We start from the raw sequence: 281335 nt of genomic DNA, 5'->3' as shown, positions 1-281335 counted from the left end.
CAGTCTGGACGTCCTGAGTCAGACAAGACGGTTGACATCCATCCTCCAGACGTCGAGTGTCACTAGAGAATACAAGTCGGGGCACTGGAGAGAAGCCTGGCCTGATCAGCCTGGAGGTCGAAGTCAAGGTCACAAGAGTGGGTGAAGCCAGTGCCTAGCCAAGGACCAACCTTGGGCCAACGTCCAGCACGTGGGGAAGCCCTCCGTGCAGGGGTGAAGCCCTGAGTTTGGATCCAGCCTCGCCCCAGCTCTGAGGGTGGGTGCCTCAGTTTGCCACGTGGGGACGATAGTAACTTCTGGGTGCGGTGGCCGAGCTGTGGGCCCTGAGGACCTGTGACCTGAGCGCAGGGCCTGTTCTGACAAGAGCCACCCAGCTGACAGCCGTGCACTGTCCCAGCATCCTTTCACGAGTCCCTGGGTAGAGTCAGGGGGTGCCAGACCGGGGGGGCAGCTGGGCCAGAGGGTGGAGTGGGGCGCACAGACGGGGACACCAGAACCAGGCCGTGAGGCGCAGCCTGAGGCCCCCTCCCCGCGCAGCCCCAGCCTGCGGAGCGGGTGCGGGTCCGAGGCACGTCCGTTCGTGGCCCCACGCCCCTAACGGGCCATCTGTGCTCCAGGCCTCGGTCAGCGGCAGCGAGGTCTGAGACCCACCTGCCCAGTCCTGCCCCCCTTCGTCTCGTGCAGGCATCACAACACCCCTCAAGCCCCTCGTGCCCTAACCCCCGCTCGCTGTGTTCTGCCTGGGGGCCCCACCTGACACAGGCACCTGCAAGAGACCTCGCCCTCGCCCCTTAGAAATGCTGCCTGACCAGGGCGCTCCCCGGGGGCTGCACCCAACTCTGCAGGCAAAGGCGGGCATCACATGCGTCCACGTCCTGACCTGGAGGCCCGCGGGTCGCCAAGTCAGTAAAGTGGTCCAGGCTCCTCGTAAAGGTGGGAGGCTCTGTGCATGGGGTGGGCGGGCAGGAGACGCGCGGAAGCGTGACCTCTCAAAGGAAGCTCTCCCTCCCTCCCCCAGCACCCCCACCCAGCCACACAAACACTTTAATTTTTTTCTTGGCAACAAATCAGTTTCCAAATTGCTCTCTAGAGTTCAAAAAAATAAATGAATAAAAACAAGTGAATACTATTTCTAAAGCTCACCTGTTCAGTTCTGGTATTTCTTTTTTTTTTTTTAATTTTTTTTTTTTCTTTCAACGTTTATTTATTTTTGGGACAGAGAGAGACAGAGCATGAACGGGGGAGGGGCAGAGAGAGAGGGAGACACAGAATCGGAAACAGGCTCCAGGCTCCGAGCCATCAGCCCAGAGCCCGACGCGGGGCTCGAACTCATGGACCGCGAGATCGTGACCTGGCTGAAGTCGGACGCCTAACCGACTGCGCCACCCAAGCGCCCCAGTTCTGGTATTTCTAATGCACGTAGGCGAGCCCAAACCCAGCTCACAGACCTACTGTGCCGTCTAATTCCTGACAAGTAGGAGAAGGAGGTACCCAGGACTGTTGTTGGTGGGCTCAATGAAATACTTCCAGAAGAAACACCCCAGCGTGTCAGTATGAAGGGGGGAGGGTATGACATGCCTCAGGCATAGACAGAGATCATGACATGATTTGATGGGGAATAAAATATTCTAAACACCCCAGTACTCAGAGTAACAGAGGAAGAGTTGTTTCTGGAAGAAGAGAGGCACGGTAAGTGCCCCTGGCCACGGAGAAAGAACGGGCCTGCACACCCTCCAGGGCGTTAAAAGCGAGCTCAATGTCACTTCCTGGAAACGCTTAGCCAAGATGTCGTGACACATAAAATAAACGCATCCTTTAGCACGGGGACGGGCCGTGGACGTGCCCTGTGTAGTCACAAAATGAATCCGTGTGTGTTCCTCCTTTTCCTCAGGGCTAGCTAGGGCGTGGGGGTGGGGGCCGGGTTCTCAGGTGCCCTCCACCCTGTTAGATGCAGCGACTTCTATCTTGCAAGCCCCCTCTGCGTCTGGACCTGGGGACGGGTGTGGGGGCGTGGGGACGCGAGTGGTCGTCCCGGACAGGACCCGGGAATGCACTGTCGCAGGCGTGGCTCAGTGGGGGGGACAGGGTTCTCGCCTGGCTGAGCGGACCTTGCTGAAGCGGGGCCTCAGTTCCCGGCATGGTCCATGGGGAGTACCGGTGCCCCCTCCCCGCCCCGCCCTGCCCACCGCCCCGTGAGGTCTCTGGGAGGACCGGGTGAAGGCACACAGGGAAAGCCGCGCTCGCAGTTTCTCTGAAATCCCTCCCCTGGTGTCTCCTCCGCCAGGCCTCCTCCCGGCGGGCTTTCCCTGCCCCACCGCCCCCTTTATGGGCCGCTGCCCCCCCAGGCTCTCCGGCAGCACCCTTCAATGTCCTCTTGGCTCCTGTCACCGTGTGACTTAGCCGGCTTGTTTCTGCCCTGGAACCCCGCCGGGCCGGGCAGGGGTGCGTCGTGAGAACAGCGCCCCACCTGGCCCCGCTGCGCCCCAGCCCCTGTATCCTGTGTGCACAAAAGGCCGCAGATGTGCTTTCACAGGTGGGGGTCTCTGAGGCCGGGCACATCCCCGGAGACCGCTGGAGGGGCCCGCAGGGATGGACACTGTCTGAGCCCCACTTGCCGTATCAGTCGGCGGGGACGGCCCAGGTGACAGAGTCCACCCTCTCACGGTCCAGAGGCTGGATGTCCAAGGTCACGGGGTCGGCAGGCTCCTTCTGAGGCCTCTTTCCCTGACCTGTAGACGCCGCCTCTCCCCTTGTCCTTCCGTGGTCGTCCCCTGTGTATCTGTCATCTCTTCTTGTAAGGACACCAGTGAGTGGCCTCTTTGATGACCCCGTCTCCAAACACAGTCACATTCAACACACGTTGGATACGAGACTTGACGTATGCATTTGGGGGTGTCGGCCCCTCCCACAGCCCATGCGCACGCTCTCTCTCCTTTTCACTCTGTGCCACAAACATGTGGTTCTTAGCAACGCTGGAGGGCATTCTAAATTCACCTGCGCCTCACAAATCCCAGGATGCCGGGGCAGGGGAGCCGTAAGGGGCACGCCATCCGTGAAAGCGGAAGTGGGCTCACGTGGAGAAGCGGGGTGCTGGCTGGCCTGGTCGGTGAGCGGCCCTGCTCTGCGACACCCACCTCCGCTGGGGCTCGGCGGGGGGCTGCCACCTTTGAGGAACGGGACCTAAAGGGAGCTTAGAGTCTGGCAGGAGAAAGAAACAAGATCAAAAGTAACAACTATCTGCTCCCACTGTCCTGGGATCATTGTCAGCAGAGAGTCAGCACCTGCTGACCCAGTGAATCAGAAGAATGATGTGGCGATCGCAGGGTCAGAATAACGATACGGCGGGGGCGCCTGGGTGGCTCAGTCGGTTGAGCATCCGACTTCAGCTCAGGTCATGATCTCGGGGTTCATGAGTTCGAGCCCCGCTTCGGGCTCTGTGCAGACGGCTCGGAGCCTGGAGCCTGCTTCGGATTCTGCGTCTCCCTCTCTCTCTGCCCCTCCCCTGCTTGTGCTCTGTCTCTCTCTCTCTCTCTCAAAAATAAATGAACGTTAAAAAAAAATTAAAAAAGAATAATGATACAGTGACAGCAGGGTCAGAATAATGATACGGGGGTCACAGGGTTGATGATGGTGGTGACAACAGCCCGCACCTGCCGTATGTCCTCCACATGCCCTGCTGTTCTAACAACACTATGAGGCAGGGACTGTCATCCCACCTCTAGGGGAGGAAACCGAAGTACAGAGAGGCTAAGTAGTTGGCCTGAGGTCACACAGCCTGGGAGGTTCAAGGCCCGGTGGCTGCTGGTCAGGCTCATTCCTAGCACATCAATGGGATCCCTACTTGGGATACAGTCCGGACCCGTTTCTGACCCCCTCTCCTGGGGACACACATGCTTCTGGCTCCTTCTGCAGCCCCTCCCACAGCGGCCAGATCCCTGCCAACTCCCAACCTCACAGCTTATGAACTCGGCGTGTTTGGCCTCTGGGGCAACATGGGGACCCAAATTCCTGGTGCAAAGTTGTCTTGCACGTGAAATGAGAGGCTAATGGGAAGCACCCACCACTGTCGCTGCCAAGAGCCCTGGGCTCACAGCGCCTGCCCCCGCCGGCCCCTCCCCCCGCAAGTCCCTCGGGGCTCCCAAAAAGGGACAGAAGCTCCCTCCTGGGGACCCAGCAGCCCCAGGCTCCTACCACTGCCAGCAGGTGCGGACCACTCCAACACCAGATAATCTACAACCAAAGTCCCACTAATTAGATGGCAGGTGGATGGCTGAGAGCGGGGCCCCTCTTATAGACAACCCACAATTGAACCGATGACCTGTGTCATGGCAGCATTGTGGTCTCAAGGACACTTTTGCCCTGACGAAGATTGGGTTTGAGTCTGTAATACCTGCCTGTGGACCAGGAACGTGGAGCCTACCCAGGGTAGGACCCTTATCTCCACGGAGACCCCCCCATCCCCCACTCTGACCCCTGCCTGGACTCCCAGGAGGGATCTTCTCACTGGCTGCCTTCTGCCCGTCTCCTCCCATTCACCCAGCACCTGCCTGTGCTTTTGTGCTCGGCTTTGACTGTCATTATTCGAGAAAACATGGGCTGAATAGACACTCTTCCAAAGAAGACGCCCAGATGGCCAACCGACACATGAAAAGATGCTCCACATCACTCATCATCAGGGAAATGCAAATCGAAACCACAATGAGACACCACCTCCCACCTGTCAGAATTGCTAACACTAAAAACAAAAACAAACAAACAAACAAACAAACAAAACAACCAAGAAGTAACAAGTGTTGGCGAGGATGCGGAGAAAGGGGAACCCTCATGCACTGCTGGTGGGAATGCAAACTGGTGCAGCCACTCTGGAGAACAGCATGGAGGTTCCTCAAAAATTAAAAATAGGGTCGCCTGGGGGCACCTGGGTGGTTCAGTCAGTTGAGCGTCTGACTTCAGCCCAGGTCATGGTCTCACGGTTCGTGGGTTTGGGCCCCACACTGGGCTTGCTGTCAGCACAGAACCCGCTTCAGACCCTCTGTCCCCTCACTCTGTCCCTACCCTACCGGCGTGCTCTCTCTCTCTCAAAAATAAATAAACATTGAAAAAAATAGGGGAGCCTGCATGTTTCAGTTGGTTAAGCATCCGACTCTTGATTTCGGCCTAGGTCATGATCTCAGGGTTGTGGGATCAAGCCCCATGTTGGGCTCTGTGCTGAGAGTGCAGAGCCTGCTTGGGATTTTCCCTCTCCTTCTCTCTATGCCCCTCCCCTGCTCATTCATTCTCTCTCTCTCTCAAAATAAATAAACAGTTTTTAAAAATAGAACTACCCTACTATCCAACAACTCCACTACTGGGTTTTTACCCAAAGAAAATGAAAACACTGTTGGGACGAGCAACTGGGCTCTACTCCTGAAGCGAAGACTACATTGTATGTTAACTAACGTGAAAATAAAGAAATACTAAGAAAAGAAAAACAAAATGAAAACACTAATTTGAAAAGACATGTCCACCCCTGTGTTTATAGCAGGATCCTCTACCAGAGCCAAATTATGGAAAGAGCTGAAATGTCCGTGGAGTGATATATGCACACAATGGAATACTACTCAGCCATCGGAAAGAACGAAATCTCATGTATGGAATGAGAATTCACTACGCTGAGCAAAGTCGGAGAAAGACAAATACCATGTGATTTCATTTACATGTGGAATCTGAAAAACAAAAGAAGAGGCAAAAGCAGTAACAGACTCACGAACCCAGAGCGCAAACTGGTGGTTCCCAGAAGGGAGGGGGTCGGGGGGCGGGTGAAATGGTGGCGGGAAGGAAGAGGCAGCGACTTCCAGTTCTAGAATGAACGAGCCACGGGGAAGAAAAGCACAGCGTGGGGCACAGAGTCGATAATACTGTGATAACGTGGGGCAGCAGCGACACTTATCAAGAGGAGCGACGCTCCGCGTGTAGAATTGCCCATCAACGTGTCGCGCATCTGAAACCAGCAGACCGCTGTTCGTCGATTACACTTCAATAACCTAAGCAACAACAACAAGAAGCAGGGCTGCGTTGCGATGCCTGTGAACCGCCTGCTCCCAAACAGGCTGGGGAGCCCCCCCAAGTCACAGGCCCCCCCCTCCCAGTCCTGGCCCCGCCTTCCGGTCCCAGGCCTCCCCTCCCGGTCCCCGCCAGTCCTCGGGCCCCCCTCAAAGTCCCAGCCCCCCCCCCCAGTCCCGGCCCTGCCTCCCGGTCCCGGCCCTGCCTTCCAGTCCCAGGCCCCCTCTCCTGGTCTCCGCCCCCCGCCAGTCCTTGGGCCCCCTCAAAGTCACAGGCCCCCCTCCCAGTCCCAAGTTTCCCCCTCCAAGTCCCAGGCCCCCCCTCCCAGTCCCCGTCCCCCGCCAGTCCCCGGGCCCCACCTCCAAGTCACAGGCCTCCCCTCTCAGTCCCAGGTTCCCCCCTCCAAGTCCCAGGCCCCCTGCTGCTGGGCCCATTCGCCAGGACACTGGAGCGGCGTCCCCACCTCCAGCACTGGCTAAAGCACCCGCATCCACGTGCCTGCCCTCTGCCTGCGACGCACCAGGGCCCCTGTTGTCTTGTCCCATCAGACATCTTCGCTGTGCAAAGCAACACCGGGAGGGCCACCCTGGGCAACATTTCCCCAGTGGTGGCCTTCAGGCCCCGGGCGCACCCAGCCCCTGACAGCTGGCTCCCCGGCCCCGCCCAGCCCGTGGCACAAAGAGCCCCAGGAACGTTGCTCTCCTCCACCCAGAGGGGCTGGGCTGCTCTTGCAATTTGTTTTGGCCAACGAGGTGACGGCAAAGGTCGTACAAGACGAGACGCTAACTTAAATGCCACTTGAAAATGGCTAGAATGATCCATTTTATGTTATGTGTATTTGACCATGATTAAAAATAAACCAATCCGTTGTTTAAAAAAGAAGTCGCTTTAAAAGGACCTGCTTGTGGTCCACCACGTGAACGACAGGTCTGTGGCTGCTGAGGGGCATAGAGTCCCATTGGGGCACCTGGATGGCTCAGTTGGTTGAGCGTCCGACTTCGGCTCAGGTCATGATCTCACCGTCCGTGAGTTTGAGCCCCACGTCGGGCTCTGTGCTGACAGCTCAGAGCCTGGAGCCTGCTTCGGATTCTGTGTCTCCCTCTCTCTCTGCCCCTCCCCCGCTCATGCTCTGTCTCTCTCTGTGTCAAAATAAATAAACATTAAAAAAAATACATAAATAAAATAGAGCCCATCATCCCTGTCAGCCACCGTGAGGAAAGTGAGGCCGCTGACCGCCAGCTGGGTGCAGAGGCTGGTGACCCTGCCAGAGCCAGAGAAGAACCGCCCAGCCGAGCCCGGCCTCACTGCCAGCCGCAGAACCACGGGCCAAATACGTGGTTATTCTCTGCCACTCGGTTTTGTCTGCCACACACTGAGTACCCGCTCTCCACCAGCTCACACTGGGAGGCGTCTTGACACATTCTCCTTCCAACCTCAGGGTGGGAGACGCACGAACACGTGTTTCCAGGAAGGAAGAAGCACGCTTTGTCATTTGTGCTGTATGTATTGTGTGTGTGTGCTGTGTGTGCTGTGTGTGTGTGCTGTGTGCGCTGTGTGTGCTTTGTGTGTGCTGTGTGTGTGCTGTGTGTGTGTGCTGTGTGTGCTGTGTGTGTGTGTGCTGTGTGTGTGTGTTTTGTGTGTGCTGTGTATGTGTGCTGTGTGCGCTGTGTGTGTGCTTTGTGTGTGCTGTGTGTGTGTGCTGTATGCACTGTGTGTGCTTTGTGTGTGCTGTGTGTGTGCTTTGTGTGTGCTGTGTGTGTGTGTGCTGTGTGTGCTGTGTGTGTGTGCTGTGTGTGCTGTGTGTGCTGTGTGCTGTGTGTGTGTGCTTTCTGTGTGCTGTGTGTGTGTGCTGTGTGTGCTGTGTGTGTGTGCACTGTGCTGTGTGTGCTGTGTGTGTGTGCCATGTGTGTGTGTGTGTGTGTGCTGTGTGTGTGTGCTGTGTGTGTGTGTGCTGTGTGTGTGTGCTGTGTGTGCTGTGTGTGTGTGCACTGTGCTGTGTGTGCTGCGTGTGTGTGCACTGTGCTGTGTGTGCTGTGTGTGTGTGCCGTGTGTGTGTGTGTGTGTGTGTGCTGTGAGCTTTGTGTGTGCTGTGTGTGTGTGTGCTGTGTGTGTGCTGTGTGTGCGCTGTGTGTGTGCACTGTGTGTGCGCTTTGTGTGTGTGTGCTGTGTGTGTGCTGCGGTAAGAACAGAGCTCACGCCTGGCGGTCTTGTGTGTCTGCACAGGGCACAGTGGCAAGTGGGGACTGGGAAAACGAGGGCAACTCAACGTGACACCTGCCCCACGGTGGCCTAGCACCACCCGGAGCGCCTGCCCCACCGACCAGTGTGAGAAGTGTCACGACGGAGGCGGAGTGCCACCACACAGCCGGGTCGCACCCAGGGAGCAAGGCCCCGACTTGCTGCAGAGGCCAGAGTGTCAGGAGAGGCCAGCGGACGCGGGGCCAGTGTGTACACACACACACACACACACACACACACACACACACACACAGCTCCTGCAGAAGGTGCAAGAAACACTCCTGGGGCCAAAGCCACGGCCCCGTCCGGCCCTGACCTAAGTGGGGCCCCGCAGCCTCACCGAAATCCCAACTGCAGCCGTAGCTGCTCTCCAGAGGGGCAGGTGACACCGGTTCCCGGCCAGGCCCTGCCTGCCGTCTCCCTTGTCCCCCGAGCCTGCGAGGTGGAGAGGCCACCCCACGTCACAGGCGAGAAGGGTAGACAAGCACGTCCTGTCCTCACAACCAAGGACCAGACCAGGGCCTCGTCTGAAGGTGACGCCATCTGACGTAGAAGGGCCGTAAAAACGCACGGAATGCTTTCCCTCCGTGTCAGGCCATCTGGGCTGAGAGTTGGGGACCAAAGCCCGTAGGCTCCATGGAAGATCGATATTTATCCCTCAGTCGAGGGGTGCGTTACAGAGCGCTCACTGGCCCCCTCCAAGGACACGGCCCCGTGGTCTGTAACTAACTCCCCGAGCCGCGGGACGTCTCCGTGGCCCCCACAGATGCCCCTCGCCCGCGCACCACTAATCCTGCCGGCCCCCGACACCGCCCCCAGGCAACCTCAAATCCACCTCCCGTCTCTACAGACGTGTCTCTGCCACTCAGAGCACTCACACAGGCGGTGGCCGCACCGTGTGAGGCCACGTGCGTCCCAGACCCCGGACCCTCTGCGTGGGGCAGCCATCTCCCTCCCTCCCTCTCGTGTCACCAGCCGCCGGGGAAGCACCTGCGGACAAGGGGCCGTGGGAAGGAAGGGAACCCTCCCGATGCCCCCGCCCCCTGCTGTCCACGTGGCCACCCAGCATCGCAGGCTTTGTGAGCCCACCGGGCCCACGGCCCCTGCGGCCACAGCAAGTGTTCTCCGGGCGACCGAGGTTTGGGGAATGTTGGGTCTGCGTCTAGACCACGGGGAGCACTTCAGGAGCATGGGATGGGGAAGGCTGTATCTCCTGAGGACGTGGTGGTGGCTGATGTGGCTCCAAGGTCCCCTTCCCTCCGCCTTTTCGGTCAAATGCGACAGCTGCTCAGAGCCCTGTCCCCTGCACGTGGTCAGACCTCGGGTTAAAATCTCCCCTGTCACTGGGGAGGCATCCCGAGTAGTTTCATCTCCGTGGACTTTACCGAAAGGTAGGTAAGTTCTCACTGACTGATCGTGCCCTCTGGACACACCACAGGTGCCACGCTGTCTGTGGCGGCCACAGAGAAAGTGGGCAGGAGGGTCCAGTGCTCCAACTCCAAATCCATCAGGGTTAAATGCAGGCCCTCTGTTCCACTTCAGATGACAAGTCACATGGCACCTCCATGCACTGCACCTGGCACCTCCCACCTGCCCCTATGTCCTGCCCGGCGGCCATCACTACCCCTGTGTCCCCGCCCAGCGGCCGTCACCACCTCTGTGTCCCCGTCCAGCAGCCATCACCACCCCTGTGTCCCCGCCCAGCGGCCATCACCACCCGTGTCCCCGCCCGGCGGCCATCACCACCCGTGTCCCCACCCAGTGGCCATCACTACCCCTGTGTCCCCACCCAGCGGCCATCACCACCTCTGTGTCCCCGCCCAGCGGCCATCACCACCCGTGTCCCCACCTGGCAGCCATCACCACCCCTGTGTCCCCGCCCGGCGGCCATCACCACCCCTGTGTCCCCGCCCGGCGGCCATCACCACCCCTGTGTCCCCGCCCGGCGGCCATCACCACCCCTGTGTCCCCGCCCGGCGGCCATCACCACCCCTGTGTCCCCGCCCGGCGGCCATCACCACCCCTGTGTCCCCGCCCGGCGGCCATCACCACCTCTGTGTCCCCGCCCGGCGGCCATCACCACCCGTGTCCTCACCCAGCAGCCATCACCACCTCTGTGTCCCTGCCCAGCGGCCATCACCACCCGTGTCCCCACCTGGCAGCCATCACCACCCCTGTGTCCCCGCCCGGTGGCCATCACCACCCGTGTCCCCACCTGGACGCTGTCACTCCAACCTGGCTTCCATAACGACTGCTGGGCCTCCCTGCAAGGTGCACTCCGTCCCTAGGCGCCCACCCTGGGTGCGGCCACCATGGGAGGCGAGGGCTGAAGCAGTGACCCCGCGGCCTGCTCTGGCACCAGCTCCACCTGCCTTGCGGGGCTGTTTCTGGACTCGGGGCTCGTCTGCCACCAGCTCCTGTTCCAGACTTTCACGAAGCACACAGTGAGGGTGTTGTCCCTGTGGGAGCGCGCATCTCGTTTTATTGTGGAATTTGATATGAAAGTGGAATTTGTTTCTCAGAACTTAGAACCCAGACAATTTGCAAACTGCCTTTAGAAAAATGAAATTACAGCAAAATCACATTTGCTCTTGAAAACACCACCTTTTGTTTTAATGTTTATTTTTGAGAGAGACAGAGCGTGAGCAGGGGAAGGGCAGAGAGCGAGGTAGACACAGAATCGGAAGCAGGCTCCAGGCTCCGAGCGGTCAGCACAGAGCCTGACATGGGGCTCGAACTCACGGACCGCGAGATCGTGACCTGAGCCGAAGTGGGATGCTCGACCGACGGAGCCCCCCAGGCGCCCCAAACGTCATTATCCGTGAAGTGATTAATGCCACTTGTACAACCAGAGAGGGAATCTGGTGCAGAAGGAACTAGTGTGCCCTTTCTCATGGTGGCACTACGTCCGGGTTCGATGACAAAATGTTCGGATAAAGTGAAAAGGCCTTTGCTCTCCCCGACATGTGTCTGTGGACGTGAGAAGCGGGGAGGACTGGCTTCTGAAGATGAGTGCTGCTCCTGTCTTGCGGTTGGCGGTCCCTGATGTCTGCTGGACGTCAGTGCCGCCCGGCTGTCCTGGGACCGGGTCAGGGTCACGGCCCTCAGGTCCCACCAAAGCCCGTGGGGGCGCTGAGGTGCATGCTCCACCCGAGGGTCTGTTTCAGAAGGGGAGAGGCCCGTGTTCGCAGGCTCCTGGGAGCCTCGGGGGGAGGGAGCCCCTTAGCGAGGGCAGAGGCACCCCATCTCCGACTCTGCCTCCCTTCCCCACGCCTGCGGGCCACTTGGCCCCGGGCTCCCTCCCAGGGCCCCCGAGGGACTGGAGCCCTGGCCCTGCACTGGGGGGCTCTGAGAGGCCTGGCCCACCTGCAGGCACGCCCCAAGTTCACCTCAAGGCCAAGGAAATCGCCCTGACAGGACAAACGTGACCCAGCTGGGCCTCGGCTTTGTGCCGGCGGGGCCAACCAGCCCAAGGAGACCCAGGGCTCAGGTCAGCGGCTTGGATGGGGCGCCCGGGAACCCAGAGGGAGAGACAGGTGTGGACAAAGGTGAAGCCGTGGAGACAGGGAACTCCGATGGGTCCCTTCCATCAGAGCCGGGAGGTGGGGGCACCCGGCTTCAAGGAGCTTCGTGAAGAGGCTCACAGAGGAGTCTGTGGGGTCCGACCCATCGGAGGCTCAGGAAGGTCACTGAGCAGGAACTGCATTGCCAAAGCCAGGAGGAGGGCCTGTTGGAACTGTGTTTACACCCACACTACCGTCCACACCTCCGGCTTCCTATTTCCTTAGCTGCTTCCAGGGCACTCTGTGTACATCCCAGTGGCCTTGGGGGAGGAGGCTTTACGGATACGCTCATCCGGTGCCTCTCCATTCCCAGGAATGTTTGCGGGATGGGGACAGGTCAGGATATGCCAGAAAAGTCATTTCCTCGAGACAAATTACCTGGGGTCGCTACACACACACAAAGGGGCAGTTTAGAACAACATGGATTTATTCTCTCACATTCCGGAGGCTGGAAGTCCAAGGATCAAGGCATCGCGGGGGCGGGGCCCCTTCTGAAGGCTCCGGGAGGATCCGTCCTGCCTCGTCCAGCTCTGGTGGCCCCAGGGCCCCCTGGCTTGTGTCACATCACCCTGCTCTGCCTCCATCATCTCGTGGCTTCTCCCTGTTTCTGGGTCATCACTCGGCCTCCACCCGAGCCATTGGATTAGGGCCCACCCCGCCCCAGGGTGAAATCTTCTTAACTAATCACACCTGCAGTGACCCAGGTTCTAGCTAAGGTCACAGTCACAGGTACAGAGCTCAGGACTCCGACGCATCTCTTTGGGGGACACCACCCAACCCACAACACCCGACAAATCTAGACTCGGCAGGACTCAGGCCTCATCCTGGCCTGGGCGTCATGAGCCAGGTGCAGTCTCTGTGGGTGGCGACAAACAGGAAGTCCCGGGGTTTGGGGCCTGTCTAGGTCTCAGGGCCAAGCAGCTGGTGCAGTTCTCAGCCTGGGGGAGGGGCCGAACGGGACCCAGTCCATCAGACGGACGCACGAACGCCTCACCCCTGAACACACGCCCATGACAAGCTGCACAGGCCCTCGGACTCAGGATGATCTGTGTTCTTGTGCTTCCCATCCTTCCTCAGTGTGGGGTGCTGGCACCATGCCACCGGGCTGAGCGGTGCCCCTGTCCCTCCTGGTCCCACCCCCTGGCCTGCAGCTGCCACTCTCGAGGCCCTCCTCAGCCCCAGGTCTCTGCCTTGCTGAATGTCAAGTCTCAGGGAACCTCAGTCTGCTCGCGGCTCCCGAGCCTGGACACCCCGATCATCATCAGACGCAGGTTAGTGAGCAGAGACAGCCAGCGGGTGCTCGCCCTGTGGCCCACAATTCGGAGCCCGGGAGGGGCACGCTGGCCGCTGGATGGGTCAGGCGGTCAGAGAGGCCCTTCAAGGTCAACCCCGAATTTCTCAGTAAGTGTCAGCTTGCTCCTGCTATGATCGAACACTTCTTCCAGATTCAAGGAAAGCCACTGGATTTAGCCAGCATCCTGGTCCCCAGAGAGCACGATCCCACAGGAACACACACAGAGGGCAACAGGCAAAATAGAAACCTTGGCTAGATTACATCACCCCCCCCACCAGGAACCCCTGCACATGCGTTAGCAGAGGAGGGGGCAGCAGGGGGCAGGCAGGAGGGGTCAGTGACTCTGGATTAAGTCTGTTGGCATGACTTCAAGTATGATATTTGACATCTGGAAAGATCTCCAAGGCACGGGGTTGAATACGAGGACAAACGCCTACGTGATGTTGTCATACGGTGCCATTTACGGGAACCCAACCTGCAGAGCTCTGCACGCGCTCTGCGGGCACATCCGAGGAGACCTGGAAAGACGCAGCCCCTCCCCCCCCCCCAAGCGCGGAGGGAGCGGGCCTGGGAGGGGGCGGAAAAGGCGGGGCTTGAACCCTCCAACCTCCAGATCCTGAGCTGAAGTCAGACGCTCAAGCAACAGAACCACCACCCAGGTGCCCCTCGTTTTCAACTGTTACAAGAATACATTTCTGTACCACTTGGGCAACTAAAAATTTTTATTTTTTGGTTTTGTTTTAAAGCCACAGCATTTCCCAGAGCACGATAAACCAACAAGCACAGAACCAAGAAGAAAAGGTGCAAGGCAAGCATGCAGAGCGCATTTCGGTTAGAGAAGCACGAGGAACGGGAGTCGACATGATCCGGCACGAATCTGTGCTTTCTGGAAGCTAAGGTAGAGACACCGACGGTGTGTCGGGCGGCACGGGTCCTGGTTCGAACCACGTGGTTCCATCTAAAGAGGAGACAACGCTTTTCTTCTGGAACCAAACCGGCGAGAATCCGTGGTCGGCCTTGGCCCTGGGGAAAGACGGAGCCAGCTGCAGGTCTCGGCCCCGCCCGGAAGCCGAGGACACCCCGCGGTGACCCTGGCCGGCTGCTCCCTCGGGCGCCCGGTGCCAGGACGCTGGAGGCTCAGGAGAAGCTCTACAGGGCATGGGGCCACTGAGGCATGGACTCGGCCAGCAGCGACACGCATCCGAGCCTGTGTCACATGACGGGTCCGTGTAGACGCACACCTCCCGCAGAAACTCTAACAGATATATTCCCAGGTCATTACCAACACACTCTCGTTTTATGCTTGAGGAAACCACGGCTCGGCGAGTTGATGTAACTCGCCTAAAATCTCACTCGCGTGAGTGGACAGACCAGGATCGCTTGAGCCCAGCACTCGGGAGGTTTCCCCGGCGATCTGTCTCCCACGAGTACACCTGCACACGCCGTGTCTCTCCTCCCTGCCTGGGGCGCTGCTCCAGGCCACACGGCAGCTGTCTACACCGGAGCCACCTCGATTCTCCAGCACTGCTCAGGGACTCGGGTCCACACCGGCCACCAGCATCCTGTGGGTGGAGGGAGCCTCTCGCACCCAAGCGGGAGGACAAAGACTGGGGGGCTTGCTCCAGGGGGCCCCAGCTGCAACCACAGGAAGAATCCCGAAGGAGCAGACCCACACCAACAGGGAGAGGGTGCGGCCGCTGGGGCAGGTGCAAGGGCGGTTTCTGCCCCATGGGGAGGCACCCCGTGCCCGGTCACCCTCGCCGGTCCAGGTGTGACAGCAGAGCAGGCCTGTCCCCTCCCTACCTCCCCGCCCAGAGTGGGGGACGCAGCAAATAAATGCTGTGCTCCATGGGGGGTGGGGAGGCAGACTATTCTAACCCCGGGGCCAGAATACCGTCCACCCCAGGGAGAATGCTCATTGAGCACAATGCATACAACATTTGCCACTTGAATCATCCCAAAGCATGCGGTTCACGGCAGGGCCAGCCTGTCCCCTTCCCTGCTGCTGCCCGCGTTGGGGTCCTGACGCACCCCGGCCGGGGGCTGCACGCTGCGGAGGCCGTGCTGGTCCCAGCGACAGAAGCTCCCGGTCACTCCTGCAGCGTTACTCACATTTGCCCACTGGACTCCACACAAGCCCTGACTTTTGCACCCATGAAGGATAAAGCACTAATTTCCAACACGGAAATATTTTGTTATTGATGAGAATAACACCAGATGGTAAAAAACTAAAATCCTGCCAGAGACGAGCAAAGCCGACACGAGTTACTCCTACTGGGGGAGATGAATGGTGTCCCTGATCTGCGGTAGGGATGCAGTTTTGGAAGAGCTGAGCCCCGGCTTTGCCCAGAGGCCACCGCAGCGTTTCTCCCAAAGGAGGGGGCGGGGGGCAGGGGGGCGAGCGTCCACTAGCCAGGATTCCACTCCGTCCCAGGGCTCTGTGCAAGGGGACGGCCTTCAGGTCCTGGAGACGCACAAGCCTAGCCCTCCCCTCTCGGAGCGTCCCCGCGCGGGCCCACGTTTGTGAAAGCTTCCCGGTCTCTCTGACGTGTGTGTGTATGTGCGCTCCGTCTGTGTCCACGGAACATAAACACGACAGGAGAACCCAACGGTCCTCGATCTCGTGGCGATCTCCCACCTTCTCGCCTGTCTCGCAAGCATCCATGAAGCGCCCAATGTATACAGGGTGCGGGAGGCACAATTCTGAGATGGACCCAAGAGTCCCGCCCTGGGGTGCACACCCCCTCCCCCCAAGGGTCCCGAAACCCTTCGTGTCGGTGCTGCGGGTGTCATCAAGGCCCTGAACCACTGACCTCTGGCTGGGGAGATGACCGCAGCGGCCTGGCCCAAGCACAGCGCCCTTTTCACGTGAGTCTGGAGCCAGAGCAGAGGAAGCAGAGACCTGGAGAGGAGGGGACAACTCTGTGGCTGGCTTTGAAGGGGGGAGGCCTGTGGAGGGCATGCTGAGCTGTACCATCTGGAATATTCTGCGGTCGGGGCAGGGAACTGAACTGTGCTGACCACCAGGACAGCCGGAGGGAGTCCCGACCTGGGACGAGAACGCCACCAGCTGACACCCGGATTTCAGGGGCTCGGCTGCCCCAGCCCCCGCGGCACGGGATTCGGTCCCCATGCCTCTGTGTTAATCCAAATGGATTCAAATCAGCAAAGCCCTCGCAGGGACCTCGAGGAAGGCACGTTCTCTCTAGGCTGGAGCCGAGTCTGAAGAAGCCAGTTCTGTGAGGTTCCAGGTAAATTCCATCCGCCGGACACTGAGACCCTTGGGAGCAGGGAAGCTCGGACTCAGGCCTCCTCCGGGGACAGCCGGCACCCAGAGACTGACCGGGTCACCTTTGCTGGACTGAGGGGGCAGGGGCTAGCCCCAAGGCCTCCCTGCATGCGGCAGGCAGAGCTGAATAAACCCACATACGTGCTGATTCATTTTCTGGTTTTCCTCTGTTTTTGTGGCAAAACACAGGTAACACGAACGGTCGCAACCACCTCCAAGTGCATACAGCTCGGTGGCATTAGCTCGTCCACGCTGTTGTGCAGACGTCCCCAGACTGTCCCATCTCCCCACACTGAGACCCCGTCCCCACGAAACGCTGGCCCTGCTCCTCTCCCCGGGACCCCAGTGAGTGGGCCACCCAGGGCTTGTCTTTGTGCGACTGGCTCGCGTCGCCGAGCACCACGGCCTCAAGGCCAGACTTCCCTTCTGCGATACTCCGTTGTCCAAACAGGCCACACCTCCTTTCTCACTTCCTCTGTCGACGGGCCCTCCGGCTGGCACCCCTCAGAGGCCAGAAGGACCCCCACCCAAATTCGGTTCTGATGCGGAGGCTGGTGAGGTCACACTTGCACCGAGAGGGGACGGGAAGGTCGTTCCTCACATGGTGGGGCTTTCAGGGGCGAGCGGAGGGCTCCTGGAGGGCTGTGTGCAGCTGGAGGGTGGGAAGGGGCTGAGGCTGAGGGCTCCGCGATTGGCGGCTGGGGTGGGGAGAGGGTCTCCACTCCGGGGTGGGGGCTTGTGGTGTGGTTCAAAGCTCTGCGTGGAAGCCGGCAGTGGGCAGACCACACGTGGACTCCCTGATGCAGCCAGAAGCCGGCAGGTCTTAGGGCCCCCACGGGGCCGGGGGGGGGGTGGCAGGTCGTGGCGGAGGGCACAGGATCCTGCCACAGAGTCTGGCGGAGGGGCTCTCTTCCTTCTTTCAGGCCTAACAACTCACTTCCTGCTGTCTGTTCTGTTCTTCTCTTATTAAATTTTTAAAAAATGTTTATTTTTGACAGAGAGCTCACTCACAAGCAGGGGAGGGGCAGAGAGAGGGGGACAGAGGATCCAAAGAGAGCTCAGAGCTGTCAGCACAGAGCCCGATGTGAGGCTTGAACTCACGAACCATAAGATCACGAACCTGAGCCGAAGTCGGACAGGTAACCAACCGAGCCACCCAGGTGCCCCTGTTCTTTTTTTTTTTTTTTTTTTTATTAAAAAAAATTCTTTTAATGTTTATTTATTTTTGAGAGAGAGACAGAGACAGAGCGTGAGTGGGAGAGGGGCAGAGAGAGAGGGAGACACAGAATCTGAAGCAGGCTCCAGGCTCTGAGCTGGCATTCCCAGCAGGCGTGCTGAGCTGCGCCATCTGGGAAGTACTCCGGCCGGGCCAGCACTGGGAGGCAGGCCCCGCCATGCAGCAGGCCTTAGAGTTGGGAGCACCTTTGAGCTGCTGTCCAGGCCGCCCCCCAAAGCCAGGGCGGGTGGGAGAAGCCCCCGGGCCCCGGTGCTGTGGCCGTGCGGGGCTGTGAGAGTGCTCTAAACCGGAGGGTTTGGGGCTCAAAACCTCTATCTGCTTCTTTTTCGCCTGGGGTGGCTTCCTGACGCTGTAGACCCTAAATCTAGTCCATCAGTCAGACACCATAAGGAGGACAGGTCAGAGCTGCCACCAACACCCCCATCCCAGCCCTGAGCCCACAACACCTGCCAGCCCTCAGCCACAGTGGCCGGGCGGCGGGCCAGCTGAGGCAGCCTGTCCTGTTTATCTCGTCTATCTGCCACCTGAGTCCATGGGGCAGGGCAGACGCCGTCACTCTCTCCTACGTCCCTCTTTGGAGTAGGAGAGCAGAGGGTCCAGCCGGAAGCAAGAGTTGGTTCCCAGGGAGCAGGAGGTGGCTCCGTGTGGCCGTGGGAGCTGAGCCTGCTGGGGACCAGCCGTGCGTGCCACGGGGACCGCCCGGAGGTTAGAGACCCGTGCTCCGGGGGCAGGCGGGCCAGGGGCACCCACACCATGGCCGCCCTCTCTGGGCCTCAGTTTCCTCCTCTGTAGAATGGGACAGAACGGCACCTGCCTCCGAAGGTTGTTGTCAGGAGCAAACAAGTTGACACGGGGGAAGGGCTCAGCCAGGGGCCCACACGGATGCTAGGCACGGTTGCTCCTTCACTCTGGCCCGACAGCGCTTTCTCAGACGGGCCACGTGATTAAAGACCCAGGCACAGCCCCCAGCACCGCCAGGCCCCGGCGCCCGGTCTCTGTCCCAGCTGCTCCCCGTGACACACCGGGCCCCTGGCTCGTCATTGTACCTCTCCCAGGGTGGGGAGGAGTGTGGACCCCGGGGTGCCAAGGTCCAGTCCGACTCCGACGAGTTAGGAGTCTGGGGTCCAGGTGTTGGCGGTCAACAGGGCACGAAACACCTGGATGCCCCTTCCTCCTGCCCCCTCTTCCACTCCAGACACTCAGAGCGTTGCCGGCTGACCTCGCGCACTCTGAACAGGGCGGGGGGGTGTCCCTCCTTTTTCATCCTTGAAGCCTGTGCTGGTGGGTTGTACCATCTGTCCCCAGACCCTCCCCTCCCAGCCTTGCCAGGGCCTCCCTGTGGGCCTGGGCTCCACCACGAGGCCTGCGGACAGAACGGGGGAAGAGCCAACAAGCGAGCGGGCTCTGAGCTGAGGCAGCCAAGTCCCCCCCCCCCCCCCCCGCCGCCCCACACACACCCGGAAAGTGAGGAGATGCCCCAGGGAGCCACGGCTCCTCAGCAGGGGTCTAGAATGAACTAGAGCTGAAAGCCGAACCTGCTAACGCAGCCAACATCAGCCAGACATTTTTTGCACAAGTACACAGCAAAGAGTGACCACACCTGCTCTCCCCGCTGAGGGAAGCAGTGCACGTGGAACCGTGGAGCGGCCTCCCCACTAAAGAAGGTTCCACGTGAGGAATGCAGCATTCCCGGGTAAGACGTCAGCACGAGCCCTCCACGCCAGCTTTTCCAACAGGACCCTATCGGCTGCAGGAACAAGAAGGGGGTGGGTAGGCACGTGGGCAGGAGAAGGCGACAGCCACGGCCAGGACGAACTTTTCCAGGGCCAGACGTGGCTGTCTAAAGACCTTCGCATGAACCGATCCACTCAACAAATGCTGGCTGAGCGTCTGAGCCGGCAGCGGGGTTTCGCAGTGAATGAAGAGAGCGCAGAGCCTGAGCCCCTGCCGGTGGAGCTGACCCTCTTCCGGGGGAAGGAGAGCTGACAAATAGATACGCAGATAAAACACACAGGACATCAGCCTGCGGTAAGCTTTCCAAAGGAGCGTGAGCTGGGGAGGTGGGGAGCGCCCCTGGTGAATTTGGGGGGCAGCAAGGAGGCTAGCGTGGCTCGTCAGGGCAAGCTCGCAGGTGTCAGGAAGAGCTTCTGGCATTTACCCCGAGCGGGCCAGGAGCTACTGAAGGTTCTGAGCAGCTGAGGGCTACGGGTTAAATATCTGAAGAAGCGTGTCCCAAGACGAGGCTCCCCTAAGTCGGTCCCCGTCATGAGTATTCTTTTCCCATTTTAAAGGTTGTCGGCCAGTGGACCGAAGGAAGCCAGTCACAAAAGGCCACACACGTTGCATGACTCATTTATGTCAAGTGTCTAGAACAGGGACAGCCATGGAAACATAAAATAGATCTGGGGTTTCCTGGGGTGGGGGTTGGGGGGGGATAAGAAGGTCAATAGCCAAAGGGTGCAAGCTTTCTCTTTCTTCCCTTGAAAAGTGTCCCCCTTTATTTCCCCTTGTTCACTATGCTAATTTTGTCCTTTATCATTCTCCAAATATGAGGGTATTTTTAGTAATATCAAAAAATACAGGATCTTTATACATTTAAGCCTTTTCAAACATTAGTCTGATGCTGAAAACGTCTCTTTGTTGTATCCATGGAAGAGGTTTGTTTTGGGGGTGATGAAAATATTCTAAAACTGAGTGTGGGGGGGGGGGCACCTGGGTGGCTCAGTTGGTTAAGCGTCCAACTCTTGGTTTTGGCTCAGGTAGCGATCTCACAGTTTCATGAGTTTGAGCCCCACATTGGGCTCTGCCCTGACAGCATGGAGACTGGGATTCTCTCTCTCCCTTGCTCTCTGCTCCTCCCCCATTCATGCCGTCTCTCTCTCTCTAAATAAATCAATAACTTAAAAATTTTTTTAAAAATTGAGTGTGGGGATGTTTACACGTATTTGTAAATATATGAGAACCCACTGAATTGCACACATTAAACTGATGATATTATGGTACATGAATTATATGCCAACAAAGGCATCTTTTTAAAAGTCGGGGCATATTTTTTTTTTTAATTTTTTTTTTCAACGTTTATTTATTTTTGGGACAGAGAGAGACAGAGCATGAACGGGCGAGGGGCAGAGAGAGAGGGAGACACAGAATCGGAAACAGGCTCCAGGCTCTGAGCCATCAGCCCAGAGCCCGACGCGGGGCTCGAACTCACGGACCGTGAGATCGTGACCTGGTTGAAGTCGGACGCTTAACAGACTGCGCCACCCAGGCGCCCCAGTCGGGGCATATTTTAATGATCAAAGCTGCAGAGTTAAAAATCCATGCTCCTCAGACATACTGTGACATCCACCTCTCCCTCAAATGTGGTCCTGGCCCTGAGTCCGAGTCCCAGCCTGGCCCCCTCCCAGTGGACCCAGGACAAGACTGACCAAAAGGCACTGCTCTCAACCCTTGCAGACCCCATAGGAGCAGGCAAGGGGTCTGCAGACCCCCTCCTGAGGCTCAAGGCACAGAAGAAATGATTCTGAATGACAGAATAGATTTCATGGCTGCTTTAAACTGTATCTTCCTCTTTATTGTATCCTTTTTAATTAGGCAGTCTTGGAAAATCAGGTGTCAGGAACCTGGGGGTGCTTCTGAGCTGTTCCCCAAATTACTGTGTAACTCAGAAAAGTTTAACTAGTTTAGTTAATTCCATGTGATGCTCTGAGCTCCTTGAAGGGAAGCTGGGAAGGTGCTACTTAAATCCAAAGTCTAAATTTTGTCCTTATCTGAAAGAAGCAGCTGTGAACAGTACCTGCTTCAGACAGCTGCTGTTAGATTTAATTGTTTCTCAGCTTGTGAGTTTTCCTGTAGTGCGATTTGGTGGCAGCGCTTGTGATGTAAGTAAACATGTAACAGGATGTCAGGGGAGGTAAGAAGACGAGGTCTCATGTATTGACTGCTTCCTCAGGGCTGAACACATCCAAAATGCCTCCTCGGTCCCCTGGCCTGGTCTGGCCCCAGTGCAGCCCAGTCCTGCCGCAGGTGTCCCTACACTCTCCTCTCCTTGGCGGCCTTAACCACCAGAGCTCAGGGCTTCAGCACCACGGCCAGCTCCAGGCTCTACCAGTTGGACGGGAAGGGTCCCGCCCGGCTCAGCCCAAATTTTCTTGCTCCATTCCCACATTTTTTTCCAACTCACACAATTAGAGCCTGGCCCAACCACATTCCTGTAGGCTCCTGCACGACCACCTTTCACCAGCTGACTAGATGACATGGCCAGGAGGTGCCAGGTGGCCTCTAGACACACACAGTTCATCCATGGACCATTTTCTTTCCTGGAGCTGAGGGTTCACCAGAGCTGGACTCCTGACAGGGAGAGCCAGCCATGCAGCAAAATTAGAGAGCGAGAATACCTCAGACAGAATTTAACACTGTATTTGACGTTTAAAAAGAAAAGGCTTCAGGGATAGCCACTTTCAGAACAAGACTTCCAAAACTCCGTTCCTCCATAAAAGCAATGAAATCATTGGCAAACATTTATTATAATTAACCTTTTCAGAACTCTGGAAGTTCACAGAACTCTAGAATTGCTTGCAACAACCTGAGAAACTCAAGACATTCAAGAAAGACAGCTAAATCTCAGAAAGAACAATGAGCTTTGAGGGCCTCTTGGCTGCCCCACTCCCATCCACCTCCTCCTCTCTGCAGTGGTCTTGAAAACTAACAGCTTCACAATGCCAGTAACCATAAACACCAGCAGCCTAACACCCACTGGAAGGGTCAGAATGGTTTTGGGACTTGCCCAAAGCCCCATCTCCTGATAACTGTCATTATTTGGCCTGTCTGGTAGCTCCCTGGAAACCCCAGAAACAAAGACAAGCAGGGCTTATCGTTATTTGACCTGACTCAAACCTTACTTCTTGGTGAACATCTTTTTTCTTGGGACGATTGTTAAGAACAATCAGTGGCAACTGTTTAACATCACAGCTGCCTAAAGCAGCGTTACCAAAATTGAGGTGAACAACTTGAACAAAAACTTAAAAGGAAAAGCTGAGGAATGAGATGTCCACAGGAGACCTTGAAAGGCCCTCACACTCTCCTGGGAATCTGGAAATTAGAAATCATTCATAGAAAGAAATTTGGGAAACTCACAAATATGTCAAAACTAAACAGCTCACTCCTAAATCACCAATGAGTCAAAGAAGAAATCACAAGATAAATTAGAAGATACTTTAAGATAAATGGAAATGAAAATACAACACACCAAAATGAATAAGATGCAGTGAAGCAATGCTTGGAAGGAAATTTGTAACTGTAAATACCTAATGTTAAAAAAGAAAGATCTCAAATCAGTAACCTAAACTTCCACCATAAGAAATAAGGGGAAAAAAAGAGCAAAACTAAACCCAAAGCAAGCAAAAGGAAGGAGATAACATTAGAGCATAAATAAGTAAAATACAGAATAGTAAAATAACATAGAAAATTAGTGAAACCAAAAGTTAGCCCCTGAAACGATCAACAAAATAAACTTTTAGTTAGACTGATCAAGAAAAAAAAAAAAACAGAAGACTCAGATTACTATAATTAGAAATGAAAGAGGAGACATTCCTACTGGCCTTCTAGAAATGAAAGCATTATAAGGAAACTATAAACAATTGCATGCTAAAGAGTTAAGTAACCTATATGAAATGAACAAATTCTTAAAAAGACAAACTACTAAATCTGATTCAAGAAGAAAGAAAATCTTGGGGCGCCTGGGTGGCTCAGTCAGTTAAGCCTCCAACTTGGGCTCAGGTCATGATCTCACGGTTCACGAGTTTGAGCCCCATGTAGGGCTCTGTGCTGACAGCTCGGAGCCTGGAGCCTGCTTCAGATTCTGTGCCTCCCTCTCTCTCTGCCTCTTCCTTGCCTGTGCTCTATGTCTCTTTCTCTCTCAAAAATAAATAAACATTAAAAACAAATTTAAAAAGAAGAAGAAGAAGAAGAAGAAAGGAGATCTTAATAGATCTATAACAAGTAAAGAAATTAAATTGGTAACTTTTTATAAAACTGCCCTCAGGGATGCCTGGGTGGCTTAGTCGGTTAAACATCAGACTTCAGCTCAGGTCATGATCTCACAGTTTGTAAGTTCGAGCCCCTCATTGGGCTGTCTGCTGTCAGTGCAGAGCCCGCTTTGGATCCTCTGTCCCCTTCTCTCTCTGCTCCTATCCCCACTCTCACACATGCTCTCTCTCTCTCTCTCAAAAATAAATAAACATTTAAAAAATTAAGTTAAAAACTACCCACACACATACACAAAAACAGGCAGGGGCACCTGGTGGCTCAGTCAGTTGAGCATCTGACTGTTGATTTCAGCTCATCACAATCTCACAGTTCCTGAGTTCTGGCCCCACTCTGTCAGCACAGAGCCTGTGTGGGATTCTCTCTCTCTACTCCCCCCTCCCCATCCTGTTCACACTCTTCTCTATCTTAGGATAAATAAATATATTTAAAAAAAAAAACTAGGCTAAGATTACTACACTAAGTTTTTTATAAATGTTTATTTATTTTTTAGACAGAGTGTGTGTGTGAGTGGGGAAGGGGCAGAGAGGGGGCAGACGATCTGAAGCGGGCTCTGCGCTGATAGCAGAGAGCCCGGCACGGGGCTCAAACTCACAACTGTGAGATCATGACCTGACCCGAAGTTGGACGCTCAACCGACTGAGCCCCCCGTGTGCCCCTACACTAGCACATTCTATCAGACATTTAAAGAATAAGGCTCCTCTACCCAGCACCAGGCCTGGTGGTCGAGAATGGAAGGTAACCGCTGCTGGACAAGGGAGCCTTATTTTTTATTACGGCAGCTTGCTGTGTTTGTAACCCTGTGATTGAGATGAACACAAAGTACAGTAACTGATGATGAAATATTGATGTCCACACCCTTGGACATCCCCAAGTGGGCAGAGTTTGGCTAACTGCTTCTGTTTGAAATGACGCTGTGTTTTGGCTGTGGCCCAAAGCTTTGAAGTGCTACTTGGTGCCTCCTTTCTTCCATGGAGTTCTTACCATTCAAACACGACAGATTGGGTAGAATACTAGTTAGGTTGAGTCTGGCTTGCCTCCACTCCGTCATCTTTGTATGAATCCAATGAGGTTTGTTGGGTTTTGGTTTCTTAGCGATTTTCAGCTGATGTTCAAGAGCAGTGGATACCTAGACCTGTGCCCTTAATGACAGGAAATCCTACCTGAGAAGGTGCGTTTCTTTACCAGAGCTGTGTCACACCATCCTTCGGGCCCTCTGCTGGAAACGGAGCATCAAGTCCTTTGAGTTGTATCCTCTAGTGTTATAGTTGTGGAACGGTACCGTATCATACCTCTGTGAATGTAAAATATCTTGTTCCTGCTTTATGATACCCAGTAGTGACTATGCTTTCTCAGAGCTATTTTTAATGACGTTATTCTAGAATGTTTTCTTTCCAGATGATGATTGAGAAGCTAATGAAAAAATGGTACTGGGTACCACAGCAGTAACATAACTTTGCTGTTTTCTGGGGCTTGTTTTTTTTTTTTTTATCTTTTTTAAATCTTTTTTATTAATGGAGTGCACTGGATGTGTCTATCAATTTGTGCAGATGACCACAGAACCTGGAAATGCTGTTGTTGCTGCTGATGCATAACATACTCCTACTGGTCTTTTATGAGTGTGTGTGTGTGTGTGTGTGTGTGTGTGTGTGTGTGTACCATGATGGGCTGACATTGTACAGAAATTAACAGTCATATTGGTCTAGAAATATGAAACACAAATGTGTTTTTCATTTGTACAGGGGTAATGTGCTATATTAAATGTGTAAGGAAGGTCTTATCTACATGGGTTTGATTACAGAAACTAATCAAGTGTTCTCTAAATGATGAAAAAAAAACATTTAAGGAATAATCAATCCTTTACAAACTTTTTCAAGGGATAAAAGTAAATACTTCCCAACTCATTCTATGAAGTCAGTTTTACCCTGATGCCAAGCCAGGCAAAGACATCACAATCAAAGCAAACCACAGACTAATATCCCCTATGAATATATATACAAAAGTCCTCAACAAAATACTAGCACACCAAATCCAGTAGTATATAAAAAATTATAGGGGTTCCTGGGTGGCTCAGTCAGTTAAGCATCCAACTCTTGATTTCGACTCGGGTCATGAGTCTCACGGTTCATGGGTCAAAGCCCCATGTTGGGCTCTGCACTGACAGTGTGGAGCCTGCTTGGGATTCATTCTCTCTCTCTCTCTCTCTCTCTCTCTCTCTCTCTCTCTCTCTCTTTCCCCGACCCCCCGCTTGCTCTCTCATTCTCAAAATAAATAGTAATAAATAAACTTAAAAAAAAGAATTATATACCATGACCAAGTGGAGTTTATTCCAGGAATGCATGTTCAGTTCAAAATATGAACATCAATCAGTGTAAGACACTGTATAAGTAGAAAATATGCTCTTCTCAATAAATGGAGGAAAAATATTTGACTAAATTCAACACTCATTCATGACAAAAACTCTAAAACACCAGGAATAAAACCTCCTCAGCATGACAATGGACATCTGTGAAAACTCACAGCCAAAATCACATGTAATGATGAAAGACTGACTGCTTTCACCCTAAGATGAGGAATTAGGACAAGGATGCCCATGCTCACCAATTCCATTCAATACTACACCAGAGATTCTACCAGAGCAGTTAGGTAAGAAGAGAAATAAAAGGCATTGATTGGCAGATGACATGATCTTGCATATTGAAAATCCTAAGGAATCCACAAAAAAAACTACTATAGCTAAAAAGCAAAACAAAACCCTATTATCGCTAATAAACAAGTTCAGCAGAGTTGCAAGATACAAGATCAATATACAAAAATCGATTGTACACTAGCAATGAAGAATCAAAAACCAAAATTAAGGGTACAATTCCATTTGTAATAGGATAGAAAAGAATAAAATAGGAATAAATTTGACAAAAGACGTGCAAGACGCATGCACTGAAGACTATGAAATATCATTGAAAGAAATCAAAGGAGACTTAAATAAATGGAAAGATATCCACGTTTATGGACCAAAAAACTTAGCATCATTAAGATGACAGTACTCCCCAAATTGATTACATATTCAACTCAATCTCTATCAAAATCCCAATTGTCTTTTTTTTGCATAAATTAACAAGCTGATACTAAAATTAAATGGAAATACAAAGGACCCAGAATAGCCAAACAATATTGAAAAAGAAAAACAAAGTTGGGCCTCATATTTCTCAATTTCAAAACTTATACTAGGCTACAATAAACAAAATAGTATATTTGGGCATAAGGATAGACAGATAAACCAACAGAATAGAATTGAAAGTACAGAAATAAACACATTTACAGTCAGTTGATTTTCAAAAAGGGTCCCAAGTCCATCCAATTAGAATAGTCTTTTCAATAAATGGTGCTGAGACAACTTAATATCCACATGCAAAAGGATAAAGTTAGATCCCTACCCCACACCATATACAAAACTTTACTCAATAGGGACCAAAGACCTAACTGTAAGAGCTAAAAGTATAAAACTGTAAGAAGGATCTCTCTGCCCTCCCCTGCTTGCACTCTGTCTCTCTCTCTCTCTGTGTCAAAAATAAATAAACATTAAAAAAATTTTAAACTATAAGAAGGAAACATAGGTGCAAATCTTTATAACTTGAAGTATGTAATTTTTTTTAGATAGGACATCAAAAGCACAAGCAAATACAAAAATTAATTGGACTTTATTAAAAACTTGTCCTTCAAAGGACACCATCCAAAAAAGTAAAAAAAAAAAAAAAAAAAACAAAAACCCACAGAATGAGGAAAAAATATTTTCAGGTCATAGATCTCATAAAGGACTTGTATCCAGAATGCACAAGTCAATAATAAAATAACAACCCCATAAAAAATGGGCAAAGACTAGAAATATACATTTCTCCAAAGAAGACACACAAATGGCCAAGAATCCCATGAAAATATGTTCAACGTCATTAGTCAAAGGGAAATGCAAATCAAAACCGCAACGAGGTTATCATTTCACATCCACTAGGATGGCTGTAATAAAAAAGACAGATACTAACAAGTGCTGGCGAGGATGGAGAAAAATTGGAAGTCTCCTTCATTGCTGCTGGGAATGTAACACGGTACAACCACTTTGGAAAACAGGTTGACAATTTCACAGAAGATCAAGCTTAGAGTTCCCATGTGACCCAATTCCACTCGTGGGTAGATACCCAAATGACGTGGAAACAAATTCACAAAATACCGTGCATGAATGTTCTTAGCAGCATTATTCGTAACAGACATAACAACCAAAACAAACAATGCCCACCAGCTGACGAACAGATCAACAAAATCTTGCATATCGTACAGCGGACCGTCGCTCCCCACGAAAGGAATGAAGTCCCGACACAGCCGTCACGTGCGGCACGGTGACAGAAGGGGAAACACGGCACGGAAAGGGCGCGTTGCTGAACGAGGTCAGCGGATTTGTAAACAGAAGGCCCTGCACAGGGAGAGATCTTTCTACAGAACGCAACCTACCTTCCTGAGAGCTGACCCTGGAGGCGAGGTTACCCGCATGCATTCCCACTGGTGAGGTAGGCATGCCCCCAGGTGTCCACCAGAGCATGGAGGGCCCTGCGAGGCACCTCATCACTGCACTGCCACATGCAGGGGTTCTCAGGAGAGTTGTTCCCTGAGCAAGGACCCTCCCACACGTGGATCGGTCCCTGGACCTCTTGGCGGCTGCTTTTGGGGTTACCGCTGTTTGTTCGTCTGTGGCATGGAGGCAGAGGTCTGTGTGGAGGAGGCAGGCACACTACGTTCTGGAGCAGGGGAGACACTCAGCCAGGCCAGTGTTGGGGGGCTGGGGGAGGTGGGCGCCATGGAGACACCAAAGGAGGCTCCCTCCAGGCCTGCTCTCCCAGAGTGGTGGCATGGCCTGGAGTGGCCTCAGGGGGCCCAGCGACACTAGGGACTATCTGTGGCCCTGCTCTGCCCCGGGGCACTCACAGTGGCCCGCCTCCACGGGACATTTCCAGAAATGTCTTCCTCCCAGAAGGGGCTAGCACGACACGCCAATGTGTGGGGGCAGAGGGCGAGGAGAAGAGAGGAACCTGGTGTTTCAGCACAAATACCGAAGGCAAAATCTAGCGCAGTTCCAAAAGTCCAAAAGATCACACCACGTTGGAAACCCTTGGCTCAGCTTCAGGCGCCCCAGGAGCCATGTCCTATGACACAGTTGTAAAAAAAAAAAAAAAAAAAAAAAAACTCAAAGACGAAAAGCACATGACCCCTGAGAGCCCAGAAGATTCTGTGCCTGGAAGGACTGGCGAGAGGGAGGAGGGTGGCAGAGTGGCAGCACAGAGCACAGTGTGGGACCCCAGCGGGGGAATGTCACCAACATACACCCAGCCCGGCGCAAGGGGACATGGGGATCCACTGAGCTAGAGAGGGGCTAGTGTCTGGGCAGGAGAGAGGGGGCTGGGCGCCCTCTCGTCAGAGAAAAGGCCGGTTCTAGGCCAGGGGCAGGCAGAGACCAGGTGGGCCTGGGGCCCCTGGTCAGGCCAGAGCGAGGAAGCTGGCAGGGGGCGTGGGGCTGGCGTGGGGGGGGAGAGAGAGGGAGGCAAGCGTCACCTGTCACCGGGAGGTGACATGTGGATTCCTCACCCCGCAGACTGGCATTTAAAGGGAACAGTCATCCTTTCTCTCGTGCTTTTCCAGGTGATGGGGAACGGCTAAGAAATGTGGGAAAGCGGTCAGCTCGGGACCTCCGATGATGCGGGTGATTCGGACAGGGCACGGTGGCGGTTATTTGTCCTGAGAAACAGGAGGGACACCCAGGATATCAGCAACAGCCCTGCGGTGACACGCACGGATCCGTGATCTCACACCGCACGTTACAGTCACGGGCACAGCAGTGCGGCTGCAGTTTCCTGCTCAGACCACATCCTACAAAGAGGTGCCAGATGTTTGTCCGAAGTCAGCCACGCTGTGACTTCTAATGTCTGGCCCCCGTGCTTTACATGGAACTTTCCACTTGCAGGCAGCGCTGGAGACGGAGGATGGCGGCGGCGGGGGGGGGGGGGGGGTCCTCTGAGGAATCAACCCCCCAAACCCAAACCATGGGCCTTCCGCATGAGCCTGCGACCCCAAACTGTCTTCCACGGGGGCCGCGGGCCCTGACCCCACACCCCCACATGACCCACGAGCACAGCAGGGACGCCTGAGGCGGGCCTGGGTCTTGCATTATTGTAATTAACGCACAATTACTGTGAATCTCCTTGAAGAAACGCACAGATCCGACACGGCCAGTGTTAGCCACCGCCACCAGCATGCCAGAAGTTTTCAAGACACTCGTTTTTCCGACTCCGTATCCGTGGGAGGCGGATTCTGTGCCACCGCGTGTGACAACAGGTGGATCACAAAGGCAGGCCGAGGATCCGGCTGTCCGCAATTAGGCCAGAAGTTAAAGACATCTGCAAAAATCATAAGCCAAGAACCTGCTTCTTGTTCAATTTTCGGTCTTCGGGAACATAGTTTGTTGGGGTCCTTGTTGTTATTGTTTGTTTTCCATGAGAATGTGTTACGTGTGCTAACGTGAAATGAGTTTGTCGGAAGAGGCCGGAGAGCTCGCTGGCTCTCTGTCCTCGAGGTGAGTGCGCGGCGAGAAGCTGGCAGCCGGGAAGAAGCCCTCACGGCCCCCGGCCGAGCTCGGACTCCCAGACTCCAGAGCAGAGAGAAATAAACAGCAGTACTGATCTGCCAGCCGGCCTGCGGTGCTTGGCGACAGCAGCCCGAGCCCAGACAAGCGGCTACACAGATTCTTGTAAACGTCTCTTTGCGGTGGGGAGCCTGGGGGCTCGGTCAGGTGAGCATCCGACTCTAGACTTCCGCTCAGGTCAGGATTCCAAGGTCGTGGGATCAAGCCCTGCGTTGGGCTCCGTGCTCAGCACGGAGCCTGCCTGGGACTCTCTCTCTCCCCCTCTCTGCCCCTCTCCCCTGCTCGTGCATGTTGTCTCTAGAAGATCAAAAACAACAACAAACAAAACTACCAGATCTGTCTCCAAAGGGTTGTGCCATTTCACACACCCCTCAGCAGTGCTAGGACTTCTGGTGGCCTCATGTCAGTGCTGAACACACCATCTTCTTTTTTTGTTTGTTTGTTTTACTGTTTATTTATTTTTGAGAGAGAGCACAAGTTGGGGAGGGGCAGAGAGAGAGGGAGACACAGAATCCGGAGCAGCTCCAGGCTCCGAGCTGTCAGCACAGAGCCCGAACCCACAAGCCTCGAGATCATGGCCTGAGCCGAAGTCAGACGCTTAACCGACTGAGCCACCCAAGCGCCCCCCCCCACCCCGCCCCGACACACCATCTCCTTAATCTTAGCCATTCTGATGAGTGTCACAGTGGGAGCTCACCGTGGTTCCTACTTTCAGTTCTCTGGTGTCTAACAACGTGGAACACTTCATGTGCTTATCGGCCATTTGCAGGTCTTCTTTTGTGAGGTGTCTGCCCAAATCATTTGCCTGTTTCTTAAATGAGCTGTTTGTCTTATCGTTGAGCTACAGGAGTTCTTTACATACACTAGACTCTAGTCCTTTGACAGATATGTGTTTTACATATTTTCTCCCAGTCTGTGGCTGTCCTATTTCTTAATGATGTCTTTTGATGAACAGAGCCTTCTAATTTTGATGAAATTCAATACTGTGTGCTTTCTAAGTCGTCTTTGCCAACCCTCAAGTCAGAAAGACATTCCCTATGTATACTTCTAAAAGGTTTCTCGCGTCAGCTTTCACATTCAGGTCTGGGACCCAACTCAGTTTAATTCGTGAGTATAGTGTGAGGTAGGGATCAAGGTTCATTACTTTCCATGTGAATATCTAGTTTCCAAACTATTTATTGAAAAGACTTTCTTTCCCCTATTAGATAGCTTTAGTGCCTTTGTTGAAGCGAATGATAGCATGAATAGGGGACTATTTCTGGACTCTCTATTCTGGCCAACTATCGATGCATTTGACTTTCTTTGCCAATATTATACTGTGTATACTGTAGTTTAAAATTTTTTTTAACGGTTCATTTTTGAGAGACAGAGAGAGACAGAGCATGAGTGGGGAAGGGGCAGAGAGAGAGGGGGACACAGAATCCGAAGCAGGCTCCAGGCTCTGAGCTGTCAGCACAGAGCCCGATGCGGGGCTCAAACTCACGAACTGCGAGATCGTGACCTGAGCCGGAGTCGGACGCTCAACGGACTGAGCCGCCCAGGCGCCCCTATACTGTAGTTGTATAGTGATACTTGAAATCTGCCAATGTGATTTCCAACTGTTCTTTGTCAAGCAGCTTTGGACATTCTAGGTCCTTTGAATTCCCATACAAATTTTACAACCAGTTTGTCAATCTCTCCAACAAAAGTTTGCTGGGATTATGGCTGGGATTTTTCCTTAAATCACTAGATTGACTTGGGAAGAGTTGATTTTTTTGGTAATCCTGAGGCTTCCAAAACACTGAATATGGTATACCCCTCCAATTATTCGGGTCTTCTTTAATTTACCTCGCCATGTCATTTTTTTTTTTAACGTGTGTGGCTTATTCATTACTAAAATAATAAAACGTTATTGCAAAAAGCTGGAAAATGGAGAAAAGTAGATATAGTAAGCAGAAAAGAAAAAAGAACTCCACAGCGTCCCCCACCACTCAGGGAGCATCACTGCTAACACCTCAGTGCACTTTCTTCCGGCCCCTTTTTCATGCATAGTTCTTGTGTTTTACGGAGCTATGCTGACGGTGTGTATAAAATTGTGTACCTTCACGTTTATGACTTGAGCGTGTTGTACCAAACACGTGGTGCCTGGCCCATGTGCCCTCAGTCCTCTCCAAAGGTGATTCCAACACCTGTTTCTTGCATCTCGGCCCAAGGGGGGCTCCGGCCGTGGGGCCTGTGTGGGTGACACATGGAGCTTCCAGAAGCACTGGGGAGTTCGTGTCACAGGAGCGACCGTCAACCACAGAGCTCGGCTGCCTGGCTCCTTTGCGGGAGAGTTTCCCTGGGCTCTCTGGGTTCCCTCTCTGGGTTTCACAGCCTCTCTGGGTTCCCACCTGGCTCCCTGCTCACTCTCCTCCCTCTCTCCCTCCCCATCTCGTGCCCCAAGGGGATCCATCACCTCTGTGCCTTGAGTTGGGTTTGGCGGGAACCCACACTGAGACACATTCCCCCATCCCGTTACCATAATTCTTTGGAAACACCAGTTTGATTCCCTGCACGATATTCCATCCAATATATTCACTATTGTTTTCTCAACCCCTCTCTCTTTCTGGTGAGCTTTTTACTCTCACAGAAGTGCCATGAAGACCAGAGTTCTGCATGATGCGTTTTTCGTATCTGGAGTAAATTTCCGCAGGATCATTTCCCAGAACAGGAGTTTCTTTAAGGCTCTGAATTCACGCTGCCAAAATGCTCTTCTGAAAGAATTAAACCAATTTAGAGTCTTTCCAGTAGGATACATCTTATCATATGCTAAGTGGCCCATATTTTCCAAGAGGAATTAGCATGTACTTTTCGTTTCTGTAGTGGGAAAATAAAATCTGCGTGATTTTTTTTTTTTTTTCCAGTTCAGGAAAAAAACTCTTCCCATTTGGGAAGAAAACAGGCACATGACTGATTTTCATGGGGTCCTTCCACGTGTCTCGTGTGGCAAGTAGCTGTGCTTTTCTATCAAGGCGGCTGGTGTGGACACCCACTCGGGGGAGCTGCAGTGCCCACAAAGACAAGTTTCTGGGCCATGAGCTGGGTCTGTCCTATATTTGGAGCGACTCAAGAACACTTCACTGAGGGCCAGGATTTGAGAACAAATTGCTTTTTCGTTTTCAAGTGTTTTTTTCATTTGGCTGAGAAAACGTAATAAGGTGAACAAGCGTGTGTAAGTCAGAAATGTGGTTTAATGAATAACAGGTTATGAGAAACGAGCCTTTTATCTTGGTATCCAAAGAATCCCATCAGCTGGAGTCTCTCGGCATTGACCTCACCCTGGAAGAGCTCGGCCCGAGGGTGTCACTTCACCTTTTGGTGGTTCCCACAGTATAGAGCAGCGACCCCCACACAGTACTCCCCGGAACCTGGGAATCTGTCACTTTACAGGGCAAAGGGCACTCTGGAGACGGGATTAGGCTGAAGGTGGGGAGATGTCCTGGGCAGGCTGTGTGGACTGGGTGCGACCGCAAGGTCCTTGCAAGAGGGAGGAGGAGGAGGACGTGTGGTGTGGTGGCAGGGGCCGAGGGCAGAGGGACGGAGGTGTGCCGGTGACCTGCTGGCGCAGGGAAGGGGCGAGGAAGTGACTTCCTGTGGAGCCACCAGGAGACCTGCTTTGTCAAAGCCTTCAAGTCAGGACTCCCGGCGGCCAGAACCGTGAGGACAAATGTGCGGTCGGTCATTACAGGAGCCACAGGAAACTAACGGTTACTTTCCGCTCTCGTCTGCACATCAAGGACTCTCATAAAAGTTTCTCAACAGGAAAATCTCTTACACAAACACCACTTTCTTCAAGCGTCCACCATATTAATAGATTTTTCAATCAGTCAACCAGCTTCTCCAACCCTGCAGAGCGTGCACACAGACCGCTGGCCCAGGACGGTCCGAGCCGTCGTGCGGACTTGGTATAGCCGCGGGAAGCCGCTCCCTGGACAAGCCTGGGGACGAAGCTGAAGCTGGGGGTGGGGGTGGGGGGTGGTGCTGGATGTTTAAAACCAGCCATAAAGTCGTTATTTTTTAAATGCTTACTTCTTTTGAGAAAGAGTGTGAGAGCAGGGGAGGGGCAGAGAGAGAGGGAGAGAGAGAGAGAGAGAGAAGCCCACTGACAGTGCCGAGCCCGACACAGGGCTCGCTCTCACCTACTGGAAGCTCCCGGCTTGAGCCGAAATCCAGAGGCGGCCACTCAACCGACGGAGCCAGCCAGGTGCCCCAGCCACAAATTTAAGAGAAAGGTTCGCTCCACTGCACGTTGGATCGGACAAGAACCAGACGTCTTTACAAAGTTGCCCACGAGCTCACCTGCAGGTTTCCTTGCGCAGCAGGCCCGCTGGGTGCTGGCGGGGGCCGCGTAGATGACACTTCCTCCCGAGTGTCCATCCAGACGGGCACCCCTGCCCGCTTCCCTCGGGAGGAGGAGAAAGGATGGGACACACGGTGCCCGCGGCCCCCTCGAAGGAGCTCAACGCGGCCTCGTGCCCGCGAGGTCGTGTTTGCCAGAAACTTCCACTCGCTGTTCCAAGTATAATTCCTTTGAGATTTCCAGTGAGCCGACATCAAGCGCCCACTGCGTACAAAGTGTGGTGATCCCTATTCCTTCCAGCTCAGGGCCATTCGGGGGAGACTGGAACTCGGACACACTGCCAATCCGGTGATTTCATTCCCGGTCTTTTCTTGTCAAAACTATGCTTTAGGGGCGCCTGGGTGGCTCAGCCGGTGGAGCGCCGGACTCTTGGTCTCTGCTCAGGTCACGTCGCACCCTGTGCCTGGCTACACGCTGGTGTGGAGCCTGCTCGAGATACTCGGACTCCCTCTCCCTCTGCCCCTCCCCTGCTCTTGTTCTCTCTCAAAGTAAATACACTTTTTAAAAAAAAAATTAAAAAAATAAAACAAAAAATAAGCTTTAAATTGCGACGCAGTCCTGTCCCGCGTGCCCCGCCTCTCTATCCACACTGACACCCGTGAATCTGCCTCGTGTCTTTTCACTGCTGTGCAACAGTCAACACCACTACGTGACCGCTCCTGACTTCGGCCCCCGTTACACTCAGAGCTGCCCGCCCCCCCCCCCCCGCCCCGTGTGTGCACCTGTCCCCGCCCCGAAGTGGGACAGGCCCGCCTGTGGAGCCAGCTGAGCCTGGGCCAGGCGCCCCCTTGCCTCCCCGTCTGCTGACCGCTCTCATGATGCCACTCACTCGCTCGTAAACCATGGAGGCCTCTCCTCGATGGTTCTCTGTGTTTCCAGAGTTCTTCCTTTTGTACCAGTTCTAGCAAAAAACTGGTTTGGGTTTTTTAGGAATGGGTCTTTTGTCCACGTTTTTTAATATATGGGTATGAAGTCATTCGTGAAGGTCTCCTGTGAGGTTTGCCCTCTAAGTAGATCCCTTTCTTGGTTCATATCATTTGTTCAAAACTTGGGGGCTTTTTCCCTTGGTCATTCTTGCCGGAGGATTGTCATTTTTGTTCTTGACTGGTTTTTAAAGAGTGAGGTGTTTTGGGCACCTGGGTGGCTCGGTCAGTCGGTTAGGCAGCTGGCTTCAGCTCAGGTCACGATCTCACAGTTCGTGGGTTCGAGCCCCACATCAGGCTCTGTGCTGACAGCTCGGAGCCTGGAGCCTGCTTCAGGTTCTCTCTGTCCTCTCTGTCTCTCTGTCTCTCTCTGTCCCTTCTCCGCTTGTGCCCTGTCTCTCTCAAAAATAAATAATAAACATTAAAGAGTCAGGTGTTGGTGGCATTCGTCTGTCTTACTATATTTTCTTTTTTTTTTTTTTTTTTAATTTTTTTTTCAACGTTTTTATTTATTTATGGGACAGACAGAGGCAGAGCATGAACGGGGGAGGGGCAGAGAGAGAGGGAGACACAGAATCGGAAACAGGCTCCAGGCTCCGAGCCATCAGCCCAGAGCCTGACGCAGGGCTCGAACTCACGGACCGTGAGATCGTGACCTGGCTGAAGTCGGACGCTTAACCGACTGCACCACCCAGGCGCCCCTGTCTTACTATGTATTTTCTGACTTTCTGGTGCCTGGTCAGCCCCACTGGCCTCCATGCTGCCCCTTACTCATCAGAAGATGAACAGAGCCACGGGGAGATTCAGTCAGAAAACAATTTTAATGGATATAAATTGCCCGGATGGTTTAAATGCTACAGTGAAAATGGCCTTTTGTGTTGTTGTTGTTTTTCAAGAATGATTTATGTTTATTTGGGGGGGGGGGCAGAAAGAGAGGGAAACCGAGGATCTGAAGTAGGCTCTGAGCTGCCAGCACAGAGCCCGATGCGGGGCTCAAACTCACGAACTGTGAGATCATGACCTGAGCCAAAGCTGGATGCTTAACTGACTGAGCCCCCCAGGCGCCCTTGAGTTTTCACTTTTTTCACGTGAAATGTGTTTTATGACCCGAAAGGGGCGGATGGCCTTCCCACTCGGCACCTGCCACAGCACCCACGAACAACAGCTCACTGACAGGGCCGTGATGGGGACAAAGGCTGGTGTCTTCATCTAGAGAAAGAAAGGGGCAGTGCTGCCTGGAAGGGCTGGCCACCCCTGGAACCACAGGACCAGGACAGCACTGTGCCAGGTGACAAGACAGGCTAGGAGGGACCATCTTGCCCAGGGACAGAGCACCTTCCAAGGTGGCCCATCGTGGGGGGGACCTCCCGGAGCCCCTCAGCCAGTGTCCAGCAGGCTCAGAAGTCTTAGGAGGCCCAAGGGGCAGATCAGAGTGTGCATTTCCTTTCTGTAAGCAGAACCCCTTCTGGTGGGCGTGATCAGGACCGTTCGGGGGGCTTGGCTGCGGGGAGCAGGCAGAGGAACATGCAGTTAAGCGTGCATTTCGGGTGTAGGGAGAGGATGTGCTCAGCCCCTGAGGGCAGGGGAGGCCCCCTCGAATCGCAAAAACACCCACAGGGGGTGGGTCACCCAAGGCCAGTCCCGACCCAGGCCGCACACCCCGGGGCCGACGACAAGGGCATTAGGTTTTGAAATCGGGTCACGACATTCTACAGAGGCAAGGCTGTCTGCTTCCTCCAGAATCCAGGAAGCCCGGCCCTGGGGCCGGCCACGCAAGGGCACTGTGGCCTAGTGAGGGTGACCAGGTGCGGGTGGGGGGTGCAGGGGAAGGGCAAGGCGTCCTGCAGGCAGGGCACTTCCTTTACCTGGACCGGCTCCCTCCTTAATCCCCACTCCTCACAGCCCCAGGCATCCTGATGGTCAAGTGCATCGGGGAGGGCCAGGTGCACCCACAGCCCTGGGAGCCCCTCCAACAGGGCTACCCGCTCCTCTGGCCTCTGTCCAGGGCAGCGCCAAGCCGGGGGTGAGGCTGGGAAGGGGCACAAGGCAGATGGCCGGGGAGGGCCCACTGTGAGCCGCGGGCGGGCAGGCTGGTGGCTCTGCTGTCTGGTTCCATGGTCCACAAGTGAGGGACCTGAACGAGATAGCAGGGAGGATGCGGCACCCGCCTAAGGGCAACACAACCCGGGGGACAGAAAAGTTACCACCGGACAGCATGACCACAGAGCCCGCTGTTGGGACGGCCGGCGCCGTTTGACCGAAGAGCTGGGAGCCACAGGCCCAGAAGGAAAGGGTGCGCCCCCCCCCATACGCCGACGCTCTGCTATCCCTGCCCCCGACTCCTTTCCACTTAGTGAACAAGGCTGTGCAGACCACACACCCGACCCGACCGCACCTCACGAACAGTCAGGTCTCGTCCATCTCATCTGTTCTCACGGGACCAGGGCCCCAGAGGGACCACTGGGAGGCAGAGCTCACGGAGGCCACCCCTCCCCACTCGGGCCCAGCACCCCCTCCACCCTCCCCGCCCTCCCCGCCCTCTGGGGAGGGTTAACCAGGTCCACAGGTCTGTGCCCTCTGGGGTCCCCGCTGAATCCCCCCATCATTGCTCGGTGACCGTCTTGGGCCACCGTATTCCATGTGCCACCCTTCCTTCCCTCTGGGCCGTCAGGCACCCCCGGAGGCAGGGCCTCAGTGCCCTCACTGCCAGCCCTGGGTCTTCCCGAGCACAGACCTTCACACGTGGGCAGTTTCCTGAGCGCGTCCTCCCACCGTAAGGCCCTCTGCCCTGAAGGGCCTGGGACACCAGTGTTTGGATGCGTGGTCTCGTGCCATAAATTCTGTGATACAGCGGGCCGTGGGTCGCAGCAGCCGCGGACGCTGAGGACAGACGCTAAGGACAGAGCACTCACCGTGGGTGGGGACACTCCCCTGAGCCTGAGCCTGCAGCCCCTGCACCAGGAGGCTGACCGGGGCCCCTGGGCGGGGTCTGTGACCTCTGACTGCCACCTCCAGATGACAAAGTTCTGCCCTGACCCCTGGGCCACGTGCTCTGGAGGCCTCTGGGACCCCCTCCTTGGCCTCTGGAGCGGAGGGACAGGCAGGGGGGCTGCTGGTGCAGAGCCGGTCTCTGTGTGGCCACCGGAGGGCAGGGAGAGAGCGGACAAAGGTCCAGAGACAGCAAAGCCAAGAGTCTCGGAAAGGGCACATGAGGTCACGACCCCCCAGACCGGGCAGGGAGGCCCCTCCAGTTAGAGGCTGAGCCCCACCCCAGAGGGCAAGGCCTCTGCAGGGCCGAGGTGGGGGTGACTGGATCTCACCCTGGCCTTCCAGGCCCCATTCCAGCTCTCCAGGACCTGGATCTCTTGCCCGGCGACCCCCCAGCCCGCCTCTGGGGTCCACATCCTACGAGGGAGGGCCACCCCCGGCCCAAGGGGCTGCTTGCTGAAGGGTGAGGAGGGCAGGAGGAGGGGCAGCAGGGAACAGGGTCAGTGCTCCCCACATCACCACCTTCCAGAACCACCTCAGAGGACCAGTTTCCAAGGTCTGACCTGGCTGGGTCTCGGCAAAAATGTGTCAGGTGGGAGGAGAGAGCAGGTCTCGTTAACAGACCCTTAGCTAGTTTACGGCTCTCAGATACTGAGTGCACTCGCCCCGCCACCGAGCCGGGAGGAGCTGGGCCCCGAGGGACGTTCCGGGGCCCCAGGGGCCAGAGCAGTGGAGCCGCAGTCCCAGCAGAGGGAACAGCGGGGAGGGCGCCCTGGAGACACCCACAGGTGCAAGGAGGGCCACCCTGCTGTGTGTGCTCAAGGAGTCACCTTCACAATAACCCCTTCAAAACAATCACCAGAGATAAGCTATATTATTGCAGGTGTCATTCTCTCTGCCTCGAGGCTGAGAAAATTGGAGCCCTCTGAACGGAAGAGCTGGGAGACCCCCTACTCTCTAAGCCAGGTGACCACTCGGACCCTCAGTGTCCTCATCTTTGGGGCAGGGACGACGACAGCCACCGTGGTCTCCCTGTGAAGGTGCCAGCGACAAAGCGCGCACGCCTGGAAACAGTGCCCGAACGTGACACGTCGCTGTTATTATCTCCAAACTCCAATCACCTAAGAATCTCGATCACCCAGAAGGCACATCGGCCGTCAGGGACAGGGCTGCACCCAGCCCACTTTGAACTCAGGACCAACAAACGGGGAGACGGACCGCCGTTAAGAAGGTGACGGCGGCTTACGCAGGTGTTCGAACACCGCTTGCCACCCAGCTGGCTAGAAACAGGCCCAGCGGTGTGGGCGCCACGGAGGGAGACACCGGCTGAGACGTGAGTCATCTGCAGCTCTTGAAGGCCAACACTTCTAGAAACAGATATTTTGGGCTCCTTTGCAAAGCGCACCACGGATGGAGAGGAAAAACCCTCAGGGCCTGAGGCTCAGGAAGGGTGGGGAGGGAGCCGTAGGGATGGTGGGGATCCTGGGGGGGGGGTGCTGCAGGGAGAAGGGGTGCAGTCCTGAGCCAGTGCCTTCCACTCAGCCACTTGGGGCCAGTTTTGTCCCGAGTCTCAGGACAGGATTGGGAATGGGTCCCTTATGGCGAAGGATGGCATTTTTGAGGGCTCTGCAGGGCTCAGGCGGGGATGCACCCCTTGCAGGACTCTCTGAAGGCCTCCCAGCCGATGCCAGCATGTCACCCAAGGTGAAGCAGGGGGCCAAGGTCACCTGGGGATAGACACAGAGTCAGGAGTCCCCAGGGGGCAGTGGACCCACTGGGGCCCCTTGTGGGTGGCAGATCCGGCTGGTGTCAACGGGGAACACCCGCCCCCCCAACAGCTGTGGGAGGGAGGGGACCAGCCTGTCCCCGGTGACCTGAGTGACCTCGGACGGTTGGGCACATCTCTCTGGGCTACTTCCTCGCCTGCACAAAAGACGTCAGAAACAGGAACTTGGGAGGATTCTGAGAGACCGACAGCAACACGCTGTCTGAGACCAAGGTCCTGGGTCAGGGGCGGTCACACCTGATGCTTCGGGTTGGAGGCTGAGGCCCTGGACCTCCCTCTGGGGTCCTAACAGCTTGAACCCATACAGTTAGGACAGCAAGGGTCTGCTTTCCAGAAAACAAGAGCTCATTCCCCCAAAACAACCAAAGAACAGAAGAGTCAGGGATGGGGTGGGGGGAGTCCACTGACCATGTGAGCCTGCTTGGGATTCTGTCTTCCTGTCTCTCTGCCCCTCCCCCCCCTCGTACTCACAGACGCTCTCTCGAAAAATAAATAGGGGTGCCTGGGTGGCTCAGTCGGTTAAACGTCCGACTTAGGCCCAGGTCATGATCTCGTGGTTTGTGAAATCGAGCCCTGTGTCGGGCTCTGTGCTGACAGCTTGGAGCCTGGAGTCTGTTTCAGGTTCTGTGTCTCCCCCTCTCTCTGACCCTCCCCCATTCATGCTCTGGATCTGTCTCAAAAATAAATAAACGTTAAAAAATGAATGAATGAATGAATGAATGAATGAATGAGACCCCAGTTGGAGGGAGCATGTATGGATTTGAAGCCGGTGGGGTTCATTCACCTGCCCAGAGAGGCAGGGCTCAGACCCCCTCCAGCAAACACCCACGCTGTGCTCCTCTGTGGACCAGTGGCCGGGAGCAGGGGGGCGGGGAGGGGGCGATGGATCAGCCCAGCCCCTACACTCACAGAGCTTGTATTCTCATCGGGACACAGACAAAACCCAGAGTTACAAACTGTGGTTAGTGCCATGGACATATAAAGAGGGGCTGAGATAAGCAGACCGAGCAGGGGAGCCTCCTTCAGCAGGTGCCCGAGGAAGACCACTAACCACCTGTTCAACACCCTCTCTCCCTCCCCTCCCTTTTAACACAACCCCAGTATTGGCTGTGCAGCCCTAAAAATGTTTGTCAGCTCCCCCTTGCAGCAGGGGTTTGCCAATGAAATAAAAATGATGGGCTGGGACTTCTAGGAAAGTTCCTTCAAGAGGGCTGCCTCCACTGAGAAATGAGTTCTTTTCCTCTCTTCCCCCCTTCATCCTCCTTGTTCCTGACTGGAATATGGTTGTGATTGCTGGAGCTCGAGTAGCCATTTTGTGACATGATGTGACCCTGAGTTTGGGAGGCCCAAGTTTAAACAGCAGGTAAGTTCTAGAGCCACGCATTGGACTTGTTTGGTTTTTTGAGAGAGAGCACGAGCAGGAGAGAGTGGGAAAGGGAGAGAAAGAATCCCAAGCCGACTCCACACTCAGAGCAGAGCCCGACATGGGGCTCTATCCCACAACCCTGGAATTATGACCTGAATTAAAATCAAGAGTGGACACTCAACTGAGCCACCCAGGTGCCCCTGGACTTTTGATTCTAAAACCTATATTCTTCACCCTTTGTAACCCTTCCCTCCTCAAGATACACACACAGAGCTGAAACAAAACAGGGAGCCTTGTGGGGTTAAGTAGGTCTTCTTGCGGGATGGAAGGCCTCCATGAGTGCAGAGAAGGTTCCTGCCACATGAGCTCAGCCCCACACTCAGGGAGGAGACAGGCCAGATGACAGCAATTCTCGTTCTACTGATGGTCCTAAAATCAAGTTCTCATTTCTTCTCTGTGACTGCAACCAGATAAAATTACACAGTGCTAGCAACTTATAAATAGAAGAAAATAAATGGGGAGAAATGAACACATTAAGCCATGAGCCACCAGGAGAAATCAGAGGAGGGGATTTGCTTTGTTGGTATTTCTTTCATTCTGCCAACACCATGGCTAAAACTCTCTGTGCTCTGCACCTGCTGTGCGTGGTCCCGGTGACCCCCTGTGCCCTGCACCTGCTGTGCGTGGACCCCGGTGACCCCCCCCAAGCCCTGCACCTGCTGTGCGTGGACCCCGGTGACCCCCCGTGCCCTGCACCTGCCGTGTGTGGTCCCCGGTGACCCCCCGTGCCCTGCACCTGCTGCATGTGGACCCCCATGAGCCTCTGGCTCCACCCCTTTCTCACCTCAGCTAAATCCAAAATGAAAATGCAGAGCATCTTACTCTGGAACTTGATCTGCACTTGGGACAGTCTGCTCCGATGCTGAGTCCATAAAGTGACACACAAACCAGGAGACGCGTGGTTGCTCTGATGGTATTGGCTGGACACCAAGGGGCTGCAGGTGAGGACCCAGGTGGGGGCCCAGAGAGCAGCCCCCGCCACAAGCCGGGTAGCGGGACACCAGGTCCACGGCCAAGGTCAGGAAGGGGACGCGCTCCCCTCCAGCACGGCTCCCCCGTCCTGCTATCGTCTCAGAGCCACGTGCCCCCCCCCCTTTGCAAACATGCTCAAAGTCCAGTTGAAGCCAACACAAAACACTGGCAAACCAAAGGGAGGAAAGGGTTGAACGCAAAAGATTTCATGGGTCGTCTCTGCAGCTGCCAGGATTTTGGGGTGTGCGAAAGAGGCACGGCTATGATTTCTTCAAGGTGTCCCCATTTTCCAGCGGGGGAGGAGTGGAGAGACGAGGGGAACAGAGGATCTGACAGCAGGCTCTGCTCTGACAGCAGAGGGCCCAGTGCGGGGCTCGAACCCACAAACCACAAGATCACGACCCGAGCCGAAGCCGGATGCTCAACCCGCTGACCCACCGGGCGCCCCAAGATTTTCCTTCAGGGTTGACTTCTACTCACCTGAATTCTCTGCAGACTTGTCCAGCTGGCTTAGGTCACACACACACACAACCTGTGGTCACACTGGCTCACACACACACGCTCAGACACGTGTACACACACACTCACACCAGGGGCTGGGCTCACACTCCGGGCCCTTTACGCTCCTTGGCTTATGCCGCTCCAAGATGAGCTCGAGGCAGGAGAGTCAGACCGTCTGTTGTCGGCCGCTGCTCCCCTGCTTCGTCTGCGCTGCTCTCTGGCTGCCCTGGTGACGCATTCCTTGGGGGTTTGTTTCACTTTATTTTTACTTCTTCGGCGATAAAACCCATGAGCCTGCACTGACGCCGGGACAGGTATCTGAGGGCAAGCTCTAGGCCGCTCCCTGGGGCTGGGGTGACCGCAGGCCTCCCCTGCCTGCCTGTCCAGGCCGCTCCCCATGCCTGCAGGGCTCGGGTCCCGCTGGAGGGCCCCCTCTTCTGCCTCTCCCACCCCCCCAAAGCCCACGGGCACTGCCATATCCAGGGCGGGCTGGCCTGGGGAACCCGGGGGAACCCTGCAGGCAGGGCACAGCTGGGCGGGAGGGCCTTTCTCACCTGAACGAAAAATTTAAGGTGTTGCCAAAAACTCAGCGGTTTAGATGAACAATAACTTTATTTCAATATTTTAGTGAATCGAATAGATGTCAAAAAAACCGATAAACGAAAATAACAAAATTTTAAATAAAGGCACTGGCCTGGCTGTCTCTTCTCACTCGCCCCACCCTGGTCCTTGTCCTGGGCACCATCACCATCAATATGGGGAAACCGCATTTAGAACGGAGTCTGGGGGCCACGGGGGTGCTCGCACATCCCACCGCTATCTTTACCGGCGCACCTGACAACAAAGGCAGCTACTGTTTTAGCTACTGTATCACCCCAGCAGAAAGAGGAAAGGTTTGGGGGGCGCCTGGGCGGCTCAGTCGGTTGAGCGTGTGGCTTCGGCTCAGGTCACGATCTCGCGGTCCGTGAGTTCGAGCCCCGCGTCGGGCCCCGTGCTGACAGCTCGGAGCCTGGAGCCTGCTTCTTGTTCTGTGTCTCCCTCTCTCTCTGCCCCTCCCCTGCTCATGCTCTGCCTCTCTCTCTCTCTCTCTCAAAAATAGACATTTAAAAAAATTTTTTTTTTAAAAAGAGGGAAGGTTTTCTCTCCCCCTAGCAGCAGCCCAGCCAGTGAGAGGCAGTCACAGCCCAGCCAACGAGGAGGGACACTCACAGCCCAGCCAGTGAGAGACAGTCGTAGCCAAGTCAGTGAGAGACTGTCCCAACACAGCCAGTGAGAGGCCACTCTGCTTCCGGCCCCCAGTTTTCTCCAGGGGACTTTGCGTTGACAACAGCCCTCACAGCCCCACTTTCCTCTGCAGAAGAGCCTCCTTGGCCTTGTTCTCCAACTGGACTAGGGTTCTGCCGTGACCTAATCGTTCTGGGTTGTGATCCCCTACTATTCCCAAAGAAACCCATCGCCGTAAGACTGGACAGTTTTATTTTCAAGGTGAACAGCAGCTTGATCCCCGGAGCAAGGGTGGAGGATGGGCCAGGGCCCCCCCACCTCTGCAGCGGGTGAGGCCCTCCTGTCACCTGTGCGGCAGGGCCTTTCCCTGGATACCTACGGCCATTCGCTGCGGGCATCCCCCGACACGTGCACGCGTGCACACACACACACGGGTGCACCCAGCAGCAGCTTCCTGGGAGCTCCCCGCTTGCCGTCACAGCGCACGGCAGCACGGGGAGAGGCCCTCACTCAGCCACAGCAGATTTCTGAATCCAGGTCAAAGCCACGGGGGCAGGAACTGGCAGAAGCCAGAGTCCCAGATGGGGTGGAATCGACGAGATGCCCCCAACGCCAGGCCTCTGCTCTGGACAGCACTGGTCCCACGGGGGGCTCCACCTCTGTGTGTGTGTGTGTGTGTGTGTGTGTGTGTGTGTGTGTGAGAGAGAGAGAGAGAGAGAGAGAGAGAGAGAGAGAGAGAGAGAGAGTGTCTCCTCCCCCACCTGGACTGTCACCTCCACGGGCGCAGCCCTCCTGCACTGTCCACACCCTGACACTGCCCACGGCTGCAGTGTGCGAACGACATTCGGGGTGTCTCCAGGAAGCTCCCACGCTGTAGGGTGGCTGTGCCCTGGCACAGGGCTGGACGAGGGCCACATGCCAGCCACGCGGCTCCTTGGGCAGTGGGGAGGGCCCGGCAGCTGGGGTCAGAACTAGGCCCCCTGAAATGGTCCAAGGCCAGGGAGGGTTTAGAGAGCACAGGGGGCCCATGGAGCCACCTACGCTGGTTTGGCCACTGCAGCCGGGAGGCTGGACGACCCCGGGACAGAAGGGCTCTGCTGCTTCCTGTCCCTTTCGGCAATCGATCCTCTGCCGGGATTGACCGTGCCAGTTGATTGCCATTCCAGGCACCGTCGCTGCCCCCTTGCTGCTTCCAGCTCAGTCTGCCGCACTATTTATAGCGGACTATTTAAGAGCCACAAATCACTATTGGAATACTGCCTTTAAATTTCAGGAGACTAAAGGATACAACGGGCTGAAACGTTTGCTAATGGACTTCATGTCTCTGGCGGGTTTGCAATGAAACTGCCTCTTCTCTCTAAAGCGATGAGTGTGCTTTCAAGGCCTCTCCCAAAAATGTACTTTCCTTCAAATAAACCGCTCCGCTGCATTTCCCGAAGGGCGGGCGCGACCCTCCTCCCTGCCAACCGGTGGCCAGGGGAGGCGGGCCGTCCCTCTCACACGGCTCTAGAAGGCTTTCCCGACCTTCCCCTCGGCTCCGACCTCGCTGACTCCGTGCCCACCCGCCGACATCCCCCCCAAGCCTGGAGACCGGCCTCCATTCGGCACCAGCAGGCCGGAACAACCCACAAACATCACGCTGCCCACAGCTGCTCTGCGCCCACACGCTTCTCGCCACTTTGCTCGTATTAATGTATCGAATCCTCAAACAACCTGAGGCGGGTGCCGCTGCCGATCCCTGTGCGGCAGGAGGGGAGACCCCCCCAGGCCAGCCCCCCCACCCCCACCCCGCATGAACACGCGGCAAAGCTCCTCAGGGGCCTGGCCGCTCCAGCAGCTCCCCTACTTGGGCCTGAGCTCTGCCTCACCCTTAAGACACTTGTAGGACGGACGCGCCGGGGTCAGTGGAGTCACCACAGACATAAGAACGTCAAACTCGAGTGGTCTCTCCTGGCAGGGATGAGGGAGCTCCTGAGAGGAGCTTCTGAGGACTCCTGACAGGGGAGGGCCAGGAGGCAGCAAGGTGGGAGGAAGCCAGAGTCTGAGTCGGACTGTGGGGGTCCCGACCCCCGGGGGGGCCTTTGGAGAGGTTCACAGGACGGCCCTCGGGGACGCCATCTTGCATGGGCCCAGAGGAGGAGGAGACTCGGGATTTGCCCACCCGCAGGAGGCGGAGGTCGGGCTCGTGCTGGCCAGGAAGGCACGAAAGGAAAAGCCTGAGCTTAGAGGTTGCCCCTGGGGAGCGAGGTGTCCTCCGGGAGGGTGGCCAGCTCATCCTGGAGACGGGAGGGGGAGAGGGACCATGGGGGCACAGGTGGGCAGCCCGCTTCCAAAAGGCCAGTGAGGCAGGGGTGGGGGAGGAAGGCCAGACCAGACACTCACGCACCCCCCCACCCAGGCCCGAGGCCCCAGGGAGCAGGGTGGGCCCCCAGGGGGGCCCCAGGCTGCTCTGCCCCACCCCCCTCCCGTCTTTTGTTCTTGCTACTGGTTTTGGCAAACGGGGCGCCCTCCCCTCTGCCCGAGGCCTGCATTTCCACACAGAAGCCAAGATCCTGTGAGACAGGTCTGGCTTTGAGGAACTCAGCTCTGCTCGTCCTCCCACTGGCGGCCCCCAGCCCTTCCCTGCCCTGCCCCATGACCTGCTATGGGTCAACAACATTAGGAACGGGTGACACGAGGCCAAGGGGCACTGGGTGCCTCCCCATCAGGGTTCTAGGGCTGCCTGCTGGGCAAGTTTCCGTAATCCACAGCCGAGTCATCGTTAAGTGTCCACGGGGCCTGATGGCTGACAAGGCCGCCTGGGGCTGGCTGTGCCTCTCTGGCCCAGGACGGAAGGGCCGGGCGTCGGTGCTGGGGAGCCTCCCTCCCGCCCTCCTCCCTCAGAGGCTGGAGAAAGTGGTCTTTGGAGCCGAGCCTGTGCCCGCAGGCCCGGGGCGGTTCGGCAACCCAGGACGCCGCCTCCGGGCTCTCGTGCAAGGAGGTGCCCTTGGCACGTGCCCCATTTTTACACGGACCTCTGCTTCTCGAACCCAAACCTTTCCAGTGCAGTGGGACGTTCAGACCCTGAGAGCAACGGGAACCTATTGAGGACACCACGCGGGGCTCGCGGTGGCTCCCCACTACCAGCTCTGGGGAGAGCCACTGGACCACAGGAGTGGACAGAAGCGACTCAGCCATGCACGCCATCCGCCTCCTGCCCCCCCCCCCCCATCTCACAGCACGCGTGTCCTCGTGCAGGAGCGCCTCCCCTTTGTGCCTATTTTTTGTAAGCAGGGACGAGAACGCCCTGGAGACTCCAAGGCCCAAAGGCTCTAGAGACGCTCCAGGGACGGCGGCCCCCACGACGGCAGGGATGAGGGAGCCGCTGCCAGATCACGCAGCCCAGGGTGACTCTAGGGAAGAGGAGCAGCGTGGGGAGACCGCGGGAGAGGGACTTCTGGCACCAGGGCCCACAAAGGATGGCACCCATTCCAAGTGACCAGCAGCGACAGGGTGAACCCGGGCCGGCCGGGGCTCAGGAGCCACTCAAGCCGCGTGTCGGGGACACGGCCTTGAGATGCTTTCGGCCTTCGTGATAAAGTCCCTGAGTAATGCAGGAGGCACGGTGGCAGGGGCAGGGCACTGGCACACCCTCCAGGCAGGAGTCTCCTGGCCATGGGGTCTCCGCGGTGAGTCCGTACAGCGCCTCCCACAGGTCTGGCCGGGAATGGAACAGCCCCCCGCCCCCGACGAAAGACCCCCCACACAGACAGGAGAGAGTGAACTTAGTGCGCGGCACGTCAGAGCGCCAGGCCTGGCACCGCGGACGCGATCGCGAGGTGTGGACAGAATCTCATGTGAGGTCGTGAAGAAAAGCAGCAGAGAAAGCACTGAGAACGTCCTGGAAGGAGGTAGGGGTGGCGGTCGGGCAACACGGTGGGCGCACCCAATGCCCCTCGGCTGTGTACTCTCGTCGTTTTCATCAGCTATCGTGCGACTTCTGCCTCAACTGAAAAAGACGACCCATATCGTGCTCGTCTCGGGGGGGCCTGAGGGAGACCCCGAGAGGCTCGGGTGTTTACAGTCCCGACAGCCGGGCCCCAAGATGCCGCGCTGCCCGCCAGAGGGAGGGTGCCTTTGCTCCGGCTTCCTCGCGTTCTCAAGGAGATGCCTGAAGAGCCTCCGTCACCCCAGCTGGACACGCCACCCCGCCGGAGGCCTCAGTCCCTCCCGGCCCGCCCCCGCCCCGCCAGGGCTTCCAGGCCCTTCCGTGGCGGCCGGGCGTGAGTGGGAGCCCTGTCGTGTGGGGCCCCTTTCCAGAACTCTTACACGTCTCACCGGTTTGTGCCGACTCCAGCTGAATGTCAGCTGCCTACCACGCGTCTCCCTGGGGCTTTTGTCTGGGTGCTGGGCTGGAGCCCCGCGTACTACAGGCCCCAGGGGACCAGCAGGCGGCGGCCTCTGCGTCCCCCCCACCACATCCACCCCAACGGGAGCTGGGCGATTTTAGGGCCACCCCCGGGGAAGCCCAGGGCACAGTCGGTGGCTACCGCCCGGGTCTGAGGGACGCCCAGGCCGCACATCCCCCCCTCCCGCTGGGTCACGGTGGCTGCGGGACGTCGTGTCCAACGCGTGCCCCCTGGGAGACGAATCCACCTCACTCAGGCTCCCGAGCAATGGGGGGGGGGGGGGGGGGGGGCAGACGGCACCGCTGAGGGGAGACTCAGGGACGCCAGCAGCTCCCGTGCACGTGAAGGAGGCTCCGCTTCACTCGAAACACAGCAGGCGCCGCGTGGACCTCGCCAAGGCCCGCCCTCATGTCACCAGCACGGTGTCCCAGCAGGGCAGCAGCCCGGTCCACCATCCTGGAGGCTCCGGGGCATCCACACTCTGGGAGGGGACGGGGCAGACGCCGGGCAAGGGGACAGCGAGTGTCACAGTCAGGAGAGAGGGCAGGCCACACTCACCGCGGCAGACCGACCGTGTGCTGCCGTGAGAGGTGGGGCCAACTGGCCACCACCTGCCACCGAGACCGTCGGGCGGGCACACGCAGGGTGGCCGGCCATCCTGCACACACGCGTGCACACTTGCACACGCACACTCATGCCACACAGATACACACACACACATACACACCACACGTGGCTTTTTAAACATATCATCTCCGGGGCGCCTGAGTGGCTCAGTCGGTTAAGCGTCCAACTTCAGCTCGGGTCACGATCTCACGGTTCCTGAGTCCGAGCCCCGCGTCGGGCTCTGTGCTGACCGCTCGGATCCTGGAGCCTAGAGGGCAAACCGTCCAGCTCAGAGCCGGCGGCCAGGCCCCCTCGGCACGCCGCGGCCTCTTCGCACCCGTCAGCAGCCACCAGGCATCAACACCGTCACTCGCCGGGGCCGCCACTCGTCCGTGCTGCTCCGGCCACATCTGCACTTTCCCAGTCTGCTTACTGGAATGACAAGGCCAGTCCCCAGACGGAGGCTGGCAGGGGTCTCCCCACCACCCCGTTCCCTTCTTACAGTTGCTCTGCCGAACCGGGCGGCCTGTCCTGGGGCGGTTCCCCAGACTGAAGGACGCTGCGCCCCCACCGTGTCGGGTGACGTGTCCTTCTGTCCCCGGTGTCTGTGAACCGGTATCAGCTCCACGGGCTCAATCCAGCTCAGACTCTCCTTCTGTCCTCCTCTCCCAGGGGGAGGCCCTCAGAGGCCGGGGGGTGTTCTCCCACCGGAGGCTCATTCACCTGCTGGTTTCCCGGTTCTGGGAGGTGACACCCGCCGGTCTTCGTCCCCTGGACCCACCCAGTCAGGGTCGCACGACGGATTCACTTTTTCTCTACAGAAACTCGCCCTCATCGAGTCCGGACCACCCCTGGCAGGGACGGGTCTGGGAGTATCTGGAAGGGCAGGGTCGGCGTGGGGCTCTCACCCCTCAGCCATTTTCCAAAGAATGAACGGGATCCCCAGCACCGCCCACCGGCCCACAGTCCCGTGCTTCCTCACCGCGTCACGAGACACGCACGCCCGACCACATCGCTCAGCCGCAGCCTGTGTCCCCACGACGCTCCTCACCGCGTGCCGAGTGTCGGCAAGAATCCGCGCAGCGGGACCCCACGCGGCACTAACGCCACACTCCGGGCCAAGCATCCACATGGGACCTGATCACGGGCGTGCGTGACAAGAACGCTGGGGACAGAGCACACGGTGGGGAGCAGCCCATCCGGAGAGGGCTCGCGCTCACGTTTGCCCCGCCTCTTCCCTCCTATCCTGACCTGACGTGGAGCTGGGTCCCGGTGACGTTTCCTCTCCTGCCTCCTTCGCTCCGGGACACAGGGCCACGGGGGCGCTTTAGAACGGGGCAGACCCACCCCCTCTTCTGCCCGGCGCACACGGACGCTGCCCAGTGTTCCCAAATACGACACTGAGCGGAGTCACAGATGGGGGCTCCACCCCGGGAGTCCCCACAGCACAGCCGAGGCGAACCCCCAACGGGTGCGGCCGGCTTCGCGGCCCTTGCGGGCACCCGCACCCAGGCTGACGTCCTGCCGTTGCCAGCCCAAATTCCCTAACGATTTTACGGAGGGGCCCCGCGGATAGGGTGGCCGGTCCTGCCTCTGGGGCCCCCACCCTGTTCCAGACACGGGCACAAAGACACCACCACACGCCTTGAACATTCTCACCGAGGTCGCAGCTCCACTGCACGGCCGGTGACCGGCTGCAGGGAGGGCTAGGGGGACCCTGTCCGGACGGCGGAACCCAACCTCGGGACGGGCCTGGCTCTATGGCCCAGCCGCGCGAGCCCACGACCCCGCTGCCCTGTGCTGCCCTCCTGCCCCCCCTCCACCTTGCGGGGGCAGAGCCATCGGCCACCTGGAGAACCCCAGCCTCAGGCTCAGCGTCCTAGAGCCACATCGATGACTGACGGACCTGCTGCAGGCACGCGTGGGGGCCGTGGGGGGGCCGCAGCTCACAGGGAGAGCAGGGCCCTCCCACGGCATCCGGAACTGGGCAGGGGTGTGGGGGCTCCGGTCCCGACCCAAGCCAGCCTCCGGCAGACCGCAGGACTCCTCAGGGGTCCCAGGGAACGCCAGCCTCCAGAGCCTTCACAGACACATAAAGGCGCCTGTGCGGACCAGAAGGCCTACGTGAGTCCTGGGGCTGGAGCCTCTCAGCGCGGCGCGGACGGACATGAGTCACGCTTCTGCTGGATGCCACCGAGCTCGCCACTCCATCTTGTCAGCTCACCCTGGGACACGGGAAAGACCTTGCTTCCTGCTCCGACACCCCAGGTCCGGGAGACCAGAGTGGACGACCTGCATTGCCCTACCCAGCGGCCCCCATTTGCCGGGTCGCAGCCCTAGAAGCTCTTGGGGGGGGGGCCAGCAACACAGAGCCTCTCAGCGGCGGCGGGCACGGCGAGGGCAGCCCCAGTGCCACCACCTGGTTAAAGGACACCAGTCACGCAGGGATGGGCAAGAAAAGGGAACTGACCGGTGGTGAGCTCCCCTGAGGCAACACCACTTCCAGAAGCCCCAGAGGCGAGGGCCAGTGAGCCCCTCTCCCGTTTAAGCCGGCCTGAGTCTGAGTTCAGTTAGTGAAGGTCCCAAATCAAAACACCCCCACTTTTGAAACTCAAGCACGTCATCGATTCACATGAAGGCAGAACTTACTACGATAATTAGAAGCTGGAAAGAAAGCAGTGACCGTCTGGACGTGTGGCTGGGCAGCAAGGGAATGGCTGCCTCGCCTCCCCTCCCAGAAGCCCCCGCACACGACACAAACTCAGGGAGCCCCAAAGCCCAGGGCCCGACCCGTCCAACTCTGAAACAGCTTCGTGCCAGGGAAGGATCTGGGAGAGAGGGTTCAGGGTCAGCGTGAACGAGGCACCGCTTAGGCACAAAGCAGAGGCTCCGACGGGAGATGTCAGAGCGGGGCTGATCGGGGCACTGGGAGCTGAGAGTCGTGGGGCCTGGCCCGGTGGGCAGGGCGCCCCGGGAAGGGAAGAAGGGAGCTGCGGTTGTGCAGGGACCAGGCCTCCAGAGAGACAAGGGGCGATGGGATAGGGACCATGACTTCTCCACGTCCGGGAGACCCAGAGCCTTCAGGGAAATGGGATGTTCTGTTCTCCAACAGGAGGGCTGTCAGGAGCGTCCCCAACCAGGCTCCGGGGCAAGGCCGAGGCCACTCAAGCGCCATGAAGGAAACGGGGCCCTGGGGTGTGCCGGAGGGGTCACCCGACAGGTCAGGAGCCCACGGGGCGGGTGAGGACAGGACGGCGCCGGTGCCCGGGGAGCACAGCAGCCCCGCCGCGGGCCCCTGGGAGTGGCCTGGCCCTCTAGCCTGGGAGACAGGATCCGGTCCCCAGAAAGCTGAGCTCAAAGTCCGTAACGGGAAAGGAGCCAGCCCAGAAGCTGACCCACCGTGCCACAGGAGGGGACGGGGCCAGCCACGGGCCCTCAGTCACATGCTCGTCCCCCCCCCCCCCCCAACACAGGCCCGGGCCCCGCTGGTCACGAGCCCTCACCGCTTCCTGACAGGCTGGTGCCCTCAAGCCTGGTCAACCCTGTCCCTGGCCTCAGGGTGCTCCCGGGGGAAGGGGGGGGAAGGGGCGTGCAGGGTGCGAGTATACAGGGAAACACCTACGGTGAGGCAGGGAGCCAGGCTGCGGATTGAGGTGGGGTGACGAGGTGAACCAGAACGCCACCCCCGCCCCCGCCACGTTGCCCAGCCCCACAACCCCCGGACCCTGGCCGGGTAAATGAGCAGCACTGCCAAGCGAGGCAGAGCACTTTGGACGTCCAGGGAGCTTGGGGCCAATCTCTGGTTCCGTCAATCGTAACGGCCCCACCCCCACACTTCAGTGTTTCTAACCCTTTCACTCTTTGGCAAACCTCCCAGAGCAGGGAATTTTCCAAGGGCAGGAAAGGGACAGGGCCAAGCTCTGAAGTGTGAGGCTCAGGAGGAAGAAAGCCTGGACACAGGGACTGTGGCGGCAGGATTCTGTCAGCCCTGAGAGGCCCGCCCCCGGCCCCAGCGTGGGTGGGCCTGTCCTAATCAGGTCAGCGGGAACGCAGAGGAGTGGCCGGAGGCCTCCGAGGTGAGTCTGTCCTGCTGGCCCGGGAGCTGCGGACGGCCTCAGAGGCTCGGACTGATCCGGGCAGACAGCCAGCAAGAAAACCAGGACCTCGGACCTCCAGCCGCAAAGACCTGAATTCTGCCAACAACCGGTGAGCTGGAAATGGGACCCTGAGCCTCTCATGTCACGGCAGCCCCGCTCCAACCTCACCTTCGGCCTGAGACCCCGAGCAGGAGCCTGCCAGGCCTCACGCTGGCCCCCGACCTCAGCACGGTCTCCAGCCCCTGCGTCTGCAGTGAATTGCTGGCCACCACCGGTACATCACACGGGACTGCGTGAACATTCAGGGAGAAAAAGAGAGAGAAGAGGGGAGGGGAGAAACAAGAGGGTGACCGCAGAGGGGGGCGGCGAGCCGGGCTGCCGGGGGCACGGGACGGCCGAGGGTCCAGGGTCCCGCCAGGGAGCACCAACGTCTGTGGACGACCCAACGTCATGAGTCAGAATTCCAAAGGGAGGCGCGGGAACGAGGGTGAGACGTGTGCCGACGGGTATCTGCCGCGCCCAGGGGCCAGGCCGCGTGGCAGACCCAGAAGCGGCACTGCCACCCGGGGCCCCCGGCTCCGCTGGCCGCGGGTCGCTGAGCCCGCACGTGCCTCTCCTCCCATCTCCGCGCGGCCCGGCCGGCACACCACCACCAGGCGCGCAGATGAGCGCCCGGGAAGGCCATGGCAACGCACTGGCAAGCCCTGAGGTCAGGGTCGACACCCGCCCCGGCCTGGGAAAGGGCTAATGTCTGTCTGCCTGGGACTCCAACCACACTCTAGGGTTTCCAGAAACGCGGCGCTGGCGGCAGCAGGGACACCCCCAAGGAGCCCTCAGAGACCACCGACCCCACCCCACGTGCGGACGAGGTCACGGAGGCTACAGCGGTTAGGGACCCACGCGAGGAGGGACCAGACGCCTCTCGGTCTGCCGACCTCAGAGGGGCACCCGCCACGTGGGCCCAAGCACCCGCCGCCCCCCACCCCCTAAACCTGCCTCCCACTGGCCCTCAGGGCCACACTCCTCTGCCTGTACTCTCCAACCCCACGAATCCAGAGGCTTCCAAGAGGTGGGCAGAGCTGCAGGCCCTGGGGCCACAAGCCCGCTGCCAAGTGTGTGGGGCTGCCTGCCCGCCCTCACATACGCCTTCAAGGTCTGTAGCGCCAGCCAAGAGGGCCCCGGGCAGCTTCCTCCCGGGGCGTATTTCCCAACCATGGGTAGCGAGGAGTCTGAAGGGTCCAGAACAGGGACGAGCGTGCGGTATGGTGGCCTGGAGCTCTGCCAGCTGCTCTGGGCCAACCCCTGGAAGGAGAGGTCTGGGCTCCTGAGGCCCCTCAGAAAGGAAGCCCCCGTGTCGGCCTCACCGGTGGGGCCGGCCACGCTGGGGTAAGATGCCCTCTGAGCCAGCTACATGGACACCAGCCACCTAAGAGCAGAGCCAGGACCTCAGGGCCTGTGTCCATCCTGGGGCCTGGAGGACAAGGTGGGCTGCTGGGCCGACCGGGAAGAGCGAGGGCCCATGCAGCCCATCCCCATCAGACAGACCCAGGGTTCAGCCCACCCACCCAGGGCACGGGGGCGAGCGCCAGGAGGCCCGTGACTGCAGGGAACCATCCCTGAGAGGCACCTTCAGGGCTCCATTCAAAGAAAAGAACAAGTTGGGGGCTTTGGCCACTGGCCATAAGGGGAGGTGGGGCAGCACCCCCATGACCTGGCTGGAGGGACTAGGGACTAGACAAGCCCGTCTGAGGGTCACGGGCGCCCCCAGAGGCCAGTGGCGGGACAGCACCCGCTCCCCGTGGCGGGTCCCAAAAAGGATGGGATGGGATGACATGGGGAAGGGGACATCCCCAGCGGCCACCAGAGGGGGCTAGACTACCCTCCCTACACCTCTACCCTGCCCCTCACCCACATCAGGACAGAGAGCTCCATGCAAACAAGGCTACTCCATGGAGGATGCCCGCATGGGGGCCGACACTGGCGGGGTGCGGGGACAGGTTACTTCAGACAGAATTTCCAGTTCTTCTTCACTTAGGGAGGGACGGAGGGAGGGTGTCGGACAGGATAAGGGCAGGTAAATGGATGGAGGGAGACAGATGAAGAGGGCAGACGGCTGGTAGGTAGGTGGAAGGGACAGGTCGGCAGGTAGGTAGGTAGCTCAGGAGGTGGACAGAGACGTAAGTGAGTATGTGCCTTTGCACGCGGTGCTCAAGCAGAGCCGTCTTCGGTGCAACCCCACAGCGGACAAGCCTGGCTGATCACCAGCTCAAAGCAAAAGAATCCATGGGAAAGGGACGTGCGGTGACACCGGACTGAAAAGGGAAGTCAAGATTCCCGGGCACAGCTGCTACGGGGAGACCAGGCACCGCCTGACACAGCTCCCTCCAGCCAAATCCGGTTTGGGAAAGAAAATCAGCCCAATTTACCAGCTGAGCGGCCCCTTTCAACAGGCTCCAAGCCCGCCCACTGCTGGGGTCAGCTGGTTGGCATGGCTTTTCACAGTAGAAAGGTCGTCTGGGGAGACGTCCCCATCTGAGACTTAACTGATCCTCACAGGCTTCGGGCTGGGACTTGGAGCCTCAGTCCTTCCCCCACACTGGCTGGCGGTGAGCAGCACATAGACCCCTCCCCCCCCCAGGACCCTCCTTTTTCTTCTACAGGGTACAGGCCACAGGATGGGACCTCCCCTGCATCCGCCCCTCCACCCCACTAAGTCCACAACCACCTGGAGTCTGGGTCCTCCATCTGAACCCTGCTGCCCATGTGGGGAACTTCTGGGCTGGGGATGAGGAGACTGTCCTTTGCTGCCAGGCCCTAGTGATTAAGAGGCTATTTTTATAAGGCAGTGTGTGTAAAGGCCGGACCTACCCAAGACATTGGCCAGAAGGCATCCCAACCTAGGGCTGCTGGCAGGACTGTCCCCAAATTCACCCCCTATCCCACTACCAACGGGACAGGTGCAAAACTGTCACGCCCCTGCTTGAACGTCCCTGGCTGGTCACGCCCCTGCTTGAACGTTCAGCACACAGGACCCCCTCACCTGCCCGCCCCTCACCCCCAACCAAACCCCTCCCTCGCAGCCCTGGTGTCTCTTTGCCCTGGGTGAAAGCTGCCCCCTGCTTTGCCACCCAACCCGCCGGTCCTCATTGCAAAAGCGAAGCAGCGGGCCTGACCCCTTGCTGGTTGTGGCTAAAACGGGAGTTCTGGGTCACGGTAGTGACCGATGAGCAGTTAACTCAGAGGCGGCCCCGGCTGACACGAGCCCTCCCCTCCGGTTGATTCAAGGCCAGGCCTGCCTTGCCAAGCAAGGCGAGGCAGGGACGAGACTTATCTCCGAGGTCGGTGAGCCAAGACCCCACGGCACAGGGGCAGCCCACGTGCCCCGGACCAAAGCTCCAGTCCCACCTACTTGTACTGCTGACACAGAGGAGGCAAAGGGTCCCGAGAGGCCCCTACCTGACCACCGACCCCCAGAGCTACTGTGTAAGCACCCAGGAGAGAATTCCTCAGGTCGCCTCAGACGCAAGCTGTATGTGTTCCAGACCTCTTAGTGGTTCGAGAAAACTATAAATTCATTTATTAGCCTTGTGAGCAACAACCCATCACCACCTCTTGGCGGGGGCTCCTGCTGGTCCAGAAGCCTCACACAGGCTTTCTCCAAGTTAAGAGGCCCCCACTATGGAGTTTCTTTGGGGGGATGGGTACAAATGTCCCATGCTGGCCCGTGGTGACGGAGGCACGCCCCTGCGGATACATGAAGAACCCCCGGACAGGACACTTTAAGCAGGAGAACTGAACGCCGCGTGAGGTACATCTCAGTGACGTGGTGGCAGAACGCAAGATGAAGGGACTCCAGTAGGCCCTCGTCCACACCAGCTCCTCCCGAGCCAGGCAGGGTTGTACCGTCAATCGAGTCAGTGCTCTGTGGAGAAGCGGCCAGTCCCAGGGCTGAGGATTCTTACTGTGACAAAGGTGAGGGGTGGTGGGGGCTCCTTACGGGGAGCAGAAGCCAGCCTGAAGTCTCCCACTGGCCCAAACGGGACATGCTATTAGAATAAGTGGCAGGAACAGATTACAACCCACAAGATAAAACAGGAAACCATGAGCCACCGACGTAAGTCAACCAGCGAGCAAATGAAGTTTGGCGAGAAGCTCCGTTTGGGGGCCGCGGAGGCCCTTGCCACACACACCGTTAGCAACCAAGGGAAGGGGCCACATTCACAAGCAGGTGCCTCCGCACCAGGGCAGGTGGAAGGAAAGCGGAGGCCCGGGCAGGACACGGGGAGAACGAGCATTGTTTCCGATTCCTGCCGAGAGGGGTGACCCGAGTCTAGACGCGAGGGACCACCAGTCACCCGCAGTGGGGACGATGTACAGAATCGCCAGCCTGAGGGGCGCCTGGGTGGCGCAGTCGGTTGAGCGTCCGACTTCGGCTCAGGTCACGATCTCATGGTCCGTGAGTTCGAGCCCCACATCGGGCTCTGGGCTGATGGCTCAGAGCCTGGAGCCTGTTTCCGATTCTGTGTCTCCCTCTCTCTCTGCCCCTCCCCCGTTCATGCTCTGTCTCTCTCTGTCCCAAAAATAAATAAATGTTGAAAAAAAAAAAATTAAAAAATTAAAAAATAAAAAAGAATCGCCAGCCTGAGATCCACCCGACATCCAGGTCCTGGATGGTACACAAGGGCGGAGGACCTAGTCTCGTTCAGAGGAAGCTGAAGAGAAACAAGAATCAGACGCGGGTGACTCCAGATGGGGTCTCGTGGCTGCAGAGGGCATCGCTGAACAGACCGGAGGCTTCGATGGCACAGAGGGGCCCATGCTAATTCTGACTCGATGACTGTGCTGTGGTTAAGAGAATGCTGGTTGCAGAAAATGCACCTAAAGTATTCCGGGTGATACGCATCAAGTCAGCACACAACTCTCAAGCGGTTTGGGTGAAAAACGCTCATCACGTTTGTGACTCCTCTGTAAATTTCAGGCTGCCTTGGAAAAAACAGCAATATAATCCCCAGCCCGGCCATGTTACCCCCATTTCACAGATAGGTCAGCGAAGGCTCAGAGTGACTGTCTCCTGCCCGACAGCACACAGGTGGACGGCTGAGCCAGTCAGGTCCAAGCGGGACCAGGCAGGGGCAGGGGTGAGACGGTCCGGAGTGCACCCCCGCACAGGGGCCAGGCGGGTTCTCTGCAGCCGCAAGGCACCCTCAAGGCCATCAGTCCGCTCTGATCAGCCGTGGCGCCAAGGGCACGCCACAGGCTCACAGGTCAAGCGGCACCAGGGAGCGCCCGCCTAAAGCTGCGCCCCGTCCAGAGGTGGGAACATCAGGAGGTGTGGCGACTGTGAGAAGCCCGGCGGGTCTTCACGCAGGTCAAGGAGTCACCTACCGCCCGGCCCAGCAATTCCGTCCCTGGGTACACACCGAGGAGCGAGAAGCGGGTCCCCGCAGAAGCTCGTGCGTGTCTACAGCGGCACTAATGGTCACAGGCGCCCCGCACACAAACGGTAAACGGAAATGCGGTGGAGGCATCCTCCACTTCGCTCTTACGAAACACCTAGGTCAGTACCAGTTCTTGCTAATCAGACTCAATCTGAAGACTTCTGCGTGTAGGGAAAAAAGACAAAAAGCGGGAAGAGCATCCAGCACTGGTTCCGCAGCGAGCTGTAACAGAGGCGGCGTGAACCCCAGCAGCAGGCAAGGCCCCGCCAACCTCCTTCCCGGGACCCGCGTCAGCCTCCAGCCGCCACAGCTCTGAGCGGTGTCCGTGAGCACCTGGGCTCGATCACGACTGATTTTGGGTCTCCATTAGCGAAGTAAGTCCCGGGGAGTAGAATCACAAGAGATTTGGGGTCTGGAAACGCCCAAAAAACTTTCCACGTAAATTAACGGTAACTGTTCTGCTTTATGCCGTTTTGGCTGAAGAAAGGTCTCACAGGAACACTGTGCTTTCGGACAGCAGGTGACACTTGGGCATCCACACGGTGGAACATTACTCGGCCACACAGGGAATGAAGTCCTGGCCCAGGCGAATTGGGACGACACGGATGCACACAGAAAACATCCGCACCAAAAAGCCGCACGCAGAAGACCCACACCGGATGATTCCATCTACATGGAAAGTCCAGAACACGCAGACAGAAAATGGGTGCGGGTTGGCCAGGGGCTGGGGTGGCGGTGGGGGCCGCGAGAGGGCCAGTTCAAGGACACTGGTTTCTTTGACAAAGGCTGGAATGCGGATGGTTACATAACTCTGACCCACGGAGCCCTACGCTTGATGGAGGTGACTTATAATGCCTGTGAGTTAAAGCTCAGTAAAGTGATTCTAGAAAAAGAATACACAAGTAATAAACACAACGTCCTCTTCTGGACACAGGCTCTCCTGGGGGCACTGGGTGGTGGTCACCTTCCGTTTCCTCTTGAGGTTGCCCTGTTTGGCCCAAGGAGAGCCCGTCCTGACAGGGAAGGGCGCTGGCAGATGCAGGAGCGACCGCAAGCCGCCCACAGCTGGCCAGCACGCCAACAGTCACATCGTCCACACGACGCGGTTGGTAAGGGAAGGACCACAGCGTGGTCGGAGAACCACCTGGAAACAGCACTGAGGAAGCCACAGATCCTCTTGTTTGAGGGCTACGATCTGGTCGGATTTTCGTTTCTTCACAAATTCCGCGTGTGGCTGTTTCCTTACCTTTTGACCAAAGAAATTTCGGCCGAGACAACAGAGCACAGGCCGTCCCCGCCACACACACAAAACGGCACCAACGGCTGGGGAAGAAACAAGGCCTCCGCAACGTCCGCCTGGCCCCTGCCTGGGCCCGAGCTCTGGGTGGGATGTGCTGCTTTTCCAAGTCACTTTGCACAGCAGGAACCGTGCCCTCCAGGGTCCAGGGGCCCGCCCCGTCGGCCCCTGGCTCTGCCCACCCAGCTGAACTGACTGAATGGGGCCACCGGGGGCCACCGGCCCTCGTGTGCAGCAGGCTTGAGGAACCGGGGTTCAGTGAGAGACCGTGCGGTCCCCTTGCTGGGCTCACCCACACACCTCAGCTCAGCAGTGACCCGGCGGGCCGACCCAGATGGTGCCCACCTGTCACCCACGCAGCCCCGAGCCCGGAGGCCACCAGGGACCCACGTGGCACTGACTCACACCTACGGTCCTCCTAATCCGCATTCTTGGGCCAGGGGCTTCTCACGGCACCCTGGTTCTGGTCAGGGTCCCGGTCACGTTCCGGCAACACACGACTGCCTCAGACCCTCCAGGATGAGCAGCAGGGCCGACGCTGAATTTAAAGGTGCTGAAGGGAGACGGGGGCACCACGGGTCCACCCACAAGTCAGGGCTGAGGGATGAGCAGAGCCAACCTCCCTGCCTCGGACACACCAACCAAGCAGTAGTCGGCTCTGTGTCAGCCCGGCTGCTGACTGTCAGCTCCAAACACAAGTTTACGAAGAGGTCGTCCAGAAAACCACAATTAACGCTCGGTGTCCTCTCCCAAATTTCGAGACGTGTGTGAACTCTTTCTCCACAAAATGGGTACGAGATACAAACACTACTGGGAACAAGCACCTAGCAGTTTTCCCCACTGGAACTCTTCCCGCACGAATGCACCAGAAGCGGGACTCTGCTGGAAAGACCTGCACAGCATTTTATTCATGGACGCCCCGGGGTGTGGCGGGTCACTGGCCCAGGGAGAGGGTCTGCAGGCCACTTTCACGTCTCGGGGGTTCCCGACCAAGGTCAGCACGGCACCAGCACTTTCGGGCCTGGGGCACGGCCACCGAGCAAGGGGCCCGACCCTCTGCCGACACAGCAGGTCAGGAGCTGCTGCCATCGGGACACGGTCTTAGGAGCGGGGCCCTGCGGCCCCGATCCCCCGCTCGCCTCAGCACGAGACGGAGGGGCCACAGCGAAGGGCCTCCCCGCACGTGCGGGGCCTGCCGGGGTCACTTCCCGCTCCGTGGCGGCCGCCGCCTCCTCATCCGCAGGTCCTGGCAATCGGTCACCTTCGCTCTGGCCCCCACCCGAGGCCGCCGCCGCCGCCGCCTCTTCCGAGCCCCTCTCCCAGCAGGGCCCCCGGGCTGCTCCTGGGGCCCGGTGCGCTCAGCCCCCGAGCCCTGCCGCCTCGCCATCCTCTCAGCTCCGGAGCTCAGGTCTGGACACGAGTCCTCCTCGCCGCCTTTCCCTACAACAGCAAGGCCACGTGAACAAGGCGCCGGGGCCTGGTTGCCTCGCTTCCACCCGGACCAAAGACGCTGCGGCCTCCGGGGCCTCCACACAAAGGGAGCCCACACAGAAGCACCGACGGGCTCAGGAGCGTCCCAGCAGCGTGGAGGTCAAGTGCCACAGCCATCGGGCACCCGCGAGGCTATTTATGGTGGCTCCCGGCCGGGCAGGAGGACCGGAAGCAGACCTCCAGGAAAGCCAGCTGACAGACTCAGGAGAGAGGAGGCGGCCACAAACATGCGACCCGAGGGGTGAGGAGGCCCGGAACGCAGGATGGGGCAGACTGGGTCCGGCGTCCAGCCTAGCACCGCTGCACGAGCTGGGCCACTGACTGCAGCAAGGGCCCGGGCACAAGCCAACACGGGGGGAGGTGGCCTGGGCACGGGCAGAAGCAGTGGCGACCCAGGACACCCCTCAAAGGGTAGATGCCAGGACCTGAGACGGTTAGCACCGTGGGTGAACACCAAGGTTAGCACCAAGGCACGAATCCTACCTGCCTTGTTCTGTAACGCAGATTTGGGCAAACGCTTCTTCGTCTTCCTCTCTCGCCTGTCTTCCTGCAGGTTCCTGCAGGCTTTTTCCGGAACGTCATCCTCAGGGAAGAGCCCTAGGGACCAAGGCAGGTGATCAGGAGGCAAAAGGCAGGTTGTGATGCTGTCGGTGCGCGTTCAGGACTGCAAACCACCATGCAGGGTCCACCTCCAGGCGCCGCGAGTGGGAAGACTGTGTTCATGCCCCCACAGCCACGACCGGCTCGAAGCCGCACCAGCAGGAAGTGGGGGGGGGGGGGGGGCGGCGGTTCCTGCAGCACTGATGGTGGGTCGTGACCCATTCCCTAAAAACCTCATGCTGATAGGGAGCCAAGATCGCCCTCCGGGCCAATGGCGATGTTCTCTATGCTGACGGGGACAGCGCCTGTGACACCCAGACGTACGCAACACGCACGCACGTACGTGCATGAATTTTACCTAAAAATACCACACTTCAGCTCACGGTGCGCACAAAGTAGTTGGGGCTACGGTGGGACGGAGGAAGAGGGAGACATGTGACACAGCAGGGACAGTAAATACTGATGGCAGAACTGGACACCCTCCCGACGTCGCTCTGCGTTTAAAAGTTCTCACAGAGAAACGGGGGTCATGCCCGTCTCCAGTCATAAGCCAAGAAAACACCTTTCAGAAGAAGCCTCATTACCACAGCCCCCTCAGCCACGCATTGAGAAGTGCTACCGTCTGCCACACAGCGTGCCAGCAGCAGGGCAGGCCTGAGAACTCACTAGAAATGCAGGTTCTCGGGCCGCCGTGCCTGGGGGGCCAGCAGAGCGTCACAAGCCCCCGGGGCTCTAGCACACGTGCAGGGCTGACAGCCACAGCATTGGGCTAGGGCGAGCGCAGAACCCCTCGGGCCCCCTCTTCCCCAGACAGAGCCCCGCCTCCGCAGACCAGTCAAGCCGTGAGGGTGACCACGCGAGCTAGTGCACGCCCAGGAGAAAGGCCGGGGTCCCGGCGCGAGATGCTCACCTTCAGCGAGGTCCTGCAACCTGCAAGGAAAGACAGGCACTCAGCACGGCCACAGCCGCTGCCCGAGGGCAGAGGCCGCGCCCGTCTCTGCACCAGGCCGCCCGTGATGAAGCCCCCCACCAGTGCTCTGAGGTCGGGACGGAGGGAAGGCACCAGGCCAAAGGAGCGAGGGCAACGCCAAGGACAGAGCGAAGGGCAACTTACTTCCGGATCACTTTGTAGAGGCGCTTCCTGTTCTGAGAAGGGGTGTCCTGTTGACTGGCCGCCGCGAACAGTCTGCTGGCCACAGCCTCATAGTCAAACTGTTGCCCAAAAAGAGACACCAGTCACCTCCCAGCTGCTCTGGGAGCGGAAACCGAGCAGAGAGAGCACGCAGACCACATGCAGACTCTCCGATGGGGTCACAAGGACAGGTCCTGATGACGTCCTCCCGAGTCCCCTCCGCTAACACCACGTACAAGGCATGAGGCAGTGAGCAGGACCCCAGCGCTGCTGACAATGTAAAGGGCCCACCCAGGCCAGCCTCTCTGTGACACCCCCCCCCCCCCCGCACCCCGGGCAGCCACATCAAGATGAGCAGAAAACACTCGTTCAACTCTGACAGATGCTACTTAGGCCATACACCTAATTCCTACTCCTTTAACAAGTAGTCAACGTTTGAAAAGTCAGTAGGAAGTGTACGTTTCCAATGGGCCTGAAGTCACAGGTCCTGTTTGCCGGGTTCTGACCCCGAGCGCAACACAAAAGGTGACCCATCGGCAGTGCTATCTCATGGGTCTAGTGCTCCAAGAGGCGAACAGGGAGCACACCGCTTGCAAGGACTCCGTGACTCGGCACGTGAGGGGCTGGAGCGCCCGCCTTCCTGGCGAGCAGAGGCGGAGCCAGGCCCCGATCACAGGCCACCCACCTGGAGGACGGGGCCCATGCTGTCCTCGCCATCTCCTGCTGGCTCCTCGCTCGTGTCAGGTGCGGCCCCATGGAGAGAGCCTAGAACAAAAGGGCCCCCGTGAACAGGTGCACACACCCAGCGTGCAGAGGACCCCAACACCAACACCTGGGAACCTGGAGCCCCGTGCACCAGGGCCCAAGACCTGGGCAGAGGTAGGTGCAGGCTGGGGTGGGGGTTCACACCGAGGGGTAAGGTGCCACTGCAGGCCTGGAAGTGAAAGCAACGTCCCAAAGGCGGCGGGGCCTGAGCAGCCCTTAGAGCGAAACTAAGAATCACGAGCGGGCGTCTTGCATAGCCAACGTAGCGTCAGAAGTTCCAGAGACAAAGAAGAGGGGTGCTAGATGCCACCGCGGGAGAGCCCCGGATCAAGGGGCCGCAGAGAGAGTGTTCAGATCGCTCGGGGCTGTGATGTCACGGCCTACCTACAGCATGGTTCTGGACAACAGGCAGGCAGGCAGGACAGAGAAGGGGGACGGCAGGGCCACAGGCAGGCTCGGGGGGCCCTCCAGGAGACTACTAAACCTGCCTGTGTTGGGGCGACTCGGCTACAGAGGAAAAGGATGGGCAAGATAACACAAGATGGCCGGATAAAACGCTGGGGGCACAAACACAGCCACCAGGAGAGCTCCACTGGGGGCGTGAAGAGCTGGCAGGGGGCGGATGTTAACCCTTGAATCTACGCGGTCAAATGAGCTTCCATAAGGGCTCTAGAACCACTCACTGGGGAAGGACAGGCTCTTCAACAGACGGTGCTGGGAAAACGGGACATCCATGTGCAAGGGAACGAAGCTAGGTCCTGACCTAGCACCATAAACAAAAATCAGCTGGAAGTAGGTGAAAGACCCACGTGTAAGAAGCCAAACAGCGTAACTCTGAGAAGTAAATAAAGCAAGGCCCTCACGAGACTGGACGCAGCGAGGACTTCTCAGGTGTGGCCCAGAAGACACAGGGAACAGGGCAATTGAACTTTGTGAGGATGAAAACTTCCGTGCATCCAAAGCCGCTACCCAGAGGGCAGCGCGCAGAGGGAGAAGATATCTGCGGATCACAAACCCGACAAGGCGTGAGTGTCCAAAACACACAGGGAGCCCGTAACACTCAGCGGCACAGGGCACCCTCCCCTGCCCAAAACAAAGGACTAGGGCAGACCCATCTCCGGGAAGACGCACAGACGGCCACCAAGTGCCTAAGGGTGTTCACATCCCTGATCATCAGGGACACACAGACCAAAACCACAGCGAGACACCCCCTCACACCCACGGGGATGCTCCCGCCAGCAAAACAGGACATGGGGCCCCTCGTGCGCTGTTGGCAGGAATGCAAGACGGTGCAGCTGCTGTGGAAACAGCATGGAGGGGGTCCCCCCAAAATTTTAAAAACAATGATGTATGATCCCACAATCCCACTTCAGGGCATTTGCCCCCACGAACTGAAAGCAGGGACTCCGAGCTATCCCTGTTCACCCATGTTCACTGCAGACTCCTTCACAGTAGCTACAATGTGCACGCAACCCAAGGGTCCCTCGATGGGTGACTGGACACCCATAACGTGGTCTATGCACGGTGGTGCACTATTCAACCTTAAGAGAAAGAAAAGAAACTGACATGTGCTCGAGGACGTGACGCTGAGTGAAATCAGCCGGCCACAAAAGGACAAATCCCGTGGGACGCACTTATATGAGGCCCAGAGCAGTCAGCGTCACAGAGACAGAGAATGGATGGTGGGCGCCATTGGCTGGGGAGGGCGCCATTGGCTGGGGAGGGAGCCATTGAGGGGAGGGGGTCAGTGTTTAACGGGGACAGAGTTTCAGTATGGAAAAATGGAAAGTTCCAGAAAGATGGTGGGGACAGCCGCACAACAGTGTGAACACGCTTACCACCACCGAACTGAACACTTAACGATGGTTAATGTAGCAAGCTTCACGTAACACATATTTTCGCACAAAAAGAGTCAGAGGCAGGCAGAGTCCTAAAGCTGGCGGCAGACGCACGCCTACAGCCACAGGCCACAACCGAGGCCACAGGCCACCTGAGATCAACTGACGTCCCACAAGGACCCACATGAGCATCGAGGCAGTGAACAGACCCCAAAGCCCTTCCCCGGGACATCCCCCGTGGCAGGTTTCCCCGTGGTACGCTCCATCCACTCACTCACCCACCCACCCCGGCTCGTGGGCACCTCGTCTCTGCCAAGTGACGCTCCCAGCACTGGGGACGCAGCTGTGATCAACAACACTCGCCGTCCTGGGGGAGCCCACGTCCGGTGGGGAGAAAGGGCCACAAATGACAAACGTCATTTATCTAAGTGACTTATCCCAGAAAATGAGATGTGTTGTGGGGAAACCCAGTGAGCGAGCCAAGGCAGGGGCTGGGAGGCTGTTTAAACAGGGTGGTCTGGGTGGGCCCAGTGATGGAGGGTTGGGACCAGAGAGGAAGGGTGAGCGGGGAGGAACCGTAAGTCAGAAAGGAGCCAGGGAGTCAGGATCGCATCCTGGGAAAGGGAGGCTGGAGAGGAAAAACACACGTGCTTGTTTCTGGAAGTCAACCCGGCTGCTGGGCCACAGATAAAAGCTGGGGGTAAGCTCAGGAACAAGGGGACCAGGCCAGAGGCGAATGCGGGAACCCCAGCAGGCACCGAAGCTTGCCGGGCCAGGACGGGTGCCGGCACACCAGATGCGCTGTGTCCCTCACCTCTCCGTGGCTCCTTGGACGGCACGTCCTCCTCCCGCTCGTCCTCCGACGTCCCCTCCTCCTCCTCTGGTGCCTCCAACTCATTCATAAGGTCCTCGATGGCAAACGGGGCCTGCTCCACAATCGTTTCAAAGACGCCCCGAGTGATGTTATGCAAGACCAGGGAGCTGAGGGGCAGCCGCACAGGAGCAGGCCAGTTAGGTCGCGCCCATCCATCCAGCCCCGCCCACGGCAGCCACCCTCCAGTGGCCCTGTCATGCACCCGGACAGGACTCAGCCTCTCTTCCCGGAGGTGGGCATCCGGGGAATTCAGTGAGAAAGAACCGGCCAGAGGAAGCCCCTGCCACTTACTCCTTAGTCTGAGCGGCGATCGTGCAGAAGGGCTCGATGAACTTGAGGTTCTGGTCCGCCGTCAGCTACGAGGAGAGACAGGCGTGGCCTGAGGCCCTCGTGCCTGAGCACAGGTGAGGGGCTCGGCCACCACCCTCGGCCCGCCGCCCTCACCTCCGCGGCGCCCACTTTGCTCAGCTCCTCCAGGAAGATCTCAAGGAAGTGGCTCTTGACCCCGCTGGGGGCCTGGCTGTCAGGGTGCAGGATCTCTGTCGTCAGCAGCTCCAGCAGCCGTTCCGCCTGCCTGAGGAGGGAGACGGGCAGGTACAGCAGGCGGCCACAGCCAGCCACGAGCCAGTGAGGTCCCTCTACCTGAAGCGGAACTCTGACGGGGCACGGTGACAGGCAAGCGCCCATCCTCCCAACGTGCCGCTTTCCGTCGGTGCCGACCTGGTGACCCGGGCGGGTCTGTTCCAGCACAAAGGACTCGTCATTACAGACGTGGGACCACTGTCGGCACCAGCGCACGTGGCAAGACAATCTCAGCTACGAGGGCCTTCCCTTCCATCACCATGCCGGGGGCCTGGAGTGACAAGAGGCCGCACCACCACGTCTCGCATGGCTCCGTCCTCGCGGGGAAGGAACGCCAGGACAGGGCAAAGAAAGGAGGGGAGGCCAGCGAGGGGGAAGAGCCGCTTCCCCGGTTCCACTGCATGGAGTACGTGGCCCGGGCAGACCACGTCTGCCCTCCCCTAGCATGCTGGTTTCAGTGGTCTGAGGCCTGGGGCTCCAAGGTCAGAGAGCCCTGGCGACCAGCCTTCGATGGTCCCGATACATCGAGGTGCGGAGTGACGTAGCGTTCCCTTCACCTGAACTGTAAAACGCGCCTTCTTTAACGAGCTCCGCGGCTGAAGTGGACGCTTGGCCGCACGGGGACTCGCTGGCTAGGAAAGGATGCTGTCTGCGGCTCAGCCCCGGGACCCCTCCTCCCAGGCCAGTGCCAGTAACGAACGTTGCCAGGCAACCGGCGCCATCCGGCTGTGCGAGAACGGGGACAGGCTGCAAGGACAGCCGGGGCGGACAGCACTGGTGACCCCGGGCCGATGGGAGGCTACCAGCTTGTTCAAGAGGACCTCTGCATTCAATTCCCCACAACGAGGCTGGAACTACTCTCGCAACGATAAACCGAAGAGTTAACAGAAGTAAGACGTCCCTTTAACATGCCCCTCTGCTCAGGCACCAGCCACCTACGGGGACTGAAATCCTGAGTCCCGTCTGGTGGGCGCCTGACCCCGGGCACCCCCCCCACCCCGGAAGTAAAGGATGAAAATCACTCAAAAGCAGAGGCACCCTTGCCCTAAACATGAAGTCACTCATAATCAGGGAACTACGGTCCACTCCTGCTGATCCACGTTTATTTGGGAAAACGCAGGCCAGAGGCAAGGACGTCCCCTTACTCTCCAGAAGATGCACCGCCTGGGCTGGGACACATGCCTGGTGTAGCAGCTAGGCCAGTGGCACTGGTTTTAGGATCCGCATGCTTGAAATGAGCACTTTAGCATGCATACGATTCTTAATCACGAAACCACTCACAATATGTTGTTTCTGACCCTCCCCGCTCCCCAGACCTTGCAGCAGAACACGGGACACAGGGGGCGTCTTCGATGCATCATCAGTGAAATAAAAAAGCGCTCTGCAAACGTGGTGTTTGCTCCACGCCCCTCTGTGCCCCGCACACAGAACACCGCAGAACCTTAAAGGTCGTTACCTGTTGCTGTTCAGCATCTTAAATGTGTTCTGAGTTCCTATACAGGGAAGTGTCACTCTCACGATGAGAAAAAAGTGTAAAGAAACAGTTTTAATTTTAAAAGCTTTAAAATGGCAGCTCAGAAACCCATCTGGAGCCGCAGACCTCGGCCTGCCTCCTGAAGGTGTAGACAGTGGTGCCATACCTGGGAGGCACGGCCGAGGTGGCCTTGCCAGGCGTGGTCCCGGGGGGCCCAGGAGGGTGGAGGAGGGCTGGGGCTCGGCACAGCCCCCCAGCCCGGAGGCTGGGGGAGCCCAAGGCCGGCCACAGACCGAGGGGGCCTCTTAATGTGGGGGACGCGGACTTCCCCTATCACAAGCACCACTGTCAAAAGTGACAAGTCTGAATGAGTCAAAAATTTTTGTGACTGGAAGCAAATACCACTGATAACAGAGCCAACTATGCCACCCCGTATGAAAACAAAACAAAAAACAAAAACAACCACCTTGGCTGTGCGTTAACTATATTGAGAAATGACACTACGTTATTTACGATGAGAGAACTCAATTGGGATTCAGAGTAAGAACTCACCATCGAGGCTGAAAACGTTCACTTCTGAGAACACAAGAACCAACTATGATGTTACAAATGCCTTCCTATGAAGCACCACTGGGTCACCCTTTAACGGGAAGACTGACGTCTCTTTATGACAGAGAGCTAAAGAAGAGGCACGTGACCCAACCCCCAGGGAAGGAACGTGGGCTCGCCCGTGAGAAGCACAGCGGCTCAGGATGCACCATGAGTACCAACCTTTCTTCCCACCCCTGCATCTTCAGGGCCTTCAAGGACTCGTTCAGGACCATCCGCATGAGCTGTGGCATGAACAGAGACCCCCGTTAGTGGGAGCAAGGCCCCGGCTTCCCAGAATCCCCTCCACCCTGGTCGTCTCTGTGGCCCAGAGCGCACAGCAGGCCCCCCAGAGCTGCTGGTGGACAGGACACCAAGCTTCAGGACCCTGAGTACAGAGGATACGCCGCTGCCCCCAGGCTGGGATGCTCCCACCTTCCAAGAGCACCCGGAATTCCAGCTCACAGTGGACACATCCGGGGGCACCGGCAGCACCATCAACAAAAGCCAAACGGAAGTGTCCTCGTTTCAGGGGTGGGAGCAGGGAACCAAGCGTGGGTCCCCCCTGGGGAGGCAGAGCGCTTTGGGAAAACCAGGTCTGAAACGGAGAACGGCCCCTCTGGGCCCCCCGAGGGCTACTGTCCCGACAGAATGGAAGCGTTCGCTCGCTCTCTCGCCTTCACATCAGGTCCCGGCTCCCCGCCACAACTCCCCGCTTCCCGCTGCAACAGCCTTTCCACCCGGTTTCCCCACCGTCCAGAGGCCGAGCAGCACGCCCGCAGAGGGGTCCGGCAGTGGTAAAGGGACAGAGGGTGCACAGGGCACAGCTGGCAGCCAGAAGACCCGTGCCTAGGAACACGGGGTCTCATGTGACATCACTCCTGGGGCCGGCGGCGCCACCAAGAGGGCTGGCCTCTACAGGGGGCTGTGCTGCTGGGCACGCTCACACGGGCCCCCACCAAGCAACAGAAGCCATCCTTCCAAGGTCGCGGCAACTGCATCTCAGGGAACGGGGAGCTGACTTACACAGAAGCTCCTCTGTCTTGTAAACCTGCATCTTGTGCACGTGCACAGCTCGGGCCCTGGCCCCACCCCGACTGCCCTAGCGTCCACCCTCCTTCCTACTTGGGCTCCGGGCCTTGCCCGCTAGCTGGTCCTCACCCTGACATCTGAGATACACAGTGTCCACGCAGCCCTGGGCCAAGTCTGAGCTGGCAGCCGATCCCGAGTAACTACAGCCCCACGGGGCCGTCCTCAGTGAGGCCCAGCCAATGCCCTACTGGGTTCCCACTGGGTCCCCTGCTCTCAGACGGCAACACTGCCCCAAGTCCCAGCGGATACCACTGTAGTAACGAGACAGTTCAAATGGGGAGGGGAGTGGACGGCAAGACCCTGAGTGCGTAAAACTCCACTTGTCCTGCATTTCTGAGAGCAAACAAGTAACCGAAGTTCGCAGGAATGCAGCACAGAAAAGAAAAAGGGGATTCTGCACCCAACTGTCACATGAATCGTCCTCACGCAGAGGAAAACATCACAGGCTGGAGCCCACCGTGGACCCGAGGTCTGTGTCTCGGGCACGAACCCGACGGAGGCTTGCTGGCTCGCAGGTCCACGGCCTCTCCAGCAGGGATGCGATGGCTGCACCACTGACTCTCCCCAGACAGGTGACTCTGACACCCCTGCCTGAGACCGAAGCCCGTGCATTACGTTCTGAACCGTCTGCACGCTCACCGACCCTGAGATGGGGCAGACGCTGTGGAATCGCGGGCTCGTGCTCCCCTCGAGGCCCGCTGGACTCACGGGTCACAGTCCTCAGGGCCACCGCGCTGCCCAGGCAGGGCAGGAAAGGCTCAGAGGCCACATCTCTCGGTGCCGTGCCCCCAGCTCTCCCCCACCTGCCCTCATGCCCACCGCCGCCGGCACGGCGGGGCCCAGAGAAGAACGCAGAGCCTCCTCACCATGTAGAACTTATCCAGGCGCAGTCTGTCAATGCCCGTCCACTCGCGGTTCATGGTTTGCCAGAATGTTTGAAGGAACAGGTGCTCTGAAGGAGAAAGGCCAGAAGAGAATCACAGGGGAACACGGATGCTGCTTTGCAAAGTGGGGTGAGAGAATGTGGAGAAACCCGATCAGGACGCCACGCGCAACCAACCGCTGGGGTCCTTGCCCCAGGCCGCGGAGCTCAGAAGCGGTGTTAGGAAGCGGGCCTAGAAATGGGACCAGAAGGGACCTCAGAAAGCAAGCGCCCAGCTACAACCTCAAACCGCAGCCACGTTCTCTGAAGAACAGGCACAGAAAGCTGGCAAAGCCGGCAGCAGAGAAGCGGCTCCAGCCAGTCCCCCCGCCCCCTCCCCGACACCCACGCCCGGCCCCCACATTCCCTAACCCGCTCAGGCACAGAACCCCACCAATGGCGGGAAGTCACACACAGTGCTACGAGCTGTGTCCCCCAAATTCACGTCGAACCCTAACCCCAGGACCTCGGAATAACTTTATCTGAAGATCGGGTCTTTAAAGAGGGAACGAAGGTAAAATGAGGCGAGCGATGGGGGCCCTAAGCCAATCTGACTTGAAGAGATCAGGACACAGACACACAGAGGGACGAGCAGGTGAGGACACGGGGAGAGGACGGTGTCTGCACGCCCAGGAGCAAGGCCTCCGGGAACCAGCCCTGCCCACGCCTTGACCCTGGGACACACGTGGGGCCTCCCTGATCTCCTGGGACAAGTTTCTCCAACAGCAAAGGTTGGTCAGGCGCTTCAATAACAGACAAGCCCCAGTCCAACTCGTACAACTATCACTAGGCGAGTCTTTCTACTTGGCCTTCTGCAGGCTCTCAGAGAGAACAAGTGAGAAAACACAGACCTCCGCTGTCTGCTCAGATGTAGTTACCTCGACTACCTGTGCACCCCTAACTGCAACTACTCCACCCACGTAAGTGTAACTGAACTAAACCCGCCCGGTCCTCACCAGCAACGGCCACACTATCCACAGGGTGACACCGGACCACCCTGGCTGTGGCCACCCGAACACCGTGGGGAGGTCAACACTGCCGGTGCCCGGCCCGAACGCCAGAGCCACATTCATCTGGACCAGGGTCTAGACATCAAGATTTGTAAAGAGGCTCCAGTGATCACAGCAGGCAGGCAGCAGGGTTGAGAACGACGCATCTTGGGCAGGACAAAAACAGAAGCGCTGGGGAAACACTGAGGGAACACCCCAACTATCAGGTGACTCAGCCAAGCAATTTGGCAACCCTGCACTAGGTCTCCATTTCTAGGTCTCCGTTTTTATTTTAAAACGTAAGATACCGGCCCTTTAGACTCCAGCTGGGTCCACGGTGGATAAACAGGTTAATACCGTCGGACACCTAGAGCAGGGTTTTGCAGTTAAGCACCAGCAGATGCCAGGCAGAACGGGACCTCCCTCTTCTCTAGGTCTCAGGACGCAAGCCTCCCACGTCCGGTAGCCAACGCTCAGCCGTTCTGCCCTTACCCCAGGGCAGCGATACTCACGTGCCTCTGTGGTCTGAAAAGCATGGATGAGCTGGGAAATGGTCCTCCCTAGTTCCTCCTGCGTGGTAAACAGTAAAAACCGCTCTCAGACCCTGAAGAAACGTGGTCTCACAACAAGAAGCATCAGCAGAGAGGGACGCCTGGGTGGCTCAGTAGGTTAAACATCCGACTTCGGCTCAGGTCACGATCTCGCGGTTCGTGAGTTCAAGCCCCACGTCAGGCTCTGTGCTGACAGCTCGGAGCCTAGAGCCTGCTTCCGATTCTGTGTCTCCCTCTCTCTCTCTGCCCCTCCCCCATTCATGTTCTGTCTCAAAAATAAACAAACGCTGAAAAAATTTTAATATAAAAGGATGTTTTTTACAATATTGGGTTTTTTGTCTACTCACTTATTATTTTTCAATTTACATCCAAGTCAGTTAGCATATAATGCAACAATGGTTTCAGGAGTAGCTTCCTTAATGCCCCTCACCCATTTAGCCCGTCCCCCCTCCCACAGCCCCCCCAGTAACCCTGTTTGTTCTCTGTATTTAAGAGTCTCTTCTGTTTTGTCCCCCTCCCTGTTGTTTTTATATTATTTTTGTTTCCCTTCCTTTATGTTCACCTGTTTTGTCCCTTAAAGTCCTCATACGAGTCAAGTTATACGTTTGTCTTTCTCTGACTGATTTCACTTAGCATAACACCCTCCAGGTCCATCCACGTAGTCGCAAATGGCAAGGTTTCATTCTTTTTGATGGCCGAGTAATACTCCATCGTATCTATATACCACATCTCCTTTATCCGTTCATCCCTCGGTGGACACTTGGGCTCTTTCCATACTCTGGCTGTTGTCGACAGCGCTGCCATAAACATGGGGGTGCCTGTGCCCCTTTGAAACAGCACACCTGTATCCCGTGGATGAATGCCTAGTCGTGCAATTGCTGGGTCGTAGGGTAGTTCCATTTTTCATTTAAAAAAACCAAAAAACACAGTTTTTTGGTTTTTTAGCAAAAAACAAAAAATCCAGCATCGAAGCTGTGAAAGTGCGCCCACTGTCTGAGGCCACCTTAAATGCCCATCTGTCCTCCCACTGGCACGGCTACTCCGGCTTCTCCCGCTACCGCCTCATACGCTCACCTGGAGGAGGGCCTTGTCCTGCATCCACATGCAGTAAAACAGTCCTTTCCAAACCTTCAGCAGCTCGTCATGAGTGAAACCACCTGCACCAGAAACAGCAACACTCGAGGTGAACCAAGATTTTAGTGCCGGGAACGAAGCCAGAGAAACGCAACTGCCCGAATCACATCAAACCCTCTCACTGTAAAGGTGCCCGGCCCTCTCCTCCAGCGCCGTCCCCTCAACTCAGAACCCGCTGGGACTGGGCCTAGTCTCCCAGGTAACAGCCATTTCATTCATCCAATAAACAGGAATCTACAAGTATCCATATTCCATTTCTGGACTCTCAACACTGCATGCGTCTGTCATAACGCATTCAGCTCTACACTTGGGATTTGTGCATCTTGGTGTTAAGCTTCAAATTTTAAATGAAAAAGTTAATTCATTCAAACTAGTAAGGGAGCTACAGAAAAGCGCTTGAAATATTTACAGGGGTCCGAAAAATGTGCCCGGCACTCCGTTCCTGAAGCAATGGTTCTCAGACTTTAGCACTAGGAATGGAATCACTCGGAAGGTTTCTGACTCCTTAGGGCTGGAATGGGACTCAATAATTTGCATTTCTAACACGTGCCCGGGTGACGCGGAAGCTGCTGATAGGGGCCACACTTTCAGAACCAGCGTTAGAGAGATCAGTTCACAAGAAGCACGTTCCCCGCCCCGGCGGAGGCCACGCTACACCGAACTCACACCACAACCCAGTGACTACACAAAGAGAAAACTACCAACGGCAACAAATGCCGCCCTGAGGGAAAAATACCGAGTGCCCGAACACCGGGTAGCAGAGATATCAGGACACACGGTCTGATGACGGCGCCGGTTCCCAGGGGGAGGGAGGTCTGAGCTGGGAAAAGGAGGTAAGGGCTTGGGGGGGGGGGGTGTCCACGAAGAGGGACACGTGGTCACCACCACCACCTGGAGGAGCCGCAAGGGGCCGGAGAGGGGAGGGGCGCAGGGCGAGAGCTCGCCGGGCAGGGCAGGGGGGCCTGCAGCACACGGAGGCCGCGCCGGCCCGGCCACGTGGAGGTCCCGCGTGGTTCGGAGGTCCCACCCGGCCCCGCGCCTCCGGCCGCCCCGCGACCCCCGCCGCGGGCCCACCCCCGCAGGGCGCCCACGCCCCGCCAGCCCACGCCAACCTGCGGCCCGCTGAGTCCTGGCGACGATGTATTTCCGGAGCCTCTTCACCGCCCGGTCCCGGGTCACCTGCTCGTTCCCGGCCAGGCGCTGGGCCAGCTGGATCTCCGGGGGGAGCGGCACGCGCGGGCCCATGGCGAACGCCCCGGACCCTCGGGCGCCAACGACCACTTCGCTTCGCCGGGGCGCGCGCGCGCGTGACGTCACAGGACCGCGCCGGCCTCTCTGGGGCGTGCGCGTGACGTCATCGGCCCCGCCCGTCTCTCTCGGCGCGCGTGAGTGACGCCTCCCGGCCGCGCGGGCCTCCCTCGGGGTGTGAGCTCCCGCCGCCTAGCGGCGGCTCCGGGATGCCGCTTCGCTGGTTCTGCGGGTGGCCGTTGCCCCTGGACACTCGGGGTTAAAAAGAGACCATTATGGGGCGCCTGGGTGGCTTGGTCGGGTCAGTGTCAGGAGTCTTCATCTAGGCTCAGGTCGTGATCTCACCGTGGGTGAGGTCGAGCCCTGCGTGGGGCGCGCCATGCTGGCAGTGCGGAGTCGGCTTGCAGTTCTCTGCCTTTCTCTCTCTCTCTCTCTCTCTCTCTCTCTCTCTCTCTCTCTCTCTCTCTCTCCCTGCCCCTCCCCTGCTTGTGCGCGCGTGGGCTGTGTCCCTCTCTAAATAAATAAATAACTTTAAAAAAAAAAAAAAGAGGAAGAGGTCGTTAAGCGTGTGCCAGCCTTTGGGGGGGGGGGCTGTAGTTCACCCTGTAAGGGTTAAATTGTAGTGTAGGGCTAACGCTTAGCTTGAAAAATAACAGCGTTGTGTTGACACTGAAGGTTAAGAGATAACAGCCTTGCTTTGCTCTTGTAAACTAGCTTCATACTCTTGTAAATTAGGCTTCACCAATTAAGGAAACAAAAGTTCAAAGAAAAGAGCGTCAGAGGCAGGGTCAAGGAGATCCACTGGTTGCAACTTAGAGGCAGAAAGTCTAAAATAAACACCTCATTAGGCAACTGTTTCTAACTCATCTGGCAACTGTTTCTGACTCATCTGGAAACTTTCTTTGTTCTGTTCCCAGGTGATGATAAAACGATGTGATCGGTTATAAAAACTCTGTACCCCGGCTGTTCGGGGCTGCACTCTTATCAAGCGTGTTGGTCCCGATCGGTCGGCCTTGCCTCTCATTGTAATAAACTTTGTTGTGACTGTCACTGGTGCCCGTAGCATTCTGTTTCAGGAGTCGTGTGGATGCATCAACCCCGCCAGTGGGCGAAGGATGCCAGAGAGCAAGCACAGGAGTGGTCAAATTGGAGGCAGACCCCCGTGAAGCCCCCCATGAACGGTTGGTGCAGGCGAAGGTCATCCGAAAATGCAACAACGGAGGGAAAAAGATGTCACGGGGAGGGGGGTGTCAGCCGCACCCCAAATGTCTGGCACCACCGGGGCACCGTGTACCAGTGTTGCCGAAGGGTCTATCACAGCCAGTAACTCAGAGAAGGAAGGGGAGCCCTGGCGCTGCCCGGTCAACTGCTCCCTCTCAGGAATCGAGGAGCCTGCACAAGTGGAAACACAGCTCAGGGCCGGGTTTGCCAACAGTGTTGTCGAACAAACGTGGATAAACATCTTGCAAGAGAAGCCAAGCACTCAAGAGAGGAGGGTTTGGAAAAGAGAAAGGTAGAAATTTACTCTGGGTGCCGTCAACGAGGGGACGCAGCAGGCTCGAGCTTCACCAACCCACCTCTCCACTGTTGGCAAGATGGACACCTAGAGTTTTCTCGAGAGAGGTTCAGGGGGTACGTGCAAGAGAGCAGGCAGAGAGTGCATAATCACGGGTGGGGTTCGGTATGTGCTCAGCCCCTGGTCGTGGGCAGGGAAGGGGACGTGCTGCATGCGGTCCTCTACAAGCCTTCTGTTGCTATTAGGACTTTTCTGGTCAGGCGTTAACGATGGTTTGGTCATTGTCAATGTCTCAAGAGAGTGTAGTAAGAGATAACTGTTGGCCACTACAGTTGAGCAAGAGGGCTCGCTAACACCAGCATCACTTGCAGCTCAGTCCAGCCTAAACCTTGCCCAGCCTTTAGGTCTGCACCCCTGCTTTCAGGACACAGAGGAAGGCCACCCACAGTGCACGAGAAAACAATCGTGAACCTGGGTCTGGGACAGTTTGCGGGCAGCTGCCCTGATCTCTTCACAAAGTTAATGTCATAAACAAGGAATGAATGAATGAATATATAAAGGATGGGGGAATGAAACATACAAATCTTGATTGGATCCTGGTTCAAAGAAAAAGTTAAAAGGTCATTTGGGAAACAATTGGGAAAGCGTGCATACAGACTAGATGTTAGATTATAGTACAGAATAATTGTTTCTTTTTCCAGGTGTGACTGGTGTTTATGTAGAATGGGGTTCAGCAGATTTTTTCTTTTTTTTTTTTTAATGTTTATTTATTTTTGAGAGAGAGACAGAGCGTGAGTGGGGGAGGTGCGGAGAGAGAGGGAGACACAGAATCCGAAGCAGGCTTCAGTTTCTGAGCTGTCAGCACAGAGCCTGATGGCCGGGCTTAAACCCACAGACCATGAGATCATGACCTGAGCCGAAGTCAGACGCTTAACCGACTGAGTCACCCAGGCACCCCATCAGCAGCTTTTTTCTTTAAAGGGCTATGTGTCCAGGGACCCCAAGACTACCCCCAGATTCCCTGATTTGCTAGGAGGATTCATGGCTATGACTTATTATGGCAAAAGGATATAAAGCAAAATCAGCACAGGGAAAAGGCTTGTGAAGTGAGTCAAGGAGGAAGCTTCCAGAAGCTTTTCTCAGTGGGGTCACACAGAAGTCACTTAATTCCCCAGCAAAGAGCTGTGACACACACAGGAGATGTCATCTACCAGGGAGCTGGTCAGAGATCAGCACCCAAGGCTTTTCAGGGGCTAATCACATGGGAACCCTCTGCCTGGCTTGTACCAAAATTCCGACTCCCAGAGGGAGAGCAAGTGTTCAGCGTCAGCCTGTGAAAATTAGCAAAGGGAAACCTCACTCAAATGGAGTCGTGAAGCCAGAAGGGGGATCCCTACCACTCAACTTCGATTACAGGAACAGCTGTCAGTTACAGACCCGACAGGAGAAGATGTACTTGCACATCTCCCACCAGGAATTGGCCACCTGTGCGATTCGGCTAATGAGAAATCACCATCACCATGAACTTGGGCTTTTCTCCAATGGACTTTTGTTCAAAACAGCCCCTTCCCATTTCCTCCTTCTTCCCCATGAAATAAAGTTTCTCTCCTCTGTTGGACTAGCGTGTGGGGTTTTTATTTTTTTTAAATTTTTTTTTTCAACGTTTATTTATTTTTGGGACAGAGAGACAGAGCATGAACGGGGGAGGGGCAGAAAGAGAGGGAGACACAGAATCGGAAACAGGCTCCAGGCTCTGAGCCATCAGCCCAGAGCCTGACGCGGGGCTCGAACTCATGGACCGCGAGATCGTGACCTGGCTGAAGTCGGACGCTTAACCGACTGCGCCACCCAGGCGCCCCTCGTGTGGGGTTTTTAGTAGCTTGCTTGTTCCCAGTTGTAAATCTCTGCTATTCCTGAATAAACCCATTTTAGCTGACATAATGGTTTTATTTTTAAGGTCAATGAGCCCATCGTTGATACAAATGGTTTTGACCCAGTGAGGCACTCTCATCACAGGGTGGTAGGAACCCTCTTGACATCCACGTTCCCAGACAGCAGCCAACCGTGTATGAGCAGGAGGTTCTAAGGAAAGCAGTCAAGACTTAAGTCAACTCTTTTCTACACAGTTGTAAGATGGTAAATATTTTCAGAATTATGGGCCAGACCACTGCTACTGTGGTGTAAAAGCAGCCATAGGCAACATGTAAATGATGAGCATGGCTGTGTTCCAATAAAACTTTATTTTCAAAACCAGGTGATGCGTGGGGTGCCTGGCTGGCTCAGTCGGTGGAGCGTGTGACTCTTGATCTTGGGGTTGTGAGTTTGAGCCCCACGTTGGGCATAGAGCTTACTTAAAAAAAACAAAAACAAAAACAGGTGGTGTGATGGATTTGGGCCATGAACCATAGTGAAGTGTCGCGATATCTGGAAGTTAATTCAATAAATAAATAAGCATGCGCAGTACATAAACAAACGTGGCAAAATGTTAACAAAGGCTGACATTGGCAAAGGAGGGGTCAGGAGTACAGGTGTGTGGTGCTGTATTTTTCCAACTGTCTCTATTTTTGGATATTTCCATGAAAAAAGTTGGGAAATATTTTAGAAACTGGCTTTAGAATCAGAATGCGCTTTTCCACCCGCTGTTTAGGTCCCATTGATAAACAGTGACGCAATGAACAAGACAAGGTTGGTCAATGAAGTCGCACATCCATGCGCTATCCAGACAGAAGGCAGGAGACAGCCAAACCTGAAGAAAAGGACAATTTTTAAAGAAAATTTTTAGCATTCAATTTTGAAAGACAGAGGGAGACAGAGCACGAGCAGGGGAGGGGCAGAGAGAGAGAGAGGGAGACGCAGAATCCGACAGAGTCTGAGCCGTCAGCACAGAGCCTGATGCGGGGCTCGAACCCATGAACCATGAGATCATGACTTGAACTGAAGCCAGGTGCTCAACCGACTGAGCCACCCAGGCACCCCAAAAAGAACAATCTTAATAAACACACAGTGTATTTGTGAGGCGAAATTTCACCAACATCATGCAATGAAGTGCACCAATGTATAATTTTAAAATAGGCTTTACCATATATACAGCTAGTAGGTGCTGGCACCTAATGAGAGGTTTGCATCAGTGTACCAGTGTACCAAAAAAAAAAATGTGCTCTGTCCTAAATGCAAAATTATCCCTCTTTAGGAAACTTTTCAGTTTGCTGTGCATTGCAGGCAAGAACCAGCAATGGATATGAAAATTAGAGGCAAAGTATGATAGGGACCATGATATTTGCATGGTCTCATAGGTACTTGGTTACAATAGGAAAGTGGTAACTTTATTCAGGATGGAAGTCAACGTCACCAGCGATGAAACACACAGATACCAGGTACCTGCCCTAAGAGGCACTGAAAGGGCACAGCATCACTTTGGTGGTGATGAGAGAAGAACCCTCTAAGGGCCTGATTTACGAGGGGGGACCAGTTTAGATTTCTCAGTCAGCACGGCTGTAGGGAAAGTCTGTTTGGACCCAGAGCCTGATTTACAGCCCGCCGCCCCTGCACCGGGCGCCTGCTCTGGGAATGACTACGCTAGAGGAAGACCATCTCGTCCTTGACGTACTGATCAACTTTCCTGCTCCCCACGTTCCTTTACGACAAAACCCGCGACTCCTGCCTACACGCTGCTCTACGATCTCCCGAGCTTTCGCAGGATGTCAAAAAGGATACAAATGTGGGGGCACCTGGGGGGCTCCATCGGTTAAGCCTCCAACTCTTGATTTCGGCCCAGATCGTGATCCCACAGTTTGTGAGATCGAGCCCCACATCAGGCTCTGTGCTGACAGTGCACAGCCTGCTTGGAATTCTCTCTCTCCCTCTCTCTGTCTCTCTCCCTCTCCCTCTCTCTCTCTGCCCTACCCTCCCTCAGGTGCTCTCGCTCTCTCAGGATAAACATTTTAAAAAAGCATATAATTCTGGTAAAAACTGTTCATTCTCCGGAGCACTTCCTTCCCTGTGAAGACCGTGTTTCCTGGACAGCTGTCCTAACCCTGGTTCAAAGAAAACTCTCTTTCTTTCTTTTAGAGATTCTAAAGTTTTGTTTATCTTGCACCGACAGTGGTATTCCTGCTCAAAATGCATAACCTCAACCTGATCATGAGGAAATGTCCGCCAGGCCCCAATGAGGATCAGTCCTCAAAAAAGGTCATCTATACTCTAAAAGTATCAGGGTCCTGGGGCGCCTGGGTAGCTCAGTCAGTTGAGCGTCCGACTTCTGCACAGGTCATGATCTCACAGCTCGTGACTTTGAGTCCGCATTGGGCTCTGTGCTGACAGCTCGGAACCTGGCTCCTGCTTCGATTCTGTGTCTCCCTCTCTCTCTCTGCCCCTCCCCCACTCGTGCTCTGTCTCTCTCAAAATAAATCAACATTAAAAAAAATTTTTTTAAAGGAAAAAATATCAAGGTCTCGAAAGACAAAGGTCTAAGAGCTGAGTGCCCCGCCCCCCCCCCCCCCCCCCCCCATGTAGGAGGAACTTGGATCAGAAAGATAACTTCATGGGGACAATGGTGAATGAGTCAATTCTGTGGGTCAGCTTGTTTGCTGTAAACCAACACTCATTTCCTGCTTCTGGTAACTGCTATTTCTGCTTAGGTACAGTGCTAACACTTAGGGAAACTGCATGCGGAGTTTACAGAAACTACACAGTCTTTGGACCCTAAAATTATTTCCGTGCAAAAAAGTTTTAAATATTAGAAAAAGAAAAAAAAAAAAAAAAGAAAGCCTGATGGGAGTTCGGGGAACAGATGTTTTCCAACTTCCATACACAGTACCGCATGAGGTCTGCCTGCAGAGGCAGAGCCCCGTCTGTCTATCTGCCCACACCCAGCACAGGGTCAGGTGGTGACAGTGTGTCAGAAGAGCTGTGAACACCTCACTGGGTACAAATTAGCAACAGAAGGGCGCTTGTGTGTTCCACAAATAATAAGGACCATTACATTGCCATACAATATCACGTGGACCCACTTCTCATCCTTGTCCTGCTTGTGTTTTGTTTTCTAAAACATAGAAAAACCGGTGTTCGTGGATCGTGTGTGTTTTCCTAAGCCTTGTCTTTCAACTCCAAGCTCAACTTGATGGAAACAGACAGGCCTGGAGCGTGTGTGCGACATCTGTGAAGCGTGGCCGTGCATCTGTGCTAGGACGCGTGTGTGTGACGTGCAGGGAAGGTGTATCAGTTCCCCGGGGGCCGCCAGAACGAGGCGCCATAAGCTGGAGGCCAGAAGTCTGAAATCCGGGGGTCGGCAGGGCCATGGCCCCCTGGAAGACTCCAGGGGAGGATCCTTCCTGCCTCGCCCAGGCTCCTGGCGTGGCTCGTCGCTGTGCTGCTGCAAGCCCCGCCTTCCGCATCGTGTGGCCCCGCCCCTGTGCAGCTGTTTCTCCCCGTACCCTTCCTCCCGTCTGTCTCTCTGTGTCTTCTCGTTTTCTTACAAGCGCAGTCATTGGGTGTAGGGCCCACCCTCCCTGATCCACTGGGAATCTCTCTTAACTAAAGACTTCTGGGAAGACCCTATCTCCAAATTAACATCACACTGCCAGTTTCCGGTGCACGTGACTTTCAGGGAGCTGCTAGCCATCCCACCACGAAAGGGGCAAAGAAGATAAGAGAAATAATAGTCGCTGCCATCTAAAGGCCGACGACCAGGCGCCTAAGACTTTATGCACACCCTTCGTAAACCTTAAAACAATGCTCCTAGGGAGGCGTGATTTTTGCCATGTTACTTGCAAGCAAATTGGCTCGCAAGTTATCCTTCAGCCCAGAGCCTGGAAGAGACAAGGCAAAGGATACGTCCAGGCTGGCCCATGGTGCCCAGCCCGTGAGAGTCTCGCATCCTAGCTGGGACTGCTCCACAGGTGATCCGTGTGTGTGCCCTCCAGGGGACCCACATCCTCAGGAGGGCTGGTGTGGCTCTGTTGCTGCCACCTTGAAATTCTTCATATGTTTTTGTGTTTATTTTTGAGAGAGAGAGAGAGAGAGAGCGCAGGGGAGGGGCAGAGAGAGGGGGAGACACAGAATCTGAAGCAGGCTCCAGGCTCCGAGCTGTCAGCACACAGCCCGACACGGGGCTTGAACCCACGAACCGTGAGATCATGACCCGAGCTGAAGTCAGATGCTTAACTAAGCCACCCAGGCACCCCAAATTCTTCATATTTTCTGAATGAGGGGCCCAAAGATTCGCTTTGCTCTGGGCCTGGCCAGTCAGACAGCAAACAGATACTGTCACAGCCCAGCCCCCTCCTCCCAGACCCCCCCACGTCACCGGAGCCCCGCGCCTGCTGCCCACAGACCTTCTCTCCGGACTCAAACTCATTCACCCCTGTTTCATACGAATGCATCTTCCTCCTGTGTATGCTCTCAATTTTTTATTATAGAAAATTAGGGAAATTAAGGTTAGAGGAAGGAGCCAGACATAGTCTCATGATCTAAAGGAACAGCTTTGCACACATCTGCTTATTCTTTTCTGTGCAGAAGACTTTTGTTAATTACATATTAATTAATTAATTAAACTTGCTAATTATATTAACTACACTCTATTGACAGTTTTGAAACTGCTTCTCAATAACATACCTAGCATTTTCCCCGTGGCATTAGTACTTTCTCAAGAATATGCAGTATTCCAAAACAAAACAATTCGTTTTTTCTAAAAGCAAAATTTGTTTAAATAAAACTTTGGAAAAATACAGAAAATCACAGAGAACTAAGTTATTAAGTGCTTGTATCCCACCCTCCGAGATGGCTACTGTTCACGGCTCAGAGAACATCCGTCAATCCCACGGCGCCCGGGCGCCACTGAGCCGCCGGGACCGGGGTTGCCAGGGAGAAGCCTGGGACTGGTGCTTCGGCAATCAGCCGGTGGAGCCCAGAGCAGGGAAGTGGGGCCATGCCTTTCTAGAAGCGCTTCCTCCCACCTGCCAGGCCCCTTGCTATAGATGGCGGCTGGACATTGCGGTGCTTCTAAATTCTAGGATGGAGATTTTTATAAATTTTCTGTCTGTCCAGGAATTTTCCTTAATTCCTGGCATTGAGTTCTCCAACTCTGGTTTTATTTTTTTTTTTAATTTACAGAAGTGTATGAGAATCGGTTATTTATTTTTTGCCTCCTATGTGACAGGTATGAAGGTGAGGAACAGATCAGTGCTGCCTGTCTGCCTGCCGGGGATCCCACTAGAGACACAGGCGGTTAGTGAGAGAGAGCCTCTCGCGTGCCCAGGGCAGGTGCACCGGGCGTACCCCCCACTTGGGTCCCAGCCTTCCCTCTGATTCTGCTGACGCTTCTCCACTTAGGAAACCCCGTGACTGCATTAGCTTACAGCAAGGCCTTCTAAGATTGTATATCTGTTCCCTCCCTTGACGCATCTCAATTTCCTGCAGCTCCCTCCATCCCTCCAGAGGGGCTGGGGGCTGGCTCCCTTCAAGGAGCTTGGAAGTAAAGCCACAGTCCACTCAGTTTGTAGCGTCCCCAGGTGGCCAGGCCTGTGATGGGAGGCAGGACAGTGCTGCACCTGTTTTTAGGTTTACCTTCGCTATTATTTCCCTTGTTAGCAAAGATGAACTGGTAGCTGGTAAATGCTTAGTTGAGTAAATGCTACATCTTTCCTTTTCTTTCTGTGATTTCTCTCTTCCTTCTTTCTCTCTTTCTTTCTTTTTTCTTTCTTTCTCTCTTCTTTCTTTCTTTCTTTCTTTCTTTCTTTCTTTCTTTCTCTCTTTCTTAGGATTTCTTGGGCTAGAATTTAATTAGCAATGGATTCTGATGACAAATTTTTGCATGAGGGAACACAAGCAACTGATTAGCTCCAGAAACAGGCGTGTGGATCACCTGCCTGAGAACACCAAGAGGAAGGCAAAGGAGCTGTGTCTTGCTGAGGAAGAAGGAACCCTGAGACGCTGAGAAAAGAACCCTTTGGCTTCCTTATGCTGGGAAAGTCAGAAACCTCACAGGTGAGGCTTCACAGATTTCAAGCTGAAGTGATGTCCAAGGCCCTGGAGTGGCTCCAGGACCCTGGGTGAGGAGACCTGCTATCTGGTCTTTTTCTCTGGCTCCAGCAAGAAGGGCACCCGGGGCATCAAGGAATGAGAGATAAATGTCAGCATTTTCCAGGGCCTTTGGATAGAAAAAGTTATGCTAATTATGGGAGAGATTTAAGCTAGTGTACTAATTACAGACAGTAATAGTAAGAACACTATCAACTCGCCCTGGAGCTCAAAACATTTTACACTTATTAACTCATTTAGAACTTTATAAAACTCAAAACCCTTGGAGATTGGTCACGAGTATTATTCCCACAGACGGGACAGGAGTTAGCCCTATGCCATCCAGCATAGGAGGGGGAAGGGGGAGGAGGAGGAGGAGGGGAGGAGGGAGAGGAGGAAAGCCCACTGAGCTGCAGGATAGGAAAAGGCAGGAGAACCGTTTTCCATTTTTATGGAGTCAAATCTGACTCATCATACATTCATGCAATTATGAATGAATTGTCAGATCTCCCCTTCCTCTCCCCTTACTGTTCAACCACACCTGACCTTTCACCTTTCCTGAAGTTACAAACAAGGTTCTGCCCCTGGCAGGTATCAGAAAGGCTTGTCTCCCCCACACACCTGCTTCCAGCCACTCCCGCTGGGGCTCTGTGTTGGGCCTACAGCAGGCAAGGCTGGGCCTGGTCCTGCACAGTCAGCACCCAGGGATGGGAGAGGCCTGTGTCCACTGAGGGTTGGGCCAGAGGGCTGGAGGGCCTGGACTTTTCTAAGAGACCAATCCTGTCCAGTCAGCCCCTAGTATGGGCCCCACCCCTGCCCCAAATAGAGTGTGGGACCCCTCCCTTCCCTGGGTGCTTGAATCTGCCCAGTCTGAACCCAAATCCTGCCACAGCCTAGCCCTTTCCTAATGCCCTCGATCTGACCACAACCCCTGCCCAGCCTGAAGCCCTGGCAGCCGTCTCCTCCCCATCCCGGGATGGCTTTGTGCCTCCTCTGCTCACACACACGAGCGCTCCATTGTGCCTCTGGGTCACAGGCTGGTGACCTCCAGAGTGGCCGGCACAAGTGGGGTGCCGGGCCAGGCCTTGCAGATGAGGGGTGCAGGATAGTTGACTGCACAGGGGCCTGAGGCCGGGCAGGGTCTGATCTTGGACTCCGGGATGCCCCGGCAGCCTCCTGCCCCGGTCCCCAGCTCCTGCAGGTCCTGGCTGGGTGCGAGCTTCTCTCCCCTCTGCCCTTCCGCAGCTGTCATCTCAGGTCTAGGTAACCACCTGCCTGTGACCCGCTCCCCGCACCCGCCCCCCTCCAACGCTGCGTCCTGCCCTGTACAGGGCAGACTCCACACAGTCCCCTACAGAGCCCACCCCAACGCCATGTGGGACCTGCCCCCAACTGCTCCCTGCAGGATAGCCCCCACCCCAACCTGACCGGCCAGAGAAGGACGACACCACACCCACATGGCGGGCAGTGGGGGACCCAGGATGTCGCCCGCGAGACGCGCGCCCTAGGGGCAGGTAGGCGACCGGCCGAGCCCCGCCCTCGCCCCCCGCCCCTCCAGCACCGCCCCTGTCCCCGGCCCTAGGCCCCGCCCCACGCCGCCTCTGCCCCCGGCCCTAGGCCCCGCCCCCGCCCCGCCCCTAGCGTCACGTGACCGTCGCCTGCTTTAAGCGGAGCGGGCGCCTCGGGCCGGGGTTCCGCTCTGGCCGCAGCTCCTCCGCCCGCCGTCAGGATGATGTGCGGGGCGCCCTCCGCCACGCAGCCCGCCACGGCCGAGACCCAGGCCATCGCCGACCAGGTAGGAGGGAGCGGGTGGGGCTCCGGAAGGCGCTCCCGGCTGCGAGGCCTGCGGGTGCGAGCCTGCCCCTGGGGTCCCCGGGGCCCCGCCTCGGTTTCCCCTCTGCGGCCGCAGGCAGGTGGTAGGAGGGTGGGCCGAGCGGGCCGGTCGGGGCCAGAGCGGGCGGAAGCACCCGAACGGCTCCTTCGGCGCGGCGCCCCTCCCCTGCCGCCAGCCCGCTGCCCCCCGGCCGCCCCGGGCCTCGCTCGGGTGGCTCCACCGCCCGACCGCAGTGCAGGCTGGTGACTCAGCCCCACGAGACCCGTGAAATGAGGAATTCGCAGGGACTGCTGCGCGAGCCCCGCCTGGGCCGCGGCTCCCGGCCCTGCCCCCGCAGCCCCTCCTCGCCGGGAGCGGAGGGTCCTCTCCGGTCAGGGGAGTTGGAGCGGGTGTGAGGTCATTTGCTCCTGAATTTGGTGTGAAAGTGACCTGTGGCGGAGGTGTTGCTGCTGGCAGGCACCGAGGCGGCCAGCCGGTCTGCTGGAGGTGTCTAAGAGGACAGGAGCAGGGAGAATCCCCACCTCTGCACCTGGTGCTGCCTCCTTTCTGGAGCACTCTGGGGCACGCAAAGGGAGCGTCTGTGACTGACCCCGGGTCAGAAGACATTCTGCGCCGTCCCCCGCCCCGTGAGCAGCGCCACCAGCCCTGGGCGCTTGGGCCTTGGGCCTCTGTGCCCCCTTGGCTGCAGCCCAGCCCGTCTTTCTCCTGGTCAGTCCTGGGACGATGAGCTCCCACTCTGTAGGGAGGGGCCGGGCCTGGCAGTCGCGTTACCTGTTCTGCCACCTGGTGCCTGGGTTTTCTTTCCATTCTTTGCCAGCGGCCTGGGGCTTTCGGCCCCTCCTGAAGCAGACGGAGAGAGGTGAATCCCTCCCAAAACCCTGGGCCGCTGTGGGGGTGGCACTCACCCCCCAGAACCACCCCTCCCCCCCCCCCCGCCCCCCGTTTCGTAAACTGTCAGCAGAGTCCACTCCCTGCAGACCTAGCTGGCGTTTTGCACAAAGAAGGGGGCTCCTGTGTCTGAGTATTTAGACACAGGTAAGCCCCACCCTGGAGAAAGGCACTCGGCACAGTGAGCACCGTGAGTTGCACAGATAAGATAAGGATCAACTTCTGCCCAAAAGCTCTACATCTTTTTTTTTTTTTTTAACGTTTATTTATTTTTGAGAGAAAGAGACAGAGCATGAGGGGGAAAGGAGAGCCAGGGAGTTACAGAATCCAAAGCAGGCTCCAGGCTCCGAGCTGTCAGCACAGAGCCCGATGCGGGGCTCGAATTCACGGACCGCGAGATCATGACCTGAGCTGAAGTCGGGCGCTCAACCGACTGAGCCACCCAGGCGCCCCACGAAAGGCTCTACATCTTAAGACGCAGTAGGGGCACCTGGGTGACTTCCGACTTCGGCTCAGGTCATGATCTCGCTGTTGGAGAGCTTGAGCCCCGCATCGGACTCGCTGCTGTCAGCTCAGAGCCGGCTTTGGAGCCTCTGCCCCCTCCCCCCGCCCCTTCCCCACTCACGCTCTCTCTCTCTCTCTCTCTCTCTCAGAAATGAATAAACATTTAAAAATAAAATAAACATGCAGTCAAGTGCATTTTACCTGCGAAGCCCTGTGCCTGCCGCCTCCGGTGTCTGGGGACACATTTGGAGGCTGTAATGCCCTCCGGAGAGGAGCCGCAAAGACACTCATGACCTCTCTAGACTAGAAGGGGAAATTTAAATCTATGACTGAACTTAGTTTAAAATTTCGAATTTTAAGAGGGAATAATTACATACAGCCGCTTCGTCAAACTGTTCGGCTGTGAACTGGAAAGGAAAACGGGACGTCAGCTCGTATATAGCGTCATGATGGAAATTTAAAAATCACCCATGCCTAGAACACGAAGGGCCAATGACTTGCTCCAGCACTCTCGCGGGAGCCGGTAGATTTAAGGAGCTTTCCGCACTCTATCGGTAGAGCTGACCGTGTAATGCCCCTCTCCGCTCTCAAGAACGCTCTTGCTGGAGAAGATCTGGAACGGGCGGGCGCAGGAATCCCGTTTGTAACGTTCGTTCCGTAGGAGAACTAGGCTGTGTGAGGAGGGAAGCCACTAAGTTCTCTGTTCTGTCCCCTCCCCTAGGTGAAGCCCCAGCTGGAGGAGCAGGAGAAGAAGAAGTACACTACCTTTAAGGCGGTGGAGTTCAGGAGCCAGGTGGTCGCAGGGAGGAACTACTTCATCAAGGTGAGGGTCAGCCGTGGGCGGGGGTGAGGGGGGTGGGGGGGGTGGGGGGGCAGGACCCCGCCCCTCTCCGGGGCCCTCCTCATGCAGGCTGGTCCGGCAGGGGCACTTGGGGTCAGAGGTCCTCCGGCCTGCCCCTCACTGGCCTCTCTCCTCTCTGTCCGTCTCCAGGTTCAAGTCGATGATGATGAGTTTGTGCACATTCGAGTGTTTCAGAGTCTTCCGCACGAAAACAAACCCTTGGCCTTGTCCAGCTATCAGACCCACAAAGCCAGGCACGACGAACTGGCGTATTTCTAGTTCCCGCTCTGAACATGGCCCGTCTGTGTGGTTCTGTCCTCTGTGGACACGTCTGGGGTCATAAACGGGTGCCATTTCTTCACTGGGGGTGGGGGTGGGGGTATTGCGCAGCTCTTCTGACTTGCGTTGGGAGAGACAAAGTCAACCCAACCAGCGATCTTAATTACTTTCAAAGAAGGCTTATATTCTCTTTTAAATACATATTTTTAAGTCTTGGCAAATATATTCCTTCGTCTTGGGTTTTTTTGGCTTCGTCGGAAACCACAGTCCCGTATAGAAGCGTCAGGAAGCATGAGAGTGGCGTGCTAATATGGTTGTTTGACGGCCACGTGACCGCTGTGCCACGTGGCGCCCCTCCTGGGTCACGTACTGGCCTGAGCTGGCCGGATACCTCTTCTACCTACAGAGCTGCCTCCCGGGGGAGTCGCTCAAGGTCCCCGCAAGTGGATGGTAGACCCAGGACTCCAGGAGCCTGTGCTCCAGCCACAGCTCCCCACGCTCAGCTTTGACCGTGTCCTGTCTCCAGGCCTTAGTCTCCCCCATAAAATAAAAGGCTTTGGGCAAATCTGATTCTAGAGCATTAGCTCTGGATGTACTTAGACGCACCAACACACCACCCTTACACCCCAGTAGAAACACACACGCGTGTGCAGAGGACGCCATAGGTGTACGTGTACGTGTAGAATAGTTGTGAGGCCTCGCTGAGCACCATCCACCTGGAAGGGTTCTTGAACTTAGCCTCTGAGCATCTGGGCAACGGCACATCTCCGGTTTTCGACACGGGGTCCCCGCCATGAGCGAAGGCAGTGCAGTGGTTTGCCCTGGGTCTGTTTTGCAAATAAAGCACACGCGCATCGTTGCAAGAGTAGGGGCTGAGACGTCTGTGTGGTTCAGGTCATGGCAGTAAACCATCCCCGAGGGTTCCAGTTGGTCTCAAATCACCACATCACTCTGCATCGGCGGTGTGTGGCGCTTGGTGCCGGGTCGGCAGTGCAAGGCGCGGGCTGTCCGGATCGCGAGGGAAGGAAGAGCACACCAGGGTCGCAGGGTGAGCAAGCAGCTTGAAAGCGGCAAGAAGAGGGGCGCCCGGGGGGTCAGTCGGTCGGGCGTCCGACTTCGGCTCAGGTCGTGATCTCACGGTTCGTGGGTTCGAACCCCGCGTCGGGCCCAGCGCTGACCGCTCGGAGCCTGGAGCCTGCTGCCGATTCTGGGTCTCCCTCTCTCTCTGCCCCTCCCTCTGCTCTCAAAAATAAATAAACATTGGGGCGCCTGGGTGGCGCAGTCGGTTGAGCGTCCGACTTCAGCCAGGTCACGATCTCGCGGTCCGTGAGTTCGAGCCCCGCGTCGGGCTCTGGGCTGATGGCTCAGAGCCTGGAGCCTGTTTCCGATTCTGTGTCTCCCTCTCTCTCTGCCCCTCCCCCGTTCATGCTCTGTCTCTCTCTGTCCCAAAAATAAATAAACGTTGAAAAAAAAAATTTTTAAAAAATAAATAAATAAACATTAAAAAAAAATTTAAGTGGCAAGAAGAACACCTTAATGCCAGCTGTGTGTGTCCCAATCTCCGTTCTTGAACTAGAAGAATGAAGAGCTTTCCCAACAGGCTCTTGTTCTTGGTAGTGAAGCAATTTGGGGTTGAAATGCAGACCTAACAGAGAGAGAGGAGAGAGAACCCCAAGCAGGCTCCACAGTGTCAGCACAGAGCCTGACGCGGAGCTCAATCCCATGAACGTTGAGATCACGACCTGATCCAAAAATCGAGAGTCTTGAGGCTTAACCAGCTGAGCCACCCAGGTGCCCCTCCCCCCACTTCTAAGAGTTATTGATACATTAGCAATGTCGTGCCTCAGTAAGTCACAAATATTTTCTCCAAGTTGTAATTTGTTTTGAGTCCTAGATTAAAAGCCCGTCTCCAGACCCAGACTGTAGAGAAACTCACCCGTTCCTCTAGAATTTTAATTTTTTAAATTTTTTCTTATGGATTTGGAGAGAAATAGCAAGTGGGGAGGGGCAGAGAGAGAGAGAACCCCAAGCAGGCCCCAGTGCGGGGCTCGAACTCCACGAACCATGAGATCATGATCTGGGCTGAAGTCAAGAGTCGGATGCCGTCTGAGCCACCCAGGCGCCCCTAGAATTCTAGTTTTTTTTCCAACCCTTGTATGTTGGAGCCACGGCCCTGCTTTTGCAAGGACAGAAAATGTGCATTAATGCCATTTCCGGGCAGCTCCGTTAGGGCCTCCGAGGCACCCCGCCTGGTAATGACGGATTAGTGACACCAACGATTGTGTCCAGTGCACAAGTGACATCAGTTATCTGTTCCTCTATCTCTAGGCTAACGTGCGTCTGCTCCCTTGTGAGCCGGCTGGCTGGATCTGTGCCGGCACCGGGTTCTGGGAGCACTCCGAGACCGGGTGCTGCGGGGTGTGCTCTGAGCTGGGGAGGCTCTGCCAGGGCAGAAGCAGGGCATGCACGGCGCACTGACCTGTTCAGCCCGAGCAGGGGCGCGGGGTCAGGCCTTGGGAAGAGTGACATTCGCCGAGAATCCCGGGTGGAGGAGAGGAGCCTCAGCTGAGGGCAGCGGGGGGGGGGGGGGGGGGGGGAAGGTGCCCCCCTGCTGGCCCGGGGAGAGGGTGCTTGGTCCCACCCGGGGAGCATGAGGACTGGGGTCTGACTCCCAGCGGTGGGACCGGTCCCTGTAGCAGCCTTCTCGGTCCTGGAGAAACACAACACTCGGGGGTGAGTGGAAGAGGAGTGCTTAGTAAGGGCCCCCCTCCCCCGCTCCTGTATGCGCACTCGCTCGCTCTCTCGCTCTCAAAAAAAAAGCGGGGCAGAGGATGAAAAATTCTATAGTGAAATGGGCAAAGACCTGAACAGCCACGACAATCTGTAACACGTCCACACAATGAGAAGAGCAGAGTGAAACCACGTTGGGTGCCGGTCTCTGTCCTGCCCCACAGGCAAACGTCCGGATGCGGGCCGGGAATGCAAACAGGTACAAGCCCTTCGCAGACACCCGGGTGACCTCTCGGGACTACACGGCCTGCGCCCTTCCCGCTGGCGCTCCCCCGCACGTTGGTCTGTGAGCCTGGATTACTGGTGCGGATATCTCGGTCATTCACTCCCCCGACCTGGCCACGGGCACGGAGTCCCCAGTGGCTGGCACCGGGCAGGCAGTTGACAAAGTGACCAGATAACGCAGGTCCGTCTGTCCGTCCCGACCTGCCCTGGCCTCTCCCGTAGCGGCTCTGCTCCAGCGTCCGACCCAGTGGGGCCCACACCTGCCCGAGGCCAGGCAGCACGCCTCAAAAACCCAGGGGTGCCCGCCCCTGTGGGGTGAACTTCGACCAATTGGAGAAGACGGGAGAGATGCCCCCGCTTGACCACCTGGCCAGCTAGGTCACACGCTGCCATGCATCTTCTCCCCGCCTTGTCCCTTTTCCTGTTCTTACCGGCCCCTTGAGAGGGCACCCCCTCCCCCCATACCACTTAGTGCAAGGGTGGGGCCCGGGCTCCCTTCCAGGAACTCGGCCTGAGGGAGCCCCGGCCGGTGTGGTCTCCAGGGTGGGGCCTGCACCTGAGGCCAGGCTTCCCGCCCTCCCCAGGGGACGTCTGCGGCAGGAATCCTCCTGATGGTTGAGGTTCATGGCCGTGTGTGTCCTCCGCTGGACATCTCATGCAGAGTGTCAGAGAGGGAAAGGTGACCGTGTCGGGACTCACTGGGCTTCACCCCCATCCCCATCACAGGAGGCAGTGGGTTGAATAATGTCCCCCCGGGATATCCCTGGCCCAGTGCCTGGAGCCTGTGGATGTTGTCTCACAGGGCAAGGGGACTTGTCAGATGTGATTAAGCTAAGGGTCTTGAGCTGGAGAGGTGATCTCGGACTCTCTGGGGCCCCAATGTCATCCCGGGGTCCTCAGAAGAAGAGGCAGGGGTCGGGGTCAGACTGAAGCCATACCACGGCTGTGAAGTCATGAGGGCCCCTCTGAAGTCTGGAAGAGGCTGGGCACATTCTCCCTGGGACCTTCCAGAGGACCCAGCCCCGCCCACCTATTTTTGTACAAGTCTGATCTCCAGAGTCGCTTTAAGTCGCTGCATTTGTGGAAGCGTGCCACAGCGGCCACAAAGGGTCGTCCACCAGGAGGGCCTTGCGGGCCAGCTAAGGGGCACAGGAGTCAGCAGGGGGGTGGAGAGGCGGAGTTCAAGGTGTTCCAGACATGAAGCAGATCCCTCGTCCTCTCCTACCCTTCTCCTGCTTTTCCTTCCAGGGCAAGGGGCCTGGCATTCTGGAGACTGCCTGGGGAGCTGCTCACAAAGGTGTGGGTGAATCACAGCACGGGAGCACAGTACCTGCCTGGCCTGTAGGACCGGCTTTCACCACCCAGGTGTGAAGGGATTGAAACCCAGGAGCTGTGACATTCATCAGGGATGAGGCCGGTCCTTGGACTCTAGCGGGGCTGGGGGCGGGGCCTGAGAAAGGGAACCCACCCTCCTGGGAGCCCTGCCCGCAGGAGGAGCTTAGAGGCCAGCCCCCAGGGCACAGAACAGAGTGGGTGGGACAAGGGGACCTGGGCCACCGTGGGTGGGTTGGGCAATCTCTTTCCCTTAAGACATAGGTGTTTACGGCCTCAGCTCCCATGCTTTTCAGCAGTCAGCACTGCTGGGCTGGCTGGCTGGTGGCAGGGGCTTCGGGTACCAGGGGATAATTAACGGGGGGTTCCTGAGGCGGGAGGAATCGTTGCACTTCAACACCATGGCCAGAAAAAGATTTATTTACGGATAATCATAAGTCAGTAGGACCAGCACACAGACACGGCCTCTACAGCGCCGACAGGGACTTTACAAACACGTGCACAGGACGGAGGGCTGGAGACCCCAGCACTGGAGAAACCACCCCCTGGCCCTCCCCCGCAGCCGGGCCCCAGGGGCAACGTGCTCCGACCCGAGGGGGTCACACAGCCTCCACAGTCCGAGTTAATTTCCAGGAAGGCCCAGGCCAGCACCCGCTGGGCTCTGAGTCAGCACCTCAACCCTCCTGTCCGCCCAGTCGTGCAGTCATTGGCTGGAATCCCAACTAAAATTCGACATCAGAAAGTACGCAGCTATGAAGCCAAAAGCACTCAAAACATCCACACACTCTTCATCTTGGAGCCTACACGTTGTACGTTAGGAATTCACTTTCAGTTCCCCAAACAGGAACATCTGTGCTACCCGTCAGGACAACAGGCCCACACGCTTTGCGGGGCGCACCAAGGCACCCTTCGCTCCCCACCTGTGCTCTTTGGGATGTCCTGAAGGCCACTGCCAAGCCCGCCAATTCTCCCTTTCTGCCCCTCTCCCCCGCCCCGCCGCACTCACCCCTCATGCCGGGAGCCGAGTCCCGCACGAGAAACGAAATGTAGTGGCTCTCTGAAGCCAGAGGCCCTGTCCCACAGCTCGGAACAGTATGGGGGTGGGGTGCGCCCCGCTCCCTCCCCAGACCGCCGGGCTCCGCGGAGCAGACGGAGGGTGGTAGGCCCTCCTCACCGTCAGCCCCATTCTGCTGCACCCTTGCCATCCGGCTCCCCAGGACACCTGCAGGGCAACGAGGGACGGCCGGGACAGGGAGTGGTCAGGGGCTTCAGGAAGTCTCTTCCCACCAGAATGGGCTTCCGGAGGCAGAAGGTGGAAACTTGCCCACCGTGGTGTGGGGGCTGCCCCACCCAGGGCTCATCTGCAGCCAGGGTTCAGCGACCGAACCAAGTGGCCTGCTCTGAGCACAGGGCTCTGCTCTTCTGGGACAGCAGGAAAGCTTCTAGAACAGCTGTTTACTCTGCCAGAATTTAAAGAGAAAATTCTAGGAAGAACTTTCCATTCATACAAAGCTTGGAAATATTCTCGAAGTCAGAACTAAAGTTAACTCTTTAAACTCCGTCTTAAGCAAAGGAACATGTGGTGGGTGGTGTCTGTGAGCACGACCTCTTAAGACAGGCAGGAATGTGGTTTGTTAAGACCCTGTGCTTTGGTCAGAGTCTCCCCTCAGTAAGACAGGAAACGTCCTGCACCGAGAATCACCTGCAGAAGTCCACGGGGAGACTCATGCACCAGAAGCCCGGGATTTTAGGAACCTGGCCACCATGGGGCAGCACTGAGGCCAGCCTGGGACACAGACCCCGAGGCCCAGTGCCTGTCACTAGCACTAGAGCCCCGTGCACTACGCCACGGGGTGGCGATGTGTGCAAGCTCCAGGCTGGGGCCTGCCCCGCCCCCTGCCAGCAGAGGGTGGAAGTGCAGGGCTGGATTCTGCAACCTGTGGGGGGGGGGCGTGAGGGGGGGTGGAGGGGGCTCTATAAACAAGCACTCAAGGTTCTTGACACTTTTCACCCTCAAAGGCCCCCTGACCACCCGACCGCCCCTGCCACAAAGCGACTGCAGCACACACACACAGACACACACACACACACACACACACACACGCAGCACCAGCTCCCTGGCCGCATGTGTGCACTTGGGTCACTGTGCTTTGAGGGTCCAGCCTGACCAGCACCCTCGGGGCAGAAATGAAGTGGGAGGTCTCCTGGGCTCCCAGAGCTGCCCTCCCAGGGATGGGGGTCCTTCTGAGTGCCCACCCGGCACAGGCACCTAACGTGTTCCCTCTGAGCACACGGGACCCGGCTCTGAAGGAAGTCCTAATGTAAACAGTTCACGGAGTGGCGGGATGAGAGAAATCACCTGCAGCCGGTCGGCGGGAGCTGGTGCGGAATGAACAAGGGTGGGCTTGGTGGCCACGCCCCTCTGGGGGCAGAGTGGCGTCTGGGGGCCCCACGGCTCCCATGAGACTCAGACAGCCAGGACCCCACTCGCAGCATCTGGCCTGCACACTCGCTCCTCTGCCCACTCAAACTTCCTTCCCCGCCTTCCGGCCCCGGCAGGTGCTAGGGTGGGGGGTTCCTACAGAAACCCTGTCCCATGGGGACATGTGCACGGAGACCGCAGCAACCTGCTGGGGGGCAGAGAAGGAAGACCGAGATTCTAGCTGTTCTGGTGCCGGAATCCAGAGTGCTCACAGGTGCCTGCGATTCAGGCAGACGCAGCCCCGATGCCCTGGGGCAGGTGGTCCCATCAAAGGGCAGGAGGGATAAAGGAGGGGGCGTGCTCACAGCGCAGGTCCGACAGCTAGAACGCTGTCACCTCCTTTACTGTACATTTCAACTAGCAGTGAACGTGAGGTCCAGCAAGGAGGGAATGGCAGTCAGGAGTGGCCTTGGGACACCCAGTGAGGCCAGGGCCCCCCCGCCTGGCCCTGCCCCACCTGCCTGCTCCCCAGAGGCAAAGATTCACCCTTCGGGGGCTCCATCACACAGCATTACTTTCCTGGACGGTGAAGGCGGGGAGGAGGGGGATTCTGCATCGACACGGGGACTCGGGCATCATGTTGCTGGCGGGGCGCCCTGGCCTCCGTTCTGAACACGAAAAGCACGCCAAACCAGGCTCAGTCCATTGTAAAGTTAGACATTTAAAAAATTGGTTCCGACAAGGTCAAGAACAGCACAACAAAGCATCATTTTTACCATTGCTGACATACATTAAAAAATAACGCAGATTACCACGATGACCTTAGCAAGACTTGGCAATGATTTGAAAATGGTTTTAAAAAAAGAGTAGTTTGTAATTCATCTTTAAGGCCTACAGAAGCTTTGAAAAACCATATTGAAATCTGTACTCTGGTAATAAGCAGGCGACTTAGGACTGATACACTTCTCATTTTAAAATATATAATTATTACTTTGCATGTTACTAAACTATGGGAAGTAAAAACAAAGATTTACTCTAATTTGGACCCAACCTATGTAAAAAAAAAAAAAAGAAAGAAAGAAAGAAAAACCCGCTGCTAGTGACCACGGCTGACCTCTGGGTGGGAAATTCTAAGCACAGACAAGCCAGGGCCTGCGTGTCTGCGCAGGACCCCGCCCAGGATGGCAGTGGGCTCAGCAGCAGCACATGGCCAGCGCAGCTCGCTGGGAGAAGCTGCTGCGGTTTCTACGGGAGCCCCGCGCCCTGCAGGGGCTCTTGGGATGCCGGGGTCCCGCTGCTGGGGGCAGAGGGCTCAAGACCCCCACCACTCCCAGCGGTCGGGGCTTCTCGGTCGGAGGAACTTGGGATGAGAATGTCCGAGATCCAGCCAGAAAGCTCACAGTTTCACAGGAAGTTTAGGGGCGGAATAACTATCGTTCTATGTACAGTTGGGGGAACTAAAAGCATCAAGTGTAACACGAAGCCTGAGCCCCTGAAATAAAACTTAAAGAACAGAGGATCGGCGTCTGCAGTGTTCCCAAGGCCATGGTACACACAGAGTAAGCCCCTACGCCCTACACGGTATCCTCACGGTGGGTTTTCCACCATCTCGTTGCAGAGTGATACCATGGCCCGTGCACGGGCTGCCGGGTGCTAACGCACGAGAGCAGACACTCAGGACGTGGACAGACTGGGAAGAAAGAAGAGCAGGCGGAACGGCACGGACGCTGGTATTTCTTTGTTTCGGGGAGTTTGCAACAGAGTGAACACCGCCCTACCCGGGAGGTGGCAGTGGATCCTGGGGACACTGGCCCTGCTGCAGAGGAGAGCGCGGGCTGCAGGAGAGGACCCGCCTGTGGGACGGGGAGGGGGCCCCCCACTCTGCAGGCTCTGTCCCCTCCCGGCCGCAGGCTCCTGGGGGAGGCAGACCTCTGCTCTCCCCCAGGCGGCGCGGAGAGGGGCACCCTCGCTTGCAGCCACGCCTGGGGGTGCCCCGGGCAGTAGACACCTGGCCTGGTGTCGCAGCCCGAGGCGTCTGAGAGCTGCTAGCCCGGCGCTCTGCCCCGGCCCCTCCCCCGATCTGCCAACACCCTCTCCTCGGAGAAGGGGCTCAAGCTGTGGCTGCCTTTCAGGGGGCCTCACGCCCCCTGGCTTCCGGTGGCACGGAAGGCAGGACTGAGCGGGCAGGGGCGAGCGCACAGGGTGACTGGCTCGTGGGGTTACATATGCCAATGGTATCCACGGCCCTCTACCCGTCTCTGCACAACCACGTGGCACGAGGCATCTGTCGCCAGCCAAGGGTGGCAAGCGCGCAGACGTAACCCGGCGTGCCATAGACCAGGTGAGGTTTCCGGCAGGAACACAACGGGCCAGTCTCGCCACGGGCTGTTCCAGCCTCGGGAGCCCTTCCTCATCCCCGGTGCGCGTCTGGGCCAGCTGGTCTCGACCTGTTCCTGCAGTGACACAGTCCCTGGCGACCTACCCCACAGCTAGGTGACAAACGAGACTTCTCAAGCAGGAACAAAGGGGGTCGGGTCACAACGACAACAGAGGCATTTGGCAGGATTCGCCCAGACGCAGATGGTTAAAACCCAACTCTTCCTCAGGGACGCACAGACTCCAGGACTTTCCCCGGCCCTCGCCCGCCAGGGATGGGACGCCGCCGGGGGGCCCACGGGGAGCGGGGTTCCCGGGAGGCCCAGGAGCCCTGGGGGACAGGGAGCTGGGTTCCCAGAATTACAGATTTCTGTGATCGCTTTGTGACTTTTAAAAAGCACGACCAGCACGTTTTCACAATTAAGACCGGTTGAGGCTGGACACTCACGAAAGAAAAAAATATCAAGTTTCGGTCACGGCTCTAAGGCAGATGCTACGTTTTCACAGGGACGACGATGGAGACACCGACACGCTGTGCGTTGGGAGGTGGCACGCGGGCCCTCACAGCACCGCGGCCTGGACCACGATCTCCGGGTTCTCGATGTCCTTCTTGCTCTGGACCATCCTCAGCTCCAGCTGCGACGGGCTGGGCTTCAGTCCTCCCCCTGCCTGGGCTGCAAGACGAAGCGTGGGTGACAGGGACAGACCAGAAGGCACTCCAGTTTCGTGCCCCCTTCCCTCGCCTGAGCCCTGATGGTCCGTGTCCCCTCTGGGGCTCCCGTGTGGGGCACGAGCTCCGCAGGCTAGCAGAGGCGGAGGGAGCCTCGGGACCCCGCCGTCGGCTCCCTCCCTCCCGCCTCCCCCCTCTGCTCTCATTGCCGTCTCCTCCCCGCTCTGCTCTCAGTGCAGTCCCCCTGCCCCCTCCGCTGGTGGGCTCGGGGGCCCAGCCAGGAGGTACCTTTTGCACATGCAATGGTCCGCTGCAGAACGTGATGCATGGCCGACAAGGTCTTCTCACAGGCCACCTGCAGGGCGGGAGATGCGCACATGTGGTCGGTGCTGCCCAGGGCCCGGATGGGATTCTCCGTTCACCCAGACCCTGCCTCCGCCCCGAGATAGCAGGGCACTGGCTTTACCGTCACATGCTCCCCATCAACCTTCCCTGGAGAGCTGAGCAGATGCCTGCGTGCTAAAACTAACCACCTTCCTCCAGACCGTGCCCTCTAGGGGAGGGCTGGGCTCTAGCACTCCTCGGTACTGTCTGCCGTGCAGTAGACGCTTAATAGGTGTTTCTGGAAGGAATTAGTTATAAAGAGTCTTCGTCAAAAATGACTCCTACCCCAAAGTTGGCCAAGGTCACTGCTTACTGGCACCTCAAAGTCAAAGACCCGGGGCTTAGCAAGAGCCGGGGAAGCGAGTGGAACCCCCTCCCGCCCGACCCGGGGACGTGCCGAACCCGGTTTGGCCTCAGGTGGCCCAGCAGCAAGGTCTCCACTGCGCACCAGATGGCCAAGGTGCCCTGTACCAGATGAAGATCCCACGGCTGCCAACGGCAACAGCAGGTCTGTGCTCCCCCTGGTCCCTGGGGGGCAGGGGGGGCTGGCAAGGACACAGCAGGTCTGTGCTCCCCCTGGTTCCTGGCGGGGAGGGGGGGGGGCAGGTAAGAGGGGCAGGGCTCCGGTCCAGCCCTGCGTCTCACAGACAAGCTAACTGATGGGATGGGAGAGGCGTGCCAGCCTCCAGCGGGTAGAGGCAGCTTTAGGGGCATCCACTTCCAGATCCCGACCTAGGGCTCCTCCTTCCCTCGGTGGACCCAGCACAGACGGGGGCGTGGCTCCTCTCTAACCACCCTGCACAGCTGCCCTTCCCGAGCACGTTCTAGAGACGGGAGGCAGGCCCTGACGGCCACCAAGTAAGTGGGGAAGGAAATAACAGAGGGGCCGGGGACAGCCTCGTGCACAGCTGTCCACTTGCGTGGTTCCAACAACGTTGAAGGAGGCCACGGCACGATCTGACGTCACGAAGGAACTTTCCCGCACGCCGTGCAGAACGCAGCCATCACTCCGGAGCTTAACCACGGGGGCACGCGGCCCCCGCCACCCCACACCCCCATTGACAGAATCGGTAGCAAGGTATCTGCTTGCCCAGCAGAGCCCGCACACAATGGCTTTATCTCCGTACAAACGCATCTGTGGACGTTTACACACAAAGCAAGGGATGGGGGAGGGACGGACAGACGCGCAGACAGTGCCTGACAAGAGCTGAGCCCCTCTGCAAGTCTGACTTCGGAGCCCTGTCCCTCACGCCCCCGAGGGGGCTCCCAGCCTCTGAGTCTCTCGACTCACCAGGGCGATGACATCTTAGGACCAACTTTCACCGGGCTGCTCTCTGGGAGACGTTCCTAGTTCCGGACCTACCGAGGCTGCGGTAACCCCTCCCAGGCTCTGCCTTCCCGGGGCTCACACCTGCTCCACGGCCCGACAGGCCGACTCCAGCGTGTGGTACACGGGTGGCCTGTTTGAGCCCCCGCAGAACCCAGATGGTCCCCGATGGGGGCAGGGCGGGGGCGCATCCTGCTGACCTTGAGATTGTTGGGGTGCTTGTGTGTCCATGCCAGGAGCATGGCGGCAAAGAGGTCCCCGGTGCCCACGAAGACCGCGTCGACCTTGTGCATCTCCATCCGGATGCGTTCCGTCACCACAGAGCCATCGGGGTTCCCTGGAGGAGAGCACAGCCGATGGGCCCCGAGACCCTGGGCCAGCAGAGAACGAGCCGCTCGTCTGGGAGCCAGCCTGCCCCCCTCCCCGCTCCTCCCCTGCATGGTGGCAGGGAGGGCTAGTGTCGCCTGTCACAAGGGAGGGAGTAGACGCCAGAACCCCTAGCAGGATGGCCCGGGGAGAGAAGAACCGCACAGCTGGGCGTGAGGGACCAGCACGTGTGACCGGGTGCGGAGGGAGCCCCAGTCCGGCGCAGTAACAAGGGCACCGATAGCCGTGGGGGCCGTGAGCTTAATGAAATGGTATGGGAGCGCACAGGGGTATGCGCGGGGGTACACGGGTATGCACAGGGGCACATGGGTATGCATGTACGAGGGTACGTAGGTGTGCACGTAGGTGTGTGCATGGGTTTGTGCACAGGGGCATGCTCTCTCGAAGACACAGAGGGAGTGGTGAGAGAGCTCCGTGCTCTCTGGTGCAGCGGGTGTGACCCCAGCCTCCTGTGTCATTTCAGCACCCCGCAGGAAACACCAACCCAGGCGGTATTTACGTGAACCGACAGTCGACAGGTGAGGCCGCACAGGCGCCCCCGGCTCTGTGGGAGGGGACGGTGTGGACGCCTGGTTCCCCAAGCCCCGGGCCCTAGCCGGGCCATCCACGTGACCCTGAGCCTGTAAGACAGATGCTCTCCTCGAGCCGACGGCATGTCATGGGTACCGAGAGCTCGCCGCTCGGTGACCGCGGGGAGGCCTCCCACACCTCGACTCACAGAACCCTCTCTCGGTTTCTGTTCTCAGTGTGTTTAGGGGGTGACAGGAGTTCAGGAAACCGACCGCCTGCTGAGTGAGGCCCAAATTCTCTTCCCTACGGAGCCTAAAGCCAGGGAGGCCTCCAGGAACCCGCGGCGAAGAGGCAGGAGGGAGCCAGGGTCGCAGGACTTACGGATCCTCTGGCTCCCCAGCGCGATCAGGTAGTCGCTGCCCCTCGGGGAGGGCAGGTCAGAGCTGGTGATGACCACCGTGTCGGGGCCCATGGCGTGCAGCACGTCCATCACCTGCCGGAGCACAGGACTGCGTCAGCCACGCCGCGGACCCCTGCGCCAGGGCTCCCAGCAGCCCGAGCAGTCAGGTCCGACCGGCGGGAGGACGCCCTTCTACGGGGTCTGACTTGACAGAGTGGACACCAGAGGCCGAGAACACGAGGAGTGGCGCCCGGGTCCCGCCTGCCCCCCGCCAGCCCGGGCATGCCGAGTGGCAGCTTTGGCCGCTTAGAGCCACCACCCCGATTCCCTCCCACGAGCACACCTGCCGGGCCCCACACTCTTCCTGTGCCCACATTCCAGAGGAAGGCGTCAACCAGGCCCCAGACTGGCTGTCCTTTCTCATCTGGCTCCAGGGCGGCAAAACCAGGCCCACCATCAGGCTGTCACGTCCTGTCCACTCTGGGAAGCCACTTGTTCCCTCACTCGTTCATTCAATGAAGCTCTCCCTCTGTGTGCCCAGCAACACGCTGGCGGCTGGAGGCTCCCCGGCCTCCCACGACACACACGTTGGGACAAAACACCCGCTGGGCAAACCGGGGGCTCGGGAGAGCACCAGCTACACCGGAGAGGGGTGATCCTCTCGCCTCCGTGGGGGCAACGCCAGCTAAGCCCCGCGGGCCTCCCACCCTGCACGGCTCACTGTGGGAAGCTGGGAAGGCTCTCGTATGGACCCCGAAGCGTGCGTAGGCGTTCAGAGCGTCTGATCTTGGCCCAGTGTGGACCCCGAGTCAGGCTCCCCGGCCCAGGAGAAGCCTCCCGAGTCCCAGCACGTGGCTACGTCCCCCCCTCGTCAGCCTGGGGCCTGTGGGCTGGGGAGAAGACAGGCCAGGGGGTCACGTGACGAGGAACAAGCTTTCTGCAAGTGGCTTTTCCTTCCCTCCTTGTACAAGGGCCTCAGAGCTGGGCTGGTGACCGTGCCGGCAGGCACCCTCCACTCCAGAGTCTGGGGCAGGCTGTGGGAAACGTGTCCCTGCCACACACGTGGAGCGTGTCTCCTACCCGGCCCCCACCCTGCACGAGGCACCACACAGGCACACACCGGGAATGCCCTGCAGTCCTCGGAGCACACGGACACACAGCAGAGGAGGGTCACCTGTGACCCCAGACCACCTGCTCTCCTGTCCCGGTGTCACCTGACTCTGAGGCCCCCGGGTACTGTCCCATCTCAGAGCGAGACCCTCAGAGCAGAGAGGAGGGCATCCTCTTCCCCTTGCCACAGTGAGCCCTCTGCACATTGGGGAAACAGAGGCCCCACAGCCCCTCGGGCCCGGGTGTGGCCAGGACTAGACCTGGCGCTCGGATTTGTTTCCTGGATGATGGAGAGAGCATGCGCGCCTGATGAGGCCCCGTCATGACGGGGCGAGGGCCCTGGTGTGCGGTACCCGGGTCTGCTGCTGGGACACGTGGCCCAGGACTCCACGTGAGAGGTTAAACGACAGACAGGCAACAAGTTCTACAGGGGAAAGTTGAAGAGCTTTGGAGAGGAAACCTTGCCTACCTCACTTCCAGCCGTCCCTCCCGTCAGCGGGCCCTGTGGCTTCCAGACGTGCCCAGCCAACCCCCAAAGGTGTGAGCCAGCTCCTGGCCATAAATCTCTTCATGCACGCATGCACGCACACAGGCGTTTGCACACGTGTGCCCAGACACGCACACCACCCCACATATGGGCACACGCGCACTCCCTCTCGCTGGTGTCGGACGGACCCTGACTGGCCATTTCTGATCCCTGCTTCTCTGACCGTGCATAGGCTGGGGTGGTGGTGAGCGCGTCTGGAGGGCCGGCCCCTGCCTCTCCGCAGACACACAGGTCACGGGTGCGCGGGAGAGCCGCACCCGGCAAGCTGGATTCACGGTACCTGGCACACAGCAAGCACTCACTAAATGCCGTGACCGCCACGGGCTGAACTGTGTCCCCCCGAGACGGACGCTGGAACCCTAAGCCCAGAACCTCCGAGCGTTTCTGATTTCCTCGAAAGGAAACACGGTCCGTGTAGATTCGAGCTGAGACGAGGTCACTAGCGTGGGCCTGGGTCCTATCTGCCTGGCGCCCTTAGCAAGAAAGACGAGGACACAGACACACCGCGGGGGCCCCTTGAAGACACAGGCAAAGGCTGGTGACGGGTCTACAAACCCAGGGGCGCCAAGGATGGCCAGTGGCTGCCGGAAGCTGGGAGGCTGGCAAGCAATGGGTGCCTCCCTGCAGGTTTTGGGCCGAAGACAGTCCCACCGACACCCCGATCTTGGCCTTCCGGCCCCCAGAACCGGACAGAACGCACTTGTGTTGTTGTCAGCCACCCGGTCTGTGGCACTTTGTCACGGACGCCCCGGGAAGCTCCCACGGGGACAGCCGCAGTGCGCAGAGCAGGCGGGGGATTACGCGGACCCAGACAAGCACTATGGCTGCAGCTGCCCGACCCAGTGGCTAAGACAGAATCTACAGCACGTCCCTCAGGCCCCACCGGGCGGCTGGCTGGGAGCTGGGGTGCTGCCCACCTGGGGTGCCCATCTCCCCTCCCCGAGGGCATGTGGCTGTCCCCTCCCCACCACGAGCGGTACACCTGTCCCACGCCAGGCCTCGGAAGGTCTCCTTACCGCTAACGCTTCTTCTTGACTGTGGATCTTTCTGCCGCTCAGTAACCTGGAAGGCAGATGAAGCGCGGGTGAGACCTTGCTTCTCTGGGTCCTGCTGGAAACATCTCCGAAGCTCCGGTGGCTCCGGGGACCCCCTCCCATCCCCACAGGAACTCAGTGTCTGCTGGCCCCGTGATGGCCCCAAGGACCAGTCAGGGGTAACATTTAATAGCAGCAAGGGACAGCAGCACACAGCCGCACTTAGTGGCCAGTGAGGGTGACCGACATCCACGTGGGTTTTGGAGCTCCAGGTGGCCGCCTGCATCAGGTGGCGTGGGATCCCCATCCCATGGCCGGTGTCACCCACATATGCCCTCAGCCCCTCCCCTTTCTGTCCCCAAAGGCTTGTGCTGCTCGGGGAAAACGGCTGGGGGTCAGCATGACCACAGGAAGTCAGGGTGAAAATAACCACCCCCACCGTCATCGGGCCAGGGCACCGGGTTGGCCCCCCACTCAGAATGGCCTGCCCCCCACCCCCTGAGGCAGGACTTCGGGAGGAGGGCCTCAGTGGCCTGACCGGCTCCGGAACAGCCCTCCCCATGGGGAGATCTGAAAGCTTCCGTGGTTGCAAGTTACTTACTCAGCCTCGAACTGGTTGGGGGTTATGATGTCTGCTACCGGCACAACCTTCTCTTTGTAAACCGGAAGGAGGTCCTCCGGAACGTACTAGAGGGCGACAGGGACACAGGCTGACGCGTACAGCAGAGGGAACGAGGCCAGCGAGCGTTTGCTGAGAGCCCCGCGGTCCAGGCTGGAGACCCGGAGCCCCGCCGTGAGCCCCACCGCGGGTACGAGACGCTGGTGCCCTGCGGCTAGGCCGGCACGCGCTCACCCGAAGGCCCCGGGGTCCTGGGGTAGGGCCGGGGCCAGCGCCCTCCGTGCCCCACACGCCAAGCTCCCCTGCTGGCCACGGGGTGACTCCTACCAGCGGACTGACGGCACCCCACCCTACACTAGTCGGGGGGGTAAGCTATGGCCCGTCTGCTAAGACACGGCTAAGGGGGAAACAGGAAAGAAAGAACATTTGTGACACACAGAAACTACAGGAAATTCAGATTTCAGGGTCCGTGTGTAGGATTTTATTAGGAAACAGCCGTGTCCGTTTGTCTGCAGACTGTGACTACTTTTTTCTTGAGATTTTATTTTATTTATTTATTTTTTCAATATATGAAGTTTATTGTCAAATTGGTTTCCATACAACACCCAGTGCTCATCCCAAAAGGTGCCCTCCTCAATACCCATCACCCACCCTCCCCTCCCTCCCACCCCCAAGGTTTTATTTTTAAGTCATCTCTGCACCCAGCATGGGGCTCGAACACACAACCCTGAGATTGAGAGTCGCAGGCTCCACCAGAAGCCTGAACCAGGAGACGTATGGCCCCAAACGTCTACTCTCTGGCCCTTTACAGAAAACCTCGTCTGCCGACCCCGCTTCCCGGCAAGGATGATGTGCACCCCCAGAGCGGTGTCTCGCCCAGCGAGACGTGTGCACTTGGATTAACGTGCCTGAAATCACTAACCATGGAGCCTTCGCCGTTCCATTTGTCGCCCATCACGGGGTCGCACACTGCGGAGGCAGAAAGGGCATCTGTTAGCACAGGGTGAGGCTCCCGAGAGGAGGATGCTTAATGTTTATTTCTGCTGTTAAATTTCGCGTGTGCGGCCGATCCTCGTTTCCTGGATTCCACATTTGTGGTCCGAGGCCAACTACTGTGATCGATTTCTGACAATCGTTTGTTTGCGCCTTTCTCGAGAGTGTGGCACAGAACAGCATCCCCTTTCCCTCTGGCCCCCACGCAAGCACGTTCCCTTCCCACGACGGTCCACGTGCCGTGTGGGACCTGCCGTGAGGCCAGCTGAGGGTGGGGACCGGTGCGGACACCTGGGAGGCCCGCGCCTCAGGGAAGGCCCCCGAGTCTGCGCGGCTGAGGCAGCAACGACGCACCGGTACCGCAGGGGCCCCCGAACCCAGCTACCGTTCGCGACGGGGGGACCCACACGTCAGGCCAGGATGGAAGAAGTGTCACACGTGGTCGGACCCTGCAGAGGCCTGAATGTGCACGTCTGAGTCCCAGAGGGGAAAGAGTAACCGAACCGTCCCACGTGTGTCTTGCCCGGAGAGGCCTCTGTGTGGGACACGCTCAGGGCTGGCGCTGCAGCCCCGGGGGGTGGGACGGACAGGCGGACAGGCCCGGCGTGCGCCTCAGCTCTGTCCCAGCTGGGTGTCCACCATCACCTCACCCCCGCCCCTCCCTGGGCAGGCGCCGCCCACGACATGCACATCCACCCCATCCTCTCAGGGGTCAAGTGTGGCCACCCAGCCCCCCCCCCCCAACACACTGCACACACGGGCACACGTGGACACGGATGACAGCACGTATATAACCCGCTTCTCTGCCAGGGTCACCGTGAGGACATTCTGACCCCTTCCCAGAGCTCTGAGCTTTCGGACCAGGAGAGGCGGGACATGAAGGAGGGGCGTCCGGGAGGAAGGAGGTCGAGCCCCCGCTCCCCGGGTCAACCCCACTGGACAAGGTGGCGCCCCAGCGTGCACGCGGGAAAGCCCGGCACCTACCGTACACGAGCCCCGAGTTCTGCCGCTTCAGCTCCCGCACGATGTCCACCACCGAGGCCAGGAAGGACTTGTCTCTCGTGTAGCCTGTGGGGCGGGGGGGGGGGGGACGCACGGGCCACCCTCATCAGAAGGCTCCCATCCTGGCCGCGGCCCAAGGAGAAAAAGCACCACCAAAACCACCTGCTGCAGGGGCGCCCGGGGGGGCTCGGTTGGCTAAGTGTCCGACTCCTGATCTCAACTCAGGTCGTGACCTTGCCGTCGTGGGATGGAGCCCTACGTGAGGCTCCACACAGAGCAGAGAGCCTGCTTGGGATTGATTCTCTCTCTGCCCCTCCCTTGCTCACAAGCAAGCGCACGCTCTCTCTCAAATAAACTTAAAAAACAAACGAAAAAACCCCATTCTGCTCTTGAGAAAGGCAGGCAGTTCTCAGATCCTGTGACCAGGGTTAAGACAAAGTGTCCTCAATATCTATAGTCCCTGAGGGGACACTATGCATTTCCCAAAAGTAAAGTCAAGTTTTATTTTATTTTTTTTAGAATCTTTTTTTTTTTTTTTTTTTTTTGAGAAAGAGTGCATACACATGCACAAGTGGGGCAGAGAGAGAGACAGAGAGAATCCCACACTCAGTATGGAGCCCGATGAGGGGTCTCAATCCCACAAACCATGAGATCATGACCTGAGCCGAAATCAAGAGTCAGATGCTCAACTGACTGAGTCACCCAGGTGCCCCATCAAGTTTTAAACGAAGGGAAAAAGCCATGAGTGATAGGTGTACAAAGAACGTTTTCTTTTGTCTTTTCCATTTTATTTAGAAAAATCATTTTTAATGTTTATTTATTTTTGAGAAAGACATAGTGTGAGCGGGTGAGGGGCAGAGAGAGAGGGAGACATGGAATCCGAAGCAGGCTCCAGGTTCCGAGCTGTCAGCACAGAGCCCGACGCGGGGCCCGAACTCACGAACCATGAGATCACGACCTGAGTCGAAGTCAGATGCTCAACCGATTGAGCCACCCGGACGCCTCTTTTCCGTTTTCTTTTTTTTTTTTTAATTTTTTTTTTTCAACGTTTTATTTATTTTTGGGACAGAGAGAGACACAGCATGAACGGGGGAGGGGCAGAGAGACAGGGAGACACAGAATCGGAAACAGGCTCCAGGCTCCGAGCCATCAGCCCAGAGCCCGACGCGGGGCTCGAACTCCCAGACCGCGAGATCGTGACCTGGCTGAAGTCGGACGCTTAACCGACTGCGCCACCCAGGCGCCCCTCTTTTCCGTTTTCAATAGTAAGTACATTCACTTCTAACTACGTATATAAATGCAAATAAATATTTTTACCGTTACGGTGACTCACGAACCAATGTGCCAAGTGGCAGCAAGTTGCTTACCTGGGTGTTTTCACTGCCAACCCCCCACGTATCCTCCGACCCTGCACGGGTCCCAGAAGCCCAACACGGCTCATCTGAGACAGCACCATGGGCCCCGGGCATCCAAGGCCACGCGACTGGGGCACGGCCGTCATCAGGGCACCACCAAGTTCTCGGCGGCACAGCCCATCTGTCCTCGAAGGAGGCAGGGGCCAGGGTGGAGCCCGGGGGCGGGTCCCTCCCCAAGCCCAAGCCCCACCGGATCGAGGCCCACGGGTCCAGCACCCAGCTCCCCCGGACACTTACCCGTGAGCACATAGTCATATTTATTCACGTTGTTCAGCTTCAGGCCTTCGTACAGCTCCTGGAGTTCATTGGAGTTCAGCACTTGACCTTTCCAGTGTGGGTAGCCTGGGGGGAGAGCAGGACAGTCGGGGCCTCGACACCAGGGCACACACGTGAAACACGGCCTTCCCCGACGGCCGGCTGCGGCCCAGACACTCGCTCACCGGCCCTCGATGGTGCCATGCTTTGGTGGGTCCCCCGGACACCGTGCACCTCAAAGCCCCCCACAAACACCGCCGGCTCTCGTGCTGCCCCAGCTCCAGGCCCCCTCCCGCTGCCAGCCCCTCCGGAGTCAACCCAATGCAGCGAGGCCGGTCAGCTTTCCACGCTGGCCTGAGCAGCCTGTGTCGAGCAGACACGCAGACACGCCCACAGCTGCGCACCTTCTCCCGGGGGCGCCCCCGCCCCAGGTCACGGCGGCTGGCTCCGCCAGCCCCCGCTGTGCGTGTTTCCCCCATCCGGGCCGCGTCGCGTCCTGCCAACCCAGCCCTACAAGACTGAGGCGGCCACCAAGGCCAGCCCCAGGTCAAGGCGTGACCAAGAGCCAAACGTGAAGTAGGAGGAGGCTCCGACGCGGGCTCTCGGCCCTAACGGGTGCCCCAGGTGAAGTCCTCGCTCCAGGCTCGTGAGCAGGCAGGACTGCCGGCCTCCTAGGGGACCGTCCCGCCATGCAGGAGGACCCCTGCCCACCGTGGGCCCCCTGCAGCTGACCCATGAAAACCTGGTCCTGGCGGCTCTGGACTGTGTTCCTGATGCCCGGCTTCTCCCCACAGGCCTTTACCCTGGGCTGTGTTAGCTCTTTGTGCTGAGTCCTGGGAGGTCCCCTGGCACACGGGGGTCCATCCCTAAGCCCTAGGAATGAGCCTCCGACCCCTTGGGCTCCAAAGCATCCCTCCCCCAAAGCACACCCACCTTTTGTGGGTCTCCACACTTCCCATCCCCAGTGGGGTCTCTGACGTTAGCGGCACCCACACCCCTGGCGGCTTGTCTGAAATGCAGATTCTCAGGCCCTGCCCAGCCCGTGAGTCACAGTGTTTGGGGGCGGGCCCGGCACTCAGTTTCAGCAAGGCCTCAGGAGGTTCTTGCGCACACACGCATCTGAGAGGCACAGACCCAGGGCAGGGGGTCCACAAACGAGGGCCCGTGGGCCAAGTCTGGCCCGCTGCACGCCTCTGCACAGCCAGGTTTTGCATTTTTATTTTTATTTTTTTTTAATTTTTTTTTTTAACGTTTATTCATTTTTGAGACAGAGAGAAACAGAGCATGAATGGGGGAAGGTCAGAGAGAGAGGGAGACACAGAATCTGAAACAGGCTCCAGGCTCCGAGCGGTCAGCACAGAGCCCGACGCGGGGCTCGAACTCACGGACTGCGAGATCGTGACCTGAGCCGAAGTCGGACGCCCAACTGACTGCGCCGCCCAGGCGCCCCGGTTTTGCATTTTTAAATGGTGGGGGCAAAGAGAGGAGTGATACGTTATGACCTGTGAAAATTGCATGAAATCCCATTTTCCGTGTCCACGAAGGAAGCTGAAGTTTTGCCGAAGCTCAGCCGCGCCCAGCCCTGCACATGGGGTCCCTCGCGGCTCTCACGCCACAAGGGCGCCGAGGCTGCAAAGCCTCCATTATTCACTATCTGCCCGTAACAGGGTAAATGTGCCAGCCCTGCTCACCCAGGACGGGGGGGGGGGGGGGGGGGGGTGTCTGTGGCCTCCATGTTAAGAGTCATCTCTGAGTCGAACCGTAACGAGCTCTGTTGAAGAAAAACAGGCCCGAAATGGGGTGTCTTCCATTAACGCCCCACGTCAGTACACCAAGACCTAATACCTAACTGCACCTTCCACTCTGGAGTGGAGCCTTTAGCTGGCCAGCGTGGAATTTCCTGGCCAATGTTGGGAAACTTACCGATGGACCCGTTCTGTTCCCCTCGGAAGGGCAACCTTGCCTAAACCCAAGGCATTCGCTGCTGATAAATTCCTCTCTCTCTTTTTTTTTTAATGCTCTCTCTCTGTCTTTAAAAGCCTTTTTTTCTCCTTCAGCTTGGCAGAGCCCCCTCTACTTTCCAGATGGGATGCCGCCCAATTCACGAGTCATTTAACAAAACCAAGTAGGCCTTCCAGTGTACTCAGTCGAATTTCGTTTTTTTAACAGATCCCGCGTCACACCCACCAGGACGGTTAGGATGAAAAAAGCAGACGCGTCAGACGACACGTGCTGATGAGCATGCGAAGAAAGGGGAGCCCTCCCACCCCGCTGGCAGGGACAGGACGGCGCAGCCACCGTGGAAAACAGACTGGTGGCCGTTCACGCGGTCAGAGTTACGCTCCGATCGAGCGATTGTGCCTCTGGGGGTATCTATCTGGGAAAAACGGGGAAATGGTCCCCAGAAGTACGTGCAGACGGATGCTCACAGCCTCAACCTTCGTGACAGCCACGACTCACAAACCTGCGTCCATCAGTGAACGGACGCACGAGCGAGGCGTGGTGTATCCCTACGCCAGCCTTAAAGCGGGGCACAGACACCTGTCGCCGCGTGGACGAGCCTGGAGAACACGAACAGTCACCTACCCCAGGGTTCTGCGTGTAGGAAACCTCCAGAAGGGGCACATCCACAGACAGAAAGTGGGACAGCGGTCCAGCCGCCAGGAGGAGAGGGCAAGGGTGAGGGACAGGTACGGCTCCCGCTGGAGCGGTGCAAACCTCTGGGAGTGTGCTTGTATTCAGCGAGCGATACACGTAAATAGGTGACCTGATTCCACGGCACGTAAATACCGGACAGAGACGTTATTTAAGAAAGGAAGAGCTTTCTGGGGCCGCCTGGGCGGCTCAGTTGGTTAAGCATCCAACTCTTTAGTTTGGCTCAGTCGTGATCCCAGGGTCGACAGGATCAAGCCCTGCACTGGGCTCCCAGCTGAACGTGCAGCCTGCTTCGGATTCTCTCTCTGCCCCTCCCCTGCTCACTCACACGCTCTCTCTTGCTCAAAAAAAAAAAAAAAAAAAGAAAAAAAGAGAGAGAGAAAGAGAAACACTTTGAAAAGAGGTGAAAACAAAAAATAAAAAAACACCCCAAGTACTTCCGGGTACAAAGCCCAGGACTGAACCCACGACAGCCCTGTGTGTCCAAGTACGGGGTGTTCCAAGTCACTCCCAGGCCCCGGGGGTCCCCTCGCCAGGCAGGCGCCGCACGGCATCTGGAGGCTGGGGTGGGGGCCCTGCCAGGGACCACAGGAGGTGAAGCCCCTCATCCCTCTCCTGGCCCGACCACACCCCGCAGCAACGTGGGCTCCCAGCACTCCAGGGTCTGGCCTCCATCTGCCCCTCAGTCTTGGACCCCTCGGGACGGGCAGTCTGCCAGCACCTGAAGAGTTGTATGGGGGCCCAGAAGGCAGCCACTGGCCACGGAGGCCCTAGAAGCCCCCTCCCCTCTGCCGGGGTCTGTGCAAAGGGTGGAAGTTTCTGAGCCAGGTCTGTGTTTATGTTGAACTAATGCTGCTTATGTCAAAATGCTACGTGCAGCAAGAAATTCAATTCCAACGTTCAGTGTCCAAGGCAGTTGGCTCGTTTACTTAAATAAACAAACAAAAGGGAAGGTGGTTACAACGGCCAATAAAGCACGTGGGATTCAGGGAAGTTCACTGAGTCGACTTAAACGTTTTGGAGGCTTCTCCAAATCCACAGGACCCAGAACGGTCAGCAAAGCCGCAACGGAAGGGCTGTCCATAAGAACCACAGGCTCCTTCCGAATCCCGAACGTCATTCTTCCCCTCGATATGTGACTCATGATACCCCACCCCTTCCAAGAAAAGCCACACCAGGAGAATTACAGGCAACCTTTCCTAAGAGCGTGGGCTGAGGCCCAGGTGCCCACCCGCATACCCTGCTGGCGCACTGCCAGCTTCTGGGACGTTCCGTACTCCTGAGCTTCCATCCGGGTTCAGAGTAACTTCAGAAGAGGCGACACTGAGATGTTTCCAGGAAGGGAGTGGCCTCGTTCCCCTGCTGCGACGGCACTGCGGGGTCACAGGACAGGCCCTCCCCCCTCATGGAGCCAGGGGCGTGGGGAGCGGGTTCAGGAAGCCTTTCTGAGGGCTGCGACCCTCGCATGCCCTTGAATCGGCGATTCTGCTTCAAGGCCTCTGTGCAGAAGTCCTTGGGGTCCCCTCTGTGCTGACACAGACGACACACGGGCCCCCGAGGCGTGGGTTCGTAACAGAGAAAATCAGGATCCACCTACGCACCCACAAGCGGCACGCGCACACGCGGGGCCCCGCTCGCGGCCCGCGGTGTCACGTCACTGGAAGAGGTCAGGGCCCCGCAGCAGGTGCCAGGATCCCAACCTCGTCTCAGAGGAGACCGAGGGGCTGAGCGGCTACACCAGCCCGCCTCAGGTCCCGGGTGGCTCGGCTGCACGCAGCCGGGCCGAGGCTCTAATGGTGTCCACGCCCGGACAGGCCAACCCAGCCCCTCCGACCCTCACGTGCTAGGCGGCCCCTCCGGCTCCAGCTCCCAACCATCAGATGAGGGGTGGGGGCCCCGGATGTCTGAAGGCCACGTCTCATGCCCACACGCCCTCTGCGGCGACTGCTGGGGCCAATGCCTTACCTGTGTGGTTTGAAAACTGGACGGAGTTCAACGCGTCAATCTCGAATCCCAAAACCTGCAAGACAGAGAAGGCCCAGGTGTGAGAGAGCCAGGACCCCGGGGGCGGGCGGCAGTGCCTCCCTGAGTGGGGCTCCACGCCCACACTTTGGTGCCGTGCGTGTCTGGTGAGGGGCTTCGTCTGGAAGTATGTCGGCAGCAAGCAGCCCGGAGAGCCGAGCCTCTGAGCTGCTGCCCACCCGTGGGAACTCACTTCTGGAAATCCCGCCAAGCAAAAATGCTTGAAAGTGCGAGGCGACAAGGCGTCCATCTGTTCAGACGCTGAAAGGGAGAGGTGAGGCCGTCTCGGTTTCCAGAACGTGGGTTTGAAGCCCCGACCCCTCTGGGGAGGCAGGGCCTAGGGGCTCCCCACTGGACAGCACAGCCGGCCGGCCCCTCCCCCCGAGCCTCCACTGAAGTATCAGCCCCACCCGCTCACTGCAAGCGGGGAGCCCACCGCAGAGCCACACCGGCCTGGGGTCGTGTGGCCACCCTGTGGCTGCGACACAGTTTTGTCACGCACCTCACAGCACAGAGAGTCCCAGGTGCCACTGAGTCAGGGACCAAGTTTATAAAGAACAGGAAGTCCTTTTTCAATGAAGGGGAAGAAAGCTTCTACCTAAAATAGCCCAGGGGCGCCTGGGTGGCTCAGTGGGTTAGGTGTCGGGACTCTTGATTTTGGCTCAGGTCATGACCTCACAGTTGGTGGGATCGGGCCCCGAGTCAGGCTGTCTGCTGGCAGCACCGAGCCTGCTGGGGATTCTCTCTCTCCCTCTCTCTCTGCCCCATCCCCACTCACATGCTCACTCTTTCAAGATAAACAAACGTTAAAAAGAAATTAAAAATGAAATCAGATGGGCGAGGTCTACACCAGCCGGCATGGACTGCTGTTTGCCTGTGGAAGAAGGGGGATCTTTCCTTCTGCTCATCTTTCCCGTTTTTCCTCATGTAACAGGTAGGCGAGATTCACTCAGGCAACATGACCTACAGAACACTGCAGAGCCCTCCGGAGACGAGCCACATTCTCGGCGGGGCCCTGCCCACGCCCCTTGGAGGTCAGAGGTGGCAGGCATCGGAACACTTCCCTGCCCATCCCTCAGCCTTCGTGCCCTCCCCTGACCCTGGGTCCCTGCCAGGCCCCACGGGCCACCTCCACCTGTCCTTCTGGGCTGGCCCTGGCCGGCATCACCCCAGGCAGCGCAGGCCCACGGCCCTGCCACGTGGTCCTCGCCGTCTCTCGGAGCATCCTCGGGGTGGCTCTGCACAGCCGGCCGCCTGAGGAAACCTGCCCGGGGCTGCACAGAGGCCTCTGGCGCTGGGGGGGGAGGGTACAGCCAGAACCGCCACCCGCCGCAAGGTGAGGCCCGAATGCCCGGAAGCAAGCCAAAGCCAAGTCGGTGTGAACAGCACGCCAGGGCCCGGCCAAGTCCTGTGGGGTGTTAACATCCCACAGACCACAGACGTCTGGCTCTTGGAGTCCCACTGACCTTTGGACCCTCTCCCTCTGCAGCCCCAGGAAAATGACAAAGAACAAAGGAGCTTTTTATGGCCCTGGTCCACAAGTGGGTGAGCGACTCCGACGTACTTTGGGGACACAGAAACAGATGCTCCACGGGGACCAGGCAGTCCCCCAACAAGAGCATGGGACGAGGCCTTGGGGACATTACATGGGGGGACGTCACTCGGGCCTTCCTTTGTGTCCCCCCACCCCTGTGTGACTGACACAGCCGGGGGAGGTCACACATGGGCTCCGACCACAACCCGTCCTCTGGACGCTCGGGTCCAAGCGGGCTCGCGGCCAGCCTGGACTCTGGAGCCATGTGAGACCATGTCGTGAGAACAGGTGTTCAACCCGGATTCCCCCCCTGCTGAGAGCTGGGCTGTCCCGCTGGCCCTGCCACCGGGGGAGGCTCCTCATCTTTCCGTTTGGAGATTCTGGCTCTGCGCACAGCTGGGACTCAGGACTGAACTGAGAGTCCCGTCCTCACCCCAGGCCGGACCAGGAAAATCATGTCACCCTTAGGATCGGCAGGACAGGACCAGCCTGGAAACCCAGAGCCCGCCCCCCACCCCCCCAACGCCAGTACCTCTGCCTCCCCGTCTCCCTATTTCACGCCACCCCTGCCCTGGCCTTCCCTTCCGAGGGAAGCGCGGCCCTCGGTGACTCCTCCCACCCCTGCACGCTGCTCCCTCCGGGGTTGACGCCAGGCCCACGCCACCAGCCAGCACCTGCACGAGGCCACCGTGGGGCCAGCCTGTCAGCCCGGAAGGTCCTCTCTCCTCCCCTCTCCTCGGTGCTCCCAGCTCCGTGACGCCCCACCCCACGCCGACCCCCAGCCCCACCGTGACCGCGCCGTGGCACAGGGCGGGTCAGTCACTGCTGCCCTCAGTGACGGCCAGGACCCCCAGGAGGGCTAGCCCTGTTCTTTGGCACACGTGGGGACAGGGCGTGACCTTATGAGTATCTGTTGATTCGACGTGCCCACCACATTCGTCCTGGTGTCCGTCCCGCTGGTGCCCTGCTCCAGACCCCGGGCCCGGCCCCCAGCCACCCCTGTGGGCACAGTGTCTTCCCTCCATCCCCTCCTCCCTCCCCTCCAAGTCTCGGTTCACATCCACAGCTGAGGCCATCTGCGGACCCCGGCCACAGGAGCCACACGCAAGCAGTGAGATGCCAGGAGGCACCAGCAGAAGTGCCAAGACAGTGGCCTTGGTGGGGCTGGGTGCGGGAGGTAGGAGGTCGGAGCCCGGCTGCCGGGGCAGGAGCACGTGCGACACCAGGGCAGGGAGGCCACGGGGTGTTAATGCCCCACGGAGCGTCTGGCTCTTGGGAGTCCCACTGACCTTTGGACCCTCTCCCTCCGCAGCCCCAGGAAAATGACAAAGAACAAAGGAGCTTTTTATGGCCCTGGTCCACAAGGCCGGGAAGAGGGCCCCAGTGGGTGAGACTCCGACGAACTTTGGGGACACAGAAACAGATACCTCACAGGGCACGGGGACACTAAAACCTCAGTTCCCACAGAGGGGCTGGGCCAGTGCCCCGTGGAATGTGGCTGAGGAGGAGGCAGCGAAAGGGATGGGGGGACGGAAGGAGAGGGGCGGGTGGGCAGGTGAGCGACAGAGGACAGGGACCGAGAGCAATGAGCACACAGTCCCCGGCCGTCCCTCTGTGTCCTACTCACTCGACCACCACTGACCACGCTTCAAGTCTCCCCTGCACACTCAGAGACAGGCAGAAGTACGTGTGGGGGTCAGGAGTGGCTGCCTCCAGCAGCTGGGGGGGGGGGGGAGTGGGCACTGCTCACCCTCGCCGTGGCCCACCGGTGGCCTTCCCTCTGTGACGGTTCACTGTGCAATATACACTTAAGATTGACATCTAACAAGTCTCTCCAAAATAACTAAGCGGGTATTACCCAAACTCAAAGAAATAAAATAAAAATCGCCAGTCTTATTAAACCCCACAGTCAAAACGGGCCCTTTGCAAGTCTGCCTGCCAGGTGCACGGCCTCCTACTCCCACATCCAGCTTGCGCGGCTTCGAATCCCTTAGAATTCTAATCAAGGCTCAAGAAACAGACTTGAAGCGGCCATGACACAAATCTGGAAACCCCTGCCAAAATATCCCGCTCCATTGCTTCCGGATGTATAGATAATTAATCCTTTGAAGCTGGCAAACTGATCTGGGAACGAAGTCCCTACTTGGTGCTTCTGAATGATAGCGAGCTCAGCCGCAGGCTGCCTGCTCCTCAAAGGCGGCAGTCGATGCAGCTCATTTCTCGGTGCACGTGCCGTGTGCAGGGCACGCACGACCGCGGGCGCTCCACTGTGCAGGCGCGGGCTCCCGCCCAGCCAGGGGACACCGAGGAGGCTCTGCCCTCACGCCCTCCATGGCCCCCCTCCCGGGGCACAGAGCACCTGCCACCCCCCCACCCCCCCGCTGCTTGGGACCCAGTACCCCGCACCCCTCCCAGTTCCTTGCTGGCCCACAGCTGCTAAGGCAGGTGCCTGGGGGGGGGGGGGGGGGGCGCAGGTGCCTCCTCGAGGGCGTGGCTCCGACCCAGGATTTCAGAAAGCAGGAAGCCTTTTGCAAACCAACCTTGCCTAAGCCAAAACAGCAGTGGAAAGCGGGCGCTCCCCTGCTTCCCACAGGTTCACGCTGCTCCACTCTGCAAGGAACTGCATTAGTACGGTAACCGTTTTCTTGCAACAGCAAAATTCCTCTCCGGTTTCCTCCGTTAGCACAAACAGGTACTAGTGAACATCTTGAGTAAAAGCAAAGTGGCTAACGTGAGCTTCTGGAAAGCAGGGGACACCGGGACCTGGATAACACCGAATGAATTCCCTGTAGAAATAACTGCTCTGGTCCCCATTTCTGGACTGGACCCCGCTGGTCACACCTCGCCTCCCCCCTACCCCCCGCCGAGGGAGCCGGACACACGCTGACCCTTGGTCTGGGACTCAGTGCAGTGTTCAGAACGCACATCGTGGGCAGCTGGCAGTACGTGTGGGGGTCAGGAGTGGCTGCCTCCAGCAGCTGGGGGGGGGGGGAGTGGGCACTGCTCACCCTCGCCATGATCCACCGGTGGCCTTCCCTCTGTGACGGTTCACTGTGCAATATACACTTAAGATTGACATCTAACAAGTCTCTCCCCGGCCATGCTCACCTCCTGCTCAGCATGTGGCACACATCCAAATTCCCATCCCTTGACAGGCTGTGCACAAGTCACATTACCTGGGAAGAAACCCTCGAGTTGCATGGACACGACCTCCCCGGACCGGGCTAACTTCCAGGACAGTACTGGTGGTCTGTGTATTCTTGTGGGTGAGAATCATGTCGTTCTACAGTGAACCTTGGAGCCCACGGGGCCCCAGAAGCCCTCGCTCACCCTGCACCACCGTGTCCGAGTGTGGGTGGCTCCCGGGAGGGGGTCTCTCTCCCACGGTCACCATCTTGTGGCACAAGGGACCCTACCCAGCCGAGTCCACTCTTGTTACAGCGTGCGTTAGAAGTGGGTGTCTGGGCTGAGCTCCAGAAGGGGGGCCGGCACCCTGAATGAGGGAAGGACTCAGCAGCAATGCAGTTGTGCAAGACCGTCTCACATGGAGCCATTGCAGCTGTTACTAAACACGCTTACGTAGGAAAACCACAGCCACCAGCCAGCCTGGCCTCACCACCCCCCGGGGACTTCCCTACATTCTACCTTCAGCAACGCTCCCTACCGATGGCTCTGGCAGAATCCCACGTAATGGAGGCCACGGTGTGCGCACCTCTTCCACCCATGCTGGAAGTGTGCGGTCACCACGGAAACGGGCACACACAGGAATCGGCCTCCCCCACCCCCGGGTCGCTTTTTAAACATCTACCGGCACGGCTGCAGCCCACGGTGAAAGACGCAAAAGACACCGTGAGAACAAGAGGGAGAAATGACGCTCAGTCCAGGGAGGACGGCTGAAGCGAGGCCTCGCCACAGAAGGGGACCACCACCTCCACCGACTCTCACCGGCACACACAGGGACAGAGTCCCCTCTCCCCAGCCCCGCCAGGCTGGTGGCCACCGGCCTTCAGTGTGCCCCCATCTCTGCGGACAGCCCCGTGCAGGCGTGTTTGGCCGTCCTCACTACCATCCCTGTGACTGTCCATTGTCCTCACCCCCTGGCCCCCAGATATACCCATGAAACCCCAACCTATGGGGGCCTGCCCCTGTGCACGGAATGAGGTCCGGACCCCCGGGCTGCGTGTCCCAACATTCCACCAATTCCACATTGTGGCCACAGAGCTGCTGACCACTTTTTGACCCCCCCCCGCCCCCAATCTCTGAAACCCCTATGCCTGCGAGCAAATCTCCTGAATGCAGAACATCAGGACCTTGTTGAAAACCTTGTCTTCTCGGCCTCTGCCGCAGCGCCGGGACTCGGTGGGGTTTCTGGGCCCTGGGACTCCCCCACCAACCGTGAGCCCCTAGGACGCGCCCACCACCCTGTGCACCTCAATGAAGGCTGGTGCGGCCAAAGCCCGGCCCCGGGCCACATGAGGAGAGTCACGCCCATTTCAGAAAACACGAGGAGCCTTGGCCAAGAAGTCCCGCGACGAAGCACGCCCCTCTCCCCAGCGAGCCCCTGCGCCTCCACGCGTCTGCGGAGGAAAACCCGGCTGCTCGATGACCACGGAAGCACAACCAAGCCCGGGCGACAAGAGTCGCAGGATGGAGAGGACCACGGAGGTTCACGGCCAGCCCGAACCGGAGGCGCTTCTGACAAGGTCCCAGCATCGGACACACGGCCGGCGGCAGCGGCCCCTCGGCCTGCCGGGGGCGGGGGGTGCAGACGTGTGCGTGGCGTACAGGAAGCACCCCGCCTCCTGCCAACAGAAGGGCGGTCAAAACGAGCCCCGGTGGGAGGGGCAGCTTGGAGACGGCTCCCGCTTTCCGTGCCTCTCTGCGCGTTCCGTGCGCTCAGTGTGCGGGACGGGGGAGGGGTGGTGCACGCGACACGTGCGGTGACTGCGGCGGGAGGGGGCTTTCAAACACTTAGTCACAGCCATCCGGCCACCAAGAACGAGCGAGGACGGCAGGGACGCTGGCACGCACTCCAGTTCGGGGGTCCAACTCCCACGGCCGTCACCTCCCGCCCCACGCAGACCTGTGGCCTTTCCCGAAGGAGGGAGGAGGGGCCTCGGGCGGGTGACGCATGTTCTCCGAGGCCAGATCCCCCTCACTGCTGCAATCATCACCCGCTCTGCTGACAGCCAGCAAGACACGGTCGTTAACTCAGCAGCTGGGCGGGCAGCCCGCCCTCGCGGGGAATAGCAGGAGAGGGGAAGCTCTGGAACATTCCAGCGCAGCTCCCCCACCCTGTCTGGACCACCCGGGCTCCTCTGCGGGAGAGGCTCGTGTTGGGCAGGGAGGGGTCACAGTCGCCAAGAACCCTCACTATGGCCTGTTCTGCAAGACCATGAGTCGCTTCCACAGGAAATCAGGATTAGGAAAGAGAGGACGCAAGATGTCAAGGGACTGCTGGCATCCTCGGGGCTCGGTGCCCAGTGTCCTGCCCACCGCCTGTGACCGGTCAGCTCTACCCACGTCCACTGTTCCCTGACCTCCAACGGGAACCTCTGCTGGAAACAGCCCCGCATCCCCGAAGGAGCCTGTAGCTCGCTTTTGGTCCCAAGGCCACCTTGGCCCGTGTGTGTGCACCCTTGCCTCAGCCGTCACCACCCTGGACCCCAGCGACCCTGGCCCTGGTCCCGGGACAGCCCCCTCCCCAACTTCCAGGCTCGAAGTGCTCAGTGGCAGGACCCTGGCCCCCTGCCAGGCCCCGCCCAGGGGCCATACACTAGCAAGGGGGCTGGGCCGCACTGCAGAGCCCTAGGAGAAGGGGGTCTCACCCCAAGACCCGGCAGCACCTGGATATGCATGGGGAACAGGGCACTGCCCCCCTCGGCCCCGCAGGATTCTACCACATGGCCCGGGGCCCCACACCGGCTTCCTCTCTCCTTGACAAACTCCATTTGTTCTGTTCCTTGATGTCACTCTTCCAGATCACTCTATGAGCAGAACTGGCTGGTTCTACATCAAAAGCTCCACGCAGGCATATGCACCAGGGGACGATCAAGCCCATGAGCCACAAGGCCAACAGCTCCCGCGTCACGTAAGCGCCCTGCTCACAGACGCACCCTCGCCCTTCCAGAGAGCACGGTGCCAACCCAGGCCCCCGGGGGGAGCACTTAGACAGAAGAGACAGCCCCACTTGGAGCACGGCAACAACACGCAACACCCGTGTACGCATGCACGCACACAGTGAGAAAAAGGTCAGAGAACAGGACCAAGCAAGCTCTTGCTTTCTCCACGACACGCACAGAGGAACGACAGAGGGTGCGCCTCCGTGGCTCGGTGGGTTAAGCGTCCGACTTCGGCTCAGGTCATGATCTTGTGGTTTGTGAGTTCGAGCCCCGCGTTAGGCTCTGTGCTGATGGCTCAAAGAGCCTGGATGGAACCTGCTTCGGATTCCGTGTCTCCCTCTCTCTCTGCCCCTCCCATCCTCATGTGCATGCTCTGTCTTAAAAATAAATAAACGCTAAAAAAAATTTTTAAAAGGGGCGCCTGGGTGGCTCAGTCAGTTAAGTGTCTGACTCTTACTTTTGACTCAAGTCTTAATCTCACAGTTTGTGGGTTCAAGCCCCGTGTCAGGCACAGAGCTTGCTTGGGATTCTGTCTTCCTTTCTCTCTCTGCCCCTCTCCTGCTCACTCTCTGTCTCTCTCTCTCACTCAATAAATAAACATTAAAAAAACTAAAAAGAAAAAACAACAGAACCCCCAGTCCCAACCAAAAAAGAGAGTTAGGAAATCAAGAAATTAAGCAATTCTGGACCTTCCTGGGGAAAGAGCTAAAACACCACCTACGTCCCAGGACTGGAACACAAGCTGGATCAGACCGGGGACTTCCAGAGGCCGGGAAAACGGGAATCATCTCAAATGGAGGAAGGGGAGCGAGCAGACGCGTGCGTCCCGGAGCACGAGGGAAAGTCCGGAAGAGGCTCAGAAGAGTTCCAAACCCCGCGCACCACAAGGACTTGAACCTCCAAGGACTTGAACGTCCACACCAGGCAGGAGGGGCGGGCACTGTTTGATGCCAGGTCTCTTGTGCTGTTTGCCAACATACGTGTCCCCAGGAGAGACATGAAGGCAAAGGCCACATCTTTTAAAGGGCAGGCTGACATTCTTCCGGTATCTTCCAAATGCAGTTATGCTGCAGAAGGGCCCTTTCTATCCCAGGACTACTAAGGAGAAAAAGTAAAGCGCTTCCTCTGAAGGCAGCCACCTTGAGGCCCCAGGGGTTCTTAAAGATGAGAGGCTGAATCGAAAGGACCCCCCGCCACCCCCGCCCCGTCACGCGTCTCTAGGAGATCCTGACGCGTCCGGGGCCCCGCCGCCCTGCGGCTTAGCAGTGGGCATACCATCCCTCTGCCCCAGCCCACGTCGCTCGGCAGGTAGGGGTCTCAATCTACGTTCCAGGCCAGCGGCCTCCCAATGCACCCGCTGCCCACCCACTGCCCTCCTCCTGAGGGGTGTCTGAGCCAGTCCACGGTGGCAAACGCGTCCCTGCACAAAAGAGTACGATCTCCACCGGCCACCAGACACGTCCCAGGTCTCAGGTCTGCTTCTGCACCGACGGGCCCGGAGAGTCCAAGAACGAGGCTGCCTTCTGCAGCAGGCCCCGCAGGCAGCCATCTCCCCAGGATCTGCCAGGACCCCCCAGGGCCCTGCCTTCCCGGCTCAGCAGCGACACGGTGTTTAAACGGGTTCTGAGCGAAGGCCCAAGTCACATCCTCCAAGCTGCTGGAATTCAGGAATCTCATGTCTCCCTGCCACCGGGACCCTTCAGGGCCGCACCTCTCCACGGTGACCCTCCAGTGCTACTCCCCCTCCCAGGACAGAGGTCACACGTGTCTGATGCGAGCTCCTCTCTGGGAGCCTGCAGAGGGCACGCAGCCCCGCCGACACCTTGACATCAGCTTCTGGCCCCCAGCACGGTGAGGGAGTAAATCTCTGTGGTTTCAACCCCCCGGCTTGCAGCACGAGGGAGAGCGACCCCAGGACACGCACACGCCACCCTAAGCCTCGGGACCTGCTGGACCTTCAACACAGCGGCACGGAAGCGGGCTGCGGGGCTGCCTGGGGGATCCCAGGGTCCCCCCTCCCCCAGGGGGTGACACAGATGCGGGAGTGGCTGCCGAACGGACACGCGCACACACAGACGCCGTGGGGCTGGAAGCGACTGGACCTCCCAGCTTGGGGGAATTTTAAGTTTCCAACTTCCAAAAGGAGGCGACCCCAGCAGCGTCTGGTGCGTGAGGCGGCCAGCGGCAGGCTGCACATCGTCTCTCGTCACCACATCCTTCCCTTCGCTTTCCCACCCCTAGAACGGAAGGTCAGAGCAGCGGGAAGGCCCAGCCCCGCCCAGGGAGGCACCCCAGGCGTGCCCCTGGCCTGTGTGACCTTGACCTGGCAGCCCTCCCTCCGTGGATGGGGTCACGGAGTCCACGAGCCTGCCCTCGCTCCCCTCACTCTGCAAACATGGGGTCACCCCGCCTGACACTCGACCTCCTCTGCGGCTGGTCACTAAAATGTACTTGGGACTCTGGCCTGGAAGCAAATCCAAAACCAGGGCCAGGTTCTGCCCCTTTCTCTCCCGTGCGACGCTTTCCTCTGCCTGGGGAAGGCGGCTGCGAGCGCTGGGCTCTGCGGACCCGGCAAAAAGCAGGCTGGGAACCGTGGCCCCTGACGCCCGGGATTCGCAGGCCTGCGCCACCCTCACCCCGGAGCGGCGGGAGCTCCCCGGGCACGGGCCCTCGCCATGCCAGCACCACGGGCCGAGCTCCGTGTGGGCGGTGCCCCCGGGAGCCCCGGCCCCATCTGACTGCCAAGAGGATTGCTCTCGCTTTGCTCGTGAGGCTTGGAGAGGCTCCACAGGCGGGGCCCCGTCCCTGAGCCAGAAGTCCAGGACAAAGGGACACTGCAGTCAGTCCCCACCGGGGCTTCTCCAGTCTCTCCGAACCCGTGGAGTCCAGCCAGAGTCCACCTTCTGCCACCCTCTGCGAGTTCTCCTCCCGTGAGAATAGTCGGGCGCTGTGTGAACCAGTGCACCTGACTCTAGCTGTATGGCGTCGGCCAGAATTGAGCATCTACACGCCATCCCCCCTGCCCCGACTAAGCACAGCTCTGGGCGTTGCGGGACGCGTCCCCTCGGAGTCCCTGCTGGAATCTGCAAGCGTGTGGCTTCGCGGCTATCCCAGGCTCTGCCCAACCCCGCCCATGCCGTGCCAAGGCTGGTCCGAGGTCAGTCAGCAGGCCGTCCCACCCCTCTGTGCCCCAGCGGGGCGCAGAGGTGGGGGGTGGGAGGGCTGCAAGATGCCAGCGTGGGGCCCTGTGGAGCACCCTGCAGGATTGACAGATTGATCCTACCGGAGCTAAGCAGTCCAGCCTTGGCAAGTGTTTGCAGGCTGATAAGGAATCTAGACTCTCATCAAGGAAGCACTAAGTAGCTGCGGGGAGAAAGTGCCCCACGGACTAAGAAATTTCCGGAAATTAATTGTTCTCGTTATGAGCTGAGTTATGTTCCCCAAATTCCTCTGCGGAAACCCTGGCCCCCAGCACCTCAGAATGTGACTGTATTTAGAGACGGCGTCTTGAAAGAGGTAATTAAGGTAAGATGAGGTCAGTAGGGTGGCCCTGATGCAATCTGACTGGTGTCCTCACCTGACAAGCACAGGGGGACCAAGTGAAGGTAGCCACCTACACGCCACGGAGAGACAGACATCTCAGGAGGACACGGCCTTGCTGACACCTCGATCTTGGACTTCCAGAACCAAGAGAGAACAAACTATCGTCTACACAGCCTGATCTGCACTACTTTGTTATGGATGCCTGAAATCACACCGATACTGTCCTGTTTGGGGTCCAGCTTGGCGGGGAGCATGTTTGGAGGACCCCCACCCCTGGTTTTCGCCCCTCCATCCCCTGAGACTGCATCTTATTTCTGTAATTAGGAAGAAGGTAATTAAGCCCAAGAAAACATACACAAGGAAGTACCTGAGGCCCCAGCCCCCACCCACTGCTGGCAGAGGTCCCAGCCTCTACGAGACGCCCCAGGCACACTACCAGGCCATCTGGCCCTGCTCTCCTCACCGGTCTTCCTGTACGGTGGGGGAGAACACAGCACCCCTGGGCACTGCTGGCCCACCTCATTCAGCAGCCTCTAAGACAGACCCCGTTCACGCACCCCATCTTCCCTAAAACAACCTGGGAAGCAGGCATCGTGACTGTTCTACAGACAAAGGAACTGAGCTCAGTGTGGAAGGTGGCCTCTTCAAGTTCAGGGACCTAACAAATATCCCCTGCCTTCAGAGACAGCCACCCTGCCAGGCTTTTCCTGGGCCTCACAACCCCAGAAGGAAGTGCCAGGATGAGTCAAATCAGAAGCAGAGCCTCCGACCCCCAGCACACAGGTGAAGGATGCTGGGCACTGGGGAAAGCCCAGGTTAGAATCGCAGTTCTGACCTTCAGAACCACTTCCCCGGGTGGGTGGTCTAGCCCCATCCCTGGAGTCCCCGGTGTGGAAGTTGAGAGCACGCGCCTGGAAGGGAAGGGCATCACTGCAGGACCCAGGTGAGCTGAGGAGGGGAACGGGTGCCCAGTGCAGGGAGAGAGGAGGAGTGTAGACAGACACGGAGGAGGGACTGGGCACAGGACACAAGGAAGCCAGCGGGGGGCCGCACACCCCTGCCAAGGACAAAGCTGCCACGGCTGTGTGGCCAAGAAGGGGTGTCCCTCCTGGGACAGCAGGCTGAAGTTGTTCTTGAGCCCTTCCTGCTTCTGACTGCCAGGTGTGCCCCTGCACCTTTCTCCCAAGCACAGTGCCACCCCAGCGGCCCTGCCCACATAATCCACCTACATGTAACCAAGCTTCCCCTTCCCCAGAGAGCTAGGAGCAGGCAATCCACGGGCCATACCTGCTTCTTGCTGGGGGGGGGTGTGGGTGTGTGTGTGTGCAAGCCAGGGGAGCCATGACCTTGTCATGACCACCCAGCCCTCCTGCTGGGCAGACAAGGGAAGGAAGCGCCCATCACCGGCGCTGCCTCCAGCCTGGCATGAGAGCCCACGCCAGCCGGGCCTCCTTCTGCACCTCCAAGAGCCACCCAGCCATAACCTTGCGGCTGGAATAGGAAGCAGTGGGTGCCCGGCCAGTGAGGCCCCAACAAGGACAGGCGCAGGAGGTCTGTCATTAAGTAAAGGCTACGGTACTTGAAAAGCAGCTTCTAAAGCCAAAAAGGCAGGCGCCTGAGTCGCTCTCTGGGCTTTTCTTCAACAACACCTGCAGGTAGGCCACCTCTGCCCTGTCCGCCTCTCCGGCCACCACCGCCCCCAGCCGCAAGGTGGGACCCAACCCGGCCGGCAGAAGCCAGGGTCCGCGAGCTCGCTCCCCCTCCTGGCAGGTGGACGCGCCAAACACCTGCCTTCCCTCCCTCGCCCTGCGCCTCCCCCCTCCCCCCGGCCAGGGTCCCGAGGCCCCGCGCCGCATTCTCCCGCCTCCAGGGAGTCGCCGGCCCCCCGTCGCAGGCAGGGGTGCGGGTGGCGAGTGCGCCACAGCCTGCGCGCGGGGGCCTGGCCCTCGGCTGGCGCGCGCCCAGCCCAGTGCTTCCGCCCCCGCAGAACGCGGGGCCCGGCGGCCGAGCCAAGGTCACGGAGCCCGCACGCCCGGCGCGGGGACCCCCGGCCGGTTACGTAAGCCGCGCCGGCTGGCGGCGCGTACCTGCAGCGGGAACGTGGCCGCCCGGTTGCCCACGTAGCCGCGGACGACGTGGCTCTGGATGGAGAGCACCCGGCACTCCTCCTCCATGCCGGGCCTGCCGCGGCGGCGCGGGGCCGGGCGGGCGTCCGCGTGTGCGCCGCTCGCTGGGCTCCGCTCGGCTCCGCTCGGCGCAGGCGCTCGGCTCGCGCGCCAGGCCGCCTCCCTGTGACCTCAGCGCGGCCGGCAACCGCGGGTCCCGCTCGGCGCGGGGGTGGGCGGGGCTTCTGCGCAGCCCCGCCCACCGGCCCGCCCGCGCGGAGACCGGGACAGCGGGAGCCGCGCCCCGCCGGCCCGGGGGGCGGCGTCACGGCGGCTCCCGGCGCGTGGGCGGGCGCAGCCACCCTGAGAGACGCCTGGGTAGCTCTTTCCGGTCCGGCGGGCGAGGGCGCTGCCGCGTCGCCCCTTTCGGGCACGAGGTCCGCGGGCCTCGCCTCTGACCTCCGGGCCGCACACCCCGGCGCGCTGCCGGACCCGAGCGCTTGCGACAAGGACAGCCGGCGCCGCGACAGTGCGCGAGGGCCGGGGGTCCCCGGGCCACCGTGCTGGCCGGTGCCGCGACGCACTAGCCCCGAGCCCGCCCTGCTCGCCGGGGGGCGCCGGTCCAGGGGACGACGCGGAGCCGGCCGTCGTGCCGCCACCCCGCAGAGGCCTGGGGGGCGGGGGCGACATCTCCGCGGTGTCTTGAGACCCTTGGGGACCCCAAGGCGTCCCGTCCCGAGACACGTGGCCAATCCTGCCGCAGGGTGCCCCTGACCGACCCCGTGGTCCTTGTCCATCCAGTACCTCCACCCATTATCCACGTTCAGAGCCCGCAGCAAGCACCAGTTGCCCCCCCACACACACACCCCCAACGGTCACCGCCCTGCCCTTCACCTCCTACTGCCACTGCCACCAGGCTGAGGGCACTCCCTGGGCTCCCCCACACTGTCCCTGCGCTGTCTCGGGGGCTGACTTCCAGACTGGGTGATCTGGGTCCCTTGTGGTGACCCAAGGCTGCATGTGCTTAAACCTCTGCAGCCTGGGGAGAAGGCCGGTGGAGCAGCCACGGGTGCTGGGGCAGTGAGGAAGGGGGCAATGCCTTAACTGTCCACACTGTCCAGACTGTCCCTGTCAAGAGGAAACCTGTCATAATTAAAACCAGTGGCAGGAATAAGAACAGCTAACATTTATTGAGCGGTTACTATGTGCCAAGCCTATTTCACACATTAACGTTTAAACTCCACAGCACCTTACGTGAGAGAGGTTCATCCGGTTTTACCGACGGGGAAACAGGAAGAGAAACTGAATGCCACAGAATTAGTGACAGCTATTGCTGGGAGAGAGCCCTGTGGGCCCGCAGCGACCAGCAGGCTAGCCGTCGCCCTCACTGCCTTTTCTCTCTCCTACAACGTGAGGTCAGCTGCCCTTGGCTCTTGGGAGGGCCTGATGAATCTCTCTCTGCAGCCGATCTTACCCCCTCCCCACCTTGATCCTTCATTCACTGTCCCTCTTTTTCTGGGCAAACCTGTAAGCCCCCTCCCCCATTCTTCGTCCCCACCCCCTCCTACCTTCAGCCCAGGTAAATCCAGAGCACTAAGAGGGGAAGAGGCTGACAGGCCTCTGGGACTTGAGGCTCTGGTACCCTCTTCCTTGACAGAGGGCCCAGGGAGAGGTCAAAAGCCTGGGAATGACATTTTGGTGAATCGACTTTTCGTTGAGCTTCGGAAAGTTCTAGGTTCCTCACTCCCAGTACCCATGGTTCTCAAACTAGTCACCGGAGAGTCACCTGGAGAACCCGGTAACCTGGCCAAGGCCCAGCCCAGTCCCACTTCACCGAGCCTGGGCCCCAGGGCAGCCTTTCAACTCTACAGCTGCAACTGGGGCCTCTCAGATTAGGCAGATAAGTGAATTTGGTATTTTGGGAGCCCCGTTGGTTGCCGCTAATTATCAGTCCACAAACCTCTTTCCCGATGACTCAGAAAGTGAAGACCTTCAGAAACCACCAGTCTGTGGGAAAGATACCCCAATCCTGGCCAGCCAAGTGATGGTGGGCCATCTCACCTCTGTGTCTGGTCGGGCAGGGGTGCAGAGCCCCTCGGGACCCCTTCCACCCACTCCTGTGCCCCTCCGGGGCAGACCTGCCCTCCCCGGGACAGGAAGCTGTCCCCAGCTCTTAGTTAATTGGGAAGAGGCAGCGGACTGCAGGGCCCCTGCTTGGGAGGAGGGAGGGCTGGAGCTGCAAGTGGGTGGGGTCCAGGAGGTTCCAAGAAGGTCGTCTACCAATAAAGAACCCGAGAACTGAGAGACTTCTCTCATACTCCGAGCTCGGTTTCCAAAAGAGCACTTGAGTTACTACTGCTCTCTGAGCAGCTGGTGCTAATATGTGTCCGGGAAGGACACGAAGCCTTGGAAAATGACCACGATTTTGGTGACCATGGGTCAGTGATTGTTGTTGTTGTTGTTGTTGTTGTTTTTACATGTATGTATTTTGAGAGAGGCAGAGACAGCATGAGCAGGGGAGGGGCAGGGAGAGAGAGGGAGAGAAAGAGAGAGAGGGTCTGCACTGTCAGCACAGACCCTGACGTGGGGCTCGAACTCACAAAACTTGCAGATTGTGACCTGAGCTGAAACTGAGAGTTGGACGCTTTACCTACTGAGCCACTCAGGTTCTCTGATGGGTAATTTTTTTTTTTTTTAAAGCTTTCCATTTGGACGCAGTGATGGGTAAACCCTGTAAGCACATCTTCTTTCCTTTTTTTTTTTTTTTTTTTTAACATTTATTTATTGTTGAGAGACAGAGAGAGACAGAGCATGAGCAGGGAGAGGGGCAGAGAGAGAGGGAGACACAGAATTCGAAGCGGGGCTCCAGGCTCCGAGCTGTCAGCACAGAGCCCGACACAGGGCTCGAACCCACGAACAGCAAGATCATGACCTGAGCCGAAGTCGGACGCTTAACCGACTGAGACACCCAGGCGCCCCAAGCACATCTTCACCTAAACCCTGGTGGCATTTGAAATGCCCAAATCCAGAGTGCACACGCAGAGGGAGCCTGGGCAGGGGTGTTAGGAGTCGTGTTCTTTGACGAAACGGTGGTGCTCGGGTCTGTGGAGGTCCACAGGTTTGGATGGGCGCCTGTGCCCCAACAGCCAGCACAGCCCAGCGCCTAACACCTTTGAAGGAGGACTTTGGCCACAGCCATTCTTGCCTCGGTCTGTACTTTCTGATTATGCCCTCGCTTCCAGCTCATCTTTTAACTCAGGCGAAGCGCCCCCTGGTGGGAGCCCCAACTCCCCCCTCAGGCAACACGCACCGCCCGGAGCCGGGGAGACCCCGCGTGATTGACCCCAAGACAGTGGTGGACCTGACCTTCGCTGCCCACCTGCATGGACCTACCGCCTTTGCCCCCCTTTTCCTGACCCCAAACCCAAGTATTTCCTGTACTTTGGGGACAGTCTTTGAAACATCCACCGTCTTCCCCTGTGTCCCCCACCCCCCCCCCCCCACCCCGCCACGCCAGAGGGATGCTGTGACCTGGCCTGGGAAAAGGCTGGCTGATCCCACCTTCCACTGGAGGTGAACTTTACGTACAGGCTGCCTGATCCGGGTTGAACTGTGTTTGTGTTCTCCCCCCAATTCACATGTCACAGTCCTAACCCCCGGTACCTGAAAATGTGACCTTATTTAGAAACAGGGCGTTTTGCAGATGTAATCAAGTTAAAATGAAGTCGTCAGGGTGGGCCCTAAATCCAGCATGGCTGGTGTCCTTAGGAAGAGAGGAAGACGAGACGGGGAGATGACGGCCACACGCAAGCCGCGGCCAGAGGCATGGAACAGACGCTCCTTCACAGCCCCCGGAAGGAGCCAGCCCTGGGGACACCTTGATCTTGGGCCTCTCGCCTCCAGAGCCGGAAGAGAATCACTTTTGTCTGGTGAAGCCGCCTGGTCTGTGGCTCCCGGTTACGGCCGCACCCACTACCTGCGTCCGAGTTCCAGCTTCGCTTGGGCATGCCACCTGATAGCCATCAAGCTTGCCCCTCATGGTCCAAGGTGACCGGCATTGGTCCCGAAGAAGCTGACCATCCCGAAAGCACAGGCTGGCTGGGCTCACCTGACATCGCGTGTCCCAGATTTTCCGAGGCCTTTCCAGTTTCAAATGTTCCGTCACCAGAGACGGTGAATACGGATTTTAGTCCCAGAAAAAGTCACCGCTGTCCCCAGGTTTCCCCGGCCAGAGTGCTGTCTCTGATGTTGGCGACAAGGGATGTCGGTCTCCAGAGACTTAACCACTGTTACAGACACACTTGTATCCGCCCCCCTTCCATATTCCTATGTTGAAGCCCTACCCCTTCAAAGTCATGGCTTTTGGATTGGGGCCCCTGAGAGGTAATTAAAGTTAAACAGGATTGCAGGGGTCATAAGAGGCGGGGCCTGATCTGATAGGATTAGGATCCTTATGATGAAATTTGGAAGTTTTGGGTTTGCGAGCAAACGGCTAAGAAAATTCTCGAGACGTTTTTGGTGCAAAAAGGTGATTTTATTGCAGCACCGGGACAGGGCCCGTGGGCAGAGAGAGCTGCATTGGGCTTGTGAGGAGAGACTGATGATATACTTATAAGTTAGTGGGGGGTTAGGGATGGCATAAGTCTCTAAGGAATTTGGAAGCAAGGCTTTCAGGACCTTGAGGGGCTCATTACTGTTAAGATAAAGTTATTTTTAATCTTTATTTTTCCTAATTTTGTTTAATGTTTATTTATTTTTGAGAAAGAGAGAGAGAGAGCGAGAGAGCACCAGCAGGGGAGAGACAGAGAGAGAGGGAGACAGAGAATCCAAAGCAGGCTCCCCGCTGTCCGTGCAAAGCCCAGCACAGGGCTTGAGCCCACAAACTGTGAGATCGTGACCTGGGCTGAAGTCGGACGCTCAACCGCTCAACTGCTCAACTGACTGAGCCCCCCCAGGCGCTCTTGTGTTGAGTCTTGAATAAAACATAAACATAAAGGCTCTAAGGCAGCCATGAGTTGCTTGAGGAAGGTCACACTCTGCGTGTTTCAGGTGTCTATCAGCGGGCTGTGAGCTGTCAGGAGATTTAATTTAAGTGACATTTCTCTTGCTTTGTTTCCCTCATCACATAGAAGAAGGAACAGCAGAGAGCCGGCTCTCTGTGCCTGAAGCGCGGAGGACAGGAACGAGAGCACGCGCTGAGCCGGGGGGCTCACGTGGGGACCTGCATCAGAGCAAGTCCAAGTGGAATCTTCGACTTTGAGCGTCCAGAACCGTGAGAAAATAAAGGTGGGTGGTTTAAGCCGCCCAGCCTGTGGTGTTTTGTGGCGGCCTGAGCGGGCATCCTTTTTTTTTGCCTTACAAATCATGTATTTCTTCAAGGCCCTGCCACTATTTTTAGAATACACCGCCTTGAAGACTGTAACTGCGGGCCAGGAAGGCGCACACGAGGTGTGTCTGTCCCAACGCCAGCTTTATTCGGTCATAAAGCGAAGTTAGTCATACTTATAAAGCAGGTTCAGGATTCCAGACTCAGTGATATTTTACCACGTGGTCAGATGTGTCTTCTTACGCGGCAGACAGAGCAGAACCGAGGACAGGCCACACAACACACAAGATAACAGAGTGGTTAGGAAGTTAACGAACGAACTCGAAGTCAGTCTGCGGACCTGGGGTTGAGATAAGGCCTATGTCTGTCGGGCCCGGGTCAGCGCTCGGCACTCGGCGGGCTCACTGCTCAAACAGCGGAGGGTCTCTGTTCCTTTTGGAGATGAACCGTGTGACTCTTGATCTCGGGGTGGTGAGTTTGAGCCCCATGTTGGGTGTAGAGATTACTTGGGAAAAAAAAAAAAAACCAACAACCAGGCAATAACTGAACCTGAAGCTTGGATTACAGGTTGTTTTTTATTTGAACAGATTATCTTTTTTGCTTCCCTCTGGGGAATAGCCAAGATTTTTTGGAACCTTTTGAGCGCTTTGGCTCAGTGACTCCAGGAGCACTAGAGAATGCCCTGGATTCTTTCCTGACCTGTTCCAAGTGTGGTTTTCTATTTCTTAATCCTCGAACACGCTCATCTGGTTTGAAGCTGACCCTACAGTCTCCAGGTCAATGAGCTGGTCACTATGACAACCTCCGGGCTGGGCTGTCCTTGATCCCCAGTCTCCACCTGAAATAGCTCCACACCATCTGGAGAGTTTTCTCCCGAGAGTTCAGAAGAATGTGTGATAAGTGTCATCTTAAACCCAGGGTGGGGCGATCTCTGCTCAAGGTTCCCACCTGAGAAATAACCTTGAGCCTCATTGTCTCTTCCTGACCAGACTCTATTGGAAATGTTTCTTCTTTCTCCTTAGTTCTCCTTAGTAATACTTTAATTCAGAAAAGACTCAAAATCTGGGCCAACAGCCAGGAAATCAGACCCTCAAGGGGCCTGTTGGGGCAAATGATTCACAGAGAAAGAACAGAGGGAAAGTGAGGGGATTCGCTCTCGTACTGGGAGCTCCATGCCTGGGAGTGGCTGGATTTTCATCCCATCTAATGGGAAGCGATTGGCTGACCTGGATGGCGTGGGGTTCCCTTCACGGCAGCTCCTCTTCCTTACTGTGCCCCACAGAGATTCGCAGACATCCCTCGGGGGCCTCCAGCTGTAAGAGAAGCTCATGTCGCAGAGAACTTGGGGGGATGACGACCATTACAAGGAAGAAAATGAAGCCGCTTGCAGTCCCATGGTCTTGTGGGCGTATGGCTTTCTCGTCTTCTCTCCGGGCACGTCGGTGTGCTTTTACACGAACGTGGCAAGTGCTCATGTATCACAACAATGTTAGGGGCGCCTGGGGGGCTCCGTCGGCTAAGCATCCGACTTCAGCTCAGGTCGTGATCTCACAGTTCGTGAGTTCAAGCCCCGCGTCGGGCTCTGTGCTGACAGCTCGGAGTCTGGACCTGCTTCAGATTCTGTCTCCCTCTCTCTCTGCCCTTCCCCCACCCGTGTTCTGTCTCTGTCTCTCAAAAATGAATAAAAACATTCAAAAAAATTAAACATACCGACATTATGCTCTGTAGACAAAGATTGGGATTGTAGTTGATTATGTATATTCGTATATTTTTCTACTTCCCACACGTCGTCTGATGTTCTCGGTGACCTTTGATGCCTACGTGACTTGCATCGCATGGACTTAGAAGAATTTAATGAACCCTCTTATTGAATAGTCAGGTTGGGCCCAGTCTTTCACTGTTGTAAATATTTCACTGGCCTTACTTGTAAGTGAATCTTTGTGTGCATTTCTGATGACTTTCTTAGTATAACTTCCTTGAAGTGGAAAGACAGGTAAAAGAGAAGTTTGCATCTTTTGATTCTTAGTATATAGACGTGTTGTCAAATTACACTTGAGGAATGTGTGTAATGTACATGCCTGTCAGCCCTCAGTGATGATTTCAGCTCAGCTTTGTCAGGATTAGGTATCTGGATTTTTAAAGACTCCCTGAAAATTGGCAAGCCAAAAACACAGGAGGCGTTTTTAGGTACGAGTTTGTACAATTTCTCCCTAGAGTTTTATGGAAGATCAAAAGTGCAAATAAAAGGGGTTAATCTAACTGTGGAAGCTGAATTTTTAACGTTTGTTTTTTAACTTTATTTATTTGTTCTTTGGCAGGGCGGTGGGGGGGGGGGGGGTGGGAGTCCCAAGCAGGCTCAGCGCTGTCAGCATAGAGCATGACGTGGGGCTTGATCCCATGAACCGTGAGATCACGACCTGAGCTGAAATCAAGAGTCCATGCCTGAGCCACCCGGGCGCCCCGTGGAAGCTGGAGTTTTAGAGGCAGAGGATCTTCCGTTTGCTTCCGAAACCACACGAAGAAGGCTGACCTGGACCGGGTCGTGCATCGTCAGAAGCCACCAGTGCACACATCTCAGCGCCTGCGGTCCTCACTATGCCCGAGGTCCCCTCCGCTCACCAGCACCTCATCTGGAGAAGAGGAAGGTCAGGTCCTGCACAGTTCTCGTGGAAATCACCCCTGGCCATAAACGTGGGGCATTCGATATATGCTGGGGGTTAATCAAACCTGCTTTCCCACCAGACTGGAACTCCATTAACACGGGGAACAGGGCTGTCCTGTACGCCAACATCTTCACTGTGCTGATTGGTGGCAGCCAAATAAATGGAGAGAGGGAGGAGGGAGGTGGGGGGAGGGTTGGACGGGAGGTTGGGTGCGTGTGTGCGTGTTGAGAACAGTTTCCCAAACACTTAAACGTAGAACTACCATATGATCTGGTAATCCCACTTCTGGAGAGACGCCCAAAAGAATTGAAAGCAAAAGAACTCCCAGATACCATACACCCACGTTTGCAGCAGCACTCGCTCACAGGAGCCAAAGAACCAAGTATCCATCGAGGCAGGAACGGATCAACAAAACGTGGGACGTGCTTGTTGAAAAGCAAACCGCAGGTCCGAAATGGCATCACGCAGACTGAGCTCCCAAACCGGGGCTTCGGCTCTAACCTCACCGCAGTTGCAACTTCCCCCAGAAACGTGGTCCATCAATCAGCACCAACGAGCCGACCGCTCGGGCCCTCTCCCTCCTCCGGAGAAAGATGAGGTCAAGTGCACGATAAGACCCCTCGCCTCTCCCCCGCACGGGAAACTGGCTTTGCCCGGAAAAATTCTTGCGCGAATAACCTTCTATCCCACCCTCCTTCCGTAAAAACCTTCCGATTCGTACACCTCCTTGGATCACCCCCTCTACTTGCCAGATGGCTGTGTTGCCCGATCCGTGAATCGGTGAATAATTAGATTTTTAAATTGACTGGTTGAATGTTTGTTATTTAACAATGCGGTGTCTCCCCGATCGCGTGGGGGTCCCCAAATGTGGCGTGATGATCCCTATACTGCCTGGTTTGCCCGGGGGGTGCAAGAAATCACCCGCGGCAGCACAGAGGAGGTAGAGGTTTGTAGAATGCATGGCCAGGGGCTGGGGGGGCAGGGCAGCGGAGGAGGGACTGTCTGCATGGAGGCAGTGGGTGGGGCTGTCTTTAAAGGGGGAGGGTAGGGGCAAGGGGACAAGTGGAATCTTCCCTTTCTTGGTACCTGCGGCTGGATGAACGTAGCCCATTGGTCGGTTAGGGCCTCTGGGTATTTTGAGGCGGGTCGTCCGATGGGCCTGAAAGCGTTAAGTGGTAGCGTAGGGCTAACCTGCAGCCTTGCGAAATACCAGCTTTGTTCTGACACCGTAGGTTAGGAGATAACAGCCTTGTCCTGTCCATCAAGGGAACAAAAGTTCAAGGAAAATCAACTGGATTAGCGTTTGACTGGATTGGGGCAAGGGCATGTCTGAACTGTTTCTACCCCCATCTGGGAACTATCTCTTTGTTCTGTTCCCAGGTGATGATAAGACGACGTGGTTTCGGCTATAAAAACTCTGTACCCCGGCTGATCGAGGCTGCACTCTGATCAAGAGTGTCGGTCCCGATCAGTCGGCCTTGCCTCTCATTGCAATAAACTTTGCTGGGACTGTCACTGGTGCCCGTAGCATTCTGTTCAGGAGTCGTGTGGATGCAACAGGCCCGGGTGTCGAGGTGGCCGTGGTCACTGGGGGCCCTTTCGCCTTGCTCTACATGCCATTGTTCAAGCCTGTGGCCTAGAAGCAGCCTCTACGAACAATACGTACGACACGCTATTGTTCGGCCTCAAAAAGTAGGAACATTCTGACACCGGCCGTACCGCGGATGAGCCTTGAGCACACGGTGCTCACGGACACGACCCGGACACAAAAGACGATACTGTGCGAGTCCGCTTACACGAGGAGGCGCCGAGACGGAAGGCAGGACGGTGGGCGCCAGGGCTGGGGGAGGGGCTGGGGGGGGGGTCTGTGTATCGTGGGGACAGAGTTCCTGTTCCGGGAGATGGAGAGTCCAGGAGACGGAGGGAGGGGTTGGCTGCACAACCAAGTGAATGGACTCAACGCCACCGGCCTGTCCACGTAAAATGGTCAAGAAGGGAAAAGCACGTTTCGTATGTTTTACCGCAAGCTTGGGGTAAGATCCAGTGTAATGAAAGTAAGTTCCCTATTCTCCCAGAGCCTCCGTATCAGATTTAGCATAATAAGCCCAAGTGATGGACCAAGGGCTGAAAAACACCCCTTTACGACAAAACACAAAACCGGGGCTGTGGCTGGGCGTTCTGGTTCATTCCGGACGCTGCTGGAGGGCTGTTGCTGGCACAAGCAGAGACTGGGCCTGTGGGCGGCCAGGCTGGGTTGGGGACTGGGGCCGAGAGCCTTCCTGCCAGGGAGGGGCCTGTCACCGGAGGTCCCCAGGGTGAGGGTGGCCTGATGCTCGGTCTGTGCATAGTAGTATCTGCTCCCCTTGGGCAGACAGTGCCCAGAGGGTCCTTCTCAGCCATGCGTCCCAGCAGGCGAAGTAACTGGTCCATGTGCCTTCTGTTCCCCTGGGGTGTGGCCACAGGGGTGAGAAGACACAGACCCTGTCGCTGTGCTGTGTCCATCGAGGGCACACAGAGCCTCCTTCCCTCCTTTCTCCCACCCCCCACCCCTACCCCGTTTCCGGCCCTTCACTAGCCTTTCTGCTTTCTTCCTCTGCTGTGTCCTGCCTTCTGCTGTCCGACACGGGGCAGGGACAGCAACCTGTGTGGGTGTCCTCCCTGGCAGGCGTGCTCCCGGACGGCAGACGTAATCAAATACAAATGAAAAGCACCGAGAGGTGCACTGGTGGCCAACATATCTGTGACCAGGACTCCCAGGCTTGGCCGGACACTGCCGGGGGTGAGCCAGGAGCTTGGAGACGGAGCCTGGGGGCCCCTTACCTTACCTCTGGACGACGGTCAGGCAGAACAGGCACTCAGCCAATGAGGACCTGCACTTGAGAGCAGGCTGAACCAGCGAGAGAGATGACTTCTCTGCCCCAAAGAACACCGATACTGGTCACAAAAACATCCCAGAGGGTAGGAGTCCATTTGTGCGAAAGGTCCAGAAAAGGCAGACCCTTGGAGAAAGGAGGTAGGGGAGTGGCTGCAAGGGTGGGGGGTGGGGGTAAAGGGGAAGGAATGGGGAGGGATGGCTGACAAGCATGTGATGGGGGGGGGAAGGAAAATGTTCTAGGATTAGGTTATTGTTAGAGATGTGCAGTTCTGTGAATGGACAGAAAATCACTGAGTCGTACATGTTCAAATGGGTGACCTCTAGGGTGTATCAGATATATTCCAATTAAGCTGTTTTTTTTTTTAATTTTTTTTTTCAACGTTTTTATTTATTTTGGGGACAGAGAGAGACAGAGCATGAATGGGGGAGGGGCAGAGAGAGAGGGAGACACAGAATCGGAAACAGGCTCCAGGCTCCGAGCCATCAGCCCAGAGCCTGACGCGGGGCTCGAACTCACGGACCGCGAGATCGTGACCTGGCTGAAGTCGGACGCTTAACCGACTGCGCCACCCAGGCGCCCCTCCAATTAAGCTGTTTTAAAAGTTAAAGAAATAAGGGGCGCCTGCGTGGCTCAGTAGGTTAAGCGTCCGACTTTGGCTCAGGTCACGGTCTCTCTGCTTCTCCCCTACTCACACCCCGTTACTCTCTCTCTCCTAAAAATAAACATTAAAAAAAAATTTTTTTTTAAAAGTTAAAGAAATAAAAAGACATTCAAAGCAAACAAAAGGAAAAAAGAAAACAGTTCTTCAAGGTGAAGTTGAGACTTAGGGGCACCTGGGTGGCTCAGTCGGTGAAGCGTCTGACTCTGGATTTCGGCTCAGGTCATGATCTCACAGTTCGTGAGTTCGAGCCCCACACCGGGCTCCGTGCTGACAGCTGACAGCGTGGAGCCTGCTTGGGATTCTGTCTCCTTCTCTCTCTGCCCCTCTCCTGCTTGCTCCCTGTATCTGTCTCAAAAGAAATAAAAATAAGCTTAAAAAAAAAAAAAAGTGCAGACTTAGAAAAGAGGTGGGCAAAACCGCATTCTCGTTGTTCAGACCCAAGCCAGGTCTGGACCTCCGGCCACCGCGCTGACGTGCGTGGAGCCCGGACTTCATCACTTCCACCCTCGTGGGGAAAATAAGCAGACTGACAGTCTGTAACTTTCCTTAGACCTGTCAGAGCACTGAGGTCCTGAGTAGACCGCCACCCCCAAATCTGGAGGGAAGGAAGGGAACACAGAGTCACAGCTGAGATTGACTCACCCCGGGGCGGAAGCTCCCGGAACCAGGAACCATAGGAACGGTTAAACTGTAGTTGACAACCTGGTGGAGGCTGAGTGTGGACCAACTTGAGGGTCCAAACTCTTGTGGGGTGGGGGCCCTTGGTGGGCTCACCTCCAGGAGCCCAGCTGTAAAGACCAGAGAGAGTCCGCCGTGCTTGGCGAAGTAGGAAGGGAGGCAATGGGTTTGAAATGCCCTGAGCGGCCTTGTCGTGGGCCTGGGGCGGGGGATGGGGAGGGGGGGGGTCACCTACCACAGCCTGTGTGAGTCTGAGCAGGCTCCTCAGCTCCCGTCTCGGGGAGGGGGAACAGGCTAAGGACTGCTTCTGAGTGTCGCTGCCGAGGGACGTCTTTGAACATTTCTCGCAAGGCTGGTCTCCCGGCAGCAAATGCTGTCAGGCCTTGTCAGCGAGAGTCTTTATATCTCCTTCCATTTGCAGGGAAACATCACGGGAATGGGATGGGACCCTAGGTGGGGGCTCATGTCTCTCTTCTCCTTCACTTGGTGACCTTTGCTCCTCTCCAGGTAAGGTGGCTTTTCTTTTCCTCTGACCGCTTTCAAGATCTTCTCTTTGTCTCTGATTTTCTGCAGTTTCAATATAATATGCTTATGAGTAGATTCTTTTTTTTTTTTTTTGTATTTACTTTTCTCGGTGTTTCCTTAGCTTCCTGGACTTGTGGTTTGGCGTCTGTCATTCACTTTGGAAAGTTATCTGCTATTATGACTTCAAATATTTCTTCCGTCCCCGTCTCTCTCTTCCTTCTCCTCTGGGGATCCCATCGTGTGTGCCGCACCTTTGTAATTGTCTTATAGCTTCTGGATCATCTGTTCACTTTTTTCCCCCATTCTTTTTTCTCTCTGCATTTCAGTAGGGAAGTTTCTTTCTTTCTTTCTTTCTTTCTTTCTTTCTTTCTTTCTTTCTTTCTTTCTTTCTTTCTTCCTTCCTTCCTTCCTTCCTTCCTTCCTTCCTTCCTTCCTTCCTTCCTTCCTTCCTTTCTTTCTTTCTTTTTAATGTTTTTATTTATTTTTGGAGGAGACAGAGACACAGCATGAGGGTGGGAGGGGCAGAGAGAGAGGGAGACACAGAATCGGAAACAGGCTCCAGGCTCCGAGCTGTCAGCACCGAGACTGACACAGGGTTCGAACCCACGAGACGTGTGATCATGACCTGAGCCGAAAGCAAGAGTTGGGCTTTTAACCCACTGAGCCTCCAGGTGCCCCTGAGCATCTGACTCTTGATTTCGGCTCAGGTCATGATCTCAAGGTTGTGGGATCAGGCCTCACATCGGGCTTTGCTCTGACAGCCCAGAGCCTGCTTGGGATTCTCTCTCTCCTGTCTGTCCTTCCCGTGCTTCTGTCTCTCTCTCTCTCTGTCTCTCTCTCTCTCAAAATAAATAAATAAACTGAAAAAAAAGAAAAAAAAAAGCTCAACATAGTCTTAGCATTCAATCCAGCAATCACACTCCTGGATATTTACCCAGTGAGTTGAAAAACTTATGTCCAGGGGCGCCTGGGAGGCTCAGTCGCTTGAGTGTCCAACTTCAGCTCAGGTCATGATCTCACTGTTTGTGAGTTCGAGCCCCATGGCTGGCTCTGCGTTGAGAGCCTGGAGCCTGCTTGCGATTCTCTCTCTCCCTCTCTCTCTGCCCCTGCCCCGCTCACTCTCGCTCTCTCTCAAAAATAAATACACTTTTTTTTTTTTTTTCAAAACACAGAGAGACACGGAGGAAACATAACTGCACGTCGCTAGGTGGAAGAAGGCAACGTGAAGGATCCCCCCCGCGTGACCTTCTGGAAAGGGTCACACTACAGACGCAGCCAAAGGAAAACCAGTGGTTGCCACGGGGCGGAGGGGAGGCGGGGAGAGATGAGTGGGGAGAGCACAGAGGGTCTTTCGGGCAGTGAGACTATATGAGGCTGTACGGGGGGGTGCGTGCCATCGCACGTTTGTCCAAACCCACGGAGTCCACACCACCAACAGGGAGCCTAATATAAACTGTGGGCGTCAGTTGGGAATAATGAAGTAATGCTCATGCATTCATTGGAACAAATGTGCCCCATGCACTGGAGATGCTCAAAGACGGGGAACCGTGTGGGGGGAGGGGCGTAGGAGAATTCTAAGTCCGCACCATCTGCTCCGTTGTTCTGTAAACTGAAGACTATCCTGACAAATAAGATCTGGGAATTTATTCTTTTTTTTTTTTTAATTTTTTAAATGTTTATTTAGTTTTGAGACAGACAGAGACAGAATGCGAATGGGCTAGGGGCAGAGGGAGAGGGAGACACAGGATCCGAAGCAGGCTCCAGGCTCCGAGCCGTCAGCACAGAGCCCGACGCGGGGCTCGAACCCACGAACCGTGAGATCATGACCTGAGCCGAAGTCAGAGGCTTAACCGACTGAGCTACCCAGGCACCCCTCTTACTTTTTTTTTTTTTTTTTAATGTTTGGTTTTGAGAGAGAGAGAGAGAGAGAGAGAGAGTGAGTGCGGGGAAGGGGCAGAGAGAGAGGGGGAGACACAGGATCCAAAGCAGGCTCCAGGCTCCGAGCTGTCAGCACAGAGTCCGATGCAGGGCTCAAACTCATGAACCGCGAGATCACGACCTGAGCCGAAGTCGGATGCTTAACCGACTGAGCCACCCAGGCGCCCCCGGACTTCCCTTATGTCTTGAGGTGCCTGTGGTCCTGGACCCCGAGCAGCCCGTGGCCTTTCAGGCCTGCAGTACGGTGCTGGCACTTCCCAGGGACTGCCCCCAGGACAGAGACCCGGGGCTCCTTCAGCGGGTGAGTGTGGCGGTGTGGGGAGCGGGTGGGCTCTCTGTGGTGGGCCGCTCAGGGTGGGGGCTGGGCCCCCTCCCAGCCTCGCCAACCCCCCAGCAGGGTCACTACGGAACAGTCTGACCCGGTGTTCTGGCCTGGTTCCGGCAGGCTCTGCGGGCTCAGAAGGCAGACGGACGCCCCGTCACCTTTCTGCATTCATGTTGTTTTCAAATAACACTTTGATTTAGCTTATGTTTCCTTTATAGAAAAGTGATATTTAGTTGGGGCGTTGGTGAAATCGTAACGATAACGTGTATTCGTGGCTTTTGTCCACTGGCCGTGCACTCCCACCACGTGTCTGCTGCCTGACGGGCTAACCCAGGACTTATTGACCTCTTGGGGCACGGCGACAAAAGCCGGGGACAGTCTGTGTTCGAGGCGGGACCCGGGAGATGGCACCTGTCGGCCCTGGCTGTGGGCCCACGGGGCCTGACTCAGCAGGCTGCCCGTGCTGGGCCCTGCCGCACCACCCCGGCACTCACGGACACTCCAGTCCACCCGGGGGCCGCAGGGCCAAGGTCGGACACGCTCCTCAAAAGATGCACTCTCACGAGAAAAATTAGGGGAGATGTTCCAGAATGAGAGAGACTAAGGCACGGTAAGCAAATGAGAGTGGCCGACCACCTCCTGGTTAGAAAAAACGTGTCGGCAAGAACTCGGGGACATTTGGGCAGGACCTCGTGGGAGGTGTGGCTGCGGTGACCAGGTTCCAGGGGAAGAACGTCACTCTTTGGCAAAGCAGGCTGGAGCGTTTGGGGATAAAACGTCACGTTGCCCATATTTTACTTGGAGCGGCTTCAAACAGAAAACATGAACAAAACACAGCAAATGTTCACACGGTCCAGCCCAGATGGCGGCTCTCCGAAGGCTGAAAGGAAGCCGGGGCCGCGGGTCTGGGGCGAAGCTTCTCGGGCTTGACCTTGTGGAGGCAGGGCAAAGGAAGAGCCCCTGGATGTTGTGGTTTTCCAGCTGGATTCGGTTCGGTCCGGCTGGTGTTTGCTGAGCTCCGGTCTGCACCAAGGGCCCGGCTAAGGGCTGCGGGGCTTTGGACCTGGGTGTTCTGCCACGTGTTCGGGAACAAATCCCCCAGCCCAGGCGAGACGCGGCTGGTTCAGCGGGTCCGGGTGGGACCTGAGATCGTGTGTTCCTGACCAGTGGGTGTGGAGCCCTGTCGCTGGCCGGCGTCCGGGCCGCGAGGGGGCAAACCCACAGCCCCGGGGAGCCCACGCCTGCGTAGGGCCTGATGCCTCCATGGCTCCTGAAAGCCCGTGAGCGGGGACCCACAGGAGGACTTACCTTCTGGAAGCTGTCAGGCGTGGATGCAGCTACATGTGAAGCACAGAGCCTGGCAGGAGAGAAGGTGCCTGGGGTGGGGGTGGAAACGGGACTTTGCTCCGCGTCAGAGTCCTGCCGCGTGTGAGCCCTGGGAGCGTCCCCGCGGCACCACGCCGGCCCTCCTCCAGCCTCTGGCTCCTCCGCGGGCCCCTCCGCTGCCCTGCTCTTGGAGTCGCGCTTCCTCCCTGGGAGAGGTCAGCCCACCCACCGAGGGCTTCCCCACGCTGCCGCCTCCAGCCGTCACAGCCTCCCTCCCGCTGTCCTTACCCAGCCGCTGTGGACTTTATCGAATACATGCTTCTCAACTTGTTGTAAGCCCTTTGATCAATCTCCGGAGACCTTGAATGGTTGTTGTTGCTAATTCCGACCAGTTACCCCATGTCTTTCCTGGGGAGAGGCGTCTCTGGGCAATTCACACTACCATTTCGGAAGTCCTGCCTCCTTACCATTCTTAGACTGCCCTGAACAGGCACCTGCCTCAGGGCCTTGGTATGTGCCACTCCTTCTGCCTCAGGGCCTTGGTATGTGCCGCCCCTTCTGCTCACAGTACCTTCTCCAGGTACCTAACACATGGCTCGCTTTTCGCGCTCTTCCAGCCTCTGTTGAAATGCCACCTTCTTGTAAACAGTCCTCGCCAGCAGTCAGTTAAATTAAGGAAAAAACACCACATACAAACGAAAATGCTGATTCAATTTCAAGTTCTTTCCAACACTCAATACAAGAAGCACTCCTTCTAGACTGTCTATACTTCTTTGCTGAGTTCGGTAGACACCTAAAAAGGCTCACACGGTGTGAAGCCTGACACTGATCTGTCCGAAACCGGCCAGATGTGCGGGGTGGGGGATTTTCGCTCACAGGACAGCACCAGACCCTGATGTGTTCCCTGCTCTCCTCCTCCCCAGACAGATCTGATCCCCAGCTGAGCCGTCACACGTGTCCCCGGTGCATCTTCCCCACTGGTCAGCGCCACCAGGGCACGGATCCCGCGGGCTGTAGCCCCTGCGGCATAAACAGAGCAGGCACAGCTGAGCGGAAGAATGGCCAAGAACGAATGGGGTTTGTATACGGGGCGAGAATAGTGGTTTTGGAACCTGCCTCCTAAGGACGGTGGCTCCTGTTGTGGCATCGGCTTTCTGCTGCACCCCATGTGAGCTCAGGAAAAGCAGGGACCGCACAGAGCCCGTCATGGCAGCATGGGACAGCAGATACCCACAGGGAGCTCGGAGCCTGGGCGCGGAAACCGTGAGGAAGCCCGTGACAGGCCACTCTGAAAAGCGATGGTTGAAGCACGACTTTGGGTCTGTGGTGGATGAGTGATGGGAACCGGTTCGCTCCCTGATGCCGGCAGCATCTTAGGACAGGGAGGGCGGGGCGAGGCCCCGGGTGCATGGAGAACTGGGCAGACAGTCAGGCCTGGGTGTCCTTAGAGCTCCTCTGGGAGTTTGCATTCGGAACAGGGACTACTCAAACTTCCACAAGGTATCGAATGGAAGCCCCAGTTGATACTCGAGCTACATTTCAGGCCGACAAGAGCCTGAAACCTGACCACCCACTATCAGAGAAGTGGACGAAGGGACGCGGGTGTGGTGGTGAGACCTGGGGTGAGGTCAGGACTGTGGATGGCAGGGAGAGGCTTTCCTGGTATTCTGGCCGTTTTCTGGTTTGAGTGACCCTCTGTGGACTTGTTGGGGCTCAGGCCACATGCAGCTGGGAAATCTGCTCGGGAACAGGTGCAGATGAGAGCGAGCGCAGTGTGGAACAGAGGCGTCAGGCCTAGCAGTGGGGTCTCTGCTTCAATCATCCAGGAGACCCCAGAGCAACCGCTCGCTGGTTCCGGGCGGTGGACGCGTGGAGAGACAGGTGCCTGGAGAGGCTTGTTGTCGGGCGCCCAGGGCTGATGTCAGCATCCCGCAACCCCCATCACACTTGTTCCCCGAGACGTGTGTTTTCACGCACACGGACAGCCCATGTCAAGTACAGACCCGAGTGCAAAGACAGGTTGTGTTTATTGGCCTTGGCTTTGACGTGACAGACACACTCTGCAGACGTGAGTACAAACGGACTGTAAACAGACGGATCGTGCCAGCAGAGTCAGGTTAAATGCAGAGAAGACACACAGATCAAAAGGCGGGTTCTACTTCAAGTTCTTTCCAACACTAACAACCGCTCCCAGGTGCCCTTGACCCTTCTTTGTGCTTTCGGGTAAACGGGAGTTGGAAAGGACGATACGTTTATAAAGTGTAAAACCAAACCGTACAAACCCGACCAGACGAACGGGGGAAGAGGGAAGGTGCTCGTCTTACAAAATACCGTAAGACCACCAGCATTAATGTGAATCGTTCCCATCTTTGGACTTGCAAGCCCCCTCAGCAATTTTCCTAGGAAAATAACATGCATCAAATAGAAAATTGGTATTCTAAATACATTTTCTTCGTGTGACACATTCTTGTTGTGGGTATAGGTAATGAGAATGAAAAACTTTTTCTTCTTCCTTCCTTTCTTGCCAAAATGTAGGCGTTAAAAGTAAACCACAGCAAACCTACTGAACTCACCCACAGAATGGAGTCAGGACAGATGGAGACAAGGGTGGATGCAGTCCAGGGCACCCGGGTCCAGAAGCATCGCGGGACCGGCAGGCGCATCTCTAGGACGCTCTGCGGGGGCCTCTGAGCAGACGGGCGCGCGTGTGCCACGAAGGGCAGGCCCGCGCTCGGCCGCAGAGCTGGCGCGCAGTCTTGCTAAGACACCTTCACGCTGCTGGATTATACGGCCCGTCTTTAAAGCTAAAGTGAAAACTGTTAGAAAAATAATCTGGCCAAGGATAACAAAACGGTTTTTTTTTAAACAAAATCTTAAAAACATTTGGATATTCAAATCTAACCTTTTCACACGATCCAATTTGGTTTTGAAGGTGATTTTAAGTATTTTACCAAATGCAGCACATAACCCCATGCAAGCACCACCACAAAGTCACCTCGTACGTTAAGACTTCTCGTCACAATGACTACTTGACAGCTCAGTGTTCGTTATTTCCCTCGTGACCTAATTGCAACAACTTTAACACAGAGCAGGCAAAGGACAAGGGTTACACTTCCTTCCCTGGGGGTCACCTGACCCTGCAGAAGCAGTATTGAAGATGAAGCCCTGCTACGATTACATGATTAAGAAACCAAAATCAAATCAACACAGTCCCACAATCCCGGCGGGCGCCCCTTGTCACCCGAAGTGGTGGCTGGTCCCACCGAGGCAATGCTGGGGTCCCCTCTGGGGGAGGAGCGATAGGGGTGGCAGCTGTCACTCCTGGGAGGTCCCCTGGGCAGAGAGCGGGCCAGGGAAACACTGGGCACCCGCGGGCCAGGCCTACAGACCCCCAAATCTCCTATCTCTTCCTCAAGTGTGCGATTTGTTATTTCGTTAACTCGAAAAGGAGCTGGGGGGCCCTGGTGACTTTCCTTGGGCAAAGACCTGATGTCTGAATCTGCGCCCCATCACGTGGGCTCAAGGGACAGACGTAGCTTCCCTATGCTCTGTTCCTGTTTTTCCAACTGAAGTCTGAGTGCCTCCCACTGATGTGTGTAATTAACTAAAATCAGAACTCTGTGAAAATCTCAAGTGCAAGCTTCAGTATTTCAGATTAAAGGTAGCTACGAGCAAATAAATATGCACAAGGAACCCTTAGCGGCTGCTTATTTCTGCCTTCTGGCAGGAACTCGGGTTTTCAGACACTGTTGCCACACCTCTGAAGAAACGAATTTTAATCTGAGTTGGGAAAGCTGCTTTTGGGGACACCAGTCACTCTGGGTGCTGGCGCAAAGGCTCGCGTGTAAAGAGGAAGGGAACCGGAGCACGAGACCGGGAGGAAGGCGCGTGCTCACGGTCCCAGGTGAGAGCCGAGGAGGGGCGCTCACCGGTGAAGACACTTCGGGCTGGCCTGAGAGGTAGGAACACAGGGAAGGAGACGGGCCCAAGGGCCGGAAAGAGGCGCCCCGAGGACAGAGGCTCTTCTCTCCCCGCCCCCACTGCAGGGTCACTCCCCCACCCCCCCCCCCCCCCCCCTGCGCTGGGCACGCAGAGAAACTACCACCGAGTTGCTGACTGGGGTTCGAGCCCAACACAAACTGCCAAATGCCCACGAGGCCAGGGGAAAGGTGGAAAGCCACTGGAAACCAGCCCAGCACGGTAGACGCAGCGCCGAGCACCCAAGCTCCAAACAGTCGGCTGGCCAGGACGTCCCCTCCAGGCTCCCCCGGGGCCTGCAGCAGGGGGCGTGACGGTCACACCGCTCAGCTCCCGCACCGGTGGGGGTCAGAGAAGTCACCCGCGAACCTGAGACCCCGGAGGGCTCACGCACCAACAGCGTTTGTGGCAAAACCACCACCAAGATGCTCGCAGAGGGGTGGAGGGCTAGCGGCTCTGCTCAGACCTCGTTTGTACGATTTACGGTGATTTATAAAACAATAAAAACCGCCCACCTTTTCAAAGTTATAATTTATAGAATATCTGTACAAAAACAGTCTCTAAAAGGACTCTGCTGCTGCCCTAGAAAAAGTCCATAGCCGTGGGCCTTCTCTTTGGCGTGGCGCTCAGCGGCTTCTTGGTCCCCAGGGGGGCGCCGGTGGGTGAGCCGGTGGCGGTCTTCAGCACGCCGTGGAGGGGCCTCTGCTCAGGGTTGAAGGCCACTCGGGAGGGGCCCGTGGGGCTGACCAGGATACTCTTGTCTGTCTTCTTGAATTCTGTGGCGGGTGAAAGCAAGGCCACGCGTCACCAGGACCCGCGCCTCTCTGTCCCTCCCGCCCGCCCGAGCAGCGTCCCCCGTCGGTGCTCTCGCCGCTTCACACCGCCGGTGGCCCCGCGCGGGCTGGGCCGCTCGCTCCGTCACGAGGCCCTGCAGACTGCGGGCCGGGAGGTTTTCGAGGGAACGGGAGTCCCTATCGAGGATGCTTCACGGGAGCGCGTGAACAAGTGCCCGAGGACAGCGCGGGGGGGTCGGGTTCTGACAGGGACTCTGGGGGCTGGGTGGCGGCGGAAGGCGGACGGACCCGAGGCTCCAGCGGATGCAGGAGGAGCCTTTCTCTGCAGGTGACCTGCCACTCCGGCCGTCTCCAGCTCCCGGGACAAGGCCTCCCTGACGGTCCCTCCCCACCCTGTGCGCGCACACACAACTACTTGTGGTCCCTATGAAGAGTCAGGTCTTAAACTCATCGTGTACTTTCAGAACGTGTGGTTTCCGTTGAACTGAACCAAAGCAGCGAGCGGCACCAACGCCAAAAGCAATGAGACGAGACTGTCTCTCTTTTCCTGTCTCCTCGTGGGCAGGTGACTCCACGTGTCAGCAGAGGCAGCTATGGCTGGGGGGCCGTCAGATGCCCCCCAGGCTCTGAAGCGTCTGGGTGGGCAGGTCCAGGGACACAGCCTCCTTCCAGAGGCCCCGAGTCCCCACGACCCTTGCAATTCTGGACAGCAGGACCTGCAGGTGCCCCGCGAGAGACGCGCCCCACACTCACCCGCAGTCATGTTTCTATTCAGCCCGAAGGTGACCTTCTTGGAGCTTGAGGGCGTCTTGTCTCGCTGCAAAGGGAGAACAAAGGGGAGTAAGTCGGTGGCGGTGGAGGCCCCGGACCTGGCCTCTCTGGCCACATGGCGGCCTCGTGCTGCGTCCTTGGGGAGGGAAGCTGAGCACGGTGGTGTCTAACAGCTTCTAAGTGACGGCAAGCAGCTCGCACTTCAAGGCCGTGAGGACCCCACCCACTGAGTTTTAGTTTTAGCGCATACGTGGGACGGGACCACGCACCGGACGGGCTCTTGCTCAGGGGGCAGGACGCGCCTCCCAGAGCCTCCCAGACTCATCTCGGTGTCCCAGCAATTCATCAGTTAACTAAGTCGTTTCTCATTTGGGAAATTCCTGGATGCGGACCCCTCTGCGTGATGAAGCACCCGCCTTTGCTGCGTGGATCCCACGATTCCACTCCGCACCGTAAACGCTTTACCGGAGGAACTAGTCCTCTGTGCGCCAAGTCTCAGGCCCTCAGGCGAGTGTCCCTAGGACGCCCTACCTGGGACTAGTTAACATGGCAGTCACGGGTCCAAGGCTATTTACACAGCAGCTACTCCCCGGCGAGCCTCTGCCCCGGCCTGTCCCTTGATCCGCAGCACCCAGGGGCAGCTGGCAGAGCTGACCCTGTGCTCCACGACAGCCGCCGCCCTCTCCCGCCACTGTGACGACGGGGACAGTGCCTGCTCCTCCCCCACCCTGACCAGCCCCGAGTCCTGGGCGGGGGCCCTTGTCCCGGTCCTCCCCCCCGTCCTCCAGGCCCGTTTCGTGAATTCTAAGGTGAGGCACCACCCACCACACCTGCAGGTGCCCCGACCAATCCCTCAGTCCCTCCCAGGTCACCAGGAGACAAACCCCAGGACTGCTCAGGCCCTCTGCCCAGCAGACCCAGGCTCCCTGAACAGGCCCCCACGTGCCATGCCATGGGCAGAAGCAGAGTCCCGGCGCACAGAGCCCCAGGTGTGGCCTTTAGGCAGGAAGGGGCTGTGCGGCTGTGGGGAGGGCAGAGGCGGAGGCGGGGGCAGGGGGGCCCGGGGCGCTGGGCAGAGCTCACGGACCTGCCCGGCAGGGCGCACAGAGACGGCAGAGGCACTGCTGCTCTTGGCTTTTCTGAAGAACAGGGGCTTCGGTAAGAAGGGGGTGTCGAACCTCACGAAGTCATTCTCTGTCCTCAGCTGCTGCTTCTTCGAGGGGCTGAGAGCCCCCCCACCGCCCTACGTGAGGGAGGGGCGAGAGGGGAGGGGAGGGGAGGGGAAGAGAGAGGAGGGGAGGAGAGGGGAGGGGAGGGGAGGAGAGGGGAGGGGAGGGGAGGAGAGGGGAGGGGAGGGGAGGAGAGGGGAGGGGAGGGGAGGGGAGGTGAGGAGGGGTCACACCCGAGCACAAGGAGGTGAAGCGGGACGGGGGAAGGGGTGCGCACGCAGCCAGGCGGGGCCCCCAGGATGCAGCGTCTGCAGCTCAGACACCCCATGCCCGCCGCTTCCCGGACGAGGTCGACGGCACCTCTTCACGTGGCAGGGTGCAGTCACGCGCACGCGACGGCTTCGCTCTCGTGGCACCGTGCCCACCGGGCCAGAGGGTGCCTGTCCTCCCACCCACAAGACCCGCCTTTGTGTATCTTTAAACTTAGGTCCCCTGTTCTGAGGATTTCTGCCTTTCAAAGGCCACCTGTTAAGTAATTCGTTTTCTTTTTTCTTTTTTCAAGTTTATTCATTTTGAGAGACAGAGAGAGCAGGCAGACTCAAGGGGCAGAGGGAGAGAGAGTCCCAAGCAGGTTCCACCCTATCAGCGCAGAGCCCAACGAGGGGCTTGAACTCACGAACCACGAGATCACGACCTCAGCCGAAACCAAGAGTCTGACGCTCAACTGACGGACCCACCCAGGCGCCCCCATTTTCTCATTTCTGATCCGAGACATGGTCCTCCACTGAAAGTTCGGTAAGAAAGGGCAAAGGTGACATCTAGTGAGGCCCTGCGGGTCCCTTACGGGCAGATGAGGAACATTCACTGGCTGTCTGACAGCTGACCAGCACCCACGGCAAGGACCCTGCTCTGGCTCCGGGGTCCCCGGGGGTCCCCGGGGTCCGGGAAGCTCAACGTAGCGGACGTCGCGTTGCCAGCTTCCACCAGGTCTTGGTGTTCCTAGCTGGGGAGTGGGCTGCCTGCCCTCGCAGAGCCCACAGTGCTGCCGGCGAGGGGCAGACCCGGGGGGCCTCTCTTGCGGACCTTCAGTCCCACTGGCAGAGACACAGGGCCTCGTTTGGGAGGAAAACCTCCCGTGACCCCGGGGCTTACTTCGCGGTAGTTCTAATCCTGAGAGAGGCTGCCAAGGGCCGGAGGAACGAGACAGATTTCCCTGATGTTCTCAGCAAGGAAAGAGCAGCCAGTGAACGCATGAAGGGCCAAGGGGCGATGGTACAGGCGACAGAGCTGGTCAGGGGAAGGCCAAGTGAGAATAGGCTTCCTGGAGCCCGCTGGAGAGTTCCGAGGGCTTCCCCAGCGAAGACTCGTTCTGACCACAAGCTGAGCTAACCGCTCGGAGATGCCATCGTTCTGGGATCAGCACGTGACCCAACCCGCTCAAGTTCCCGCTGAGCAAGGCCTCGGCGAGCTAACCGCACACGGCAGCGCCTCCAAGTACCAGAGGGGGACGCAGTCAGCAGGCCTGTCCTGGAAGGGCGGGGAGTAAATACTGCAGCCTCGCGGCTCACGAGGTTTTCGCTTCTACCATCACCGCTGAGACGCGAGGCCGCCCTGAGCGGCCCCCACGTGACTGGCGTGGCTGGTGTCCCAGCGGAACTGTGCCGTCACGGGTACAGATGCCTCCCAGAGCTTGACCGCTTGCTTACGCTGGCTCAGACATATAAGCAGAGGCGGCCTCTTCGTTAAAGAGCAAAAGAGAAGAAAATCCTGGGCTCCGTCTTTTGCCGAAAGGGCCTAAGGACTGGCCAGGAGCTGATGATGAGTCGAGGTCAGCGCCTGACAGCGACTCGGTCTGTGCACTTACGCTGCGGGACAGTGGCGCCCCCCACGGCCGTGGGCACGATGTCCCGGCCCGGTGCCCACCCTCCCGCAGCCTCGGAGTAGCCTCATGGGGGACGGGGAGGGCCACCGAGAGTCTGTATTTCCTCGAGGCTGGACGTGTCCCCCACCTGCCCCCGCAACGGCTGCCTTACCAGAGCCTGGACGAGCCTGGCTTCGGCCTTCAACACCCCGCGGCGCTCCAAGTTACACATCTCTTTCATCTTCTTTCTCTTTTTCAAGATGGCGGCTTTCTGATGAGACGGGTCGTAGAGGTCAAGGCCGCTGGGCTCCCCCTTCTTTTTCTTTAGTCTCCTGCCCGGGGGCAGGCCGGCTGGACGGCCCTGCTGCTGGGGTGGGGGCCAGGCCAGCGCGGGGGGGCCGCTGCCGTTGATCGGGAGGGCTCCGAGCGTCCTCGGCCTCTTCTGGACCGGGGCTCCACTGGCAGGGGGTGCCGGAGGGGACGGTTCCCGGGCCTCGTCCCCCCGAGGCAGTGGTGGTGTGGACTCCGAGCTCTCGCCCTGGACCCTCAGGCTTCTCTTCCTTGGTCGTTTCCTCTTACCCTGTGCTGGGGCGGGCCCCAAAACGCTGTGCTCCTGGGGGCAAGGGGCAGCTGGTGCCCCCGGCTCAGCCGCAGGCATCTTCTGGGCTCTTCCTGGACTTCCCTCCGGCTCCCCGCCCCCGTTCTGTTCTGGGGGCAGGGCCGGAGCCCCCGACCCTAAATGCTCTGGCTGGAGATGGACCTTCTTCCTCTTTTTCCCTTTTCTCTTCTGAACGCTGCCTTTGCTCTCCTCTTCCTCAGCAAGGAAGGACTTGTTTCCTAGAGACACACACGCCAATACACAGGTGCCCACGGCGGGGAGACGGTTTTCCCGTGTCCCACCCCCAGAAGAGCCCAGGCCCTCCGTGTCCCCCACACCCCGCAAGCGTTGTCGTGGGCGCCATTCCCTGTCCCAGCTGGGACCACAAACCCTCTTAAGGCCTGTTCCCACAGGGATGGGGCGGCCATCACCACGGTTTTCAGGCCCTACGGCCCTCCCCACGGGCCTGAGGCGGAAACAGAATACAGGCTCCCGAGGGTGGGGTCTATCTGGTTCTCCACCTCCTTGCCACCACCCTGAAGCGGCCCCGAGGAGGAAATGAACACTTGTAGCTTAGGAGGCCGTAATGGTTCCACAGAAAACGACACACGTTCAAAGCTGATGCTAGGCTCTGGAAGGACCTGGGGAGACCTGGCCCAGCCTGCCAGGGCTGCAGGGGCGCACGCCACTCCCCGCGGGCTGCCCGCGTCCTCCACCCCATCCCGCGTCCACGGCAAGCTGTGCAGCTCACCTCCTTCTTCCTCCGGGTCGGTTTTCTCTAAAAGTTTATTTCCTTTTTTCTTGTGCTTTCCTCGGTTGAGTGTTTGGTCATCTCCCTCAGCAGAAATGTCCTCAGCAAAACTGAGCCGGGATAGGCTGCCTGCTGAACACCAAAGCCACTCTGGTCAGCTTAGAGACTGGCAGACTCTGTCCCCACCGGACACGGGAAGATTCCCCACCTGAGTCCTGTGTGCTCATCTGGGCTCCTCACCGCCTCCCCAGCCCAAACCTGCCAGCTACTGATGGGGACCGTGCACGACGGGTGACACCGTGGGGCCTGCCCGTCTCTGCACTGCAACCGGGGTTGGGCAGCTGCCCCCCATTCTAAGTGCCCAGGCGCACGGGGGGCTGGGGGAGCCACCGGCTCGCTCATGTCCCTGTGGACAACAGCTTTGCTCCAGGGGCTCAACTGACCACAACAAAGGAAAGGGGCCCCGAGAGCTTAACTTCTCTTCTTCCTAAGGTATCAAACTGGCACCTTCCTCGACCACCAGAAATCCTTCCCGCTAAGACAACGATGCCCCCCTCCCTCCGGCCTCAGGTCTGGATCCGCTGGGTCCCCGGGACGGGAAAGTGGGCTGGCTGGAAGAGGCCCGGCACTGTGGCTCTCACAAGGGCCCTGCCGAGCTGACGCCTTTCACAGGGAAAGGCTGCTATGTCTTGTGTTCCCAGTCAGTGTCACTCAAGCCCGTGTTTCAGTATCTGGCATGAGCGTCTCAGTGGGGCCCTGCTCACGTAACGTCGTCAGGGGTAATCCTCAGACATTCTCACCTTCGGAAAGATCCCGAAATCTGAAAGAGAAATCAAGAGAAGTTCTGAGAAACCCGTTCTTTCCATGTTCTGCAAACACCTGCACATAACTTTTAAGATGTGCCATTTGGACGCGTGTTAAGTTCACTTCCTTCCCCTCTAGAAGGGGAGGCTTGAGGCAAAGGCCCAAAGTGGAGGACGAATCGCCCTCAAGGCCGACGTCCTCCAGGATGTGGTGATCCAGAGATTCTATCTTGGTTCATTTACATAAACTGAAGAGATGAGAACTTCCTTCTTCAGGTTAAAGCTGCCCGTTTTCTTCTCCGTTCGCCCAGAGGAGAAAACGCTCTGCCCGGTGCTGGTGTCAGGACGAAAGGGTGAGGGGCCGCGTGCTGGCGGGAGGCAAGGACTCCGGCGGCAGAGCATCGGGGAAGGGGGTGCGGACAGCAGGTCTGAGTCCAGCCCTGTCACCTGGTGGCTGCGGCCTCGGGCCAGCCGGTTACCTGCCCTGTGTCCCGGCCGGCCCATCTGTGAGGTCAGGAGTGACAGGTCTTCCGGGGCCTCTCCGAACATGACCTGATGCGTGTCAAGTGCCCCGAAGGGCGCCTGCTCTCACGGAGGACAGTTAACTTCGGGCACCCCCTGCCGCCAACCATGGTGCTCCGTGCCAAACCGCTGGGATGGCCACAGTGACACCCACTACCACATCTGGCCCGGCTGCGGTGGGGGTGAGGGAGTAGGTTCTCGAAACCCCTGCCCACCTCGCGAACACCTAAGCAGCATACTTCATGCCCTCAGGACGCGGCCCGGGAGGGGAGCTACGGGCACGTGAAGCATCCGCTGCGGGGGGGGGGGGGGGGGGGGGGGGGGCAGCCGTGTGCGCACAGCGCTGCTGCTCTGGCTACAAGCGAGGAAGGCCGGGCGGACGTCAGCGGAGCGCCCGCCAGTCACTCACTTCTTGATGAGTTTGGAGAGACGCTTCCTGTTGAAGGGAGGGGTGTTCTTCTTGTTGGTGATTTCCAGGAGTCGGTCAGCAACAGCCTTGTAGTCGAACTGCGTGAGAACAATGAGATGTAAATGAGACGTAAACCCGCAGCCAGACCGCTGACTTAGAAAGTCATTCCCACTGCTAAGAGAAAGCAGCAGCGTGGATTCCAGAAGCATCCAGCAACAAGACGGTCTTATTAAACACAAACGAGTGCTAAGGTTTGGCGACCAGATGGTTAAGCAGTATCTTTGAAAAATTTGCTGTTTGTTCTTGGGGAAACTATTCTTTATCTGCTTTATTTATTTGTTTATTTAAACAACAACAACAACAACAGCAAAAGACCTGTGGGAAAACACACCACATAAAGTCTGCCTGGGGGTGTGCTTCTTCGCAAATTCAGTCTCGGTGTCCAACTTACACTCGGTAGCATGGGAACCTTTCCTTATGGGAGAAGCACTGAGCTGGCCTTGTCGTACGAATGGAACAGATCCCAACGGTTCAAGCCAAAGTGAAGACTGACATCTTTCAAAATTCTGTCACGTTTACGTTTCTTTGTCTCCAATAAGCTCGTGTAAGGAAGGTGACTTCGGCGAGTGAAAGGATTAAAGACGACTTAATCCACAGGCAGGCCTTGTGGATAATGAGCTCTGACCCTAATTCCCAGCCGGCCGGGCCACTCCACGGCAAATCTACGTCGTACCGACCTGGAGCAGGGGCCCGGCGTCCTCCAGGCGCCCGCCGCCTCTCGCCGCGTCGTCGCGGACGCCGTCCATCCTGGAGTGCTGCTGGCTCAGTGCTGTCAAAACACACCCAAGACATAGCTGCAAACACACGGCAACGACTACTTCCGGAGGAGCCACTGCCTCACTCACGTCTCTTTGCACAGAAGCCCCTGCAAATACACTTATGATCTCCCCAAAGAGTCTCGTTAGAGGAACTCTGGGAGAAAGCACACATTACACATTCTGCCTTTTAGTCACATCACAGACACATCAGCTGCCGCCCTCCGCGCCCCCGGCCCAAGGCCAAGGGGTCAACCTGCGGTTGTGGCAAAAATCTACACCATTATTAAACTAACTTCTCACGGAGCTGCTGCAGGAGACAGACTAATACCGATGCAACTTGTAGCAGTCAAAGGATAATTCATGGAGTGCTGAGGCCCATGAAGAAGTAGATGAAGACTCACAATTTTTCAAATCCTGTGAGTTCGTTAGTGGTGTGGCCTCAGGGCACAGCCTGGAGAAGAGAGCAGGACCTTGTGCTTGCTAACAAGCACGACAGAGGAGGCTGGGAGAGCGTCTCTGGTTCAGACAGAAACCTGGTGCGCAGGGGTGAGCCAGAGACAGGTCCCGTGACCACACGACACTTGCTCAAGGTCATCTGATTAATTCTGTCACCTACGTGGAATTTAAGATGAGACTTTTTCTCCCTTTTTAAGATAATGATTTTTCTGGTTAAAAAATAATGTATGGTCACTGCGGAAAACTTACAACAGACAAAAGTACAAAGAAAACAGAAGTCACCCATAACTGCCACGCACGACCAACAATTGACATTTTGGTATCTTTCCAGATTTATTTTTATTTTTTTAAAGCTTATGTATTTATTTTGAGACAGGGAGCGAGAGAGCACGAGCAAGGGACGGGCCAAGAGAGAGGGAGAGACAGAATCGCAAGCAGGTTCTTCACTGAGTGTGGAGCCCGATGTGGGCTTGAACCCACGAACCGTGAGATTGTGACCTCAGCCGAAATCATGAGTTGGACGCCTAACTGACTGAGCCATCCAGGCGTCCCTCTTTCCAGATTTTTCAAGGCACAATGTTAAAAACACACTTGGCTCCTTGTACAGAGAGAGTTTAGTGTTCTGTTATTAAAAAATGTGTAAATTAAATCCCATTACTTTTTGAAATCTTTGCTTTTTAAGGGCTGAATGACATGTCAGTGCCGCGCCGAGACGCCGTGAACCACCGCCAGATTGGATGGGCTGCAACTTGGGACGCAGGCTCCACGTGCAGCCGCTACAGACGCAGGAGCAGCCCGCACGGTGCCCGCCCACAGCGAGTGCTACCCACCCAAAGGGAAGGGGCCCTGGAGGGACCTGGGAGACCAGGCAGCAGAGCTACAGAAACAAGTGTGTGTTTGCAGTGTGACTGCTGAGGACCCCCTTGCAGACACAAGTCAACATTAGGATGTTTTAGACATCCAAAAACCCACAACAATAAAAACAAATAAAAACCAAAGGAAGAACAAAACGATGTAAAACCTTCGAGGGAGTCATGGTCCCGGGAGAAGGCACGTGCCCGCCACCCAGGGCCCCTGGGCAGGTGTGGGCCTTCCACGCAGCTCTGCGCCCTTTCTCTGGGGGAGCCCACGGCCGAGCCACGTGCGCTGACCTCCAGGTCGTAGTCAGCAAGATTCCAACACATATACCAAAAAGTGCTCATCCGATGAGAACTTTGTGTAAAAAAAAGGCTGCCGGAGGAAATTCTTACCGGTCTTCTTTCTACTGACGGTTTGTCTCCACACCACCTCGTTTTCAGGCGTTTCTTCTTCAGAGGGCTCACCCTCGCCCGCCTGAGGCTTCTGTTCCTCGAGGGTCTCTTCAGGTCCAAGAGGAGACTGGTCCACAATGACTTCAAGAACACCCCTAGCTATAGTCTGCACCAACGTCTGGCTGAGGGTGTGTAAGAAGAGCGACAAGAAGCTGGTTACAACAGAGGGCCTGGCCCTGGCCCTGGCCTTGGCCTGGGAGGGGTGTGGCGGGGAGAAGCCACCGGGCACCTGCTGTCACCCACTGGCGTCACCCACCGGCTGCCGCGCTCCAGAGCCGGCCAGGCGCGGCTGTGGCTGTGCAAGGCCGGGGGTGGGGCTTGTGGTCAAAGCAGGCAGGGCTGTGGCCGAGGGAGGGCGGGGCTCCTGGATGCCCGAGACCACACCGCAAAGCCAGTGGAGCCCAATTAGGATTCCGAGCTTCCAGAGTCCGGCTTCCAGAAATTCGGAGCTCAGCTGTCCGCGGCTCTGGATTAACCAGCCCAGGTACTCGCATGGCACTTCACAAGTTTACCACCATCACCCACAATGAAGCACCAAATGAAACAGAGAAAACAAACATGGCAATCACTTACTCCTTAGTCTTGGCAGCGACCTTGCAGAATGGATCAATGAACCTGAGATTCTGATCTGCCAAAAGCTGAAATTTAGAAACAAAATAGGGAAACAATGAGGGGACAAAAAGAGCCTTTGCTTCTGATAGGTCCTAGAGAGAGTTTTCACGTAGGCTGACGAAGGTCAACACCTCTCCCGGAGAGCCGCTTCCAAGATCCGCTCTGCGTGAATCATCCAGACGCTCTGTGCCAGGCTAAAGGTCATCTAAGGGTCACGGCTGTCTTCCAGCCACCGGGGCATCAAAGAAACCCCCCCCCCATCAACCCGTGCTGCTCTGCGTTCTCTCCCCTACAGACAGGCTCTGCTCGGACACCATCGGAAACGGTTCGGACCAAGGAACTATCCCTGCTTTCTTTTTTTTTTTTTTTTTTTAAATTTTTTTTTTCAACGTTTTTTATTTATTTTTGGGACAGAGAGAGACAGAGCATGAACGGGGGAGGGGCAAAGAGAGAGGGAGACACAGAATCGGAAACAGGCTCCAGGCTCCGAGCCATCAGCCCAGAGCCCGACGCGGGGCTCGAACTCCCGGACCGCGAGATCGTGACCTGGCTGAAGTCGGACGCGTAACCGACTGCGCCACCCAGGCGCCCCTCCCTCCTGCTTTTAAAGAGTCAACACCGCGAGCACATCCTGCTGTTACTACTGGCCTGTGTAGGCGGCTTTCAACTGTTTTACAAGGAAGCCTTCTGAGAGCGCCCTCAGTGCACGATCGTCGTTCACGTGCCCCACCGGCTGCTTAGGACACATTCCCGCCCGGGGAAGGGTTTGTCAAGTCGGGTGGGAGCGGCGCCGGGGACACAGGTGCCGACAGCAGCCTGTCCTCCGCCCTCCAGGCCCACGTGGGGAAGAGCCAGAGCCCGGACCAGGCGAGCGGCCGTGTCACTGCTGCTGGCGGGAAGTCTGCTCCTTACCTCTCTCCCTCCCACTTTGGACAGTTCGTCCAGGTAAATGCCTATGAAGTGGAACTTCACTCCATCAGGAGACTGGCTCTCAGGGTGCAAGATCTCCTTCATCAAGACGTCTAAGAATAGCTTGATTCGGCTGAAGAACACAAAGCACACGGCTGCGTTAACCGCAGCGTGGCCGAAGAACACAGTCACGTTCACCCCCGGGGCCACACCGCCTAACACGACGCAAGGCTGAAACAGTCCCTCGAGGGAAAAGCAGCCACCGAAATCGGGCTGAAGAGCTGCGTGTGCGCTCAGCCCCATGAGAAGCCTCTACCGGGCGGTGAGCTCTTCACGCGTGGGGAGCTCTGCCTCTCACAGCAGGTAAGAGAACAGGAGGCAAAGAGGAGGCACTTCGTACGAGCTCATGGAAAGGCCTGCGAACCCACTGCTACCTCGCACGTTTCGAGGCTGCCCAGTGCCTTCCCAGATCCTTTACCGACCTTTCTTCCCAGCCATTTCGCTTGAGAACTTCAAAGGACTGCCTCAGGACCAGACGGATCAGCTAAAGACGGACAACAAATTGGTTACAAAAGGAAAAGCAAGGTCAGTCGGCACAGCAAAGACCCCGATGGAACTGCTACAGCCTGCATCTCCGAAGTGAAAACATCGTCGCGACAACCACATTTACCTTTTCTTTTTTTTTCAATGTTTGTTTTGAGAGAGAGAGAGGGAGACAGAGGGAGACAGAATCCAAGCAGTCCCCACACTGTCAGCACAGAGCCCGATGTGAGGCTTGATCTCACGAACCGTGAGATCGTGACCCGAGCGGAAATCAAGAGTCGGACGCTCAACTGACTGAGCCGCCCAGGCGCCCTGCATTTACCTTTTCCTTTTCCGCAGAGAGTGTTAACTAAGGATCCCAAACTCCTCTCCAACAGCTGAAAGAGCAGAGCCGCCTTCGAGCACATGTTCAAACGCCCTCCCTTGATCGCGTTACCTCTCAACACACTAAGCCTGGAGCCCCCTCTGCTTCACAGATAAACCTTTTCCCGTTGTCCTCAAGACGCTCAACATCCCCCCTTCAGGGGCTTCTGAAGCAGACGGGGTAAGGTGCTCAGATCTTACCATATAGTACTTGCCCAGGCGCAGCCGGTCTATCCCCTTCCACTCTCGATTCATCGTTTGCCAGAAGGTTTGAATGAACAGGTGTTCTGCAGTGAACAAGAGGCTTTGAATGCTTGGTGTTCACGCTCATGCGTTACCATAAAGCAAGAAAGTAACAGAGAAACAAAGTAGCATCACTTATCATTTACGTTCTCCAAGGGTTTTCGGCAGCTATTTGGTCAATAATTAAATATGCTTGGTGATTTCCTTCATGTTTGAATAAAAACCTACTAAGACAGGAAGGCTGGTACTATCTTGATGTTCAACTACAATGCTCCGTGCGGCCTTTGTCTTTATCGACTCACAAGGCCAAGTCTATTACAATATTTCTATTAAATATTTTACTAAAATATTTTTGGTCTATTAAATATTTCTATTAAAATAAAAAACTCTCTGAGCCACGTCTACGGGCCCTTCCCACCCACCTACACCTAACAATGGATCCAAAGCCCTTAATTTTGACGAACACTTGGACGAGCTGCGTAGAAACTCAGCTTTTTGTTTCATGTTCTGCGTCAGCTGGATGAGCTCTAACAGAACATTCTATTTTTCTCTTCTGGGCCATGAAACTACCACTCTTCCATCCAAAAATAACTGTTGATTTTCTTGGTTTGTTTTACTTCTTTTTGCATAATTCTTTCTTGATAAGTGAAAACCTAGACGATATTCCACGTGTGGAAGTCGGCTGGGACCTGGCTGAGACCTGGACAGCCACTGGGGTCACTAAGGCCGGGTGGATGGCTCTGCTCCAAGGAGCACCAAGCAGCACCCACCAACTCTGCCGTCTGTTTTTCCTTTGTCAGTGATCAAAGCCTGAACATCTCAGGAAGAATTCACCTCTCCCCCCGCTTTTCTTGGTACAGCAGGGCTATTTTACGGTTTATTACCAATGACGACCTCAACTGGCTCCGGTCTCCGGGAGGACAGCCAGGCATGCTGAGCTTATAGCACACACGGGCACAAGCACACATGGCCCCTGGGAGTGTTAAAGCAGCTCAGAATCTGGAGACTCTGGAGATTTTCATTTCTTAAACCACTGTTTTGAAATCTTCTGAGATGTCACCCGTGATTCAACCGCACAAGGTGCCTCTTTTATTTGCTCTCTTTTGGGATCAACATCTAAGCTCATCACAGCTCTCCCACAGGGAAGGATTGTCGCCTGACATCTGCACACTGGAAGGAAGCCCCAGGTTCACGTGCAACAAGCCCCCTGGAAAACTGGAACTTGAAGGAAGGAGAAGAAACAACATTGCCTAGTTTCCTAGGCAAGTTACCAAAGCTGATGAACAAGAAAGTTGGGAAAGTCATGAAAACGTCAGGACTTACGGGCCTCCGAGTTGTTAACAACGTGGACGAGCTGGGAAATCGTGTTTGCTAGCTCCTCCTGCAAAGGTGGGGTCGGGGAGAGACAGCGGGGTTATTAGGCGGCAGCACGGTGAAGGGGACAGCACCCAGCCTGCTCTCCTCCCGCATCTGCTGGGGTCTGGACCTCCTGTCACGTCAGCATTTGAATTTTACCGGACGTGGAACTTCTGGTCCCAGCGGACTACAACGTAACATGCCCATGAGGGTCACGCTGCCTGGTTAGAAAAGTTATCTCTCGCTTCAGCTCCAATGACCTACAGGAGTAAGCCAGCTGTCAATTCCTGGCTTCAAAAATATAGACCTTAAAGTGAGATTCTATTCTAAGCCCCCGATCCCGGAACACGGGAGCTGGCGAGGGGATCGCCGATGGCTAGACACGGGGACTGCCACTCCGCAGGGGTGCACGTGGAACCAGAAAGTCCTGTGCTGGGCTTGCTCGGAGGCAGGCCGCAGAGGCGGGGGTGTGGGGTGGGGGGGTGAAACAGAGGTTAACGGCTCCCCTCCAGGCTCTGTCCAGGGCAAGGGGTCAGGTGCAGAGCGCCTGCTACAACGCAGCAAAGCTCATTTGTGGGGAGACTTGGGCGGGCTGGCTCTGAGAAGAGGCCCACCCTGGGGAGCGTCAGCGAGAGAATCCTGTTCACAAGTTACGTGAAAAAAGAACAGTCCTCCTCGGCATTCCTGGCGCTTCACCTGGCCTCGAGTCCTCTTCCCCCATTTTAACTGAACTCCAGACTGGAAAATGACGCTCTCGTTCACGTTTTCTTCCTCCACTAAAGCTGTCGGCTGTTACTTTTGAATGTAACTTACAAATATTTTGCCCTGCTGTCCTACTCAAAATATGTTCGGTGCAGTAAAAGCAATAAATCAAAGCCCGCTACTACGCGGTCTGGGAAAGTGGCAAAGTTGCACATTAAAATCCAGACAAATACAATCTGTGGCGTTTTATCTATCGAAGCCTTTCACACCGCGCTCCTCAAGGCTTAGCCTCCACTAGCTGTTACACACCAGAACAAAGGTCTGTGGACACTGAAAGCCGTTTCCCTACAGCGCCTTGGTGGTGGGGCTCAGGGTGCTTGGCAGACGGGTCCAGAAGCACGTGCACATCTGTGCGTCTCCACGGACTTCAAGGGTGGGATGTCGGGTGGGGGGCCACCGCTTGCTTTACAGAGATCCTGGCCCCGGCAAGGTGGCTGCCCGGTCCTGGCACCCACTTAAATCATGGCAGAGGTGAGCCCAGAGCCCGGTGCTCACAGGCTCTCGGACCAGTGCCGTGCCCTTATCGACCACGAATAATAGAAGAGGAAACAGAAACTAAAATAAGTCACGTGACACCTACCGTGGAACCAGCCTATGAAAGCATGACAGCGAAATACCAGATCTCCCTTTATCCATATTCTTCGTTATTTGAAAAGGTGACTTGGGCACCGTGTCCCTCTCTAGATGGACGAGAGGTGGGCAACTGAACCCCGGGCGGTGACTGCAAGCTGTTTCTGTGCACGGGGGACCGACACAGCAGGGAACGAGCAAGCCCCTTCTATCCATCTGGGCCACAACACCCAGCCAGAGGACAAGGGAACTGTGTGTTACCTGTAGGAGGGGTTCGTCCTGCACCCACATGCAATAGAAGAGCCCTTTCCATATTTTTAGGAGTTCTTCTTGACTGAAACCTCCTAGGGGACAAAACAGCACAGACGTCTTACTTCAGAATCCTCCCATTTCCTGTCCCAGCACCTTGCGCTGCCTCACGGGCAGCGACAGCAATACCACATTTTCATTCTTTCGCCCGCAATGTCTTTTTAAATTTGAGGCACACACTTCCTTGTGGTACAAAATAAGCACACACAGGCTATGTCGTTTTATCATCTCATCCTGCACACCAACACTTTCATCAGTCTTCCAAAATAAAACCGCGAATCCTACGAAAGATGAGGATTCGCGTCCCGTATACCCGGCCCCACGGAAACCGGCAGAGCTCTGGGACATTTTTGCAAGGATACCTTTTTAAGGATCCTGCCACGAGGTCAAACTCGGCGAAACCCTGATCTCTTTCCCTCCTGGTTATGGTTTTCATTTACTGGGCAACGACAGCCTGTTTGAAGGGACATCAACCTGGTTCGCCTTCTTGTGACTCATTTTCAAGCCCTGCACTATACCTCTGACTGAGCTACGAGTCACAGATAGCCTTCTAGGTCCTGGGCAGACCCCAGGTGTCATGGAGAACAAACACAATCCTCGAGTCTTGGGGCATGTTACAAATGGCCTGTGTTAATACTTCACTAGCAGGTACTAGGAAAAATCTTTCGGAATATCGAAGTAGGACAAAGGAGGCAAACCTCACAAGTACCTCACAATACGTATACATTTGGAATCAATGTAATTTCAACGTACCAAAAGAGAATTAAAAAGTGGCAAACAAATCCTTTTTGATGTACTGAAGTTTACTTAGTATATTCGGAGTGAGCTTTGTACCTTTAAAGATATTTACATACCTAGGTATTGGTTTCCAAGTATTGAAGACCTTTTTCATATCAACAATTTTATTAGGGCACATTTTTATTCTTTGTGATAGTTTCTCACTTAAAATCCATACACCAGAAACTACAGTGAAGTTTATTACAATACATTTCCTTTAGGGGTTGGGCAAATCATGTGGCAACTGCCCCCCCCCCCCCACGCTTGTTATGGCACAAGCCACGCCTGGGCGCCTATCGCTGGCACAACTATGGCGCCAGTGACTGATTCCCCTGGACCCCCAGATCGGAGACCGCCACAGTCAGGACCACAGGAACTCTGTCAAAGTGACCTGTACTTACATTCAGTCATGTTAAAGACCAATGAATTTGGGGTTGGGGCAAGGATCACCAATGGCTGGGAAAGCATCAGATGAAAAAGCACAGTGGAACTTGGAATGGATACATGAGGCCGGCAACACCCAAACCTACTGACCCATCTGGGCCCGCGACGCCCGCTGGTCCTTCGGGGCCTGCAGACCCGACTCTCCATTCAATGCAGGATGTAATGCAAAAGAAGGGCACAGCACCACCCGGTAAATGGTCTTACCAAAACGAACCGACATCATGTCGAATCTATTTAATATCAGCTTGGGGGAAAATACAGGGGACAGAGGAGTATGTCAGGCGAGACCATGGCATGTAGCTAGCAAAACCCCAAACACGAGAGACTCCATGGGGCAAATGGCGCAGCTCCTGCAACAAGCAAGCTCCAAGAGGAAAAACCACGGATGGGCGCTGCAGACCCAACGACCACAGGCACACCGGGTCTTGCTTGGATTCTGATGAATCCTAGAAAAATGGAGATGATGATGGGAAAACCCAACAGATTAGGTATTTCATATAAAGGAGTTCTTTTAAAAAAGATGTGATAAGGGTACCGTGGTCATGTTAAAAAGAGTCCTCATCTTTTAGAGACACATACTGAGGTGCGTGGAGAAGAAATGAGATGTCTGAGATTGCTTCCTAAGGCTTTCGTGGGAGGAGGAAGTGGGCAGATTACACAAACCGGGTATTAATAGATGCTGCAGCAGAGTGACGGGTACACTTTTTATATGTTTGAGACAGTCGTAATAAAAAACAAGGAAACAAGTACTGTATGAGGTTTCCACAGCGTTACCATGGGCTGTTTCCGTTCTCTTTGTGTAGAAAACTCTTCACAAGGGGACTAGAAAGCCATAAACACAGGCAAACTTACGAGCAAACAAGACTGAATGTCGCCGGTTCCTGTGTGAGGCCTGGTGCTGGCTATCCCCGTTTCTGCCATATTGTTTGCCCCTCCAGCGCTGCCCCCTACCAGGCAGGGCCCAGCGGGGGAGGCAGGGGTCTAGGTGGGGCTCGCCAGACACAGAGGGGAGCCGGCAAGCTGGGCTTATTCCAAATTAGCGGGAGTCCTCTTGGCCACAGGGCTGGTTCAAGGCACAGACGACCTCCTCGCCGAGGCTCCTGCTCAAGGCTTCAGGAGAGTCGCTCTCTCCCAGCAGACTGGAAGGGGACACAGTCCACACCTGCACTCGGCCACCATGCCACTTGCTGGGGAGCCTGCCTGAGAAGGGAGCCGATCTAGGGGAGCAGAGTCTGCTGTGTAGGAAACAGTTCTGGCACTATCAGTCGAGCTCCTGCATGAGGCTGTGCTTGGTTTTTCCCCTTAAAACTAGTTTGGCTTGGACGTTCTGTCAAGTTGTAAGTGAAAGAGTCTCATTCGATAACACACTTTTATTGCAAAAAATTCCTATTCATATATTACACCAGAAGTTACACAATCAAAGGTGCCTTGTTCACTACCTCCTGGACCCCAGAGGGACCACTGCTATCTGCCTGATGTACATCTTTCCATCCAGATCTTTCTTGTGCTTTGACATAATACTTATATGCAGCACAGAAATGCACAGATGCATAGCTGTGTATATAACCCGAAAAGCATCGCATGTTCTACATACTCCAAATTCTGGCCTTTTTCACTTAAAAATAGCACAGTGTATGTTTATCTCCGGAGGACTGTTCTAAGTGCACCCGTGTGTCAAATCAGCACCGGGTGACGATGCGACAGACCAAGTAACTGTGCAGAACCCACGCTTGTAGGAGTTGGAGGTGCGGCAAGCTCTGGAGAGGCTTATGTAACGGAAGACTGTGGATTTCAGCAGAGTAGCAGAGCGACAGTGGATCCCAGACGGCGGGCAGGAAAGGGGCTGCACGTGAAGACATATTCTCAGTGTTTCACCCTACGTGAGGCAGCAAAAGTGTGGTGGTCACAAACCCACGGTGAGGCCCTAGCTTGCTACTTACTAGCTGTGCTGCGGCAGAAAACCGTCAACGAGCCCGTAGGCCTGTGTCCTCGCCTACAATACGTGCACGGCTTATGGTCGGGAACAAAACTAAAAGCACGTATGAGAAGCGCTTCGTAAGAGTGAAGCACGACCCAGTTGGCAGGTGTTCGGATTGTCTCATGTTCTCCACCCATAGGCCACTGAAGCTCTTTTCCCTTTGGAAACATGTATTTTCAATATACGTAGAAAAACCACTCATTTTCACCCAGGAGTTTAGGTGGTAAAAACCAAATACCAGTTTCTTTTAAACTTGTTTTTAAGTCTTTTTAAAATGTTTATTTACTGACAGAGAGACAGAGAAAGGGAGAGGGAAAAGGAGAGGGAGAGGGAGAGAGAGAGAGAGAGAGAGAATTCCAAGCAGGTCCGTGAGGAGCCTGATGTGGGGCTCGATCCCAAGAACCACGAGATCATGAGCTGAACCAAAACCAAGATTCAGAGGCTTAACCGACTGAGCCTCCCAGGCGCCCCTGGGGTTGAGTTTCTTTAACTTAATGTCGCTTAAGTTTCTGGCAACAACATAGGTTTAGTTATTTCACAACAAATGGGGTGAACATGAAGTGAGACATGGGCTGAGTAAATTCCAACAAGCTGTGAAATGAGAAAGCCTGACGGCCACTGTCAGCACACGATGAGCTCAGGAGCCATGTGAGGTGGGGGTGAGTCCACACCAGGGTCAGTCAAAACATCCACAGCTCTCGGGGAGCCTGGGTGGCTCAGTCGATTAAGCGTCCAACTTCGGCTCAGGTCATGATTTCACGGTTTGTGGGTTCGAGCCCCACGTTGGGCCCTGTGCTGACAGCTCGGAGCCTGGAGCCTGCTTCCAATTCTGTGTCTTCCTCTCTCCCTGCCCCTCCCACTCTGTGTCTGTCTCACACTCTGTGTCTGTCTCTCAATAATGAATAAATGTTAAAAAAAAGCAAAAACAAAAAAACAAAACCACATACACACACACATCCACAGCTCTCATTTATTCTCACTTCTCGGTCCAGGAACCCCCAAACGTGTCAGAATGAAGAGACACTTCCCCCATCACTGTATATGAGACCCCGGCAACTCTCAGTTGTACAGTTATTTTCTGTGTCACCAAACGAAAGAGGGCAAATAAAAGTCACAAGGTTGACTTCAAGATACATCTCAGTTTCTGTAGATGTCAAATGTTTCAAGTTGCAGAATCAATAAAACTGGGGGGGGGGGGGATTTGTCTCTTTTGTTCACTGCCCTATCCCTGGGGCCAAGAATAACAATAGCACGCAGTAAGTGCTTTGTGTTTGCTGAAGACAGACGAATGATCTCTCATGAGTAAAACCACAGACAGTGGTCATTCTGTGAGTGTTCTGTGTGAACAGTTAAAGCACCAGAGCAACATTTAGCTCCTTTAAGCACTACAAAGATTTCCAATTTGTTTCCAAAATTACAAGGCTACGGGGGCGCCTGGCTGGCTCAGTCAGTAGAGCATCTTACTCTTGATCTTGGAGTCCTGACTTTGAGCCACATGCTGGGTGTAGAGATTACTTAAAAACAAAAAATCTCACAAAGCTATTTATGTTGCTCATGGGCAGTTCTTTGTATCAGTAACATTTGAGATTTTATTTACTATGCCCGAGACAAAAGGCAACAGACTTTGGGCCTGCCAGTGAGATGCAAATGTCAGGACAAGTTATTTCCCACCTTGCATCTCACGTTGATGGGAGCATAGTGGAGGCAGAGGCCTTGCCTATTTTGCCGCGCCTACGACATTCGCCTTGCAGCTCCTCTCATGCAGGCCCAGCGTACTCCACGCAGCGTGGACATGGTGGCAAACAAAAGCGTGAAACAAATCACTCTCAGTGTGATGGGCGCAGAGCAGACGGGACCCTGGGGGCACTGGTGTAAACCCCCTGGCATCATGGCCCTGTGTCCCCTCAGCGTTTCAGATCCTGAGCGTGCTCATCAAAAAGGTTTGAGCAACAGGTTCTGTCTGGCCATCTTGGCCCATATGTGCTGCATCTGGCCTCTCTTCCATTCTTGTGTTCAGACAGGTGAGTCCGCGGATGCCTGCACGCGCTCCCACTGCTCCCACTTCCAGCCAAGCAGACAGATTGGAAACTTCCACTGCCGGGTGGGGGGAGGGGGCGCAGAATGATACACTAACAGATTAGGAAGAAGCAACCTAAGTGTTGCCATTGAGACCCACTGGATAGTTTGGAATCCTGGAGGGGTGGGGTGAGATGGGAGGCAAGGCACTCCGGAGGAAGCTGTGTTGAACGGGATGCTAGGAGTGAACAAGAGAAGCAAAGGTAGAGAGGTGAGAACCAATGCGGATCCAGGACGAAGCAGTCACGTAGGGGCCGAGGTAGGAAGAGAAAGGGAGGATGGACCATTACCTGCAGACCTGGAAACCCAGGGAAGTAGGTGACATGGTCAGAACCGCCTTAGGAAGATGGCCCTGGGCTGGTTTGCAGAAGATGGGTTTAAGAGCGGCGCCAACGGAGTTAAGGAGACTAGTTAGGAAGTGATCAAGTTCAGAGGTCTGGCTGAGATGAAGGGGGTCTTCAGTGAGGTCAGAGGATGTCAGACGGTGAAAAATGGTAGAAGCAAGACACAATGGGTGAGGGGTGGGGAGCGAAGATCCGGAAGGAGCCTAGGCCGTCACCACATGTCCAGCCAGAGTGAGGAGATAGTGGGGACAGCATCCAAGACACGAGAACACAGGCGGCAGAGGAGAAGCAGGAGAGAACGGGTTTTAGGGGGAGGAAAACGAGTCCCTTGTGGGCCTCTGAGTCCGAGGTGCCCATGGGACACCCCGGCGCAAGTGCCAGATCTGCTCTAGAGACTTAGACTGAGGAACCTTCGGTGTACTGGGGATGCCCGACACCATGTGAATGAAATCCCTCAGGGAGGCCCCTAACAGAAGTGACGTTAGGAATTCGGTCCTCATTCCTTTCTAGCTGACTTCCCATCAGACTGTTACTTTCTTTTCCCTGGGCATTTTTTTTGTGATTTCTCCTCCAAACAAAACAAACTAAGAAAGTCAGTCCTGGGATAGATAGTACCCGTTCTTTCAAGTAGACTCTAAACGCATTAGCATTAGCAGTAAATCCAAATTCATCCCTGCACGACGTAAAAGCTCCACCGCCTAAGGTGGTTCATGCTCTCGAGGGTTTACAGAACGCACCTTGGCTCAGGTAAATAAAATCCTTCAACAGCACCCCCCTGCAGTTAAGAAACGAACTAGAAGGCCCCGTGTGACCTGGCCATTGCTGTCTTTTCCAACTTTAAGTCCTAACACCCTCCCCCTCTCTCACTTAACTGGTCTTCCAGCCACTCCTAGGGCAGCTTCGCTCTTCTCTCCCGCCTGTTGGAATCCGTTGAACGTCACCCAGAGGCCTTCCTGGAACAGCCTATGTAGAGGAGCTCCCTCTTCCCGTGATTTTCCTTTCCTTGCCTCCACTTGTAAAACTCTCTTTTAGTTATCCAGCCCCCGCCCCGATTTACTAGTGCAACTTTCAAAGTAGAGATTCTCCCGTCTCCTGTAACTCCCGCACCTCAGGTGGGTGTGGGTCAGATAAACACGTGCATCAACGGGGAGCACAGCACAGCAGAAGAAACCGGGCTCAGTTTGGTGACTCAAGGGGCAGGCTCAGGGTCGGACAGACTCGTCCACTCCCGGCTTCGCCACTCGCCGAGACTTTCGGCAGACCATCTCGCCCCTGCGGGCTGCAGCCCCTCCACCGTCACACCCGGCTGGCCCCGGCAGGAAGCGGGTCCCACCGCGCGGAGGCACACAGGGCCGCGGCGGGAGTGCGAGTCCGCGCCCGCCGCTCTCCCGGCTCCCCCCGGCCCCCCTGCCCGGCCGCCATGTGGCGCGGCTGACCGCCGGGCGCCCACCTGTCTCCCTCTGCGTCTTCACGCTGATGTACTGGCGCAGCTTCTTCACCGCGCGGTCCCGGATGCCCTTCTCGTGGGACGCCAGCCGCTGGGCGAACTGGAGCTCGGCCGGCTGCATGGCGGGGGCCATCGCGCCCGCTGGACCATCCCCGGCCGCAGCCTCCCGCCACCCGCAGCCTCCCGCCGCCGCCGCCACCGAGCAGCCCGGGGCCGCGTCTGCGCAGAAGGCGGCTCGCTTCGGCGGCGGCGGGCGGGGGCGGCGCGCGGGCTGATGGCGTCACAAAGGCGCCGGCCACAGCTCGCAGCGCGTTCTGGGTGTGAGCGCGGCAGACCCAGGCAGTGGGCGGAGCAGCCCAGTTCGAGTTCAGTCTCGGCTTCACTCTCCTGCGCCTCCGCTGTCTCTTGTCGCCACATCTCTGGGCGTTTGGCGGCGAGGTTAGCTAGCGATGGGTCTTGGCCGGGAAGAGATGGATGGCCGTAGTCTACAATCTTTAAACTCACTCTACAAATCTCCATCCGATCGATCACTCACCTACGAGATAGACAGCACTGAGTTTTTAATTGTATTGGACTCCTCGAGCCGCCTCTGCCGGGTGGAGACTGAGAAGATGGCAGCCCTTGGGGTTTTTGGCGGGATGCTGGGGACAGCCCCATTAAGGGGCCGCCTTGACAGGGTCCAGGTCTGAGCCTCTGCTGCTGGCGGAGGCAGGGCCCTCCAGCATCTCCCAATGTCCAGGTCCCGGGACAGGTCCCAGGGCAAAGACAAGTCCTGGCACAGGGGCAGGGCAGGTCCAGGGACAGGGTAGGTCCTGGTGCAGGGGATGGTAGGGCCAGGGTCGGGTCCCAGAGCAGAGGATGGCAGGGGCAGGTCCTGGTACAGAGGATAGCAGGGGCAGGGCAGGTCCAGGGACAGGGCAGGTCCCGGTGCAGGGAATGGTAGGGCCAGGGTCAGGTCCCAATGCAGAGGATGACAGGGGAAGGTCCCGGTGTGGGGCAGGAGTTTGGAGGGAGTGCTTGTGAGTCCATCCTTAGGCCTGGAGAGCATTCAGGGAACTCTGGCAGTGTTGGCTTCCTGCCAGCTTAGAAATAAACGACGTCTTAGTTATCGTAGTAACCCAGTACATTTAAACCTACAGGCTGCACCCTATTTTGTGAATTTAGTGGTCGTACTGGGGCAAGTTAATGGACTAGGTGGCATCTTCCAACATATGGTGGTCGTCTCAGTTATTTAGCCAGCTGGCTAGACTGACCTTCCCTATCCAGGGCTGACTTCGCGAGGAGTCTGTTGTCGGAGAGCTTCGAGCCTTGCTATTGGAGCTTAGAGCCCAGCGTGGGAGCATGGCCGCCAGCTGCGTGGCGGCTGTTCCTTTGAACACACAGCCCGTTGGTCTAGCGTCCCTTGCCAAACAGGAAAGGCCCAATCCCGATTTGACTTATTTAACTTGACACTTACACTTGGGTTTCACTGTCCTTCTATTTTGCAGTTAACGAGTTTAAAGCCCCGGCTAAGCCAGGAGAGCTGACGCGGTATCTCACCATGCCCAACCCTCGTCCGTAAAACCGAAAAATGCAGCGCGAACTCTGCGAGGTTTGAGCCTCGTGGCTCGCCGTCCTGACACCCCCCCCCCCCCCCCCCCCCGGCGTGGATACGTTCCCGCTCTTTCTGGCGTGAGGGGGGGGTCAGAGGGCGCGCCGCCGCGCAGGCGCACGGAGCTTTGGCGGCAGCGGCCATGGGCGAAGCAGGCGGCGCTGAGGCGGCCTCACGGGTCAGTGAGGGGTCCGGGCGGCCGCCATTCTCTTCCTCGCGACGTGTGGCGGCCCGCCTGGGCTTGCCCAGGGCTCCTTGGACAGCCCTGGGCCTCGTCCGCGGGGCAGCGTGGCCCAGGCGGGGGGCTGGGGGCATGGCGGAGGCCCCCGCGCGGGGGCCGTGGGCGCGGCGGCGGGACATGCGGTCCGAGCCCGGCCCTCCTCGCAAGGCCCTAACGCGCCTTCCAAGGCTCAGTGCAAGGTGCAGGGAGAACGCAGGCCGCAGGTCGCCACGCTGTCGCCTCCACAGCAGGTGATGCGGGAGAGACCCGGGTTCAGGGTCCGGTTCTGTCCGGTTAACGGCGTTACCCTAAGGAGGTCACTTAACCTGCCTGTGCCTCTGCTCGTGACCCGGACAACCTTGAGGGGTTGGGGATGCCAAGTGAGATGACCCCCCGCGGGCCAGGTGCCCCCAGCAGGAGTGCAGTGACCTTCCCGTTGCTCCCGAGGAGCCGCCGAGGAGCCGGGTGCCGGGCCTGTCCTTGGCTTTCAGGAGGATGGCTTCAGGCCTCGGTGCAGGGAGAAGACAAAAACTGGCTTCCCCTTGCAGCCTGTGGCTCCAGCTGTCAAGATGTACCCTACAGAGCAGAGGGCGGGCTGGGTGGAGCAGAGCCCCGCTATCAAAACCATCAGGAACATAGAGGCGCTAGGGAAAGGAGGCCGCCTTGGGCTGCGGGTCGTTGTCCTCCGCAGAGAAATGTTAATAATCTTAAGATCTGCTTGGTTTAGCAGGTGGGATCTAAAGAAGAATTTGTGAAAGTCAGAAAGAAGGACCTGGAACGCCTGACGACTGAAGTAATGCAAATCCGGGACTTCTTGCCCAGAATACTAAATGGGGAAGTGCTGGAAAGCTTCCAGAAGTTAAAGATTGTGGAGAAAAGTGAGTCTTATCCTTAGCAGCCGTCGACGGCGACGCGTTGTGTTCCAGCAGACTAATCTCCCGTAAACAACCATAGGGCAGCTGTAAATACGCCTCGGGGTGCTGCTACAGTCCTTGTAATTCCTTGTGCGAGAGTCAGAAAAGACCTAAGGAAGAGAGGTGCCCTCACAGGAGGGAGTCAGACACCTACGCTCGTGTTGGAAGAAGGGCTGCCAGCTCTTCTGGAGTATCTCACCAGCTTCTCTTCCCCTCCAGCTCCCGTCCCTGGCAAACACGTGTGACGCTTTTGTCATTGAAAAGCGCTGCTCTGAAAATTAAGTGTGTCAGTTGAAGATCTCGCCCCGTGGACGGGTTGCATGGAGTTAACGTGTGTGCAGAGACCGGCGCGTGCGTACTTGTCTCTGGGTGGACGGACAGGTCAGTGTCTAGCCCTGATTTGAGTCCGGGACTGCCAGGACTTGTCCGTTCAGAGTTGGAGATGTGAGCTGGGCTGCCCGTCGGGTAGCAGTCTGGGCGCCCGTTGACGTCCTCAAGGCAGCCTCTGGGGCTGATTCTGCGCTTGCGTAGCTGAGGCTGAATTATAGCTGAGTCCGCCCGCAGCGCTCCAGGCTGACGCGCCACCCTGCGTCGGACCGCTCACCATCACCGGTGGTCTCTAGGAAGGCCGCAGGTCCCCAGCGCTAGTGCCGACGAGAAGGTGTGGGGACAGCACGCACGCCAGGTTTGTGCACGCGTCCCCGGCGGAGGGCGCAGCCGCGTCCGCTGGATGGGGAAACGCGCATGCCTGCCGGAGTTCCCTGCCCTGTTTGTTTTCTCTTAGGAATCCTCAGACCCACTCTCCTCTGCCCTGTGGTGTGTGCCCCCAGCAGGGGGCTCCTGCAGACTGCCCGCCTCTGACTTCTTGCTGGCTGCCCGGGGCTTACCAGTGGAAGGCGTCAGGGGTGGAGACAGGGGTTGGGGTGTTTCCTCCTGCGACCTCCACAGCTGTGGCTTCCACCTCAGGGCCCCGGAGACGGTCTCAGCTCCCGCTGAGTCTCTCCCATTCCCTCGTCGGGTGTGCTGTCGCTAGTTTCTGGGTGCCTCAGCAACCCCGTTGTGTCCCCTGTGCCGCTCTCCTCTCTGTAAGTAGTCCTTTCTGTGAATCTCAACATCTGGACCTCTGTTTCCCGCTGGGACCCTGCCGCATGTGCTCGTGTCACTGGTTACGCTGTCGCTCCAGGTCACTGGCCTCTGAGTCCCTGCTTCTGGTCCCATGCTCCTCCGACGACCCTCTGAGAGCAGTCAGTCGCCGCACGCGTTTGTCTTTGGGGAGGCGACGTGCTGACCCGTAGCAGGGTATGTCAGCGTGCTGGGTGGTTATGTCTCTCCGCGGGGTAATCAACCTGCGCTCAGGGTCTCACGGATTTGTCAGCACGAGGCAGTCTTTGGAGACACCACGTCAGATTGCGGTGCGTGCAGGAGCGAGGGCCACAGAAGAATCCGCGGTGACTCGATCACAGGCTTTGGGAGCTCTTGCCGCCCATCCCCTGGTCTTCCTCAGGCCCCGCGGCCATCTCTTCCTGCTCCCTGGCCATTTTGTCTTGGCCTGCTTTGCCGATGTGTCCTCCTCTGCGGCAGCCTTTCGGCTAGTGGAGCTGCCTGAGGCTCAGGCCTAGGCCCCTTCTCCCCTCACTCCGTGGCTTTTCCGTGGGTGGTCTCCTGCACACACAGCTTCGTGTCTGTCTCCATGTCGGTGGCTCCCGGGTTGATCTCTGGTCCTCGGCTTGGCCCAGACCCCCAGGCTTGCGGTCCTGTATCCAACTCCTCCTTGGTGTTTCTTCTTGCTTTTTTTTTAACGATAGTTTCAAGTTCTCACTATTTGTCTTACAAGCAGCCAGCCTGCAGCCGTCAGGAGGGACCCGCAGCCCGACGAGGGAGACCACACAGCAGAGGAACGGTGGGCCTCTTGACAACAAAATGCCGGCATTGCCGAAGGATTTGGGGAGGGATGGAGTTCAGGTGAAGTGCACCTTAAACATGTTTTGATGGGCTCCAAGTAAAATAGGGCCGTGTGTGGGGCTGTCACCATATCCTACTACAGTGGATCCGGGCCTTGTCTTTGAAAACCACAAAATGAATAGACGTGGAACATCGTGTCTGAAGTGCCTTATTTGAAGCTCTGCAGCCAGCAGGAAATCAAGGCTGCTGCTCTGTGTCCCAGTGACTTTGATTCTGCAGGGAACAGGAGGATGTTTTCTTTTTAGTGGTATAATTCCAAACAGCAGAATTTCTGATAGTCTGGGATTTTACAAAACAAGCTTTTTATGAATGAGTGGTCACCGAAAGAGGGGCCGTTAAGACACTGCCGTGCGTGCTTTCCTGTTAACTTGGCAGCTGGCTCTGTGTGTTCGTTAGCCCAGCCTAGCAAACTGCAGGACACATTGCTACTTTCTGACCTCTGACCCGTGATGTCCATCCTCCTACCCTGCCCCACGCTGGGCTTGCTCAGCTTCCCCAGCACCTCCATCCGCCTAGAGGCCTGGGATCCTCCTCACTGCCCGCCTCTCCTCCCCCGCGCCCCCAGTCTCTCTTCCCATTAAGTCCTGCACGTTGCCACTCACGGGTGCATCGTGAATTCACTAGCCTGCCTTCACTGCCACTGCCACTGCCACGGCCACCACCGACCCGAGCCCAGGACACTGTTGTCTTGTTTCGTGTTTTGCCTGAAGCTCTGCCTCCTGGCAGCGTCCGCTTGTCGTCACTTTCCAGTCTGTCGTGTGCACTGCAGCCAATGTAGTTTTTAACCGTTGTTAGCTTGCGTCATTCCCCTGCTTAATTCTTCAATGGCTTCTCCTTACTTTTAGGACTTTAAAGACCGGAAAAACACCCCTTTCCCCAAGAAAGCAATACCGCCCGAAAACCTAAGCAAAACTGTACCATGGCTTGAAAGATTTTGTTATTGGACTTAGACTCAGGTTCAGATTCACTTTCTTATCTGACTGTCTAGATATGTCGTCCTGTTAGTCCCGTTAGATGTTATAGCACACCGTTCTTTTCCTTCAGATAAAGTTTTATTCTCATCTTACGGTAAGCGTGGGTGGGAAGGCAGGGCCCCTGTTTTTGCCTCCCATTTTATTCTCTGTGCCTGAATATTTGGTCCTGAGGTTACTTCTCGCCCGGTGTCTGCGTGCTCTTCTGTCCAACTTGCTTGCTATCTCATGAAGCTAAGGTGCCATAGGCCCCTCGGTGCTGGGAGAAAGGGAGGACCAAAGTGGACTTTGACGTAAATCAGGAATGGTTAAGATTTTAAACCTTTTGCCGTGCAACCTCAGGGTGTTTTCCGGTTATACCGATCTTGAAGCTTGAAATCAGGGTTAGATACTTTTGTTTCATAATTACGTCACAAGGTCTGATAATTTCTTGTCTTTCTTGATTGGCACTGGTTCATTTAGAGAAACAGTGAAAAAGTCACTCAGCCTCTTTTCTTTTCTCCAAGTTACTTAACATATAGCGTAATAATGGTTCCAAGAGTAGAATTGAGTGATTCATCACTTACACTTAACACTGTGCTCAGCCCAACAAGTGCCCTCCTTGATGCCCATCCCCCATTTAGCCCATCCCCCCACCCCACCCCTCCAGCAACCTCAGTTCTCTGTATTTAAGAGTCTCTTAAGGTTTGTGTCCCTCCCTGTTTTTATATTATTTTTGTTTCCCTTCCCTTATGTTCATCTGTTTTGTCTCTTAAAGTCCTCATATGAGTGAAGTCATATGGTTTTTGTCTTTCTCTGACTGACTAGTTTCACTTAGCATAATACCCTCCAGTTCCATCCACGTAGTTGCAAATGGCCAGATTTCATTCTTTTTGATTGCCGAGTAATACTCCATTGTGTGTGTGTGTGTGTGTGTGTGTGTGTGTGTGTGTGTGTGTGTATGTGTATCTATAGATACTTCTATAGATATAGATACGTATATGTATCTATATATGCATCTATATCTATATGTATACACCACATCTTTATCCATTCATCCATCGATGGACATTTGGGTTCTTTCCATACTTCAGTTATTGTTGATGGTGCTGCTGTAAACAAGGGGGTGCATGTGTCCCTTTGAAACAGCACACCTGTATCTCTTGGATAAATGCCTAGTAGTGCAGTTGCTGGGTTGTAGGGTAGTTGTATTTTTAATTTTTTGAGGAACCTTCATACTGTTTTCCAGAGTGGCTGCACCAGCTTACATACCCACCAGCAGTGCAAGAGGGTTTCTGTTTCTCCACATCCTTGCCAGGATCTATAGTTTCCTGAGTTGTTAATTTTAGCCGTTCTGACAGGTGTAAGGTGGTATCTCATTGTGGTTTTGATTTGATTTCCCTGAGGTTGAGTGATGTGCGTTTTTTTCATGTGTCTGTCGGCCATCTGGATGTCTTCTTTGGAGAAGTGTCTATTCATGTCTTTTGCCCATTTCTTCACTGGATTATTTGTTTTTTGGGTGTGGAGTTTGGTAAGTTCTTATAGATTTTTGGATACTAACGCTTTATCCAATATGACATTTGTGAATATCTTCTCCCATTCTGTCAGTTGCCTTTTGGTTTTGTTGATTATTTCCTTTACTGTGCAGAAACTTCTTATCTTGAAGAGGTCTCAATAGTTCATTTTTGCTTTTGTTTCCCTTGCCTCAGGAGACATGTCGAGTAAGAAGTTGCTGTGGCTGGGGCACCTGGGTGGCGCAGTCGGTTAAGCGTCCGACTTCAGCCAGGTCGCGATCTCGCGGTCCGGGAGTTCGAGCCCCGCGTCAGGCTCTGGGCTGATGGCTCGGAGCCTGGAGCCTGTTTCCGATTCTGTGTCTCCCTCTCTCTCTGCCCCTCCCCCGTTCATGCTCTGTCTCTCTCTGTCCCCAAAATAAATAAACGTTGAAAAAAAAAATGTTTAAAAAAAAAAAAAAGAAGTTGCTGTGGCTGAGGTCAGAGAGATGGTTGCCTGTGTTCTTCTCTAGGATTTTGATGGTTTCCTGTCTCACATTTAGGTCTTTCATCCATTTTGAGTTTATTTTTGTGTATGGCGTAAGAAAGTGGTCCAGGTTCATTTTTCTGCATGTTGTTGTCCAGTTTTCCCAGCACCACATTCAGCCTGTTTCAATCTCCGTTGTCCTATAGATCACTTTTCAAACGCGTAGGTTGCCTTTGAGATGTTAGGTGATACAATTTAAAAACAACTTGATGTCTTAGTGGCAGTCAGATCCTCAGAGTCTTGAGTTGTGATCGTATAATTTTTCGTGTTGACACCAAACATAAATTGCAGTCTTATTTCTAACGTTTTAAAATCTGCAACATTAGTTTTAACCTTTTAAAATTTACTGAAATATGTTTATTTATTACCGTGTTAATATTGTGAACCAGCCTTGTTTTGTTCCTTGAATATCAGTAATGAATACCAACTAGTGTGGCCATGATATGCTGGAGAGATATTTGACTAATTTTCTTTAGCAATAGAAACAAGTTGTTTCGTGTACTTTAAAATACAGCACCTGCTGCTGCACCTGTGCAGCAACATCTTGCCTCTGTTGGCATTGTCCAAGAGAACTTTCTGTGATGATGAAGTTCTTGTATAATTCATGCTGTCCCTGTCTATTTAAAAAATAGTCACTAGACAAAAATTGAAAAAAAAAAGGGGGGGCGCCTAGGTGCCTCAATTGGTTAATCGTCTGACTTCAGCTCAGGTCATGATCTTGAAGTCTGTGAGTTCGAGCCCCGCGTTGGGCTCTGTGCTGACAGCTCAGAGCCTGGAGCCTGCTTCGGATTCTGTGTCTTCCTCTCTCTGACCCTCCCGTGCTCGTGCTCTGTTTCTCTCTGTCTCAAAAATAAATAAAAACATTTAAAAAAATTAAAAAAAAAGTCACTAGACATATGTGGCCAACTGACCCAGCCCCATTTATTAAAAAGATAGTCTTTCCTTCCTTTAGTACAGAGACGGCTTCGTTGTAAATGGCTGTGTATGTGTGAATTTGATTCTGAATTCTTTATTAGTTCTGTTATTTTTTTTATGTAACTTATGATTAGTATTTATTAGTTTTTATATTGATATCCACTCGGTTGTGTTTTATTGTAGCTCCCTGATGAAATTCTGTTTTTGCCTTTTTTTTTCCTGTAACGTTAATTAGTTATTTTAAAGTCTGAATCTGATAATTCTGTTTTTTACTTTTTACTTTTTTAAATTTATTTTTTAGAGAGAAGAAGAGACAGAGTGTGAGTTAGGGAAGGGCAGAGAGAGGGAGACACAGAATCTGAAGCAGGCTCCAGGCTCCGAGGTGTCAGCACAGAGCCTGATGCGGGGCTCGAACCTACAAACTGTGAGATCGTGACCCGAGCCGAAGTTGGACGCCTAACCAACTGAGCCCTCCCCGGTGCCCTTGAATCTGATAATTCTAATATCTGGATCACCTGTTGATCTGCTTGTATTGTCTAATTTCCCTCTTGGTAGTCTTTGTAATTTTTTATTGATTAGTGGAGTTTTTCAAGTGAAACTTGTAGAGACTTTCGGTGATGGTATTTTTCTCCAGCAAGTGGTGCCCCCGCCTCCCCCGCCTCACTGTCTGCTTTCCTCTACAGCCTCTGTGTTCTGCTTATGCTCTGCTGAGTGCCTGCAGGAGAGAGACGGCTCTGACATCAGCTCATTTTTCTGTGCTCCTATCTCCTCTGGGATCATGGCCCACCCTAAGTCTTGGCTGTCTGATAGCTCTGGAATTTATTTTCATTTCCCAGCTCGGTGCCACCACTGGCTGCTCTGCCCAGCTTTGCTGCCTCTTTCCCTGTGCTGCTTTGGATTATGCCAGGGTCTTTGGGAAGAATGAAGTGGGAAGCTGGGGTCCTGTACCTCAGGGCACTTTCCTCGTCTCTGGGTCCTATAGCCTAAAGGCCTGTGTGACTCAGGAGCTCTCACATACTTTCAGAGGAGTCCATTTTTTTAAGTTCTGCTTTTATAATTATTCTTGGTGGGTAGATTGATCTGTTCCCTCACCATTATAGCTGGAAATGTAAGTCCTTCCATATATGTGGTTGTGATTTTTAAATTGTTAAAAACATTTGGTAATGTCCTACAGGAAAGACAGACTGTGGAGATGTTCCAGATTAAAGGAGGCCAAAGGTACAATGACAATCGAGGCACTTCCTGACCCTTGACTGGTTGTTGTGCCTTGAAGGAAGAAAATGCTATAAAGGACGGCTTGGGGTCATTTGAGAGAATTTGAATGTCGGTGGCAGATTAGATAGAGGTATTAATTCTTCTGAAGTTGACAACTGTATAGAGTAGGAGTCTAGGACATCCCTATTCCTGGGAAATACCCACTGAAGTATTTAGAAGTAAAGGGCAGTGATGGATGTAACTTACCTCAGCTGGCTCATAGTGCGTATTGCGTGTGTGTCTGTCCATGGTACACGGGATGAGCAGATGTGAAATGTTGCCAGTAGATGAGTCTGGGGAAAGGGACTGTGGGTGTTCTTTGTATGGTTTTTATTTGTGTGATGTTTTGTAAGTTTGAAATTGTTTCCAAATAAAAAGTTGAAGAAACCTGTAAAGTGGAAGCACAACCGTTCACAGAGCCGTAAGCGTCCCCTAGGCGCTCTTGGGTTGTTAGAAGCGGGTGTGGAAAACCACTAGTACCACATGGTCTCTCAAGTGTTGACGGGTGTTTGGAGGTTAATTTCCTGAGTTTGGTATTAATGAGAAGAGGAAGACCTCTGTTTACAGCTCAGAGAAGAATGATCATTTCTGGGCCACAGAAATGTGAACCAGAGAGAGAATCGCGAAGAGTGGGATGGAAGGAAGAGTGAGTGCCAACAGGGCATTATTGGGGTGCCCAGCTGGCTCAGCAGGTGGAGCCTGGTTCGCCGCATCTTGGGGTTGGGAGTTCGGGCCCCGTGTTGGGTGGAGAGAGAACTCAAAAATAAAATCTTAAAAAAGAAAAAAAGATTATTTGATACGACCGAAAGTTTATTGTGACCCAAATGAGATAATGTCAGAGTGCCTTTTCCCCATGTGTTGGCAGGAACAAAAGGGGTAACATGGAGTGTGCTGTGGACGGACGGGTGTGGTCCAGGTTTGGGGAACCCACGCTAGGGAGCTAGGGGAGTGGGGTTCCAGGGCCTCCCCAAGAGCTTCCAGATGCGCAGGAGGGCAGGGGCCTGCCTCACCCGGAAGGGGAGTTGCTGCCACTGGAAGACGGGCAGCGATGATGCAGTGGGGAGTAAGTGCCCCAGCGTGTCTCCTCTTGTCCCTGCCCCTGTCCTGGTCTAACAGGAGCCTGGGTGCTGTGGGTGTTCACTTTTGCCTCTTGGAGCACAGAGCACGGAGGAGAGTGGATCTCAAGGGCACGTGGAGATGGTCCAGAGCACAGGGGACTGGGAGAGAGGAAAGGAGACGTAACGGGCTTTTGGACAGAGGAAGTGGGGACGTAGCCGCGATGGAGAAGGCAGAGACGTACGTTATTTGAACGAATCGCTCCCGACACGCAGTCGTTAACATTATCTCTGTATGCCAATAAATGGAACGTTTCCCAGCTCAACAGTTTGAGAAATGCGTTAACAGAATTCATTTGAATTTGGCAAGATTGATCTTATTTTTTGTGATGGTGTTTATTTTCAAGTCTTCCAGCGAATGTGGTGGACGAGTCACTCAGGTAGAGGTGCCCTGTCTGCCTGGTGTTTGCCAAGCGTTGCTAGGTAATGTACGAACATACAAAGGATGAAATCCGGCCCCTTTTCTTTGGCATTTACCCGTGGACTAAGGGGCTCCAACACACAGATGTTGAAGTTAGTGCACTATCCAAGGTGCTGCCACGTCCATTGGCAGTGCCACAGTAGAACGAATTCCCGTTAGTCACACATTTTCTTCATCCTACAAGAGACAACTCCAGTGGCCTTTAAGGTAGAGAAAGAAGAGTGGTTTGGGGAGCAGGTTTTTGGCAGTGCAGGAGAAAAAAATGCTATTTCCATGTTCCGGTTCCACCTCTTTTCCCCCACCCCCTTTGATTTGTTTTAAAAATTTGACGGCTAGGGGCGCCTGGGTGGCGCAGTCGGTTAAGCGTCCGACTTCAGCCAGGTCACGATCTCACGGTCCGTGAGTTCGAGCCCCGCGTCGGGCCCTGGGCTGATGGCTCGGAGCCTGGAGCCTGTTTCCGATTCTGTGTCTCCCTCTCTGCCCATCCCCCATTCATGCTCTGTCTCTCTCTGTCCCAAAAATAAATAAACGTTGAAAAAAGAATTAAAAAAAAAAAAATTTGACGGCTAATCAAAGTGTTGTTTTTCTGGCTTAGAGTGGGTAGCAGGATTTCAAATTCACGTAATGTCTTTAACCGAAGGATTTTTTTTAAATGAATTCTGAACTACTCTCATTTTATCACGTTTTGAACTTACATTGTTGACAGGCTGATTATGTTAAGATAAGACAAGGTCTTTAGGGTGGGCCCTGATCCAGTATGACAGGTGTCCTTACAAAAGGGAAATTTGGACACCGAGAAAGAAGATGTGCACGAGGAAGCTGATGTGAAGAGACCAGGAGAAGGCCAATGACAGCGGAGGCGGATGGGAATTTTGGAACAGCAGGGCTGCTGAAAGCTGGAGAAGGCAAGGGAGGATCCTCACCCGCGGGTTTCAGAGGGAGCATGGGCCTGCTGACACTGTGGTCTTGGACCCATGGCCTCCAGAACTAGGAGAGGAGACGTTTCTGTTCTAAGCTGCCCAGTTTGTGGTGCTTTGTTATACACCCTCCAAATCTCAGTTCAAAGTAAATGGAGTCCATAGCAGCTAACTGTACATCCTTTTCTGAACCTATTGGAGAGTGATGCAAAGGGAGAAGTTAAGGGCTGTTTAAAAGCTTTCACTTTGGATTTGAGACTTTTAGCAATTTTGATCAAAAACAATACTTTCGTATTAATGTACATGGAACAACTGATAGTTTGCTTTGCTTATTATAAGCATACTTGGTGATAAAAACAGGGTAGGGGAAATCGATCTCTTTTGTGTGGTTTACATGTCTTTGCTCAGTGTTTTAGAAATGCTGCTTTTCAGTTATAGCTCTGTCTCCTGCCTGTAATAGTTCACTGTACCCTTCCCACCAATAACTTAAACATTAAGAGATACAGGCGTTCTCATGTTATTGGAACTATCAAAAAAGGATTGTAAGTTTCAAACCAGATCGACGTTGAAGTAGCCTGTGACGTAGATTGTGTTTATATATTGGTGGTCTGTCTTGGCCGCTCTTTTAATTAGTTAACAGTTAAATGGAGGAGGTTTCTCCCTCATTCTGAACACTAAAGGTGAGCAGTTGAAAGAATCTTAGGCTGGGTGATCCTATTCTGATATTGAGGCTGGTTAGGATAATGTCTTGATAACACATAGTGGATCATTTACTGTCCATATTCTTTCTGTCCCTGGATTTAAAAAAAATCATAAAAAGGTATATTCTCATTATGAGAACGAGACAATCAAAGTAGCTGTGCATTTTTCTCTATTCAAGGATTAGCAGAAGGAATGTGTAGAGAAGTCTAATTTATTTATGTGACAGATATTTATAAAATTCTGTGTGCTGTTCTAGGGATTTGGGATGTATCAGAAAACAAAACATGAAAATCCCTGCCCTTGTGGTGTTTGTTCTGGCAAACACCGCAGGTCCTGCTGGGGGCCAAACTGACAATGCAAGGCGGGGGTTTTGTTGGACTGTGGTGGCAGTGCTCCCATCCGGCCACAAGGCGGCGGCCTCGGACAGCAGAAAGGCACCCTCTGCCTCCGGGGGCTGGGGTGGGCTCATGGTGGGCGGGTGTGGCTTCCCTGATGCTGACTTTGAATTCTGTGGGGCACCTGTAGGAGAGTGGGACGTTTTGACCGTGTCCTGTGTTATGGTAGCCTATGATAAAGTTGTATACAGGTATATAGAGCGAGAGATTATGAAGTTGCTGTAACGAAAATCTTCTGGGTGGTCAGAATTAATTCCTCCATATTTTACACATGGTAAAGCATGTAAAGATGTAATTTTCTATCTTTTTCGCCATGTTTGAATGATACACCGCTTAATGACACAAGAAAATTTAAAAGTGAACTGCAAAGAAAAAATTGGCACCACTAATTATTTTAGTTCCTTTTTTGATCTTTCCTTCTTTCTACCAGATGCAATTTATGGTTCATTCATAATTGTGAATAATCCATGTTTTAATTTAACATTGTTACAAAGGGCAAATGTGTAGTTTTTTTAAAGCATAGTACTTGAGGGGTGCCTGGGTGGCTCAGTCGGTTAAGTGTTTGGCTTCGACTCAGGTCATGATCTAAGGGTTCGTGAGTTCAAGCCCCGCATTGGGCTCTGTGCTGACAGCTCTGAGTCCACAGCTTGCTTCAGATTCTGTGTCTCTCTGTCTGCACTCTCCCCCCCCCCCCCCACTCGTGCTCTGTCTGTCTCTCAAAAATAAACAAACATTAAAAAAAAACCAGTAAGGGGTGCCTGGGTGGCGCAGTCGGTTAAGCGTCCGACTTCAGCCAGGTCACGATCTCGCGGTCCGTGAGTTCGAGCCCCGCGTCAGGCTCTGGGCTGATGGCTCAGAGCCTGGAGCCTGTTTCCGATTCTGTGTCTCCCTCTCTCTCTCTGCCCCTCCCCCGTTCATGCTCTGTCTCTCTCTGTCCCAAAAATAAATAAACGTTGAAAAAAAAAAAAAACAAACAGTAAAGCATTTGACTGATCATTGATTTCTTCGGTGGCCACAATTGGTAGGGCAGAGTGTAGAATCGGGAAAATCCTGCTGTGGCATGGTGTGTTATCGAAGGGGAGAAAGAGAACTGATTTAAGGGAGAAGAAATAGTCCCCTATTCACGTAGTTTCTCAGAAACACATTTTCAGTGAGAAGTTCTGGCCAGTTTCATAATCTGTAACTGAATATTTAGCTTCAGGTGCTAATCTCCCTTCTAGGGTAATGGGCCCCTGGAAAATGCAGACTCCATTCATTTCTCCAGAGCTTTTGGGATGCCCCTGCTGTTGGTGGTCCCCTCTTTGTCAGACCCCTGGGCTATGAAGCCACAGCCCCCTCTGGTCTGCGCTTCACTGGGGGGAGTGCTGTAAGCCACCTCCCCTCTCAGGTAGGGGAAGGCACCGGTTTTCAGGCTGCTGCCCCCGCCACCCTCCATTTCTCCGCACCCCGTGCTCCTGTGGCTGGGCTCCCTCATTTGCTGGTGCTGATGGGTGTCGATTTCATTTCGTTAGTGACCAGAGACCAGGCCATGGTCCCGAAGCAGTCTTTCTCAGAGTCTCTTCCCAGATCAGCAGTATCAGCCTCACCTGGGAACTTGCTAGAAGTGTAGGTTTTCAGGCCCCACTCCGAATAGGAAACTCTGACGAGGGACACAGCAGGACACAGGCGGACTGTGTTCTTCCACCTCAAATCTTGGTTTACATTAGCATAAAAATGGATGATTTCTCAGTCCCTGAAGTCGAGGCACTTAACATTTTAAGCTCTAGACTTCTTTGCTTTGTGAATGTCATGATATCTTTTATTTAAAGTTGATAATGCTTTTGATTTCAGACTTACTAACATGAATGTCTTTGGGGAATTGTGTTGGCTGTTTGAATCGCCATCTAAGCGAATGTGGTTGAGAGGAAGAATGCCGTGGTGCCGCGCTGTCACCATGGCCTTTTTTGTGTGACCACGTTGCTCCCACCCTCCATTGACTGCCGCTGTTCCCCCTGAGTCAGTCTGCCAGTTGGTGAGACGCGCTTTGTGAGTCAGCCCCGGCTGGCACCGTCTACTCGCTGAGCTGCCTTCTGCTTTTTATGGAGCAGATACAAGTCTGTGCCACGAGACAGTCGGGCTTCTCAGCCCTGCCTTCAGTCCTTTAAATAACCCACTTTCTTAAAGCCTCGAGTACAAGTCTGGCAGTAAAATGAGGTCTTAAAAACACACGACCAGAAACAACAACAAAAGCAGTGCTTTCTGCTACGGGCTGCAAACTGACGAAAGCCGAAACGAGCAGGACTCTCGGAATATCGGTCAAGGACTGGTTGTGAGCAGGCCGTGCTGCTTTTCCTGAAAGAAGATCAGGCAAAGTGGATTCTTAGAAAAGAGTAGTGATTTGAGATACTGAGTATTGTTATGCCTCTTTCTTCTAGACCTGGAAAGGAAAGAACAAGCATTAGAGCAACTGAGAATGGACTGCGAGCACTTTAAAGCCCGCCTGGAGACCGTGCAGGCCGACAGCATGAGAGAGAAGAAGGTACGATGCTCACGGGCCACCGCCTAACACACTCGTGTCACGGCTGCGTCCACAAAGTGGTGTTGCCAACAGCTTGTGTAGACCTTCAGCCTCGAGAGATTGTGTCTTGAAACGCATATATTCCGAATGGGTTGGAACATAGTCAGACGTTGGCCTTTATGACCATTTAACGTGGAGAACGTTTACTGGGTGACTTGTGATAGTCACTTTCTGTTGATTTTTATGTTTAAAAGACCATTGCAAAGCTTTAAAAGTCAGAGTATAGTAAGAATCTTAAAAAGTGCACATCATAATTCATAATCAGAGATAAATGTATTACCTACAAATATTAATAATTAAGGGATCATTCACCGATATTTTATTATTTAAAATAAATTTTTCAATGTTTATTTTTGAGAGAGAGAGTGTGTGCGCAAGTGGGGGAGGGGCGGGGGGGGGGGGACACAGAATCCGAAGAGGCTCCAGGCCCTGAGCTGTCAGCACAGAGCCCGACGTGGGGCTCGAACCCACAAACCGTGAGATCGTGACCTGAGCTGAAGTCGGATGCTCAACCGACTGAGCCACCCCGGCACCCCCATTTAGTGATATTTTAGAAATAACCAATGTATTTTAATATTTAAGAAGACTAATAGGATTTCTCAAAAATTACACGTTTTTACTTTATGGAACAAATACTTCCCCCTTTTTTCTGTAAAGCTAGAACTATCCTGTCACTTTGGATACAATGATAAAATTCGGAGTGTGCATGTTTTTTTTTTTGTTTTTTGTTTTCCCAGTAATAACACTGTAACAGTATTAGTAACAGCAGCTAGGTATTTGGTTCCCTGGGCCCCGGCGGGTGCTGCCCCTGGCTCAGCGGGACCAGCAGGCGCTGTTAGTGTGAAGGAATGTGCGGTAGCTGGTCACAGGCCCACTGCCTCCTCTGGTGAAGGGATTCCAAATGCTTGAGGCTGCCGTGGAGGCGTTCTAAAACTGGTGGGTCTGTAGAGACTTGAATATTGAGCAAATAGATAAAGGGAAAGAGTTTTAGTCTCAAAACTGAGTTGAGTGTCACATAATTGAAGTTGAAGTTTTAGTTTTGTCATGGTTTGGATCATGACCAACTAAGATGCCAGTGTGGCTAATTTGGGCCTGAAAATTTCATGGTCTGAAAGAAGTTGACCAACATACAAGAAGGAATTTGGTAAAAATCAGCAATGCACCTATTGGTTCAATACTTAACTTAAATTGCTAAACATCCTTATTAAATTGAAACTTAACTGGGCAGAATCTTCCTGTTTGTTTTTTTTTTAATTGTTAAGCATAGGGAAAAAGTGCATGTTTTGTGGGCATTTTAGATGCAGTGCATAAAAATAAGCCATTCTGGTAAAGCACCAGTCAGTATAGAATGGATGAAATGACCTTGGTAAAGTAGGGTCAGATCACCAGCGTGTTATTGCCCTGACACTTTGACCTTAGTTACAACATGGGAATATTTTAGATTAAACTATTTCCTATTTCCAGCTAAGTTTCCCGTTTAACTCTCCTGCCAACTTGATACAGATGGGAGTCCCTTCGTGTTGGCCACAACAAGGCCGCATCTCTTTTTGCTGTAGAGAAGTGAGAGCTGCCCCCATAGCCTCTTCTCTGGTCTCTGCCCAGGTGTCTACAGATCACGGGGCTGGATGCTGGAAGCTTATTTTAGAGTTGAGGAACCGGGAAAGAATTCAGGGACTGGATCCCACATTAGAGCACTGCTAGTAAGAACCACAGTACGGGTAGACATCATTAGGAAAAGACAGCGGTTACTGGATCCACATGTAAGCAAAGATGAGAAAACACAGCGTGGACTCCAAGTCATAAAGAAGCGTGATGGGGGAGCCACAGCTCCTGACCCCCCACCCCCCACCCCACCCCGGAGAATGGCTGCCGGACAGGGGAAGCTTGGTTGCCGGCCTCAGTTGAGCTGTTTCCTCAGCAGTAGTTGAGTCCGGTCAATGGGAGTCCAGCTGGGCCTTGATGTGCACTCGGGGGCTGGCCGGGAGAGTCCTCCTGGCAGTGGCAACCTTTGAACTCTGGAGAAGAAAGAGCCCAGCTTTCCTGGTGTGGGCGGAGCTGTTGGAGGACATCTGACTTGCTTTTCGTAGGACTGTGCTGTCCCTGTGAGGTTAGACGAGGCTCCCCACAAGGGGTCTGCCAGTTTTTACTGTCTGACCTGGCTGTCCCACGTGTGAACTTGGCCTACATGAGGTGCGAGTTCACCTGTGCTGAGGGGCATTTCGGTCGCTTGCCTGTGGTTTCATTTTCTCTGTGTGTCTTCTTGTGTGCACTCCTTTCACAGTTAACAGACTTGCATGTGACTGCCCGTTTTTTGTGATCTGTGTTTTTGATTTGTTAGCAGAGAGTTGCTACTTTTGTGATAGTAAATGGAAGCTGTTGCAAACATTGTATTATTTCAGGAAACTTTTTAAAGAAAAACTGATAGTATATTTCAGTTAAAATCAGAAATGAACTACAGAGGATTTTGAAGGAATCCTGAAAGCTTTATGCTCGGTACTCTGTTAGGTAGGAGTATTCACTTAAAACAGGTAACTATATCAGGGTTTGATTATTGTTCCTTTTTTAAAAGCAACTTTGTTGAGACGTGTTTTGCACAACATGGACTTGATCTGCTGTAAAAGTGAAACTGGAGCATTTTTAGTAACTGCATGCAGTCCCACAGCTTTCGCTACAATGCCGTTTGGTTTTGGTTAAAAGGTTTCAGAAAGAATTACAGAGTTGCAGGAAGGCGCAACAAGTCCAGGGGAGTCCCTGTACCCTCCACCCAGTTTGCCCCGGTGTAGCGTCTTGCATCACTCCGGCACGAGGTCAAAGGCGGGAAACTGACACTGGTACAACCCACACAGGTTATTTGGGCTCACTGGCTTTACCTGGGTTCGTTTGTATCTCCTCGTGCGTGTGTACGTGTGCACACACGCTCAGTTCTGTGCCGTTTCAACACATGTATACATTCACGTATCCGTCACCAGCACGTTGAAGATACCAAACAAAGATCTCTCCATGCTTCCCTGCTGCAGCCACACCCACCCTGTGCCCCGTACTTCGCTCCAGGCAACCACCTGCACATAGTTGTCACACATTAATCTCTATCATTTTAGGGCGCCTGGGTGGCTCAGTCGGTCTTCGGCTCAGGTCATGATCTCACGGTTTGTGAGTTTGAGCCCCGCGTCAGGCTGTGTGCCCACAGCTCAGAGCCTGAAGCCTGTTTCAGATTCTGTGTCTCCCTCTCTGTCTCTACACCTCCCCTGCTTATGTTCTGTCCCTCTCGCTTTCAAAAATAAATAAACATTAAAAAAAAATTTAATCTCTATCATTTTATTTCAAGAATGTCATGAAAATGGGATGTCATGAAAATGACTTTTTCCACTCAGATTCATCCAAATTGTTGCTTGGATCAATAGTCTGCTCCTTTTTATTGCTGTGTAGTATTCCATGGTATGGCTAGATCACACTTCGCTCAACTGTTCTCTCAGGGAAGGAGTTGGTGGGTTGTTTCCGGTTTCTCGCTATTAGGAGTAGAGGTGCTATAAACATCCGTGTGTAGGTTTTTGTGCGGTTGTACGTTTTCATTTCTCTGGGATAGATGGCTCAAGAGTGCAGTCACTGGGTTATGTGCCAATGCATGTTTACTTTTGTGAGAAATTGCCAAGTTGTGTTGCAGAGTGGTGGTTCCACTTTACATTCCCACCAGCCATGTGTGAGTGATTCATTTCTTCCACACCTTAATTGGCATTTAGTATTGTCACTGGTTTTATTGTAGCCATTCTGGTAGGTGAGTTGTGGCTCTGATTTGCATTTCTCTAGTGGCTGACAATGCTGAGATCTTCTAACACGCTTATTTGCCATTGTATATCCTCTTCTGTGAAATACCTGTTCACGTCTTTTTTAATATATAAATCTTTTTAATATTTATATATGTGTATGTATACATATATTTTACTGTTGAGTTTAAAGAGTCCTTGATATACCCTAGATAAAAGTCTGTTATTGGATGCGTGGTTTGCAGATAGATTCTCCCAGTGTGGAGCATGTTGTTTCATCATCTTCATGGGGGCTTTTATGGAGCTAAAGGGTTCAATCTGGGTGGCGTCCAGTTTGTTAGTTTTCCCTTCCATGATCAATGCACTTAGTGTTGTAAGAACTTTTCTTGTAGCCCTTGGTCCTAAGGACTTTTTTCCCCTAATGGTTTTATATTTTTATATTGCACAGTTACGTTCACAATACATTTTGGGTTAAGTTTTGTATAAGGTATGAACTTTGGTTGAGGTTCTTTTTTTTTTGGTCCAGCTGCTCCCATGCTTTGTGGGAGAGGTGATCTTTCCTTTTGTAGCTCTGCCAGCGATCGCTTAGCGTATTTGCCTGGTCTGTTCGGGCTTCTCTGCCCTGGCCCATCGATCTGTTCTTCCATCAGAGCTCACTGTCTGATTACTGTGGCTACATAGTGAGCCTCAGCATTGGATAAAGTGATTCTTCCCGTCGAATTTTTCTTTTCCAAAATTGTCTAGACAGGTCCTGTGCTTTTCCGAATACATTTTATCATAAGATCATCTGTGTCTGTAAAGATTTTTGCTGGGATTCAGATGAGAATTGTGTCATTTCTGTAGATCAGCTTGGGGAGAACTGTTGTCTCTGTTGCATCTCGCAGTCTGCAAACAAAGCATGTGTTTCCATTTACTTAGGTTGTCTTTAATTTCTTCCATCAGTGGTTTGTAACTTTCAGCACACAGATCCTACACGTTTTGTTAGATTTTTACCTAAGCGTTTCTCTTTTTTCCTTTCTTGATTCCAATGTTTTAATTTTTACCTAACTGTAAGCGAATAGCTGAATTAGTAGAACGTTCTAAAACTCCAGATTGGCTTTTCTTACACCAGAAAAGAGTGATCAATTTAACAGGCGAAGACGGGATTTCTGACAACCTCTCGCCCGGCATGCAGCTCATCTAGATGGCTGTCTCTTAACTGCAAAGTGACGCTCCCTCTTGCTTTTTCCAGTACTACTCTTTAAAGGAACCAGAGACACTGACCCCTAGTAACCAGTCTGAGATGTAACACACTGGGGGTTAGTGGACATGCCAGCCTCTGGCTGTCTTGGTGAGAGACACTGTCATGAAAACGTGACCTAGAAGATGCCATTATGCACAATTCCCGACTTGGGCTGGCTCACAAAGGCAGAGGCAGTGAATCAGTTTTTTGTTTTGTTTTGTTTTGTTTTTTTCAAACCTTCCTTAAAGATTCTTTGATGCTCTGCTCTATTACTGTAGACCTGGTCTTTTTACCTGAAATTTTTTTTAAGTTCTGGGTTGCTATTATGTTAACAATTTGATGATCCCACCCTAGTACCAAAATGTCCCCCAGAACGGAGTTCAGATTTGATCAAAACATAAATCGGGGTGTGACACTGTAGAATTATAAAGGGTAGGCAGAAGGAAAAGTCATCCTGAACCACTATGTGATGGCTCAGGTCTCGTCTGTGAGAAAGGGAGTGGGGAAGGGGGGACATCTACATGCGTCACTGAACTTGAGAGTACTGCTGGGGACCCCCAGGACGCTTCCATCTCCTGGCTTCCCTCGGCTTCCCAGACAGCTGCTCTTAGAGCTGGGCGCACAGCCATCCCATTCAGCCTGGTAACGCATGCTGGCCGTCAGGGGCCTGAGCTTGTACTTTTTGCAGGCAGATGCCACTTCGAGTTTACCACAGCGGTCTCCAGATTGGTTGCCGAAAATGGGCTTGGCATACTTCAGTGGCCCGTTCTGCTCATAAACCAGCCAGACGTAAAGGTGAAGGCCTCGGGAGGCCCAGATCCCGCGTAATCGGAGAGGACTCTGCCACTGCCGATGTCAGTCATTGCCCTTCATGTTGACCACCAGAAAATGGTGCCATTCCCTGTATTCGGGGTCCTTCCTGCTGGGAGCGTCTGGGTCTGTCATGACCAAGGGGGGCAGCGTTTGCCTGGATCGGGGCCTCCCGTGCAATCCTGGTGGGCCAGTTCCTTACCTGGGTGGGCGTCCCCCTTTGTCCACCTCATTGACCTCTGCCCCAGCGTATTTGACCTTCGGTGGGATTCTGCAGCTGCCTGTCTGCTTCCTGCAGGCTCAGAGTCCCAGGCCACTTGCTCAGGTCTCCCGGTGTTGCAGGGCTGAGCCGGGCAGACAGCGGGGAGTCTTGGCACGGCCCGGGCCTGTGGCACTGACTCAGAGCACTCTGCAAACTGGCCCCGGGAGGCGTGGGACCAGCGGCCAGGGTGCTTTTCATTTTCTGTGGAACAGTTTTAAATGATGTTGTATTTTTTTAATTTTTATTTATTTTTTTAAATGTTTGTTTTTGAGAGAGAGAGAGGGAAATTTTGGGAGAGAACACACGGGGGAGGGGCAGACAGAGGGGGAGACAGAGGGCTCGAAGCAGGCTCAGAGCCTGATGTGGGGCTTGAGCTCACAAACCATGAGATTATGACCTAAGCTGAAGTCAGACGCTTAACTGACTAAGCCACCCAGGTGCCCCAGTGCTGTTGTGTTTTAAATTTTAGGTTTCATTTTGTTGTTGTTAATGTATAGAAATGTTATTGCTTTGTGTGTGTTGATCTTGTAACTTGTGACCTGGCTGAAGTCACTTGTGAGTCTAGAAGTTTTATTTACTTTTTACTTTTACTTTTAATTTATTATTATTTTTAATGTTTATTTTTGAGAGCGAGAGAGCATGAGTGGGGGAGGGCAGAGAGGGGGTGGACAGAGGATCCGAAGCGGGCTCTGCGTTGACAGCTCTGTGCTGACAGCAGCCAGCCCAGCATGGGACTCGAACTCACAAACCATGGGACCATGACCTGAGCTGAAGCAGGATGCTAAACCAGCTGAGCCCCCTAGGCGCTCCTGTTTTTTAATTAAAAAAAAAAAAAGTTTATTTCTTAGAGAGAGAGAGAGAATTCACACACAAGCAGGGGAGGGACAGAGAGAGAAGGAGAGAGAATCCTAAGCAGGCTCTGCATTGTCAGTGCATGGGGCTCAATCCCATGAGTCATGAGATCATGATCTGAGCCGAAATCAAGAGTTGGGCGCTTAGCCGACTGAGCCACCCAGGGGCCCCAACTAAGAGTTAAAAAAAAATTCCTTGAGTTTTTTTTTTTAATGTTTATTTTTGAGAGAGAGAGAGAGGGCGCATACGTGTGCATGTGTGTGTAGGGGGGCAGAGATCTGAAGCAGGCTCTGTGCTGATGACAGAGAGCCTGATATGGGGCTCGAACTCATGAGCCGTGAGATCCTTACCTGAGCTGAAGTTGGATGCTTAACCAGCTGAGCCATCCAGGTGCCCCAAGTTTGTCTGTCTGTCTTTTTTTCCTTTCCTTTCCTTTCCTTTCCTTTCCTTTCCTTTCCTTTCCTTTCCTTTCCTTCTTTCCTTCCTTCCTTCCTTCCTTCCTTCCTTCCTTCCTTCCTTCCTTCCTTCCTTCCTTCCTTCCTTCCTTCCGACCGACAATCATGTCATCTACAAACAGGGACAGTTCTGTTTCTTCCTTCTGCTCTATGTACTTTTTGTTTCTCTTGTGTTATTACACTGTAGGGAACTTCTGACACTATGTTGAATAAGAGAGACAAGAGTGGACAATCTTGCCTTGTTCCTGATCTTGGGGGGGAAGCAGTCTTTCACCATTAACTATGATTTAAAAAAAATAGAGCTTTTTTTTAAAGTTTTTATTTCAATTCCAGTTAACATGCAGTGTAGTATTAGTTTCAGGTGTACAATATAGTGATTCGACACCTCCATACATCACCTGGTGCTCATCACAAGTGCCCTCCTTGATCCCCATCAGCTGTGTCACCCCCCCCCCCACCTCTGGTGACCATCAGTTTGTTCTCTGTAGTTAAGAGTCTGTTTCTTGGTTCGCCTCTTTTTCTTTTCCTTTGCTCATTCGTTTCTTAAATTCCACATATAAGTGAGATCATATGGTATTTGTCTTTCTCTGACTTCTTTTGCCTAATGTTATATATACTCTCTAGCTTCATCTTTGTCACTGCAAATGGCAAGATTTCACTCTTTTCTTATGGCTGAGCAATATTCCAGTGTTCACAGCAAAACTGGAAGATAGGCAGATGTTCCCATGTGCCGCCTGCCCCCATTCATCTGTAGCCTTCCCCATCATAAACGTAAGTATGATTTTAGCAACAGTGTTTGGTAGATGCTTTTTATCAAGTTGAAGTTCCCTTCTATTCCTAGTTTGCTGAGAATTTTTATCACGTGTGCGTGCTGGCTTTTGTTCAGTTTTTAGAACATTTCCATCACATATCTGTTTGTAGTTAGTCCTTGCTCCAGCCCTAGGCCACCACTGATCTGCTTTCTGTCTCTATAGATTTGGCTTTTCTGAATATTTTATAGGAATGAAATCATACAATATGTAGTCTTGTATGTCTGGTGTAATGCTTTGGAAGTTCGTTTATGTTAGCACGTGTCAATTGTCCTTTTCATTGTACCATATTTTATCTGTTCACCAGTTGATAGACATTTAGTTGTTTCCAGTTTGTGACTCTTGTGAGTAATACCGCTGTGAACATTCACGTACAAGTGTTTGTGTGGACGTATACTTTAGTCTCTTTTGGGCAGGTACCTAGGAGCAAAGTTGCGGGTCATGTGGTAGGTATATGGTCAACTTGGTGAGGAGCTGCCAAACTGTTTATCAAAGTGAGTGTGCCGTTCTGCATTCCACCCAGCGATGTGTGAAGGTCCTACTTTTTCTGTATTCTTGTCAACACTTGGCGTTGTTGGTCCTTTGAATTACAGTCATGTTGGTGAGCGTGTAATGGTGACTCATTGTGGTTTTAATTTGCATTATCCTCATGTTGAGCATCTTTTCATGTGTTTATTATTCATTCATATATTTTTTTGGTTAAATACCTATTCACATCTTCTATTTAAATTGTTTTATTTGTCATTGAAACATATTTGACCCACAATGTTACATGAGTTTCAGGTATACAATCTTTTGACTATTTTTAATCAGATTGTTTATTTTTGTGTTGCAAGAGTTCTTTATATTTTCTACTCATAAGTCTTTTTTTTCCTGTACAATTTAGAAATAATTTCTTTTAGTCTATGGCTTGCGTTTTTACTTTCTTAATGGTGTCTTTTGAAGCGTAAAAGTTTTAAATTTTTGATGAAATTAAATTTGCTATTTTTTTAATGGATTATGACTTTGTTGTCATATCTAAGAAATATTTGCCTAACCCAAGGCCACAGAGGTTTTCTTGTAGAAATTTTACCTTTAGGTCTGTGATTCATTTTGAGTTACTGTTATTTTTATTTCTTTGCATATGACCATCTCTCTAGTTGTTTTGTGATCATTTGTCAAAGAGACTGCTTTTTCCATTGAATTGCCTTGACACTTCAGTTAAAATCAGTTGCCATAAATGTTAATGTTTCATTGATCTGTATGTCTGTACTTATGCCAGTACCACACTGGTTTCATTTCTGTAGCTTTCTAGTAAGTTTTTGTGTTTTGTTTTGTTTTTTTTGGTTTTTTTTTTTTAATTTTTTTTTCAACGTTTTTTATTTATTTTTGGGACAGAGAGAGACAGAGCATGAACGGGGGAGGGGCAGAGAGAGAGGGAGACACAGAATCGGAAACAGGCTCCAGGCTCCGAGCCATCAGCCCAGAGCCCGACGCGGGGCTCGAACTCACGGACCGAGAGATCGTGACCTGGCTGAAGTCGGAGGCTTAACCGACTGCGCCACCCAGGCGCCCCTGTGTTTTGTTTTTGAAATCAGGCAGTGTTAGTTCCTCCTTAACATTGTTTTTCTTTTTATAAGTTTTTTTTTTGCATTTCCATACGCATTGCAGAATCAGATTACGATTTTGTACAAACAAACCTGCTGAAATTTTGATAGGAATTGCATTGAATCTGTAGGTCAGTTTGGGTAGATTACCATTTTACCAGTATTGACTTTTCCAGCTCATGAACATGGTATATCTTTCCATTGATTTAGATCTTCTATATTTTTTCTCAGTAATGCTTTATAGTTTTTATAGTTTTGTACAGGTCTTGAACTGCATTTTTTTTCTTTTTTCTGTTTCCCACTCTTCTCATTTTCTTTTTTGAATTTGTCATTTTGAAATTGGCCTTGAGGTGGGGTAGAGTAGCTTGAGCTGGCTGAACATCTTTTTTTTTAATTTAAGTTTTTATTTATTTTTGAGAGAGAGAGAGAGAGAGAGAGAGCATGCACAAGTGAGAGAGTGCACAAGTAGGGGAGGGACACAGAGAGAAAGGGACAGAGGATCTGAAGCAAGCTCTGCACAGACAGCAGAGAGCCCAATGTGGGTGAACCATGAGATCTGACCTGGACTGAAGGCAGATGCTTAACTGACTGAGCTACCCAGGCACCTCTTGAATCGCTTTTCTTAAGTTTATTCCTAAGTATTTTTTTTTAATTTATGATGTTACTGTGAATGGAATTACTTTCATTGAGTTTCTTTTGATACAGTACTGTATGTGCAGCCCTGTGTTGGGGCATATCTGCACGCAGCCACCAAATGTGACCGTAGTGAAGACCATCCTGTCCGGTCATTCTCAACAGCTACTGAGTGATCTTATCGAAGAACTGTCATAACCAGACTAATTGGGATGCAGACTGCTTCAACTGTGAGAGAGGCTAGAGTTCCTAAAGCACATGCCTGACGTAGGTTTGCTCGCATTTCCACTACTTGAGTGGGTTCAGCTATAGACACCTGAAGAATGAGTCTAGGAGTCCAGACTCCTGTTAGGGTACAGCGAGCGTTTGTAATCACCTAAGACAACATTAGCATGTGTCACAGGTTCAGTGACCATCCTTCTCCTAAAGTGAGTGTGAATATATGTGCGGATGTATATGAAACTCTGCATACTAAATACATCATCCCTAGTAGATGTGAATGGCTACCCTAGGCCCAATTATGAAGTCAACAAAGTTTGATCTGTGGCCCATTTCTTCCTTTTCTTTCCCCTTGATTTGTCCTGCATTCACCTCTCCAAAAGAAACCCCTAAAACATCTAAAATACTTTAACTTTGAGGGTTGTTGTTCTAATCATGCTTTGGTATAGATGTATTCAACCAGGTTTCTGTATTTCTTAAGTTGATCTCTTACCAAGTAAGGAAATGCTCTCATCTTTCGGGGGAACTGCAGGTAACACAAATAGTGCAACCAGCGGTGGTGGTTGGGAGGGTCAGGAAGCCCTTTCCTGCCCAAGAGCTACCTGAAGTGAACCTTTAGGACTGTTTGTGTGGTCAGAGGGACTATCGGGACGATAGTTCATTGCTAAGAGGCCTGGCCGAAACCTGCCAGCTCTGTTCTTCGGAAGCCGCCGGTGGCCTCCGTCTCGGTGTCCCACTGGTGCTCATCTTGCTATGCACGGCTTGCCTGGGAGGCCCTCCTTTGCACTTCTCCCTGCCTCTGTCCCATCTGTCCTAGCTGGGCTTGGCTGTGCCAGGTGGTGTGTTTCCAGTGGGGTGAGCCATCTGGAGGTGACTGGCTCTTCTACTACAAATGCTGCTCTGCGGACTGCTGTGTTCGTGGTTACTTCATTGAGGTGTCCCAGGCGCCCTTGATTCTGGGTGTGGCCACTGGGGGCCTGAGGCTCCTTATGTTTCATTTTACTTGAAGTTGAGTCTTGGCAGTATTTATGTTTTTTTTTTTTTTTAATTTAAATGTTCATTTATTTATTTTTTTGAGAGAGGGAGTGGGAGTGGGAGATGGGCAGAGAGAGAGGGAGACACAGAATCCAAAGCAGGCTCCAGGCTCTGAGCTGTCAGCACAGAGCCTGACGCGGGGCTTGAACCCACGAACTGTGAGATCATGACCTGAGCGGAAGTCGGACACTTAACCGACTGAGCCACCCAGGTGCCCCTTGGCGGTATTTATAAACTCTAATACAGCAGTATGTTCTTTTTCCAGAGTGTTATTTTTCAATGTTTCCTCTAAAGTTAAAAAAAATACGGGTTGTAGCTGTCTAAGGACCAGTTTTCATTTGCCAACTGTTTCCTGTAACTCCGTATGCGTTGTTCTCAACCTTCGAATGAGAAACACAATAGAGATATCTCAAAGTTGAATGGTATTTATTTTGTTGATTTTGCTTTGATTTTAGGAGAAACTCGCTCTCCGACAGCAGCTGAATGAAGCAAAGCAGCAACTCCTGCAACAGGCAGAGTACTGTACAGAGATGGGGGCGGCAGCCTGCACGCTTTTGTGGGGTGTCTCCAGCAGCGAGGACGTCGTCAAGGCCATCCTGGGAGGAGTAAGCATGGCCCCTCGGCTCCCTGCGTATCGTGGATCTGTGTTTATGGAATACCGAGGGTACAGTGTGTCTGCTGAGGCGCCCATAGGTGAAGTCCACGTCTTTTGCTCACGCATCAGGTGTCGGCACACCCGCTGTGCAGAGTCCAGCATAAGCTGCTCTAGGCGGTGTGTCAGGTCAATGGAATAAGGTCCCTCATCTCCCACAATCTGTATAGTGTTCGGGGAGACAGTGCCACTCCAGTATTGTTACTTGGCATCTATACGCATTTGACAAGGTTTTTATTTTTTTATTTTTGTCTCAATGTTTGTTTATTTTTGAGAGAGAGAGAGTATGTGAGCAGTGGAGGGGCAGAGAGAGACACACACAGAATCCAAAGCAGGCTCCAGGCTCCAGGCTCCGAGCCATCAGCACGGGGCCTGACACGAGGCTTGAACTCATGAACTGTGAGATCACGACCTGAGTCGAAGTCGGACACTTAACTGACTGAGCCACCCAGGTGCCTTGCCTTTAACAAAGTTTAAAGTGCTTTTATATGTGTTACCCCGTGGGTAACATAAGAATTAATTTGTTGAAAGTAATATGTTTTTTTAACATACCTATGTTAATAGTACACACACACACACACACACACACACACACACACACACACATCCCCCGAGAGACTTCCCAGAGGAAAAGAGATTTGAAGTGGGCTTTGATTACCTTGCATAGGTGGCAGTGGCAGAAAATGGGGAGTATGTCAGGAGGAGAGAGAAATAGCCTAATCAGAAGCCTGGGGTGAGAAGTCTGAGATTTGTTTTAGGGCCTGTGTGTGGGTCAGCTGACACACAGTGGAGGGGCAGTGTGGTAAAGTTGTGGTGAGATGAGGCCCCAGAAGTAGGGTGAGATTTTGGAAGCCCTCAAATGCCAGGTCATAGATTTTATCCGGTGGGTGGTAAGACTGGATTCCCTGAGGGTTTTGAGTACAAGAGTGGTGGGGCAGGAGACTCTGGGAAGACTATCCTGACCGTGAGCGAGGATAGATGGGAGGCGGGCTGTGGGCATGGAGGCGGGCCAGGAATACCAGCCCAGAGGGCCCTGTGGTGGCTTGGGCAGCACCTGGTATGGGGCAGGGGCCAGGGTTGGCGGGGGCGGGAGGGGGGGTTCGGCGCCCGAGGCAGGCGTGGTGCCAGAGGACCAGAGGGACCAAGGAGGCTGTGGCTGCCCTCGAGGAGAGCGGTGTGGTCGTGAACGGAAGTACAAGTCAGGGATGTCTGGCGGGAGACCTGTGATGAATTACTTATGACTTAGAGAAATAAACATGTGTGACTTTAGGTGGAGAGATTGGTTGTATTTTCACATTTATTGAGGTGTAACTTATGTACCATATAATTCACCCATTTGTGAGTGTACAGTTCAGTGGTTTTAGCTCATTTCCAGAGTTGTGTGATCATCACCACAGCCCAGTCTGAGAACACTTGTATCAGTCCACGAAGCAGCCTCGCGCCATCTGCAAGCACGTTGGCTTCTCAGCTATTCCTTAGAGCCCCAGCACCCCCCCCCCCCCCAGAAATGCTTCAGAGGTTCTGCAAACTGGGAGATACTTTTGCCAAGTAACACAGATTTATTAAACTGCCAGACAAGCCTGCTCACTGCCTTCATCTCTTGACAAGTTGAAGTTTCTGTTGCGATTGTATTTGAAAATCTGTTCTCCAAAGGTTGCAACCTATGGTTTCATGCCTAGAACAAACACTGTATTTTTCTAGCTCTTCCTGGTGCATGCTGGGTGAGCCCACTCTGATGCTTCCACTGCTGCACAAATTTGAACTCTTCCCTCACATGGATTTTGTTTTACTTTCTGTCTGCGAGGGTAATTTTCTACAGTTTTCCAAACGTCCTGTTTCTGGTCTTTTCAGTGGGAACTTGTCACGAAGGAGCAGAGTTCTAACTACTGCTTCCGATAATTTAAACAAGCTTTTCTTCTGCGCCCTTGCACTCTTGTGTTTTGTACTGGTATTGGTGCAAAAGCGTGATACTTTTCATTTCCAAACTTTCAGGATAAAGCTTTGAAGTTTTTCAACATCACTGGTCAGACAATGGAGAGTTTTGTGAAGTCACTGGACGGGGATGTCAAGGAACTCGATTCTGATGAAAATCAGTTTGTGTTTGCTTTGGCTGGGATCGTAACAAGTAAGTAATTCTTTTTAGATGCAGTGAACTGTCAGAGGTGTGCCTGGAATGGTGATTACAGCCAGGGGTGTGTGTGCAGGAGCATCTCCAGGAACGTTCTAGATGCCCTGTGGTCCTGACCCTGGAGGGTCTGATTCAGTGGGGCCGGGCCACTACCGGTACCCAGGTGATTCTGATAAGCACCCACCGGTGAGGAAGGTGACAGATCCAGGAAACAAGATGAGTCTGTGTGTTCCGTTCAGTTCTGCACATGGAAAGAAGTCAAAACAAACCTTTTTAAGTTTAGCTACTTGTTATTTGGAGATCTGGTTATTTTACTAATGTCTAGCGAAAGTAGAAGCCTTAAGCTAAGCCTAAGTGAGGCTCTTGCGGTTGTTTTGGTACGAAACCCAAGTTGTTTCCCAAAGATTATAGTTGTTGTTATGATACAAATACGTGATAAAACTACCGTAAGGGATAAAGCCAAGTGACTACATAATGTAATAAGTCGTATCTCAGTATAGTGGGAAGTGATACATACTGGTGAGTGTCACAGTTCTGAAGTCAGTGAAAGAGATGTGTTGCCGTGACTGTTCTGTTCTTTACAGTCTTCCCTGTTACGTTGCTCTGTCCTCTCTGCTGTATCCTGTGCTACTCTTAGGGTAATTCTCTGCTATTAACGAGAGAGGAAGTCTTATTTTCCTCATGGCATCATCCTTCATCTACTGAAATCCTAATGAGGCAGACCCTGTGTAGACATGTTCTTCATAATTCCTGCCGAATTGGTGATACTTCTTTGAGGTGGATATTGAGACTCAGGTGGCGTCTGGGGCGGTCCTGACCGAGCCCAGCCCTTTTCCAGGACGGCACTGCGTGCTTCCAACATGGCACCGTGGGGTGGAGGGGGCTCGCGTTGCTCTTTTAAAGTTGTTTTAAGGTCTCTTTTTAAACCAAAGGCATTTGCAGACTTGATTGGGTTCTCTGCTGTTTTCAGGGGACCCCAGAGATCTGTGATGAATATGATTTGTCATTCTGTTGGGTTGTGAATCTGAACCGCTTGAATTACTGGTTAGTGTGTGGGGTGGGGCAGTTGGCCAGCAGGTAAAGCAGCCCATTGCCCAACTTACAAACTCAACTTGGCTTTGTTTTTTCCTGCCTGGAGTTGCTTACCTGGGAACTCACAGAGAGAAAGCGTGCACTTCTACTTCCGCTTACACGTTGGTCAGAAGCTTCAAAGATAGTAATAAAAGATAAATCAATTCAAAATGGGCAAAAGTCTTGAATAAACATTTCTCCAAAGTAAACATACAAATGGCCAGTAAACACATGAAGGGATGTTCAACATCATTAGCCATCAGGGAAGTGCAAATCGAAACCACAATGAGAGGGGCACCTGGGTGGCTCAGTCGGTTAAGCTTCCAACACTTGATTTTAGCTCAGGTCACAAACTCACGGTTCATGGGTTCAAGCCCCGCGTCAGGCTCTGTGCTGACAGCATGCTTAGGATTTTCTCTCTCCTCTCTGCCCCTCCTCTGCTCTCTCTCTCAAAATAAATAAACTTTTAAATATTTATATATATTGGGACGCCTGGGTGGTTCAGTCGGTTGAGCATCCGACTTCAGCTCAGGTCATGATCTCATGGTTTGTGAGTTCGAGCCCCATGCCGGGCTCTGTGATGGCAGCTCAGAGCCTGGAGCCTATTTCAGATTCTGTGTCTCCCTCTCTCTCTGCCCCTCCCCCACTTGCGCTCTGTCTCTCTCTGCCTCTAAAAAATAAAATAAATGTAAAAAAAAAACTTTAAAATATATATATTTAAAGATTATTTTTATTATTATTAAAATTATATGATTATTATGGTAACAGAAATATCTATAAATATCTAAAAAATGTTAATGTTTATTTATTTTGAGTAAGAGAGAGAGAGAGAGACAGAGCGTGAGCTGGGGAGGGGCACAGAGAGAGGGAGACACAATCTGAAGCAGGCTCCAGGCTCTGAGCTGCCATCACAGAGCCCGGCATGGGGCTCGAACTCACAAACCGTGAGATCATGACCTGAGCCGAGGTCGGACGCTTACCCGACTGAGCCACCTAGCCGCCCGCCCCTCTACAAATAATTTTAAAGGAAAATAAACCGAGAAAACAATGGGTACATTTTAGCAGTTTTCTGCAAAAACTACAATAGAGCAACCCTTTATGGTGTAGTCTTAGAGCTGACTCCCGAGCGTTCCCGGACAGATGGACTAATCCTGGAGCTATTTGTAGGCATTTACTCACGTTTATTTACCTCGTGGTTTGCTCTGTAGTTATTGGTAAGTCAGTGAAGTACAGGCTCGGCGTTTGCTCTCACGATACCGGACACGTGGTCTGGGACTTTATTTACCAGTAAATTTGCTGTGTTTCGTCGGGTGCCGTTGCCCATCAAGGTGTGTTTTCAGTGGTACCTTAGCGATGTCCCGTTGTCCATCGCTTGTACCAAAGACCTGAAACTTCAGGTCTTCAAACAAGGACAGTCGCTTCTCTTGCTTCGGGCTTGGAGGGTGAGGTGCCACTCTGCGCTGTGCGGGGCCTCAGCTGAGGCGGCTCTGCTTGCCTCCGGAGGCTGGGACAGCTGGGGGCCCACCCGGTGTCTTCCTCTTTCTCTCTGCAGGTGGTCCCAGGGCTTCCCTGTGTGCTCTCTAGTCTCTGCATCCCATCTTGGGCAGACTTTTCCGGAATCTGAAGTAACAGTGATTTTGATGCCTTTTTTTTTTTTTTTATCTTTCTGTTGCAGATGTTGCTGCCATAGCATGTGGTCGAGAATTCTTGGTTAATTCAAGTCGGGTGCTGTTGGACACCTTTCTGCAGCTTCTGGGAGACTTGAAGCCAGGACAGTGCACGAAACTCAAAGTGTATGGTGGATGCTATTAAAAAGCTCATGTTTATTTACCTATTAGTTAGAATTTGCTGATGGGGCTTCTTTTTCAAGTAAGCACAGTTACTTTGGCAATAATTCTAAAAAAATAGAAGAAACACGTCGCCCGGAGAATTAAGGGATGCACTCTTTGTTCAGTACTATCTTAGAAAAATAATAAACAAAAAGAGTGTTCTCGTTCTCACCTTAGAGCAATCGGTGAGTCCCACAGGTTATCATGTGACACTTTAAGGTCATCTTAATTACCTCAAAGTGAACTTAAATAGGAGATTGTTACAGCAGTGTCCTACCTCCAGGTGCCAAAATCTGCCTTTGTTTTCTACTGGGTAACAAACTTCGTGGTTCAAACAGCACCTGCTTCAGTCCTGCGGGTCAGGAGTCCGAGAGAGCTCACCTGGGCTCTCTGAGCGGGGCCTCACATGGCCAAAACTGAGGTGTTGTCCAGGCCGGGCTCTTTTCCAGAGGCTCCAGAGGGCCCACCTGGGTCACGTTCAGGATGCTGGCGAATCCAGCTCCCTGCACTTAATAGGACTCAGGTCCTCGTTTCCTCGCTGACTGGCCTGTGGGGCTGTCTCAGCTTCCTGGGCTGACGGAGTTTCTGATCCTGTGAGGCACCTGTCTTCAAGGTCCAGTGGCTCACTGAGTCCTTAACCTGGAAGCTCTCAGACTTCCTCTTCCGCTGCCAGCCAGAGAAAATGCTGTACGTGGATGGGCTCGGGGGTGTAGCTTAGGCATAACTGGATAAACTCCCTTTTCATAAGCCAGAGGCACCCAATTGGTAACCTCAGGTAGGTGTGCCGAGACTCTCCGCCGTGTAACTGAACGTGACCCGGGTGTTGTGTGTTCAGCCTGGGGGTCAGGGCAGGAGGTCTCGGGCCACTTTTCATTCTGAGCGGTGGCTTTTCCTCCTTGGAACATTTCGTTATCTCTGTCATCTTGGCGTGGTGTCTCTTGGTTATCTTTTCCCATGTGCGTTGGGATTTTTCCTATTTTTTTGTGTGCTGAGTAATTTTGGGTTGTACTGTGGATATTTGAATATTATGTTTTGAGACCCTTGGTCTTTTTTAAACTGTGGAAAATGTTGACGTTTTTGTTTGAGCAGACAGCCTGGTTGGGTCCAAGTGACAGGTTCTCACCTGCCTCCTCTGTATTGTGTTTTCAGCGTCCTTTGCAGTTTCAGAAAGCCTTCGCAGGACCGCTGGGTCTGCCCCTCCCGTGTACCACCCGCGTCAGCCTAAAACCCTGGTGATCGCTGGCAATTTAGTTCTCAGGCTGGGGTATGCTCTTTCTGATTAGATTCACACATGCCTAGCTTGGCGTGAGGCCGGGGTTTACGAACCACCTTGCGGGGTCACTCGCCTGAGCTCTTGAACTCTCCACGGTGTGCTTGGTACTTGTTAGTTACCCAGGGCTCCCCTTCCAGCCCTTCGCCTGGAGTGCCGGCGTTCCGCGTGCCCTGCTGCGTCCTGTGCTTCTGCAGCTGTGCCCGGCAGCAGGGGTTCAGAGGGTCACAGCTCCTTCCGGCGGTGAGGAAGATTTCCTGCCCACACAGTGGGAGTTATTTGGGGGCCCCGCTGCCGGCAGAGCCCCTTCCTACTGCTCGAGCCCGACAAGAAGTCTTCCGGTGCGCGTTCTTATGCGAGTCACTGCCACGCCTGGGCTTGGGGGCTGAGTGGTGAGCTCGCTGCGTGTTTGGTGTTTCTTCTCACTCTGGACTTGTGCCCGTTCTGTCTGCTGCTGTTTCCTTTTCAGGGGCTTCACATCGCTGCTCCGTGTATTCTGTTCAGAATTCATAGCTGCGTTCAGTGGAACCAAGAGGGTGGGGCATGTTCACCCCCATCTTACCTGGAACCAGATTCTTGAGTCTGCTCCAGTGTTTTATACTAGCAAATACATGTCCGCGAGTGATACATATAATACAACATAACATATAACTTGTATAGTTTTGTGTATATTTTTGCGAGTTGTCTGTGCCCGTAGTTAATTCCTTTGAAATATCTTGCACCAAAAAGATGTAACATTTGGATTATCTTATCCCAGATTGATGGACATTAGGTCATTTTCAGGTTTTACTCTGCAAATGTAATAGTGTAGTGAACACCTTTGGCAAATATCTCCTTGCTAACCTGTGTGAGGCTTTCTTTCTCTAGGAGTTTTCCCAAAAATGCAATGTTTGAGAAGTAAGACGTGCACACTTTTAGTTTGATAAGACGCTGCCAGATGGGTCACCAGAGTACACACTTCCACCCACAGGGCATCAGAGTTCTGTGTCTCCCACACCTTCCTCAGCACTTCACTGTTTATTATTTTCTAATAAAGGGTATTTGTATTATCTACATCCGTCTGCCTGTCTTTAGGTGTATATTACTGGTAAGGTTGAAACTCTATTCACTTTTTCATGACCTTGTTTTTCCTGTGAATTACCTGTTCATGTCTCTTGCCTGTTTTCTGTTGGGTTGTATTTTTCATAGTGACTTGCTGTTTTTTTTGTGTTCTGGATACTACACCGTTGTCTCTCGTGCCTCTGTGGTCCGTACAAGGTCAGTGTTTGGGGGCCAGTTAGCCCCCTCCTGCACTTCCGAGGCAAGGCTTTGTACAGGGTCTGTGTGTCTTCTAGTCTCTCTGGTTCCAGTACGTGAAGCTCTGGGCCTTTGCATGTTAGGCAGCCCCTGTCCTGCACTGGGAGATGGGCAGATTTGCATTCAGAGACGTTTGCTTGCTTGCTTGGCAGTTTTCCACCTGACAGGGAGCAAAGCCTGGAGCAAAAGTGGATAAACTGTTCGCCTTAGACCTGCTTGGGATCTCAGCCTGCACCAGCCTCTTGTGGGTCTCCTCACATTATCATTTTTGGCTGCCTTCTGATTTGTGTGCCATTTGTTCATGCTTTTCTTCACTGCTAACTCGTGGCCTTGAGTCCTCTGGAACCAGGACCTTTTTTGTACTGTAAGTAAACTTCTCTTTTTGGCCTCTCCTTGTCTTGACTGTAACTTGCCTCTATCCTGGAAAGTTTGCTTTCCTTTCTGCTTCTGTGGCTAAAGGCTACTCATTTTCAGCAGCTTGGGTGCCTTAGACCCAGAGAAGGGGATTTTTTTTTTAAAGACTTAAATCTTTTAGAGCAGTTTTAGTTTCACAGCAAAATTTACTGGAAAATACAGAGATTTTCCATATACTGTGTCCCAACACATACGTAGCCTTTTCCACTATCAGTATCATTCACGAGAATTTTTTTTTTTTTTTTTTTTTTTTGCCAGCAGTGAACCTGCATTGACCCAACATAGTCACCCAAAGACCATAATTTACCTAAGTTTACTCTTAGTGTCACACATTCCGTGGATTGGGGCTAATGTATTATGGCATATGTTCATTAACATATGTTAATTATGTACAAATTTAATTACATATGTAACATATATGTAATGTAATTAATTAATTACATATGTAATTAACATATGTAACATATGTTAATGTATACAGAGTGTTTTCACTGCCCTGGAAATCTTCTGTGTTCTACCTGTTCATTTCTTTCCTGCCCCAGCCCCTGGCAGTTCTTGATCTATGTATTGTCTCCATGGTTTTGCCTTTTCCACAGTGTCATACAGTTGAAAGCCTTCTCAGACTGGCTTCTTTTACTTAGTAATAATCTTTTAAGGTTCTTTCATATCTTTTCATGGCTTTGAGTTTTCTGAGAGTTCTTTGTATATTTTGGATAATATTCTTCTATCAGCTGTGTCATTTGCAAGTATTTTCTCTCAGTCTGTGGCTTGTCTTCTTAATCTCTTGACGTGGTCTTTCACAGAGCAGAAGCTCTTAATTTTCATGCAGTCTAGCTCATCAAGTATTAGTTTTACTGGACCTCTGGTGTTGTGTCTACATAAGGCATCACCATGTATGGGTCATAGGTGTTCCCCTGTGTTACACCCTGGGAGCCGTATAGTATTTTATTTTACAGTTAGGCCTGTGAGTCACTTTGAGGTAATTTTTGTGAAGGGTGTAACGTCCATGTCTAGATTTATTTTTTTGCGTGTGGATGTCCACTTGTCCTAGTACCACTTGTCGAAGAGACTGTCTTTGCTCCGTTGTATTGCCTTTGCTCCTTTGTTGAAGATCAGTTAACTCTGTTTGTGTGGATCTACTACTGAGCTCTTTATGCTGTTCCATTGATCTGTTTGTCTGTTCTTTTTCCAGTATCACATCATCTTGATCACTGTAGCTTTGTAGTGAGTCCTGAAGTCAGGTGATGTTAGTCCTACAACCTTGTTGTTATTCAATATTATGTAGGCTATGCTGGGTCTTTCGCCACTCTATATAAACTTAGAGTCAGTTTAGTGATACCCACAAAACAACTCGATGGAATTTTGATTGGGATTGTGGTGAATCTAAAGATCAAGTTGGGAAGAACTGACATCTTCACATTGAATCTTCCTATCCATGAACGTGGAATATCTCTGTCTATATGTCTTCCTTCCTTCCTTCTTCTCCTTCTCTTTATTTTCTTTCTTTCCTCCATTTATTTAGTTCTTTGATTTAATTCATCACAGTTTTATAGTTTTCTACATATATATCTTGTACATATCTTGTTAGATATATACCTGAGTAATTTGTAGGGGATGCTAAATGTGAATGATACTGCATTTTTTATTTCAAATTCTACTTGTACATTGTTGGTATATAGGAAAGCAGTTGACTTTTGTATGTCAACCTGGTATCCAAAACCTTGCTATAATCTTATTAGTTCTGGGAGGCTTTTTTGGTTGATTCTTTCAGATTTTCTACATAGATGATTATGTTACCTGTGAACAAAGACAGTTTTATTTCTTTCTTCCCAATCTGTATATCTTTTACTATATTTTCTTAACTTCCTGCATTAATAAGGACTTGCAGCATGATGTTGAAAAAGAGTGGTGAGAGGGGACATCCTGACCTTGTACCTGATCTTAGTGGAAAACATTTGAGTTTCTTACCATTAAGTATGTTAGCTATAGGTTTTTTGTAAATACCGTTTATCAAGTTTGTCAAATAAACTATTCCTAGTTTACCGAGAGACTTTTTCATGGATGGATGTTGGATTTTGTCAAATGCTTGTTCTGCATCTATTGGTATGATTTTGTGATTTTTTTTTAGTCTGTTGATATGATGGATTATAGTAATTGATTTTTTTTTAAACGTTTATTTATTTTTGAGACAGAGAGACACAGAGGATGAACGGGGGAGGGTCAGAGAGAGAGAGGGAGACACAGAATCGGAAACAGGCTCCAGGCTCTGAGCTGTCAGCACAGAGCCCGACGTGGGGCTCGAACTCACGAACCGCGAGATCATGACCTGAGCTGAAGTCGGACGCTCAACCGACTGAGCCACCCAGGCGCCCCATATAGTAATTGATTTTTGAATATTGAACCAGCCTTGGATACCTAGGTTAAATCTCACTTGGTCATGGTGTAAATTCTATTTATACTTTTTTAATTTCAGTTTGCTAATATTTTGTTGAGGGTTTTTCCATCTATGTTCATGAGAGGTATTGGTCTGTAGTTTTCTTACAATGTCTTTGTCTGGTTTTGGTGTTTGGGTAATGCTGTTCTCAAAGAATGAGTTAGGAAATATTCTCTCTGTTTCTCTCCTCTGAAAGAGATTGTAGAGAACTGGTATAATTTCTTCCTTAAACATTTGGTAGAATTGACCAGTGAACCCATCTGGGCCTGGTGCTTTCTGTTTTGGAAAGTTATTAATTATTTTCTCAATTTCTTAATAGATAAGGGCCTATACAGATCATCTGTTTCTTGTTGTATGAGTTTTGGCAGATTGTGTCTTGTAAGGAATTGATTCATATCATCTAGGTTATCAAATTTGTGGGCATAGAGTTGTTCATAGTATTAGGTTACTATCCTTTCAATTTCCGTGGGATCTGTAGTAATGTCTCTTTTTATTTCTGATATTAGTAATATGTATTCTCTGTCAATTTTATTGTTCTTTTCAAAGAAACAGCTTTTGGTTTTATTGATTTTTCTCTGCTGGTTTCCTATATTAAGTTTCATTGATAATCTTTTTCTTTTTTAATCTTTATTATTTTTTTTTTTTGAAAGAGAGAGAGAGCGAGAGCATGGGGGAGAGGGGCAGAGAGAGAGGGAGACACAGAATCGGAAGCAGGCTCCAGGCTCCGAGCTGTCAGTACAGAGCCCAATGCGGGGCTCAAACCCACAAACTGTGAGATCATGACCTGAGCCGAAGTCGGACGCTTAACTGACTGAGCCACCCAGATGCCCCTTTAATGTTTATTTTTGAGAGAGAGAGACAGAGAGAGAGCATGAGCAGGGGAGGGGCAGAGAGATAGAGACACACAGAATCTGAAGCAGGCTCCACGCTCTGAGCAGTCAGCACTGAGCCTGAGGCAGGGCTCAAACCCACAGAGCATGAAATCATGACGTCTAGCTGAAGTCAGACGCTTAGCTGACTGAGCCACCCAGGTACCCCAAAATATTTTTAAAATTTTCTTGAGACTTCTTTAATTCGTGTTATTTAGAAGTGTGTTCTTTAATCTCCAAGTATTTAGGGATTTTCCAGTTATTTTTCTGTTACTAATTTCTTTTTTTTTTTTTTTTTAATTAAAAAAAAATTTTTTTTTCAACGTTTATTTTTGGGACAGAGAGAGACAGAGCATGAACGGGGGAGGGGCAGAGAGAGAGGGAGACACAGAATCGGAAACAGGCTCCAGGCTCTGAGCCATCAGCCCAGAGCCCGACGTGGGGCTCGAACTCACGGACCGCAAGATCGTGACCTGGCTGAAGTCGGACGCTTAACCGACTGTGCCATCCAGGCGCCCCTCTGTTACTAATTTCTAGTTGCATTCCATTGTGGTTGCAGTGATGTCAAAGTCTCCAGCTGTAAGGTGGATTCATCTATTTCTCTTTGTAGTTCTATCATCTTTTGCCTCACTTAGTTTGACACTCTGTTGTTAGGTGCATATATGTTAACAATTGTTATGTGTTTTTGGAGAATTGACCCCTTTATTATTATGTAATACCCTTCTTTTTTTTTTAAGTTTATTTATTTAGTTTTGAGAGACAGGGCATAAGCAGGGGAGGGGCAGAGAGAGAGACAGAGAGCGAGAATCTCAAACAGGCTCCACACTGTCAGTGCAGAACCTGACGCGGGGCTCAGTCTTACGAACTTTGAGATCATGGCTTGAGCTGAAATCCAGAGTTGGACGCTCAATTGACTGAGCCACCCAGGTGCCCCTGTGCAATACCCTTTTTTTTATCACTGATAATTTTCCTTGCTTTGAAGTCTGCTTTTTCTGAAATTAATTGAGCTGCTCCTGCTTTCTTTTGATTGGTGTTAACATGGTATATTTTCCTCCATCCATTTATTTTTAATCTATATTTATTTTTATACTTAAAGTAGATTTCTTGTAGACTACCGGTGGTTGGGCTGTGTCTTTTGATCCACTCTGACAACCTCTGTCTTTCTGTTGGTGCACTTGGACCCTGGACATTCCAAGAGATAACTGGCGTAGTTGGGCTACTGTCTCCCGTTGTTGTTACTCTGTTGCCCTTGGTCTTTGTCTTGTTTTTGTCTTCCACTCTGTTCCTGCCTTTCCTGGTTTTAACTGAGCATTTGACACGGTTCCATTTTCTCTCCTTTCTTAGCATCTCAGCTTATTTCTCTTTTACCTTTTTCGGTGGTCGCCCTGCAGCTTGCGATACATTTACAGCTAATCCTGATCCCCTTTCGGATAACGCTGCCGGCTCCCGGGTACAGGGGCCCCTTAAGGTAACACGACCATCCTGCTCCTCCCTCCCGAGCCTCGCCCGCCCGGTGCTGTCGTTCATTTCACATACTCCTCGGTCACCAGGACTACCCTCCTTGCTGTTACCTTGAACCAACTGCTGTTAGATCAAGTAAGGAAAAGAGAAATACAGCTTGGAACTTTTCCTTCAGTGACTTACGTTCCTTTAAGGAGATTTTAACGTTTCTTGCAAGGCAGGTCTACTGGCAACAAATTACAATTTTTGTCTAAGAAAGTCTTTGTTTCATTTTCTAAGGATACTTTCACTGGATGCAGAATTCGGGGTTTTGTTTTGTTTTGTTTTGTTTTGTTTTGTTTTTTCCCTTCTCAACCCTTTAAAAATTTCACTGTCCTCTCTCTGTGCTTGTGTGGCTTCTGTAGAGAAGCTGATGGAATCTCGTCTCTGGTCCTGTAGGTGAGGTGTTCTTTTCTCTGGCTTCTTTCAGGACTTTTCCTTCCTCTTTGATTCTCTGCAGTTTGGCAGTGCTCTGCCCAGGGGCACATGATTTTTGCACTTACCCTGGTTGGTGTCCTCGGAGCCTCCCAGATCTGGGGTCTGGTGTCTGATGTCAGGGTAGGGAATTCTCAGCCATCGTTGTTTCAAGCATGTTTCTGCAGCTTTCTCTCTCTCTTCTCCTCCCGTATTCCCGCCGCCTGGAGGTTACACCTCCCTTATTGTCCCACAGTCCTTGGGTGTTCTGTTTGGGTTTTGTCTTTGTTCCCTTTGCTTTTCAGTTCTGTAGGTTTCTGTGGCTACGTCGTCCAGCTCAGAGATGCTTTTGCCAGCCATGTCCAGCCCACTAGGAAGCCCATGAAAGGCATCCTCTATTTCTGCCACAGTGGTTTTGTGTCTAGAATTTCTTTCTGGTTTTTCCTCACGATTTCCATCTCTCTGCTTACGTTTGCCCGTCTGCTCTTGCGTGCGGTCTGCTTTATCCATCAGAGCCCTTAGCGTATTCGTCATGGTTGTTCTGAATTCCTGGTCTGACAACTCAGGCATCTCGGCCGTGTCTGGCTGTGTTGTTGCTTGCTTTGTCTGCGAATGGGTTTTTTTTTTTTGCCTTTTGCCTTATGATTTTTTTTTCTCGATAACCAGGCAAGTGACCTGGGTAGAAGGAAGTGCTGTAAACAGCCTTTTAGTAACATGGTGGTGACATGTCACAGGGAGGACACATTCTGTAGTCCTGTGACCTGGGCTCAGTCTTCCAGTGAGCCTGGGCCTCTGGACTGTGAACTTCATGAGTGTTTCTCAGCTTTTTCCTCCCCTGCCCTCCCCCCACCCCCCCAGTGGAAGAGGATGGCTGGAGTGGGCTGCTCTTGGGTATCTCCCTTTCCTAGGTCAGTTAGGGTCCAGTTAACTAGTTTCCCCTGAGGGCAGGCCTTGCTGGGAAGAACAGAGTGCCCTGGTGTGTTTCCGAACGGGTCCTTTTCCCTCACCCAGCCCTGGACACCCAGTCGAGCCCCTGCAGGTGCACGCCACAGGCCACCCTGTGGAGGCACCCTGGCTGGGAGCCCCGCACTTTCTAACGCTCAGGCTTGTCTACACTGAGCTTCTGGTGGTTCACCAGTTACCATTCAGGATTTCCTGCCCCAGCACTTGCTCCTGCACTGGTTTTTGCTCATGACTCTGCTCCGGTGAGCTGTGGCCCCGTATCCACCTGTCTCTCCAGTCTTGGGGACAGCAGTTTGCCCTGTGTACTCCCCTCTCCTTGGGATCCAAGAGGAGCAGTTGTGGGTTGTGGACTTTTCAGTCTGTTGAGCTTTTTACCTATCATTAGGATGGCGTGATGGCCCCCAGCTCCTGACATGCAGAACTGGAAACTGCAAGTCCTAGCTTTCATTTTTTTTTTTTTATTTAAAAAAACTTTTTTAATGTTTATTTATTTTTGATAGAGAGACAGAGCATGAGTGGGGGAGGGGCAGAGAGAGGGAGACACAGAATCTGAAACAGGCTCCAGGCTCTGAGCTGTCAGCACAGAGCCTGACTTGGGGCTCAAACTCACCGTGAGATCATGACCTGAGCTGAAGTCGGACGCTCAACCGGCTGAGCCACCCAGGCGCCCCATCGTTTTTAAAGTCCATTTAAAAAAATCCATTTCTCTTCCACTTCATAAAAAACCTTTTCCTTCTTCAGAATTCAAGCAGCCAGTTACCTCCCCGTCCACCTTTGCCTCCCCTTGTCCACTCGGCAAGCACGGGGGTTGTGGCTTCCCCTGCCTGCCGTTCCCTTCGGTCTTGAATGTCTTGATCGTGTTTGTGGTGATGCTTTCAATGCTCTGATGTCAAGGCTGCTTGCCTTTCTCAGTTGCAGAGATGCTGCTGCTCGACACCGTGAATAACCCAGTCTTGCCGCCACGCATTTCAGCCTGTGACATGGCAGAGCCCACTGCGGCGCTCAGGTACATATCCTCTCTGTTCCTGCTCCCTCCTCGTTGCCCCTTAAGCTCCTGCTCCTTCTAACTGTCACCCTCCCTGGCCAGCTTGCTTTCTGTCCCACTCGCCGGGATCCTGTGTGGAACACACCAGGTTTCTACTTGCCTGTTGGCAGTCACAGCACCCCCCCACCCCCCCTTTTCTTGATGCTCTAGCCTTGGACCGGCCATGGGCCTTCTCCTTTCCTACGCCAGGGCTGCTCAGTGATGCTTGACCAGAAGGTTCCCAGTGCAGCCATGCCATCTCACCCTTTCCTGGTCTGAAGCCCCTGCCGGGGCCCTGTCCGTGTCCTCCCCAGTCTCCGCTTTGGTCTTCAGAGTGGCCAGGTCAGACTTCAGACTCTTTGTGACCTTGACCACTTCACCGTTCCTCGGTCCCTTGCAGATGTGTTCCCAGCAAGTGGCTTTCCTTCCTGCTACCCAGGGAGGATTGGGGGGGTGGGCGTGACCTTCTTATGGCGGCTGCCTCATTTATGCCCACCCACTCTCTTTCTTCTGTGTGTGTCAGAGGAACCTGTGGCCTTCTGGGATTTTGGGTGACTGGTCCTTCTGCCTCTGGTTTTGATTAGCTGCCCTCTGCGATTTTGCTCAGTTGGTCAACATCTCTTGCTTTGGCATTTTCAAATCCTCCCTCTCTACTGGCCCCCATTTGTGCTGTGACAACCTTCATCAGGGCCCAATTGTCAGCTCTGCTGGAGTTTGGGTGGCTTTGGGTTTACCTGACATAACATGAAGGGTGGTGTCTCATGGTGCCTCGTTCCTTTTGCTTCCTCTTGAAGTCCCTGTGGGCCCCGTGGGCCACTGGCCTTGTAATAGACTTGATCCTACTGTGGGACCCAGTAGGTCTCTTTGGTGGCACACACCCACAGGGTGACAAGTGAGACATTCTTGTGACTTGGCCTCGGTGAGTTCTTTCAGCGTCCTGTCCTCTCAGCTTGTGTAATTTCTCACTGGTCCTGGCTTATCTGCCTGTTTTGGGGGAAGACCCTTTTTTAACTCCAAATCTAGAAACTTCCTATATCTGGTAGCCAGACGCACAGGCGGCTGCTGGGCCTCTCGGGTGCTTTGTTCTGTTCCAGCAGGATGGCCGGACTGCCGTTTGCTATAGTGCTATGTCTCGTGAGCCTTGGCATCTGGGCCTCCGAGGGGATCGCCTTCCTGCTGCCCCAGCCAGGACCGCCTTCCCTGTGGGTGCCTGTGGGTGTTTCTCACGTCCTCACACAGCAGCCTCTCAGCCCAGGCCAGCCCTACACCAGGCTCCGTCAGCCAAGGCGGGGGAGGTCAGCGCTACCAGCTGCCGGCAAGCCGCAGGGGCTCCCGTCCACCTCTTCTCCAGCACTTCCGTTATCACCCGGCAGCCCGTGCTGGCCGGGTCAGCAGCCCCCGTCGCCACCGGCGCCAGCTCTCGTCCTCCGCCTCCAGCCTCAGGTCACGCAGGCGTACGCGCGGCACCTGGCGCGCTCTGCCGTGTCCGGCTTGTACCCGGACCTTGGGGCCGCACAGGCCAACGTGCACGGCGCTGGCACTCAGCCTGCTGTGGTGGACGCTGAGCCTCTCCTGGTTGGGTCTTGTCCCTCCCCACTGCTGTGGCGTGACACGGGTGTTGTCGTTCTTGACACTCGAGAGCTGGACCAGCAAAATCTTTGTTTCGTGTGGGGGATCTGGATTTCAGGAATCGGAGTCACTTGGGCCTTTCTAAGTACCTTCTATTTCTTTTGTACTTAATTTTCTCAGTAACTGATTGTCATTGCCTTTCATTGTGGTTTTACCAATCCTATCAAATAGACCATGCGAGGCCTTTTAGCATCTTGTCGTACCTGCTACTTAGGGCCACTGAACGGGTTTGCTGGAGGCCCCGGGTTCAAGGTGGCTCCCCAGCTGGCGAAAGGGGACCTCAGGCAGGGCAAGCTATTGGAGGTTGCAGGGGTGGGGGGACTTCTCCACATTCCCGAACAAAGACCACTGGTTCTCAGCGGAACACCATCCCCAGGTTTGGGGTTCATCTGCATGCTCCAGGAAGGGGGTGTGGTTACTCGGTACCAGCCATAGGTCGTCGACACAGCAAGTTCCACAGTTCAGGGCCCGGGGAGCATACGGTGTTTACGGTCAGGGAAGGCTGGAGAGGACAGAAGCTCCGCAAAGGTGTTTTTCGCCCAGGCACATGGAGGCACGATTACAGAAGCACCTTTGCAGTAGGGGATGTACTTGGCCCTGCTACTTGAGTTGTTTGTTGGTCCACTTGACGGCTTCCTAGATGTCATCAGCAGGGTTTAGTCAGTGAGAAGTCTTGTACCTGCAGTCTCCCAGGTGCAGAGATTTCCTCTGGTGCAGAACCAGCTTGTGAGTTCTGCAGAAAACCAGTTCACAGTTTATGGCCAAACTAGCATTATTATGTTTTGGAACGGATGCAGTCTTGCATGGTCATAGCTACATTTGCAGAGCTGAGCCTCCTTGAGTGATGATTCCCCATCCTAAGGACCATTGGGCTGATTTTTCCCGTGGAATCCCAGTTTCCAAAGAGGAGAGAACTTGGAAGGTGAGAACCCAGACTGTACTTTATAAAGATGATTCTAGAAGCATTTCCCCCAAATGTCATAGTGGCCGTGTTTTAGGACTACACTTAGGACTCTAAGCTTGGAGAGGGAACTCTACAGGCACCACAGTGCACTCAGTGGATGCATTGCTCATCTCTCCTCCCTTTGCTGGAAACTTCTGGGCGCCACAGACCGTGCTTCAGCTCTGTATTCCCAAGGCCTGATACACAGAAGGTACTCAGTAAATGATGCTAAATGAGCAAAGGAGGCAGACATACACTTTCTAGGGTCTGGTTATACCTGTTTGTTGTTAAAGTCGTACAGAGTGTAACCATGCATTTGGGTGAGCTGAACCTTCACATAAGGAACAGCTTGATTCCAGTTGAAAAGAAATCCTCAAACATGATTGCATTTTCTTAATTGTTACCAAACTTTGTTAATCCTAAGTAGTAGGAAAGCTATTGTTATTATTTTGTTTAGTGTTTATTTTTATTTTTGAGACAGAGACAGAACATGAGCAGGGGAGGGACAGAGAGGGAGACACAGAATCTGAAGCAGTGTCCAGGCTCTGAGCCGTCAGCACAGAGCCCGATGTGGGGCTCGAACCCACAAATCGAGAGATCATGACCTGAGCCGAAGTCGAGACGCTCAACCGACTGAGTCACCCAGGTGCCCTGGGAAGTTATTATTAAGGACATTACAGCGTATTTCTAGAATGTTGGTTAATGGTTAAATATTTTGAAGAGGGACATACGTTTGAGGACAAAATCTTAGGTTATGTTCAAATTCCTTAGAGTTGGCAGCATTTCCAGATATTAACAAAGGTCAACAAAGCTTCTAAAATGTTTCTAACATTTGGGAGCTACTATATTTTATTTTTCAGGCGGCAGAGCTTGCAGCCACAAAATGTTTAACACTCAGTGAATTAGTCAAATACTAAGTTTTCAATTGGTAGGTGGTAGTTTGAATATAGCCTTGATTTTTCTTAAAGGCATTTTAAGGGTTTCAGCCTACCCAGTTTGATCATTCTATATGCACTTTTTAAAAAAACAAAAAATCTGTGTTTGGCATTTTCATTAAGAAAAAAGCAAATAATGTAATACACATATGGGCAAAAGAGATCATCAGGCAGTTCACAAAGGAAACACTGGCAAGCTTCATAAATATGGAAAAAGATTCTTGGCTTCAATCAGAATGCAAATTATTACCATTATGAGATAACTTCATTCTATCTCATTGAAACAAATCAGTGTCTGACAGTTAAGAGCTGTGGAGAGATGTGAGGCCTGAGAATGCTTACACCTGTCCGCCGCTGGTGGGAGGGAGACGAAGGCAGGTGGGCAGCATCTGTTGAGGTTAATATGCTTATGCCTGGAAAAGGTAATCCCCTTTTGCGCACATACTCCAGAAAAAGTTTTAGCTGTAAACACTAGGACACTAGTGCAGAAATGTCATGGCATTTGCATTTGTAATAGCACGTACTAGGAATTATCTAAACCTTTGTCAGCCACAGAATAGATAGAGTGTGATTGATTCACATGAAAATACTATTCAAGTCAATGTGGACAAACATCTCACTGTGGTGTGGAATATTACGGTACAGTATGCTGCCACCGATACAGACACGGAAGATGGGATTGTCGGGCTCTGCACGTGTGCTGTGAAAATGTCTAAAAGTGCGTGGCTGTGTCATGGGACAAATGGAGGTAAGGTATGCATTTAGACAGAGTTCACAAAGGGGATTTGACTATGGTGATAAGATTTTTTTTTCTTAACCAGGGAGGTGGGTATTGTATCATTCTTTCTATCTTTTCTGGGCCTTTAATGCTACACAGTAGGTAAAAATTAATCTGTAGACATTTGGTTAGGGTTACATATGCTGATTTGTAGGTTCTAACTTGATAAGGGGGCGCAGAATCTAAAACAAGCAGATTATGTATTTAATTTCTGTACTTATTGGAAAAAAGAAACAACCAACCAGTCCTAAAATGTGTATGGAACCACAAAAGACCCTGACTAGCCACAGTGACCTTGAAGAAGGAAGCAAAGCTGGAGGCATCGCATTTCCAGATTTCAAGTTATATTACAAAGCTGTAGTTATCAACGCAATATGGTACTGGCACAAACACAGACACGTAGAGCAATGGAACAGAAATGAACCCACAACTATATGGTCAATTAATCTTTGACAGAGCAGGAAAGAATATCCAACGGAAAAAAAAGACAGTCTCTTCAGTAAGTGGTGTTGGGAAAACTAGACAGCGACATGCAAAAGAATGAAACTGGACCACTTTCTTACACCAGACACAAAATAAATTAAAAATGGATGAAAGACCTAAATGTGAGACAGGAAACCATCAAAATCCCAGAGGAGAATGCAGTCAGTGAGGTCTTTGACATCAGTGGTAGCAACTACTTTCTAGATATCTCACCAGAGGCAAGGGAAACAAAAGCAAAAGTAAAATATTGGGACTTTGTCAAGATGAAAATCTTCTGCACAGCAAAGGAAACCAACAAAACTAAAAGGCAACCTGCTGAATGGGAGAAGATCTTTGCAAATGACATGTCTGATAAAGGGTTAGTATCCAAAATATAAAAAGAACTAATAGAACTTACCACCCAAAAAACAATCCAATTAAAAAATGGGCAGAAGACACGAACAGGTGTTTCTCCAAAGAAGACATCCAGATGGCCAACAGACACATGAATAGATGCTCAGTGTCACTCATCATCAGGGAAATGGAAACCAAAACCGCAGTGAGCTACCACCTTACACCTGTCGAATGGTGAAAATCAACAACACAAGAAACAAGTATTGTCCAGGATGTGGGGAAAAGGGAAGCCTTGTGTTGTGCACTGTTGGTGGAAATGCAAACTGGTGTAGCTACTCTGGAAAACAGTATGGGGTTCCCTGAAAAAGTTAAAAATAGAACTACCCTATGATCCAGCAATTGTATTACTGGGTATTTACCCGAAGGATACAAAAATACTGATTCAAAGGGGTACATGCATCTCAACGTCTATAGCAGCATTATTTACAATAGCCAGACTATGAAAGCAGCCCAAATGTCCATTGATGAATGAATAAAAATGTGGTGTGTGTGTGTGTGTGTGTGTGTGTGTGTGTGTAATGGAATATTATTCAGCCTTAAAAAAGAGTGAAATCATGCCATTTGCAACAACATGGTTGGATCTAGAGAGTATTATGCTAAGTGAAATAAGTCAGAGAAAGACAAATACCATATCTCACTTATAGGTATGGAATTTAAGCAACAAAAGCAGCACAGGGGAAAAGAAGAGAGGCAAAGAAAGAAACAGCCTCTTAATTGTAGACAGCACACTGCTGGTCACCAGAGGGGAGGTGGGGATGGGTGCGATAGGTGATGGGGCTTAAGGGGGGCACTTGTGATGAGCACCAGGCGATGTATGGAGGTGTCGAATCACTATATCGTACGCTTGAAACTAATACTACACTGCATGTTAACTGGGATTTGAGTAAAAGCTTCAAAAATATTTACTAGGACAGGTACCTGCTCCTACAGTTGGCCCATGGCAAATGCTCAGTGAGATTTCCAAAAATATGTATATGTTGGTGGGCCTCAAACTGCCAGTTTCTGTGCGTTGTTTCGTCTGAAGTATGGTGGTAAGGCTCTGCCGTTTGCCTCTCTCGGTTAATATGTGCGGGCTTTTATAAGCATTTTATTGCTCATTGTTCCCCAGCTTTACTTGACGGTGCTAATTTGGCTACTTTTGGTTTTAGTCCAGATGACCGGTCGGGGCTTTTCTTTCCTGTGGTTATGCCTTTTTGTCTATTTCTGTTGTTGGCTTGTTTTGAAGTGTTGGGTGGCTCTGTTCTTTGTTACTCCCAGTCGTCATTTCTTTTAAGACGAGTAAGGTAATCCAGGAGTGTCACCTTTACTTGTAATGACTCAGCCTGTCCGTCGGACTGTCAGGAGGGCTTCCTGGCTTCTTACCAGGCCGCTCTGTGCAGCCCGGCCCGGGGAAGCTGGGTGGAAGGAGTGGGTTTGCCAGTGTCTCTCGCGTAGCCTGGGTTTCATCCTCTCTCTGTTGATACCAGATGTGTCCGCGGTTCCCAGCCTTCGGAGCCTTCGCGTCTGTTTGTAACAAATCTTCTGCTTAGCTTCATGGAAGGAAGCAGAATCTGCCTACTTTTTTGGTCACTGGAGGGACGTCGGACTCCTGGCACCCCAGCACTTTGGGAGGTGACGTGTACTTTTAATCCCTCAGTGCCAGAAGAGTCGATGGTGCAGTTTCTCTTGACTTTGCAGTTGGAAACTTGATACGTGATTTACAAAATACTTGTGGTTAGAATAGAAATCTTGGAACAGAAGGTTTTCTGGGTTTGCTGTTTGCTGAGTCCCGTGTGACCTTGGAGAAGTCTCTGGTCTTCTGTGAGATACAGCCTGGCAATGACATGAGATCACTGCGATCACATTTGTTCTCATCTTAGCTGCCTCCGGATGGCTGATTTTGACCAAATACGAATTTTAAAGGTACTTGTCAATTTTGTGAGTCGTTTTTGCCACCTTAAATGGCAGTCAGTGGAGCGTTTCGGCTGCCTGTATTTCCTGGGTTTGCCCTGTATTCCAGCTTTCACTCACGTGCCGATTCTGCCTTTTAAGGTTTAAAGATTAGCTAGCTTAAAAAAAAATAAAAAAGATTAGCTAGCTTATTTTCATTCTCTAAGGCAGGGGTCACAAACTTTATATGTAGAGGGCCAGAGAGAAAGTACTTTAGGCTTTGCGGGCCACATGGCCTCTGTAGCAGTGACTCGGCCGTGCTGTTGTAGCATACGGAAACGCGGGGACACTACGTGTAACTTGGAGGAATTCCGACTACCTGTGTTGGTGATCTGAGAAAAGAACTTCTCTCTTCTTAGATTCCTGGGTTGGAGGCCTCAGAAAGTTCTAGTTAAAGTGCTGAATTTTCCTCATGAATACGACATTTGGACCGCTCTTAGTAACTCATTAAATAGATTACTAATGAATAGGGTTTGGATACTGCAAACATTCTCGGGAAACCTTGAAAGGATTTGCAAGTTTGGCTCCTTTTGTGGCCCGTGAGAAGGCAGAGGACCATCATCTGAGAACTGGGCATCACTGCCCTGGAGGGCGCTAGTCTAGCGTTGTCTTCTTGAACTTGGTAGCATTACTTTGACTTTGCAAACACCCATGGGAATACGGGGAGAGAACGCCTTGTCTCTGCGTGCTTTGCCCTGCTGGGGCTCTCAGTCGCTGGGGGTTGGTGCCCTTTCCGTATTCAAACTGAGTGCTTACAGGCCCTGCAGCAGGCTGTGTGGCTGCAAAAATGAATAAGCCACGGAGCTTAGAAACCAACTATTTTAACAGAAAACCGTAGTAAACATTTCTGTGGCGTGCATGTGTGCGTGTACCGCAGTTGATTTAATTAGTCCCTTGTTAATGGACTGAATCGCTATTATTGATTTTCTTTTGCTTCAGGCTCCAATGTGTCTTGGCATGACACTGTTACTGATCCCTTCTTTATTTAAAATGTTGACGTATTGCTTATTACGGAGTTTTTGCAGTGGTTTTGATTTTTTAAAAGTTTGCCGTACCGTACATTAAAAAAAAACTTGTTTACTGACCGTTTTGGCTTCCCTTGCATTTGCACCAAAGAAATGCCTTCTCTCTGCACCCTAGTGGGCCCTGCCGGGTAAATCTTCCAGCGTCTCCTGGACTTTGCAGGTTGTCTCTGTGGACTCTGGGTTCTGTTATCTCTTCCTGAAGGGAAAGAGTTTGTCCTAGCAGGCGGTTAGCTTTACCTGACTCTTAAACTCCGACTCCCCTGAGGTGATCAACACACTCTGGGCCCTGTCCTTGGTTTTCCAGCCCCTACTGCTCACGGGGCCTCTTCGGGGCTGCCTTGTGGAGGTGCTGTCTGTCCGTGCAGGCTGGGCCGGGGCCACGGAGGTTTTGCCCTGCACTGTAGTGCTCCCGGGCGGCGTCCCGGGCCGAGTCCCCGCCTGCCTACGCTCCCTCCTCCCCGCCTGTGCTCTGCTCGCCGTAGCTCCTTTAACTCCTTCTCTCTCTCTGTGTGGGGCCTCTCCTTACCAGCCTTGCCACCGCCTCAGTTTCCCTTGAGTTTCACCATTTGAATGTTACCCTTTCACTTTTTGTAAGTTCTAGGTCCTCCTTTGAATGGGCTGGCCACTTGTAATACTCCGTAGCTCCTTTATCTCGTTTCTTAAATTTATTTTTGTATTTTTCTTAATATTTATTTTTATTTCTGAGAGAGAATGTGTGCAAGTGGGGGAGGGGCAGAGAGAGAGAGGGGACAGAGGATCTGAAGCAGGCTCCGTGCAGACTGCAGAGAGCCCGATGTGGGGCTCGAACTCACGAACCGTTGGATCGTGACCTGAGCCGAAGTTGGACGCTCAACCGATTGAGCCCCCCCAGGCGCCCCTCTCTTTGTATTCTCTGTACCTACTAAATATACCCATTTTCTGTTCTGTGGTTGACACTTCCAGGGTGTGCCAGTTCTCTTTGTAGAAAAATTCTGACTCTCATTGGTTCTTTGTGCTCTCACTTGTGACATCTCGTTTCTCATGGCTTTTGTGATTTTTGTTATGGACTCACATTTGTTGGTACTGTATTTGGGGCAGTTCTTTGAAGATCGGGTTGAGGGTTCTATCCCGGCTCTCCTTTGTCTTAAAATTATTGGCTTGTGGATTTTCAGGCCATCCACAAAGTGTGGATTCATGCCCAGCTTGACAGCTCACTCTCTCTGGTTTTCCGCAGGGCTCTGTGATCTGAGTCCCTGTCTCGTGTGGGTCTGAGACCTTTCCTTCTGTCCTGCTGCCCATAGCCACTCTGCTGCACCATAGCTGTGTGCTTCTGGAATCTGTCGTCACGCCTCCCTGAATTTGCACTCTCACCGAGTTCCTGGTCAGGGGTATTTTCCCTTTACTTCTTGCAAGCTCATCCATTCTTTCAGGGGCTTGCAAAATCTTTGTGTAGCTTGTTTTTTCTTTTCTTTTCATTTCTTTTCTTTTAAATTGCTTTGCAATGTGAGGTTTTGGGATCTCTGTATTCTGCAGTATTACTAGAAATCTGTCTGGCAGTTTTCCAGTTTTCATTAGACTCTAACTTAGCAGTTGTGGTCAGTTCTTACGATAGCTTCTAAGATCCTGATTAACTCTGGATACTGTCTTGTCGGTGTTAGAAATGGGGTTATGGCATTCTTCATCCCTCATGCTGTGGATTAAACACATTTGTATGGCCTGAGTGGGCTACCCAGGCATCTGGATAATTTCCATTGAATGAGAAGATAGGATTCAGTTGTAAGCAGCTGAATTGAACTGTTAGAACACAGTATGCTTGTGAATTGAGGGTTGCCTGTGTGTAAATGCAGGACTGGTAATAAGAGATGACTGCATAAATCTGGTCTTGAGGTTTCCTGTGGGACCCTCTCTGCAGTCGTGTCCCTTGATTAGGTGCACTTTGCGAAGGTGGTTTTATGTGGCCCTGTTGCCGGAGCTTCCCATTTTCCTGTAGCGTCCTGGAGGCCTACACCCCGTTTCCGGCCCCTGTCACCCGGCCTGTTGAGTGGGACCCCCGCGGTGTTCACCAGGAGGTGTGCTGGGGGTGAGACTCCACGTGGGGCACAACTCAACCTGCCTTCTTTACATTTCAGGTTACTGCTGATGTCCCTGTACAACGTGAGCATCAACCTGAAAGGCCTGAAGTACATCAGCGAGAGCCCGGGCTTCATCCCGCTGCTTTGGTGGCTTCTGAGTGGTGAGGAGAGAGGGCTCCCCTGTGCGCCTTCTCGCCCAGCCTGGGCGCCTGCCCCTCTGTGGCTGGAGGAAGCTGTAAGGTTGGGATGGCGGGCCCAAGGGTATTAGCATTTTTTCAAAGAAAGCTTTCAAACTATAAAGAGCTCAGTGGGGTGCTAGGGTATTTCTGGTTCTGCTTCTGGAGTATTGCTCTCAGTTATGATTCTGTGACACAAAGAAAAATGATCTTCTAGAACAGCTGGCAAGGGGCGTTCACCCATCCCTTTCTCTGCGGGCAGTTACAGCACTGGGTGTGTCGTCTGCGGCTCCGAATGTCAGGGAAAGAACGTGGGGAAAAAGACATCAGGGAGATTGCAGCCCTGGAGTTACATATGTAGTATGTGTATGTGGGGTTGTTATTTTCTTTGAAATAAAAGCTCTGTCTACTGTCTTTGTGTAGTTAACCTTCGGTGTTATATTAGTTTCCGCTATATAATACATGTATACATTATACATTCAACATTTCTCTGTGTTACTCACTGCTTCTCATGATAAATGTATTCTGGATTCCCTTCATCTATCTTCCCCCCCCCCCACCAACCTCCCCTCGGGTGACCACCAGTTTGTTCTCTATAGTTAGGAGTCTGTTTCTTGGTTTGTCCCTATTTTTCCCCTTTGTTTGTTTGTTCCTTAAATTCCACTTAATTGTGAGTGAAATCATATGATACTTGTCTTTCTCAGACTGGCTTATTTCACATACCATTATACTCTCTGGATCCAGTCATATCATTGCAAATGGCAAGATTTTATTCCTTTTTATGACTGAGTAGTATTCCATTATACGTATGCCACATCTTCTTTATCTACTCATCAATAGATGAGACCGCTTGGGCTGCTCCTATAATTTGGCTACTACAGATAACGCTGCAGTTTACGTAGGGGTGCATATATGCTTTCGCTAGTGGGATTAGCGATTTCATACTCTTTGGGTAAATAGCCAGTAGTGTGATTACTGGGTCATAGGTAGATCTGCTTTTAACTTCTTGAGGAACCACCATACTATTTTCCAGAGTGGCTGCACCAGTTTGCCATCCCACCAATAAATAGTACATGAGAGTTCTCCTTTCTCCACATGCTCACCAACAGCTCTTATTTCTTGTGTTTTTGATTTTAGCCGTTCTGACAGGTGAGAGGTGGGATCTCATTGGGGCTTTGATTTTCATTTTCCTGGTGATGAGTGACATTGAGCATCTTTTCGTGTACCTGTTAACTATCTGTATGTCTTCTTTGGAGAAATGCCTGTTCCTGTCTTCTGCCTATTTTAAAAAAATTTTTTTTTTTCAACGTTTATTTATTTTTGGGACAGAGAGAGACAGAGCATGAACGGGGGAGGGGCAGAGAGAGAGGGAGACACAGAATCGGAAACAGGCTCCAGGCTCTGAGCCATCAGCCCAGAGCCCGACGCGGGGCTCGAACTCATGGACCGCGAGATCGTGACCTGGCTGAAGTTGGAGGCTCAACCAACTGCGCCACCCAGGCGCCCCCTTCTGCCTATTTTTAAATTGAAGTATTTGTTTTTTGGGGTGTTGAGTTTTATAAGTTCTATTGTGTATTTTTGATACTTGCCCTTTATCAGACATGTCATTTGTGAATGTCTTCTCCTGTTCTGTAGGTTACTTTTTTATTTTATTGGTTTTGTTTGCTGTGCAGAAGCAAACTTTATTTTGATGAAGTCCCAACAGTTTATTTTTGCTTTTGTTTCTCTTGCCTCAGGAGACACATCTAGAAAAATGTTGTGGCCAACGTCTGACCACCAAGTTAACAAAATTTTGTCCCAATCTGTTCATCATAACTTTTATTTTATTTATTTATTTTTAACATTTATTTTGAGAGTGCGCATGTGCATGCACCCAAGTGGGAGTGGGGGGGGGAGAGGGAGAGAGAGAGAGAGAGAGAGAGGGAGACAGAGAATCCTAAACAGGCTCCAACACTGTCAGCACAGAGCCTGACATGGGGCTCAATCTCACGCAGTGTGAGATCATGACCTGAGCTGAAATCAAGAGTCAGACACCTAACCAACTGAGCCATCCAGGCGCCACCATCATAACTTTTAACACTGTGTGTTTAGTAGGTACATATTTCACTCAAGTGTGCAAAAATAGACTTTCCTTATTTTTTCATAACTTAGGTCAATCTCCCCTGGAGCTTCAGTTCCACTTGCTGGTGAATGCTGATTTTTTTGTAACAGCAGTTTGGAGGTATAATTGACATGCAATAAACACACGTTTAAGGCAATCAATGGATAAGTTTTGATGTAAATATGCACCTGTCACCACAATAAAGATAGTGAAGGTGGCCATCACCCCCAAAAGGTACCTTGTACCACTTGGTGGTCCCTCCCTCCCATCCCTCTGCTCCTGTCTTCCCACTCATTCACCACCTTTTTGCACTATAAATTAGTTTTCATTTTCCACGAATTTATATTCCTGGATTCCTGCATCTTGTATTCTGTTTTGCCTGGCTTCTCTCATTCCACATGATTATTTTGAGATCCGTCCGTGTTGTTATTATGGACTGATAATTGGCTGCTTTTTATCGCTAAATAGTGCCCTGTGATGTGGGTGCACTGCAGTTGCTTTATTTATTCAGGTGTTGATAGACATTTGGGTTGTCTCTAGGTTTCGGCTATTATAAATAAAACTGTTGTGAACATTCTAGTATGTCTTTGCATGGATATATGTTTTCATTTCTTTTGGGTAAATACCTAGGAGTGGAACGTCTAGGTGTATGGTAAGTGTATGCTACCATTTTGCACACCCCCCAGCAGTATGTCAACTGCTGCGTAACCTTGTCAGTGCTCGCTGGTCTCTCTGTTTAACTTTAGACTTTAGATAGTGACACCTCACTGTGGTCTTAATTTGCACTTTTTTTTTTTTTTATAAATTTTTTTTTCAATGTTTATTTATTTTTGGGACAGAGAGAGACAGAGCATGAACGGGGGAGGGGCAGAGAGAGAGGGAGACACAGAATCGGAAACAGGCTCCAGGCTCTGAGCCATCAGCCCAGAGCCCGACGCGGGGCTCGAACTCACGGACCGCGAGATCGTGACCTGGCTGAAGTCGGACGCTCAACCGACTGCGCCACCCAGGCGCCCCTTAATTTGCACTTTTGTTATGACTAACGATGTTGAACACCTTTTCATGTACTAATTTCCCATCCATGTATCTTCTCTGATAAGGTATCGTTTCATATCTTTTGCCCATTAAAAAAAAATTGGGTTGTTTTGATTGAGTATCGAGAGTTCATTGTATATTCTAGATGCAAATCCTTTGTCAGTACGTGGTTTGCAAATATTTTCTCCCAGTCTGTGGCTTCTCTTTTCATTTTCTTTTTTTTTTTTTTAAATTTTTTTTTTCAATGTTTATTTATTTTTTTTGGGACAGAGAGAGACAGAGCATGAACGGGGGAGGGTCAGAGAGAGAGGGAGACACAGAATCGGAAACAGGCTCCAGGCTCCGAGCCATCAGCCCAGAGCCTGATGCGGGGCTCGAACTCACGGAGCGCGAGATCGTGACCTGGCTGAAGTCGGACGCTTAACCGACTGCGCCACCCAGGCGCCCCTCTTTTCATTTTCTTTAAAGCATTTTCAAAGAATGGAAGTTCTTAATTTTGATGAGGTTTAACTTGTTCTTTTTCTTTTATGAATTGTGCTTTTGGTGTATTAATGTTTTATTTATTTTTGAGAGAGCATAAGCAGGGGAAGGGTAGAAAGACGGGGACAGAGGATCTGAAGCAGGCTCTGCGTTGACAGCAGCAAACCCAATGTGGGGGGCTTGAACTCATGAACTGCGAGATCATGATCTGAGCTGAAGTTGGATGCTCGACTGACTGAGCCACCCAGGTGCGCCTAAATTTGTTTTCTTTTAATAGTTCTAAAGTTTTGAGTTTTATAGATTTAGGTCTGTGATCCATTTTGGAATAATACTTGCGTGTGGCAGGAAGTGAGAATCCCAGTTCTTGTTTTCTGTACGGCTGCTTGGTTGGTATAATGCCATTTGTTGTGAAGGCCACTTTCTCCACCAGACTGCCTCTGAACCTTTGTTGAAAATCACATGACAGTGTATGTGAGAGCGTGGTTTTGGACTTACTATTCTGTTCCGTGGATCCATTTTTGTCTTTATGCCAGTATCATACTCTATAATAAATCTTACATCAGGTAATGTAAATCCTCCAACACTTTTCTGATTTTTCAAAGTGTTTTTTTCGTTATTTCTAAGTTCTTTGTGTTTCCAGATAATTTGAGAAATCAGCATGTCACTTTCTACCAAAAACAAATCCTATTGGGATTTTTATCGGGGTTGTGCTGAATTGACATTTCATTTGGGGAGAATTGGCATTTTAGCAATATTGAGCCTTCCAGTCCATGAACATAGTATGTATGTCCATTTATTTAGTTTTGTTGGAAACAGGGAACTCTCATGTTTCTTTATATCTTAAGAATAGAGGAACTGACCTCCTTTGTTCCTAGCTGTTTTTGCAAGGATGCTTGCATAGTGAGCACCCTTAGTAGGTAGAGATGCTGTCTATCTCCAGAGCAAAGGGTGGGCTTGTTTACAAGCATGCAGTAAGGGTAATGCTTCCCTCTAGGGCAAAGGTCAGGTAGGCTTACTGCCCATTATGAAAGATGTGGGGTTCCTCCTGTGTAAGGCAACCCATGGCCTGTTCATGGCGCTGTAGAATTGGGTCTCGCTGAACTGGCCCAAGTGTGGATGTGGCGGTTGCTGGTGAGTAGTGCAGTCCTTTATCTTGGACTCAGGAGTTTCGAGTCTCTCCTTCCAGCACCCGTGAAACTACAACCTGCTGAGCCGTTAGCTGGCAAGTAGGATAAAACACCAGACTTCCATAGTCTCAAGGGCTGTGTTTTGTACAGCGTGATAACTCCCAGCCCCCAGGGTTGGATGCTCGACCAGACAGCTTTTACTCTCTTGAGAGTGTGAACTAAGGGCTGTGGACTCCAGCATGTGTCCTGGACCTGACCTATCAGGTGCCCATCCAGGCCAGTTGTCATGGGCACATCATGCCCACGATGCCAGTTGGAGGGGGAGGAGGTGGTGACAAGGAGACAATAACTAGATACTTTTTGAGTGGCAGTCACTGTTGTAAATGCTTTACATATATTCACAGAGTTCATTCTCTAAATGCCATTATAAGGCAAATACTGTAACTTCTCTTTTATAGATGAGGCAACTAAAGGCACATAAAGGCGAAGTGACTTGCTCAAGGTTGTATAGCCTCTGAGTGGAAAGCCTGACAGGTGGGCTCCAGACCCCATCTCTTGGCCTCCATGTTGGACTGCTGCTTTGCAGAAGCACCTCAGACATGGCAGCCTAGCTCTGGGTGCCTCCCTGCCTTTACCTGCCTGTAAGCTGGCTGGGCTTGGCCTTGGACACGGGGGGTCCTGCAACCATATGCTCCTCTCTTTTTAAGCTAGCACCTTCTGTCTGCTGTTTACTTTCTTATCAAAGGAGGGCCTTAAACGTTCTACAGGGTCCTGTTTAGCTATGGTACTCCAGAAATTGTTTGCAGCTGAGAGAGAATTGTTGGGTCTGATTTCAATTTATACAGCTCTCTAGGCATGAGCAGTCTGAGTGGCCCTGACGCTCACTGGACACGGTGCTCTTTGACCCGAATGGACTGTTCTGCTTAAACTTTGGATTGTGTCCAGTAGGGGACCGTGGTGAAGTTGCCTTAATGCCACTTTTCCCCACTGTGGCATCAGTCTTTTCTAGTCCGTGAAGACAACTGTTCTTTTGACACAGTGGACACAACCCAAACCCTAATAAATCTTTCACAAGGTCATTTTGCCTGGTATCTTAGAGCTGTTATCACAGTCAAACAAAGGCAAGGTCTAGTAAACCCAGGACGTTTGACCCTCGAATTATTTGTGGAATTACTTCAGCTTAAAAATTGAAATTTGTTGGGGTGCCTGGGTGGCTCAGTCGGTTGAGCGTCCAACTTCGGCTCAGGTCATGATCTCACGGTTTGTGGGTTCAAGTCCCACATTGGACTCTGTGCTGACAGCTCGGAGCCTGGAGCCCGCTTCGGATTCTGTGTCCCCCCCTCTCTCTGCCCTGCCCCTGCTGGTGGTGCTCTGTCTCTCTCCAAAATAAACAAACATTAAAAACATTTTTTAAAAACCTTGAAATTTGTTATAGAATCTGGTGCATATGATAGGAAGGTGAATATATTTTCTATTCTATATTTTATTATAGAATAGGAAAATAGGAACAAAAATAGTTCCCTGAAAAGTAATCCATGCTTCCTGGTGCTCAGTGGGTTTAGTGTGACTGTCAGAGCTCTAGGCTCTTGTAACTGCTTAGAGCTGGGACAGAACCTGAAAACTGGCGTGTTCTATCCCTTTGTTTTTAGGTAGATCTGCTCTGTGAAAATATACCAGACAAATAAGAGTCTGTTGTAGTTTTTAGAAGATCTAGGAAAATAGATTTCATTTCTTCTCTTAATAATAGGGTCCTGCTTTTATCAGCTCTCCTGTTGGGAGATTTGATGTATTTTGAAGAATGTCGACTTGGGATGCATTTGATTAGAATTGCAGCTTTTGTACTTGGGAATTCACCTCACCTTTTAGAATCCCGCTCTTCTGTTCTGCAAAATGGAGATTCCTACCTCAAGAGTCTTAATGTGTATTAAAATGCAGCAGCGCCAGGGCCAACACCTAATAGAGTCGGTGTGAAATACGTTGTGCCGCAGGTAAGTCTTTTGTGCTGCAGCGAAAGCTCACTTCCTTTTATTTCCTTTGACCTAAAGGTAGCAGGTCGCTAGCACGTGTCTGGACTTCCCAACCCAGAGTATAGAACCGGTTGCTGTGAATCACCCCTCACCAAACAACCTCGTTTCCTTTAACATCTGTCGGATTGCATTTTCCTTCCCTCTGTGCGCCTCTGTGGCTGGCTTTTTCCCATGCCGTCTCTACATTCTCAACATTCCTCTTAAGCTGCAGAGCTGGCATGGAGAGCTAGTAAACGGCTGGTGAGGACAGGATGTATCGGGATGATGACCACAGGTTATGTCACCGTGAGCGCAGACTAGTATCTTGATCACTCTTGTAACTCTTCTGCGCTGTGTTTCCTGGCTGTGTGTACGATGTTGAATAGGAAGGCACTTGCCTCTGTCTTACATTTATTTAGTGTGTGTGAGCAGTGCGAGACACTGATAATCCCACCAAGTTTGTATGTTTAGCCCAGACCTCTGTCCTGAACTCCGTACTCATATGTCCACCTGCCTCCTTGGTGTCCCCACGTGGATATCTGAGTAAACATTCAGACCTCTCCGTGCGGACCTTGTCTAGCAGGCATCCAGACGTCTCCCCGCGGACGTCTAATGGATACCGAAACTCCTTGTGTTCAGGCTAAATTCCTAATCTTTCCCGACACTGACCTCTTGCCATGGCCTTCCCAGTCTCTGTTAATGACAGCTCTATTTTGATTTCTCATGCCTTTAAAAACCTTATAGTGAATCTTGTCTCCTTTTCCTTTCACACTCACATCCAACCTGTAAGGAGATCTTGATGGCTCCGCTTTCAAAATATGTCCAGAATCTGACCGCTGTCTACCAACCCCACCTGGCTTTGAGCCTCCATCATCTTTCATTTAAAGAATTCCCAGCAGCCTCCTACAGATCTCCCTTCTGTCCTTCCTTGCAGGGCATGAGTGGGGAGCCAGTGGTATGATGGGATAGATCCCAGACCAACTCTCCTTATTGAAAACAGTCAAAATGTTGAGTGAGACGTACAAAAAAAAAGTTTTTTAAATGCTCCTCTGAGCTAGGAAAAAAGTAATTGTATCTAAAGCACAAAAAACCAAGCGAAAGTGGGACACCAAAGAAGTTATAGACCTGAGCTAACTCCTGCCTTGAGGGCATTTGTCAAAATGACCTTTAGTTTCCATGGCCTCCCAGGGTGTGGGGACAAGAAACAAAGCCCAGGTCCCATCCCAGATGAGTAGCCTGGTAGGGACTCCCAAAGGCATTTACCAGCATTGGAGGGGTAAACTGAGGATACTCCTCCAACCCTTGGGGACTGCAGGAAAATTGCTCTTAGGGGAGGTCGTCGAGAGGACACGACTGCTGCTTGAGACCTGGTTGGACCTTGGGAACTGGAGGCTCCTCACCCCCCATCTCATTCTCGGAATGTGCCCTCTGTTGTCTTTCCTGCTCCCAGAAGCCGTCCCAAGAACGTAGCCTGGAGATGGTGATGTGGCGTTGAGACTGGAGAGTGTACGTGGCTGAACCCACTTAAGGCCTCTGTGTGAACTTTTTGGGGGGGAAGATAGAAGTGTTTTTATGTGTTTATTTCTTTTATTTTGTAAAGTTCTTATTTAAATTCCACTTATTTAACATTCAGTGTCACACTAGTTTCAGGATAGCGATTCAGCATTTCCGTACAACACCGCGTTCATCGTGACAAGGGCCCTCCTTGATCCCCATCACCTGTTTCACTTTCCTCCACTCACCTCCCCTCTGATGACCATCAGTTTGTTCTCTGTAGTTAAGAGTCTGTTTCTTCGTTTGTCTCCCTCTGTTTTTTTTCCTTTGTTTTGTTTCTCAAATTCCACATATGCGTGAATTCGTATGGTGTTTGTCTTTCTCTGACTGACTTACTGCATTTAGCATTATACTCTCTGGCTCCATCCATGGCATTGCAGATTGCAAGATTTCATTCTTTTTTATGGCTGAGTAATATTCCTGTGTGTGTGTATACATATACATGTATATACATACATGTACATATACCACATTTTCTTTACCTTACTCGGTCGATGGACACTTGGGTTGTTTCCATGTTTAGCTGTTGTAGATAATGTTGCTATAAACGTCATGTGCACGTATCCATTTGAATTAACGTTCTTGTATTCTTTGGGTAAGTAGCTAGTAGTGCAGTTGCAAGATCATAGGATAGTTCTACTTTTAACCTTCTATTCTGGTGGGTGAGTGCAGGGATCCGCAAATCTTGTGGATGGCTGAGACGAGCCTCGTGTGTAAGCTCCCTTTGCTTATTAAACCTGCCAGCTACCAGGCTGGAGTGGCAGCCTTTCTCTTTGGTCTTTTCCTGCCCTCAGTCTGTAGGGGCTGATCTCAGATTGCACCCAGGAAGCTCCCAAGAAGTTGTGAACTGATAATTGTCTGTTTGATCTTTGGCACTGAGCAAACTGGAGGATAATCTCTTCTGAGAATTTACCACCATAGGTTGGTTTTCAAGCAGCTTTGAAGCCTTAATTCTCACCTCCTGGGTGGTCCTCATTTAGAGAACAATGAAGATCTTTTCTGGAGAATTTTTTGACGTCAACCAAGTCCTTAAAGAATTCTTACAGATAAGGTTTTAAGAACCTGAGCTCACATACTGAAAATCACAAGAGGCATGGGAAACATCATTAGTAAATAACACATTACATAGACTTGCAGAAGATTTCAGATATATGAATTATTGGGTCACTATAAAGTAAATTTAATGTGTTTTAAGAAATAAAAGAGGGGATTAATATATGAGTAAAGAGTAAGACATTGTAGAAATGACCAGGCAGATCTGAAAAAGGACCAAATAATATTTTTGGAGATAAACAGTATAATGATTGCTATTATAAATTTATGGGACAGTTTAACACAGATTATACATAGTTGAAGAGATAATTAAATTGACATAGACAGACCTGAAGAAGTGATTGAGAATGAAGCACAGAGATGGAAGATAGGAGCAGATGAGGGACGTGGAAGAGAGATGCGAATTTCACATGTGACCAACCAGAGTCCGGGAAGGGAGGGGAGCGAGTGGAACAGAAACGACGTTTGAAGGAGTCCTCCAGACTCGTTACTTCATTTGAGCAGTCTGCCTACTTGGAAGCAAGATAAATGCAACCTCCCCTCAGAGCCGTCATAATGAAAACCACAGAGTATTGGAGAAGGTCTGAGAGGCAGGCAGACAGCAAACGGTGTGCCTTCAGAGGAGTGGCACTTAGACTGTGGGTTGACCCTGGACAGCGACAGTGTCCCATCTGATGCCGAGAGAATAGCTGTCAGCCTGGACTTGCAGGTCTCCCCCTCCCGCCAGTCTCTTTCGGAGCAGGGGTGAGATGGAGACGTTTCAGACAAACAAGAACTGAGGCTTCATCTCCACAGACCTTCCCAGGGTGTGCTTCAGGAGGAGGGTCCTCTCAGACGGAAAGTATGCAGGAGAGAATGAGGGCCAGAGAGAGTGGCAGATGTGGGGATAAATCGAAGTAGGCGTGGACTGTATGGAACAAAGCCAACAAAACCAAAGCGATAGAATTAGAAACACCAAGAGCGGAACAGTGGCACGTGTCCTGGGTGGGCGATAGGCTGAGTTACAGCATTATGAGTCCAGTGCTGTCCAGGAGGAGAGCAGTAGTGATGGCTCATTTCAGACTTTGATAATTAGCACGCAGCTTAAATTTCTAGGGTAACGTGTAGATAATAGAAACAGAACATACACCTATAAATAATATGAATGCTGGATAAAATGGAAGGTGAAAAGGAATTCAGAAGATGGCGAGAGAAAAAACAAGAAAAGAAAAGATATGCTGGCAGCATTCAATCCAAGTATATGCGCAAATGGACTAAATGACTCGTAAAAGGTAGTAATGTTAGACTGGATTGAAACTATCAGAATCAACAAAATACATGTTGTTTATATAGTTCCATCTAAAACTCCATAGTATGTTAATGGTTCAGAGTAAAAGGAAGACAATACGAGGCATATTCTTATCAATTCATCAGAAGGCTACAACAATTGTGAATTTCTCTATGCACTTCCTAAGATAGTCTCAAAACAAAAAACTGTAGCGTTCTGGGTTATAAAGAAAGCATGTCTCAACAAATTTCAGATGATCAGAATCATGCAGAATATCTTCTCTGGCCACAGTACAATGAAGCTGGAAATTAGTGACAAAAACATGAGTAAAATTAAGTAACCCGTGAGTAGAAGAAGGAATCATAATATCAGTCAGATATTTTGAACTGAATAATAGAAATATTACATATCAAAAATGGTGAAATGCACCCAAATAAGCATTTACTAGAAATTGTATTAGTTTAAGGAGGAAAGCAGAAGATTAATGAACTAAACATGTAGCATAAAGATTTAAAAAAAATTGAAACAACCCAAATAAAGTCCAAGGAGGAAATCTAGAAAAAAGTAGAAATTAATGGGCTTTACCAGGCAGGTTCCACAGCACATTTGAGCCAGTAGTGGGAAGAACCAGCAGACTGAGAGCTAGATAAATAGAGAGTATCTGGTCTGGAGAATAGATACAAAAACGAGTGAAGAAAAGGATCAAGTTCAGAGGCCTGTGGGACATTATCAGACACACCAATATGTGCACAGTCCTGAAGGAAATTCAAGAGAGAGAGGAACAGAAAAAAATCATTTGAAGAAATAATGTCAGAAAACTTCCTAACTTTGATGAAAACAAGTCTACAACATCCAAGAAGTATAGTGCGCTCCAAGTAGGATAAACACAGATCTACATCTAGACAAATCCCAGTCAGACTGTTGAAACTCGAGACAAAGAAAACATCTTGAAATCAGCAAGGGAAAAACATGTATAAGAGAACCACAGCAAGATTAACAGCTCTCTGCTTGTCAGAAACAGTGGTCATGAAGCAGAGGGATGAGGTTTTCAAAGTTCTGAGAGACTGTCTACTAACAATTTTGTGTCCAGCTAAACTATTCTTCAGAAGTGAAGGCAAAATGCATTCCTGGATAAACCAGGTCCAAGGGATTTTATTGCTGGCAGACCTTTTTTACCAGAAAGAAAGTTCTTCAAGCTGGGAGAACATGACAGCAGAACATAACGCCAGTCCTTGCCACATGCTGAGTGTGATACCTGGGGAGGGCTGGTGTTTCGGAGCAACTCTGTTGAAACTGTTGCTTGAAAGACTCCTAGCAGAAGTGAAAGATCTTATCCCACTTCTGGGTTATTTACCCAAAAGAATGAAAAACAGGATCTTGAAGAGGTATTTGGATAGCCGTGTTCACTGCAGCAAGATATGGAGGCAACCAGAATGTCCACTGATGGATGAATGGTTACAGGAAATGTGGAGTATACACGCAGTGGGATGCTTTTCGGCCAGAGAGAAGAAGGACCTTCTGACACCTACAACATGGTTGAATCTTGAGGACGTGATGCTCGGTGAAGCAAGCCAGTCCCCAAAGACAAATTCTGCACGATTCCACTCATAGGAGGCGTGTAAAGCAGTCACACTCACAAACCGGAAGTAGAACCGTGGTTGCCAGAGGCAGGGGAAGAAGGATTAATGGAGGCAGTGTCCGTTCTACAAGATGAAAAGAGTCCTGGAGATGGAGGTGACAGCCGCAAAGGCTGTGAATGGACTTAGCACCGCTGGACCGCACACTTGAGAATGGTCAACATGGTAAATTTTATGTAAGTTTTACCACAATTAAAAAAACTGTTTGAAGTGTCCGTCGTACAAGTGTAGTAGAACAACGTGGGACGATAGTTGTAGTGTATCGTTGCCCAGGGAAAGTAGCTTCCCCAGAATGTGTAAATATGACCTCGTTTGTATTATACATAGAAACGTAAGAAATCCCCACAACTTTGAATATCCCCCCCATCTGTCCGTGTTTCCTCTTCCCACTCGTCTTGGAGGCTCAGCTCAGGTTGTACCTCTTAGGAGGCCTCTGCTGCTGCCCCGGTCCACGTGGCGCTCTCTCTGCTCTGGTTTCCCATCTTACTTAGAGACAGTTTCACATTTTCTTGTTCTTTTGTGTCACAAATGCCAGTTATCTCCAACTAGACTGTTGCGTTTTTTTTTTTTTTTAATTTTTTTTTTTCAACGTTTATTTATTTTTGGGACAGAGAGAGACAGAGCATGAACGGGGGAGGGGCAGAGAGAGAGAGGGAGACACAGAATCGGAAACAGGCTCCAGGCTCTGAGCCATCAGCCCAGAGCCTGACGCGGGGCTCGAACTCCCGGACCGCGAGATCGTGACCTGGCTGAAGTCGGACGCTTAACCGACTGCGCCACCCAGGCGCCCCAGACTGTTGCGTTTTTGTAGGAACCAGATCTTAGGTTTCCCTGGAATTCCTGTTCTCACAAGCCTGCCTCTCCCAGTGTCCCTCAGCTGTGGCCTCGGCCCTCGTGCCGCGGAAGCGGCCCTGCGCGGCTCGGCACCCTGGGAGCTGGCGTCTGCTCTCCCTCGGGCCGTGGCTGCCCTGCCGGCAGTGCTCATCCTGCTTTCTGCAAGGCCTCTTGCCTCCGTTGTGGCTTTGCTCTCCAGTTCGCCACCGGCCTGAGCCCTGACTGGATCTCAGGGTCTTCTGAATCCACGTAACCTTCTCCTCAGCCTCTGGGGCTCTTCGCCGTGGCCTGCAAACGGTTAGTGGCGGCTCACGGCTGGCCCAGCGTCACCCGAAGACGCCTCCTGTTCCACACACTCTTCGGGCAGATCCCTCAAATCGATCACACGGCCCGGACCGAGACTGAACTCCAAGTTAGGCTTCGCTGGCGGGATTAGCCTCTGGGCTGGGCAAGTGAGCCCTTGACCTGGTCTCTTTGGGGCTGTCACCCTGGTTGCCCTCTGTGCTCCTGCCTTCTTCCTCTGGAGCGGGCCTTCTACCCTGGTCAGGGAGGGACCCAGCAGTGCCGAGTGATGATCTCAGCGATGGGCGTGTGAGCGGAGCAGGACCGGAGCCGTCTTCTCAGACTTTGCTGGTTGGAGCCGGCGAGGAAGAGTATTCTTCCCACCCTGGGCCGTGGAACTACCAGGCGTGAGTCTAGAGCTGCCTGTGGCGGTCCTGGCTGCCTGGGGAAAGTCAATCTGTGCTGACCATCACCGAAGCCAGGGTCGGGATGCTGAGATGAGAAATGCTGGAAGGAGCCCCGTAGCTGGTGTCAGCTTGGTCCCGTCCTTCCCAAGTCCCGGTCTCTAGCTCTTTCTCAAATTTCAGGTTACTCTGGAATCTTCTATGACTCACTCATCTTGCTTTTCTTCAGTTAGCGTAAGTCTCAGTTTCCTCTCCATCAGGGCAGTGCACCTCTCCCGTGCACCCCACACCTTGATTCCATTCCATCTTCTTCCATGGCACTGGTCACCTTTAACACCAAGCACAGTTTCCCTCCTCGTTCCATGGGGGTTGTTGTCTGTCTTCCACACTGGAATGGAAGCTTCAAGAGCACAGGGATCTTCGTTTGGTTCACAGATGGAACCAAAAATATGTCTCAAGTGAATGAAAGACCAGTTTGTGTGAAGCTGTCCATCATCTTGAGATGAAAAGCCATTGTTTGAAATTTGGTTACATCACAGAGAAGATTGGGGGTTTGATTGTATGTCTCTGGGTTATTTTCACAGAGGGAGACTGCAAGGTTTGGATGCTAGGGGAAGTTGAGTTATGACCTCAGTGTCCATGTCAGCCCAGATATGTGGCTTTTCAAGAGTACTGTCTTATGTCATAGTCCCAGTAGGCTGCATCTCTAGCACATGAACATTGGTGATAACTGTGTGGTTGAAAAGCAAAATATTTATGGCCTTTATTTACGAAGATTTATTTATTATTTTTAGTTAAAAATGTTTTAATGTTTATTTATTTTTGAGAGAGAGAGCACGAGCGAGCATGAGTGGGGAAGGGGCAGAGAGAGAGGGAGACACAGGATCCGAAACAGGCTCTAGGCTCTGAGCTGTCAGCACAGAGCCCGACGTGGGCCTTGAACCCACGAACTGTGGGATCACGACCTAAGCTGAACTTGGATACCTCACTGACTGAGTCACCCGGGCACCCCTACAAGGATTTTTTTTTTTAAGTTTTATTTATTTTCAGAGAGAGAGAGAGAGTGTGAGCGAGCTCCAGAGAGAGAGAAGGGGCAGAGAGAGGGGGAGAGAGAGAATCCCAAGCAGACTCCATGCTGTCAGCGCAGAGCCTGATGTAGGGCTCGACATGAAACATGAAATCATGACCTGAGCTGAGATCAAGCGTTGGACACCTAACTGACTAAACCACCCAGATGCCCCAACCGCTTCATGTCTTGAAGGATGTTGGGAAACATTTGGCTTACATATGTCAAACCCAACAAGTTGAAAGCCATCTAAAATTTACCATAGTCTGACACAGGTATAATGAACTCACAGTCGCAATTTAGGAAGGGGAGCTAGTGTATGTGGGAAGATGAATTTGGTGTGGGACATGCTCAGTTTGAAGTAACAGTAAAAAATATATATCCAAATGGAACTCTCCAGAAGGTCATTGGCAATGAGAAACTTTGGGGTTTATGTGATAGGCCAGAGGCATGGGGTATGGGGTAATTCTACGGTACTCAGGCTGCCATTTATAATACTGTTCCTGTCTTCCTCAAAGGGAGGCCATGAGAATTCAGTGGAGGAGTATATGGAAATGCTGTCTAAATTTTTTAAAAGGGAGAAAATAGTTCTCTGAGAAGAAGAGAGTCTAATGGTGTCAGATGTAACTTGAAGAAAATGGGAATGGAGAAAAGGCTTGGACACGGAGACTCACTGGTGACCTGTGAGCCGAGTGTCTGTGGGGCACAGAGTCAAGAGCAGGAGGCACGTGGCGGGGTGGGGACAGGAGGCGATTGTGAGGAGGTGAGTGCTGCCCTGGTCAGCGTAGCAAGAAGAGAGTTTCGGGCATTTGTGCTAACGGCAGTCAGATTCCAATTTTGCAGATTTTCAACTTCGAATAGGAAAGAAGTAATTAAAAACTAAACAAAAATTAGTATGTCTTACTTCAAAACACACCGTGACTTAACATTTTCTTGGTGAGGAGTTACTTTCCCTTGCAGTTTGTCTTTAAATGGTGACCTCTTTTCTGGCATATAAGTAGGTTACTAAAATGTGGGGGGCGCTTGGGTGGCTCAGTTGGTTAAGGGTCTGACTCTTGATTTCTGCTCAGGTCATGATCTCATAGTTTCGTGAGTTTGAACCCTGTTGTGTTGGGCTCTGTGCTGACAGCATGGAGCCTGCTTGGGATTCTCTGTCTCTGTCTCTGCCTCTCCTCTGTTTGTGCTCTCTCTCAAAAAAGAAAAAAAAAAACCAAAACATAAAAAAGTAGGTTTCTACAGTGTGAAATTTGCTTCGTTTTTGGTAGTTTGTTATACTATTGGCCACTAACACTAGAATGATTTTTATGATCACTTTCTCCACATGGATTCTGTATCCTTTAAGAAGAGACCTCACTGCCTATTCTTCATTGACTCACTGATGAAGGATCTGGTGCTTAGGATTATTGTTCTTTATCAGATTGTTCATCCTCAGCTGATGACATTTCCCACTGGATTTGCATGCCTTCCAGCTGTGAACACACACTATCAGTGACATTAGTTATGTAACCTTCTGGAAGCCATCTTTATTCAGAAGTCAAAAGAAACCCTTTAGAAGGTTTCTAACTGGGGAGTTAGTGTTTACCAAGTATTTGTTGGGTTATATTTCTTGGACACAAATATAACACCGCAAGTGCTATAATTGTAGAGAAAAACTTCTGGGTCCCAAGGTCCCAGGGTCCCAGTAGAGGTCCTGGCTGGACCAGCAGGCATATGGCCGGAGCACCCTCTAGTCTTGCCTGCATCACACTCCCGGCAGAGTGTCCCAGCAGGCCACAGAAACCTGTGTAGAGCAGAGACGTTGCCAAGGCACCAAAGGCCATTGTGACTTCAGCCTAGGAACAGCACAGAAGGGGGGGATCCTCTGCCCGCCCCCCCTCCCCCCCCTGCACTGTAATCTGGGAAAGTACCCGTGAGAGCTCTGCTTGCATCACTGTGGGCTACAAAGTCATCTCCCTCACGATGGGGCAGATCATAGCACTCTGAGATCACCACTCCTCTTTTGTATGGCATAAAACTGGGCACTGGGCAGGGGCACTGCACCCTGGTGTAGCTGGGATTAGGAACCACACTGTCTTTCTTTCATGATGTATTTGGCTGTGGCTATGCGTGCAGGACCCTGTGAATGGCTTATCCAGCACCTTTGTTTTCTTCCTTGGATCTAACTATTCAAGGCTTCACTTTCCCTTTTATGGACGATGTGACGTAGAGGTAGATCCTAAACTCCAGTAGGGGTTTTTGTGGAAGAAAAAAAAAAGAGAGAGAGAGAGAGAAAGAAAGAAAACACATACATGTGCCCTGATATTTGTGCTTGGGTCTCCATCCCTAAAGGCCACAATTTAGTTACTGGGAGCGGGGCCCAGGCGTCCAGCTTTTCACATCTGCCCATTCACTTCGATGTGTAAGGCAGGTGGGAGGGTTAGGGCTCTGGGGCAGCCGTGGGAGTCCCGCCTCCGTGGCACCGAGTGGCTTCAGCCTCAAGGCTTATGCCATTCGGTGCATGGCATCCTCTGTCTGCAGTCACTGGTCCACAGATGGACGCATGAGCTAGGTGGGCCCATCCAGACCGCAGGGGAGGTGCAGGGGTTTCTCCCTCACTGGATATGGACAAGGAAGCACGTTATACCTCAGCGTGAGCAACGTGAGCTACCTCATAGGGGATGCTGTGGGGGAGAGGACAGAGGGAAGAAAGGGTCCCGGCCTTCGATGATACAACCGATTGCTGATTGTTTCCTTCGCTGTGCAGGAGCTTTTTATCTTGATGAGGTCCCAATAGTTCATTTTTGCTTTTGTTTCCCTTGCCTCTGGACACGTTTGATACTTGGAGCTGAACCATTTTGACTCACTGCTCTGTGGTAAATCCAGTAACATTTTCTAAACCAGTTTCAGGTTTCTCCATACGCAGAGTGAAAGCGTATACAGGTGGGATAGTTGGAGGGGACATCTGCATCTGCTTTAAAACACATCCACCAGCGCCATCATACCGGCTTTTCTCTTCTTTTTTTTTAAACATTTATTCATTTTTGAGAGTGAGAGGGAGCATGAGCATGAGCGGGGGAGGGGCACAGAGAGAGGGAGACACAGAATCCGAAGCAGTCTCCAGGCTCCGAGCTGTCAGCACAGAGCCCCACGTGGGGCTTGACCTCACGGACCATGAGATTATGACCTGAGCCAAAGTCGGACGCTCAACCGACTGAGCCACCCAGGCGCCCCTGGGCTTTTCTCTTCTTGACAAAATATGTAGTACAAGACCAGAGAAGTCCACGGAGCCACTACTGTGCTTGAGAAGGGGCAAGGAGACGTGGGAGTGTGAATCCTGCTTGTTTGTTTTGTCTCTGGCAAGTTTGGTGACCGGCCTGTGCCTCCAGTCTTCATCTATAAAACAGTGATGTTGACGTGTGCTTCAGAGCACGTGTGAGAGCTCAGTCAGTCTGCGGCCCGAGCGCGGCCAGCACGGGGCCACACGGAGTCGCCAGCACTGGTGCATTTCAGACCCACGAGTGACAAGTTTCCCTGGTTTAGCCGAGCAGTTTCTTAACAATGCTGGCTGTTGTGTTATCAACAGTGAGGAACGGGGACGAGGATGGCAGCAGGATCATTAAAAGCGCTATTTTGGCATCAAATAATGTGCAGTGAAGTTTCTTTTTAAACTGAGTTAGCTCTTTCCCTTGACTTTACACGATTTTACTTGTCAGCCAAAAAGGTAACTTACACATTTGATTTTCAAGACCGTGCACAGGGTGCTTAGCTCTTAGGAATATAGATCAGAATTATGTCTTTCTTTGAAAAGTTTGCATCACCTGGCACAAAAACAGACACTGAGATCAATGGAACAGACTAGAAAACCCAGAAATGGACTCACAAATGGATGGCCAGCTAACCTTTCACAAAGCAGGAAAGAATATCCAATGGAATAAAGACAGTCTCTTCAGCAAGTGGTGCTGGGAAAACTGGACAGCAACATGCAGAAAGAATGAACCTGGACACTTTCTTTTTTTAAAATTTTTTTTTTCAACGTTTATTTATTTTTGAGACAGAGAGAGACAGAGCATGAACGGGGGAGGGGCAGAGAGAGAGGGAGACACAGAATCGGAAACCGGCTCCAGGCTCCGAGCCATCAGCCCAGAGCCTGACGCGGGGCTCGAACTCACGGACCGCGAGATTGTGACCTGGCTGAAGTCGGACGCTTAACCGACTGCGCCACCCAGGCGCCCCTGAACCTGGACACTTTCTTACACCAGACACAAAAATAAACTCAATGGATGAAAGACCTCAATGTAAGACAGGAAGCCATTAAAATCCTCAAGGAGAAAGCAGGCAAAAACCTCTTTGATCTTGGCCACAGCAACTTCTTACTCAACACGTGTCCAGAGGCAAGGGAAACAAAAGCAAAAATGAACTATTGGGACCTCATCAAGATAAAAAGCTTCTGCACAGCGAAGGAAACAATCAGCAAAACTAAAAGGCAACCGACAGAATAGGAGAAGGTATTTGCAAACGACATATCAGATGAAGGGTTAGTATCCAGAATCTATAAAGAACTTCTCAAACTCAACACCCAAAAAAACAATCCAGTGAAGAAATGGGCAAAAGACATGAATAGACACTTCTCCAAAGACATCCAGATGGCCAACCGACACATGAAAAAATGCTCAACATCACTCATCTCTAGGGAAATACAAATCAAAACCACACTGAGATACCACCTCACACCTGTCAGAATGGACAACATTAACAACTCAAACAACAGATGTTGGCGAGGATGCGGAGAAAGAGGATCTCTTTTGCATTGTTGTTGGGAATGCAAGCTGGTGCAGCCACTCTGGAAAAGAGTGTGGAGATTCCTCAAAAAACTAAAAATAGAACTACCCTACGACCCAGCAGTTGCACTACTAGGCATTTATCCCAGGGATACAGGCGTGCTGTTTCGAAGGGACACATGCACCCCCATGTTTATAGCAGCACTATCAACAATAGCCAGAGTATGGAAAGAGCCCAAATGTCCATCGAGGGATGAATGGATAAAGGAGATGTGGTATATATATACGATGGAGTATTACTCAGCCATCAAAAAGAATGAAACTTTGCCATTTGCGACTACGTGGATGGAACTGGAGGGTATTATGCTGAGCGAAATTAGTCAGAGAAAGACAAAAATCATAGGACTTCACTCATATGAGGACTTTAAGAGACAAAACTGATGAACATAAGGGAAGGGAAGCAAAAATAATATAAAAACAGGGAGGGAGACGAAACAGAAGAGACTCATAAATATGGAGAACAAACTGAGGGTTGCTGGAGGGGTTGTGGGAGGGGGGATGGGCTAAATGGGTAAGGGGCATTAGGGAATCTACTGAAATCATTGTTGCGCTATATGCTACCTAATTTGGATGTAAGTTAAAAAAATAAAAAGCTGAGCATCACTAAGGCAAGGCTTTCATCTGTGAGGGAAGGTAGTAGAGGGTCGACTTCTATATAATGTTGTGAAATACGTGTGTCCGGCTCACATTTTCTTCGCTGCCAGCCCGTGTCATCTCTGCGTGAACCGCAGGGATAGCGGATACGAATACCACACTTGGGCTTGTGCACTTCCTGCCTGGAAGCCCCGGGGCTGGCGCCCTCACTCACCACATCTCGCGCAGCCTTCCCCGCAGCTGTGTTTTACCCGCAAAGGTGTGGAGGCTCCAAGGCCACGCGGGCAGGAGTGCGGTGCTTTAGTAGGGCGGGTTTCAGTGCGTGGGAGAAGGCAGGTTTAATGCCACAGTCATGAAGGCAGAAAACGACTTTGCAAATGCTCAGCCTCTTTTCCACATAGAAGTTCAAGTCACTGAGCTCTGGGCCCAGGAGGACGTAGCCCACACCTGACGCTGATATCCTTACGTGAAATTGGGCAAGGGAACGTGGGAATGCCTTTTGAGTTACGATGTCGGTACCCTCAGGACCTGCCACTGGCTTTCATTCTGACCTAACTTCGTTCTCTTAACTGTGGATTGGAGGAAAGATGCCTTTAGGAATTTTCTCCTCCCACAGCAGGATCCTGACGGTCCGTTCCTTGTCCCCGCAGAGTCAGCCGAGCTGCTCTCATATCGATTTGGCAGGGTTACTTGACGGCAGTGTTTCATTTTCTTTTGGCCTAAGGAGATTTTCCCCGCGATAAAACTGCGTAATGTGGGTGGAAGTGCTCGTAAGTGGTAACTTGCTGGTCACACGTAAGTGGTTTTTACCACCGTCTCCTTGTGGGAAGAACTGGGTCCTCAGAGGGTGGCCGGCAGCAGCCGGGTGGCAGCTGGAGAGAGACATCTTCTCAAGTTCCTAAAGGACTCTAGAGCCAGGTGAAGGGTGTGGTTCTCCCGGCAGGCTGAGGACTTCTCCACGAAACTGCACGGCTTTGAAGCAAGTTGCGGAGGGAGGGCGGGGAGCCCGAGGAAGGTGAGGTGCCCGTGCGTGCCAACGAGGCGTGTGCGTTCCTCGTCCGTGGCCCACCGCCCGTTACCAGCATTGCGTTGTAGATACGCTGTAACATTTGAAAAAGACCAAACCCTAGAGGCGCAGACGGTTTGAGTTCCGATTCTGAATCAGAAGCACACGTGGGCAGGCCGTTGTGAAGGCACAGTGGGAGCCCTGTTAGAGGCGAGGAAGGGGAGCGAAGGCCTCACGTGCTCCTGCATCGGCCGCCGGCATGGGCACCGCGGGTGCTTCGGGCCTGGGAGCAGAGCGGGTGTGCGTCTGCCGGCCCTCCTCAGCCACCCCCAGGCAGGACGGGAGGCGCGGTGGCTCTGATCTGGCCCGGTTGCAGCAGTCCCGAGCGCGGGACGAGGGCGGGACCGAGATCTGTCCTGCGGATTGCTGGCTGCCTCCATAAGGCAGCGCCCTGTAACTCTGGCGTCCTGGAGGGATGGGTGTGTGTGTGTCGGGTGGAGGAGGCTTGGGAACCGTCGCTCTCAAGGTAAACACTCAACCTGTAGCTCTGTCGGGTGTCTTCAGAGGAGTCAGCCAGTGTGTGGCAGCCGAGAGGTAAGATGCTGGATTGGGTGTTGCTGGATCTCAGCGCTGAATAGACTCATGGATTGAAAGGGCACGGCAAGGGGACTGCAGTGTCTTCCAGGGGAAGGCTTGATGGTGGTAGTCCGCCAAGACACCTGCCCAGCCCGTGGTCTGGGCCTCCTCCCTCTTTCAGGGAATGGTCGGGATAACCAAAGGCTGCCTCAGGGCATGCTTAGTCATGGAAACTGAGGGTTTTAGGCAGGGGGGCTGATGGAGTACTGAGGGCTGACTGAGACCCTCTTGTCTCCATCCAGAGCATCTTCTTCCTGAGTTCTGACTCCCTAGCAAACTACCCATCACAGAGTTTTCCCCAAAGCGTGGGGATCAGAGCTGAGGAAAGGACGTGCGGGGGTGTGGAGGCAGAGCAGCCGAGACGCCCGGGCGTCGCCCTCGTCCCTGAGCACGGCACGTAGTTCCAGGGGTGGGTCCATGTCCTGCGCCACCTTCAGTGCCCTCCCCAGCACTGCCTGTCTGTGACCTGTCGCCCTGCTCGAGCCCGGCCAGCCCTCCATTCACCCGGTCTGCCTCACCAGGGAGGCCACGCCGTCTGCCCTGTCCCTGCCCGGTACACAGACAAATCTGCGGTTTGAGGCCCATCGTGTCCCATCGGCATCTGTCAGGTGAATGAAGGAGGCTGGTCTGGCTCTTGGAGACTGCAGCAAGGTCCGCAACCTTTTAGCCATACGTTTCCAGTTAGGTTCCTAATTTGTTACATTCAAAGGATGTGGGTTTTCCTTTTTGTCCCCTGGGAAGTCAGCACTGTGGACAGGCTTTTGGGGGGGCTTTGTGTCCCCTGGACTGCACAGGACACAGCCAGTTTATGACGTGCTTGAGCGTCCAGGAGCCTGGCACACGTGGAGTGGGCTGTGGCTGCCCATCTGTCCTGTGGAGCAGTGGCTTTCAGAAGATGGTTTTTCTGGAACCATAGAGCCAGCAAGTGGGGGAACCAGGATCAAAGCCTGCTTTGTGCACCCATGCAGGGGTGTGGCGGGTGATTTTCTGGGGAACACGCTCACTCCTGTGTTCGCTCTCTTGTGGTGTCATTCATCGATTCCCTAAACGTTAACGAGCCTACGAGTGACCAGGCCCAGCACAGGTGTACTGAGTGGGTGGGGAAGGCGGGGCCTCAGAGTTGCTCCGGTGAGGGGTGGCTCCTCCAGGGCATCATCCCAGTCTGAGAGAGGAGCAGTAAGACAGAGGGAATGAGAGGCTGAAGGGCTCGGGATGGATGGAGTGCATTGTGTAGCAGAAGATAGGAGAGGAGTGAGCAAGCCTGGGGGAGAGGAAGCCAGCAGCCACCAAGGAGAGGAGTGTCTGTGAGTGCATTTAAGGCAGAGGAGTGATGCAGGGTCTTAGACTTCCTGTGTCTTCTAGGGTCTGCATTTATATCAGGGACATCTTTTTTTTTTTTTTTTAATATTTATTATTTTCAAAGAGAGAGACAGAGTGTGAGTGGGGTAGGGGCAGACAGTAAGCGAGACACAGAATCTGAAGCGGGCTCCAGGCTCCGGGCTGTCAGCACAGAGCCCGACGCGGGGCTCGAACCCACAAACTGTGGGATCATGACCTGAGGCGAAGTTGGATGCTTAACGGACTGAGCCACCCAGGCACCCCTGGTAGAAATATGTTTTTAATGGATATATAAATATATATTATGTGTTTTTATATGTGTACTTTATATATGAATACATATAAATAGATATACTAATACTAATCAGAAGGAAACTGCAGTGGCTATACTGACCTCTACAAAGTGGAATTCAGAGGAGGGATCATGACCAGAGATGAGGAAGGACACTGTGTAACCTTCAAGGAGTCAATTCCTTAAGCAGACGTAACAGTCCTAAACGTGTATGCGCCTACCAGCAGAGTTGCGAAACACACGAAGTGAAAACTGACAGACGTGAATGGAAAACTGAATCCACGGAGGTGGTCACAGATTTCAGCATCCCTCTCCTTATAACTGACAGAAGAGGTGACAGAAAACCAGGAAGGATAAAGACCTCAGCAACATTATCAACCACCTTCAAAGTACAACATTTACAAACATGCCACCTAATAACAGAGGGGCATACGTTTTTTTTCAATGCGTGTGGAACGTTTACAAGACAGACTACGATTGGGGCTATAAAATACATCTCGCGGCGCCTGGGTGGCTCTGTTGGTTAAGTGCCTGACTTCGGCTCAGGTCCTGATCCTACAGTTTGTGGGTTCGAGCCCCACGTCGGGCTCTGTGCTGACAGCTCGGAGCCTGGAGCCTGCTTCAGATTCTGTGTCTCCCTCACTCTCTGCCCCTCTCCCCACTCACACTCTGTCTCTCTCTCCTTCAAAAATAAATACATGTTAAAAAAAATTTAAAAAAAAGAAAAGTATGAGGAAAAGTATCCATATATTTGCTGTTTCTGCCTCTCTCTGTTCCTGTGTGTCAGACTCGAGTTTGTACCTGGGATCACTCTCCTTCTGCCGGCAGGACTTCGAACCGTTTTGAGGCACAGGTCCGCGGGCGTGGAGCTCTGCAGCTCGGGCTCGGGCCCCGGCTCGCGCAGTGTTCCCTCGCCGTCATCGTCCGGGCCGCGTGTGGGGGTGCGGCCGGCGGGCGTTCTCTGGCCTTCTGTCCACGCTGCTGCTCCGCGGCCTTGGACCTGGCCTGTCTGTGACACACCCCCGTCACTCTTGAGTGTGTCCGCATCACTGGCTCGTGGCCGCGTGATTCTCAGGGGCCGCGTGTGCTTCTGTCTGCCCGGGGCTGTGCTTTATAGCTTCCTCGCCTTTGGATATTTTCGGCCGTGGTTTCTTCACAATTTTTATGACTTGGCCTCCTCTCCTTCTGGGAGTCCGGGGACGTGCTCAATGCCGTCCCATGGGGCACTGCTGCTTTTGGCTTTTTTGTGTTTCTTTCAGTCTTTTTTTCGTCTCTGTGTGAGGGCAGAAGTCCAGTGAAGAAGATCACAGTGAGGAAATTTGGTAGCTTTACGTTCTCCTCTGGGGTCACAGCCATCGTCTCCTCCACAGTCACGTACAGCTGCACATTCCTGCCACCGCTTGTCCCCACGTCGTGTTGGCCCAGTAAATAGAAACACGTCTTCTGCCAGAAACTCTCACGTCTCAAGTGTATTGCCCGTAAGCTCAACTTCCCAGAAGACTAAACCAAAAGGTGATTGTTGGAAGTCTCTTTCGGATAAGATGCCCGAGTTCTGTCAGGCCACGGGCGAGTGATAATCCCACGGCTGAAGGGGGCGCAACAGCCAGGAAGGGTCCTGGTTCGAGTACCCTCCCTGGCACATCCTTCCAGGCGCTCCCTGCGGCGCTCCCTGACGACTCTTCCAGGTGGTGGGTGGTCTTGTTTATTGACGAGGAAACCGAGGCTCAGAGGATGTGAATGCCTCCCCTGCCGCGGCCTGTCGTTCAGAAGTACCACAGTTGCCGTTCACGTCCCGGCCTCCTGACCGCAGACCCTGTGCCTGAGCCTGTGTGATTCCTCCTGGGCCCGGCTGACCACACCAGGTCCCCCTGCGCCGAATCTGACATGTAGAAATCACGCGTCGCCTTCATTTAATGGATGATGACGCTGTTCTGAGAACTGTGTTTGCCAGCGCTATTTCTGTCACGGCTACTGACAGCTGCTTGTTTTAATGTATTTTGACACGTGTCGAGGCGGGACCGATCTGGTTGTGGTTCGGGCTCTGCCCGTGTGTCAGAGCTCCTCCATCTGCCGTGCAAAGAGTGTTTTAGAAAAGGAGCAAACTCCTAGTTGGGCTCAGTGACACCTTTTCCACTTTCTTCTGTGTGTGATCTGTTGTCTAAAGTGTTGGTTTGAAAAAGTTGAGTGATTTTGGAAGGAGAAGTGAGGAGTCTGTTGCTGGAGTGCAGTTCAGACACAGATGAGTCCCTGGAAGACGCCAAGGCACTCACAGCCGTTACGGTCGTTTTCGTTCATAAGGGTCGGAGCTGTAATCTCTCTTCGGACTTTGGAAAGACAAACTTAGACCAAATAAAGCAGCCTGCTCCCTGGAGTTATACTAATCCATCTCCTAGCCACCCGATAGTCAGACACGTTGTGTTCCCAGACCTTCAGAATCCACTTGGAGCCATTGTCTAGAGAGCCTGTCCAGACGCCCCGTCCCCAAGGGTGATCGCTCCTTCCGTAGTGTCCGCGGCAGGTATTGTCACTTTCCAGTCTCTTGCTTGTTAGTGGCCCGGAACTATTTCGATTCGGAAAAAAATCTCTGGGAAAGAGAGTCGAGACTAGCGGTTGTATTTCTTTTGTCTCCCACGAAGTATGTTGTTGGCGCTCGGCACCCCCTCTGCATTCCGTGCTGCTGAGCTGGGAGGCTTCACCCGCCCCCGAGTTGGCTGGTGTCACGGGCAGGGCACCCAGTGGCCTGCGGCACCGGCTCATTTATTGCAGGTGCTCACCGACCTCTGAGCCCTGTCCCGGGAACTGGGGGTTCAGAAGTGAACAAGACCGAGTGCTTCCCCCATGGAACTTCTGTGCAGGTGGACAGACTTGCCGGTGCGTGGAACGGCGGACGTCATAGGATACAAATAACGGCGGGGCGGCGTGAGGGGCCAGAGGGTGACACCTGCTCTTCAGGTATTTGAGTGAGGCCCGAGTGAAGTGAAGGGCAGGCTGTGCAGAGGTGTGAGGGCAGAGCATCACAGGCTGAGGCCGGGCAGCAGGCGGCCCCCAGCCCAGGGCGAGGAGAGCTCTGGAGTGGAAAAGGCCGGTGTGGCTGGGGAGGGCGGGAGGATGTCAGGAGAGCCAGAATGACCGTGTTCTGCCCCTGCTCAGAGCACCGCCCAAGGCCTTCACGGCTGTCTCTGGGCCTGGCCGTCTTCAGTGCGGGAGGAAGGGGAGGAGGGCGCACAAAGAAGCGAGACAGGGTGGGGGGAAAACCAGGAGGATGTGGTGTCCTTGAGCCCAGCGAAGACGGCGTTGCCGGGTGAAGCAAGGGCTGTGCCGTGCGCTCCCGGGCTACCAAGCTGCGGTGGGTGAGCTGGTAGGCTGGGGAGGCCAGGGGTCCAGCTGTGTGGGTGCTAGGTGTGTTGGGGGCTAAAGCCCAGCCACTAGGCCCCCCCACTTTGTCAGCAGCGCATGGGCAACGCTCATAATAAGCTGTTGGTTCAGTGTGGCACGACCAGGTGCACACTCAGCATTATGCCTGGGGACCCGGGGTCTGAATCGAAGGTGGTGACGCCGATGTTTGGGTGTGGCTCAGATTGGCCCCCAAAACGTTCTGGATAGTGGTGGTGTCGTTGGAACGACGATGCAGTCCTCACTGCTGACTGCTTTGGTGGCAAGTCCAGAACTCTGATGGAAGGGTTCCTCTCACCACCGGAAGTGGCCGGGAGACCCCCCAGGCTGTTTCCAGTTCCCACATTGGCCGTCTGGCCAGACCCTCCAGGCTGAAGAGCAGGGGCACAGACCCTCTTCTGCCTTTGCCAACCGTTGATGGAGAGACCCGATTGCTTCTGTTTGGTTTTGTTCCGCGTGGTAGATTTTGGTTCTTGTCAAGAGAAGTTAAAAGTAAAATTATACTTTAACTGTTCTTGTAGTTTAACAGGATTCTGTGGTCAACCTTTTGTAGTCCCCTTGATGGGTTTTCTCAGTCTCTGTCTTCAGAGCTGACTCCAGACGTGCCGAAGCCTGCTTGCCCTCCCTTTTCCCATGCGTGCGTGTCAAGGTTATTACTATGTTTCCCAGGCACGTTGCCTTTTCGTGTTGGATTCATCTTTCATCAGCTTTTTGAGAGAAGATAGGGTAAGGTGTTGGATTCTCTGGAATTCCTCTCCTAGTGGCACCCGGTGGCAAAAGAGTGCTGCAGCTGGCCGAGGGACCATTCGTAGAAGGGTGACAAGACGCTCGGCCAGGCTTAGACGTCACCCAGGCGTCTCCCAGTTTTTATATCGAAATGCTAAATACGCCCAAACTGCTTTTTTTTTTTTTTAATTTTTTTTTTTCAACGTTTATTTATTTTTGCGACAGAGAGAGACAGAGCATGAACGGGGGAGAGGCAGAGAGAGAGGGAGACACAGAATCGGAAACAGGCTCCAGGCTCTGAGCCATCAGCCCAGAGCCTGACGCGGGGCTCGAACTCCCGGACCACGAGATCGTGACCTGGCTGAAGTCGGACGCTTAACCGACTGCGCCACCCAGGCGCCCCCCCAAACTGCTATCTTATCACGAGGCTCCTGTGGCCATATCAAGCACCGTGAGTCCAACCTGGCTTCATGCTTACGGCTCAGTAACTGCCTCTGGGTTAGAGAACTAGACAGTCAGGTTTGGTTGATTTGTGAAGGTGGATTTCGGATTTATTTTAATGGGATTCTTTTGATCTAATGAATTTTTCCTCTCCCACAAAGAAGTAATTGTAGAGAATCTTTTGTGGCGTAAGAAACACTTACATTTATACGCAAGGGCTAGAGGGTGCCATTAATAACCTGAAATAGTCAGATGTCATTGTAGGGGCGAGAACAGTCGTCCCTGAGGAAACAATGCAGTGAACAGCTGAAAAGATTCATAGAGAACATGACAGAAACCAGACATTCTCTGAAATGCTCACTTGTCACTTAGAATGATGTACAGAGTATCATTTGAATTCCTACTTCTTAGATTTTCGTTGAGGACACTGGTGGCTTTAGAGATATTTGTACATTGTGGGTTAATGCCCAAGGCACCGATTTCTTCAACCTAAAGAAAAAAGAACCACAAGTAACAAAGGAAAGCCAAGCAAATACTTCCTTTCTTGGCCGATAAGCTGCTGCTGTGATGTGTAGCTTATTTTGAAGGCATGTTGGGTGTTCTTTATTTTCAGAATCTTTCCAAGGTGAGACTTGAGTCCAATGGACAGAGGCCCCTGCTGCAGGATGTGGAGCCGCTCTCCTGCCTGCCCGGAAGGCTAGATGCGCTTTGTATACAGTGGGGCATAAACTGAGTGGGCAGCACACCCACTCAGCTGGTCCTCACGTGCAGTATCAGTCAGTCTGTCCAGGCAGGAGCGTCCGGGAGCGTGCACAGCCCTGGATCTGGGTCTACGGGGGCTACCGCCTCATACCCTGTATTCGAGAACAGGAAATTTGCAGGGAAGGTGTATCAGGGTTCCCTAGAGAAACAGAACCAATAGGATTCATTCATTCTTCCTTTTTCTTTCTCTCTTTCTTTCTTTCTTTCTTTCTTTCTTTCTTTCTTTCTTTCTTCTCTTTCTTTCTTTCTCTTTTCTTTCTTTCTTTTTCTTTTCTTTCTTTTCTTTCTTTCTTTCTTTCTTTCTTTCTTTCTTTCTTTCTTTCTTTCTTTTCTTTTCTTTCTTTCTTTCTCTTTCTTCCTCCCTCCCTCCCTTCTTCCTTCCTTCCCTCCTTTTTTATCTTTCTGTCTATGAGGAGATGTATTATAGGAATTGGCTCACCTACTTTTAGAGGCGAAGAAGCCCCCATCATCTGCATTCCGCAAGCCAGAGGACCAGGAAAGCCAGCGTTTTGGACTGAATTGTCCGAAAGTCCGAGGGCCAGGAGTGCCGGTGCCTGAGGGCAGGAGAAGCTGACCCTTCCCCCCACCCCGGCACAAGCAGTATGAAGTTGCCCTTCCTTCTTGTCTTTGTTCTCCTCAGGCCCTCGGGGTGTGGATGATGTGCACCCACACTGTGAGAGGCTTCTGTGCTCACTCTGGAGATCCCAGGGCTGCCCTTCCCAGAGAAGCCCTCACAGATGTACCCAGAAATAGTGTTTCGCCAGCGGGAGCATCTCTGGGGCCAGTGGAGTTGACACGTAAAATTGACCATCCCAGAAGACAAGACATAACTGCCCTGAGACAGGACAACCATAGTTGATGAGGCGATGCTCTTAGCCCCCCTTTCTGAGCGCCTGCTCAGGGCCGGGGCTCTTCCTGAGGATGTCCCACGCGTTCAACCCATGAATTCGCCTCACCAGCCCTGTGAGCTCGTTGCTGGTGCCACCCAGGCCTCAAGTGGCTGAGTTGGAAGCTGAGCCAGGCAGTGGGGCCCCTGGCCAAGCAGGGGACCCAGGGTGGAGACCTATGGATGCAGTGGGAGGCCCTGAGGACTGAGCTGGGCGCCGGGCTGTCGGGTCAGGGGGACCGTGGGAGTTACATTGGCCCGGAGATGGCTGGTATGATTTGGGCAGATTGTTATTTCTTTTTCTCTGTCCTCCTCTCTGCCTTCTCCCTTTTCTTCCTCTTTCCTTTCCTTTCTTTTCATTCCTTTCATTTCCTTCCCTCCTCTTTTCCTTTCTTTTCCTCTTTCCTTTCTTTCTTAATTTCCTTTGATTTCAAAATCAGTTCAGCGAGTGCAGTGTGTTTAGAGAGAAGTGCACAAGATAAAAGTGACAGAGAGAAGTGTTGCACAGGCAGGGCACTGTTGCCAGAGCCCAGGCTGAGAATGGGAAGTTGTCAGCACCCCAGAAATGCCGTGCCCCTCCTGATCGCTTCTTGCATCCCCTTTGCCTGTTCTGGAACATTGTATGAATGCAGTCGTGCCTCCACGTGGGCTTTTGTATCCACAGCTTGTTCGTGAGGTTCTCATGCTGCTGAGCGTCTCTGTGGATGTGCTCGCTGCCGTGCCGCGGGGTTCGCAGCACTGTGGCCACTAGGGCAGGACAGCTCTGTGTTGTGGGGGCCGTGACGCGCACTGGGATGTTGAGTGACATCCTGGCCTCTACCCATTAGGTGACAGGAGCACCCTCCCCACCCCGCCCCACCCCCACCGGCCTCCCGTTGTGATAAGCACAGATGTTTGGAATGTTCCCTGGGGGGTTCTCAGTTGAGAACCACTGCTGAATAGTATTCCATTACGTGAATTTTTCCAGTTACTGTTTGGATCCTTTCTGGTTTTTGTTCCAAGACTTCTTGTGCATGTCTTCTGGTAAATACCTTCCTGTCAGGTGTCTCTTAGAAATGGAAGTTTGGATCGTGGGAGTGCATGTCTTCAACTCCAGTAGTTTGTCATGGGCCACTGTCCCAAGTGCACGTTTTATTAACAGCATGGGAGCATTCGGGTACTTTCCATTCTCACGAGCACCTGCTGCTGTCGGCCTCCTTCACTTTGGCCACTTCGACTTGGCCTTTTGGATATTGTCTTTGTCAGGTCCTATTCCAGTCTCTTGCCTGTTTTACTGTTGGGTTGTCTGTTGTCTTACTAACTTTTACTTTCCAGAAACAGGATCTTTGTTGCTTTTGTAAAAGTCGCAGATATTTTTTACTGCTCTGTGTCTTACGTTATTTCCCTTAATGGTGTGTTTTGATGAACCAGAAGGTCTCAGTTTGAATGGAGTCTGGATGCTTTTTGCTTCTTGTTAAGGGAGGATTTGCCTATCTCAGGGTCATGAATGTACTGTGCTGGGTCATCTCCTGGAAGCCTTCTCTTTTTGCCCTTCACATTTCGTCGCACCGTCTCCCTGATTTGGGCGTATGCTATGTCCTGGGGATCCAGTTTCACCGTTTTCCCGTATGGACGTCCCCTGACCCCATCTCATGGCTCTTCAGAGCAGCCTTTGTTCCTTTGCCAGCATTCCGCATGTGTCCCGGGCCCTCCCCTCCATTCCCTGTCTCTCTGTCGTTCTGCAGTCTCGTGTGGTTTCTTGTCAAGATTGGTCAGTCTTGATAGCCAGCACAGACATTGCCTCCTCCCTCATTCTTCTTCAGAAATGGCCTTGCTGCCCCACAGTTTTAGATCTGCCTGTCAGGTTTCACAGAGGAAGCTGCAAAAGCTTTTGGTTTGGTTGAAATTACACGGACGTCTTCACAGTGTTGATGCTTCAGTAGGTCACTTACCTTGTTACTACGTAATGGATCTTTCCCTCCTTTAATAGTGAGTGGTGCTTTCTGCATAGAGGTCCTGAGTGTTTCATATTGGATTTACTTCTGGTAGCAGTGCATTCTTCTAATTATGTAATTCCTTAATCCACCCAGAAAACCTTTATCCCGCGCCCACCCCTGAGGTGTGCCAGGCACCGTTCTAGTTACCAGGATGCCACAGTGAGTCAGGGCCAAATCCTTGCCTTTGTGGAACTGGTGAGTGAAGAGAGACCACAGAGAAAGTAAATAAGCGAAACATACTGTGTGTTTTGTGATGTTTACAATGCTATTGAGAAAAGGATGGCTGGCAAAGGGGATAGGAGGGCCGTGTTTGTTTTTTACCTTAATTTTAAGGTGGTTGTGGAAGGCTCCTGAACAGTTGACTTCCACACAAAGGACCTTAGGATCTCTGGGAAAGCGCCCTGCAGCCAGAGGGATCGGTGGTGCAAGAGCCCTGGGGCCGGGGCGTCCTGCTCTGTTGGAAGGACACCGAAGGCCCTTGTTGCAAGTGTGGGAGTGGGGTGAGTTTGTTCCGTGTACCATGGGACTTGCTACGTACGGGACACCAGCCACATGCCAGGCGTTGTGATAGCTGCTTTCATATGCCTTCTCCTTTGGTCTTTACGCTAATGCTGTGGATGATTTAAGCCCTCGGTTCATAGATGAGAAGACAATGGCCCAGCAACCCTTTGTTTAAATAGTTTTGCTAAGGGCCACCTAGGTGACTCCAAGGCTCAGATCATGATCTCACAGTTCATGAGTTCAAGCCCCTCATCGGGCTCCACCTTCGGCTCTGTGCTGACATCATGGAGGCTGCTTGGGATATTCTCTCTCTCTCTCTCTCTCTCTTTGCTTCTCTCCCCTTCATGCTCACTCTCTCTCTCTCAAAATAAATAAACTTAAAAAAAAAGAGGGAGAAAGACAGTTTTGCTAAGACAATGGTGGTGAGTGACTCTGAATCACATGTGTCCCCCCCGTATGCTGCTACTGTAGCTGCCGGCTCACTTCCGATTTTTGTTTATACATTCAGTATATGAATTTTTTAAAAAATAAGCGTAATTACCAGGTAATTAAAGAAAGACAAATGCGTTTGTTTTAATTTCAAGTATGACTGAGAACAGAAGGACCCTCTGAACGTATGTGTGAGCGTATTGAGTGTGTGTGAGCATGAACATGTGTGTTGGAGTGTGTGTTGAGAGTACGGGTGCACGGGTGTGTGTAAGTGCGTGTGTGTGCGCACACGAGCGTGTGTTAGAGCGTGTGTGCATGGGTGTGTGGGAGAGCATGGGAGCGCGTGTGTGAGCTGTACTTCAGGGAGCCGCTTCGGCTGTCAGGAAATCCATCGGGCTGGGTCCGGTGAGTTTCGTCTGTGTCTGTTCGAGTGCCTGTGTGTGAGGTGTGTGGCCCTCGGAGTCAGGGCCTGTGACGGGCTGCTGGGGGCGTGTGGAGTTAGGGATGTGTCAGGGATGCGTCCTTGTCCTCTAGTCCTTAATTTGCCATGGCTTAATTCCCAGAGTACTGTTTTGCCCCCTCCTTCCTTCCCCTGCTCAGTGGGGTGGGTGTGGGGTAGATGGAAACACCCGTCGCCGTCTGGGGAACTAGTGTCCTGGGCGACCCGGCTCGGGACCCATAGAGCGAGCTTGATGGTGATGACGAGTGTGTGTGGAGAATGGGGAGGGACGGTGAGTAGGAAGGGGGGCAGGGAGAGTTCGCAGACCTTCCTTCCCGTGGAGGGAGGGTGTGCCTGTCAGGGGCTTCCCTCTAAGGAACCCGGGTCGGCACCTACCAGCTTTAGGGTAAGACATTTCACTCCTACTTGTGTTCAAAGAAACGCAGCGTAGAAATTCCTTATCATGTTGTTGAAATATGGTTACATCCTAACGTGCCAGTTCGGATTTTCCCCCAAATCCCTGTAGGTGGTAACAGGCAAGAGTGTGGCCTGCCGCCGAGTCTTTGGCCAGCAGTCAGTGCTCCGGCCTAGCGGCCCGGCATCAGGCCCGGCATCAGGCCCGGCGTGGGTGGTGCTCCCCGCCGTGGCGCCCCTCACAGAGCCGGTTGCTTCGGCGGGCAGCACGGATGTGATGCTGTTACTTAAGCCTGGCTACCGTGTGGCTCCTTCCAGATGCTGCTGCCGGGGACAGATGTGACTGCATGAGCTGCATGCTTATCAGAGACATTTGTGACAGATACCAGTGACGTGGGAGCTCCGAGCTGCGGAGGATGTCACCCAGGGAAGTTGCGTGGCTGGTTTATAATTGCCGGTGACTCTCCTGGCTTTCTTCTCTCCCCCACATCCTCCCCACTCCCTGATGTAGAAACAATTACAAAGAAAGACGTCTGTTGTTTGGGGGAAAACACGGTATGGTGCAGTGATTTCCTGTCCATCCAAGTGCTTATTAGTAGGACGTTGTGAGAAGAAAATAGCCCCAGAATCTCAAGAGGGGACTGACTTGATAAAAATGGAGGAAGAAGCCAAGCAGAATGTTATCTTATTTGTTTTGAGCTGCCTGAGCTTTAATGAGGAAATAGTGCTTTAAAAAAAGTGTGGTCTCATGCACACGATTTTCAAGAACAGGCAAACGGATCTCTGTTGACGGGAACCAGAGTATCACTTGCGCGAGGGCGGGGATGGGCCGTGAGGCAGGGGGTGTGTGGGAGCTTTGTGGGGAGGGAAGTGTTCCGCGTCCCCTTAGGATTGGGGTTTATACGGGTGTATACAGTTGTCCGAACTTTTTGAGCTGCGTGTGTACAATTGGTGCAGTTTGCTCTGTGTAAACTTTACTTTCATTTTGACAACACCGTCCAAGAAACCTGTGTTTATTTGTGTAGCTTTACGTTATACATAACAACCAGTCCCTGTCTCCTTGTGCAGCTTCTTTCCAGTTCAGGTGAAGCGCAAGTTTTACGTCCCTCCCTCCTTTATCTTTCCCATTTGTTCTAAAATTGTCTGAAGGATTCCCTCTGTTTACATTGAGAACCACATCGGACACTGAAATAATTCCTGCCTCAACCAGCAAACGCAATTGGGAGAGCTCAACAGGAGAGGCAGAGTTTCTTGTATGTACCCTTATTTTTATGACAAAACTTCTTTTGTCATTCTTTCCCATTCCGAGAACTTCCTTGAGCTATTTTCTCTTCAGTTCACTCTTTTAGATTTTCAGAAAAGTTGCAGAAATTGTACATCTGAGATGGAACAAAGAAAGAAAAAAATGTAGAAAGCCAACGAGAGAAATGGCGTATCACCCGTGGGAGCAGAACAATTCAGTGACAGTCACCCTGCTTCCCCTAATGTTAACACCTTGCGTAACCATAGACCACATTCACGTGGAGGACGTTCACATTGGTGCACTGTGAGAACCTCATCTTCAGCTCTAATTAGAATTTTGCCAGTTTTCCCACTAATCTCCTTTTTCTAAAAACAGATGTAACTCATCAGCCATGAAATTCAACTGTGTATAGTGTATAACTCAGTAGTTGTTAATATATTCACAGAGTTGTGCAAACATGACTGCCACCTATGTAATTTTAGAATATTTTCGTCACCACTCGTGGAAGCCACCATGCCCATTAGCAGCCACCCCCTCCTTCTCCCCACCCAGCCCCTGGGGGCTGCTGATCTGCTTCCTGTATCTATGGATTTATCTTCATCTAAGCCATTCATAAAATTGGAACTTTATAACTTGTACCCTTTTGTGTCTGGCTTCTTTCATTTAGCATGTTTTCAGGGATCACCCGTGTTGTACCATGTATCAATACTTTATTCCTTCTCCTTGCCAGATAACGTTCCACTGCGTAGATATACCACGTTTTGTTTATCCATTGACCACTTGATGGACATTTGGGCTGTTTCCACTTTGGGGCTGTGTTATGAATTGTCAAAGTAACACTTACTAAGTGGAGCACAGGCTGTTGGATGGTGAGCTGTGGTCTAACAGTAGCCCACAAGAGAAACTGAAAAAGAGGTCCTGGAGGACACCTTGAGGGGGCCCCACAGGGAAGTCGAGGCAGAGTGCAGACAGAGAGAGGCAGGACCTGGGGCCTTAATGAGGGTCTGTGGCTGGGGGGCTTTGGGATCCCTGGGCTGAGGCTGGACTGGTCAGTTGAAACCAGAAGAGTGGGGCTCTTACCTAAGGGGCCCATAAGGGGAAGGTGCGAGGGGGTGGGGGTGGCGGTGGGGCGGGGGGCAATTGATCACAGGGCTGTGGGAGAAATCAAATCAGGGACTTACATTTGCTTGTGGCTCTGTGGGCTGCTGTCTAGGGCACCTGCATGCATGAGAGGCTGCCGTCAGTTCAAGGTCCCTTCAGGCCATTTAACCCAATGAAACGGATGGCGAGGCAGCGCCACCAGGGAACAGCTGAGCCACACTCTTGACCGGCTGTTACTGAGTAAGTTGAGTAATGCTGCAGTGAACGTTCCTGTGCACGTTTTTGTGTGGCGCAGCCAGGCTGTCACAGTAGGGTCTGCTGGCGACAGATTCTCTTGATTTTCCTTCATCTGAGAATGTCTTGAATTCCTCTTCATTTCTGAAGGACATTTTCACTGGGTATAGGATTCTGGGTTGATGACTCTTTTCTTTCAACATGTGGAAAATGTGTCACTTTGTTCTGGCCTCTGTGGTTTCTTTCTTTTTTATATATTTTTTTATTATTTATTTTGAGAGAGAGCGAGCAGGGGAGGGGCAGAGAGAGAGGGAGACACAGAATCCGAAGCGGGCTCCAGGCTCCGAGCTGTCAGCACAGAGCCCGACGCGGGGCTCGAACTCACGGACCGTGAGATCATGACCTCAGTGGAAGGAAGTCGGACGCTTGACCAACGGAGCCACCCAGGCGCCAGTGGCCTCTGTGGTTTCTGATGGGAAATCGGTATCATTGTTTTTCTCCTCTATGTGATGTGTCATTTTTCTCTTGCAGCTTTCAGGATTTATTTTCTTTGTTTTTAGTATTCAGAAGTTTGGCTAGGATGTGTCTTGGTGTAGATTTCTTGGTGTCTGACCTGCTTTGAGTTTGCTCACCTTTCTGGATCTGTAAGTTTGTGTCTTTGGCCAAATAGGGTAAAATCTCAGCCATTGTATCTTGGGTATTTTCCAGCCCTGCAATGACATGAACGTTAGATCTTCTTTATAGGCCCTCTGGACCCAGGGGCTCTGTTTCTTTTTTTTCTCCGTCTTTTTTCCTCTCTGTTCAGATTGGGTGATTTCTGTTGTCCTGTCTTCCTCTTCACGGATTGTTTCCTGTGTCCCTTCCATTCTTTCTCTGTCAAGTTTTTAACTTCAGTTATTGTTATTTTTCAGTTCCAATGCTTCCCTTTTATTCTTTATATCTTTGATTTCTTTGCTGAGCCTTTTTTTTTTCATATGCTTCTGGCATGTTGTGGTTGCTCATTGAGTAACTTGAATATCGGCTGCTGAAAAACTCTTGTCAGATAACTTCACGTCTGTGTCATTTTGCATTGTGGTCAGATGAATGCCTTTTCTCGTTATGGTTGATTCACTCATCTCCAAACTCATAATTGAGCCATCTACAGAAATGTTCTCAGTCGCAGGTGATAAGGTTTTCCAGGATTCCTTTAAAGGATAAATTGAGTAGTTATAACTCAGAATTTGCTGATCTGTGGCCTGAACAGACCCGAGTTCTGTGTTATTCTCCTCGCTGCATGGTTTTGGCACATCAGCTGATTATCTTTCTCTTAGTCTGTATTTCCTCCCAGTGCAGTCACCAGGCTGATTCTCTTCTTTTGTGTTGGCCTTCCCATTTTTGTGTATCTCATGTTGTCATTTTCTTTCTTGGATGGACTGTGCTTTTCATTTGATATCTAAGAAATCCTTGCCAAGCTCAAGGTCACAAAGGTTATGTCTTGTTTTCTTCTAGTTTTGGGTTTTACATTTAAGTCTTATTAGTTTTCATGTAAGTTTTATGTGTGAGGCAAGGTGTGGATTAAAGTTCTCTGTTTTTACATATGGATGTTCAATTTTTCCAGCACCAGTTGTTGAAAAGGCTATTATTTTTTTAAATATCTATTTATTTTTGAGAGAGAGTGAGAGAGACAGACAGAGTGGGAGTGGGGGAGGGGCAGAGAGAGAAGGAGACACAGAATCCAGAGCAGGCTCCAGGCTCCGAGCTGTCAGCACAGAGCCCGACACGGGGCTCGAACTCACAAACCACAAGAGTCTGACCTGAGCTAAAGTCGGGCTCTTAACCGACTGAGCCACCCAGGTGCCCCAGAAAAGGCTATTTTTTAAAATTAATTAATTAATTAATAAAACCAAAAAGGTGGTTTTATTAAAGCAGGGAGACAGGATCTGTGAGCTGAAAGCACTGCACTTGGGGTCGTGAGAAGTGACTAGTTATATACTTTTTGTGGAGGGAGTGGCAAGGCTAGAGATAAGTTTCTGAGGAATTTCTGTTTGCTGCAAGGAGAGTGTACTGGACCTTGAAGGTCTGGCTGTCTGTCAAGATAGGTTGTTTTTAGTCTTTAATGAAACATCAACATTAAGGCAGCCATGAGTTGTCTGATGAATCTTTTTTTTTTTTTTTAATTATTAAGTAAGCTCTAGCCCAATGTGGGGCTTGATCTCACAGCCCCAAGATCAAGAGTCGCACGCTCCACCGGCTGAGCCAGCCCGGCACCCTGAAAAGGCTATTATTTTATTATTATTATTATTATTATTATTATTATTAAAATGTATTAATATGTTTTTTGAGATTTTACAAAACTGTGGTCTGTTCCTGGATTCTCTAACCCTATACCATTTATCTCTGTGACTATCCCTGTATCAGTATCACGCTGTCTTGATAACTGTAAGTCCTGAAATTGAGTGGTCTGAATCTTTCAGTGTTTTTCTTTTTTGAAGTTGTTTTGGCTGTCTTAGTTCCTTCTCTTTCTCAAATAAGTTTGTTAATTTCTACAAACAAGTCTACTGGGATTTTGGGATTACATGGCGTAGATCAGTGGGGAGACTGACATCAAAACTATATTAAGTCTTCTATCTCTCAAATTTACTTAGGTTATCTTTTTTTTTTTACATCAGTGTCTTACGGTTTTTAGCATACAAATATTGCACATATTTTGTAAGATTTTATAGACCTAAATGTTTTATGGTTTGGTGCTCTTGTAAATGATAGTCTTCTTAAAAATTTAGTTTCCAGTTTACTGTTACTGATATGTGGATACAGTTGATCTTTGTATGCTGACCTTGTTAAACTCAATTAGTTTGGGTTGTTCTGAGGTTCTGTGTTTTTACTGATTTCCTTTCCTCCTCTTTTAAAATCAGTAATGGAAATAAGGACATGAAAGTTTTCAACTCTAATTGTGAATTGATTTGCCCTTAGAGTTCTATCATAGTTTGCTTTGTGTTTTTTGAAGCTCTGTTATTAGGTACGTACGTAATTGAGACTGTTCTGTCTTCCTGAGGCATTGACCTCTTTACAATTATGCAGTGTCACTCCTCAGTCCTGGTGACATTTCTTGTTCTGAGGTCTACTGTGTCTGGTAAGAACATAGGCTCTGTAGCCCTCTTTTAATTAGTGTTTATATGGCGTATTTTAAATATTTTTGTTTATGTTTAACCTTCGTCCTTATATTTTTCTGGGGTGTCTTGTGGACAGCGTATAGCAGGGTCTTGCTGTTTTGTGCCTTCTCTGCCTTCCAATCGGTGTGTCTATGCTGTTTTCATTTACTGTGTACAGAAAGGAATGCAGACGTATCTCTAGTTGTTTCTTTCTTTTTTTGTTTGCTGTTGGATTATTTTAATATTCCATTTATCTACACCGTTGGCTTATCATTTGTACTGTAAAAACTTTTTATGATTTGCCCTAGGGTTTCCATACAGTCTTTAATTAATCTTTAAATAGTACACCACTGCGTCAGGTGTGCCGTAGGACCCATACAGCAGTGTTTTCCTGTCTACTAATCCTATTTATTTCCAGTTCCTTTTCTAGTTGTTGCTGTATCTGGCTCATCTGTGAGTCTGGTGCTGTTGACTACTTTATCGCCACTGTGGGTGTTTGGTTTCCCTTGCTTGGTCTTTGTCCTTTCTGATTGGATGTTGGACGTCGTATCAGGGCAGGAGAGCAAACGTTTTGTATAATGGGTTGGATAGTAAATATCTTAAGCTTTAGGGCCACATGTGGTTTCTGTTGCATATTCTTCTCCCTCTCTTTCTCTTTTTAAAGTAACTCTTCAAAATGTACACATCACTCTTCGCTCCCGGCCTGCACAGAAATGGTTCCCGGGCTGCATTTGGCGTGGCGTGGCCTGGTGTGCCGGGCTCTGCGGCTCTACGGTCATGGCGTCGGCTTGCGGACGTGGCCTCTCGTTGTGCTGGGACGTCTGTGGGGGTGAGGAGGGTGTGGGTTTTGTCGTCGCTGTGCTTGCCTCCTGCGTACTGCTGGCTTCGGGTTCCTCTCTTCTCCTTGTGCTGAGGGTGAGGGCCGAGCTCCCCGTGTGTCTTCTCAGTGTCCTCTTCTCACCCTTAGCTCTCGGCCTTCCCTTTGCATCTGTGTTCGCAGGGGTCTCCTCCCCCGGCTGTAGACCGCTCGCCTGGGCCGCCGGTGTTTGCCAGACTGGCGCTGGAGGACGAGGGGAGTTCTCTGTCCGTTCGGTTCGGTTTCTGTCCATCCGTGTCTGGGTGGTGGGGCCTTCCCGGGGATCCCTGCACACGCTTCCCTGTGGCAGCCACGCTCTTCCCCGGGTCTCTGGCGGGTCTGGTACGAGGAAGAGTTGCTCTCCCCTCCCCCAGAGTAGGAGCGCTGTAACGGCCGGCACCCAGGCCGTGTTGCCTTCCCTCCTGGGTACAGCACGGCAGCTGTCGCCATGCCCTGAGGGCCCTGGGTCAACAGCAAAAGCCTCTGGGCAGCTCTGGTGTGTGGCACTTCCCACTGAGGACTGATTGAGTCCACTCTTTCAATCCATTCACTTCTTGAAAGGTTTAAGTATAGCGCTAGGAAAGAGGTTCCAATTACAATATTCAATCAACAGTGAATCGATGGCAGGGGCGCCTGCGGGGCTCAGTCGGGTGGGCGTCTGACTTCAGCTCAGGTCATGGTCTCACAGTTTGTGGGTTCAAGCCCCATGTTGGGCTCTGTGCTGACGGCTCGGAGCCCGGAGCCTGCTTCGGACTCTGTGTCTCCCTCTCTCTCTCTCAAAAATAAAATAAATACAAAAAAACCCACAACAAACCACCAAGAAGTGACTCGATGGCATATTAAAGCTTCCCAGTAGGGAGAAGTAGGAGGAGAGTTGCATGCAACCTGCTTAAGGTTGTAGCTCTGTGTTGGGCTCTTTTTAGTGGTGCCACCACACGTGCAGGGTACCAGCTTCTGTAACTCCAGAGGCAGTTCCTGAGGGAATTCCTTGGAGGGACAGTGGAAACAGTGTGACTTTGGAAACTCGGTGGCCCTGAAGAGATTCAGCGTCAGTATGTGGCCACTGTGGGATTTGATGCACTGGGAGGGCAAATGAAACAATACCTTTTATTCATTCATTCATTCATTCATTCATTCATTCATTCATTCATCCAATGTCTTATTTACTTATTTTTGAGAGAGGGAAGGATAGAGAGGGAGAGGGAGAGAGAGAATCCCAAGCAGGCTCCTCACTGTCAGCGCGGAGCCAGACAAACCACGAGCTCACGACCTGAGGTGAAATCAAGAGGCCGATGCTTGATGGACTGAGCCATCCAGGTGCCCCTGAAGTAACACCTTTCAAAACTGTCCTAGAAGTGGACAGAATTCTAGCAGACAACACGAAAGGCCCTCACATTTTTAGTTTGGCATCTTAAAATGATCTGACTGCGAATCATATTTGAAGATGGATGTTACTAGAACGGATGGTGATTGAGTTAGTTGTGTTGCTCTTGTGAGCTAAGCTTTTACGTCAAGCAGGGACACTTTCCCGGTGAGTGTGCAGTTACCAAGTGGTCGGATTTGGCCCTCAGAAAGACCAAGAGCCCTTGAGGGGTAGGTGTCGCTGCGCGTCCTGGAGAGGGTCCCTCTAACCGGAAGCGCTCCCTCTCTCCCCAGACCCCGACGCGGAGGTATGCCTTCATGCGCTGCGGCTCGTCCAGTCTGTGGTCCTGGAGCCGGAAGTCTTCTCCAAGTCTGCCTCCGAGTTCCGGAGCTCCCTGCCCCTGCAGCGCATCCTGGCCATGGCCAAGAGCCGTAACCCCCACCTGCAGACCGTGGCCCAGGAGCTCCTGGAGGACCTCCGCGCCCTGGAGCGTGACGTGTAGGGGCGCGCGTGTGTCCCTCCCCCGCCCCCAGGTCCCCACTTTGTATTCTGGAACCATCACCGCGTGCCATGTGTCCCAGACGGTAGACTGTGAGTGACTCAAGAGGGACGTGAATGCATATGTATCCACACAACTTCCTCCTGGAAGCAAAAGTTCCTGTGGGTGGCTGGGTGACCTTGCCAAGGTGCCCGTGGAACAGTCCATCCTTCCGGAAAGGCCCATGTCCTGTACCTAAAAGAGGGCCGCCTTAGAGCGGCCCCTGCTGCTCAGGAGACTTTCTGAGACCTGTGGGCTCCCTCGTACAAAGGGGGGTGAAATGATCACCTGCCCCACCGGTCAGCATTTTCCTGAGATACATGGTTTGAAAAACAATTCATTCTCTCTTTAGTAATTGTAATTAATACCCTAAAATGTAAGTTTACCTTTAAAGCTTTGGTGAACCTGCTATTTCAGGTGACATTGGACATTTTAGTTCTTTTTTTTTTTTTGCCTGTTTTATTTTTGAATAAAGAAAGTCAGAAGAGTCATTGATGTGCACACTGCTGTTTCTGGAATATCATGATCTTGGTATCAGGAAGTGGTACATTACAATGCATTCAGTGCATATGCTCGGTAGAAAAAGCCTCTCCTTATATTGTTGTGGGCTGTTGGGCTATAAACTCAGAAGTCTGGTTTTTCACATAAGATACCATGAAAAGGGCCTCACGGACAAGAGCCCATGCACTGGTCGAAATCCTTTAAATGATGTACACGGCTGTGTGCCAGAGTGCCCTCTCTATGCGGGTCCTTCTCAGCTGCGCCTTGGCCACTGGCAGAGAGCAGAGAAGGATACACCCCATCTGTCACAGACAGCCTGCGTGTGAGAGGAAGTGCCGTCTCCATCACCCCTACGGTCACTTGAGGGAACACACTCGCTCCTTTCTTGTGCTCCTTCCCGCACACTGTCGCTGTGGGCCCTCGGGCTCCGGGCATCCTCTGAGGGTGACAGCAAAGGCCGGCGTCGCTGGATGGTGGCAGCCTCGCATACATGTGTAAGCTCTTTCTGCCGTGTGGCGTTTTAGAATAACTTCATTTTCTTTTAAGTAGATTTTATAGGCAATGCGTGGTTCATGGCTGAGGCTGAAGCAGGAACTTAGAGGAAAGGCTCGGTGCTGAATCTCACGAGCCGACAGATTGTGGAATAACTACTAGCTCGTCAGAGCCAGAGAGATGTTGTAAGAGGTGATTTGAAATTCACGGAGGCAGAAATCGGTCCATCTGTGCGCCGTGGCTCTGCAGGTCTGATTATTGGCAAATAAAATCGAGAGCGTCATGTGTTTGTACTTTTTCTAGCATGGTATTTTCTCTTTGGTTATTTGTTTGATAAGGTGATGGGAGATAAACTAGTGTAATTAGTTTGTGCTGCCTCTAGAAATGCGGGGTCTTTTCCTGCCAAAGACGGATCCACAGTGTATACAGAGACCCAGAACTGGGCCAGCCCACGAGTATTGTGTAGTTCAGCTAATTAGTAGATGGATGTGATCGAGAAGGATACTTTTTTTCCTCATGAAAACTCCTTCAGGGAGAAACACATACAAATGCACGTTTCGAATGTATATCACAGGAAAAGTACTCGAGGCCAGTTTTAAGGAATGGTTAGTCTTTCAAATATTTCTGTTCTTCACGTGAAGGTCAAGGGGAACACGCGAGTACTAACAAAATCTCAGTTTAAAAAGTATGTTAAAGCGGGGCTCCTGGGTGGCTCAGTCGGTTAAGCGTCCGACTTCAGCTCAGGTCAGGATCTCACGGTCCATGAGTTCGAGCCCGACGTTGGGCTCTGTGCTGACAGCTCGGAGCCTGGAGCCTGCTTCGGATTCTGTGTCTCCCTCTCTCTCTGACCCTCCCCTGCTCACACTCTGTCTGTCTCTCTCACAAATAAATAAATATTTTTTAAAAAGTATGTAAAAGCATGCACTTGGGGGGCTCAGTTGGTTAGGTATCTGACTCTTGATCTCAGCTCAGGTCCTGATCTCAGGTTCAAGCCCCATGTTGGCCCTCGTGCTGCGTGTGAAACCTACTTAAAAAAAAAAAAAAAAAGCATGTACTTGGCGGTGTTTGAAGTCTCTTGTGAATTTAAAACCAGAAACAAAAGCAGTAAAATGGTATATATATTTTTAAATTTAGCTTTTAAAGAATCCCTCCCTTGTTAAGTTGAGGAACTCATTCTTTTTCCCTTGGTGCTGTCAGTATTTTCTGTAAAAGCCTGGAGCCTCCCAGGCCCGCAACCAGCCCTTGCCCCTGCCCCCCACGGGTGCTCAGAGCAGCCCTCGTGCCCATGGACCTGAGAGGTCCTGGTTCAGATGCAGACGGTGCTGTGGCTTTGAGGACGGTGTTTCATAGCTGGGTCTGCCCGTGGCGCAGAGTGGACTAAGGAGTCCTCGCCCTGGATGTTTATATATCCCTGTGCCTTTCACTTATTCAGGGGGGTTTAAAATTAATTGGGGAGCCCCGCAGAGCATTGCAAGTCTGGGGCTTGAAGGAAACCCGCACAAGGCAGGCAGGCAGACCGGGGCGAGGAGGGGTTTCCCGGAGAGCTGTAAATCTGCCGTTTCACCGGTTCCGCCAGACCTGCCGTTAGCCGTACTGCCATGACACGAATGTGCTGGAAAAGTCGGGAGATACTTTTGTAGACTCACCAGCTTCCTGAGGAGCTCTGAAGACAGAGTTTTCTCTGTGTTCTCCTGGGACACAGATCTGACCACCCGAGATCTGGCCAGAGCGGGGTCTGGGCGTAGGCCCCGGGGTGGCGCAGACCCAGCATTGGCTGCAGCACCCCGTGGGCAGTACGCAGGCTCAGAAGGCGGAGCGACGGGGCCGGTGGAAAGTCTCTGATACTTCTCCAGCCCAGGGTCAGGTGCAGGGCTGAGAGACCGCCGGTGCACCTGCGTCCCCGCAGGACTTGTCCCCAGTGCTCACCGGCGCCCCTCCGCTCGGAGAGATCACACCTGAAAATCGTCTCCACGTGCAGGACGAGGGGACCTTTGAATGTGCTAGTGCCTGTTACAAAATGAAGACTCGTCCTTTTTTTATTTGTAATTCTTCAAGTGTTTTTTAATTGTGGCAGAACTTACCACATAGACAGAAATGGTAAGCATAAAATTACCATTTTAACCGTTTCTAAGTGTAGAATTCGGTGGCTCACAATGTTGTGTAACCACCGCCAGTGTCTATTTCCAGAACTTTTTATCATACCAAACCGAAGTTCTGTCCCCATTCAGCAAGGTCTCCTCGGTCCCTAACTGCCCTCTTCCCAGCCTCTGGCATCCTTTGCTCTCCTTCTGACTTTGAATTTGACTGTGTCCTCGTATAAGTGGGATCATAAAATGTCTGTCTGCCTGGGTCCAGCTTATTTCACTTGAGCGTAAAGTCTTCAGGGTTCTGCCGTGTTGTGTCACGTGTCCTAATTCCGTTCCTTTTTGTGGCTAAATAATATTCCATTGTATGTACATACAGGCACACCTTGGAGACATCGCAGGTGTGGTTCCGGGCCTCCGTGACACAGTGGGGGCAAAAAAGTGAGTCTAATGTTTTGGTTTCCCAGTGCACGTAAAGGCTGTGTTTTCACCACGCTGTCATCTGTTACATGTCCAGTAGCAATATGTCGAAAATCCACAGTGTATGTACCTTAATTAAAAAATATTTTATTGCTAAAACATGCTAGCCATTGTCTGAGCTTTCAGGGACTTGTGATCTTTTTGCTGGTGGAGGGTCTCGCCTCCATGTTGGTGGCTGCTGAAGGCTGGCGTGTCCGTGGCAACCTCTTAAGACAGCAGTGAACTTTGCCACAACGATCGACTCTTCCTTTCACCAACGATTTCTCTGTAGTTTGTGGTGCCGTTTGATAGCATTCTACCCACAGAACTTGTCACACCCTGTTGCTGCTCTGTCAACTAAGTGTATGGAATGTTCTAGAAACTTCTGTCATTTCAACAGTCTTCACAGCACCTTCACCGGTGGTAGGTCCCATCTCAAGAAACCACCTTCTTTGCCTTATTCCTAAGAAGCAGCTCCTCGTCGGGGCGCCTGGGTGGCTCAGTCGGTTAAGCGTCCAACTTCAGCTCAGGTCACAATCTTGCGGTCCGTGGGTTCGAGCCTCGTGTCGGGCTCTGTGCCGACAGCTCGGAGCCTGGAGCTGCTTCGGATTCTGTGTCTCCCTCTCTCCCTGCCCCTCCCCTGCTCATGCTCTGTCTCTCTCTCTCTGTCAAAAATAAATAAAACATTTAAAAAATTTTTTTAAAAATGAAGCAGCCCCTCATCTGTTCAGGTTTCTCCTGAGGTGCAGCAACTCAGCTCCTTCTTTCAGGCTCCACTTCTGGTTCTGGTTTTCCTCCTGTTTCCACCACATCTGCAGTGACTTCCTCCACTGACGTCTTGAACCCTTCAAGGTCCTGCCTGAGGGCTGGAGTCCACTTCTTCCAAACTTCTGTTCACGTGGATAGTTTGACCTCTTCGCACGAATCTCAAATGTTCTTTAATGGCATCTAGAATGGTGAATTCTTTCCAGAAGGTTTTCAGTCGATTGATTTTACCCAGATCCGTCAGAGGAATCACTGTCCGTGGCAGCCAAGCCTTACAAAATGTATGTCTTCAGTAGTAAGACTAGACGGTTACAATTACTCCTTGACCCGCGGCTGCAGGATAGGTGTTGTATTAGCTGACCCGAAAACAACGTTCATCTCCTTGTCCACCTCCATCAGAGCCCTTGGGTGATCAGGTGCACCGTCAACGAGCGGTCATATTTTGAAAGGAATAGTTCTGGGGCGCCTGTCTGGCTCAGTCGGTTAAGCGGCCAACTTCGGCTCAGGTCACGATCTCGCGGTCCGTGAGTTCGAGCCCCGCGTCGGGCTCTGTGCTGACAGCTCAGAGCCTGGACCCTGTTTCAGATTCTGTGTCTCCCTCTCTCTGACCCTCCCCTGTTCATGCTCTGTCTCTCCCTGTCTCAAAAATAAAAAATAAAAAAATTAAAAAAAAAAGAAGAAAGGAATAGTTCTTTCTGAGGGTAGGTCTCAGCGATGGGCTTAGCATATTCAGTAAACTGTGTTGTAAACAGATGTGCTGTCATCTAGGCTTTGTTCCATTTATAGAGCGCGGGTGGAGTAGAGTTAGCATAATTGCTGAGGCCGTAGGACTTTCAGAATAGTCAGCGAGCACTGGCTTCAAATGAAGTTCACCAGCTGTGTTAGCCCGAGAGAGGAGTCAGCCCGTCCTTTGAAGCTCTGAAGCCAGGCACCGACTTCTCCTCTCCAGCTATGAAAGTGCTAGATGGCATATTCTTCCAATAGAAGACTGTTTCTTGTACGCTGAGAAAACGGTTTTGTGTAGACGCCTTCGAGAACTATCCTGCTACATCTTCTGGAGAACTCGATGCAGCTTTTGCCTCAGCACGTGCTGCCTCACGGCGCCCTTTTCTGTTACGGAGACGGTGTCTTTGCTTAAACCTCCTGGACCAACCCCTGCAGGCTTCAGACTTTTCTTCCGCAGCTTCCCCACCTCTCCCAGCCTTCACGGAATTGAAGGGAGTTAGGATCTTGCTCTGGATGAGGCTTTGGTTGAAGGGGGTTTTGTGGCTGGTTGGACCTTCTCTCCAGACCACTGAAACTTTCTCCATTTCAGCAATCAGGCTGTTTCACTTTCTTATCCTTTATGTGTTTGCTACAGCAGCACTTTTAAAAACGTCCTTCAAGAACTTTTTCTTCGCATTGCCTTTTGGCCGCTGGGTGCACTAGGCCAAGCTTTTGGCCCGTCCGCTTTCGACACGCCTTCCTTACTAAGTAAGCGTCATCATTTGTAGCTTCTGATTCGTAGTGAGAGATGTGACTCTTCCTTCCATTTGGACACTTGGAGGCCTTGTAGGGCCGTTCATTGGCTTAATTTAAACGTTATGTGTCTCGGGGAACAGGGAGGCCTGAGGAGAGAGGGAGGGTTGGGGGAATGGCCAGTCAGAGCAGTCAGAACACACACGACACTTCCCAATTAAGTTTGTCGTCTTCTGTAGGTGCGGTTCGGGGCACCCAAAAACAAGTACAAGAGTAACGTCACAGATCACCATAACAAATGTGTAGTAATAACAAAGTTCGGAATATTGTGAGAGTTACCAAAACGTGATGCAGGGCCATGAAATGAGCAAAGGCTGTTGGAAAAATGGTGCTGACCGACTTGACTGAGGCCACAAACCTTCCCTTTTTGAAAAATGCAGGATCTGTTCACAGATAATCTGCTGAACAGATCCTGTTCAGCACAGTGAAGCGGAGCGCAATAAAACAAGGTATGCCCGTAGCGTATTCTGCGTGTCCTCTCGTCTGTTGATGGACACTTGGCTTGTTTCCACCTTTTGGCCGTTTGGATAATGCTGCAGCGAATATCGGTGCACAGGTATCCGAGTCTCTGCTTTCGAGTCTTTGGGGTGTGTCCTTAAACGTGAAATTCCTGTATCATGTGGCGATCCTATGTTTGGCTGTTAAAGGAACTGCCGAACTGCTTTCCACACCAGCTGCACAGTCTTACCTCCCCACCAGCGCCAATGCATGAGGGCTCGTGTCTCCGTGTCCTTGCCGACACTCGTTACTTTTTTTTACAAAAACTCGTTACTTTGTTGCTTTTTTATAAAACTCATTACTTTGGTTTTTTGTGTATCTTCTTTGGAGAAATATCTATGTAGGTCTTTTGTCTGTTTTTGAGTTGGGTTCTTTGCTTCTTGCTGTTGAGTTCCAGGAGCTCTTTATATATTCTGGATATCAATCCCTTATCGGATATATGACTTGCAAATACTCCCATTCTGTGGGTTGTCTTTTCACTCCGTGGATAGTGTCCCTTGATGTACAGAGTTTTAAATTTTTATCAATTCTGTTAGTCTGTTTTTTCTTTTGTTGCTTGTGCTTTTGATATCGTATCCAAAAAATCATTGCCAAATTCATGGTCATGAAGATTTTCCTGTTTTCTTCTAAGGGTTTTACTGTTTTCTTTCTGCAGGTCATGTCTTTGATCCATATTGAATTAATTTTTGCATATGGTGTGAGGTCAGGGTCCAGCTTCATTCTTCCAGTTTTTCCAACCACTTGTTGAATTTTGTGATCATCATTTGGAAATATTATTGCAAGTATGATTTTCTGAACACAATTTCTCATGTATATTATACTCATCGTATTTTGGAAATCTTTTTTTTTTTTTTTTCATGAGTCGCTTTTACTGTAAGGATTGTAAGTTGTTCCTAGTGGAGCTCCCTCAGCTGTTACTTTCCCACCAAGAATGTGCGTATGTAATATTCTTAGAACATATCTAACCCCAAATGACTCAAAAGAAAAAAAGATGCTCAGTCATACAGTTTATTACATTTTTAAAAAGTTTTGTTTATTTTGAGTGGGTGGGTGGGGGGGAGGAGAGGACAGATAGAGGGAAAGAGAGAATCCTAAGTAGCGTCAGCACAGAGCCCAACATGGGGCCCGATCTCATGAGATCGTGACCTGACCTGAAGTCAAGAGTTGGATGCCTAACCGACTGAGCCACCAGGCGCCCCTGGTTCGTTACATTTTTAAACTGAAGGCATATTTGTAGCTCAGCTTTTTAGACTAAATGGTTTTATTCAGTTGCTCTAGAACATCTGAGAAGAGAGTCCTGGCAGCAGGAAGAGGACGTACAGGGGCCCTCGAACCCCTGTTTGGGGTGAGTTGGAAGATGGCAGGGAGGGTGTGTGGGTACAGGCTTTGGACAGACTTCATGGCTTGCTTTGTGTGAGGGCAGATTGTTGGAGAGCTAGGGGCAGGGCAATATCTGATTTACGTTTTATTTATCTTTTAATTTTTTAAAAAATGTTTTTTTATTTATTTTTGGGAGAGAGATACAGAGTGCGAGTCGGGAAGGAGCAGAGAGAGAGGGAGACACAGAATCCAAAGTGGGCTCCAGACTCCGAGCTGTCAGCACAGAGCCCGACACAGGGCTCGAACTCACAGGCCGCGACACCATGACCTGAGCTGAAGTCGGACGCTTACCCGACTGAGCCACCCAGGCGCCCCTGATTCACGTTTTAAAACGTAAGCAAAATTGATTTTGTTCTTAGGATCAGTGGGTGGCCACACTCGGACTTGAGCCTAGTGGTGCCTGCCAGCTCTACCCCTGTAAGCCGCAGGGGTTAAGATACCCAGACCAGGAGACACACACTTCCCCAGGGGACGCCTCGGTGTCCCAGGCCAGTGCCTCCCACACTCGGACCTGAGGCCCGGCGTGCGGGTTCTTACCGGGCCCTGCACCTGACTTGCTGCCATGCACACGCATCATGCAGAGCACGGGTGAGGGGGAGGTGACGTGTCCCTGTGGGGTGGAGGAGAGCCACTCGGTCCAGCCTGCTCTCAGCCAGTCCAGCTCATCAGCGCCTCAGCTGTGCCGGGCCCGCTGTCTCTTGCACCTTAGGTCAGAGGTTCTTAGCGATTGTGGACTCCTGGAGCACCTACCCAACCCCATAAGCTTCTCTCCACAGTCATACGTGGAAGCACGTGTCCTGTCTCCTGTACGATTTCTGGGGACCCCTCGGTGGTTGGTAAGGTACCCGTTGCCCCGGGTGTGAGAACCACACGGCCTGGTGCAGGGCCGGCCCGTAATGAAGTACTTGGATGCGACGAGCATGTGATTGCACCGTGATTTCCGGGAGAACGTGAGGACTCCCGCGAGCACGTGGCCCTGTAGCTGGTGGTGGCAGTCACAGGGCCGCGTCCGGTGTGCGGCAGCTGTCTGCAGGCAGGGGACAAGCCCCGGGCAGTCGAGCCGCTTGCCTGAGGGCAGAGCTGTGATTTGAGCCGTTGGTAGTCCCTAGTCACAGCCCGATGTCACCTCTGCCCCTCTGGGGGTGTGTCCACCCTCCTCTGTGGTCACCTGTTCTCCAGGCCGGGGTCTGGGCCTGCTCTCGGAACTTCCCGGCTTACAGCTCCTTTGGCGTCCTCTGGCCTGCACGCTCTGGGTGCTGCCGGCAGGCCCATGGAGGGGTGGCGGGAGGCCGGGGAGGCAGCGGGTGTCCGCCACTTACCCCCTTGGCCCACCCACCTGAGCGGCGTTCGGACAGCACGCGCGGGTACGTGGCAGGCTCCCGTGGCTGCCTGGTCACGTGGTAACATGGAGATGACATGGAGGCAGATGCACCAATATTAAATTGGTGATTTAATATTAATCACCAATATTAAAATGTTATATTTTTGAAAGATTCTGTTCAGTATCTGTAGTTCAATTTACGAAATTAATATCTCCTTCTGTGTCAGGGAGCTGATTGCTCCTGGGGTCACTGCAACCTGTTTTACCTTTGCCTAGGAGAACAGAGTGTTTCCCTATGTCATTCTTTGAGATCCCCTAGAGCTGAGGCACATGGGCCGGGAGCAGACTCCTGCCTGCTCTGGGCCAGCAGGCCAGCTTCCGGAGCCCGGGCCTGGGCTGGGGTACGGCTGACGAGGCAGGGCTGTGGGGGCAGGGGGTGGAGAGGCAGCCCCGTGCAGAGGGCTGGCACTTCTGCTTTTCTTCCCCATCTTTACCCAGATGCCCATGGAGGGGAAGGTAAGGGCAGCTGGAGCTTGGAAGGTACCACTGAGGGCAGAGGGGGGCAGGTCCCTCTTGCTGGCACAGAAAACAACGCGTGTTCTTCTGGGGCTGGAAACTCACCTCTTAATCACCAGAGCTGCGTTCTGAGGTGAACCGGTTTCATGGCAATCTTTGTAAACACATCGCACACTGGCTGCCTTCATGCGTTGTACTTGGAGCACTGAGCTCTCCTGGATGAATCAGTGTTTCCCCCGCCTGCCTCCCAGCCAGGGCATATCTTAGAGCCACACTGTAGCATTGGAACGTACTTCCTCCAGCTATGAGAGTAGGAGCCTGTTTCTCACGTCGGCATGGGTTTCTCGCCTCCGTGTACCTCCTGGTTACAGGGGCCCGGATCCCTGGGGGGCAGGGGTGGTTTCCGTTTGGCTCTGGCCAGGCATGGGGGGTGGCCGGGCTTTCTGCCCCAACGAAACTGTGATCCTGCCAGTTTGGCAGCCCGGGGCGTGTGGGAACAAGGCCCCAGGGTTCTCTCCTCAGGCCCTTTGAGGACCATGCAGGGAGTTGGGGTGGAGCCTCTGCCTTCTCTTCCTGCCTCTGGGGAGCCCCTGTGGTGGTTGTGCCGAAAGGTTCGCCCTTGGGTGAAGAGGGGGCAGTGCCCCGCTGGCTCCTGGAGCCCCTGCCTCCCCTGCTTCTCTCCTGTCTGGATTCTGTGGGAGCCCAGGCTCCCTGCGAGTGGGGAGGGAGAGGCTTTTCCAGGTGGCTGAGGCCCTGGGCTCCTTGGGCTCTCTTGCTCTGGACCTTCCCCTCCTCGGGAGCACTTGCTGAATGGCCTGGGGTGCCTCCGGCTAAAGCCACAGCTGCCACTTTCCTGGGGCACCTGCTCCCGCTGCTGAGCTGTCCCCTGCCTCCCTGTGGCTCCCCCCACAGACACAAGCGCTGCCTTCCCCCCAGGCACTTTCTGCCTGACTCAGGTGTGGACATAGTTCAAGCCTTTGCAACGATGCCCCCGACAGCTCATTGGGTGGATACGGCCGCAGAGCTTGTGTGTGTGTGTGGGGGTGGGTGGGTGGGTGTGTGTGTGCACGCACCTGGGCACGCGTGCGTTGAGTCCGTTATACCTTCCTTCAGCAGTGAGCCTGCGTCTTGGCTCTCGTGCAGCCAGGTTACCCTGTTGTGTCTGTCCTCCAGGCCCATGAAATCCCAGTGGGGATTTGGCCACAGACAAGAAAACCCAAGTCTCCAGGTGTAGATTTCTTTCTAGGAGTACAAGGGAAGCACATAAAAGAATAGAACTCCAGAAGCAGCAGCATCCTGGGAGATTGTCCTCCAGGGCATGGCCTCGGCCACATTCTCAAGCAAAGAGCTCAGAGGGGACGGCTGGGCCACGGAGCTTCCCTCATGAGGCAGGCCAGGCACTGCGTTTCCTTACCTGAGTCCTGACAGAAGGACGGGTCACAAAGCGGTTGTGATTTTCCGTGTGATGTCGTATCCAAGCTTTTCCTGCATGGAGCTAAGGAGATGCGTGGTAAGGTTTTCCAGGGCACACGTGGCCCTCCCCCACGGGGGCCAGACTGTGGTTCTGGGCTGCGGTTCGGAGTAGGTGTGTCTCCTCCTGACCCCTCACTTTGAAACCCCATGCTGGATGGTGCTTGGGGTTTGGATGCTCAAGGGACAGCCCATGGGTGCAGGACGCCCAGTGACATCGAAGGCATTTGTATCCCATGTTTCTGGGGATGTGTATCTGTTAATTTTTGGCTATAGATCAAGTGTACTTGTGGCCAGACATTTGGTGAGGCCAAAGGACATGGTGACAGGTGATATCTCTGAGCCCTGCAGGACAAACCTAAAACCTCCTCCTCATCCAAGGCCGGCATAGGTCAGGCTCACATTTGTCCTTAAAACCAGCAATAGAATGACGGGTCCTGGACTGCAGGCCGGCCTGAGGCAGAGCCCCCCTCTGCTGCTACCTCTGCTCTCCACTGTCCTGTGACTTTTCTCAATCTTGTTTTCTCTGCTGTGCTGGAAAAAAAAATCCCATTCCTGGAAATTTCCAGCAGAAAAGCCCTATCTTCAGGCCAGAGACCCAGATGCCTGCCATTCAGCTTCCTCCCTCCGCACCATCCAGACCAGGCACTGCCTTATGCCCTGTGGACGTCACCAGCGCAAGAGACTCCAAGCAGGGAACAAAAGTGCCTGTACCCTGGGGCTCCCGATGCTATCGTCTGCTAGGAAACCCTGACTGAGCTCCAGGCAGGTGAAAAGCTTTCCTGTCTGTCCTGCAATCAGTCACACGGATTCTGGGCCAAGACCTGTCGTCCGAGCCGATATTAATCCCCAGGCCTGGAGGTGGCAGCTGGCCATTGCCGAGGGGGCACCACAGAACTTCGGGCAGCCGGATGGCTTCGCTTTTCCCATTAATTGCAACTCCTGCCCTGCTCAGCACACGCTTCCAAGTCCTTCTGGAACATTTTGCTCTGGGCTACGCTTTGCCCTGCTGGGGAGAGGCAGCCTTCAGCACAGAAGGAGGCTCTGACCCTGTGCTGGGAGGGCTTGGCCTCCTTCCAGGGGCCGCTGCTACAGCTGGGGGGGGGGTGGGGGGAGGGGCGTGGGCAGGGGCAGCTCCCAGAGTTTCCTCTTCCAGACAGTGCGGGGGACATTCGTGCCTCGGGCTTCCTGGGGACTAAAGGATATGCACACCAAGAAAATCGAACAAACCAGACTTCACCTCGTTTCTGTTCTTTGCATGTAGTATCTTTCCAGGGCGGGGATCAGATTATCTGTTGCAGCAGTCTGGACCGGGTACCGTATGAACCCGCAGGCGTGTCTTGTGGCTCCCAGGCCTGCTGGCGGTGGCCAGACCACCACCCCACCGCTCCCGGCGGGCAGCCCTCCCTTCTCAGGCAGGAACCAGAAAGCTCTTGCCACACTGATGTATGTCATGAAGGCCCATCTGGAGCAAAGCCCCGGAAGTGGGGAGAACGGAGCTCTGGGTTGGTGCCGCATCACAGAAGAGGAGAGTGTGTTCCCACGGCCACAGGCCTCCGTGGGCGCTTGTCCTTCCATGATCTGATGGCTGTTCACTCTTAGAAGTTCATTTAATAGCAGACAGGGGCAGGGCCACGCAGAGAAACCCCAGGTGTGAGTTCCGTCGCAGATCAGCTTCCACTTTTGACTTTGGGTCATGTCGCGTGGTTTCGGCCCCAGTATTCATTTTTTCCTGATTGCGTTTAGGTTGGGCTCCTGTTAAAATCAGCATTTCCTTAGCATGCCTTAAACACACGAGACGTGGGAAGTGGGGCTCCAGCCAGGGACCCGAATGTTCCCGCGGACGTTGTACGACAGGGGCAGGCGACACTGCTGAGAGAAGCCTGTCCTGGTGCAGGTCCCCAGGAGGCCGGATGGGGCGGCCTGGCCCGGGCCCCACCCTGCTGGCTATCCCACCAGCCAGCCTTCGACAGCTCCTGGCGGTGTGGATGTATCTGAGCCCCACCTGGCTGCCCTCGCTGCCTGGTGTCTCACAAGTCGGCCTTCACTTTTCCTAAAGGTGCCAACGAGGTGGGAGGCCACTAGGGGCTCCGCAGAGCATGGTCTCAGGTGGAAGAGAGGATCCTGGGCAGGGGACAGGATGGGGCCCCCAGGGGTTGCTCGACGGGAACAGGCTGCTGGGGTCCCCACGGCCTTGGCAGGCTGGCCGGGCCCCCTCGTGGCCTCGAGCCTCGTGTAGCCGGTCTCCCAGCAACCAAGCACTGCGTCCGTAATGCTGCTGGACGCTGGTAAAGGCCGCTTGCCTCGAGGAAAGGAAGGCCCGGGGGGAGGAGGGCCATGAGGGAAGTCGGGGAAACAGAGGACACGTAGGCTGGTCTCAGCCGGGGTCTGACTTTCCTTCCTGCCTCTCAGTGTCCGAGCTGCGTTTCATAACATGGCCAGCAACTGCTCCGGGTGAAGCTTGATTTGAGGGACGATTACTGGGCCTAAGTGGGTTGTTGTGCCGCGAGGAAGCGCCACATTGGCGAGGGGTGTGTTGTTTCTGGGAGGCCAGGCCAGAAAAGGGAGGTCACGCTCTACACGTCCACGCCTGCCGGAGACCGACTCCCCCGCCCTGCTCTTCTCCTGTGGCAGCCTGGGGGCCGTGGCTGGCACACCCTGATAGGGCTGGTGTGGCACGGGTGACAAGAACGGGCCCACGAGGCCATTCTTTCTGGGCGGAAGTCTCTTGGGCACCAACACGCTTCCTGCTGGTACAGCCTGGTGAGAAGGGGCCCGTGGTGCAGCCTGGCTGGAGGTGGACGCTGGTGTCAGGCCCCCAGGCCTTTTGGGGGCCGAGGGCAGAGAGGGCCGGCACGAAGGTCAGTGCTCTGGCAGGAGAGGGTGTCGTCAGAGCAAGGACTCCCAGGGCCTGCCGGCTCCCTGGCAGTGGAATGTTCCAGCAATGTACTGCCCTTGACCCTGAGCTCTGTCTTTCCTGGACATTGTTCCCCCCTCCCCCCCCCCCCCCCCGCCCCCGCACCGTCACTTCCTAGAAAGTCGGTTACTAGAATTTTCCTGCAGGCTCAATCCCTTCTTGGGAAATAGTTGGGAAGGCTGAGTGTGTGTCCGCGTAAACATCTGCTTAGTCCTGGCCTCTGGGCTCACATGTGGGATTGCAGACCTATCCTGAGTTGGCAAGGAAGGGCTGTTGTAACATCTCGGGGCCTGTGTCCTGACCCCTCCTCGTGTTCCCTGATTGGGCTAGGCCGGCCCTGCACACCAGGGAAGGGCCTCTGAGCTGGAGGAGGCTGAGGGAGGTCACCTCCGGGCCTGCGGAGTCTCAGTCGTGGTCTCGGGCAGTCTGGGGTGGGGGGGGGGCATGGGGGTACCTGGAGAGCTGAGCCGTGAGCAGGAGCGAGGGTCCTGCCCCCAGGAGGCTCTGCGGCTGGCCAGGGCATGAGGTGTGCCTGCTAACTGGAGTCCCAGAGGGAAGGAAAAGCTCCTGCCGGACGGATCTCTCTCTGGCGCCTTGTCTCCCAGTGTGGCCTGCCTCTTCACCCCTTCTTCCTCGTGGCTCAGCCATCCATCCAGCCCTAGTTATGGTTGCCACCCAGGCCACCCAGACCCTTGGCCCTGCTGCCCCTCACTGCTGCTCGTCTGCTCTAGGACCCCCCCTCTGGCCAGCAGGTACCCCACTTGGACCTCCCGTCCACACTTGCTCCAGCCTGCCCCACTTCCTTCTTAGAACACTTCCCTCCGTGGCCGGCACGGGCACCACCCCCTTGCGAATCCTTGCCTGCTGGCCCGCTGCCACACTCACCCGGCAGAGCCAGACCCTGAGGAATGAAACGGCTCAGTGGCTCTGTGCTGTACCCAGGCACCTGGCTGGTGCCAGGAAGAACCTCGGCACTCCTCGGAACATCGGGGACGGCATCTGGCTGCCGA

The 281335-nt window shown here is 53.6% G+C and overlaps 5 protein-coding genes, 2 long non-coding RNA genes and 1 pseudogene across 11 annotated transcripts; 2 read left to right on the top strand and 6 right to left on the bottom strand.

Moving 5' to 3' along the window:
- Window positions 1-57236: 57236 nt before the first annotated feature.
- On the bottom strand, window positions 57237-75783 carry RRP1 (ribosomal RNA processing 1). Of its 2 annotated transcripts, XM_086676089.1 has the most exons (14): window positions 75562-75781; window positions 74390-74472; window positions 73277-73334; window positions 71720-71805; window positions 69945-70006; window positions 67562-67691; window positions 67409-67473; window positions 67058-67224; window positions 64326-64405; window positions 63623-63720; window positions 63419-63438; window positions 62392-62505; window positions 58335-61857; window positions 57237-58080 (listed from the first exon to the last, which is right to left on the bottom strand). In XM_086676089.1, exons 1-13 carry the CDS (start codon window positions 75692-75694, stop codon window positions 61619-61621), a joined length of 1335 nt encoding a protein of 444 aa, XP_086532215.1. In that variant the 5' UTR covers window positions 75695-75781; the 3' UTR covers window positions 57237-58080; window positions 58335-61618. The 2 variants fall into 2 exon arrangements, with proteins under 2 accessions (XP_086532215.1, XP_086532216.1); XM_086676090.1 differs by lacking the exon at window positions 57237-58080 and having other exon boundaries at window positions 61689-61857; window positions 62396-62505; window positions 75562-75783.
- Window positions 75784-86867: 11084 nt separating this feature from the next.
- Window positions 86868-89800, top strand: CSTB (cystatin B). Its single transcript, XM_086676088.1, has 3 exons — window positions 86868-87024; window positions 89177-89278; window positions 89447-89800. Exons 1-3 carry the CDS (start codon window positions 86959-86961, stop codon window positions 89573-89575), a joined length of 297 nt encoding a protein of 98 aa, XP_086532214.1. The 5' UTR covers window positions 86868-86958; the 3' UTR covers window positions 89576-89800.
- Window positions 89801-94326: 4526 nt separating this feature from the next.
- Window positions 94327-127551, bottom strand: PDXK (pyridoxal kinase). The gene is made up of 11 exons (XM_086676087.1): window positions 127337-127551; window positions 113994-114048; window positions 109356-109460; window positions 107686-107769; window positions 106631-106677; window positions 105691-105776; window positions 105072-105117; window positions 102380-102491; window positions 101302-101438; window positions 99679-99745; window positions 94327-99394 (listed from the first exon to the last, which is right to left on the bottom strand). Exons 1-11 carry the CDS (start codon window positions 127421-127423, stop codon window positions 99282-99284), a joined length of 939 nt encoding a protein of 312 aa, XP_086532213.1. The 5' UTR covers window positions 127424-127551; the 3' UTR covers window positions 94327-99281.
- Window positions 127552-135010: 7459 nt separating this feature from the next.
- LOC147577657 (uncharacterized) lies at window positions 135011-143737 on the bottom strand. The gene is made up of 3 exons (XR_015240508.1): window positions 143655-143737; window positions 138169-138342; window positions 135011-135310 (listed from the first exon to the last, which is right to left on the bottom strand). It is a non-coding gene; the product is annotated as an uncharacterized LOC147577657 (long non-coding RNA).
- Window positions 143738-148162: 4425 nt separating this feature from the next.
- On the bottom strand, window positions 148163-170892 carry RRP1B (ribosomal RNA processing 1B). Its single transcript, XM_086676086.1, has 16 exons — window positions 170649-170892; window positions 163532-163614; window positions 161906-161963; window positions 160541-160626; window positions 159916-159977; window positions 159437-159566; window positions 158486-158550; window positions 157853-158034; window positions 156066-156157; window positions 155329-155426; window positions 154395-154414; window positions 153595-153726; window positions 152418-153082; window positions 150303-150458; window positions 149198-149261; window positions 148163-148426 (listed from the first exon to the last, which is right to left on the bottom strand). The coding sequence occupies exons 1-16, from the start codon at window positions 170776-170778 to the stop codon at window positions 148233-148235; spliced, it is 2217 nt and encodes a 738-aa protein (XP_086532212.1). The 5' UTR covers window positions 170779-170892; the 3' UTR covers window positions 148163-148232.
- Window positions 166156-170064, bottom strand: LOC147577656 (uncharacterized). The gene is made up of 2 exons (XR_015240507.1): window positions 169145-170064; window positions 166156-169032 (listed from the first exon to the last, which is right to left on the bottom strand). It is a non-coding gene; the product is annotated as an uncharacterized LOC147577656 (long non-coding RNA).
- A 46-nt stretch (window positions 170893-170938) lies between the features above and the next one.
- HSF2BP (heat shock transcription factor 2 binding protein) lies at window positions 170939-266895 on the top strand. 4 transcript variants are annotated; one of them, XM_086676084.1, is made up of 9 exons: window positions 170939-171083; window positions 172133-172414; window positions 173184-173334; window positions 186453-186556; window positions 198695-198844; window positions 200884-201016; window positions 203766-203883; window positions 224327-224430; window positions 224663-225017. In XM_086676084.1, exons 2-9 carry the CDS (start codon window positions 172379-172381, stop codon window positions 224866-224868), a joined length of 1002 nt encoding a protein of 333 aa, XP_086532210.1. In that variant the 5' UTR covers window positions 170939-171083; window positions 172133-172378; the 3' UTR covers window positions 224869-225017. The 4 variants fall into 4 exon arrangements, with proteins under 4 accessions (XP_086532210.1, XP_086532211.1, XP_086532209.1 ...); XM_086676085.1 differs by lacking the exon at window positions 224663-225017 and adding an exon at window positions 266160-266895 and having other exon boundaries at window positions 170945-171083; window positions 172133-172236; window positions 173187-173334; XM_086676083.1 differs by lacking the exon at window positions 224663-225017 and adding an exon at window positions 266160-266895 and having other exon boundaries at window positions 170946-171083; window positions 173187-173334.
- On the bottom strand, window positions 192053-192848 carry LOC112849361 (phosphatidylethanolamine-binding protein 1 pseudogene; annotated as a pseudogene).
- Window positions 266896-281335: the final 14440 nt, after the last annotated feature.

This window comes from Puma concolor, chromosome C2, assembly GCF_028749965.1.
Source record: "Puma concolor isolate L17-30 chromosome C2, mPumCon1.1.hap2, whole genome shotgun sequence".
Classification (NCBI taxonomy): domain Eukaryota; kingdom Metazoa; phylum Chordata; class Mammalia; order Carnivora; family Felidae; genus Puma; species Puma concolor.
The sequence above is the reverse complement of the archived record's forward strand: the minus strand, read 5'-3'. Positions and strand labels throughout refer to the sequence as shown.

Coding starts and splice junctions, on each gene's coding strand:
- RRP1 (XM_086676089.1), bottom strand. CDS start 75,694: ATGGGCCCGCGCGTGCCGCTCCCCCCGGAGATCCAGCTGGCCCAGCGC. Junction 71,806..73,276: donor TTTTCAGACCACAGAGGCAC/GTGAGTATCGCT, acceptor TTTCTCCTTCAG/AGCACCTGTTCCTTCAAACA. Junction 67,474..67,561: donor GCAAAGTGGGCGCCGCGGAG/GTGAGGGCGGCG, acceptor CTCTCCTCGTAG/CTGACGGCGGACCAGAACCT.
- CSTB (XM_086676088.1), top strand. CDS start 86,959: ATGATGTGCGGGGCGCCCTCCGCCACGCAGCCCGCCACGGCCGAGACC. Junction 87,025..89,176: donor CCCAGGCCATCGCCGACCAG/GTAGGAGGGAGC, acceptor CCCCTCCCCTAG/GTGAAGCCCCAGCTGGAGGA. Junction 89,279..89,446: donor GGAGGAACTACTTCATCAAG/GTGAGGGTCAGC, acceptor GTCCGTCTCCAG/GTTCAAGTCGATGATGATGA.
- PDXK (XM_086676087.1), bottom strand. CDS start 127,423: ATGGAGGAGGAGTGCCGGGTGCTCTCCATCCAGAGCCACGTCGTCCGC. Junction 102,492..105,071: donor GTCAAGAAGAAGCGTTAGCG/GTAAGGAGACCT, acceptor GTGCTCCGGCAG/GTGATGGACGTGCTGCACGC. Junction 99,746..101,301: donor AGCACCCCAACAATCTCAAG/GTCAGCAGGATG, acceptor CCCGCCCTGCAG/GTGGCCTGTGAGAAGACCTT.
- RRP1B (XM_086676086.1), bottom strand. CDS start 170,778: ATGGCCCCCGCCATGCAGCCGGCCGAGCTCCAGTTCGCCCAGCGGCTG. Junction 160,627..161,905: donor TGTTAACAACTCGGAGGCCC/GTAAGTCCTGAC, acceptor TGTTCACTGCAG/AACACCTGTTCATTCAAACC. Junction 148,427..149,197: donor GAATAGAAACATGACTGCGG/GTGAGTGTGGGG, acceptor CACCCGCCACAG/AATTCAAGAAGACAGACAAG.
- HSF2BP (XM_086676082.1), top strand. CDS start 172,379: ATGGGCGAAGCAGGCGGCGCTGAGGCGGCCTCACGG. Junction 173,335..186,452: donor GTTAAAGATTGTGGAGAAAA/GTGAGTCTTATC, acceptor TCTTTCTTCTAG/ACCTGGAAAGGAAAGAACAA. Junction 224,431..266,159: donor GCTTTGGTGGCTTCTGAGTG/GTGAGGAGAGAG, acceptor CTCTCTCCCCAG/ACCCCGACGCGGAGGTATGC.